Source organism: Peromyscus maniculatus, chromosome 1, assembly GCF_049852395.1.
Source record: "Peromyscus maniculatus bairdii isolate BWxNUB_F1_BW_parent chromosome 1, HU_Pman_BW_mat_3.1, whole genome shotgun sequence".
Classification (NCBI taxonomy): Eukaryota; Metazoa; Chordata; class Mammalia; order Rodentia; family Cricetidae; genus Peromyscus; species Peromyscus maniculatus.
This window is the reverse complement of record NC_134852.1, coordinates 163710184-163996830: the sequence shown is the minus strand read 5'-3', so window position 1 is coordinate 163996830 and position 286647 is coordinate 163710184. Positions and strand designations below refer to the sequence as shown.

General features: G+C 41.1%; 12 protein-coding genes, 2 long non-coding RNA genes and 1 pseudogene across 25 annotated transcripts; 9 read left to right on the top strand and 6 right to left on the bottom strand.

Annotated features, from left to right (window-relative positions):
* The first annotated feature begins 7726 nt into the window (after positions 1-7726).
* Positions 7727-8683, top strand: LOC143272420 (olfactory receptor 10V1-like). The gene has a single exon (XM_076567143.1). It carries the CDS (start codon positions 7727-7729, stop codon positions 8681-8683), a length of 957 nt encoding a protein of 318 aa, XP_076423258.1.
* Positions 8684-48157: 39474 nt separating this feature from the next.
* On the top strand, positions 48158-53866 carry LOC143270398 (olfactory receptor 10V1-like). Its single transcript, XM_076560319.1, has one exon. It carries the CDS (start codon positions 49280-49282, stop codon positions 50225-50227), a length of 948 nt encoding a protein of 315 aa, XP_076416434.1. The 5' UTR covers positions 48158-49279; the 3' UTR covers positions 50228-53866.
* Positions 53867-60858: 6992 nt separating this feature from the next.
* On the top strand, positions 60859-103561 carry Stx3 (syntaxin 3). 7 transcript variants are annotated; one of them, XM_042261316.2, is made up of 11 exons: positions 60859-61100; positions 77924-78007; positions 86613-86712; positions 88504-88578; positions 90023-90090; positions 91657-91765; positions 92576-92649; positions 92799-92933; positions 95093-95203; positions 101343-101424; positions 101944-103561. In XM_042261316.2, the coding sequence occupies exons 1-10, from the start codon at positions 61071-61073 to the stop codon at positions 101418-101420; spliced, it is 864 nt and encodes a 287-aa protein (XP_042117250.1). In that variant the 5' UTR covers positions 60859-61070; the 3' UTR covers positions 101421-101424; positions 101944-103561. The 7 variants fall into 7 exon arrangements, 6 of the variants coding, with proteins under 6 accessions (XP_042117250.1, XP_042117248.1, XP_006997911.1 ...); XM_042261314.2 differs by lacking the exons at positions 95093-95203; positions 101343-101424; positions 101944-103561 and adding exons at positions 94866-94976; positions 96396-96509; positions 99366-100989; XM_006997849.4 differs by lacking the exons at positions 95093-95203; positions 101343-101424; positions 101944-103561 and adding exons at positions 94866-94976; positions 96396-96509; positions 99257-100989.
* A 409-nt stretch (positions 103562-103970) lies between these two features.
* On the bottom strand, positions 103971-108512 carry Mrpl16 (mitochondrial ribosomal protein L16). The gene is made up of 4 exons (XM_006997848.4): positions 108353-108512; positions 108022-108087; positions 105798-105946; positions 103971-104623 (listed from the first exon to the last, which is right to left on the bottom strand). Exons 1-4 carry the CDS (start codon positions 108405-108407, stop codon positions 104138-104140), a joined length of 756 nt encoding a protein of 251 aa, XP_006997910.1. The 5' UTR covers positions 108408-108512; the 3' UTR covers positions 103971-104137.
* A 32-nt stretch (positions 108513-108544) lies between these two features.
* LOC143270395 (uncharacterized) lies at positions 108545-128590 on the top strand. The gene is made up of 3 exons (XR_013047579.1): positions 108545-108604; positions 109782-109866; positions 128460-128590. It is a non-coding gene; the product is annotated as an uncharacterized LOC143270395 (long non-coding RNA).
* Positions 116493-128659, bottom strand: LOC102909480 (cobalamin binding intrinsic factor). Of its 2 annotated transcripts, XM_076560237.1 has the most exons (9): positions 128535-128659; positions 127667-127843; positions 126449-126562; positions 125879-126019; positions 125404-125585; positions 122532-122709; positions 121271-121472; positions 119512-119630; positions 116493-116747 (listed from the first exon to the last, which is right to left on the bottom strand). In XM_076560237.1, the coding sequence occupies exons 1-9, from the start codon at positions 128605-128607 to the stop codon at positions 116686-116688; spliced, it is 1248 nt and encodes a 415-aa protein (XP_076416352.1). In that variant the 5' UTR covers positions 128608-128659; the 3' UTR covers positions 116493-116685. The 2 variants fall into 2 exon arrangements, with proteins under 2 accessions (XP_076416352.1, XP_076416353.1); XM_076560238.1 differs by lacking the exon at positions 116493-116747 and having other exon boundaries at positions 119529-119630; positions 121342-121472.
* A 3858-nt stretch (positions 128660-132517) lies between these two features.
* On the bottom strand, positions 132518-146620 carry LOC121824869 (cobalamin binding intrinsic factor). Its single transcript, XM_076560233.1, has 9 exons — positions 146441-146620; positions 145576-145752; positions 144425-144538; positions 143850-143990; positions 142627-142808; positions 138213-138390; positions 136950-137151; positions 135547-135665; positions 132518-132796 (listed from the first exon to the last, which is right to left on the bottom strand). Exons 1-9 carry the CDS (start codon positions 146511-146513, stop codon positions 132735-132737), a joined length of 1248 nt encoding a protein of 415 aa, XP_076416348.1. The 5' UTR covers positions 146514-146620; the 3' UTR covers positions 132518-132734.
* A 54-nt stretch (positions 146621-146674) lies between these two features.
* On the top strand, positions 146675-182541 carry LOC102911582 (oocyte-secreted protein 1-like). 4 transcript variants are annotated; one of them, XM_076560293.1, is made up of 7 exons: positions 146675-147844; positions 147936-149247; positions 163601-163665; positions 176591-176772; positions 178158-178255; positions 180107-180226; positions 180688-182541. In XM_076560293.1, the coding sequence occupies exons 3-7, from the start codon at positions 163644-163646 to the stop codon at positions 180809-180811; spliced, it is 546 nt and encodes a 181-aa protein (XP_076416408.1). In that variant the 5' UTR covers positions 146675-147844; positions 147936-149247; positions 163601-163643; the 3' UTR covers positions 180812-182541. The 4 variants fall into 4 exon arrangements, 2 of the variants coding, with proteins under 2 accessions (XP_076416408.1, XP_006997914.1); XM_006997852.3 differs by lacking the exons at positions 146675-147844; positions 147936-149247; positions 163601-163665 and adding an exon at positions 174270-174672; XR_013047575.1 differs by lacking the exons at positions 163601-163665; positions 176591-176772; positions 178158-178255; positions 180107-180226; positions 180688-182541 and adding an exon at positions 156763-157580 and having other exon boundaries at positions 147936-148084.
* LOC143271209 (oocyte-secreted protein 3-like) lies at positions 163854-172034 on the bottom strand. The gene is made up of 4 exons (XM_076563417.1): positions 171947-172034; positions 168707-168900; positions 166229-166326; positions 163854-164104 (listed from the first exon to the last, which is right to left on the bottom strand). Exons 1-4 carry the CDS (start codon positions 172032-172034, stop codon positions 163960-163962), a joined length of 525 nt encoding a protein of 174 aa, XP_076419532.1. The 3' UTR covers positions 163854-163959.
* On the bottom strand, positions 177563-187577 carry LOC143270394 (uncharacterized). Its single transcript, XR_013047576.1, has 4 exons — positions 187456-187577; positions 184231-184323; positions 180101-180162; positions 177563-178113 (listed from the first exon to the last, which is right to left on the bottom strand). It is a non-coding gene; the product is annotated as an uncharacterized LOC143270394 (long non-coding RNA).
* A 13986-nt stretch (positions 187578-201563) lies between these two features.
* On the bottom strand, positions 201564-202182 carry LOC102911284 (high mobility group protein B1 pseudogene; annotated as a pseudogene).
* A 12776-nt stretch (positions 202183-214958) lies between these two features.
* Positions 214959-223268, top strand: Oosp4b (oocyte secreted protein family member 4B). Its single transcript, XM_042284026.2, has 3 exons — positions 214959-215134; positions 216029-216123; positions 223047-223268. Exons 1-3 carry the CDS (start codon positions 214994-214996, stop codon positions 223192-223194), a joined length of 384 nt encoding a protein of 127 aa, XP_042139960.2. The 5' UTR covers positions 214959-214993; the 3' UTR covers positions 223195-223268.
* Positions 223269-228553: 5285 nt separating this feature from the next.
* On the top strand, positions 228554-236019 carry Oosp2 (oocyte secreted protein 2). The gene is made up of 4 exons (XM_006997846.3): positions 228554-228629; positions 231379-231560; positions 233411-233514; positions 235768-236019. Exons 1-4 carry the CDS (start codon positions 228554-228556, stop codon positions 235898-235900), a joined length of 495 nt encoding a protein of 164 aa, XP_006997908.1. The 3' UTR covers positions 235901-236019.
* A 4367-nt stretch (positions 236020-240386) lies between these two features.
* On the top strand, positions 240387-253604 carry Ms4a3 (membrane spanning 4-domains A3). The gene is given in 8 exon segments (XM_006997845.4): positions 240387-240623; positions 241950-242108; positions 243394-243531; positions 246622-246678; positions 250660-250818; positions 251724-251825; positions 253347-253406; positions 253409-253604. Coding segments are annotated over 7 exon segments (693 nt in total). The 5' UTR covers positions 240387-240623; positions 241950-241970; the 3' UTR covers positions 253448-253604.
* A 7708-nt stretch (positions 253605-261312) lies between these two features.
* Positions 261313-270518, top strand: Ms4a2 (membrane spanning 4-domains A2). 2 transcript variants are annotated; one of them, XM_006997851.4, is made up of 7 exons: positions 261313-261452; positions 262252-262375; positions 262891-263025; positions 265590-265646; positions 266259-266414; positions 266748-266846; positions 267696-270518. In XM_006997851.4, the coding sequence occupies exons 1-7, from the start codon at positions 261391-261393 to the stop codon at positions 267792-267794; spliced, it is 732 nt and encodes a 243-aa protein (XP_006997913.1). In that variant the 5' UTR covers positions 261313-261390; the 3' UTR covers positions 267795-270518. The 2 variants fall into 2 exon arrangements, with proteins under 2 accessions (XP_006997913.1, XP_076416324.1); XM_076560209.1 differs by having other exon boundaries at positions 266256-266414.
* The last annotated feature ends 16129 nt before the right edge of the window (positions 270519-286647 follow it).

The following is a 286647-nucleotide window of genomic DNA, read 5'->3' as shown; positions in this document are numbered from 1 at the left end:
GCACCTTCCAGTACTATGCAAGCCAGCCACCAGGGAAAAAGATTCTAGGTCAGTTCCAGTTTGATTTCTCCAAGTCCTGTGAGAAAAGTTTGTGGAGTCTTCAGCTATAGTGTCGTACCCTCAAGTTCTGGTGGGCAAACGAGAACAGTGGCAATAAGTTGTGTTGTCTTGGAGGTCTCTGGGATCTTCCCTTTCCACTGACAACTCAAAGGGTGGTATCCCACATCTTTTTGTTTGATAACCTATAGCTTCTGGGAGAAGCATGAAAACTAGGATTTTAAAGTGAAAATTTCAGGCAGGCTGTAGGAGAGCATTAGACAGGCTTTCATTGACCTCCCTTTGTGTTTGGTGGAAGGAGATGTGATAAAGTCAACAATCTTGCTATAAAATTCCAGGTCAGCTAATGAACAATTGTGCAAACTTTGACAAGTAAGTTTACTTCTATGAACTGTGGTTTCCTTATTTGAAGTCTTGGGCAAATTTATCCAGTAAAGTTTTCTAAATGAAAATGAAATATATATGGACATTTATAAATATGAAATTGTGAGGTACTTTATAAGGATGGTGTTATTGTCCTCACTATCTGTCTCTTCATGTTATCTGTGTGATTTTCTTGTTTGTCACCCTGATATCTGCTCTGAAAAGGGAGGCACAATCTTCCAACACCTTCCTGCAAGAATGCAGTCCTCCTCCAGGACAGATGCACCAACTTCATGGTACTGGGTTTGACATCAGCAACTATCCAGGGAAGGGCCAGGTAATTTCTGTGGTTTTGAAAGACCCTAACCCTTCAGGCTTACACTCCCAAGCTGCAGGAGAATGAGGAACTAAAAAGCTAGTTCTAAGGGCAAACTGACTCAGCCATTACTCAACCACCCCTGCCACAATGTAACAATGTAAAGAGATTTCTGTTAAGAGATGTGCTCAACTGTGACTGGGATAATTGCAAGTGTTCCAGGAAAGACCACTGTAACCTTTGTGTAACCTTCACTCCCACCCTGATATCCACCTTGAGGTTTTGGGAAGAATGTGCATGCGGACGTGATTGTACCCACCCTGTGATCAGGCCATGATCTTGTGAAATTAGCCTCTAGACATAAATCAATTGAAACAAAATTGTATGGGAATTGTAATCTTATGGCTTTTGCGGGTTTTTTCCTTTAAAAGTATCCATGTGGCTGCAGTAGGTGCGACTCTTGCTCTTGGGAGGAGAGTAGCCCGACTGTACAGCCGCATCAATAAACCTCTTGTTTGCATCAACTGGACTGGAGTCTGGGTTCTTGGGGCGCCCACCCGAGAAGGTAGTACCCTGGGTCTGGGGTCTATCAGTTTACACATTTATCACCCCTATGCCGAATCCCCTGATCTACAGCTTGAAAAACAGAGATTGAGAATGCTTTTGGGAAAGAAAGAAACTGCAAGGTTCTTTTGTTTTTTTAGATTTACTTATTTTTATTTGAAGTGTATAGGTAATTTGTCTGAATGTATGTGTGTGCACATCATATGTGATTGGTGCTTGTAGAGGCCAGAACTGATGACAGTTCCTTTGGAACTGGAGTGACGGATCATTGTGAGCCATCATGTGGCAACTGGACCAGGTTCTCCGAAAGAGCAGTAAATGCTCTTAAGTGCTGAGTCACCTGTCTAACCTCAAATTGCAAGATTCTTGCTGCTCAGAACACAATGAGTCTTTCTGTATGGAGTCAATCAAGAGTTATTTTTACACATGTGAACTGTACAGAAGGTGAGAATCTAAGTTTCAGGAACTGTTGGAAATTCTATTGCTATTCTTCATTGTTCTATGTTTCTTTTTTGCTTAAATTATTTTTTTCCAAAAGAAAATCATTCTTTTAAAGTGATCTGTTTGTGAGGTTAGCAGAAAGGACAACCAAGTGATAATAATGATAATAATAAGGCAAAAATAACAAAAATCCAATAATAAAAATCAATTGTTTTTGTTGTGAAATTTGATGCTCACTTGTCTTTTAACATATTTTATCAATTATTATTGTTAGCATCTCTGTGTGTGTGTGTGTGTGTGTGTGTGTGTGTGTGTGTGTGTGTGTGTGATTTGTGTCTATAAAAGCAGGTAGGTATTCATGCCATGGTGTGTATGTGGAAGTCAAAAGACAACTTTTGGAAGTCCATATCTTTTTGCACCTTGTCAAGGCAGAATATCCTTTGCTTATATTGCTCTGCACACTCCAGGTTGCTTCTGGGTGATTTTCCTATCTCTGTCCCTCATCTCCCTGTAGGAGGGCTTGGATTTTAGATACAAGCCACTGTATTTATATTTTTGTAGCTTGCAGTCATCAAAGTCAGGTTGTTGGCTTCTAACTGCCGAGCTATCCCATGGGCCTTCAGTGCTCACAAGTCTCTCTCTGTTCTTAGCAAGGAAACTGATCTTTGGACCACACAGCAGGTACTGGAGCATCTTGACTTATTCTTCATAAATATGTGAGATGTGGTTTTTAATCAAGGTCTTAAGGACTGGCAGAAATACAGGCTAGCCCCTATCAGGTTACAGAGACATAACAGCTACTTTGCATACTGTGTTTGCTGTGGTTTGATGTTCATTTTGGGAAAAGAAGGTTGCAATGGTGGGGTGATCCAGAACCACACAGTGAACCAGTGGAGAATTGGAAGAGTACCCTAGGTGAAAATAGTACATTGGTCATTGTCACTTCGGAATTCCTGAGAGTCTGACTCTAGAAGATAGGCCAGAAGATGACCGAAGGGTGGCATTACCTGCCAAGGAATGAAAGGATTTTCCTCCATGAAGCTTTTAAAAACAGGCATTTTCTTAGTACACATAACCTAAAACATTAAATTCAGCAAACATAACATGATAGAACTGTAGGAAAAATAATAGAGAACTAGAGGGAGTAGGTGGAGGAGCACCAAATCCTGCCTTCTGTGTAATTCAGAGATGATTTGACCATCTTGCCTGTTTCTGTTACACATGGAGAATAAAAACAAGTCCATGACTAAGATATAGTCAAATCTAGTAGCAATTAAACCACTTTACAAGATCATATCCCCAAGCAATTCCTATTTGTGTTCAAAGACCTACTGGGGCTGGTCCAGTCGAAAGCCAAGCCAGCCTCCTGGGGCTTGGTGAAATCAAACTGGGCAGGGAATTCTCCAGAAATGAGATGAAGAGTGAGAACAGAGAAACAGCCCAGAGTTCCAACTCCACAAATTCCCCAAGTTCCATGTTCCTCCCTGGTGAAGGGGCAGCAGGGAAGAGCTGGCATGTGGAAATGTGTGCTGTCCTCAGAGGATGGAGGATTCTCAGAGGTTCAGCTCTGTGGTTGCCAAGCCATTAGGAGGACCACAGCTTGGGTTTCAGTCAGCTTTGGGTTGAGGATGTGGGGCCAGGTCCTCCAGGCAGAAGAAAGGAAGGATACAGAGGAGACTTGTCTGAGCTGCTGTGTGTTCTAGACCCTGGGAGTGAGCCAATGAATGCTCCTGACCTTGGCATCTCCTGAGAGGGGTTTCTGGTGTTGAATCACAGATAAGTCAGAGTGTAGTTTAACCTCCTATAGCTAACAAGGAGTCTCCAGTTTTGTCACTGTGAATGTGGGGAGATTTTTTTTTCACTCATCAGTGCCTTGGATGAAGACAAAACCTACAAGAGTAAGTCTTTTATTTTTTATTCATTTCTTTGTATTTGTGGAATGCAGACAGGAATGATGATGACTGGCTATGCTTCTGGGCTTTGTTGGGTAGCAGCCATTATAAGAGCAAGCACAAAGTATTAAAGAGAAATAGCATCCTCAGATGCCTGCAGCTAGAAACAGTAAGGTTTATTTCTTAATTTATCATAACTCAAATGTTTTAAAAATAGAATATTTGAAATAAAACCTCAAAAAATAAAATTAAAATAAACTGTATAGGATAAAACTAAAGAGGATAGAAATATCTATTTAATGACAACTTTGGGCTAAGCCAGTGGTTCTCAACCTTCCTAATGCCGCGACTCTTTAGTGCAGTTCCTCATGTTGTGGTGATCCCAACAATAAAATTATTTTCATTGCTACCTTATAACTGTAATTTTGCTATTATTATGAATTGTAATGTAAATTTCTGTGTTTTCCAATCATCTTAGGTAACCCCTGTGAAAGGGTCATTTGACTGACCCCCAAGAGGTTGCAACACACAGGTTGAGAATCACTGGGCTAAGGACTGTTCAATAATTGAGTATACAGATTATTTTGAGCGTCCTAGCAGCTAACCCAAAAGGGAAAAGACAAATTACATAGCGATCACGGCTAAGTAGGATGTTATATGTATATCCATTCATAGAAATATGCTGTAACTCCAGAAGTGTGATACATGCATGTAATCTCAGCAACCAATAAAAAATTAAGAATCTTGAGTTCAAGACCAGCCTCAGTTACATGGTCGGTATATGTCTCCCTCATCCTCCTTGTTCTTGTTCTTCCTCCCTCTCTTTATTTCCCCACTTGCTCTTCCTCCTCCTCCTCCTCCTTCTTTTGTGACAGGATCTCTAAATAACCTGATTGTCCTGGAGCTTGTTCTGTAAACCAGGTTGGCCTTAGAACTCATAGATATCTTCTTGCCTCTGCCTCTCAAGTGCTGTGATTAAATATATGCACCATCATACCCTCGAGTCAGTACATGTCTTAAAACACAATAACCTGGTATAATACTTTGTCCCTGTAATACCAGAACTTGGGAGGCTGAGGATCTCCACAAAATTGAAGTGATTCTGGGATACATATTGAGTTACTGGCTACTTTATACTTTATTCCCTGTCTAACACAAAACAAATCAACAACCCAAACAAATAAACAAAAAAACCTCAACATGAAAACTATAACAAAAACAAGCCAAACCACTCTAATAAGAAAAAAAAAAGAAATGTTTGTGTTGGTAGAGACATGTTTACAATAGAAACGAAGGCAAGCATCCTTTCTGTGACAGATGAAACTCATTGAGAATTTGAGTCTTAGGCAACTTAAATGGGAATTTAAGTTAATATTTTTATATTTAAATATATAGCATAAAAAATAAAAAAAGCAGGAAGAAATAGCAATGTCCCAATTCTCTCAAAAACACCATTGAGGCCGCGCGGTGGTGGCACACACCTTTAATCCCAGTGCTCAGGCGTCGCCAGGCAGATCTCTGCATGTTCGAAGCCAGCCTGGCTACAGAGTGAGATCCAGGACAGGAACCAAAACTACACAGAGAAACCCTGTCTCAAAAAACCAACCAACCAACCAACCAACCAACCAAACAAACAAACAAACAAACAAAAACAAAACAAAACAAAACAACAAAAGCAAACAAATAAAAAAAACAAACCACCATTGAGAGTTTGTAGTTTGCTTTCAGAGTGGTGATGTGACTGATGCAGGCTAGGTATGTAACTCATGTAACTTTCTTTTCTCAGCCAGTATTATGTAATAAGGACTCCTTCTGCTTCTGAAACATGAAGATTGTCACAGTGATATAATGGTTAGTAACACTCATGTCCAACAAAATGCCTGTGGTGTTACCTTGTGTTAGTGCTTATTCTGTTTTGATTTTAAGAAAGAAGCCACTGGATCTCTTGGTTTATCAACTCTAGGAGTTAGACTCTGGGGCTCTGTAGCAGCATCCCAGGGGAGGGTGTGGCAGCCTGTGTGCGGATGGGTGCTCTGTCTCTCTTTGTGCTCCTTTTCATTCTCCAGCCTGTTCCTCTCTTGGATCCAATACACTAAGAAGCCAGAATGTGAGAGACACATCTGATGCCATCCTTAGAGACTTCTATGGGGTATGGGAAGGTAGAGCATGGATCTGAGGCCAGCTGGTGAGTAGCCAAAAAGCGAGGAATTTCCAACAGATTTGGATGCAATATAGATGCCAAAGCTATCTGTTTGGTTGAGAAATTGGGAGGTCCTTGATGACTTTCATTAAGATGGTCTCAAGAAGCAGAGAACTTTAATATAATAGACTGTTTGAGATAAAGAATAGGAAATGGGCCAGTGGTGGTGGTAGTACGGGCATATAATCCCTGCATTCAGGTAATAGAGGCAGGTGGATCTCTGTGAGTTTGAAGCCAGCCTGGTCTACAGAGTGAGTTCCAGGTCAGTCAGGGCCTCACAGAGAAACCCTGTCTCCAAACACTGAAAACTAAAACCCAAAACCAAAACTAAAACCAAACCAACCAACCAACCAAACAAACAAACAAACAACCAACCAAACAAACAACCAAACAACCAACCAAACAAACAAAAAAAGGAAACAGCATTTCATTAGGCTGGCTTTAAATTACTTTGTAACTGAACATGAGCTTAAATTCCTGACCCTCTTGTTTCTGCTTCCTAAATGCTGGGATTACAGGCATAGGACATCATGCATAGCAAGAGGCGTTGAAGGATGATACAACATTGATATAATTGATTTATATTATGGGAAGTAATGTTGTCCTAGAATGGAAAACAGCACTAGAGGAGACTGAGCAAATACCTTATGAAACAGGATCCCAGCCAGAACAAGAGGGACTGAGAATGTTATCTGTGCAAAAGAAAAGAAAGAGTAAAACCTAGGCATGTGGGAAAATGTGATGGCCTTAAGGGTCAGCAGAAATTGCTGTGTTCAGAGCTCACAAGAATAATGACACTTTTTCTTTTCTTTTCTTTCTTTCTTTTTTTTTTTTTCGAGACAGGGTTTCTCTGTGTAGTTTTGGTACCTGTTCTAGATCTTGCTCTGTAGACCAGGCTGGCCTCAAACTCATAGAGATCCACCTGCTTCTGCCTCCCGGGTGCTGGAATTAAAGGCATGGGCCACCGCTGCTTTTTGTGGTTCCTTAAAAAAGGTTACATATGACCAGGAGTGGTGAGGCAGAGGCAGGTGGGTCTCTGTGAGTTGGAGGCCAGCCTGGTCTACAGAGCGAGTTCTAGGACAGACAAAACTACACAGAGAGAGCCGGGCGGTGGTGGTGCATGCTTTAATCCTAGTACTTGGGAGGCAGAGGCAGGAGGATTTCTGTGAGTTCGAGGCCATCCTGGTCTACAGAGTGAGATCCAGGACAGGCTTAAAGCTACACAGAGAAACCCTGTCTCGAAAAACCAAAAACAAACAAAACAAAAAACTACACAGAGAGTCCCTGTCTCAAGAAAAGAAAAAAGTTTACACACGATCTAGTAATTCCACTCCTACATGTCACTCTGAGAGAAATGAAAACACAAAACAAAAAAGAATGCTTACTGGTCTCTTATAGTGTGTATATATACATATGCGCATATATTTATATATAATGTACTATATTTCTTTCCCTCATCCCATCAGTAAAATCATATAGGGCCCAGTACTAAATAACAATTTCTTCCTTAGTTTTATTGAGCATAAGCCAAGACAGAAAAGATGCCTATATGGTAATTTATTTCTATCAAATTACAGAGTACCATCAGTAAGCACAAGGTTATGATTCGAACAACATAATGCAAATATTGGGGGGAATCAGTTGTTCCAAGTCCATCATATATCTGAAGCAAACTGAAGAGCTTATGTAGAATAATTTGGTGTGATAAACATTTCTGTACCTTATTTGACCAGTTTTATATATATGATGTGTGTGCATACATACTTCCAAATTAAATATATTCATGTAAAAAGCTAAAAAAAAAAAAGAATAATGACAAGTATCCTCCAGGCGCGTTCTGTCTATCCTCAGGGGTGTTACCTGTGCCAGTAGCAGACCCAATGCACTAAGTACATGGAAGAAGGAAACCAGACTGGGATGGTCCTCTTCCACTTCCGCCCCTTCTCCAAACTCCCCGAGCTGCAGATGCTGATCTTTGTGGTCTTTCTCATGATGTACCTGGTCAGCATTGGAGGAAACATGTCCATCGTCCTCACCATCTGGATCAATCGGTGTCTCCACACCCCTATGTACTTCTTCCTGGCCAACCTGGCCAGCCTGGAGATCTTCTATTCTTCTACCATAGCTCCCCTGACTCTGGCCAGCATCCTGTCCACAGAGAGAACTGTGGTCTCCCTGGCAGGCTGTGGTACCCAGATGTTCTTCTTCATCTTCCTGGGCAGTGCTGACTGTATTCTGCTGGCCATCATGGCCTATGACCGGTTTGTGGCCATCTGTCACCCTCTGCGCTACAGCCTCATCATGAGCTGGCACTTGTGTGTCCAGCTGGCCGTGGGGTCCCTGTTGCTGGGTTTCATCTTGGCCATGCAGTTGACTGTGCTCATCTTCCAACTGCCTTTCTGTAGCAGTAAGGAAATCAGCCTGTTCTACTGTGATGTCCTCCCTGTCATGAGACTGGCATGTGCAGACACCCGTGTCCACGAGGCCACTCTGTTTGTGGTTAGTGTCATCGTCCTCACCATCCCTTTCCTCCTCATCACTCTGTCCTATGTCTTCATTGTAGATGCCATCCTGAAGATCCGCTCAGCTGAGGGAAGGCACAAAGCCTTTTCTACCTGTTCCTCCCACCTGACTGTGGTCCTCCTGCAGTATGGATGTGGAAGCCTCATCTACTTATGTCCCAGCTCCAGTTACTCTCCTGAGCGGGGCCAAGTAGTATCTGTGGTTTACACATTCATCACCCCTGTACTGAACCCCTTGATCTACAGCATGAGGAACAGAGAACTCAAGGATGGCTTGAGGAGAGTGATAATGAAATTGCTTTTGGTCCAAACACATGAAACAGTCTAAATAATCCTTTACAACTTAACTTGTTGGGTAGAAATCCTGAGTTGAACATATGCGGTATGAGGAAATGGGGGCTGATTTGCCACTGGTTGCTACTGTTAATTTCATGTTTTATACTGTTCGTTTTAAAGGCTAGTTTCCTTTCCTCAGCCTCAGGTTAGTCATTTTGGAAAATGGAGATGTAAATATTTCCAGTACTTAAATTCTGAATTAGTCATGAGGATCAAGAAATACATTAAGAGAAAACAGTGGTCTCTCTTTCTCTTTCTCTGAAGCAGAGTTGGAATTTATTAAATATAGAGAGAAGGGCACACAGGGAAAGATTAAAGCACACTTGAAAGAGGGATGTGGGCTTTTCTGAAGAGAGTTTCCAATGTGCTACTTACCATTTTAAATATTTATTTATTTAATGTGTATGGGTGTTTTGTTTGCATAAAAATTTGCGTACAACATGTGCGCTTGGTGCCCTGGAGGCCTTGGGACTGGTGTTATAGACAGTTGTGAGCTACCATATGGATGCTGAGAATTGAATTTTGGTCCTCTGGAAGATCTTCTAATGCTCTTAACCACTGAGCCATCTCTCCAGACTTTAAAAATATTTTAAATTATTTTTTCATAATTTTATACATGCCTATAGTGTATTTTGATCATATTCACTCACATTCCCCTCTTTTATTCTTCCATTCTCTTTGAACCCCTTCTTTCTAACAAATTCCTTTCCTACTTTCACCATGTGCCTGTGTGTGAGGACGTGCAAGAGTGCATGCCCATGCTATTAATTTTACTTAATGTTGCCTGCAAGAATGTGGGAAACTTACCAGTGGCTACACTACTCAAGAAAAATGCCTGTCTCTGCTCTAGGAATCATAAGTGACAATAACTTCTGAGCTAGGAGTGGGGGCCTCTTGAGACCCCCCTCTACATACTGGACTTCTGGCAGGTTTGATCTTGTGCAGGTGACCACAGCTCTCTGAGTTCATGAGAGCAGTAATCATGCCATGTCCAGTAGACAAGTGTTTCACAGCATTCCCCCTCATCCCGTTGTTTATAGGTTCTTACTGCCTGTTCTTCCAGGGTGTTCCCTGAGCCTTGGAGTTAAATAGAGATAGTAAAATAGACTTTTTAAAAATCATTTCATTTGGAGACTACATACGCTCATCTCAATTCATCTCTAAAATCATGAATGCTGTTCTTTAAGTTAGTTTCCCCCTCTCTTTCTCTTTCTCTCTTTCCCCATCCCTCCCTCCAACCCCTGCCTCCTCCTCTTCTTTCTCCTCATCCTCTCCTGTTTATAACTTGCTATATCCACACAATATGGAAAACTTTCTTTATTACTTGAACTTCTCTGGAGTTGGAGAGAGGAAATACTGATTCAAATTTGGAGCCACATAAAACAAATCTAATCCACAAAGATAGACATAGAATGGACACTTTGAGGGAAAAGTCTCATTATTATGATTCTTAGTAGGAGTTGTGTGACAAAATTTTACCAGAGGAGACACAACACATATGTCTCCTTACGCCAGATAGAAAATCCACAACAGATGGAAATATGGATACCACCAAAGTCCAACTGGGTGAACCAATGGTTTTTTTTCCTTTTATTTTATTTTACAATACCATTCAGTTCTACATATCAGCCACGGATTCCCTTGTTCCCCCCCCTTCTGCCCCCCTCCCCTTCCCCCCAGCCCACCCCCCATTCCTACCTCCTCCAGGGCAAAGACCACCAAAGTCCAACTGGGTGAACCAATGGGTTTTATTGAGGTTACTTACAGGAATACTGGTGAAAGATTAATTACTGCAGCATAAATGACTCCAAGACAGCTACATCACCAAAGCCCATCCCACCGTGGCGTGGGAACTTACACGCTGGAACCTGGAGCACACTGCACAACCTGCAGGTAGTTCAACAGTTTGAAGAGTGTTCTTTCCAAGGGATTTCATTGTTCTAGACCTCTTCTGGGCAGCCTGCCTAGGTTTTGTTTCTTTTAGGCAGATGGTCTAGCCTCAGAGTCTTCTTGGCATCTTGCCTTTTCCAAGCTTCTTTGTAACTCATCTTGTCTGAGAGTGACTCTCAGTAATTTTCTTACTAGGAAAGGGAAGGGCCTAGTGAATCCGATCAGTTTTAGGATCTTCCTGAAACAAATTTTGAGTTGTATACCTTTCTGCTTAAGGAGATTCCTGCAAGATTGAATGTTTCAATTCTGGGGAAAAAAACCTGTTACACAACAGTGGGATGATAGTCATTTTCCTGATTATCATTTCTCTCAAGGCAATGATATCAGAACATAGATGGATTACCATTTTTATAAGGGATGGAGTACATGTTAGTTTTACCATTCTCTAGTTATTTAATGATATACTCACTTAATGACATAAAAAACCTAGCAGTAAGCAATTACTTATTGTGCTCTATCTACTGTGTACTATGTATCCATTTGCTTTAAGTAGAAAGGAAGCAGAAAAGAGCCAGTAGGAAGTAGTTCCTGCCTTGAAGGAAAAATTCAATGAGATTTAACAACTAAACTGTAATTACACCAAGGGCTGACAGATAACAGTTTTGTGAGGTAATGACCATGATGGGTAAAAATGATCAGGGTCTGTGGGGGAGTTGTTGGTGTTTGAACAAGAAGGATATTTCTGAAGGAGGGAACTGTGTTGTGGAATATTAGTGTAAGTTGTGTTCCATTTGTTTATGCTGTGGAATATTTGTTTATTGATGCAAAGATATGTTGCATTCTTTTATGTTGCATTTGCTTAACTCTGTTAAACTGTGTTACTTTGTCTGCCTAAAACACCTGCTTGGTCTAATAAAGAACTGAATGGCCAGTAGCTGGGCAGGAATAGGCAGGGATAGCATATAGAGAGAATGAGTAGAAGAAGAGGGAGGAGAGAGAAAAGGAGAGGAGGATGCCAGGGACCAGCCACCCAGTAACCCAGCCAGCTATCAAGTAAGAAGGAAAGAAAGATATGTAGAATAAAGAAAGGTAAAATCCCAGAGGCAAATGTAGTTAAAGAAAAATGGGATAATTTAAGTTAGAAAATCTGGCTAGAAACAAGTAAGTTCATAAGTAAGAATAAGTCTCTGTGTGGGAGCTGGGTGGCAGGCCCCCAAAGAGTAAAAAAACAACTACAGAACTGTAAAGACACACGACCCAGAAATCCTCCCTGCTGGGTCTCTGTGTTCTGAATTTGAAACTATATAAAACATGATGCAATTTTTTTTATTGTATTTTATTGTATTGTTTGAAAGAGTTACACAGACCAGAAAGACAAAACTCATGATGATCAAAATTCATCTTCTATTTAACTGAAGATTTGCCTTCACTTTTGGAAAGATAATAACCAAAAAGGGATCTCTGGGTCCCTCGGAGACATTTGCTGGTCACATCTCTTCCGGAATGCGGTCTGTGCTGTCTGTGAGACACTGCTCTGGATACTATGTGATTAGGTGGAATAACTACAGCGTGCTCCATCTCTTGTCAAGAGTATGGTGCTCAAAGTCCTGCCAGATGGTGATTGCAAGGGTATCAGTGCTTATAGCACATAGAGGTGCAGTCATGACGATGTATAAAGGATGCATCCCATCATCCTTTCCTATGGTGGTATTCTATTTGTACTGAAATGTGATTTTAATTGTATGTTAATAAATAAAGTTGCCCAGGGGTCAGAGCTATTATAGAGCCATAGCAAGAGTGTGGTGGTGGTGGTGGTGGTGGTGGCGGCGGCGGTGGCGGCGGCGGCGGCGGCACATGCCTTTAATCCCAGAACTTGGTAGAAGAGCTAGGTAGATCTCTGTGTGTTCAGGGATACAGCCAGCATTGGAGACATATGCCTTTAAGACCTGTAGGGCTGTACTTACAGGCAGTGACGAGGCAGTCATGTGTTTGGGTTTACAACCAATGAGAAGGCAGAACAGAAAGACTATTTAAAGACATACACACAGGAAGTAGGTCTCTTTAGGAGAGCTAGGAGCACACAGGAGGAAGGGTAAGATTTTAGCCCTGAGCTCTGACCTCTTGGCTTTCTCTTTTACATTGGTTCTGTGTTTCTTATTTAATAAGACGGTTGGATACATCTACACTTTCCAACATTTTTTTTGCCCTCTGAGTCATGTTGGAAGTGTTTAGTCCTGTTGAGTTTCTTCTGAAAAATGCGTCAGTAGCTGATATTGACATTGGATGCTGTTATTTCATAGTAGATTGCAATGTTTAGCTATTTCTCAATTCCAGATGTTCTTTAAAAGACAGTGCAGTTAGTTATCTTGGGTTAGTAGTTGGCTTCCCAAGGGCTTGTGTAAGGGGATTGATAATCTCCACCCAACTCATTTAGTTATAACTCACTTACCTTCAACAAAACCCATGAGAAGAGTTTTTACTTCTACGGATAGATAAGGAGATGGAAGCACCCAGCGATTAAATTAAGCCAAGATCATGAACAGCTAATACTAGAATTGAGGTAAGACATAGGCAGTTTGGTTCAGCATCGGTATTCAAACACCCAAGTAGGGGAAGAGCCACACTGCACGGCTTACTTCATTAATTACTGAATGTTCTGAGCCACTGTGAGTCCAATGAGTCTCGTTGTGCTGCTCCTCAAAATGTATTCAAATATATTTCAAGAAAAAGCCTTGTTTTCTGCAAGTCTGAAATGATAGAAGGCTTCTTGGTAAGAGAGTTCCTCTCTGTTGATGTTTTTTTTTTCTCCTTACCAGGATGTTTCACCTTTCCTTTATGTTTTACACATACAAGGATTGAGAGTTTGCATGGAAATTCAAAGCACACTGTGGTGTAAAGAATTTATCCTAAAAGTCACAGGCAAAATTCATAGTATATGAAGACTGGTATAAGGAAGAAAACCCTGAACAACATAATACCAAATTTTGTAATAAAACATACTCTTTTTAAATATAGTACATAATTTAGTTCCATAAAGTTAACCACTGAAGACATATGGACTTGCAATTGCATTTAACAGTGTGGATCTAGGAGAGATTGTCTTCATACCTTAGCCAGACAGAGAAGGATCGTTAGTGTGTGTTTATGTTAGTATCTAGCTATTCATTCTTCACATATTTATGGCAGAGCTACTTTATAATAGCCATGGAGGCTGAACAACCTGGTACTCTGATGCAGTTCATAATCTTGGCAGGGAGACAGTTGTGCAAGCAGTTGGGTATAAGATTGACATAGAGTAAGTGACCTCAAGAAGTTGGTGGACCAAGCAGGAGACCACTGGGATGTACTTCAGAAAACATCCCTGTTGAAGGAGGAGTAGGAATTTGACAGACATGACACAGAGAGGGACACATGAGGCAGGGGGCAAGAGACATGAAAGGATGAATTAGGTTCAGAGATGATGTGGTTGTTTTGTTGATGGTGGAGCTGTGTGCCTTGGGGTGACAGAGTACAAGGCTGGGTAGGTCCAGCTAGGCAGGACCTTGACTGCTTAAGAGTCTGGACTCTTGTCTCCTTTGTAACAAGAGTCACTGATGAGTTTTAACAAGAAGCAAGACATAAATTCCATATTTTGAGAAGACTCATTTAATAAATTCTGTGAATGTTTACTTTGTATTTTTGTACTTTATATTTTTGGTCCTTTGCTCAGGTCTGGGTATCACAAGACAAGGCTGATGCCTTCACAAGGGCTTACAGAGGTTTTGGAGGCAGACCAATGACTAGGTAATTATGTAACTGTAATGGGGATATGTAGGGTATTAAGCGTATTAGAACATACTTACAGCAATCTTGGAAGATAAAATGCTTTTCCTCAAAGCAGCTCCTCTTAGGCCAAGAAAAGGAGTTGCTGTCTATGTTGCATATGGAGAAGAGGAGAGCTGTAAGAAGGTGAATTTGCATAACCTTTCATTTATTTGGGATTTGAGTAATGTGCTTGGTAGCCACTGTACTGGCTTCTGGTCTTCATGCCTGTGTGCAGTTCCTTTGCCTTGAGTGTGTGTCAAGCCTCATTATCTAGTTCTAATAATAGAAACTAGCAAACATGGCCAACTGTCACATCTGAGATAGTTAAACAACCACCTTGTCCTTGCTGCATGTTCTTCTTCCAGCTGAGTGCTCTCTGTCTCTGCCTCTCCCTTCCTCTCTCTCCTCCTCTCCCTGTCCCCATCTTGTTCTAGAAGTTAGCTGCCATGCTATGAGCTTTCCTATGGAGAGGACAACAGGACAAGGGACAGAGGGACGCTTTCAGCTGTGACCAGAAAGGAACCCACCTCAGTAGCCCCAGAGAAACTAAATAGTGACAACAACCACATGAGACCTTGGAAGCAGATCCTTCCTCACGGAGGTTTGCGGTGGGGTCACAGGGTCAGGCCGTGGCTGTCACCTTAATTGTCATCTTATAGGAGACCTTGAGATTTAGGCAACCAGTTGAGCTACATACACTGCCTATAAGATAACAAATGCTTGTGTTTCAAACTGTGTGTGTGTGTGTGTGTGTGTGTGTGTGTGTGTGTGTGTGTGTCTGTGTATTTACTTGAGGTGTGCAAGGCTGGGCTGGGGGCAGAAGAGAACGTAAAAGATCTTCCTCTTCAAGTTTGTGGCTTGCTTCATTTGTTTTTCCTCCACACCTCACCTGTGAGACACTGCCTCAAGCTATCCCAGTGCAGGCCCTGGCCATCAATATGAGGTAAGAGTGTGCCCGTCTTTCTAGTGGGAGGTAAGCAGGTTCAGAGGGAGGAGAGAGGAGATCCTTTAAGTCGCAGGATTCTGTCTTGGTTTGCTTGTTGTTAGAATTCCCAGTCACTCCCCCAGCCACATGACCACACGTGCACTGGCAAGATGCTTGGTTATCCCAGGGCCTTACGTCCTATGTAATCCATGTGCTGCGTGATGTTGATGTAACCAATCGTATTATTAAAATAAGAAACACAGAGCCAAGGTAAAAGAGAAAAGCCGAGAGGTCAGAGCTCAGAGATAAAATCTTACCTCCTGCAGTGCTCCTAGCTTCCCCGAGAGAGGGAGGTACTTCCTGTGTCCCTGTTTAAATAATCTTTCTGTTCTGCCTTCTCATTGGTTGTAAACCCAACCACATGACTGCCTCATCACTGCCTGTAAGTACCGCCCTCCAGGTCTTAAAGGCATATGTCTCCAATACTGGCTGTATCCCTGAACACACAGAAATCTACCTAGCTCTTCTAACCACCACGCTCTTACTATGGCTCTAATAGCTCTGACCCCAGGGCAACTTTATTTATTAACATAAAATTAAAATAACATTTCAGTACAAATAAAATATCACCACATTTCCCCTTTTCTATTTAAATAAAAAGAAAAAAGGCAAAAGGTTATAACTAACAAAAGAAAAACTATATACAAAAGTACAATAACTATATACAATATATACAAGTAACAAATACCTAAACGATGTCTAGTCCATTTGTATTTGACAAATCAGAGAAAATAATTCCCTTATCTATCCTATTTTAGTAAGTTCAAAATGTATCTAATTCGCTTTCTATCCTAATTAATCTTCAACTATAACTAACTAATCTTCAACTCCCTCAGAGACCCAAGAAGGAAATAATATTAGCTAACAAAAATAAAAACAGGAAGTGCACAAAAGCAACTTCCAAAAATTTTGTGAGTTGACAGAAACAGCCAGCTGCCTGGACAGTCACCTGAGGTTTCTCCACAGTGTTGGGGCATCATCTTCAGCCTATAGGCTTATGGTATCTGACAGACTCATTTGTGAAGTAGGTTGTACACAAAGTCAACAGTTCAACCTCACATTGGGTGAGAGCAGTCCATGTACCAGAAACACCTGAATTCAACTAGATTCATGTCATGATTCAGGATTTTAAATTCTGGAAATTGTTGATGGTTTTTTGAATTCAGCTGTCCATTCTTCTTGGCTGTGTATATATGGCTTCATCTAAGCATGCCCTTCTCCACATCCCTCTATTAAATGCCAGTCTACTATTGAGAGGCGTGAGCTTTCAGTTGCTGTTCCATTGCACAACAGAAGCCATCGGCCCACTGCCTGTTCAGCTGCCTTCAAAGAAAAGGGCACTGTACCTTTTCCAGATTGTGAAGGCCACTTCAGGGATGGTGCCATATTGTCCTGGCCTCAGAAGATGCCTTCTGATAAAGCCATAACCATACTTGTTTTGGCAGGAATCGGTAGTCCTTTGTTTCGTGTTCTGTCTGTCCATTTTGTCCTGTTGATTTGAGGATACTTTGTTGTCCAGTGGCTAACTTTTGCCACAATGAAAATTAACTCCATATGCAGTTTCTTCAATGCCCATATTTTCTCTGAAGTAGATTGGTACTGCCAGGAGCTGACATGTCTCAAAAAAGAAAAATTTCTAAGTTATTAAAATATTTTAAATGCCATATTCGTTAGATCTCTGAAGGGTTTGAAGATGACCTGTCTAAAATATATCTGCTCAATTTTTAAAACATATCTAATATGACTACAATTTCTATTGTAATGTCTAACTACTAACTTTCATTTCTTTATATCCTAATAGTTGGTAATAATGTAAAGTATTTAAAACTAGTAATTGTCTTTTTCTTTTCTTTCTTTTTTTTTTTTTTTTTAAACAAGAACCTTAAATCTAATCTCCTTTGCTTAGCCTTTTTCCTAACCCTTGACAACAACTTGTAACCAACCCCCCTAAACAATTGAAAATTATCCCAGACCCAAAACCCATTAAAAGAACCAAAAAACCACCCGCCCCACACCACTTCTTTGGCAATGTGGGTGTCATATTCTTAAAATTGCTTCCTGCTGGGTATGGGTGAAGTTATCTTTATCCTGAAAGAAAAATTTAGGTTAATTGTCAAATTCTAGGAAAGGTAACTATATCCTTCATTATTATCCAGTCTGTGTATAAAGCCAAAGTTCAGGGTTTATCTCAAGTCCTTATTCAAGTAGTCTTTGAGACTGGATCATCTCAGCTAGTCATCTCAAAATTGTTCTGAGCACCTTGTAGTTCAAAGCTGATCTGTAGATGATGTTTGTCAGCTTAGTGATATTATTATTGTCCACGTGGAATTGTTGTTGTTGTTGTTGTTGTGGGGCCCCATCTTCTTTCCGGAGACTTCAGTTGATGTTAGGCCTGGCCGTGATTTCCTGCAGAAAACTGATAAGAGACTCGAACACAAAGACATATATATGCAGCTAACTGAAGCCTTTTTTCTAGAATTAGTTAGTACTCTATATGACCATTCATATCTTAACAAAGTTTAAAATGTATATATATATTAATCTTGTAAATTTTGATATAAAATTTATACTTTAAGAAAAGTTTAAAGAATCAGAATAGAATCAAAGAGTTGAGATTAGTAATAGAATAGTCCCTTAATTAATTTGGCTTTTGTCCTGTCCCATAGCAGAAAATGGCTCTTTTATTCTGTCATGATACAGGGAGTTTGTATTTTCATTTTAACAACATGCTTGAGTTTAAAGAAGGAGAGAGCCATTCTCCAACTCCAAAGTCAGCTTTAAATTTTAATTGAACTGGGACTATTAGAAAACCAATAGTGTTAAATCTTTAGAGAAAAGCAGAAACAAACATTTAAGAAGACATAAAATTTTTTAGATAATATATACCCATATGCCATATACTCCAATATACTCTGTTTCCTGGGATAGATGATTTGTCCCTTTTCTTCAGTTGTCTCATTTGTCTTGTGTCCTTCAGATTCCTTAACCTTCATTCTCCTAAAAGACAAAAACAAAAACCTTCCCCCAAGACTAATTTTGGGGATGTTCCTTTTTGGCAAGTTATTATCTGATTAAATGAAAAGACATGTGTTACAGGTACAAGTTAGTTAAATTGGATGTTCATGCTGATTGATGAACTATCACCTCCTCTAATTAAGAGGTTTCTCTTGTTCAAATCGAACCTTTATCAATTTTGATGGTACCCACAGCTTATCTTCTCCTGTAGAAACAAAAGCAAAACCACGTCCCCAATGTAATACATACCCTGGTTTCCATTCTGAGGTCAGCACATCCTTAAAGTATATAGGCTGATTTAATTCTGTAGTTTTTTCTATTATCCAATGTCTCTCTGCAGCTGTTGTTCCTTTCTCATTGGCATTCAGAAAATTCAAAGTTAGAAGAGCATTATGCAGTCTATTTCTGGGGGTTTTTGTTACCCATTTCTGTTTATTTAGCATATCCTTTAGAGTTCTGTTTGATCTTTCTATAACTGCTTGACCTGTAGGATTATGTGGTATGCCTGTAATATGCTTTATATTGTAATAAGCAAAAAACTGTTTCATTTTAACAGAGACATATGATGGAGCATTGTCAGTTTTGATTTGTGCAGGTATACCCATGATGGCCATAACTTCTAGCAAATGAGTGATTACAGAATCAGCTTTTTCAGAACTCAAAGCAGTTGCCCATTGAAATCCTGAATAAGTATCGATAGTGTGGTGTACATATTTCAATTTTCCAAATTCTGCAAAGTGAAACACGTCCATCTGCCAGATTTCATTTCTCTGAGTACCCTTTGGGTTACATCCTGCTGGTAATGGCGTCTGATTGTAGAAGGAACAAGTAGGACATTTCTTTACTATTTCTTTGGCTTGTTGCCAGGTATGGAAAAATCCTTTTTTAAACCTTTACTATTAACGTGATGTTTTTTATGAAATTCTGAGGCCTCCAGCACATTTCCTATCAATAATTTATCAATTTCATCATTGCCTTGTGCTAGAGGGCCTGGCAGACCAGTATGGGATCGAATGTGAGTTATATATAAAGGATGATTCCTTTTCCTGATTGTATCTTGTAATTGAATAAATAGTGAAGTTAATTCTGAAGCATCAGGGATAAATTCTGCAGTCTCAATATGTAACACCACTCTTTCAGCATACTGAGAGTCAGTTACTATGTTGAGAGGTTCTGAAAAATCCATTAATACCAACAGAATAGCATACAATTCTGATTTTTGCACTGAATTATAAGGACTTTGTACCACTTTACTTAAATTTTCTGATTTGTAACCTGCCTTTCCTTGTTTGTTGGCATCTGTATAAAATGTACGAACTCCAGATATGGGTTTTTGCCGTACAATTCGAGGCAAGATCCAATCAGCTCTCTTTATAAAATCAATTCTGTTGCTTTTGGGATATTTGCTGTTAATTTCTCCCAAAAAATTACTGCAAGCTCTTTGCCAAGGTTCACTTTCTGTCCATAATTTTTCAATGTCCTCCTTAGTTAAAGGTACGACAATTTCTGCTGGGTCTATTCCTGCTAATTGACGAAGTCTCAATTTTCCTTTCCAAATCAAGTCAGAGATTTTTTCCCCATAAGTTTTTAATTTTTTATTTGGTTTATTTGGTAAAAATATCCATTCCAATATAATATCTTCCCTCTGCATTAATATTCCAGTAGGGGAATGCCTAGAAGGTAAAATAACCAAAATGCAATCCAGCTTTGGATCAATACGATCCACGTGCCCTTCATGTACTTTCTTTTCTACCAAGGCCAATTCTTTCTCAGCTTCAGGTGATAATTCTCTTGGACTATTTAAGTCCTTGTCACCTTCTAAGGTTTTGAACAAATTAGTCAGTTCATCATTTTTTACCCCAACAATAGTTCGTAGATGAGAAATATCTCCAAATAATCTTTGAAAGTCATTAAGAGTCTGTAGTCTATCTCTCCTAATTTGCACCTTTTGGGGTCTAATTTTTTGTAGCTCTATTTTATATCCTAAATAATTAATAGAATCTCCTCTTTGTATTTTTTCAGGAGCAATTTGTAATCCCCAGCAAGGCAAAATTTTCTTTACTTCTTCAAACATTCTTTCTAAAGTATCTGCATTTGAGTCAGCTAGTAAAATATCATCCATATAATGATAAATTATAGATTTAGGAAATTTTTTACGTATCACTTCCAATGGCTGTTGTACAAAATATTGGCACAGAGTTGGGCTATTTAACATTCCCTGTGGGAGGACCCTCCATTGAAATCTTTTAACCGGTTGAGAATTATTATAAGTAGGCACTGTGAAAGCAAATCTTTCTCTGTCTTTTTCTTGTAAGGGTATTGAAAAGAAACAGTCTTTTAAATCAATAACTATGAGAGGCCATCCTTTTGGTAACAGAGTAGGCAAAGGAATTCCAGATTGTAGAGAGCCCATCGGCTGAATTACTTTGTTAATTGCTCTAAGGTCTGTTACCATTCTCCATTTACCAGATTTCTTTTTAATAACAAATACAGGAGAATTCCAAGGGCTGGTTGACTGTTCAATATGCTGAGCATTTAACTGTTCTTCTACCAGCTCTTCTAAAGCCTGGAGTTTCTCTGTTGTTAAAGGCCATTGCTGAACCCATACAGGCTTGTCTGTTAACCATTTTAAAGGTAGAGCTGTTGGTATTTTTGGAAGATTATCAGTTGTTGTGCCCTGTTCTTGTATAATATGGATGGCTGGTGACCACTCAAAATAATGCCTTCTAATATTTCTCTCAGAAACATGTGCTAGTTTATGATTTGTTTCTGAGATTGGAGGGATTTTAATCTGAGTATTCCATTGTTGCAACAAGTCTCGACCCCACAGGTTCATAGCTATGTTAGCGACATATGGTTTTAATTTTCCTCTCTGTCCTTCTGGACCTATACATTCCAGCCATCTTGCACTCTGTTTCACTCCAGATAATGTCCCAATTCCTAACAGTTGAACGTTTACCTCTTGAAGAGGCCAAGCTGGATGCCAAAATTCTGGTGCAATTATGGTAATGTCCGCACCTGTGTCTACCAGACCAGACAACAAAACACCATTTATTTTTATCGTTAATTTTGGTCTCTGTTCATTAATAGAAGTTTGCCAAAAAATTTTCTTTATGTTTTCTCCTGAATTTTCTATTCTCTCTTTTTCATCATCCTGACCAGCATGATTTATTCCAATAGTCATTTGGTTATTTAATCGCTCAGAGCAGGGATTTCCTCTACAGCTGCAGGAAAGGTTTGAACTGGTTTTTCTATGGGGGCCTGCATGAGGCCCCTCCGGGAGTTTCCCGAAAACTGAGGCAAAGGATTACCCTGTCTGTCCTTTGTTGATCTACATTCGTTGGTCCAGTGTTTTCCCTTACCACACCTTCTGCATACTCCAGAAGGAAGGGGCATTCTGTTGCCATTGTTCCTTGAAGAAACATTGCTTCTAGGATTGACCTGTTTACAGTCCCTTTTAAAATGTCCTTGCTTTCCACACCCAAAACATCTAACACTCCTCAAACCTTTTGAAATTACTTCTCCTACCCACGTATCATGCTCATCAACCTCAACATTAATTGTTTCTCTAATCCAATCTTCCAAAGGTGCAGATCTTGCCCTTAACGGCCTGATTATTCTTTTGCATGCTGCATTCGCATTCTCAAATGCCAAAGCTTCAATTATTGCCTTACTAGCTTCTGATCCTGAGACCATTCTGTTTACTGCTGAAGCCAGTCTTTCTAAAAAATCTGTGAAAGATTCTTTAGGGCCTTGCATAACCTTTGTGAATGACTCATGTTTTTTTCCTGGTTCATCAACTCTGTCCCATGCATTCAAGGCTGCCATTCGACATAAAATTACGGTTTGAACATCATATAAACATTGTGTTTGTATTGAAGCATATTGGCCTTCTCCAATAAGCTGATCCTGACAAACTTGTATTCCTTTATCCCTCCATTGTGTTTCTACGTTTCTAGCTTCCTCCTTATACCATGTTAGAAATTGAATTCTCTGGCTGGGTTCCAGAACAGCTTGTGCAAGGTCCCGCCAGTCCTGTGGTATAATCCTATTATATGTTGACCAAGAGTTTAACATTTGCTTTACATATGGGGAATGCATGCCATAAGATACTATTGCCTCCTTAAACCTTTTAAAATCCATCAGTTCAATTGGAGCCCAGATATTTTGTGTAGCCATTTGATCAGGCATCTGCTGTACGGTTACAGGATAAATTAAGGATGATTGTGTGAAAACAGGCTTTCTTTCTGTAACCTTATGATCCAAACTTGAACCAACTTCACTGTTAAAATTAACAGGTTTTTCTAAAGCTGTTATCCTGGCACTTAAATCGACTATCTTTTTAAATAGTAAAATGAGAATAAGCATGGTGATTAACTGCATAATTCCCATAATACTAATCTTTTCATATAGTTGTTCCATTGTCAGACTGCCTAAAATTTCAAACAAAACCCAATTTTCTTCCAATGTACACAGGAAACCCATTTTTTTAAATGGGGAAAAAATTTGTCTTTTAAATAGTCTCCTTTATGACTTACCAAATCTGCGTAGAACAGTAGAAATCCGAGCGAATTTCAAAACAGCCACCTAGAGTCCTAGGTGTAAATCCAGAGAGAGAGAGAGAGAGAGAGAGAGAGAGAGAGAGAGAAACAGAGACAGAGAGAAAGCAAGAGAGAAAGCGAAAGCGAAAGCGAAAGTGAAAGTGAAAGCGAAGGGGTAGCCGGCTAAAGCTTAACGCCAGCCACTTGTTCCCTCTTGAGCCGAGTCAAGGCTTGGCTTTACAGGCAGGGGCCCTGTTTAGCAGGGCAGGCCTGAGCTGTTTGTAGCACTGGCTTTAAGCAAGCAGCTCACAGTCCAGCCTGAGCCCAAGCAGACCTGGGCCGGGGCTAGGGAGCCGGCTGCTCCGGCTAGGGAGCCGGCCCCAAGCAGTTTTTAATGGATTCTTGTCACGTTGGGCGCCAGATGTTGATGTAACCAATCGTATTATTAAAATAAGAAACACAGAGCCAAGGTAAAAGAGAAAAGCCGAGAGGTCAGAGCTCAGAGATAAAATCTTACCTCCTGCAGTGCTCCTAGCTTCCCCGAGAGAGGGAGGTACTTCCTGTGTCCCTGTTTAAATAATCTTTCTGTTCTGCCTTCTCATTGGTTGTAAACCCAACCACATGACTGCCTCATCACTGCCTGTAAGTACCGCCCTCCAGGTCTTAAAGGCATATGTCTCCAATACTGGCTGTATCCCTGAACACACAGAAATCTACCTAGCTCTTCTAACCACCACGCTCTTACTATGGCTCTAATAGCTCTGACCCCAGGGCAACTTTATTTATTAACATAAAATTAAAATAACATTTCAGTACAAATAAAATATCACCACAGCGTGATCATATAATTTGCATGCAGCGTGATCACACAATCTACATATCATGCGTGGTGTAGCTATGTAAACCCATATGCGCATGTGGGCTGGACAACCTATAAAAGCGGGTTCCACTTATTCCTCCCTTCTCTTCCTGCACAGTCATTCCATAGGCCGATGCATATCTTTCCTATTTCCTTCTCTTAATAAACTCTTCTAGTGGGTTCTGTTGTACCTTGTGGCTTTTCTCACACAGTAAACAGTGCCGCTTAATGAATAACATTGCGCTGCTTAATAAATAACACTTGTAAAGGTGAAATGAATGTTGCAGGTTTATAAATAACTGAAACACAAATACTTGAGTTAATCCAAGCCTTGTTTACTGGGAAAACAGCTGCATAGAGACTTAGTATGTGGAAAAGGAAGTGCCTTTGAGGGGGCATAAAAGTAACAAGTGGAGCCAGGAAGCTCCACTGATCTCCAAGCCTCAGACCAGTCTTCCTCTCCTGCCATGGTTGTTCCATCCCAGGTCCTTTGCCCCATAGTCACTTGTATTTTTTTCAGCTTGTGTACATGACTATCAGATAAAATTCCAATTTCTGCCTGTCCTGGAAGAACAAATATCATAAAATTAACAAGTTTAGATCCCTATCTGGTAGGAAAGTTAAAGAACTTTGCATTCTACAATAACTACCTTCTAATAGATGATAATAATAACAATAATTATAATAATAATGCACTTCTGGATTTCAGTTGCAGTTATGTGGGCTCTTTACACTGTTTTTTTAATGCTTAAAATGTTCACAAGGATGATAATAATAGACATGCTGAAGTGGATGGGGGTGGGGTGGGGTGTAGGTGGAGTCCACAAAGCCTCAGCCCTACACAATGAACTACAGGTAACTAAGAAATACTGAGAGTGGGAGAAATAGTCGGCCCTGAGGAAGAGCACAGTTGATTACCCAATACCACATTGTCAGCCCAAGTTACATTATATAGTGTCTTAGTTAGGGTTACTATTGCTGTGAAGAGACACCATGACCACAGCAACTCATAAATTTAATTGGGTGGCTTACAGTTCAGAGGTTCAGACCATTATTATCATAGTGGGACATGGCAGCATGCAGGCAGACATGGTGCTGGAGAAGGAGCTGAGAATTCTACATTTTTGATCGGAAGGCAATTAGAAGTGAACTGAGACACTGGGCATGGCTTGAGCATTTATAAGACCTCAAAGCCCACCCCTACAGTGACACACTTCCTCCAATAAGACCATCCCTACCTACTCCAACAATGCCATACCTCCTAATAGTGCCATTCCCCATGAGCTTATGGGGACCAATTGCATTCAAACTACCACATATAGACTGAGCAGGTTATGTTAAACCTGAGGATAGTGGGGAGAAAAGACCAACTCCGCAAATGTTCAATTAAGGCAAGCTGTATTTTGAGGTGCACCCAGGACTGTCCAGCTGGCTGTGTCACCCTAAGTCTGGATTTGAAAGAGCAGCCCCTGCTGGCCTCTTGAAGTCCCTTTTAGAGGAGAGACAAGGAGTTCACAGGGCTGAGAGAGTTGGCTGTTAAACACAGTTAGAAAGACACAATGAAGGGGAAGGAGTAAGGTAAGGAGATACATCACGTGAATGGGGTTACGGGCAGTGTACATCAGATCTAAGAAACAGGAACTTACTCTTGATTACAAATAGAAACCTTAACTTACAAAGACTTAACACAGGACAACTAAGGACTCATTATTTAACCACAAATAGAAACCTTAACCTGCACAGGACCAACAGAAACTTCTTGATTACAAACAGAAACTGTAACTTGCAAGGACTTAACACAGGACAGATGGATTTATTAACTGTCTTAACTGCAAACAGAACCCTTAATCTGCAAGGTATATTGTTCCTGTTTTGGTCTCACAGTTATATTTAAGAGAACACACACACACACACACACACACACACACACACACACACACACACGCAATAACAACTAATAGAAAAAGAGGCCGTGAATTTGAAAGGTCAAGGAAGAGAATATGGGAGGATTTGGAGGGATTAAAGACTTTGGAGAGATTAAAGGTAAGGGGAAAATGATATATTAATCTCAAAAAGAAAAAAAAAAAGAAAAGCTGTTAAGGCAGATCATACAGTCATTTATATTATAGCCACAGATTAACCAAAGATAATTTTGTTTTCTGCACCAAAACATCTTGTTAAGCCAGATGTGGTAGCTCATGCCTTTAATCCCAGCACTCAGGAGGCAGAGGCAGGTTCTTACTTACAAAAGAAAAGAAGGCATCTTGTTATATGCAATCAAATTTATTATCTAGCAAATATTATATAGGATTATTTGATATAAGAGGCCCATGAAGAAAAACAATGAATAGTGTGGGGATGTGACAGCCAGCCCTAAGCTGAGGCCACTGTGTTATTGCCTGCCCAGGAATAAACCGCTCTAGTCCAGTCATTAGAGACTTCCCCCAGAGTCTCAGACCTGTGTAGTAACTTACACACAACTCACCTGTGATGCCCAAAGAAACCTAATATGGTACCAGACATTCCTTAAGGGCCTTTGACTTTGGTTCTGGAATGCCTGTGAGATCCTAGTGGCCCACAAGTAAGATAAGAATAGGATAATGGTGTTGAAGCTGTGAGATATTTCATCACTTACTTTGACTTTTGTAAACTTGCTTATCGCTGTAGGATTGGGAGGAAGTGGTCTTTTTACTACTATATAACAGGAAAGAAAAACAACTGGGGGAAGTAAAACAGTTTTCTTGCAGACTGTGGACTCCGTAGATAGTGGAATGCGCATCTTTGATACCCACCTTTATAAACCCTTCCTTCAGCCTCCTTCAGCACGGCATGCCGTTTGACTCTAACAATGCCGTTCTTTTGCTAGCAGTAAGAATAAGTTCATCTAATCTAAATTTGAATTGAGTCTAAGTCTTCAGTTTTTCCCAGTGGATGTAAAAGACACAACAAATGATATTCTTTTTAAAACCTATTTTTTAATATTTAAAATTATGTGCATGTGTGTATACCTGTGTGTGGGTATTTTTATGTGAGTGTGGGCGTCCTCCAGAGGCCAGAAGCATCAGATCTCCCGGAGGTGGAGTTACAGCCAATCATAAGCCGCCTGATGGATTTGGGTTCTGGGGACCAAACTGGAGTCCTCTGCAAAGCAGCGTATGCTCTTAACTACTGAGCCATCTCCCAGGCTCCATATGTGATATCCTTGACTTGGTAAGTTTGAGAATTATTAGTTGTTATCAGTCCTCTGATTTGATAGGAGAAAAAGTAAAGTGTGCCATGTCAGATTGTGTCCCATGTTACATTGAGGAATGAAGAGACTTCCTGTTGGAGTAGTTTAGATCAAGAGCAACCCAAATTAGGGTTCTCCACTTCTCTTCCTGTGTCTTTTGTGGTTTGTGCTCTGTGTTCTCTCTGTTGTGTGTCTCTCCCTGATGCCAATCTGTAACAAAGGGCTTTTTTTTTTCTCTATTTATTGAACAGCATACAAAGCATGGCATGGGAAAGGGATGAAAAATGCTTTTTAAAAAAGAAAACAAAGCCGGGCGTGGTGGCGCACGCCTTTAATCCCAGCACTCGGGAGGCAGAGCCAGGCGGATCTCTGTGAGTTCGAGGCCAGCCTGGGCTACCAAGTGAGCTCCAGGAAAGGCGCAAAGCTACACAGAGAAACCCTGTCTCGAAAAAACCAAAAAAAAAAAAAAAAAAAAAAAAAAAAAAAAAAAAAAAAAAAGAAAACAAAAAATTTCCCCCCCAGAGACAGAGTTTCTTTGTATAGCCCTGACTGTCCTGGAACTCACTCTGTAGACCAGACTGGCCTTGAACTCACAGAGATCCACCTACCTCTGCTTCCCGAATACTGGTATTAAAGGTGTGTGCTGCCACCACCCTGCTAAAAAGGAAATCTTTAACAGAGTTTTACAGGGGAAGAAGCTACTTACTGACATCAACTGACCCAGAATAACACTCAAAACTGCACACCGATTTCATCAACCTATAACCATAGCTTCCTTCCAGCATTTATGGGATATTTATTTTTGAAGATTCCTCTCAACCTGTTGACTGCTATCAGCAAATAATTACCACAATGTACACATATCCATGTACATTATTCTAGGTCAGGGCCATGGAAGAGTACATAGGTTCAGACTAATGCTATGAATTTAGCTTTTTGTGTAAACGTTGATTGCATGATGTGTTGTTTTGAATGAGAATGGCTCCCATAGGCTCATACATTTGAATATTTGACCCCCAGTTAGTGGAACTGTTTGAGAAGGATTGGGAGGTGTAGCCTTGTTGGAGGAGGTGTGTCACTTGGGGGTGGGCTTTGAAGTTTCAAAAGTCCATGCCAGGCCCAGTGTCTCTCTGCCTGCTGCCTGTGGATCAGGATGTAAAGCTCCCTGCTACTGCATCAGCACCATGTCTGTCTGCTCCCTACCATGATGACTGTGGGCTAACCCTCTAAAATTGTAAGTGGGCACCCAAATAAATGCTTTCTTTTATAAGAGTTGCCTTGGTCATGATGTTTCTTCATAGCAACAGAACAGTAACTAAGACACAGAAGAAATCCTAGGCATAGTAAGATTGGTTGGTTATATTGATTTTCTTTCTTTCTTTCTTTTCTTTTCTTTTTTTTTTTTTTTTTGGTTTTTTGAGACAGAGTTGCTTTGTGTGAGAGCTCTAGCTGTCCTGGAACTCACTTTGCACACCAGGTTGGCTTCGAATTCACAGAGATCTGCTTGCCTTTACCTCCTAAGTGCTGGGATTAAAGGCATGCGCCATCACTGCCTGGCGAATTTTTTTTTAAAGGCAGGTTTTAAAACATAAACAGGCTGAGTACACAGTAGGATAACAATTAGAGTATATAGTTTAAATGGCCTCAGGGCACATTATTAACTTGTTTGCAAGGTCTGGCAAAAGTTCAGTCTCTTTGACGACAAAAGATACTTTCAGAAAAAGATATCACCACATCAGATGACCAAGATTTGGTGGTTGCTGTGGGAATTCTTTCTGTATGTTGTGAATATGTGTTGCTCCCACTGGTTAATAAATAAAGCTGCACTGGCCTATGACAGGGCAGAATGGAGCCAGGCAGGAAATCCAAGAGAGATAGAGAAGAAAGGCAGAGTCGGGGCAGAAGCTGTGGTTACTGCCATGAGAAGCAAGATGTGAGAGAACAGGTAATACCACAAAGCCATGTGGCAAAACATAGATTAATAGAAATGGGTTGAGTTAAGTTATAAGAGCTAGTTAATAATGAACCTGAGCCAAAGGCCACACAGTTTGTAATTAATATAAGCCTCTGTGTGTTTACTTGGAACAGAGTGGCTGTGGGACTGGGTGGGACACAGGAAAACTTCTGTCTACATGTGATAAAGTCTATATTCAGCTCTTCTAGTTATATGTCCAACCATTGTCCTATTGCCTGATACATGTCCTTCATGGGAAAAAAAGTCCTGTGAGGGAAATATCAAGTCTATTAACAGTTTAGATAATGGCAAGGAGCAAGAAATAATTATGGAAGTTATAAGCAGGAAAAATTTCATTCTATATTAAGGAATTTTTTTCTCATATATAGCTTTTATTATGTTGAGGTATGTTCCATTTAGTCCTACAGTCTCTAGGACCTCTTTTTTATATTTAACATAATTCCTTTGTTGAATATTTGGGAGTTTCACATCATGCACCCCAATTCTTCTCACCTCCTAGTCGCTCCATATCCTCTCCCCTTGCAGAGGCTCCCCAAACAAAAATAAAAAAAAAATCAAAACAAGCAAACAAAAACGAAAAGAAAAATAAAAAACCCCAAAGAACAAAAACAAAACAAAACAACAGCAACAAAAACCCCTCTTTTCTCTTCCATCTTTCCCACCTCTTCAACACCTCTTCGTTTGTCCTGGTGGCATTGGGAGTCACAGTGTGTTGCACAGTCTACCCTTTTATCCAATCAGCTTTACTTGAAATGAGTCATTGGTCTGGTTCAAGGCCTCTGGTTTCTGGTACACTATCATCATTAGATCCTCACCAATACTCCTCTCCCATATTCCCTGACAGCTTTGAGTCATGGAGATACTGTGGGTTCAGGTCCTAGGTAGGGTAGATGTGAGGGTGGGCCAACCCAGGCTCAACTGTGGGCCAACCCAGGCTCAACTGCTCTGGGCCTGGGTGGTAGTTGAGCTGGTCAGTTCAGGCCACTGGGGCCATCTCCCTTATTTTTTTTTTTTTTTTTTTTGCTTTCGGAATTTTTTTTTGTGATATATATATATATATATATATATATATATATATATATATTTTGTGATATATATTTTTTATTTTACAATACCATTCAGTTCTACATATCAGCCATGGGTTCCCCTATTCTCCCCCCTCCCACGCCCTCCCCTTACCCCCAGCCCACCCTCCATTCCCACCTCCTCCAGGACAAGTCCTCCCCCGAGGACTGTGATCAACTTGGTAGACTCAGTCCAGGGAGGTCCAGTCCCTTCCTCCCAGGCTAAGCCAAGTGTCCCTGCATAAGTTCCTGGTTTCAAACAGCCAACTCATGGAATGAGCACAGGACTTGGTCCCACTGCCTAGATGCCTCCCAAACTGATCAAGCCAATCAACTGTCTCACCTATTCAGAGGGCCTGATCCAGCTGGGAGCCCCTCAGCCTTTGGTTCATAGTTCATGTGTTTCCATTCATTTGGCTATTTTTTTTCAATAATTGAGTAAAACTGAAATTGATTATATGCCACAGTCATCCTAGGGACCTCCATGCTATATATATAGCCTCTATGGTTCTATGGGTTGTGGTCTGATTGTTCATTTTATATCTAGAATCCACCAATGAGTGAGTACATACCATAACTGTCTTTCTGGGTTTGGGTTACCTCACTCAGGATAATTTTTTCTAGTTCCATCCATTTGCCTGCAAATTTCATGCTTTCATTGTTTTTCTCTGCTGAGTAGTACTCCATTGTGTATATGTACCACATTTTTTTCATCCATTCTTCCGTTGATGGGCATCTAGGTTGTTTCCAGGTTCTGGCTATTACAAATAGTGCTGCTATGAACATAGCTGAGCATGTATCTTTATGGTATGTATCAGCATTCTTTGGGTATATGCCCAAGAGTGGGATGGCTGGGTCTTGAGGTAGTTCGATTCCTAATTTTCTGAGAAACCGCCATACTGATTTCCACAGTGGTTGTACAAGTTTACATTCCCACCAACAGTGGAGGAGTGTTCCCTTTGCTCCACATCCTCTCCAACATTGGTTGTCATTGGTGTTTTTGATCTTAGCCATTCTAACAGGTGTAAGGTGGTATCTCAGAGTCGTTTTGATTTGCATTTCTCTGATGATTAAGGATGTTGAGCATTTCTTTAAATGTCTTTCAGCCATTTGTAGTTCTTGTTTTGTGAATTCTCTGTTTAGCTCTTTAGCCCATTTTTTAATTGGACTGTTCAGTGCTTTGATGTCTAGTTTCTTGAGTTCTTTATATATTGTGGAGATCAATCCTCTGTCAGATGTGGGGTTGGTGAAGATCTTTTCCCAATCTGTTGGGTGTCTTTTTGTCTTATTGACTGTGTCTTTTGCCCTGCAAAAGCTTCTCAGTTTTGAGAGGTCCCATTTATTAATGGTTGTGCTCAGGGTTTGTGCTGTCGGTGTTTTATTTAGGAAATGGTCTCCAGTGCCAATGCGTTCAAGAGTGCTTCCTATCTTCTTTTCTATTAAGTTTAGTGTAACTGGATTTATGTTTAGGTCTTTGATCCACTTGGACTTGAGTTTTGTGCATGGTGACAGATATGGATCTATTTGTAATCTTTTACATATTGACATCCAGTTATGCCAGCACCATTTGTTGAAGATACTTTCTTTGTTCCATTGTATAGTTTTGGCTCCTTTGTCAAAAACCAGGTGTTCATATGTGCATGGATTAATGTCAGGGTCTTCAATTCGATTCCATTGGTCCGTATGTCGGTTTTTATACCAGTACCAAGCTGTTTTTATTACTATAGCTCTATAGTAGAGTTTGAGGTCCGGGATGGTGATGCCTCCAAGGGTTGCTTTATCGTATAGGATTCTTTTAGCTATCCTGGGTCTTTTGTTTTTCCATATAAAGTTGAGTATTTTTCTTTCCAAGTCTGTGAAGAATTGTGTTGGGATTTTGATGGGGATTGCATTGAATCTGTAGATTGCTTTTGGTAAGATTGCCATTTTTACTATGTTAATCCTGCCTATCCATGAGCATGGGAGATCCTTCCATTTTCTGATATCTTCTTCAATTTCTTTCTTTAGAGATTTAAAGTTCTTATCAAAAAGGTCTTTCACTTGTTTAGTTAGTGTTATCCCAAGGTATTTTATATTATTTGTGGCTATTGTAAAGGGTGATGTTTCTCTGACTTCTTTCTCAGCCCTTTTATCATTTGTGTATAGGAGGGCTACTGATTTTTTTGAGTTGATCTTGTATCCTGCCACTTTACTGAAGGAGTTTATCAGCTGTAGAAGTTCCCTGGTAGAGTTTTTGGGGTCACTTATGTATACTATCATATCATCTGCAAATAGTGAAAGTTTGACTTCTTCCTTGCCAATTTGTATCCCTTTGATCTCCTTTTGTTGTCTTATTGCTCTAGCTAGAACTTCTAGTACTATATTGAATAAATATGGGGAGAGTGGACAGCCTTGTCTTGTTCCTGAATTTAGTGGTATCGCTTTGAGTTTCTCTCCATTTAATTTGATGTTTGCTGTTGGCTTGCTATAAATTGCTTTTATTATGTTTAGAAATGTTCCTTGTATTCCTATTCTTTCTAAGACCTTTATCATGAAGGGGTGTTGGATTTTGTCAAAGGCTTTTTCAGCATCTAGGGAGATGATCATGTGGTTTTTTTCTTTCAGTTTGTTTATATGGTGTATTACATTGACTGATTTCCGTATGTTGAACCATCCTTGCATCCCTGGGATGAATCCTACTTGGTCGTGATGGATGATTGTTTTGATGTATTCTTGGATTCGGTTTGCCAATATTTTGTTGAGTATTTTTGCATCAATGTTCATGAGGGAGATTGGTCTGTAGTTCTCTTTCTTTGTTGCATCTTTGTGTGGTTTGGGTATCAGGGTAATTGTAGCCTCATAAAAAGAGTTTGGTAGTGTTCCTTCTGTTTCTATTGTGTGGAACACTTTGAAGAGGATTGGTATTAGTTCTTCTTTGAAAGTCTGGTAGAATTCTGCACTAAAACCATCTGGTCCTGGGCTTTTTTTAGTTGGGAGACTTTTGATGACTGTTTCTATTTCTTTAGGGGTTATTGGTCTATTTAAATGGTTTATCTGGTCTTGATTTAATTTTGGTATTTGGTATTTATCCAGAAAATTGTCCATTTCTTCCTGGTTTTCCATTTTTGTGGAGTACAGGTTTTTGAAGTATGATCTGATGATTCTCTGGATTTCCTCATTGTCTGTTGTTATGTCTCCCTTTTCATTTCTGATTTTGTGAATTTGGGTGTTCTCTCTTTGCTTTTTGATTAATTTGGCTAATGGTTTGTCTATCTTGTTGATTTTTTCAAAGAACCAACTCTTTGTTTCATTGATTTTTTGTATTGTTCTCTTGTTTTCTATTTCATTGATTTCAGCCCTCAATTTGATTATTTCCTGGCGTCTATTTCTCCTGGGTGAGTTTGTTTCTTTTTGTTCTAGAGCTTTCAGTTGTGCTGTTAATTCATTGGTATGGGATTGCTCCATCTTCTTTATGTGTGCATTTAGAGCTATGAATTTTCCTCTTAGCACTGCTTTCATAGTGTCCCATAAGTTTGGGTATGTTGTACTTTCATTTTCATTGAATTCTAGGAACTCTTTAATTTCTGTCTTTATTTCTTCCTTGACCCATTGATGTTTCAGGTGGGTATTATTCAGTTTCCATGAGTTTGTGGGTTTTCTATAATTTTTGTTGTTATTGAGTTCTAACTTTAAGGCATGGTGGTCTGATAAGATACAGGAGGTTATTCCAATTTTTTTGTATCTGTTGAGATTTGTTTTGTGTCCAAGCATGTGGTCAATTTTTGAGAAGGTTCCATGGGGTGCTGAGAAGAAGGTATATTCTTTTGTGTTAGGATGGAATATTCTGTAGATATCTGTTAGGTCCATTTGAGTCATAACATCTGTTAGGTCCTTTATTTCTTTGTTAAGTTTCAGTCTGGTAGATCTATCTTTTGGTGAGAGTGGTGTGTTAAAGTCTCCCACTACTAATGTGTGGGGTTTGATGTGCGTTTTAAACTTTAGTAGTGTTTCTTTTATGAATGTGGGTGCTTTTGTATTTGGAGCATAAATGTTTAGAATCGAGACTTCATCTTGGTGGATTTTTCCTGTGATGAATATGTAATGTCCATCCTGGTCTCTTTTGATTGATTTTAGTTTGAAGTCTATTTTATTAGATATTAGGATAGCTACACCAGCTTGTTTCTTAGGTCCATTTGCTTGGAAAACCTTTTCCCAGCCCTTTACTCGGAGGTAGTGTCTGTCTTTGGAGTTAAGGTGTGTTTCTTGTATGCAGCATATGGATGGGTCCTGTTTTCTAATCCATTCTGTTAGCCTGTGTCTTTTTATATGTGAGTTGAGACCATTGATATTGATGGATATTAATGACCAGTGATTGTTAATTCCTGTTATTTTTTTGGTTGTGTTGTGTTGTCCTTCTGTGGTGTATGTTGGTGTAGGATTATCTATTGCTTGATTTTTCATGGATGTGTTTAGCTTCTTTGGGTTGAATTTTCCCTTCTAGTGCTTTCTGTAGGGCTGGGTTTGTGGACAGGTATTGATTAAATCTGGTTTTATCCTGGAATATTTTGTTTACTCCGCCTATGGTGATTAAGAGTTTTGCTGGGTATAATAGTCTGGGTTGGCATCCATGGTCTCTTAGTGTCTGCATGAGGTTTGTCCATGATCTTCTATCTTTCATAGTCTCTATTGAGTAGTCTGGTGTTATTCTGATGGGTTTGCCTTTATATGTTACTTGGTCCTTTTCCTTTGCAGCTCTTAATATTTTTTCTTTATTCTGTGTGTTTAGTGTTTTGATTATTATGTGGCAAGGGGACTTTTTTTTTGGATCCAGCCTATTCGGTGTTCTGTAAGCTTCTTGTATCTTCATAGGTATTTCTTTCTTTAGGTTAGGAAAGTTTTCTTCTATGATTTTGTTGAATATATTTTCTGTGCCTTTGAGTTGGTATTCTTCTCCTTCTTCTATCCCTATTATTCTTAGGTTTGGTCTTTTCATGGTGTCCCAAATTTCCTGGACGTTTTGTGTTAGGACTTTTTTGTCTTTATTGTTTTCTTTGACTGACGAATCTATTTTCTCTATCGTGTCTTCAGTGTCAGAGATTCTCTGTTCCATCTCTTGCAATCGGTTGGTTATGCTTGTTTCTGTAGTTCCTGTTCGTTTTGTCAGGATTTCTATTTCCAGCATTCCCTCAGCATGTGTTTTCTTTATTGTCTCAAATTCATTTTTTCAGATCTTGGAATGTTTCTTTCATCTGTTTAATTGCTTTTTCTTGGATTTCTTTGATTTCTTCCCATTTTTTGTTCGTTTTTTCTTCCATTTCTTTAAGGGAGTTTTTTATTTCCTCTTTAATGGAGTTTTTCATTTCCTCTTTAAGGGAAGTTTTTATTTCCTCTTTAAGGGAGTTTTTTATTTCCTCTTTAAGGAAAGTTTTTATTTCCTCTTTAAGGTAGTTTTTCAATTCCTCTTTAAGGAAAGTTTTTATTTCCTCATTGAGGGAATGTTTTATTTCTTCTTTAAGGGCCTCTATCATCTTCTTAATGTCATTTTTAGGGTTGATTTCTTCTGCTTCTTCTGACATGGTATGTTTAGGTCTTGCAGGTGTAGAATCACTAGGTTCTGATGTTGCCATATAGGTCTTTATGTTGTTGCCTGTATTTTTGCACTGGCGTCTACTCATCTCTTCCTCTGTGAGGTGCAGGTGGTGTCTGTGTCTGAGAGTGCCTCTCTTGTTCTAATTTTTAGTCTTGGTTTAGTAGTGGTTCTTGGTTAAATTGGTGCTATTGGGCTATTTCTTCAGGGGCAGCTGATTTCGATCGGTGAATTATATACTTATGATTCTGGTGATCTGGTTTGGTGTCTGGGTAGCGCCTTCTTCTGTGTTCTCAGGTCACTTTTTGTTCATTTGTCAACTCCTCAGCTGATCTTGTTTCTTCAGACTTTAAACTGTAGGCATCTGAATCCTCTCCCAGATGGGTTTCAGCTGAGCAGGGTAGTCTCACCAACACCTCCAAGTTGTTGGGTTTCACAGGATCAGCAGCTGGGCCCTGGGATGTCCTCAGATGGAGTGTTCAGATTCGTTCTGGTTCTGACCCACGGAGATAGCTTCTTCCCCAGTTGTTGGGGTTAGGGGCATCCCTGTTCCAAGCTGCGTCTGCTTGTCTCAGTCCCTGGGCCTGTTTACCTCTGCGGTCCTCCGCTGGGCCTGTGGTCCCTGTCAGCTGCCGCTGGTTCTGTCTGCCTCTGGGGGCCGCCACCGGGCCTGAATGTCTCTGTCGGCCGCTGCCGCCGGGCATGTCTACCTCAGCGGGCTGCCGCTGGGTCCGTCTACCTCCACAGGCCGCCGCCACAGGCCTACCTGCGTCTGCTTGTCTCCGCCGCCGGGCCTGTCTACCTCTGTGGACCGCCGCTGGGCCTGAATGTCTCTGCCGGCTGCCGCCGGGTCTGAATATCCCTGTTGGCTGCCGCCGCTGGGCCCGTCTACCTCCACGGGCCCCCGCCACAGGCCTACCTGCGTCTGTTTGTCTCTGCCGCCGGGCCTGTCTACCTCTGTGGGCCGCCGCTGGGCCTGAATGTCTCTGCCGGCTGCCTCCGGGCCTGAATATCCCTGTCGGCTGCCGCCGCTGGGCACGTCTACCTCAGCGGGCTGCTGCTGGGCCCGTCTACCTCCACGGGCCCCCGCCACAGGCCTACCTGCGTCTGCTTGTCTCTGCCGCCGGGCCTGTCTACCTCTGTGGGCCGCCGCTGGGCCTGAATGTCTCTGCCGGCTGCCGCCGGGCCTGAATGTCCCTGTTGGCCGCTGCCGCCGGGCCCGTTTACCTCAGCGGGCCGCTGCTGGGCCTGTCTACCTCTGTGGGCCGCTGCTGGGCCTGAGTGTCTCTGCCAGCTGCCACCGGGTCTGAATATCCCTGTCGGCTGCCGCCGCTGGGCCCGTCTACCTCCACGGGCCCCCGCCACAGGCCTACCTGCGTCTGCTTGTCTCCGCCGCCGGGCCTGTCTACCTCTGTGGACCGCCGCTGGGCCTGGATGTCTCTGCCGGCTGCCGCCGCTGGGCCCGTTTACCTCAGCGGGCCGCTGCTGGGCCCATCTACCTCTGTGGGCCGCCGCTGGGCCTGAGTGTCCGCCATCTCCCTTATATTAAGGGAAATTTTAATACATTTGTTATCATTGAAGTATGAAAGGTGGCTAAAACCACAAACCAGGAATTACAACAAAACACCCCACAAAGCAAGATTATTCTATGACATGCATCATGTGGTCTTATTGAGTGCACCTTTCTGGTTATCTGATGATATGATGATCTGTGCTTACCTTTTTTGTCTTGTAGCTATTGTCAACCTCTTGTTAGCTGGAGATGGTTGACAGTAACACAAGTGCTTATGTCCACAGAGACCAACTGAAGCTTGCCTGTAAGAAACACACCTCACCTTCCACCTCCCTAGTTTTGTACCCTGTAACCTACTCATCCTGGCATTCCTGCTGCTCATGTGTGTATCTGCTACTTAGAATATCAATTAATGAATTAAATACAACTTGTGATGAGTGTTCATTTTATAATGGTATGAGAGCTAAGGAGAGTTTCTCCTTTTTATTTTTTGGTTTTGTCGAGACAAGGTTTCTCTGTGTAGCCCTGTCTGCCTAGACCAGGCTGGCCTCAAACTCAGAGATCTGCCTGCCTCAGTCTCCCATTGCTGGGATGAAAGGCATACACCACCACACTTGGCATCTCCTATCTTTTATAGTAAGGGATGCTAGCTAATTCTTCTACCACTGAGGCCAATTTTATCCTTTGAAACCAAAGAAGCCCAGTGCTTATTAAATCTTGATCTCTGCTCTTAGCAAGGGAACTGATCTTTGGAGAACTTTAGTGACTGGAACATCTCATCTTAGGTGAGATTTGAGTTTTGAAAGACCTCAAAGTGTGTGTGTGTGTGTGTGTGTGTGTGTGTGTGTGTGTGTGTGTGTAGCAGGCTTTTCTTTTAGGCCACCACCCAGCTCCCAAATCATGACACAAGACTTCTTATTAATTATGAATGCTCAGCCTAGCTTAGGTTCATTTCTTGCTAGCTCTTTTAACTTAAATTAATCTGTTTTCTTTACCTACCATTTGCCTTGGGAATTTTCACCTTTTTTTTAACTTTCTTTCTGCATGTCTTACTTTCCTGCTGTCTCTATGTCTGTCTAGCTGATGGCTGCCTGGCTTCTGGCTCTGGATGTGTCCTTCTCTTTCTCCTCATTCTCTTCGCCCTCATTCTTGAGACTAGATTTCTCCTTCTACTTATTTTCTCTGCCCACCAGGCCTGCCTATCCTTTCTCTGCCTATCTATTGGCCGTCCAGCTCTTTATTAGACCAATCAGGTGCCTTAGGCAGGCAAGGTGAAACAAATGCAACACATCTTTAGACAACTAAGCAAATGCAGCATAAACAAAAGAAACACACCTTTACACAGTTAAAGTAATACTCTGCAGCATAAATAAATGTAACATATCTTTATATAGTTAAAATAACATTCCACAACATGTGTGTGTGTGTGTGTGTGTGTGTGTGTGTGTGTGTGTGTTTGTGTTGCTGGAGGGCTTCTTTCCAGGTTCCACCAAGCCCCACAGTCCCACAATCCACGTATAAAATAATCACTCAGACGCTGATATTACTTATAAACTGTATGGCCGTGGCAGGCTTCTTGCTAACTGTTCTTTTATCTTAAATTAACCCATTTCTATAAATCTATACCTTGCCACATGGCTGGTGGCTTACCGGCAACTTTACATGTTGCTTGTCCTGGTGGTGGCTGCAGTGTCTCTCCCCCTTCTTCCTGTTTCCCCAATTCTCCTCTCTCCTTGTCCCGCCTATACTTCCTGCCTGGTCACTGGCCATCAGTGTTTTATTTATATAGAGTGATATCCACAGCATGTGTGTGTGTGTGTGTGTGTGTGTGTGTGTGTGTGTGTCTATGTGTGTATGCATACTTGCCTACTACACCCATTGTATTTTGCAGTTGAATTTGGGAAAAGATTATAATAGTGGGTGAATGTAGAGAGAACATCCTGTGAGAAAATGATGTGTTGGTCACTATCACTTATGAATTCCTTGGAGCCTGTTCCTCAAAGATAGGCCAGAATGAGACAAGCACTTAAAAGTAACTTTTCTTAAAAGCACTGACTCCTCACTTTGGGGCCATGGGGTGACTGAAGCAGGATGAGAGCCAGGTATCTCTGCCTTCAGTTTGGGTCTGTCTGCCTCCTTTAATTTTACTAAAGGCACAGAGATATTGTTGTCTTTAACCTTTCTCTTGGATCACAGAGGATTCCCAGAGCAGCAGAACATCACTCACAGCACAGCATATCACCAGGGCAGGGGTCATTATCCTTGAAGGGAGGCCTCCATCCAGAGCAGAAGCGAGCATCTTGTAGAAACTAGATTGGTCTCTGCCAGCTTAAAAGTGACAAGGACTTCTTAGAGCAAATATTCTTGTAGAACCAGAAAGAGACAATGATCAACCAGACCACACCTTGAAAAAGACTGCTTCTGTACACATAGTTTTCCTGTCCCAGCTCTTCCCCAATTTAAATGTAAACCAAATATCAGCAAGGACTTTGTGCCATTGGACTCCTTTGTTTCTCTCCCCAGTGAGGCCACACAGGATAAACGCCTTCTCTACTTTGCCCTTTGTTGATCCCTTTCATTGGTGTATTGAGCTTGGCTTGTAGATGTGGCCTAAAACCAAGCTCTCTCTCTACAAACTCCTGGAATAAGAAAACAACTCACTATAGGACCATACTCCTGCTGAGGAGTAAGTAGATTTTTCTTTCTGAGACTATACAAAGATGACTCTTTTCTTAGCTTCTATATGATCAAAGGCACATTAAATCGAGGAATTACAAAGTGATAAGGGAATAGGAAAAAAAGGGAGAGAAATAGGACAGACAGAGCAACACACACACACACACACACACACACACACACAGAGAGAGAGAGAGAGAGAGAGAGAGAGAGAGAGAGAGAGAGAGAGAGAGAGAGAACATTAAGAGAAGAAAAATGGGGAACCTAAAAATAGAAGAGAAAGGTTGAAATGTATCTGTATGTTGTGTGGCTGGAATTGGTGAGGTAAATTATGCCTTTTGTGTCTCACACAGACGATTGTGATCTTCCCCAAATACCTTAAGAGTAAAGAATAAAAATTGAACCAATGATTAAAACATAGCCAAATAGTAGCAATTAAGTCAGTTTATGAGACCATATCCCTAAACAATTCCTATTTGTGCTCAAAGACCTACTGGGGCTGGTCCAGTCGAAAGCCAAGTCAGCCTCCTGGGGCTTGGTGAAATCAAACTGGGCAGGGAATTCTCCAGAAATGAGATGAAGAGTGAGAACAGAGAAACAGCCCAGAGTTCCAACTCCACAAATTCCCCAAGTCCCATGTTCCTCCCTGGTGAAGGGGCAGCAGGGAAGAGCTGGCATGTGGAAATGTGTGCTGTCCTCAGAGGATGGAGGATTCTCAGAGGTTCAGCTCTGTGGTTGCCAAGCCATTAGGAGGACCACAGCTTGGGTTTCAGTCAGCTTTGGGTTGAGGATGTGGGGCCAGGTCCTCCAGGCAGAAGAAAGGAAGGAGACAGAGGAGACTTGTCTGAGCTGCTGTGTGTTCTAGACCCTGGGAGTGAGCCAATGAATGCTCCTGACCTTGGCATCTCCTGAGAGGGGTTTCTGGTATTGAATCACAGATAAGTTGGCATGTAGTTTAACCTCCTATAGCTAATAAGGAGTCAGTTTTCCTTGGCACAGTTAATAACCATCACAAACCTCCCTGCAAAGGACCAGAGGAGGGATTCATTTCCCTAGAAATGTGGTCAGCTCTGAAGGTTGCCTGTTGGTAGTCAGAAATCTACTCTCCCTCGAGGAATGAATGCTTAGTTGCACAGCCCCAAAATATACTGCAATCCACAGAGCTTCTAAGTTACACAGTCAAAATTGAACATCTGGAAAAGGCGAGACTTGTGGGTGACGTTTTTGGAGACTATACTGGTACTGTAAAGAGACACATCAGAGGATGACACATTACTAAGGTAATGTGAGAAGACATCCAGAGTTTACCAATCCAGCCTTCAAGTGGTAGGGAATTGTACAGTCACAAAAGAAGCTTGGGAACACAAAAGTAGAGCACCATTACCTACAGCAGAAGCCCACAGTATTATTTCACTTTTATTGTTTTCCAAAGTCTTCAGAGGAGAAGTGAATGGAGACGTGGAGAGCTGGGAGCTTTCTCACTTATTCGTCAATGCCTTGGGTAAAATCACAGCAGGCAAGAGTAAGTTTCTATTTTGATGTTTCTTATACTTTGGATGCTCTTATAAAATAACTCATAATCAAACCTCAAGCTCAAAATAAAATACATAAGATAAAAGTAAAAAAAAATGGAAATAGAAATGTTAATTTAATTTTAATTTGGGCCAAAGAATGTTCAATAGCTGAATATCAAGCTTAGTTTGGGTTTCCTAGCAACTACCACAAAAAAGGAAAACAGTATTTATGGCCAAATTGGATTACATATGTATGTTTGTCTACTTAAAGAAGTGTGTGCACACCTGTAATACCAGCACTTGAGAGGCAAGGCTTGGGAATCATGAGTTCAAAACCAGCATTGGCTACATAGTCAGTGTTTGTCTCAAAACAACACAACGATGTGTGGTGGCTCATGCCTGTAATAACCACCACTTGGGAAGCTGAGACAATAAGTTCTCTGTGAGATTGAGGCCAGCCTGGGTTACATAGGTAATTTCAACTAGTCTGGGCTATATATTACAGAGTAAGACCCTGACTCAAGAAAGAAAAAACAAAAACAAAAGACCCAAAACAAACAAACAAAAATTTTAAATATAATATAAAACAAAACAACAAAAACCCCACCTAAGAACAAAAACAACAATAACAAAAATAAAAATAAAAAAAAAATAAAGGAGCTGGGTGGTGGTGGTGGTGGTGGCACATGCCTTTAAATCCCAGCACTTAGGAGGCAGAGCCAGGCAGATCTCTATGAGTTTGAGGCCAGCCTAGGCTACAGAGCGAGATCCAGGACAGGCACCAAAACTACACAGAGAAAACCTGTCTCGGAAAAACAAAACAAAACAAAACAAAACCCAAAAGGAACAAAAGGGGGTGTGGTGTGTGTTAATGGAAGTCCTGGCACTCATCCTCTTAGTAAATGGTATTTATTTACAGACATGAAACTCATTGAGGGTTTGAGTCCTAGTCCTAGTCTACACTATGATCCTTTTCCTCTTTGCTCTGCTGATTTTTGAACTTTCTTGAAACATGCTGAACAGAGGAGCGTGAGTGAGGTATGCAGCTCCCTGGAGCTGAGGTTCAGTGAGCAGACTTAGCTTTGGGGCACAAGTTCCCTGTAATTGCAGATGCTAGTGAGGAGAACTTGGCTACATATTGAGTCAAAAATTGGAAGTTTTCCCGGGATTTCAAAAGTCTGGAATGGTGAGTTAAACTTTATGAGACTCCTTTAAGTATTAGTTTTTCTTTATTTTTGAGAATTTCATATATGTATACAATGTAACAGGTCATGGCTACCCCCAAATCCTCTTTGACATGGACCCCTAAACTTTATGTCCTCTTTTAAAAATATAACTCAGTGAATCCTGTTAGTGCAGCCCATATATACATGGGTGTTGGGATAGCCACTGCAGCATGAGGAATCTACCAGTAGTCACACATTAAAAAACCAAAAACAAAACTCCTCCGGCAGCTGTCAACTGTTGGGACCTCTTCAGTAAGAGATAGATTGTGGCTGGGTGGTGGTGGTGCATGCCTTTAATTCCAGCACTCTGGAGGCAGGAGCAGGCGAATCTCTGAGTTCGTGGCCAACCTGGTCTATAGTGAGTTCCAAGACAGCCAGGGCTACACAGAGAAACCCTGTCTCAAAAAAGCAAAAAACAAGCAAAACAACAACAACAAAACCGAGAGAGAGAGAGAGAGAGAGAGAGAGAGAGAGAGAGAGAGAGAGAGAGAGAGAGAGAGAGAGAGATTGATTGTGGAGGGGACCTTCCACATCTGTGCTAGAAGCTTGGTCGGATTGATCTTGTGTAGGCAGCCATAGCTGCTGTGAGTCAGAAGCCATACCAAGTCCAGAAGTTCTCATTTCACAGCACTCCTGGGTTAAGTTTTTAAAATCACATTGGCTGTGTGTGTGTGTGTGTGTGTGTGTGTGTGTGTGTGTGTGTGTGTGTGTGCTATGTCATGAGTGTGGAGATGTGGAGACAGAGGACAGCTTGGGGCTTCAGTGGTCTCCTACCAGTGGATACTGGGAATCAAATTTCTGTTCCAGTCCTGGTGGCTGCACAGTCATCTCACCAGCTGTCCTTTCTTTAGTGCGGAGTGTTGATTCAGTGCACGGGCAAACTCTACTACAGAACTGCTGATTTTTTCCAACCAGAAATGGAGTCCTGTAAGGACTTTTTGAACCAGAAAGGGAGTATTCGAGTGCCAAAGTGAAGATTGTCTTTTTCATTGGCCCTAAAAATCTTACGTTCTATCTCTGCCTTGCCTGCTCCCCCACCCCCGTGTGTATGTGTTCATATGTGTGTTACATGCTCATGGGTCTGCTGGTATGCCAGTGTAGGTGCCCTTATGTGCATATGCTGAGGCCACAGCAGCACATTTTGTGTTTTCCCCTATTACTGCCTGCCTTATTGCCTTGAAACAGGATCTCTCATTTAACTGAAAGCTTGCGGTTTTGGTTACACTGTTTGGCCAACAAGCTCTCAAGTTTGCAGAGCAAGCCCTTTTATGCACTGAGCCATCTTCCCAGACCCTACCCTATAAATCTCACTTGGGAAGTCTTCAATGTATTGGTCATTGCATGATTTTAGAGTGCCAGGCACTGGTTTAGGCTCTAAGCATCGCTGAATGTCAAGCAAACTCATTAAGGCTGCTAGGGAGCTTGGAGCCATAGAGGTGTGGCTGTAAACACATGAACCCAGAAAGAAATATGTCACTAAAGGGAAGAGAGAATGGTCAATACCATTCTCTTTGTGTTTAATCACAGAGACCAGATACCAGGTATGGAAGGAAGGTCTGCTAGTTATTCTCAGTGCCCTGCACACACAGAGAGGTTGGGGAGTGTGTACTCTAGTTTTGCTCACAGATGAGGAATTTTAATACTTGGAAAACTCCTAGACAAAACCTACCCATTCATGTGTTATCTTGTATCCTTTTTTCCTAAAAGTTAATTTAAATATTCATACAAGCATATGTTGTATGTTGAACATGTCACTTCCACTTTCTACTTTCCCCTTCTTTATGGTTTTCCCTCCTTTTCTCCCTAGACAGTTTTGCTTCTACTTTCCTGTTCTGTATATTCCCATAATTTTATGTATCTCTATGGAGTCAAGTAACCACAACAGGTGAAAGCAGGGTATTTATCTTTCTGAGGCTGGCTTAATTACTTTGGTGTGTTTGACTTCTGTTGCACCTACTTTCCTGCAAGACGACAGAACTTCATTCTTCTTTATGGCCAAAAATCTTGCGTTGTGTTTTCTTTACCTATTCTGCTGCTGTTGGGCACCTAGGTTGGTTCAATAACTTAGCTATTGTGAACAATGCTACAGTAAACATTGATGTGCAATTATCGATACCATATGTTGGATTGGAGCCCTTTAGATAAGTACCCAAAACTGATGCAGCTAGTTCATATGGGAGTTTTAGGTTTGTGAAGAAGCACCGTTCAGATTTCCACAGTGGCTGCATTCATTTATATTCCCACCAGCAGTGTGTAAGGGCTCCCTTCATTTCAGATCCTGAGAGCATTTGTTTTCCTGATGACTGGCATTGTGACTAGGGTGAGATGGAATCCATGCAGTTTTGGTTTGCTTTTCTCTGATGACTAGTGTGGTTGAGCATTAAATTTATTTCAAATTAATTTTTATTTATGTGTTGTCTGTGTGTAGTATATAATATGTTCACATGTGTGTGGGTGTCCCCAGGGGCAAGAAGAGGGTGTCAGATTGCATGAAGCTGGGGTTACAGATGTGTGGGTGCTGGAAGCCAAACTTAAGTCCTCTACAATAGCGGCAAGTGCTATTAACTGCTGAGCTGTCTCCCACCTCCTGAACATTTTTTCACATGCTCATTTTATCTTTTCTAAATTGTTCCCTTCAATAGCCCATTTATTGATTGGGTTGTTTGATTTCCTATTGTTTAATTTTTCTTTCATTTTCTAACTGCCCTACCCAGGTATGCCTGTTCCAAATGTCTCTGCAGCATCAGATGACAGCACAGAGCTAAAAGAGCAACATGGGCATGAAATAATATTTTAAAAGGTATGGTTATTCCAAAGTATAGAAAAAAACTGCAAGGGAAAGCTGCAATCAGTAGGAAAACTGTGTAGTTGGAAGTTTTCCTGTATCTCTCCCAGTCTGCAGCCACTCAGACCCAAGTAAACACATAGAGGTTTATATTAATTACAGCTGGTGTCACTGAGACCAGAAACAAGGAATTTCCAGAGAATGGGAGTAACCAATGGGTTTGAATGCAACATAGATGGACTCAAAACTACCTATTTGATTCAGGAATTGGAAGGTCCTTGGTGACCTTCGTTAAGATGGCCTCAAGGAGGAGAGGGATTAAATATAATCAGACTGCTTGCCTGCTTGTAATAAAGAAGAGACAATGGCTAGTGTGGGAAAGGGACAAAGAGGGTTTTGTTTGCTCCACCTCCTTTTCTCTCCCTCCTTCCCATCTTCTTTTTCTTTCACTTTGGAGACCCAGTCTCATGATCTGATACAGCCCAGGCTGGCATCAGGTCCTACTATGTAGCTAAGAATGACCTTGAATTCCTCTTCCCCCTGCCTCCACCTCCCAAGCAGTGGGGTTTTAAACAGTTCTACCAAACCTAGCAAGACATCTTCAAGGGTAACACTTCTGGCAACCACTTTATACCATGGGAGGTAAGGTTGCTGTAGAGTGGGGAACAGTGGTGTGGATAATGGGTTGAGCAAATTCCTCATGGAGGAGATTCCCAGAGGCAACAGGAAAGTTTGAGAAATTAGTTTGGTAGTAGATAAAGAGTCCATATACCAAGGTGTATGATAATGTGTAATGCCTTAAAAAGTCAGCAGAGAATGTTATATCTAAAGCTGATGAGAATGATAGTAAGTGTCCTCCAGCTAGCTTTTTATGACACTGGAGGATGGATCATCAGTTGTGGTGGCTTGAATAAGAATAGCCCCCATAGGCTCAAAGGCTTATGTGTTTGAATACATGATCCTAGTTGGTGGATCTGTTTGGGAAGGATTAGGAGGTGTGACTTTGTTGGAGGAGGTGAGTCATTGAGGTGGGCTTGAGGTTTCAAAAGTCCACATCATTTCCAATTAGCGCTCTCTCTCTCTCTCTCTCTCTCTCTCTCTCTCTCTCTCTCCCTTTCTCTCCCTCTCTCTTCCCCTCTTCCTCTCTCTCCCCCTCTTCCCCCCCTCTCCCCCCTCTCTCTCCCTCCCTCTCTCTTCTTCACGCTTTGGTATCATATGTAAGCTCTCAGCTATTGCTGTAGTACCATCCCTTCCTATTTGCTGCCATGCTCCCTTTCATTATGATCATGGATTCACCCTATGAAACTGTAAGCTAGTCCCCAATAAACTCTTTTTTTTTTCTATAAGTTGCCTTGGTCATGGTGTCTTATCACATGAATAAAAAATAACCAAGATATTAGTGAAGGAGGTGGAATGGAACATTTGAAGACACTAGAGAATTTTAAATTAATCTTAGATAGGAACAAAACAGGAGTTGACTCAGAAGATGGAATTATTGGAGTTGGTAAACCACTCAATCTCTGGTGTCCCCAGCCACAGGATGTTGTGATCTTGTCATGTCTAGCCTGTATTAGGGATGTTGGACGTCACAGAAGGTAACAGGATTACAGAAAGTCAAGGAGCTTAGAATGGTGTGAATTGGCAGAAGACTAAGAAGAGATATATCTGACATCTTGATTGAATGGGATCAGGAGAAACTCAAAGGAGGCTTTTGGGGGGAAACTGGAGGCATCAACGAGATCTTGAAGAGACAGAAAAAAAAACTAGAGATAGAAGAAAACATTTTTGTTTTCAGGTTTTATTTATTTTTGTTTTTTATGTATATGTTTGTCTGCATGTATGTCCATGTACCACACGTGTACAATGCCCACAGAGGCCAGAAGAGGGTGTTGGGTCCCCTGGGACTGGAGTTACAGACGGCCATTAGCTACCATGTTACATGTGGTATTTGAACCCAGGTTCTGTGGAAGAGCAGTCAGTACTCTTGACAGCTTAACCATTGCTCCAGCCCTGAAAAGAACAACAGTTTCAGTGATTATTGCTAATGTTCACAGAGATCTTACTAGCACCCAGGCAGATTTATCCTCCTAATGTTTCTAAGAGTAGAGTCTCACTGTTCTTTTCATGGATGAACAAATAAAAGCAGAAAGCTCCCACAGATTGCATAAGGTCATGTGGTTGGTTTGTGCTCCTAACACTATCACCTATACAATTTAACTCCAGAGACACTCTTGACTACTAGGAAAAGGATCATGAAAGTAGGAGGGTTTGTAGTTTGAGAGTGGTGTACTCTGGCTTAAGGTTTCTGTGCTGACTTGAAAAGTTATTGTTATGCTGAATTATTCCAACATTATTCTCAAAAGCCAAAAAAAGGGAGAAATGGTGCATTGTTGACGAACTCATGAATGGATAAAAACAACCATGTAACATATACACACAATAGAATGTTATGGAGTCATGAAAGCAATGTAATTTAAAAGTCTGGGACAAGTTCACGCTTATATACAATGTGTTGTGATCATATTCATCCCTATTATCATCTCTTATGTCCCTTTCACTTAAGATGATCTCCTTTCTAACTTTTCTCCTGCTTCATCCTCTCTCTCTCTGCAATGAGTTTAATTAGAGTTACTTTTATGAGACTTTTTAGAGACTACTGGAGCATAGGCAAATTGCTGGCAGCTATACCACTGAAGAAAATGACTCAAGCTCCTCTGGCAACCTGCCTATAGCTCTTAATCGAGGAGTGCACCTCACAAGCTCCTTCCCATTCATGATGGGATGTTAAATGGCTTTACCTTGTGCAGGTAGCCACAGTAGCTGTAAGTTGGTGGTGCAGGAGCCATGTTACACCCAGAAGGCAGCATTTCATAGAGCTCCTCCCTATCTTCTGGCTCTTATGATCTTTATGCCCCCTTTTCTGTAATGTTCCTTGGACCTCTGAAGTGGTCACAGAGATGTTTGGTTTAGGGTTGAGCACTCAGCAGTCATTTGTTCTAAGCACGTTGACTAGTTATGAGTCTCTGCATTAGCTGTTGCCCTCTGCAAAAGAATTTTATTTTGAGCAATATTGAGAACAGAACTTGTCTATGGATAGAAATATAAATATTTATAACACACTTTTACCATATGCCCATTTAGGGAAACATCAGTAGTAAATTACACCCCCAGCCCCCACCTCCCACCTAAAGAGTCTTTGACCATCCCAACCACAGGCTTTTGACTGTCTGGAACTATGAACTCTAGCCAGTAGGGAGGAAGCTTTCAGTGAAGTTCCAGCTTGATTTCTCTGTGTCTTGCAACCAAAGGATGTGGTGTGCCTTCAGCAACAGGGTCTTCCTCTATCTCTTTCTGGTAGGCTACCAAGAACCTGTATTGTTTTGAGAGCTTCTGGAGCCTCTCTAACCAACAACTCATAGGGAGTTATTCTCACCTGGTATTCTGATTTTCATTTAAATATCTATGACTTTGTGGAGCAGCACTAACTGCTCATAAAAGGTACGTCAGTTCAAACTTTTTAAAAAATGTATTTTGACATGGATAGCTCTTGAAAGATTATGTTTAATAAATTAAATAATTTCATGTGCATTGAGGTACCTAGAATAGGCAAATTCACAGAGACAGTGAAAAGCAGAGGTCACTAGGACTGTAGAGGACAATGGAGAGTTATTGTATAATCAGACTTTTGGGAGAAGGACAGAATAGACAGAGGTACAGTTATAAAATGAGAACGTACTTAATGTTCTATTCCAACAAAAGCTTTTGGTAGTCAACTGTTCTTCTTTGATTAGAACAGTCATGGAAGTGAGCTGCTGAATGTAGGCTCAGTGTAAAACAGTTGAATTTGAGGTGAGAAGGGTGGGTGAGGGTGGGATTCTATACCCAGCAGGAGCATCAGGTCCTAACATCTGTTTATCCTCAAGGGTGTCACCTGTGTGCTAAGTACATGGAAGAAGGAAACCAGACTGGGATGGTCCTCTTCCACTTCCGCCCCTTCTCCAAACTCCCTGAGGTGCAGATGCTGACCTTTGTGGTCTTTCTCACGATGTACCTGGTCAGCATTGGAGGAAACATGTCCATCGTCCTCACCATCTGGATCAATCGGTGTCTCCACACCCCTATGTACTTCTTCCTGGCCAACCTGGCCAGCCTGGAGATCTTCTATTCTTCTACCATAGCTCCCCTGACTCTGGCCAGCGTCCTGTTCACAGAGAGAACTGTGGTCTCCTTGGCAGGCTGTGGTACCCAGATGTTCTTCTTCATCTTCCTGGGCAGTGCTGACTGTATTCTGCTGGCCATCATGGCCTATGACCGGTTTGTGGCCATCTGTCACCCTCTGCGTTACAGCCTCATCATGAGCTGGCACTTGTGTGTCCAGCTGGCTGTGGGGTCCCTGTTGCTGGGTTTCATCTTGGCCATGCAGTTGACTGTGCTCATCTTCCGACTGCCTTTCTGTAGCAGTAAGGAAATCAGCCTGTTCTACTGTGATGTCCTCCCTGTCATGAGACTGGCGTGTGCAGACACCCATGTCCACGAGGCCACTCTGTTTGTGGTCAGTGTCATCGTCCTCACCATCCCTTTCCTCCTCATCACTCTGTCCTATGTCTTCATTGTAGATGCCATCCTGAAGATCCGCTCAGCTGAGGGAAGGCACAAAGCCTTTTCTACCTGTTCCTCGCACCTGACTGTGGTCCTCCTGCAGTATGGATGCACAAGTCTCATCTACCTATGTCCCAGCTCCAGTTACTCTCCTGAGAGGGGCCAAGTAGTATCTGTGGTTTATACATTCATCACCCCTATGCTGAATCCTTTGATCTACAGCATGAGGAACAGAGAACTCAAGGATGCTTTGAGGAAGGTGGTCATGAGGTTCCTCCTGCTCGAAAAACAATGAACACTCTGAATGATCCTCTCCAACACTGGGGAGTAAAGATGCTGAGTTGACTGTTGATGAGATGAGGAGGTAGGGTTTGCAGGCTACAGGTTTGATACAGTTAGATTTCCCAATCACATTACTATTCAATAGTTGTATTTCTTTTCTCAGCTTCAGGTTAGTCATTCTTCAACATAGGGATGAAGAATTCCTGCAAAATCTAAGTGTTGATGGCTATGAAGATTAGCATACATGAGTGAAACAACCTGTCACTTTTAAACTGAAACATAGAAGAAAACATAGTTGTCCTTTCCCAGCTGTCATATATAACATCTTCTCACCTTGCATATTTCTCCAGATACAGGTCTTAGGTTGATGGCAGTTTTCAACACTGAACATGGGAAAGGTCAAAACTACCAGCAAGACAAGCTTTAGGTCTGGAACATTCTGCCCTGACCTCTCTTATTCCCATTGCATAAAAACTGACTTTCTTTTTTTGAGTACTGTGCTTACATCATTTCCATATGTTCCTCTGTCCACTCCAACTCCTCCCATATCCTGCCCAACTCCCTCTCAAATTCATGAACTATTCTTTAAATGCTGTTACATATATACAACCCCCCTGTGGGTTGTGACCCTTTGGGGGGGGGTTGACAACCCTTTCACAGGGCTCGTCTAAGGCCATTGGAAAACACAGATTTACATTATAGTTCATAACAGTAGTAAAATTATAGTTATGAAGGAGCAACACAAACAATTTTATGGTTGAGGATCATCAAAACATGAGGAACTGTATTAAAGTGTCATAATGTTAGGAAGGCTGAGAACCACTAATACACACACACACACACACACACACATACATACATACATACACACAAACATATATACACACATATCTATATATCTATATCTATATACTGTCCAATGAGTTCATTTAATGTTGCTCATATGTTTTATTATATAGCCCTAGAGTAGGGATAGCAGAGGGAATGGGGATGTGTGTAGTGGTGGATTTGGTGTAGAAAGCACATTTCTTCAGCAGAGAACTGGAAGGAAATAAGAATTGGAAATCTCCTCCTCCTCAGGCCTTTCCTTCCTTATCTAGAAAACCACAAGACATGTGCTGCAAAACTCCAGTTCTTTGAAAGAGTTCTACAGGACAGAAAAGAAAATCATGACTAGGATTCACATCTTATAGAACTGAAAATTTGTATTCTTTGTTTGAAAGATGAGAACAAAACTGAAGCTGGTCATAGCGGTATATGCCTATAAACCCAGCATTAGGGAGGTAGAGGCAACAGAATCAAGAGTTAAAGATCATCTTTAGTGATGTGTTTATCTAATTTTTTTGTCAATAAAAAATTGGGAATCAGATATTGAGGTAAGAACCTGAATGATCAGAGAAGTGGCAGAGAAGCCACAGTGACCTCCTATTTTTTTGTTCCTCCATCCAAAAGGCCTGAGATCCTCTCAGCACAGCCTTACTACTTCTTGTCTCCTCTCTATCCTCAGCCCTCCAAAACCTCCATGGTTAATTTTGGTTAGCTAGTGGATAGCTCTGCACTCTGACTCAAAGCAGAGTCAGAATGTGGTCAAAATATCACACACCTTAGCTACATAGCCGGTTATGGTTGGCTTGGGTTACCTAAAACCCTATTTCCAGAAAAACATAAATAAGTAAAATGTATCTTTGGTTCAGCCCCTGCCACTTTTGGCTCCATATCCTACGGCAATATGCTACTAGGTACACACTGTCTGTGGGACATTAGGCTTCCAGACATTAGGTTGTTTAGGTGGAACAAATATTGTATGGTCAGACAATTGAGAACAGTACCATACTGACCAAAGTCAAACCTGCTTACCACAGGATTGCTCATAGCCCACAAATGTGTTAGTTATGATATATATGAAGGATGTAACCTCCTTTTTTGGTATGTATATATACATTTACTTTGTGTGTGTGTGTTGTGTGTGTGTATAAATGGGTGTTTTCATGTGTGCAGGAGCACATTTGTAGGTGTCTTAGCTACTATTCTGTTACTGTGAAGAGGCACCATGACCAAGGTAACTCCTTTAAAAGAAAGCATTTAATTGGGGTCTTGCTTATAATTTCAGAGGATTAGTCCATTATCATGACAGGAAGCAGACAGGCATGGCATTGGTGCAGTAACTGAGAGCTTTACATTTTGACCCATAGGTAGCAGGTGAGAGACAAACTCTGGGCCTGGCTCTGCGCTTTTGAAACCTCAAAACCTCATTTGCACACTCAGAGATACCATAAATACACTAAACTGGGAGCCATAATCTATATGCAAAGAGCCTGTAGGGTAAAAAGAAAAAAGATATAATAAAATAAAATAAAAATAAAAGTAAGATAGCTAGATAGCTAGATAGATAGATATAGAGAGAGATGAGAGAGATAGAGATAGATAGATAGATAGATAGATAGATAGATAGATAGATAGATAGATAGATAGATAGATAGATAGAGATGAGAGAAAGGGGAGAAGCGTTGGCATGACATTTTAAGACAAGGAACTTCCAAAGACGCCTCTGAGTTCATCTACTGCTGGGCATGCAGCCTACCCTCAAGACTAGTTTGTTTCCCCAGCAAGACTCCTTTGGAGAAAATTAAACTTTCATTTGCAAGTTGTTTTGAAATAGGAAACTGGAAGGACACAAGAATTGGAAATCTCCCCCTCAGGCTTTTGCTGATCTGGAGAAAACTCTAAGACATATATTGCAAAACTAAGAAAGACATCAGGGATCAACACTCAGTTCATCTGTACACTATCATAGCATCTGTAAATAAAGGTAGCTGGGCTTCTTCCTTTCCAACCGCTGCCCATCTGGTGCAGCCCATGCACATGCCCCAGTCTCTGCCTTTAGATTTTGAGGACCGGGATGGTGATATTTCCAGCAGTTCTTTCATTATTCAGGATTGTTCAAGTAATCATGGATATTTTATGTTTCCTTAGTAAAGTTGAAAATTGTCCTTTCAATATCTGTGAAGAATTGTGTTGGAATTTTGATGGGGATTGCATTGAATCTGTAGATTGTTTCTGTCAGGATGGCCATTTTTACTGTATTAACCCTACTGATCTGTGAGCATGGGAGACCTTTCCGCCTTCTTATATTTTCTTCAGTGACTTCCAGTAGTGGTTCTCAACCTGTGGGTTATGACCCTCTGGGAATCAAACAACCCTTTCACAGAGTCACTTAGGACCATTGGAAAACACAGATATTTATATTATGATCCATAACAGTAGCAAAATTACAGTTGTGAAGTATCAACGAATGTAATTTTATGGTTGGGGGTCACCACAACATGAGGAACTGTATTGAAGAGCCACAGCATTAGAAATGTTGAGAACCACTGTCTTAAAGTTTATCATACAAGTCTTTCACTTGCTTGGTTAGAGTTACTCCAAGATATTTTATATTATTTGAGACTATTGTGTAAGGTGTTGTTTCCCTGATTGCTAAGTCCATTTGTCATTTATATATAGGAGGGATACTGATCTTTGGGAGTTAATTTTGTATCCAGCTACTTTGCTGAAAGTGTTTATTAGCTGCAGGAGTGTCCCTGTAGAATTTTTAGGGTCACTTAAGTATACTATCATATCATGTGCAAATAAAGATATTTTTGACTTCTTCCTTTCCAACTTATGTACCCTTGATCTCCTTCAGTTGTCTTATTGGTCTAGCTAAGACTTCAAGTACTATATTGAATAGGTATGAAGAGAGTGGACAGCCTTTCCTTGTTTCTGATTTTAGTGGGATTGATTTGAGTTTCTTTTCATTTAATCTGATGTTGCTATGGGTTTGCTGTATATTGCCTTTATTATGTTTGCTCAGGTCCCTTGTATCCCTAATCACTCCAATTCTTTTATCATGAAGGGGTGTTGGATTTTGTCAAAGGCTTTTTATGAATCTAATGAGATGATCATGTGGTTTCTGACATTAGTTTGTTTACATGGTGAATTTTATTTATTGATTTTTGTATATTGAATCATCCCTGCATCTCAGGGATCAAGTCTACTTAATTATGGTGGATTATTTTTGGATGTGTTCTTGGATTCAGTTTGCAAGTATTTTATTGAGAAATTTTGCATTTATGCTCTTAAGAGAAATTGGTCTGTAATTCTCTTTGTTATATCTCTATGGGTAACTGTGGCCTCATAAAACAAATTGGGCAATGTTTTTTCTGTTTCTGTTTTTAGAATAATTTGAGAGGTATTGGCATTAACTCTTCTTTGAAAGTCTGTTAGAATTGTGCACTCAAACCATCTGGCCCTGGGCTTGTTTTTTGGTTTGGAGACTTTTAATTAATGCTTCTGTTTCATTAGGGGTTATAGGTTTGTTTAAATCATTGATCTGGTCATGATTTAAGTTTGGAGTATGGTACCTATTGAGGAAATTTTCTATTTCTTTTAGAATTTCCAATTTGGTGGAGTGCAGGTTTTTAAAGTATGTCCTTATGAGTCCCTAGATTTCCTCAGTGCCTGTTGCTATGTTTCTCTTTTCATTTAAAATTTTGTTAATTTGAACATTTTTTTCTTTCTTTTATTTAATTTAGACAAGGGTTTGTCAATTATTGATTTTTCTCAAAGAACCAACTCTTCGTTTCATTTATTCTCTGTATTTTTTGTTTGTTTGTTTCTGTTGTATTGATTTCAATCCTGACTTTATTTCTTGCCATCTACTCCTTTTGGGTGTATGTTCTGGAGTTTTCGGGTATGCTGCTAAGTAACGAGTTTGAGATCACTCCATTTTTTTTTTAAATGCACTTAGTGCTGCATGTTGAAGAGATTCCCTGAGTTCTAAGAACAGAATATTGCAAGGGTGATGGAACTGTCAGGGGTCCAGTTACAAAAACACCTCAGGTTTGATCTTTTCCCCTCTGCCATCCTCTCCTTTTTCTTGTGATAGAAGTCAGCTGCCATGTTGTGAGCTTTCTTATAAAACAAGGACAACAGGGAAGGGGACAGAGGGACACCTTCAGACAAGACCAGCAAGAAACTGTTGTCCTCAGCTCAAAAAGCACAAGAGCATCAAAATCCTGACACCAACCAATTTTTTATTATCTAGCAAATATATATCTATATTAAAACTTAATTAATTTACTCTCTCTCTCTCTCTCTCTCTCTCTCTCTCTCTCTCTCTCTCTCTCTCTCTCTCTGTGTGTGTGTGATGTATTCATGCTACTGCTCGAGGGTGGAGGTCAGAGGATGACTTTGGGAGTCACTTTTCCCCTTCCACCATAGGGACCCTGGAGACTAAATTTAGGTCATCAGGCTTGGTAGAAAGTGCCTTAACTTGATGAGTCACCTTGCTGGCCCTCTAGCAAATATACTGTGTAGGGATATGGGACCTTTTGAAAGAAGAGACCCACGAATAACAATAATAAACATGATATTTTGACTTTGTAAAGTTTGAGAATCACTAGTTTTGGTCATATTTGATGGACAGAAAAAAAACTAAATTATAATTACAGGTGACACACATTTTGTGGTAGAGTCACTTTTTTAAAACTTTTAATTGATTCTTTGTGGATTTCACATCATGTACCCCGATCCCATTCATCTCCCTGACCCTTCACATCTGCCCTCTGACCTTTGAACTTCCCCCTCCAAATAAAATAAAATTTAAAAGAAAACCAAAAACCCCAAGCCAAAACCAAAATCAACCAAAAAATAAAAAATAAAATAAGGCATGAAATGTAGATGTAACCAACCGTCTTATTAAATAAGAAACACAGAAACAATGTAAAAGAGAAAGCCAAGAGGTCAGAACTCAGAGCTAAAATCTCACCCTTCCTCCTGCTGTGTCCCAGCTTCCCAAAAGAGAGCTATTTCCTTGTGTGTCATTCCTTTCCAAGTCATTCTGCCTTCTCATTGGTTGTAAACCCAAACACATGACTGCCTCGTCACTGTCTGTATGTACAGCCCCCTAGGTCTTAAAGGCATATGTCTCCAATGCTGCCTGTATCCCTGAACACACAGATATCTATGGGATTAAAGGCGTGTGCCACCACCGCCATGCTCTTTCTATGCCTCTAATAGCTCTGACCCCCGGGCAACTTTATTTATTAACATACAATCAAAATCACATTTCAGTACAATTAGAATACTACCACAATGAAAGGTATAGTATGACACAGTGAGTCACACAGTATACCCTTTAGTCCACAGATCTTTACTTGCAAGTGTTCATTACTCTGGTTCAAGGCCTCTGGCTTCCGCTATACCCTTGATACTGGGCCCTCACTGGGACTCCTCTTGGCTATCTTGTTGCGTTGTGTCATGGAAATCCTGCAGCTTTGGATCTGCAGGTCTGGTCCTTTCACAGGCTCCAGCAGTTCATAGTTGAGGTGGATGTTGGGGTGGGCTAACTCATAGCCCTGGTTCTGTACCTGGGTGTTAGCTGGGCTGGTCAGCCTGCCAGCTTTTCCTCATGGTCACCCTCAGTGTGGGCTCTCCTGCACTGTCCTGACTAGCTCACCCACTACAGCAAGCAGCAAGCAGCGGGGCCAGTTTTCCTGATCTCAATGCTTTTGGACCAGCTTACCTGCATCTATATCACCAGGATCAGCTCTACTGTTTTGCCCAGGTGAGGTGCAGGGCACATTTTCCTGAGTGCTGTAGTTGGTGAGGTGCAGGGCAGCTCTCCAGCCTACAGTCGATGGCAAGGGGAGGGTGGGGATGGGTGAGCAGGGAGGGCATCTTTCTCTCACTCCCTCCCACTCACGCCGATGGGGGGGGGGTTGGGTCAGATCTCTTGCTCTCACACCCTCAGAGCCGGGTCACCTGCACCATGCCGACAGTGTCAGCTCTACTGTGTTGTCCAGGCAAAGTGCAGGGCCTGCTATCCCTCGTGCTGCAGCTGGTGAGGGGCAGGGTCATCTCTCCTGCTCTTATGACCTCAGAGCCAGCTCTCCCACCCACCACAGGCAGTGAGGAGGGGGGGGGAGATGCAGGAGGGCATCTCTCCTTGCCCACTCCACCATATGGCAGATGAGGAGTGGGACCAGATCTCCTGTGCTCTCCCCACCCCGCAACAGGGTCAGCTTATTGTGCTGCCCAGGCAAAGTGCAAGGATCACTGTCCTGAGTGCTGCAGCTGGTGAGGGGCAGGGTCAGCTCTCCACTCTCATGACCCCCCAGGACCAGCTTCCTGCCTACAGTAGGTGGCAAGGAGTAAGGGGAGTCATATTTTTTTAATTTAAAAATTGTTTCATACAATATATTTTGATCATGATTTCTCCTTCCCCAACTCCTCCCCATCCTTCCTACCTCCCCACCTACCCAACTCCATGCCATTTTTTTCTTTCTCTTTTTAGAAAACAACCAAGCAAACAACAGACCAGAATTTTAAAAAAGGAAAAAAGAAAAAACACAAGAAACACACACACCCATAAAAAGCACAAAATCAGAAACCATAATATACAAGCAAAAGACCAGTAAGACAAAAATATCTAAACAAAGCAATATGAGACACAAAGTCTACAAAAAAAATACCATATATCATTGAGTGTGTTTTGTATTGGCAGTCTACTGCCGGATCATGGGGCCTATCCATAAGTGTGGTTAATATACCCAGTGAATAGAGTCATTTAAATTCAGACCTCTTAGCTATGTGTCCAGCAATTGTTCTGTTAGTTTATAACAATGACCCCTCCAATGAAAAACTATTATGTGAAGGAGAGACTGACTTTCTTGTTCTGGGGATGTAGCTCAGTTGATAGAATGTTTGCCTAACATGCCTGAAGTCCTGGGTTTGAGCCCCAGACTGGCATAAACAGGGATTAGTAGCATGTGTCTATAGCACTGGGGAGTTGGGTGCAGAAGGATCAGAAATCTAAGGTCATGTTTGGTTACACAGAATGTTTGAGATCATCTTGAGGTACATGAGTTCCTGTTTAAGGAAGAAAAAAGCAAGAGTAATGTATAAAGCAGCACACTGGCACTGGAAATCATGCTTGGCAAATAAGACAGCAAAGATAAAACTGTGTGTGAGTGTAAAGGTGTATGCAGGTTGGGAGACAACCTTGATCGTTGTTCCTCAGGAGCTGTCCATGTTGCTTTTTGAGACAGGCTCTTTCACTGACCTGGAGCTCACCAAGTAGGTAAGTCTGGCTGGCCAGTGGACCCAAGGATCTGCCTGTCTCTATCACACAGTGACAGTATATGTCACTGTACTTGATTAAAAAAAAAAAAGTGGTTCAGAGGATTGAACCCAAGTCTCACATTTGTGTAGCAAGCACTTTTTTCTTCCTTCCTTCCTTCCTTCCTTCCTTCCTTCCTTCCTTCCTTCCTTCCTTCCTTCCTTCCTTCCTTGCTTTCTTCCTTCCTTCCTTCCTTTCTTCCTTCCTTCCTTTTTAACTGACTGAGATATCTCATAAGCTCTGATTTATTTTTTTAAGTGTCCGGATACAGGCAAGAATAATGGTGGACATTATAGGGAAGAAAACGTTTGTTTTGTTTAATAACTTTTTAACAGAGTTAGTACCATTTAGTCATTGAAGGCGCTACCTTGGGAGTATACAGAAACATTGAGCAAATTAAAATGACCAATGACCGCCACCACCAACAAAAAGCTGTCCCATGCTATGTGTCCTACCTATGGTGGCTTATCTAATGCACTCTTCTGACTATAGAATGGTCGGTGCTTTTCATCGTCTTACAGTTATTGTCCAACTGTGTAAATTAGAGACAATGGGTAGTAACGAAAGTGCTTCTCTCCCTGTAGATGAAAAGAACTTTGTCTGCAGGAGAAGCGCAGGCTCTCCCACCTCCCCAAAGCTAGTTTTGTACAGGCTCTCCTACCCTCGCCCCCAAGCCAGTTTTGCACTGAGTAACCTATTCCTACCAGCATATTCCTGCTGTTTGTCTGTGGATCTGACAAACTCCTTACTGGTTGCTTCATTAATAAGCTAAAAAATTCATATAATATATTCATTTTATATTTTCATGAGAGACACAATTTTATCCTCTTAAAATCAATTATGTTTTTAAAAATAATTTTCGAGACGTTAAAAAAATATTACTTGTGTGAGTGGTTTTTTTTTTTGCCTGCATTTATCTGTACACCACGTGTGCAGTGCCTGTAGAGGCCAGAAGAGGGTGTTGCATCCCCTAGAACTGGAGTTATAGGTTGTTGAGAGTCATGCGGATGCTGGGAATTGAATCCAGATCCTCCAGTCAGTGCTCTTAACCGCCGAGCCATCTCTGCAGTCTGAAAGCAATTATGTCTTAGCAGGAATCCTTGGTAAACTCTTCAAAATGAATCCTTATTCCTTCCTCACCGCTACACTTCTGCCCAGACTTCAGATGTCTACACTTTAAGAGTGTTTCAGTGTAATCCCTCTTACTGGAGAGGTTGAAACAGGAGAATGGCAAGTTCAATGCTCGCCTGGGCAATTTAGGGAGATCCTGTCTGAAAGTAAGGAGAAAACAAGAGCTGGTGCTAGAGAATGAGCTCAGAGGGGGAATGTTTAGCAAGTGTACGCCAGCCTTAGGGTTTACGACCACCAGGGGGCGTGGAGGTCTTCGCAGTCCGCGTGCGGCACTGTGGCCGGAGGTGAGAAAAGGGATCAGAGTTGAGAACCGCAGGGCTGGCTCATACAGCCCAAGCCCCGCCTTGCTTGACGATCTTTATGGCAGCGGAGGAAGTCAGTAGGAGAGAGTGCACATCGCAGAGGGCAAAGTCCGGTTGGAATTAAGAAAGTATCTAGGACCTTTAAAACTGAACGCAAAGCCCAAGATCCTTTCCGAACTTGAGACCTAAGTCTTCGCTGGCTCCAATTGTTGACCGCCACCCCACTTGAAATGCCATTTCTTACCCAAAATCAAATAGGAGGAGACGGGGAAGGGCACGGTTGAAGAGGGAAGGACAGTGAGAGGAACCACACTTTTCCAAAAATTCTTCAAATGCCGAGGCTCTAACAGCAAGGGGATGTGTGGGGCTTAAATTTTCCAAACCAAACATCTCTATCCTACAACCCTGCCCTGTAGTTACAAGTCAGTGGCTTCTTTCCTCAAACAGGCTTCGCAGCGAACTGCTAAGTAGTTTCTGATTTATGGCTACGGAAACGGAATCCTCTAGAGGAACAGGATTTCCCTAACAGTTATTCAAATTGTTAGTAAAAAGTGACGAAATCGCCTACACGTCTCCGAGAGGCACCGAGGCCACCAGCTGCATAACCCCCCAAATTCCTCGCCGCAGCCGAATCCACTGCGTCTCTTCTCCAGTTACGTTCTCTGGAACAGGTCTCTAAGGACCGCGCAGTTCTGTACGTCGTAGATTCCTTCTTTGAGGCGGAATATCTCTTGAGCATCATCAGAACATTACCCCCTCCCCCCTGCACCCCTTTCCCCCCGCCTCAATCAAAGGGAGCAGGAACCAGCTTGTCTTTAACGGGACGAATCCGCGGAGGGCAGTAACGGAAAATATGGAGTCGAAGCCAGGCAGATCTCTTCTCTTTTTCTCTGCCCTGCGGGGCTGGGCACCCCCCGAAGGCTTCTGCTTCTTGGGATGCCAAGACACACCGGGTGGCGCTGGAGCGCGTGCGCGGTCCCTTTAAGCAGGAGCGCGGGGCGCGGCCCAGGTACGGGGCGGGTCGAGGGGCGGGCGGGCGCTGAGCCGGCGCTGGTCCGGGAGCCGGATTTGGAGCGCGGCGCCGGCGGGGGCCGGAGGGGGCGGCGCGGCGGACCTCGGTGGCCTCGGACGCTCCTCCTCGTGAGCGGCCGCCGCCCGCCTCCGCCTGCGCTAGCAGCTCCCGCGCCCCGGCCGGCACCCGCTGCCGCTCCTGGCAGCTCACCTGGGACGCGGTGCTCGCCGCCGCCCGCACTTGGGCCAGGATGAAGGACCGGCTGGAGCAGCTGAAGGCCGTGAGTTTGCAGAACCTGGGGATCTGGCGGGCCGGGGGCTGCCGGGATCAGCCGTCGGGAGGAGTGGTGTGGGAGAGGGGCTTCCCTCAGCTCCCCTAACCCAGGCCGCCCGGGTGCTCTTCGAGCTAGGCCTCTCTCCTTAAGCCCCCGCCTCATCCCGCGGAGCTCTGTACCCTCCCCTGCAGGGTCATGTGCTTGGTGATTCATCACCTAGCAGCGATTTCCCTGAACGCCCGTAACCCTCTCATCCCTGTTCCCCCCACAAGCTGGACAGGGTTCCTCAGAGCTGGACCCACCCCGGTACTTGAAATCAGTGGGGCTTATGGTGAGGTCAGGAGACTCAACCTCACCAGCTGCCTTCTGCCGCCTGGCACTGTGCCGCAAATGGGCTTCCTCTTCTCTTCCTTATTTCCCTCCCGGAGCACCGGGCAGGGCTTCCCCATCCCCGGAGTAGCTGAGAGTTCCGGGTGAGCTCTGGAGCTGTGAGCTTGTCAGGTGCTGGGATGGGCTCCCCTCCTACCATCTGGTGGTCTCTTATTTTTCCTTGCATCCCCCCAGACAGCTGTGGTCGTGTCTGCCGCACAAAAGATGAAAAGCTTAGGTCACTTACTCTTTTGAGCCTATTTCCTTGTCTGTCAAGTGAGAATCACCCTCCCTTATAGTTCTTTTATGAAGACGGAATGACACAATGCGACTTGATATAGGGAAGTGCTGAAGTATGAAACTTTGAGATATAGATTCATTTAATAAGTCATTGAGTACGTTCTACGGGGCAGGGCTAGTGTGAAACTTTGGTGACTCACCCAGTGATACAAGCTGCCCCTTAATGGAATATAAAGCCCAGCCTTGGATACTCACAGGCGAGTCCATCTACCTGCCAGCCTACAAGTGCATCAGCTTAGGGCACAGTCAGGACCTGGTGAAGGTCTCACTGAATCCTCCCAGGTGATTACTGAGCTCCTTAGAGTTGGGAAGTATTAGCGCTGGGGCTTTGTCCTGCCTGGCCCCGCTGCTTACTGGTTACCCTTTAAACTCCAAGCTTAAGTTTTGTTATCTGTAAAATGAGTAGCTGTGCAAGCTAAAAGCAAGCGAGCCTGTAGAAGAGCCCTGTGTATGGCACATAGGACTTAATACATAGTAAGTGTTACGCTCATAACTTTTTTTTTTTTTAATAGAAATGTTGGTGGCCAGTGGGTTGATATCGTAATTGTTTTACGTTCTCCTCCCTTACTAGGGTGAGATCTTCTCCATGTGTTCACATGCTCTGGGAACTGGGCTGCAGTGTAGGCTTAGGAGAAACGAGAGAAGGAAGGGGCAGTTGCTTACTTAGTGGGAGTGAGCCTCTGCCCCCAATTTGCTCTTTTACATTTGAGCCTCAGAGCATCCTGTTAACTAAAGTGCACAATTTACTTGTCTCTGTTTTAGAGGTGGGGAAGCTGGGGCTCACTCTGGGGGTAGGGGGGATGACCCTTCTCAAAGAGCTCAAAGCTGAACAGCAGTCACAGGCAGCCCCCTTCCTTTAGTTAGGGAATCTGTTTCTGGACTGATACTCCCTGGCTTTTTTCAACAGGGTAGTCTTAAGTGAGCTTTGAGTTCCAAGAATAGGGCATTTTCCAGGGAACGGGAGCAAATCCCTGTGCCTTTCAGTCCTTCAGGGTCAACCTCTATAAAACAGGGCTAATGACTAATGATGCACTTCTTCCCTTCACTCTTTGGAATGTAGTGAAAGTGATGCTGTGTGGCGGTGCTGTTATTATGGCAGTGTGCTGAGACCACAGGGAGGCTGCTGTCCTGTTCTGGAGCCCTGCCATGCAAAGAGGACTGGGCTGAGGTTCAAAGACTTCTCTAATTGAGGCCCTGACACTTAACAGCTGGGGTCCTTTTGCAGCTTCACCTTGTGCTGCTGCCACCCCCCTGCTGCTTCTTGATTGTGTTTATTTACTCATTGGCAATTTCATACACGTATATACGACGTATCTTGATCACATTGGACCCAAATCCTCCCTCCTCTATTCTCCGATAACTTCCAATAATACTCCCCCTTTTGTACCTTCATGTCTTCTTTTTTCTTTTATTTTCCTCTTAAATTTTTTTTTATAAAGCTGACTGAGTCCAGTAAAGGGCAGCTTGCATGCAAATGAGTATGGGGCCATCTACCAGAGCCTGGGCAGCCTACCAGGTCCAGAAGGAAGAAAAAAAGATTCCCACTTTCCTACAAGCCATCAGCTGCCAATAGCTCTTCACCTGGGGGTGGAGCCTCATGAACCCACCCCCGTTGATAGGTGATGGAATGTTGACTGACTAGATTTTGTGCAGGCCATCACAACTTCTGTCTGTGGGTTCTTGAGTGCTACAGTCATGTCATGTCCAGAAGACAGCATCTCATCGCAGTTCTCCCCAGCCTGGCTCTTACATCTTTTCTTCTTCCTCTTCCACTCTATCCCATGAGTCTGGATGGTGGTGATATAAAATGTCCCAGCTAGGGCTGAGCACCCAACTGTCACTCACTCCCAGCACCGACCAGTTAGGAGACTCTGCATTGACTGCTGCCCACTGCACCCAGGAGTGTCTCTGACCAAGGTTGGGAGCAGCACTAGTCTAAGGGCACAAACACACATACTTAGAAGGCGCTCTGACAGCATGACCATTATCAAAGCGTCAAAAGGAGGTACTCTCACCTCTGAGCTTCTTGATGCTTCCTTTGTAAAACAAAAACCGGTTGGTCTCAGAAGATGCTTCTGCCCTAATTAATGGTTTCCGTGAAGAATGTTAAACTTTCTGTGCATTATCAACCATTTTGTGGTGTATCATCCCTTTCTTCCTGTCCCTTATCCCAGGAACCTCCTTTTTGGCAACAAGATAGGGCATGGTCCCTCTCTGATTCCTGTTATCTACAAAAAACATTTGCTAACCTGAATGCAACACATTTCCCATTGAGCAGCCTGTGTAATGTCTTTCTAAACCCCAGGGGGGAGAGGGTGATGGCTGCCTTCAGATAGCGGGGCTGTGTCATGTGCTTGAGACTAGTTTGGCCGTGAGTAGATAGGCGGGAAAGATGTGGGGTTGATGGGTAGAAATCAGAAATCTTTAAGTAAAAAAAAAAAAAAAAATCCCAAAAAACAAACAAATGAACAAAAAAACCAAAATGTAATTAGCAGCCAGGTGTGGTGGTGCATGCCTTTAATCCCAGCACTTGGGAGGCAGAGGTAGGAGGATCTCTGTGAGTTCGAGGCCAGCTTGATCTACAAAGTGAGTTCCAGGGCAGCCAGGGCTGTTACACAGAGAAGCCCTGTCTCAGAAGAAGAAAAAAAAATGTAATTGGTTGCTTAAGAATTGGGCAGGCCAGCTGAACAGGTACTGAGTCCTCTAGCATGAGAGGCAAGCAGGAAGATTGTTGAGGTGCTGAATGCTGTAGGACTTTGAGCGTCTCTTGAGGGAGGGAAGAAGTGTGAGATTGAAGACCTCCATGAACCCTGAGAGTGTGTGGTTTTGTGAAATGCTTTTTGTCTTACTGTTCTGGAGTCCCCAAGGATTGAGGCACCAGAGCCACACCTGTCAAGGTGATCATCAGTCTTTCCCCCAGGGGCCCTGGACAGGTAAAAGAGATAATCTGTGACAATCAGTGATGGTTATCTACTATAGTACATGTGAGCTGTCCATAATTAGCTCCCTGGGAGCAATGTCCTCCCTAAACCTAAGGGTCTAAGGCTGTAGTCACGGGGCCCGGCTTACCTTATCTCCCGACTGCTCCTCCTCAGGGGCTCCCATCAGCATTTTCTTGTTGATCTCGAAGTTTTCTGGGAACGTGCCGTGACTGCACGCAACCCTTCCGTTCTTCTCACGCGCGTTTTACTAGCTGAACTTTGAATCTGCTGGACAATTCCTGGCCCAGAAACCTCTTGTGTGCTCCTGTTTATATTCAGTAAACATTTGCTAAGTGCCTGTTGTGTGCCAGGCCCCACAGTCGATGCTGGGATGTAGTCTCGAGCAACGTTTGTTTCTGGCACTTAGGAAGTTCACAGTTGGGTAGAGAGAACAGAGGACTAGACGGTGTGATGTGTGATTCTTGTGACAGAAGCAACAGTAGGAAGACCCTGCTGACTGGCCTCTGGGAGACAGGAGATGAGTCTGGGGGTGCTATTCCCAGCAGTAGTTTTCAATAGAGGCTCCTCTTCAAATCTAATGCAGTCTCTTCAAATAGAATTTATTTGGAAGAAGGTGTGGATCCTAGATTTTCTCTGTCTTTGGTGAGTGCTTTTTATATAAAGCACCAAAAACATAAAAATATGCATGCCAACATCAAAAGAGGTGTGTGGTGTGGTGTGGTGTGGTGTGGTGTGTGTGTGTGTGTGTGTGTGTGTGTGTGTGTGTGTGTGTGTATTTACAGTACATCCTGGCCAGCATAATCAGAACTTTTAGCACCGTATTTAGCTTGTATCCTGCTGCATAAGAGGTTTGGCAGAATTATTGTACAAAGTCCTTAACCTTAAAGAATAATTGGTCAAGGAGGGGAAACAAATGTATTTCATGGAAGAGAAACAAAGTAAAACCTCATAATGAAAACTGAGTAGCCAGTAACTGAGTTCCTTAGGGTAATGTGCAGTAATCCTGTCAGAAATAAGGGGCTGTGCTTCTGCTTTAAAGTTGAGTTTAGTCAGTAGGTGAGTGTTTGCCTATCCCTGCTCTGTGCCTTGGATCATAATAAATCTTACCATACCAACTTGCCCTTTGTTGAGATTCCGTCTTTCTTTAGTAATAGGATTTCTGACCAGTCTGGATTCCCTCCTCACCTCCTCCCTGTACCAGGGAGGATTCATTTCCTGCAAGGGCTGTTTTTCTGCGAGTAGACAGGAGCAGAGATGAGAGTGATAGGGATTGAGTAGGGATTATAGACCCATCAGCTGGAGGCCAGAGAGAAAATGCTTGGATGAGAGAAGGGGATTAATTTTATTTTTATTCCTGTGAGCTTGGGGGAGGTTAGGGGACTGGCAGGAGCGCGTCCATACTGTCCTCTCTCCCTCCCAGTGCTTCCTCCCTACTGCTGTTATTCCTGCCCCGCTCCCCAGCTCCATTCTTTACAGGATTCATTCGTTTGTTTGTTCGTTCGTCCCTAACTGCAGCCTAGAGTACTCTGTCCAGTCCAGCCACTTGCATTAATTAGCTCTATGTTGCTTTGAAACTAAGTAGTGTTTTTTAAAAAACTTATTACCACGGAGTAGGTTTGAAACCACCGTCCACTAACTTCATTATTATTTATTTAAGACAAGGTCTCACAATACAGTCCTGTCTGTCCTGGAACTCACTGTGTAGACCAAGCTGGTCTTGAACTCAAAGAGATCTGCCTGCCTTTGCCTTCTAACGGCTGGTATTAAAGTTGTGAGCCACTGTGCCCAGCTTCACTTGTTTTTTCATGAATTACTCTTTGTATTCTGTATCTTCTGTTTAAGACTTGTTGTCCTGTGAACTACAGCAAGCCTCACTTATTGAGTGGATTATTATTGGGCAGGGTTTTGGTTTGATGCCCGGCACACCTTCTCTCCAGTCCTCTCAATTCTCTAAGGTGAGGCGGTGATGTATGCCATTTCTCCTTTCCAGGCCAGGGATGTGAGGCTTGGATTTGATTGAGATCCACCCTCAGCTGGGAAGTGGTGGGATCAAGAATGAACACGTTTGTTTTGCCTGTTTGAATTATTTCCCACACTGTATCAGACCACCTCCCACTGCACTGTGTACCCTCTCCCCCCCAAGCAATAGGAGATGGTGAAAGGCCCCTGGGGTACCAGTCCCCAGCATTCTGCATGGTAGTCACATGTTACACCTTCTCTGCCTGCTTGGCTCTTATACGTCCCTTACACATTTTAAATATTATTCATTATTATTTATTGAATAATATATTATTATTATTTTTTAATGGATAAGTAATACATTCATTATTATGATTGACATTCTTGCTCTACTCCCTGTAGTTGGTGAAACTTTACCTGGTTGGAGTAGAACATTGACTCAGGGAATCCATGACTTTGCTAATGAAGCCAAAAGTCACTGCTTCATCCCCAGGGTAGATGAACTCCAAGGCTCTTCCCTTTACCAAAACTCCAGGTCAGGATGTCATGGAGGCTGTATTTGATCAGAAAGACAATGACGGATATGTGGATACCTAAGAGAAAACCTAGCTACCTCATTTTTCCCCTGGTAAAATCCCTCTCATCCCCTGAGGCTAGTCTCTGGTGTCATCACATGGGAAAGCTTCCCAGGTTAAGTACATAACTGTGCCTTCCTTGACTCCCACAGATTCTTTATTTTGTTGATACAAACATAGCCATATGTTGTGAGCATTGCAGTTTCAGGAGCTTCCAGTCCTGTCAGGTCTGGGCCCTGGAAGAAAGCAGACCACACATACATCATTTATTTCTGTCCCAGTTGAAGCGTAAAAAGCTGAATACTAAACCATTCAGTAAGTGAACAGAGTTACGCTGTTGATGGATTTACCTACACGCAGGTTTTGTAGTCCCAGATAAACCTTGTCTTTAGCTCCTCTGTGTATGGCCCCACTTTGGTGTTCTCCCACCACTACCTTTCCTGTTAGGTCACCCTGCTTTGTGGCCTTTGGCTGTTTCTATGGCAACATTTCCCAGTGTGTGTGTTTGAAGACAGAGTGAAGTTCAGCTCCCACCTAAAGAGATTAGTGGAGCGTGTACTGTCTGGGTTCGCCAGCTGTCTGGGTTAGTGCAGCTTGGTATGGCATGAGGTTTGTTTAGCTCTTTAAATAATTTCTTTTTTAAAAAAATACTTTCAGATTTATCAAAGATAGTACAGAGAGATCCTTTCTTCTCATCCAGTTTCACCCTTGTTAACATCTCATTTTTCAATGTACATTCATCAAAGAGAGAAAGTAATACTGGTACCAGATTCCTCACTGAACACCAGGCTTTATCTGGGTGTTTTTGTTATCCTACTAAAATCCCTCTTCTGTTCTAGGATTTAAGCCAGGACACCACCTTGTGTCTACTTCTCATGCTTCCTTAGCTTCCTCTGTCTCCAGACAGTTTCTTCGTCTTTCCTGGTTTTTCATGACTTTGTTGGCATGGCATCTGCTTTGCAGTGCTTTGGAAATGCATGTCCCTGGGCCGGGGCTACATGCTGCAGCTGGAGTGGGGATGGGGCTAGGGAATCTCTCCAAGCTGGTTGAGAACAGGCTCCCCTGGCTCAGGCACACACTGTTGACAGGGTAGCTGGTATCTTTTGCCACTAGTACCTGGAAGATCGGTGCAGGGATTAAATGTCGTGATAAATAGAAAGTGCATACCTTGGAAATGCCTTCTTCTCCAGTGTTCAGTCAGTGCTACCCGCTGTAGCTGTGATTTGAGTATTGTAGAAGGATCATGCTGGGAAGAGGTTAGGGGATAGGCTGAAAGGAAGGATCCAGCAGAGAGCCGAGGAGGGAATAAGACATTGTCAGCTCTTTCCTCCTCTCTGTGTCCTTGAAAGATATTCAGGGGCCAAGACTGAAGGGAGAGAAAGTCAGGGATGGGAGACTGGGACAGGGGTTGAAAGCTAAAGGGAGCTGAGCTCAGGAGGAGGAAGAAGAAAGTATTTTGTGAGTTTTTTCTCCTGGCTTCAAGGATGACAGTGAATACAGGGTGTGGTGTTCTCACTCAGACTGGTCTTGCTGGAAATTTCCTCTGAGTAAATCCACTCAGTTTTCAAAATGTTGCTCTGCATACAGTCTCCTATAAGTTCCCGTCTCTGAAAGGCTCTCAATGTTCGTGTGAGGTTGGGCACCCTGTCTTCTGTGTATAATTTCTCGTTATGATTGCTGTCCCCTTCCTCATAGTATTGGAGTCATCTCTTTGCCCAGCTGTCTCCCAGTTTAGCCGGAGAGAACTTGGAGCCAGGGATGCTGAGTTTGCCCTGTGAGTCTCCAACACTTGGACTATTACTTGGCAAATGTTAGATGTTCTTCCTGTTGGATGAATGCAGGAACACATAAGCCCTTAGGGGAGAAGGAGAGTATTTTGGGTGTGGTGGTTGGTTATGAAACTTTGAGATCCTCCTCCAAGGTAATGTAGTAGTAAAGCTTAGATCATATCAAAGAGAAGTCCAGAATGACCATTGTTCCGTATTAGCCTTTCTAACTACTTGCAGCTGTAATATCTACCCACAAGGCCTCCCTTCACCTCCTTCCTCTCATGAGAATGTTCACTCTTCTACTCTGGATCTAGCTTAGGTCTTGAGACCCAAAACCAGGTAGGCAGGAACTCAGCAAGTGGGGATGGGATTTCAGTGTTTGTTTTTACAAGCTGAATGGAAGGTATTTTGAAACATATATAGAAGATGAAGAAATATTGACCCTATACTAAGACATAAGAAAATGTCCAATTCCACAAGATATGAGTCAGTGATAGTCTTAGAATAATGATACACTAACAGTCTCCCAGTTTTCCCATGTTGGAATTTCCATAAGTTCTTTCAAAATAACACAATAAAAACCAAAATAGGAAGGACAAAGTATTGAATGAATGAAAATAAGAACAGTGAATTTGTGAGAGTATGGCTGGAGCACAAATCAGAGGGTTTTTTTTTTTTTTTTTTTTTTTTTTTTTTAAAAAACTCATATAGCAGAAAGACGAAAGGATTAAAATAAATGAAATAAATTCTGATTGTGTGAGTTTCCCTCCTCATCTGTCATCTCTGAGAACTGGCACTGGAGTCACATGTAATGTGTGCCCTGTGCTGTTCTAAATGTTTTGTATGTAATGGCTGCTTTGATCCTCACAAGAATTTTGTGAGCAGAGTGTCCTGGTCATGTTACACTGGGGAAACTGAGGCAGAGAGAAGTAACCTGTTCAAGAGGGTAGCTCATAGCTGTGAAGGGCCATCCTGGGTCTTCACCATGGAAGTCAGACGTACCTGTGTATCTCCATATTCATGAACAGAGGTAGGAATACATGCAGGATATCTCTTTCATTTGAGGATATAGGTTCATCCAGCTTAGATTTATGGATTTTGTAGCATCCTCTAAAATAAGTGAAGATGTGTCATTGAGACTGTAGAGAGGCACTTTCAGGCACTACAGCGGGTACGGGCAGAGGCTCCCATAGCTCTGCTAACAGAGTCCTGTTTAGCCATTTAATGGCTAAATTGCTTTGGATGAATTAATTAACCTAATTAGCAATTACCACATCTGTAAGTGAGGAAAGTAATATTTGTCCCTCAGAGGGTTGATGTGTGACTTAAATAACATTTGAAGTCATGGAAGTGCCTGTGACAAATAAACATACATATTATCTACTGTCATGATTGTGACAAAGTATGAGGTGTCCTCGGGGACTTTGGCTCTTGACATCTGGCTTGCTGGTCTTGACCTAATCTGATAATGACTTTATTCCTCAGTGTCACCTCCTTTCAGGTAGGGCCAATGTTTTGCTTTCAATTGCTCAGCTAGAATAAGATGCTGAAGGAAAAGCAGTTGGCTTACCTAGGGTATCATTATCTGCTGATTTCCTCTTTATTCATATGATAAGAATGTTGCAGAAGATGAAATTCAGTGAAAAGAGGAAGTATTCTCTCGGGATGATTTTGCTAATAAAGAACATTGTTCTTGGGAGAACTGGGCATTGGAAAAGGCTCATCTGACTTTTCATTGGAGGAACAGAGAGCACTGGATACCCACTGAGAGCCCACATACTCACTTAGAATTTCTGGCTCCTTAAATCAAAGAAAAGGGACAGGGTGTAGGTGGAGTTTTCCTGTCCCAACTGCCTGTTCCCAAATAACTGGTAGCTACTTCCCAAATAACTGACACGGAGACTTGATATAAATTATAAATATTCGGCCAATAGCTCAGGCTTGTTACTAGCTAACTCTTACATTTGAATTATACCCATATTTCTTATCTATGCTTTGCCACATGGGTTGGTACCTTTCTCAGTGTGACATGTCCATCTCTCTTCTCTGGTCTCCTTGCAACTCTCCTGACTCTGCCCTTCGTCATCCCAGCATTCTCAGTTTGATTGTCCCACCTATAATTCCTGCCTGGCTACCGGCCAATCAGCTTTTTATTAAATCTTCACAGTGTACAAAAGGATTATTCCACAGCAATAGAGTACTCAGATTGGACCGCTGTATGCATGTGTGTGTCCAATCTGAATATCAGCACCAATATCAAAGAATCAAGACATGTGGTAATGAGGACGTTATAGTAGCTGAAAGTTCAGCCACAGGGAGGAAAAAAAGTGTGCAGGAGAACCACAGCCCGGCCACCCACTTCCTCCTGATGCCTCTCCTGTGAGGAGATGAAAGAATAGTGAGTGGTATCTGTCTTTGGGAGTCCACAGACCCTGGTCCTAGAGGAGACAGCCTTAGAGGAGTGGCCAGCTGGGGTAAGAAAAAGGAGATGTAATCGTCCCTCTGAATCAAACGGGTCAGGAGAAAACTGAGTTTATAATGAAGAGTCTGTGTCTGGAGTAAAGAATTATTTCAACCAGGGGAAAAGACAGAAAGATCTGTGTTCTTCTGTGCTTGCCAGGAGGGCTCCTTCCCACAAGACACAGTCCTTTACTAGGCCCCGAAGGGGGATATGGTGACCAGATGTCTCCTCTCATCTATTGATTCAGCTCCCTTCCTCCTTCTTAGCTGCTGTCTACTTTAGTGGTTTTCTGCCTCCCTCCCTCTCTTCCCCTCTCCCAAGTCCCAGTGAAGGAAAAGCTCGGACACACCAAAGAGGGAGGTGGGGCCCTGGAGCCTACCTTCTGGGCTCCCCTTCCTTGACTATGCTGGCTGGTTTCTGAGGCACATTTGAGGTGTCCTGGGGGTTCCCCCCAGACCACAGTGGAGAGCTCAGCTCCTTCCTTGGTGAGAAAAACCAATGTTTAACAAAGACATGTATTGTGGCCAAGGCCTATAGCTCCAAAGGACAGGGTACTTTCTGCATGCCTGGGCTGCCAATTTCATGTTCCAAGCCGCTGCTGGCGGCAGCCTTTGAGCGGGGAGCACTGCAGTAAGAAGGGGTTAGGGCAGAGGTCCGACGCCCAAGCTGTGGCTTCTGCAACCAGTAAGCTGTAAGACCTTGACTAACTTAATTTCAGATCTCCAGTTTCTTAGCTACAGCATGTAGATGGGGTTTGTTGACATGATGTGCAAAAAATAGGGTTATGGCCACCAAGTACCTAGTAGTGGCTATAGGGGGCAATGTATATTTATTTATTATATGAGCTGATGAAGAGCCACCTGTGGTCAGACCGACAGGATGGTAGAGAAGGCCTCTGAGGAAAAGGCAATCCCAAGAATTGCAGGTTAAGTTGCTTGAGGTTGCATTCTGGGCTCCTCAACACTCACTAGTCTGTGCGGAAGGAGTCAGCCTTCTCGTTGTCTTTGACATTTGGAGTACATTGTAGTTTTGAGAAGGAGCTAAAGCCTTGGGTAGCTTGCTGTTGCCTGAGTCGTTGGTGGAATCTTTCATCTCCTCACAGGAGAGGCATCAGGAGGAAGTGGGTGGCTGGGCTGTGGTTCTCCTGCACATTTTTTTCCCTCCCTGTGGCTGAACTTTCAGCTACTGTAACATCCTCATTACCACATGTCTTGATACATTGATATTGATGCTGATATTCTCTTGGTTAAGCTCAGTCATGTGAGCTGAGGATAAAGGGCAGAGTGTGTTTTCCTTGCCCCTACCCCAGCGGGGGACAGACTCTGAGGAACCTGGATCTACCACAACCACCTGTATCAGAAGGAGAGGAGCCCTGCCCACTTCCTGGGATACTTTGTAGAGGATGATTCTGGGTCCAGTGATGTCAGGTGACACATGACCATGGCCTTGTCCTTGAATTTTCTGATGTGGGTTAAATTTTGTTGTTACTTTATGTATTGAGAAGCTATACATGGGAAGAACTCAGCCTGAGATGATGGACACCCAGAATCCAGAGTAATTTCATTAGTGTCAGGCAGCCTTAAGGTTACATTCAGCTCCCAAAGTCCTATTTTACTTTAAAGACCCTTAGACTCACAATAAGGCTGGTGAGAAGTAGTGCTCATTTACAGTGCTTCATTGAGCTCATATATATATATATATATATATATATATATATATATATATATATATATATATATCTTAGTTAGGGTTTCTATTGCTGTGAAGAGACACCGTGACCACAGCAACTCTTATAAAGGAAAACATTTAATTGGGGTGGCTTACAGTTTCAGAGATTTAGTCCATTATCATCATGGCAGGATGTGGCCGCATGCATGCAGACATGGTGCTGAGAGTCCTACATCTTGATCTGTAGGCAGCAGAAGCCACTGCCACACTGAGCATGTGTGTATACACACACACACACACACACACACACACACACACACACACACACACATATATATATTCAGTATATATGAGACCTCAAAGCCTGCCTGCACAGTGACACACTTCCTCCAACAAGGCCACACCTACTCCAACAAGGCCATACCTCTTAATAGTGCCATTCCCTATGGGCCAAGCATTCAAACACATGAGTCTATGGGGACTATACCTATTCAAACCACCACCACCACCACCACCACCACCACCACCACCACCACCACCACACACACACACACACACACACACACACACACACACACACACACACACACACGAGCTACATGAAGGACCATGGTACCTGTAGAAAGCCCAGGAACAGAAGTAAGCATGACATGTTGGATCAGGTTGGTGGGGACAGAAAGTGCTTGGTGCTGATCAGGGAGACTGACTCTAAGACAGGAACAGTCATCTTCTAAAGGGTTTTAAAGAGCAGACCTTTGATTTTGTCCTGGAGGTGATACTTCATATATTGGGAGTTGGGGAGGTAATTGGATTGGAAAAGAGATCAAGTGGTTGGGGAGACTTGCAATGGTACAGAGCCTGCTACTCAAGCAAGGTCCTGTGACATATTTTCTGCTTTATAGATGAAGAAGTGGAGGCTCAGAGATGTTAAGCCATGTATTTGGGTTCATGACTATCATGTGATAGGGCCACATTATAACCCTGGTGTATGTTGTCCGGCAGATCTGTCTTACAGTGCAGCCTTTAGGAAGGGGAAAGATGGTCTCCTTCTCACAGGTCCTGCTTTTCTATGCCTTCATCTAATGCCAGGTGATGGGGAAATTGACACCTGGTAGGTGCTGGTGAGGGGGGAGCTCGGTATTGTGCTAAAAGATCTCCATATGTGATTTCTTCAATTCTCATACAAGTAATAAAGTGTGTGATGTTAGTACCAACAATGGTTTAAAAAAAATTAGGGAGGTGTGCTTGAGTGAGGTCTCACAGCTAGAATGGTAACAGGTGTTGGACTGAGTTTGTAGGTTACCAGGACCTATTTTTTCTTTTCCTACTCCACTCTCTCACTAAAGGTGGACCAGGCCACTTGTCTCAAGCCTGCTGAAAGCCAAGAACCATTCTGGGCATCTGGCTGCCCTTGTACACTATCTAGTCTCAGAAGCTCATGTTATGACAACCACTAAGTGTCTGCTTTCTCATCCAGGAAACTTCCCTGGATCCATTCATGAGGCAGCTTATTATTAGTCGTTAGCATGTGTGCCAGTTTGGACACTGAATTGACATCACTTGACTGTATCTATGTGTATATGTGTATCAGATACATACTTGAGGTCTTTTCCCAAGTGGAGCTGATAGACCACCTCTTAGGAAAGAACATTCTCAGGACTGGAGAGATGGCTCAGCAGTTAAGATCATGTATTGTTCTTACAGAGGATCCTTGTTGCGTTCTGAGCACCCTTATAGTGACTCACAGCTGTCTGTAAAGCCAATACCAGTAGATACAACATCCGCTACTATTGTCCATGGGCACTGTGTACAAGTGTTACACAGGCATGCATGCAGACAAAGCACCCATACACATGAATAGATCAGTAAACAAATCCTTTAAAAAAGGATGCTCTTGATAAAAGCTTACTAACTTCCCAGAGGAAGAATGGCTTTGTATTTTCTAGGAAATAGTGCAGGTGTGTCTTCCTTGGAGAGAAGATCCTGTGGAGGCCTCTGAGAGGCTTGGGTGTTGAGGGATGTTGAGTAATAGAACATTTGGTCTCAAACATTGAAAACTGATGTGTGAATTGAGGTTGCAGGCTAGTGTGAATGCATTCGGCTAGAAGTAATTCAGTTTCTGTTAAATACTTGGGAAACATGAAATAAATTATTGACAAATGTCCTAGTCACTGCTCTATTGCTGTGAAGAGACATCATGACCAAGTCAACTCTTATAAAATAAAGCATTTAATTGGACCTTGCTTACAGTTTCAGAGGTCAGTCCATTATCATCATGGCAGGGAGTGTGGTGGCATGCAGGCAGACAGAGTGCTGGAGAAGTAACTGAGAGTTCTACATCCTGATCTGTAAGCAGAAAGAGAGAGAGAGAGAGAGAGAGAGAGAGAGAGAGAGAGAGAGAGAGAGAGAGAGAGAGAGAGAGAGAGAGACCGAGAGACCTTTGAAACCCCAAAGCCTACCTCCAGTGACACATTTCTTCCAACTAGGCCACACCCAATCCTTCTAATCCTTTCAAACAGTGCCCCTCCCTGGTGTCTAAGCATTCAAATATATGAGCCTCTGGGGGCTATTCTTATTCAAACCACTATAACAATTATGGCATTGTACTTTAACTGCAGGTGATAAGGTTGATTTTGGCTAAATGAGCAAAAGAACTGTTGAGCTAACTGAAAGAACACAAGGGGAGATCTGTAGAACTGCCTGTAGCCAATGGAGGAGGGGCTCAGAAGAGGCAGGCGCTGCCATTGGTTCACTAGGTTTCATTTCTTTCAGGCTCTTCTCACAACACAGATTCCTTAGGGAGCTTGAGTGATCCCATGGCCTTCCCAAAATCAGGTGGGAAGGGTAAAAGAGCATTCCATGGAAGGTACCCTGGGCTGGCAGGCAGACACACCAATGAATGTATTCTAACAGATACACATGGTAACCCAGATCCAGGAGCTTATGGTCACTGGGTACAGATTGATAACAGTAGGCCATGGTGGTTGCTATGGAAGGTCTTTGCAGAGTGGTGAGAGCTTAAGGGAGGTTTTGAATTTTGCATGGGAGAGACAGGAATCAGGCTGTCCGAAGGGAAGTCTAAGGATGAATAAGATTTTGGTAGTTGGACAGACGCGTTTTTGGTTAGAATCCTTGTGTGGCAGCATGGAAAGAAAGATGTTACATAGAAAGGACCGATGTGACCAGAATGTAAGCAATCTCAAGTGGCTGATCTCAAGAACAAGTGTGGGTGTGGCTGGAGTTTAAAGGCCCTTGTGGGTTCTTTTGGGCCAAGGGATTTTGGTTCTAGGAGATGAGCTATCATTATATGACCTTAAGTGTCAGAAGGATATAATTAGTTGAGTTTTTTAGGAGATAGGTGTGGAATGAGTAGGAGGACCCTTAGATTCAGCATCTCTCTTGAATATAGATAGCTATGAAGTTTGGGATGCTGACTGCCCCAGACCATACAGAAAATGAGATTTCCCAGGTAGTCGCAGATTTCTATGGGAATGTTTTGGGTTTGTGGGGGTGGTAACAGGTGCTGTGGGGCCTGGCTGTTTTCATTGCTTGTGGAGTTTTGATCCGTTGAGGGTGAGCCGTTGAAGGGTGTGATGAAGCAAGTGTAGTGCTTCCCCCCGCCCCCCAACAGCCAGTGTGAGAGTGTGCTTAGAAGTCTGCAGTGCCCTGGATAGCGCTTGTCTGGGAGAGAGCAATCCGGAAGAGTGTAGAAACAGCTCAGGCTTTTGTTGCTGGATGGGAATGGAGTCACTTCCTCTAGACAGCCATTTTGTAATTCTGAGGAGGAAGGTGAATGAGTTTGAGAAGGTTTGCACTCCCTGAGGTTGCTCAGGGGCTGGGGAAGAACTTCCTTTTCCTTATAAACACGAGCTCTTGGATAGGGAACAGCATGGTTTTCTTTGCAATAGGTGGTTTCTAAACACAGGAAGATCTTTGCTCCAGCTGTGAGGATCAGCAGCTCATGCTTTGAAGCAGCTTATTAGAACCTGTTTGAACAGCATGGGTAGGTTAGAATCTGCCTGTTACTAAACCTTTCTTAGTTTTAGGTTCCTCAACTAAAGCGAATTACAGAAATGCCACCACCAGTAGCAACAAAAGTGGACTGGGTGTGGAGTTCAGTGACAGCACTTTCCTAATGCTTGTGAAGGCCTTGGTTTTGACCCCCAGTATAAAACAAAGCAAAACCAGACAAAGGAACCACAACCAAGGCCCCAGTGTTGAGTATACAGCGTACTAGATCCTGTGCATCTGTTTATGTTCATCACCTCATTTCTTTCTTTTTTCTTTTTTTTGAGACAGGTTTCTCTTTGTATCCCTGACTGTAGTGGAACTTGCTTTGTAGACCAGGCTAGCCTCAAATTCACAGATCTGCCTGCCTCTGCCTCCCCAGTACTGTGTTTAAAGGAACCAATCCCCAGGGTATCTCACTTATTTCTTAACTAAGTCTATAAAGTAATGTTTTGACAGTTAGGGAACCCTAGGCCCAACAAGCTGAATAGTAACTTGCTTGTCTCTTGTACAAAGTCAGGAGGTGATAGAGCTTGGATTTAATTACAGACAACTCCAGAGTATTATTAAATTTTTATTCATTCAAAAGAGAATTATATATATGCATATATATGCATCTATCTGTCTATCTATCTATCTATCTATCTATCTATCTATCTATCTATCTATCTATCTATCTATCTATCTATCTGTGCACCTTTAAATACGACTCCATCAATGACAGTGGCTATTTATCACGTTTTTTATTCTCACTCTGGCATGTTCTGGTCTCTTGCAGAAGCAGCTGACCCAGGAAGATGACACTGACGAGGTGGAGATTGCTATCGACAATACAGCCTTCATGGATGAGTTCTTTTCTGAGGTGGGCAGCCTTCCTTTGTTTTTTTCTGAATGTACACGAGGAAACACAGCTTCCTCAGTAAGAATAAAGAAACCTCAGATCTTTCAATGCTGGCAAAGGAACAGATGGGCAGGCAGAATTGTTCCAGGGAGATTCTGTTTTCAATTCTTGGGAGTATCTAGACTTTACATCTTATTAAGGAAGTCAGCAGAAAGAGGCTGGAGAGATGGCTCAGTGGTTAAGAGCACATGCTGTGCTGCTAGAGAATTGATTCTCAACCTGTGGATCACAAACCCAGGCTGAATGACCCTTTTACAGGGGTCATCTAAGACCAATGGAAAGCATAGATGTTTACATTATGATTCATAAGAGTAGCAAAAGTATAAAGTAGCAAGGAAAATAATTTTATGGTTGGGGATTACCACAACACGAGGAACTATATTAAAAGGTCACAGCATTAGGAAGATTGTGAACCACTGTTCTAGAGGAACCAGGTTTGGTTCCCAGCATCCACATGATGACTCACACCATCTGTAATTCTAATGCCAGGGATCTGTTGCCTCCTTTTTGCTCCTGTGGGCACCAAGCATACACATTGTACACATATACATGCAGATAAAATGCCCATACACATCAAATAAATAAATAAATAGATAAAATGATTTTTAAAAGGTCAGCAGAGGATAATTACATGTAATTGAAGATAGATTTGAAAAGTCTTAAGTACATGACAACATTTTAATGATGTCTTTTTTATTTAAAATTATATAATTTAAATACATTGCCAATCTTGGGGCACAGCTGGGAGTAAAAACAAAATTATTGCTTCTTTAGGCCTTTGATTCATATTGGTCAAATTTGTTGTTTCTTATAATTTTCCTGATTGTCTTAGTTTTACTGGTGACAGAGAAAACAAGATGCTATTGTCCCGTGTTTGTAAAGTCATATGTGCCTACAGAATCATGTGTACTTTGAGCAGGAAGGCCTTACAGAGTGGAGTTAAAGTAATATGGAGTGGTAGAATTATCAAGAACAGAAATTCTGGCTTTGCTGAGTATACTTAGGTTCAGATCTCAGTCTACTTCTGAGCAGCTATTGATTTTGTGAATGTTCCTTAACCTGCTGAGCCTTGTTTTCCTTATCTGTGAATTGGGATCAGTTATATAATGATTTCCCATAGGGTTATATTGGTTGGGTCCAATTATGCTCATAAAATATCCAGAATATTGCCAGGCATGTATACACTCAGTGAGTAATACTTAACACCTCCTCCTCCCCAGTCTTACTGTGCCCGAGTTTCTGTATCTCCTGTTTTCTGTATTTATCTTTTCATTCTCCAGGAAAGAAGCAAAAGGCATCATTTTCTTTATGAGGGGAAATTCAGGGGGCTTCCCACCATCTGGATTGTGGGTGTGGAAAAGTGGTCCTCCAGAGTTTCCCTGAATGGAGTGGAACAGAGCTTGGCAGTTCATGCCTGCTCATCTGCTGGATTAAGAACTGGGTGGAAGAGCTAACTTGAGTGTGTGTTTACCTACCTGGAAAGCTGGCTATAAGCCTCCACAACTCCAAACCCTGCTTGTGGGTGGGTGTGACCTGTCAGTCTAGGATTCATAGTGGGGTCAAACAACAACACTTCTGTTGTTCTACTTGTGAACAGTGGAAGACTGCTCTTGTTCAGTGGTGGGGGTGGACTTGAGTTGATGTCAGAAGACATTGTCTCTAGTCACTACAGTCTTGCCCGGGAGCCTCACATGTGTTAAAGAATATCTTCTCTGTGACGAGGAATCTTCTCTAGTACCTGTGCCCTCCCTCTTCTCCTGAACCACAGGAGGGTCCATGAGTAAAGACTAGAGTCTGTTTCCTTAGTTAGTAGTGGGTCATGGTCAACTTTTGTTGGAAGGAACACAAGAGAGTAAACACTTCACAGAGAGATAAGATCACCAGGACTGCCATAGAATCCAGCATGATACATCCTCTGGAGATGACCACTTTGCTGTCCAAACACAGCCAGGGACTGTTACTAAACAGGGCAGGGCAGGAGTTGGGTGTGGCTGTTTGGTCAATAAGAATGCTCATTCTGGCTGGAGTGTGAGATGTCATAAACCTCTGTGATCAAGTATTTGAGGAATTTCCTTTTTTTTTTTTGGTCAGAAGTATATTTGTTTAAAGATACTGCTTTTTTTTAAAAAATTTAAATTACATTTATTTAATGTATGTGTGTACATGTGCCTCAGCATATGTGTAGGTTAGAGGATGATTTGACTTGAGGGAGTTGGTTCTCTCTGGCCATGTGGGTCTGAGGGATCTAACTTGGGTGATGGAAAGTGTCTTTACTCACTGAGCCATCTTGCTGGCCCTCTTTCAGAAATTAAGAATGCACATTATCTTCCTAAAGACTTCAAGAAGTCCCATGGTGAAGAACCTGGCTTTCCTAGGCTCTCTTAGTGTTTAGCTCTTCACAGACCTGACATGGAACTTTTATTAGCAAGGTTGAGTAGCTACACACTGGAAAATGTACCATTAAAGCTTTCTTTTGGGGAGTCTACCTTGGTTTGGGCTGCTGTCACAAAGTACATAGTTTGGATGGCCTGTAGATAATAGAAACTTACTTGCTGTGGTTCTTGAGCCTAAAAATTTGTGTTCAGGGTACTAGCAATATTGGATTATGTTGGGGTCCTCCTTCTAGAATGCAGAGTACTTCAGCTTCCTGTGGCTTCACAAAGTGGAAAGAGAGCAAAGACAGCTAATCCCATTCATGAGGGATCCATCTTCATGACCTAGTAACCTATAAAAGCCCCACATTTAAATACCTTTACATTAAGAAGCAGGGTATGAATTTGTGGAGGCACAACATTCAGTTCATTATAGGTGTACTTAAAAAGTGAGATTATTTTGCTGGGGGTATGAAGCATATTTCTCTCTTAGGTGTGTATGTATACATGTACACATTTGTGCACCTCAGGAATATCCATCTCTTTTGAGAAATTGTCTTTCATTGGCATAGATCTCACCAGTTAAGCTAAACTGGCTGGCCAGGGATCTACCTGTCTCTGCCTTCCCAGTGCTAGGATTACAGACATGTCTCTATACCTTGGGTTTTTATATGAGTTCTTGGGAACTGAATTGAGCTTCTTAAGTTTACAAGACAAACACTTTGCCAACTGAACCATTTCCCACAGCTGTTGTATGATATTTTGTTTGTGTTCTGACAAATAAAGCTTGTCTGGAGATCAGAGTGCAGAGGTAGCTACGAGTTAATCATAGAGGTCAGGCAGTGGTGGCACACACCTTTAATCCCAGCACTTAGGAGGAGGAAGCAGGAAGATCAGGAGTTCAGGGCCACCCTGGGCTACACAGGATTGAACCAGTCTAAAAGAGAAACAGAGCCTGGAGGTGTTGGCTTACATCTTTGATCCCAGCACTTGGGAGGCTCATGCCTTTAATCCCAGCATTAGGGAGGTGGAGACAGGAATATAAGGCAGGTGGAGACAGGATCTTGGGCCCATTCAGTCTGAGGATTCGTAGAAGTAAGAACTCTCTGGTGGCTGGCTGCTCTGCTTCTCTCATCTTTCAACTTTCACCCTAGATATCTGATTCTGTGTTTTTATTTAATAAGACTATTTAGGCTCACATATCACACAGACTCAAGCATGCTTATTTCTTTAAGTTACTTGTATTCAAACATTCATTAAACAGACATTTACAGAGTGACCCTGCACGTTTGGCATCATGAAGTCTTTCAAGTAGTTTGAGATGAGAAACACAGCCCCAGCATTTGAAGCATCTGAATCATGCTTATAGAATAGGCCAAGTTCTCTGGAGCCTGGCTGGAGAGCAGATTAGGGAAGGGTGTGTGTGGATTGAGCAGCAGGAGCTACAGAGGGACTAACCTTGAAGCATAGGGATTTGCTGTTTGGGCTTGAGTTTTGTTAGAGCCTAAGACCTTTCAAAGTGATTATAATTTGGAAATCTAGGCATTAGGTCAAACCAGCAGGTTAAGAACTTTTTAACTCTTTTGGTAGGGTGTTTGTATGAGAGGGAAGTAGGCAAGCTGGTAGATTCTGATTTCTAGGCTCTTCCAGTAGTGAGGCAGGAAGTCTTGGCTGGTCATTTGGCAATTTGCTTTTGGCCTGTCTCTCCCATTTCCTTTCCTGTACTTTGCCCTTTCTTTCTGGGAACTACACTAAAATGTGTATATTATGCAGAGTAGCAGATTGATATGACATCTATGTGTATATTGTGCTCTGTTTGAAGCCACTTTTCCTACTATGCCCTTACTTTCTACCTTGGTCCCTCTTCTAAGTTCCTAGTTGTGCCTCACCTACTTTCATGTCGTGTGTGTGTGTGTGTGTGTGTGTGTGTGTGTGTGTGTGTGTGTGTGTAAATTCTGTATGAGAAAACATACTTAGTTGACTGAGACTGCTGTAACATGTTTTTTTCCCCACCTAGCATGATAACCTCTAGTTCCATCAATTTTCCTACAAATAATAGTATTTTATTCTTTGTGGCTCAATAATATTCTGATATGCACATACTTTTAAAATCCATTTATCAGTTGATAGGCTGATTCTCTTTCTTGGTAATTGTGAATATTGCCGCAGTAAACATGGGTGTGAGGTAGTCTACTGCAGGCTGACATCATTTCCTTCAGGTGTATTTGGAGGGGTGGGGTAGCAGGATCATGTACAAGCTCTGCTTTTAGCTTTTTGAGGAACCTCCATACTGGTTTCCATAGAGGCTGTACTAGTTACATCCCACCAACAGTGTATTTCTTGATCTACCATGTTTGTTCTTTTTATGATTGACATTGTGATTAGGGAAGATTAGTGTTTCAATTAGTTGATTTGAGAATATTGTCTTAGAAAACTTGTTTTTATTGGTCAGTCCAACTCCGAGTTCATACTTTTCATTCATAAAAAGAAGCTGAAAAACTAATACAAGTCATGATAAAACCTTTCAGGGACTTGTGAGGCAGAGACTAATTCTTAAGCAGAATAAGCAAAACGTTTTGCTGTGCCTTTCAACTCATCCAGCAGCAGTCTGCCAAGCCTTTCTGTTTTCTGTTGTCTAATTAGATTCCACTAGAGAATTAAGTCCAGGGGAAGAGGCCACTGATGCCTTCAAAATAACTATCACCTGCTCTGAGTTAGTGGTTAAAGCGCTTGCCACACAAGTGTGAAGGCCACAGCTCAAATCCCCAGAATCCATGAACGCCAAGTAGGCATGATAGCCACCTGTAATTCCAGCCTCAGAAGACAGAGACAGGGGATCCCTAGATTAAGCAGCCATGTCCATGAGTGCTGGGTTTCATTGAGTGACCCTGCCTCAATGAATAAGGTGTAATAGGGATTGAGGATGATTGCCAGAACATACCTCAGGCCTCCACACATGTTCACACGTGTGCATTTGTACCCATATGTGCTCATACACTTACAAACACATGTACACATAACACACATGTATGCATGGAAATGGAAAAAGACAAAAACAACTTCTGCCTTTCAGTTAGATGATTGTGATTAATATTATGTAGTCATTCTAATTGGCAGTACCTATGATCAAGAGCAAGTGACTTGATGTCCTTAGGTTTTTGTAAGTGGTTACTGAGGACATTAGGATTGCTGTAGGATTAATGAGACATACTTTTTTTTTTTTTTTTTTTTTTTCGAGACAGGGTTTCTCTGTGTAGCTTTGCGCCTTTCCTGGAACTCGCTTTGAAGACCAGGCTGGCCTCGAACTCACAGAGATCCGCCTGCCTCTGCCTCCCGAGTGCTGGGATTAAAGGCCTGTGCCACCACCGCCCGGCAAGACATACTTTTAAAGGGGCAGCATAGTGCCTGGCATATAATAAACGAGCAGTTGTTATTACAGTTTGTATTTATTGTTATCATCTAACATTCATTATGTACTTGATGTGGTGTAAGCTTGTTCGAGGTCATAAAAGTGCTAAGAGGTGGAGTTGAACCCTGAACTTGTTTGATACTTTTTGTTTATTATATGATCTGGAGTCTCATATTGCCGACAGATCCATGGTAAATAGTTTGTAAACCAATAGATAGCAAAAAGGCACTAGGGATGCTTTAGCCTCAAATTTAGTGGTGATTTGAAAAACCCACTTTTGGTTTGGCTTATTCCACCAGTACTGCTTCTGTATAAAATGCTCCTGATAGGGAGTTGTGGTCAGACAGAGAAGCAAGGTACAACATGATCCCTGTGAAATGCATTCTGAAACCAATCTGTTTTTTTCTTTCTTCTTTTGTGTGTGTGTATGTGTGTGTGTGTGTGTGTGTGTGTGTGTGTGTGTGTGTTGTATACACATGAGTGTGCAGATCTGTGCACCCATGAACATGTATGTATAATTCAGAGCAGGACATGAATGGTGTCATCCTCTGTCACTCTCCGCTTACTGTCTAGAGACAGGGTCTCTCACTGAACCAATCTTATAGAATATGAGTTGGACATACAGCAACCTGATGTAGGGTGAATGCACAGGAGCTTAACAGAGAAGGAGCCTAGGAGACAGGGTCTGGTATCTAACTGATGCCTGTGTTCAAGCTTCAGTTTCCTCCTGTTTGAAGATTGGTTTGGAGCCTCTGCCTCTGAACCTCGGTTCCTTTGTATGAAAGGAGATAGTGATGGTGACCTCACAAAAGTGCTGCAAAAGGCCTAGCATCCTCCAAATCTTTGATAATATGGGTAATGTTAAGCACAGGCACAAATAGTTTCTTACGCTTTTAAGATTAAGACTTACCGGTTCCTACATAGCTTCTCTCCACCCAGAGATTTGTCTGATGATCTGGTGAGTTCGCAAGAGGAAATCACATGTAGCTTTCACCAAGAAATACCCAGAAATTCATTGTTCAGGAAGAGGAACACTTCCAAGAGAAAACTGAAACAAAGCTCAAGGAGAGAGGGGGGGGAGGGAGAGAGAGAGGGAGAGAGGGAAAGAGAGAGAGAGAGAGAGAGAGGGAGCGCTCCTGTGGTTGACCAGTTGCTCACCCTGAAGTTCTAAGGGGTTTTTGATTGTTTGATGAACTGATTAAAGGGCTGTTTAATTAGAGCCCTGAAATGTTTCCAGATGGTGAGCTTGATGAGGATAGAGGGAAGAGAACAGTTGTAGTTAGTCGGGTAGGGGTGAGGTTTGCTTCTGGACTTGAACATCCAGAACACAAGCAGAAGATGGGATGACCTGGTCCTAATTCTCAGTCCCCACATGCCTGTAGTGACTCTGAACTAGGGGAACACTACAAACTTAACAACTTCCCATATTCTGTCTCTCTACCATTGACCACAGTTTGGACCAGGATTCTCCCTAGTTGATCAGACTAGCTGCAGGAGCTAGTGTTGGGGAAAGAGGAAGGGGAAGGGCAGGAGTGGGTGGTCTAGAGACCACTGATGTTCACAGGTGATAACATGTGTGACCATACCTGAATAATAATGCTAATACACTCTTAAATGTTATTTTGTGAGCTATTAAAATGCTACATAAATATTTGAGTAGTTATGCATATGTTTATACTCTGATATGATCACATTAATATTTTATTTATAGAGTGGCAAAAATGCTGATGTGGGGGTTAGAAAGCTCAAGCTTGATCTTTGCTATTTTCTGGAGCACTGCAGTTAGGTTTTTAAAAAGAGGTACCTATCCATTGGAGAAAGGGGGCACTGGATTCGAAGCCACCTATGCATCAAATGAATCTGCATCCCAGATGTTAAGAGTATGTATTATGAATAAGATGTATTATGTCAATGACAAGGTTCTTGTCGGTTAATTGTTGCAGTACTGATGTCCTCTTCACTTTGGGATGAGGCAGATAGGGACAGTGGGTGCTGAGGTTTCTTCTGTATCTGCTGCCCCCACTGTACATCTGCTTCAGGGACCATGGTGCCCAGGCAGCTGGTGCCTGTAGATGGAGCTGAGGTGTTTCTCAGTGTCCTTTGATGGTGTTCAATCACAAAACAAAATGTTATTGGAAATCCTTTATTTCATGCACTCGTGCAGTCAGGAACGTTAAAATGTGCAGAAATGGTCATAGGCTGTAATATAGAAATATAGAAAAGGCTGTAACTTTGTGCTCTGCTGCTGGGGTTAGTCTGTAATAGCTGGTTCACCAGAACATGTCCAGCAGCCTGGCTGTCTTCTGAGATGGCCTTGCCAAGTCTCTTTCTTTCCCCCATCCCCTGTCTTCTTCATCTGCCTCTCTGCTCTCTCTTAGTCTTTTCTCTGGTTTTCATTCTCTACATCTGTTCTCTTTGAGTATTTTCCTTACTCCCCACCCCATGCTCATTCTCTTCTTTCTCACTTTGGGGGCCAAAGGATCATCCGCTTACTGTTTGCACTTCTCTCGCCTGGTTATTCTCCATGGTTCCCTGACCTTCTTGACTCTGATCTGAACCTTACCATTCAAGGTGAGTGATCATTTCCCTCTCAGGAAGGAGGAGTGTGGATTGGAATGACACTTCTTTATAGACTAATTTCCTTGACAGTGGAGATGGCACTCCCTGGGTAGCTGAAGTTGTTGTTGTTTTTTTTCATGCTCTTCCACAGTTTGCAGCAGGAAGCTCTGCTAAGCATTCCTTTCAGGTGTGGACTATTTTCCCTCTGTTGTCTTTCTGATTATAGATTGAGGAAACTCGGCTCAACATTGACAAGATCTCAGAGAGTGTGGAGGAAGCGAAGAAGCTCTACAGTATCATTCTCTCTGCACCAATTCCAGAGCCAAGTGAGTGTTGACTGAGTTGAGTCACTCTGTACTGACCCTTTGCATTGGGGCTGAGATGGGCTTGTTTTCCTCCCTTCTGGGAACATTCTTGCGTTAATGTACATACCATATCACCTCTTTCTGCCTCTGAGCTCTTCTCTTCATAGTCCTGCTTGAACCATTCAAACTCCTCTCCTTTCCAGCTCATACCTCTCAGGACTAGCAATGCCTTTTACAGCTCCTCACATACCCCAAGCTCCACCCCAGCTTTGTGCCTTGGTTTACATTCTTTCTTCTGACTGAAATGCGTTTTCCAGCCCCCTTCCAGAATCCTACCTGGTCAAGTTCATTTTTATTCGTTGTTTTCCTTATGAGGTGTTCTGGAATGGTTCAAGTTCATGAAGTTCATGAAGTCCCTTTCGTCTTTTACTTGTATTTGTTACTGCTGCCGAGGCAAACGTTAGTTCCCCTAAGTGTTTTATATTTGGAGAATACAGTTTAGCACTGTATTTTATGTTCCTAAGGAAAGCAAACAGTCTGCCCTGTTACCTCCTTTACCTTCCTGAGTGGCTCTCCAGTTTCTGGGCATACGAGAATTGTCTCCTCATGTTCCTAACTTCCTCTCCACCCTTTCTCCTGCCCCATGCTGCTGATACTTTACTCATGCTAACCTCTGGCTATTCCTCAAGTGTTCCTTGTTCCCTTATGTTCTTTATATATTATTCTTTCTCCTTGGGATTTCTGCTCTTAGTATCCTTGGCTACTTAGCTAACCTATAGTCTTTTTAACTAGCTAGCCAACTAACTAACTAACTAACTAACTAATGGAAGAACGAACGAACAAACGAACTAACTAACCACCTAACTGTTTTACCATTTGCTAACCTGTAGTATTTTTTGTTGAGACTCAGTTCTGCTACTTCTGCCTTTAGGGGCTCTTCCAGATCCCTAGAGGCTGTGCTAGGGGTTTTCCATAACTATCCCATGCACACCTTGCTCAGAACTTCCATCATACCTTGTGCTACAAAGCAAGACTTCTGATGTACTCCCTATTCATCCCCTGCCAGGTTCAGCCCCTTCAAGGCTGAATCTCTATCTTTTCTCTGATCACTGAGTTTCTCACTCAGTTCCAAGAGTGGAGGAACTGAATGGTGGCTCTGGAATAAAGGTTATAACTGTTGTTGATTTTGTTCCATAAACCATGAGTGTAGTGCTCCACGCATCAGCTGGGACAGCTCTGGGCATGTAGTAGGTACATCATAGATACTTACCTCATTTAAGTTAATGGGCTTTGGTTGAAATTTCTTTTCCCCAGAACTTCCATAGACTCCTCTCCTCTCTCCTGAGATTGAGCGAACCTACATGGTAAACAAGTTGATTCCTCTAAAAGCATGACTTGGATTGGGGAGGCTATTTAAATAAAGCAGATCCTGGGCTCTAACCCTGGGGTATTTGGTTCTTTGAGTCTGAGATGGGGTGCCTGGAAAATGCCTTTTAATTTAGTTAATAATTTTATTTTGGATGTGAGGGATTGAATCTAGGGCTTGGTGCATGCTAAGCATGGGATCCACCACTGTGCTATTCCCTTAGTCTGAAAACACTTTAGAAAGAAAAACAAACAAACAAACAAGCAAACAGACTCCACCAACACTATTTCTCTGTGACTCTGGTGATAGATTCTGGAAAGCACGTTGGGATGAACACCACAGTGGCAGCGAGCGTCGGAGAAGGCTTCTGCCTCGTCTGTTGATTGGTGACTCACAGGGCAGTTCGTCCTCTTTCCTAACTGAGCCTGCCTTTTATGTTTACCCAGAAACCAAAGACGACCTTGAACAGCTCACAACTGAGATCAAGAAAAGAGCCAACAATGTCCGGAACAAGCTGAAGAGTAAGAAGGGAAGGCAGGAATCAGCCAGTCTCGACCACCACAGATGCAGCTTCGCAGGGCTCTCTTCTCAACTGCCAGTCATCTCAATGGGGGTGACATCATTTGTCCCATTTTTTACTGGAGGCACCGTCCCTGGACTGACCTACTGTGTCCTTAGACACTTACTGCCTCTTGAATTCCCACTGCAGTTGAAAATGACCAGAACTGAAGTTAGAAAGTGGGGGTTAAAATGTGCTTTCCCAGCTGCTGTGGTGGCACACACCTTTGATCCCAGCGTTTGGGAGGCAGAGGCAGGCGGATCTTTGTGAGTTCGAGGCCAGTCTAGTCTACAGAGTTCCTAGACAGCCAGGGCTACCCAGAGAAATCCTGTCTTGAAAACCAAAACAAACACACACCCCAGGCCAACAAAAACAGCTTAGCTTAGTCCTTTTGTTCTCTCTCACTGTTCCCCAGCACCCATGTACATTTGAGAGGTAACTGCAGAGGCCTAGGTACAGGGTTTGTCATTCAGACAGCAAACATTCCTTCTGTGTACCTTCTCATTCCTGCCTCCTCCCTGGTTCTGGAGCACAGCTCAGTAAAGCCACTCTCAGAGGCCCAATCCTCCTGGGGATCCCAGATGCTTGCTTAGTTAGGTCTACAGCTGTCACCCATGTTCCCATTCAAAGTACTGGTTGAGGATGTGTTATTGGTCAGAGAGGAAATCAGTATTATTTCTTCCCTCTCCAGTAAATTACAACAGTTTTTTCAATGGGTATGGAGAGGAAGACAGCTTCCGAAAATGTGATTGTTCCTGTGCTAAGCAGTTTATTTGGTTTTTGCATTGGTATTTTAAGGAGTTTCAGGTTGAGCATCCTTAATCCAAAATTTCCAAATATTCCAAAATTTGAAACTTCTTGAACATTCACTACACTGTAAGTAGAAAATTTCACACTTAACCTCACAAGTACACTGGAAATATATCTCCAAGCTCTAAGGTATAATGAATCCTTTGTGCCATCCCCAACGTTATAAATATGTAAATATTCCAAGTTTTGATAAAATCTGGAACACCCCTGGTTCTAAGCCTTTCACGTCAGGGTGCTCAGCTTGTATTGCTGCCTTTTCCCTTTTATAAACAAGAGGGCAGATAGTGAAAGAGGTTCCATGGTTCCCCCGTGTTGTCACATTGCTAGTCCGTAGCAGGGTAAGGGCTTGAGTCTCAGTCCCTTGATGACCTGAACTGAACTGTCAGCTGTGTTGCTGAGATGCGGCAATAGCCCAGGCTGATGAGAGCAAGCGCGTAGCTCATGGGAGGAGACGTTAACCTTTGGCAGCTGTACCTCCCTCCCTGTTGTCCACCTTCATGGTCCCTGTGTGTGAGGATGGGTAAGGAATCTGCATGGATAGGAGGCTTTGTGGAAGGAAGGACAGGTGCGTTGCTGGAATAACTCTCTCCCTCTAGGTATGGAGAAGCATATTGAAGAAGATGAGGTCCGATCATCAGCAGACCTTAGGATCCGAAAGTCCCAGGTAACTTTGTTTCTGGTTTAACAATCATTTTTGCCATTCTTTTAATTATTTTTCCCGCTTATTGTGCATTAAAAAAAAGATATGATTCTATTGTATTGGGACTCAGTTTGAGGAACTGAGAAAATGGAACCATCCAGGTTGAAGCAGTGGTCAGGGCCCATTGTTCCCTTTTGGCCTTCTCTCTCACTCAAAAGAAGGCACTTAAAAGTACTTCCCTTCAACACCTGCCACGCCTTCTAAAGATGGTTAGTTAGTAGTTGTTCAGTTTGGAGTTGGACATTTTGGAGTCATCAAAAATGATCCTTGTCCTATGAGAACTGTCACAAAGCATAACCCCAACACTTGGGAGGCTGAGGCAAGAGGCCTGCTAAGACTTCAAGGCTGCCCTGCCTGAGCTAGAGTATGAGAACATTAAAAATCAACCAAAACAGGAAAAAGAGGGAGGAACCTGATCCAATGCTTAAGTGGTAATTATTATACAGCATATAGTGTGTGTGTGTGTGTGTGTGTGTGTGTGTGTGTGTGTGTGTGTGTGTGTGTATGTGTGTGTATTATACAGCAGGAGAACAATGTAAGAAGATATCATTGAATACATGGTCATCTCATGACTGAAGGTCTCATGGAGAACTGGGTAGCTAGTGAAGGCTGGGCCTTGGGGAAGCAAGAGTCCCAGTGTAGACAGGCTCAGGAGGCAGAGCTTCCCTTTTTTGAGAGGAAATAAGAAATAGGATCAGGGATGAGTATGTTTGTGTATGTGCGTGTTGGCAGCAGGAGAGGAGTGTTGTGGGTGGCAGTGGCAGAGGGTTGAGTTTAGGATAGATTTAAGGGGAATAACCTATCTTGAGAAAAGAGTTTGTTGTTAGGTAGCAGATGCTGAATTTCCAGCAGATAGTGTAGTGTCAACGGTCTTTACTAGTTGAGGGAATTTGGATCCAAGCCAGTAGCTGGCAGTCATTTGCTTGAGGTCACACACCATGCTAGGGGGATGTGGTAGTCCCTTGGATGTGCGTGGGGAAGAGGCAAGAGGCTGGGAGGCCCCTAGTTAGGCTTTTGCAAGGGTTCAGTCTGAATTTACGTGGAAGTAGTGCATTTGGGGAAAAAAAAGATATCGGTAGGGCTTGATGCTGTGAGGTGGGCAAGGAATTAAAATTATTATGTAGGTCTGTTGAGAGAAAATGTCTATTTGTAAGCAAGAAAAGTTGAGGTTGTCAGTTGGGGTAAGAACTGCAGAATCTTTGGCAAGCGTTGCTTGTGGGATGGGTGGCTGACAACTTTAGCCAGGGCTGTGGTGGAAAATTGCTACTGGGCTCTCAGGTTCTCGGTGATTCTCTCCTTTTGACGAAACATTGTGACGTGAGTTCAGTAAAGGAGGAAACGGGTAGTGGGGATTGCACATTGAAAGTGGTGGTGGACTCTTCCTGTAGCACCAAACTGGGAGAGCAAAACTGGGTTTTGCATTTTGTCTTTTGGTTTCTGGCCCAGGCAGCTGCAGACCAGGCTGTGGTGGGGTGGGGCAGAGTTTGACACCATCTCCTGGGGGCTACTCATTTAACATTGTTTCCGTAGCATTCTGTCCTCTCCCGGAAGTTTGTGGAGGTGATGACAAAGTACAACGAGGCTCAGGTGGACTTCCGTGAACGCAGCAAAGGGCGCATCCAGCGGCAGCTTGAAATTAGTATGTGTTTGAAGATGGGCCAGTGTCTGTCCCTACCCCTCCCTGCTCGGTGGTTGTCCATCCCAAGTCCTGGGAGAAGCAACAATGACCGTGCTGCTTGGGCCTTCTGCATTCTATTTGGTGTTCAAATACAGGACAGATGGTCTGGGATTGGTATGTCTGTAAAGTGGTATCCTAGATTGAAAAGTGTTCTATTTGTTGATCCAAGGAATTTTATTCTTATGGGATCCAACACTTACCAGTACCTGCTGGGGACACCCACTAAATAGTCGCTCTCCAGAGAACTCATTGTAACGTTTTGCTGTTAAGTGGAAAAGTGCATTTATGACACAAAGGTGTAGTGCTAGTTGCTGTGAAGAATTAAAAAAAATTAATAAAGTTACATTGTTTAGGAATTTAGTGATATGGGAGGGTAGGCCCTACAGGGAAAATGGCTTCAGGTGGGAGAAGTTGTGTGAACAAAGATGTTCTCAAGAAAAAGCAGATGTGTTTGTCCAGGAGTGGCAAGTTGTCCGGGGTCGGAAGGAGGGCGAGTTTGTGAGGGAGGGCCGCCCACAAATTGTGCACTGTCATGAGGGCCTTGGGCTTTGTGGTATGGTGGTTGGGGCTAATAAGCAGTCTGAGCTGAGAAGTAATGGAGTACGTGCTTGGGGTGGGGATTGACTGCTGATAATGTCAAAGGTGGATGGAATTGGGAGAGAAGTCAGAAGAGCCAGCGGGTTGTTGGAGACAGGGCCTGTTTGGGAAAACATTTTGAATGGAGTTATGCTTTGATCTGATATTTGATGTTGTGTTCCTTTTGTCACAAAGCTGGCAAGAAGACAACCGATGAGGAGCTGGAAGAGATGCTGGAGAGTGGTAACCCTACCATCTTCACTTCTGGGGTGAGTGGCGGAGGCACCATGCACAGGAGCTTCACTGCAGTTGTGGCTATGCAGAGGGGGGAGCTTACGTGGGGTGGGGTGTGAGGGTTGTGCAGGGGCAGTCTGTTACTAGCGTGGCTGATGGCCTGTCTGTATGGGGCCTTTTGTAGATCATCGACTCGCAGATTTCTAAGCAAGCCCTCAGTGAGATTGAGGGTCGGCACAAGGATATCGTGAGGCTGGAGAGCAGCATCAAGGAGCTCCATGACATGTTTATGGACATCGCCATGCTGGTGGAGAATCAGGTAGCTAGCAGGGAGAAAGGCACACATTTCCTTGAGAGCATTTTGGAGGTCCAGTGGGGCAGGGAATAGGGTTTTTTTTCACCGTGGAGCAACAAAATTCTAGAGTCTGAGGCAGAGGTGTGCATTCTTAATTATCAAGTGTTGGCATTTGAGCCATCTCAATTTTGTTATTTCGGGTTCACAGTGATTCTAGTTAGTAATGAAGTTTCCTATGTCATGACAAGGACCTAGTTCACCTAGCATTTTTTTATTTTCTCCTTCTTTCCCACCCCACTTTAAAAGTAAATACCTGGGTTCTTGGGCTGCGGCATGTGTAGTTCAGTTGACAGGGTGCCTGCCTAGCATTCAATAGGCCTTGGGTCCAAGCCATCTTCTGGCCCAGATCCACATAAAGCAGGCATAGTGGCATATACCTATAATCTCAGCACTTGGGAGATGGAGGCAGGAGGACCAGGAGCTAAAGGTTATCTTCTAACACAGAGCAAGTCTGAGGGGGCCGCCTGGGCTAAAAAAGAAAAAAGAGTAAGTCTTGCTGACAAAGCCTTGGCAGTCAGCCTATTTATGTGAATTATTTTATTGAAATTTTTTTCCTCCAATTCACCGTAGAACTTAAAAGCAAGCTAATTTTTCCAGTTTTGTTTTGTTTTTATATTTGTGTTTTTCTGAGCATGTTGGCATTTTTTTGCTAAGAATCAACAGTAGGGATGAATGAAGAATTAGTAAAGGAATATTTATAGAAACACTTACGGTACTTGGCAGTTCATCCCAAGGTATGCCTGCTCAGGGGTGGAATTCGGTATTGCTTGCATATGCTCTTCATTTCTGTCAGATAGTTGGTCCCTGGTTCTTGGGATAGAGTTAGAGATCAAGCAGGGCCACGAGGTTGTACAGCCTTCACCAGGAACCTCCAGCTGTTCAGCCATCTGGACAGAACTGGAAACTTGCTTAGGAGGTGGCCCACCGAGCCTCGTTGAAGCCTGGGCACTGGCTGACCAGTTTTCACGTTAGTTCTCTGCCCTTGGTTTGGTACTTTCCTCCTATTCCTCTTTCTGGCCTTTGAGACTCTTTCTCAATCCCTCCATTCCCACTTCTCTTTTTTCCTACCACATTGCCTTGCCGAGGATCTGGTTTGAGTTTCAAGTGATGGTAAGTGCCCTGCTATGTTTATTTGAAAGCCCTGTGCTGACAGGATAGGGTTGAGAAAGGCCTGGGTGGAGGGTGAGGGGAGTTCTCTACTTCAGATTCTCAGGAAGTAACTGGAGTGACCAAACTTTCTTGATAGGAAGCAAAAGCTGGGAAATAGTTGGCAATCTTATTAGAAGACTAGAGTCTGAAGGGGAAGATAAGCATGGGCAAACCCAGCACCTACTGCTTAAGGAGCTTGGGGATTTCTCTTGAAGAGCATAAGTACTTTCTACTGTTGCCAACCTGATACTTTCTGAATACCTTTTATGTGCCAGGTGATACTTACAGTAGTGAATAAACTCATTTAGACTGAATGAACGTGGTTTGGGTCTGAATGGCCAACAGGGGGCCAGCATCCTGGTGATATTCTAAAAATTGGAGACTTTCTTATTTTGGGTCTTCCCTATATGTGTAAAAGATAAGAAAATTAAAGAAAAATGTGGGAGAGGGAATCTCTTTGTGCCTATTTACACATAGTTACTAAGCATCTAGAAAACCTGCTTCAAGGTGTTCAGCCTAGTGCTGATCTGAAGGAAGTAATCCAGGATTTGTGGAATGAGTGACCACTGTCAAGGACTGGGGAACTCTAGGTCAGCACACAGGGAAATGGGCAAGTTTGCTTCACAGAAGGCTGTGTGCTAAGGTTTCTGTATGTGTCTTGGCATGGAAGACTGTCGAGTTCCTTCACCACATTAGCTGGGGCTGTTGTGGGTGAGTTAACAAGTGTGACTTGTGTCTCCTTTTCAGGGTGAGATGTTAGATAACATAGAGTTGAATGTCATGCACACCGTGGACCATGTGGAGAAGGCACGGGATGAAACTAAAAAAGCCATGAAGTATCAGGGTCAAGCTCGGAAGGTGAGGGTTTCCTTCTGTCTTCAGACAAGAGAGTCCATTTTGTTTGCTACTGCGCTTTCTCTCTCCCCTTCCTTCTGTCTGTTTCTGTTGCCGCCACATTTTGCACCTGGGGAAAGGGAGCCATGATTGACCGTATTGAGAACAACATGGACCAGTCAGTGGGCTTTGTGGAGCGGGCTGTGGCAGATACCAAAAAGGCTGTCAAGTATCAGAGCGAAGCCCGGAGGGTGAGCGCCTCAGTCTCTGCTTGTTGTACCTTCTCTTCCTGTCTTTTGTCACCTTTATACCTCTGTCCTTGAGCCCGTGTCTTCCCTCTCTGTCCTAGCCTCTTCCAGACCCTTACCTTAGGCTTTCCTAGAGACTTCCTTCTTCCCGGGTACCTTGCATGGATCTGGCTCTCACATGCTTTTGGCCCAAGAACCAACACTTGAGCACCCCTGTAGGCTGGAGACATGGCCTGGGTCTTGTCACTAATCTCCTGAATGTAGTTGGTGAACCCTTAACCCATCACACAGATCTTTGGTAATGTCTTCCACTGGGTTCCCTCCCCATTCTTTTTCTCTTACTTGAACCTAGCACAGATGCTAATTGTTATGTAAAAGTTACCATGTGTTCATGGAAGCACTTCCTTTCTCTAGAAGAAGCAATTTGAGGGTCAGAGGGTAAGTAGCTGGCTTCAGGCCACTCAGAAGCCCAGGGGGTGGGCCTGGCATTCACAGCCTACTCATCCTCTTTCCGCTGTATCTTTGTGTTCGCTGCCCTCCTGGCCCTATGCTCAAGAACTTCAAAGCTTCTGTCCTCATTGACTATGCACGTCCAGTGATGGCAGCCTCTACCTTTCACTCTTCTTTGTTCCCCGTGGGCTCTGATGTTTTTATTCTTTAGCTCTTTCTCTTCCAACTGCTCTTCCTATTGCTTGTGCAAAACTATTCAGGGAGCCAGCAAGTTAGTTTTCCTCTGAATCTAAATGCTAACTCGCACTTTGGGCACCTGTTCAGTATATGTGTTGGGAAGTATATACTGGACTTTAAGAGGGCAGATGAATACAAGTTGGTAACTAGGACTGTGTCAGAGATATCTTTGTGCTCGTTGTTGAAAAGGCAAACTTGCATGTTTTATGGATTGGCCAAGTGCTGCTTGGAGACCTCATGATACAGATTGCCATGACTGTACCTATGCAAGCCTATGAGCTGAGAGCTCTAGGCGCTCCACATTTCTCCTTGCTGGCTAGGCATGAAGGAATTTAAGAAATGTAAAATATGCATGAGAACATTTTTACGTAGACATGTATTTTTATTTGGATTGAGATTTTTTTTTTCTTGGTAAAAGAGATGAGAAGGGCTGAATGTTAGATGAGTTGCTACTTTATTAACTTTTTTTGTAATGGTTTTTATTTTTGTTTCTTATTCCTTTCTCCAGAAATTGATAATTATCATTGTGGTAGTAGTTGTGTTGCTGAGCATTTTAGCGTTGATTATTGGACTGTCCGTTGGGCTGAAGTAGGAGTGGCCTAAGGGGCTGCTGCACTGAAATGTAAGTAGATGAACGGTTGTGGGGGCCCTGGACCGGCTCCTCCGGAGGCATTAGACTGGGATTTCATAAAGCTACTCTTTTCTAATGACTGTCACAATGTCCTTTAAAATTGTTGGTAACCGTGACTTTTTTTTCATTTCCTTCAAATTCCTCTCTTGGGTTCTGGCTGCAGGGTATTGGTCATGTCTTCTCTGTTTGTAGCCTGAAGATTCTATCCTACTTTGTCTTGTTGCTTGGCACACTTGAGCATCTCATTTTGATGTCCGTACTCAGGGAACCTGGGTAGATGTTGGGTATCATCTGGGAGCTATCTTCTAAATTCTTGGTAGCTTTCACAGACGCTGGGTTTAGCCTTCCGTGTCCTTTTTCAGCATAACTGAAGCTTTATGTTGTGGCTTCAGGCCTTTAAGAGCTATGTTTGTGGCTGAATGGTTGGCTCTTAAATGAGGTACTTGTAACATTTTTAAGTGTTGACTCATGGCAGAGAGTCTGCTAAACACCTTATGTATGTAACAGAATCCTCACAACATTCTTATGAGGCAGTTAGTATTATTTTAGAAGTAGAAAATTTCAAGTCTTAGAGAAGGGTCAAACTCACACAGCTAATAGTGGACCTAGGAGAGTGCTACATCTTAGTTTCTCTTTATAAAATAAGGTAGTGTTTATCATTGTTTATAGGAGAATTCTAGGCTATCAACCAACATTTATTAAGATATAGCTGGCCAGTAATTAGGCTTGACATTGGTGAACATGATAAAGATGACCTAGTAGTCCTTGGGACTTAAGAACTTTCTTTTTTTTCTGAATAAAACAGAGCATATGTCATTTTTAAAAGCTTGTAAGATATAGACAAGTGAAGTTACATTGTAATATTATTTTTCTAAACACGTGGCAGGCTCACACACTCTCGGTTTTGCATAGTTCAGGCTGTATTAACTATATAATGCTTTTTACCCAGTTAGAAAATCCTAAAGATCATTCTTTGTCACTAAGATCTTGTTGTAAATCTAATTCTCAACATGAGGACATTTAGCATTTCCTCAGTGCTGAAGTGTATATTATTTTGCTATCATTAAATGTGATGAGCTTTATATTTTTCTTTTCTCTTTACTGTAAATTCAGAAATTAGATTACTGAGGTAACAAGCATGAACCTCCCTGAGAGGTGATGCAGACTTCGATGTTGATACAGGGCTGATCCTTCATTTCCTTTGTCCCACCCCAGTGTATCACTGCATCTCTCCCCTTTCCATGTGACTGGAGGGTCTGGAAGTCAGATTAGGAAATTTTAAGTGCTCAACTTTACATTAAAAGATAACTGCAATGAGGCAATCAAGCTTCATAGTTTCTTTTGATCCCTTGTCTCTTTCCTGACATCGTTACAGTCCTTGATCACCTCTCTTTATAAAGTTTTAGTTTTTGCTCAGTCTTGACTATCTCAATGCAAAATATGGTAAAATAATAAAAAAAAGGTGTAATAGTTGTTATCGTTCCATATCCTCAGATGAAAAGATGCCTTGAAAATTCATGATGCCTCTTAACCCTCATTCCTAATTCCAAGGATTCAGAATATAGAAGACTCATTTTTGAGGAGGTTAACACTATTACTTTTCGCTGACTAACCAGACTACACAGCATTAAGTTGCTCTGAAGTTATGTGGCTTACTGCATGTTGTTCAGTATTCCCTAGTAAAGGCAAGGTTGATTGGCACCTAGGTCTAGGCTTACCGGTCTCCCATGCCAACCCATGACCAAGGACAATCTGTGTTTACATTCTGCAGTTGCATGCCAGCTGCAGGGCTAAGATGTCATCCATACCTCTAACTTACAGAAAGCGACTGGAGAAACTTGTTCACTCTTACATCACTTCTAAGATGAAGCAACCATAGTATAACACCCGAGATTTTCCGTAGTCTTTTGATTGTGCCTGTCTGCTTCCTATGTGAAGGGAGGGCTCCTGGAGAGGATCTGGATATAGGATGCTTCTGAAACTTGAATTCAAGAGAAGAGCTGCCATGTGCCAGGTAGAGAGCAGGTGTTTTCAACTAGTGATTGTGCATCCCCATGTCCTTCCACAGCTAATTGATTGTGGCACAAAGGCTTATATAAGTCGCCTAAATATTTTTGGTACTACTGTTAAATACCTGAAACACTTTTAAAATTAGTATGCACAGTAATGGGTTCGTTATGTCACGTGTGTATTTTTTGTTGACCCTCTTACCCACCTCCTGCTGGATCTCCAACCCCAGTAGCTCTCTGTTCACTTTCATGTCACATGTATTCTATTGTCAGTCTCCCCCGCACCCCACTACCACCACCATGGTCCACCATTCTCAATCTGTGGGTTGCAACCCCCAAAAGACCATTAGTAAACAGAGATGTTTACATTATCATTCGTAACAGTAGCAAATTTACAGTTACGAAGTAGCAACGAAAATCATTTTTTGGTTGGGGGGTCACCACAACATGAGGAACTATATTAAGGGTTGCAGCATTAGGAACATTGAGAAACACTGACCTAGAGGTTTTATTAGTTCTTTTACAATGCGGACCTTTTCTTTCACATGTCCAGCCTTAAGTTTGTTTCTGGGCTATTTCAATTTAGTGTTGACTTCTGTATGCTCTTTTTTTGTAGGCGTTTCTGATCTTTAATCTCCACATTTGGGGGTTGTGGCAAATTCCTCGTGCCTTACTTAGCATTGTCCTGTATACTGACCAGTGCCCCCTCCTTCTCCTTGCCTCTCTTAGAACCTGATTTCACTCCAGCTTGGCCTGACCACTCTCGTCTCCAGATGGGAACGGAGTTCTAATGGCCTTCCTGAGAATGAGGGGCACCTGTTCCTTTATTTCCTTGTAGCCACCCTCGGACCCGGCTCAGCAATCCACCCCTGGAAGAATCTAACCTACCTGATGCAGCCCTGAGTTCTCCTCAAAACCACCTCCCACCCTAGCAGCCGATGGACCCTCCCTCCTGGACTGTGTGAAGCAACCCAGCTTTTCCTTCCTTCTGGTGTGTCTCTTACACCTTGCGCCTTGTAGAGTCCCAGGTGTGAGACCAGCCTGAGGCGCGGTATTTCTACCTCATGGAATATTCTCCTGGAATATACTTTGCAGGGGAGTAACCCACAAAATAGAGGGGTTCGTCTAAGTCTGGCAGGAGTGTGGCTTGGATCAGAGCCCCTAGCTGGCAGGATGCCAGGCCTTAGTTTGTTGTCCTATGTCCTGAAAACATGAGGGACTGACAGATGCCATTTTGAGCTTATGACTTATTTGAAATCCACCCTTTAATTAAGCTTGAAGTTCAGTTTGTGGGCCACTTTGATTTTTCTCTGTATTCACTCTTGTTTACTCAGAGGGACCAGGGTGAGAGTCCTCTGAAGCTACCATTGGCAAAGACTGAAGTTATGGAATATGCTTCCATGTGTGAGTCTTGGACACTGGCTAGTCACTGTTAGAGAATCGCTATTTGTGAAGCCATTACTTGGAGGCCAAGCAGAACCGAGGATTTATAACTGGGCCAGGGACAAGGTGCTATAGTCTCAGGCTCTGGAAGTGTCCAGAGTGTACTTTTATAACTGTATGTGAGAGATATGTACATAACTGTCTGCCTCTCAGGAAGCAGGAAAACTCGAAGATACTCTGAGCTAAAAAAAAAAAAAAAAGTGGCAAGGTAAACAACAGAGCCTGGCTAGAATCAGGTAAGGGATATATGTTTACCTCAAGTGAGCCATTGTAAAAATGTGATTTTCCCCCTTGTCATCACGGAGCTTGTTTTCTGGATGGCTGCTGAGATGGGAATCAAATGAGACCTTTGGAGTAAGGACTGAGAGGATTCCCACTGAAGTTTTCTGCAGAGTAGATAGTGTAATATTAATCCCAGCTGCTGCCTACCAGAGTGTGGTCCAGAGAGCCTCCCCAAACTATCTGATGTTCTCCGTACTATTCACGTGGTGTCCCTCTCAGGCGGGAGGCTTGGGAGGCTATAGAGCAGCTCTTCCTGCTCCCTTGTCTCCCATAATTCCTACCATGGAGATAACAGCCTAGAAATCCTTATTTAGTGATTGCAACCCAGTGGTAAGCCTTAGACCTCTGGTGGTCCCCGCCAGTATCCCCGATTTTGGGTATTGAAGCCCCAACTTTAATGCTTTGTGGGACAGAGTGAACGTTCTAATCCAGGCACTGCCCATGAGCTTCCTTTGTAAAGACTTCCTCCAGTCGCCCAGCACTCAGGACAGAGCCACAGGGATGCCCTCCTTCCTTCCTATGGCTGTGACGTCTGACAGGACATGGGCTCCAGCTAGGAGGGGAGACCATCCTCACTCAGTGCAGGCCTTCTCTCTCCTCTGACAATGATTCAGGGGATGAAAGTTTGAAACATATGCCACATGTGAAGGGCTTTTGTTGTTTATATTTTTTTAATGTAAACTTGATTATTTTATTGCTAATTTAAAAATAAATGACTTTATATTGATTGCAAAACAGCTCTGGGTCCATCTCCCTGCATAACACTTTGGTGATTTGGTGCCACCATGTGGTGACTTTTGGTGCCCCAGAAAAAAACTGTCACTCAGCTTGCTCTAGTAGGAAGTAAGGGATCTGATGGGATGATAGCCAGAAGAAAAAAAGGCAACACACAGATCCCTGTGGATCTGATTTCAAGTCGAACCTGGAAACATTTCTGTGAACAAGCCAGATCCATCCATTTTCCGTCTGGTGTTTCCTGTCCCCTCCTTCCCTCTTCCGTATCTAGCTGTGCCTGTCTCCTTGTTGTCAGAATGTGTACCTGCACAGTGATGCCATTTCTCATGTAATTCTCTCTCCTTATGATGAGCAGAAGAAGATCATGATCATGATCTGCTGTATTATCCTTGCCATCATCTTGGCCTCCACCATTGGGGGCATATTTGCCTGACAAGGTGAGCTGTCTGGGGAGGGCCAGGGCTGCTGTCACTCACTTGACTGCTTGAATTCTGCTTGCTTTCATTGTATGTGAACCAGACTGCCCAATAAGGGGTGGGGGCTGGGCGCAGGACTAGGTCACTGTTAGAGAAAACCAAGGAAAGGGATGTTTTGGAGAGAGAGAAGTAGGTGAAGAATAATTGGTAGTAGGTAATCAGTGAGGGAGATGGGGAGACAAGGTAGAATCTGCCCCATGATTGAGTCTGGTAGGACAGTGCTTCTGAACAGTAAGGGATATTCATTCCTCTTGTAAAATCTGAGCCTCTGTGTCTGGAAATGGTAAGAGGAGTAAGAATTAACTTTCGCATTGAACTTGCCTTAAAATCTCCCACTTCCAAGGATAGGACAAGCCAGTACAGTTTTGAGAGTACTTTCTCACGCCTTCAAAGGAGAGGTGGTATCCTGGCTATGAAGACAATGCTGTGTAACACATGATTTTTCTTTGCATTTTCTGTTACCTCCTTCTGCCCTCACAGATGGAATCTCCACAGGCATCTCCAATCTTCACCTCTCTGGTGCCATCACTTCTCCCCTTCAGAGTCCTCAGCAGCTATGCCTCTTTTCATAGGAATCGTACGACACAGGGCACCAATCAACTGCTTTTTAAATGTCACACAGAGGGAACAAATGAATGAAGATGCAGACTTGAAGGGGGCCTGGATGAAGGATCAGGGAGCACAGCAGTACACAGCTGGTTTAGATGGTCCCTAAAGGGCAGGCCTGCGTGGTAGAGAAGCATAATGGGTCCCTGTTAGGGTCCAACACGGACAGCCTGAATGCCAGGACAGCGGTGAAGAGGCAGGTATTGAACTCTGTGAGTCTGTCTCAGATCATGGTACTCACTGCTTCTACTTTCAAAGCTCTTTCGGCTTCACCCTTAACCAACCAGATGTCTGTTTCCTTCTTCAGGGTCCAAGAATAGTTTTAAAGCATAGACTGTTTAAGGATCAGCACCAATGCCTAGCTTCAACACTGCCGTGTCCCTGTTGCTTAGCAGTGCCTGCCACTGTCACATATTTGCTTACTTGCAGTCAAGCTTGGATTCCATTCATGGATGAGTCCTTAGGCTGGGTTTTTAAACTCTTTAAGATGTGACTGGGAACATGGTTTATTATATTACTATTAGTGGCTTATGCAAAAATACTACAACCCTTCATTACCATATCATACACGTTAAAGTGGTTTTTTTTGGGGGGGGGTCGTTGCTAAGTAGAAGTTGAGTTTCTGTTGGCGGTATGGATTTCTATCAATAGCCTCTCACTTTGCAGAGATGGTGGTTGGTTTCAGGATGGAGGTTCATTAACTAAAGTTATTCCTCTGACAAGGAAGAAGTTTTTACTATGATTCAGCTCCCAATAGTTAACCAAACTGGCACATTTTGTGATCTGTAACAACTGGAGGTGTAAGGGAGAAAAGTGTGGTCAGGCTATGGCTTCTGACCACACCAGATCTGTGTTAGTAGAAACTGCTAGTCAGTGACAGGTGCAAGAAACTGGTTCAAGCACATTCCCAATCCAAGGTTTCATTGTGTTTTGATTTAAAAAAACAATTTACTTAAGAGATTATTACATTGAAGACACTCATTAAGATAAATTAAAAAACTGGGACTAAATATCCTTTTGAAAGTAAGTGAAATACTTCTGTTTTTTGTTAGAGATCTTATTTTTTAAGAAACAGGATGAAGAAACAATGTTTTATCAGTGTGCTGTTTTCTACTCACTTTCAAAAGCAAGTGGTTTAATACTGCTATCAATTTGTGTTTTAGTTTGAATAGGGAATACTGGCTAGCTCAGAAAAACAGATTAATCTTGTTATGAACAAATGGAGCTGGAACCATGAAGTTTTGGATCACATGGGACCCTCATTTATCCAGTGGTAACTTGTGTGCTCCACATACATAAGATCCTGAAGGGACAGAGAGCCAAAATGCCCTCCCTTAGATAGTTTCAGACCTAGGAAGCACCAAAGGTTTCAACTTTTGTTATCAGTTCTTTTGCTAAATGGTGTACTCCTTGTCATATTCCATGTTTCCCCTTCTGAGACTGACAGAAGATGGGCAGCTGGGTATTAATAAATATCTGTTGAACCTACTAATCCAGGTACTGTCATTTATATCCTTATTATTCCAAAAAATGCATTTGTAGTGAGCAAAATGTCATAAACTAGGCAGTATACACACTTACATTTCCAGCTGTGAGATGAAAAGCAAGTTTCAGCCCTGGAGACATGTGTGGTACAATGCAGGAAGTAAGAGTTCCTACCAGTTTTTTTTTTGTTTTTTGTCCATGTCCTGTCCCCACCCCCACCCCCCCCCCACCCCCCCCCCCCCCCCCGCCCCCCGACAGGATCTTGCTTGTGGCCATGGCTGGCTTGAACTCAACCGAGATCTGCCTGCCTTTGCTTCCTGAGTGCTGGGATCAATGACATGCTCCACCACAGCTGGCCATGCCAAATCATTCTTAATCTCTGAAGCAGCTAAAACTGACCAGTGAGAAGTTGCACCTTGAGGTTACACTCAAACTTTAATTAGAAACAGTCAGATAGCACAGCTTTCCAGAAGTCACGTACTCATGTGCTTAGTTATGATCCAAGAAGCACCGAAGATCCTAAGGACCCTCACGATGCAGACTCGCAGTCTCAAGAGTTAGTGTGCACGGTTCCGTGCTTTCACTACACACGCTTGGGCAGGTAGAATTTGCCCCAGTACCGCCCTTTCTGCGTCAAGTCATACGGGCTCAGGAACTTCCGCATGCCAAGCATGTTGGCTGTGGCTATGCGCTCAAAGGTCCAGGGGTTCTGGTTGTTCGCCTCTCTTTCTTTTTGATCTTGGCGCATCTTTTCTAGAGTCTCACGGCTCACAGCCTTTGCTGGAAAGGGCAACTTGTGGGCAACTAGGTTCAGGAAACCCTGGACCTCTTTAAACTCACAGCGTCCGCCCATCTCGACTATGAGGCAGCCAGTCTTCACAGGTGTCACATAGTGATCAATGGCACCTTTACCTCCCCCCATGCGCTGCCCGACACCTTTGCGAGTGATGGGCTTGAAAGGGGCTGGTACTCGCCATATGGCAAACATGTTCTTGGCGTCCATAGAGCGGTTGATTGTCAGACGCATCATTTCAAAATGGCCCCAGTGGAGATACCCACCTCCCAGTGCCTAAAAATGAACAGAAAAATTAGAACACACAGGGATTTAGAAATCTTTTATGGAGTCTATTATGCCTCCTCTTTTATAGTAACTGGCTTTAATGATACACATGAAAATAAATATATAAGTTCTTACGTAAAGCTGAGGATAGAATCCTAAGAACTAGTCAAAGGAGGAGAGGAGAGTCCCAGACAGACAAACATTGATGTCAATGCCCCGACACAGCAAAGGGCTTGGTGAGTTTGAGCAGAAGTCAGCGTTTGCTCGGGTTCAGGAGGAATGCAGAATGCAGCTTCTGAGAGGTATGCAGCAGTGCTCATGCAGGCCAGGGAAAAAGACTTCACAGACACCACTCTGGCTGCCTCAAGGAGCAGAAATGCTAGTGCACATCCGTTTGTGTGGCTACTGACATTAATCTTCATGGAAACCACTCAACAAGTAAGGAAGCAGCTGCTTTAATCCTCAACCAGGAATATTCCACTTTTACCAAAGGCTTAAAAAGACCTCGTTCTAACTGGGCAAATGAGGCAGCACCTTTGTTCCCTGCTTTCACAGTAGCCTTCCTCACCTTCTCTGTGGTTTCAACCCATCTGAAATAGTTAAGTGGAGTTCCTGGCGAAAACAATTTATAATTTTAAACTAAACACTTTTTGGGATAGCAAAATAAAAATCTAATATCATCTTGTTCTACATAGTTTCACCCAGATATGAATCATCTTCCTGGTCAGTATACACCTGTTGTATAGGCTACCTGCCTGTGGGGTTCTTAGTGGCCACTAGGTTATCAGATCCACTGCGACAGTATCACAGGGCTTGTACACAGAATTCAGTGCTACCCACACTCAAGTATCCAGTACACGACGACTGTGTTTTCAATCCTACGACCTACATCTATTTAAAGAGTAATTGGACTGTGGCATCTAGGTGTGGCAGTTCTGATAATGTGAAGGAAGAGACTAGAATCAACTCAAAGAGTAGAAAACTTTGTTAATCTCTCTCTCTCTCTCTTTTGGTTTTTCAAGACAGGGTTTCTCTGTGTAGCTTTGCTCCTTTCCTGGAACTCACTCTGTAGCCCAGGCTGGCCTTGAACTCACAGAGATCCACCTGCCTCTGCCTCCCAAGTGCTGGGATTAAAGGCGTGCACCACCACTGCCAGGCCTTGTTAATTTCTTTTATCACTCACCAAAATTGCAAAATTGCCTTCTGTGAATTCAGTGGCTTCAGCTGAAGGTCCTCGTATGTCCTTCAGATTTTTAGGTTCTCTTCTTACTTTTGGCACAAGTGGGGCCCTTTCAACAAATTTAAGCTTGGACCTTTCAGGGATGGAGACATCTAGCAGGAACAAAAACAACCAAGAATAAGTGAAGCTACACTTCTCAGAGGATCTACTTTCTTCCTAGGAAGAGTCACACCAATCAAGTGGAAGTTTTAGGTCACTGACTAGTAATTCCAAAGCTTATTATTCTCCTGTGGATGTTTCCAGTGAGACTGGGATCTTTCAGCTATAACAATGCTTTCTGCAAATGTTTCTAAACCAAATTCACATACTAATCCCCTGCTCTATGTTCAGCACCTATAACAGGGATTGTCCTAAATTATTATTTCATCCCACTTTTAAAGCAGCTTTGGTATTTTGGGACAGCCTTCATGGGTGTCAGATGGTGATCACTGTGTAATCTCAATCCTGTAAGAATTCCTGGATTGAGTGTGTGCATCACCACACTTGGAGGGTGACCTTTATACTATTTAGGGCTTTTTTTTTTCCCCCAGTTTGAACTTCTAAAAACTAAATTACATATACTAAACGGACAAGGGGGTGGTATTACAAAGTGAAGTATTAGAAATTGAAAACAAGGGGCCTGTGAGATGTTTCAACTGGTAAAAAGCACCTGCTTTCAAGCCTGCCTAGGTGAGTTGCATCATCAGGTCCCACACGGGGGAGGAGAGCACTGACTCCCAAAAGTTGTCTTCTGACCTCTACACGTGTGCCATGGCATGTGTGCACCCACACACATATGTGCATACAAAATAAATAAAAAGTAATAAAAACAAATAGAAGAGAAATTGAAAACTAGAACACACATAATTTTCACCTAGATCAAGAAACAGATAATTGGGCAGGTGGTATTCTAATCTCCATTTTAAAGAGGAATTAGGGCATAGAGACATTTTACAATTAATTCAGTTAAAACATCAAAAACAGAAGCATGTTCTTTAAATAAAAAAAAGTCAGGCCAGGTGGTGGTGGCACACACCTTTAATCCCAGCACTTGGGAGGCAGAGACAGGAGGATCTACAGAGCTAGTTCCAGGACAGCCAAGGCTACACAAAGAAACCCTGTCTCAAAACAAACAAATAAATAAATAATTGAAAAAAAGTTACTACCCCTCTGAATGCTAATGGGGGTACAGAATATTATACAAAAATATTAAGTTCTTCAACTGTGCTGTATTTTTCTTGAGAAACTTACAACCTAGGAATTCTCTGATCAGTATTTTAACATCTTTACCCTCTTTATTTGGCAACTTGGGAAAAACAATTGTGATTCATAGAAAAATTAAATATGAAAAAAGGCATGGCTCCATGATAGAAATAAACAAACCAAGAAGCCTCAAAGACTCATCATATTATCAGTGGAATTATAAAATTGACACGCCAAGTTATAAAAACCACCCTCCCCTCCAACTTCTATGGGCAACTTCTGAGAAACTTGGTAATGCTTTCTTTCATCTACAAGTTAGTATGCACTTCCAAGAGCACACAGTACTTTATTTCTTAAAAATTTTATGAGCGTTTTGCCAGTATGTACTGATGTGCAGCAGAGGGTGTTGGATCCCCTGGAACTGGAATTATAGATAGTTGTGAACCATTATGTGCATTCTGAGAATTGAACCTGGGTCCTCTGCAAGAGCAACAAGTGCTATTAACTGCTGAGCCATTGCTCCAGACCACACAGAAGTTTAGCAATTATGTGCCGAAGGCCCTCAGATGTCCAGGCTGTTTGCATTTTTGGAGAAAATAGTATACTATACAGTAAAGTTAGATTTACAGGGTTGCAGCTGACCTGGTTACTATTGCTACGTGTCTGCATTATGTACTGTTATTTAGAGAGAAGATCAGTCTGATTAATGACCAGTTAGCTCTGACTGAGTAGATCATGGGGGCCACATATCAGTGGTAGGATCCCGGGGAACTAACCCAACAGGTATTTGCTCCGCGCAGGTGAGGAACTTTTATGGTTTCTTTTGTTCTCTGCCACTAGTTCTTAGAACACTGCTTGTCAGCACTTCATTACCTATATTTGTAGAATCACTTAATGAAGACAGGAAGCACCAAAAACACCTTTGATGTCTTTTACCATCCGCTGGGTTTCATCAGAGAAAAAAGTGGAAATGACAGGCGCTCACCTTCAAAAGTTGGCACCGGGAGGAGGGATTTCAGACCAGCACTGGTGGGAAGGGCTGCCCAAGAATCTACAAAGACAAATCAAACCACTATTGGTACGCTCTGGAACATTCCTGACAGTGGTGACTACCAGTGGGGGGCGCGGGTTCCACTAAATGGGCTAGCAGGGACTCGGAGCACCTCTCCCGCACGTGACTGGGACCCAGGGATCCTCATAGCGGACGGAGGTGGCGGCAGGAAAGAGCAGGACTCATCAGAGTAAGCAAATGCTTTGGAATGTGGGGAGGAAGAACAGGGGAATGCCTTTTGAAAAGACCAAACAGGTCTTCTGACCTGAAAAGTGCACCCGCAGGAGCGGCGCGGAGGCGCGCGTCAGCAGCCTCCACATGGCCACGCGCGAGCGGCCGGGTCAGGATTCTCTCGGCGACAGCAGCAGATCCTCCCGGTAAGATCCAGCGTCCAGTCGGCCGGAAGCCATCCGGAACCGGAAGTGACGTTATACACTTCTCTCCTTAGAGTCCTGACGGAAGCGGAGGAAACTTGAGCCCTACTCTTGGTTCCGGAGCAGGAGTCTGCGGGTTAAAGGTCTGGCACGCCCAGCCACGCCCAGGCGTTCCGTGTTTCTCTCAGGGTCTCCGGTTTCTCACATAGTGACCGCTCGGATTTTTCTCCTTGGTTTAGAAAGCTGGGAAAACCTGAGGTTTGATAGGCAAGTGGTTCCCTTAACTTTCGCTGCATTATATCCCTTCTCTAGCGGACGTTAGCAAGATGACATTGATTTGTCATTGGCGTATTTACTGGACTCTTGCAGAGTTTTGTCCTGATAAATCCATGAGAAGGGCTCTAGCTGGAGTTTTCAAGGTAAAAGCCCAGGCTTGGACAGTCCCAACAGGCTAGGTTCGATCGCTTGTCCCAATATATCAATTAAAGAGAAGTAATGGCGAAAACATACTATTCATTTAAGGTGCCTTCATTTGAAATAACAGATGAAGGGGTCCAGTGACCATCCAAGACTGTCTTCATGGCTCTGACATGGGCTTTAAGTTTCTTTTCTTTTCTTTTCTTTTCTTTTCTTTTCTTTTCTTTTCTTTTCTTTTCTTTTCTTTTCTTCTCTTCTCTTCTCTTCTCTTCTCTTCTCTTCTCTTCTCTTTCTTCTCTTCTCTTCTCTTCTCTTCTCCTCTCCTCTCCCCTCCCCTCCCCTCCCCTCCCCTCCCCTCCCTCCCTCCCTCCCTCCCTCCCTCCCTCCCTCCCTCCCTCTCTTTCTTTCTTTCTCTCTCTCTTTCTTTTTCCTTCCTTCCTTCCTTCCTTCCTTCCTTCCTTCCTTCCTTCCTTCCTTCCTTCCTTCCCTCCCCCTCTCTCCCTTCCTCCCTTCTCTCCTTTCTTTCCTTCCTCCAATGTATGTATGTATGTATGTATGTATGTGTGTGTGTTTATTTAGAGACAGAATCTCTCTGTATACTCCTGGCTGTCCTAGACCTCACTATGTAGACCAGGCTGGCCTCAAACCAGGCTGGCCTCAAACTCACAGAGATCTCCTGCTCCAGCTTCCCCATGTTCCACCATGCCCATACCTTTTAGTTTAAATAGAGGGCAAATTGGGGTACAAGGTAGGGGGTTGACTAAAAAGTATACATAATTGAGTAGCCTCGGTCAAGGGGTCTGGGTGGTCATTGCCTAAGTTCTGGTTTGGCATAGTAGTCATCTCAAGCTGGCATGGTTTTAACAGGATCAATCTGTTTCTATGACATCAATTATGTTTCAGGATGCAGTCTTGGTCTTCTCAGAAGAGGGGCAGCATTCTGTCTTCAAGTTTTTCTCTTCAAGAAATCCAAGAGAAGGAGCTGCAGGTGTGTCTGGGTAGATAAGGACCTGGGTTCAGTTCTCAGCAGCCACACTGTGGCTCACAATAATCTATAACTCTAGTTCCAAGGGACCAGACATCCAGACATCCTCTTCTGGCTTCCTTGGGGGATTTAGACATGCATGTAGCACTCGAACGCGCGCAAGCACGCACACACGCGCACACACACACACACACACACACACACACACACACACACACACGGTACAATCAAAATAAAAAGGTATCCCAAAAGGGAAAGTTAAAGACAGTGACTTATCTCTGGGTCTTTGGCCAGAATAAAGACACAAAGTGAAGGTAGAGATGTCAGTATTTCATTTTGTTTTTATTTACCTCGTGAGCCCTAGAGATAAGCTAATGTTTTTTAGTAATGTTTGCTTCAAAATCATTATAATTATTTTGCAAAGGATTTTTCTCATCATTACAATGAAAAATTTGAGCACAGTCTCTGTGGCTTCAGAGACCTTAGTGAATGGATCACACCATAAATTAATAACGAAGGGAAAAGAAATAATATATAATCTTTTTGAAAATGTTGGGCACATTTTTTTTTTATGAGACTGGAGCTTTGTAATCATTAGAACAAGAGGATTTGTATCCAAGCTTTTGCGAGACAGATGGTATTATAAATGAGACATGTCTGTTGTGCTTAAGTCATGCAAATCTGTGTGCCCTTAAGAATTAATTTCACATTTTGCCGGGCGGTGGTGGTGCATGCCTTTAATCCCAGCACTCGGGAGGCAGAGGCAGGTGGATCTCTGTGAGTTCGAGGCCAGCCTGGGCTACAGAGTGAGTTCCAGGAAAGGCACAAAGCTACACAGAGAAACCCTGTTTCCAAAAAATGAAAACAAAAACAAAAACACACAAAAAAGAAGAATTAATTTCACAAAGAGTAAACACAGTCTATAATACTTGTAACATATACTGGGAAAATTGCTTACAAATCTACACACCTATACAATGCATCTACTTCCAAAGTGTTAATGGACCCTGAGGACATAATTTTAACTTGTTTACTTTTGTAAAGACCATATTCCCCCTCTTGCCCTGGCAAACAGCCACATTTTGAAGGATGAGGGAGGAGTCAGGACTTCAACATTTTTAAAAAGAGATGTAATTCAGCCTACAACAGGTGCCACTCATTCCGGGAAGGTAAGCAAAGGTGCCTGATCAGAGGCAAACAAAAATCTTACTTGATTGGGAAGAATCTAAAACAAGGAAACAGAGATCCTCTTCTTCCTGTCTTATTTCCTTTGTTATCTCTCTACTTAAAATAGTACTGAGTTGAGAGGCAGTTTTCCCCCTAAATTTAATTCATCGTAGTATCGTGTGGTATTGAGCATTTAGATTTTGAAATTATGTTCTCTGTAACTAGGAGGGACAATTTTACAAATGACATTTGCATGCATGTGCAGGTGTCCACATAGGCCAGAAGAGGGAGCTGTAGTTCCAGGTGCTTGTAAGCCACCCATAGATGTGGCACCAGAGCCAAGTTCCTCTGAAAGAGCAGCAATTGCTCTTAACCTTTGAGCCACCTCTTGAACCAGTAGCAGTTGCCATTTTTAAGTGTGAGGATAAAGGGGAAACGCAACAGCAGCAACAAACAACAAAATATCAGCCCCACACTGTCTGGATAAAGCTAGTGAACAAAAGCTGGGTGAAGCTGATGTCGATGGCATCCCCCAGCTTAATGAATTATAGGCACATAGTGGTGAGAGGCTAGTTTTCATTTCTTCATTGATGAGTGATATCAAGCTCTCCCTCATGCTTTTGATTTCAGCGTTTGTGATTTGCTTGTATGTAGACTAGTTTGCTTTTCAAATGCATGATTTGTATGTAGACTAGTTTGTTTTTCAAATGCATGATTTCACCTTCCCATATCAATTCAAAACTGCTTATTCTGTCTCTTGTAGGTGGATCCTTGATTTTAATGTGTGTGTGTGTGTGTGTGTGTGTAAACTAGAAAGGGGACCAATGGGGGGGCACGTCTTAAGGGAGAATTGGGGAGCGGAAAAGAGAAGGGAAAAAAGGGAACAGAATACATGTGACATGAAAACAGAAGGAGGGCAGGAGGGAAAAGGAAGGGCACCAGCAGGTGATGGGGCAGGGGCTAGGCATGAGGCAGGGGAGAGGATCAACAAAAATGAAATATGAACAGCCCATACTGTGAATACTAATTTAAAAAGGATATGGTTACTTCAAAACTGTTTGTTATGTATTGGGTTTCCTAACTACTGCCTACTTGTATAGATTGAAATCATGTTCTCCATTCCATAGACTTCCCGTTTCTGTCTCTGCTCTGGAAGAGACAGAAGGTTTCATCTACCTAGTTCCAGTTCCTTAAGAAGGTGGTGTACTTGACCATGTGCTTGTACTTTGCACAGGTCACTCACACATCTAGTCAAAGGCACATACAATTGTGTACACTTCTTACTTGGGGAAAACATGCTTTCTGTCTTCCTGGGAGCATTGCAAAAGTATATGTAGCTGACTGCACCTCCAAAGTTTAGGCTTTACCAATTTGTGGCCATTAGAGGGCACCAATGTGCTTTTCTTTTCTTTTTTTTTTTCAGTTTTATGAAGATTTTTATTTTAAATGTCTATGAATAATCAAACAGGAGCCTTTTTTATTTAGAATATTATTATTTTTATTTTATTTTACAATACTATTCAGTTCTACAACAGTCACAGATTCCCTTGTTCTCCCCCTTCCTGCCCCCTCCCCTTCCCCCCAGCCCACCCCCCATTCCCACCACCTCCAGATCAAGGCCACCCCCGAGGACTGAGATCGACCTGATAGACTCAGTCCAGGCAGGTCCAGTCCCCTCCTCCCAGATTGAGCCAAGCGTCCCTGTATAAGTCCCAGGTTTCAAACAGCTAACTCATGCAGCGAGCCCAGGACCTGGTACCACTGCCTAGATGCCTCCCAAACAGATCAAGCCAATCAACTGTCTCACCTATTCAGAGGGCCTGATCCAGTTGGGGGCCCCTCAGCCTTTGGGAGGGTTTATATGAGCGAGAATTGTTGAAACCAAGGTTGGATAAAGCACAGGGACAAATAGCCAAATGAATGGAAACACATGAACTATGAACCAATGTGCTTTTCTAGTCACACCCAAGCCAAGTGTATTCTTGAGCACCTTGAGCTATGTAACCCTGAGGGCGTGCACGAGTTTGTGATATGCTGTGACAGTTACATTTGAATTCATTCTTTGTGTGTGTGTGTTTTATTCTAGCTATTTAGCTATTTGTTTTATTCCAGGTTGTGTAAGTATCTTTTTTTTTTTTTTGAGACAGGGTTTTTCCGTGTAGTTTTGGCACCTGTCCTGGATCTTGCTCTCTAGACCAGGCTGGCCTCGAACTCACAGAAATCTGCCTGGCTCTGCCTCCCAAGTGCTGGGATTAACGGCGTGCGCCACTGCTGCCTGGCTGTGTAAGTATCTTATTACTAACAATGTATGTATCTTAAAGGGTCGTCTCTCCTTTCTTTTGTTTTCTTTCTCTGTGTAAATCCCATCTGGTTTAAATTCTGGATTCTGCACCCTCCTATGTGCAGGGATTATAGGCCAGTACCACCATGCCTGCTAAAATGAAAGTTCTTTAACTTTTTCTAAACTAAGGACAGCCAGGTTCCTCATTTTACCAATGAGGAACCTGGTGTTTTTAGTTGGATACTTGCCCAGGTCAGCCACTGTGCTTATTACAATCATGTACGGAATGGTGGCTCAGGTCTTTTGCTTCTTTATCCAGATTGCTTCTCACACAGTATTTTCAGACTGTTATTTTATTTTTGTGTATGTATGGTGTATGTGGGTGTGCATGTGTGTGTGTGAGTGTTCATGTGTGTGGGTGTGCCTGTCCATGTGTGCACACATAGAGACCAGAGACCAACATCAGGTGTTCCTAGTGTGTGCTCCATCTTGGTCTGTGAGACAAGGTCTCTAACTGAAACTGGATCCTGCTGTTTTGGTTAGACTCACTGGCAAGTATGCTCCAGGCACTTGCTTATCACTACCTCCCCAGTGCTGGGGTTAGGGATGGTCACATGATCCCATGCCTAACTATTTTAGGTGGGTGCTGGGCATCTAGACTCAGCTCTTCATGATTGTACAGCACCCACTTTACCCATGAATCCACCTCTTGATCCCCAGGAACATTTTTAGTTTTTAAATTTTGTTTTATGTGTATGGGTGTTTTGTGTGCCTATATGTCCATGTAAGTCTGTGCACTATGTGCATGCAGTGTCCATGGAGGCTGGAAGAGGGTGTTAGATTGCCTGGAACTGGGTTTACAGAGAGCTGTGAGCTGCCATGTGGGTGCTGGGAATTGAAGGGCAGACAAGCTATCTCTCCTGCCCCCTCCCCAACCATGAAACATTTTAAGACATGAATTTATCCAGAAAAATATTGGAGATATAAGTTATTACATCATTTACTGAGCTACAAACCATTCTGGAATTATATATGGAATAATTTTGTTCATCTCACACAAATGTGTTTGTATATATTGTGGGAGAGTGTAATATATATATATATATATATATATATATATATATATATATATATATATATATATCTTAGGTATATTAGGGTAGAATAGGCTTTAAGTACAGGGATACTGTGAAACTTAGAGTGGTTTTCCCCCAGAGTACAGACGGGACCTGGGACACAGAGAGTAGCATCCAGGACTGAGCAGATGCTGTGAACCTGGCAGTCGAAGAAGGAAAAGCCGCTTCAGAGATTGCCAGCTTCAGAAAGCAGCAGCGTGAGAGGGTAACCTAGTATCAGCAGCTGAGACCCTTGAGGCATCGTCGCAGCAGATGCCCACGAGACAGCTCAAGCAAGCAGCAAGGGTCTGTGCGTCTCCTGCAGTGAAAAAGCCACAGTGAGAGTGTATAGTATATAGCTCAGCTTGTGCTGAACCACTGAATGCCGCCTGCTTCTATGAGCTACAGCTCTCAAATCAACACCTCAATCCGGGAGGAAACCCAGCCACTATGAGCTGTGGCTTCCTCAGGTCCCATTACCTGCTCTGTTGATGGCTTTGCATGCAGCACTCCAGGTCCCAGAAACCTCCATGTGCTGCCCTGCTTCTAGAGTCGATTGCCACCCTCAGGGCAGCTCCACCTTACTCTGCTGCTGGGAGCTCAGACTGGCCTGAGTTTCAGCATCTCTGCCATTCAGCCTGGAGCATTGCTGCTATATCCTATTGCTAGGAACTCAGACCCTGTACATTTCATTGCAGAGAGGATTTCAATACCTCGGGGGCTCTCTCCATGCCAGGGCTCATCCTGGCCTGGGCGTCCGTCCTATCAGCCAGCAGCTTCCCTTGTGTTCCACACCGCCTCGGCAGTGGTGCTCTTGGGGATGCTGCCTGGCCTTTGCAGGGCTCCCCCCCCCGCCCCCACCGCTCACCACTGCTGCTCCACCACTGCACCACTGCTCACAGTAGTCAGGCCTACCTTGGTATCCCCAAACGCACACATGCAGACTCAAAAGCACCTGTTCTCTGGCCCTTCTGGTTGCGCCCCGAGGGTATGTTTCTCTGGAGGCTTTGTCTCTTATACAGCTGCCACAGCACCCTGTACTCTCACTCGCCAGCAGCCCGTGCAGCTCTGCTCCAGTTGCTGGGGTCCAAAGTCCCTGCTACACTCTCCAAGTTCCAGCCGCTGCCTGCGGTTCACCTCTCATGCAGAGTCTCTGCTGGGCTTGTCAAGGCTGAGTGGAGCCTCAAGTCATGTCAGTGGAGCTTTCACAAGCACCGTAACCGACCTGCTCTCCTCACTGTGGCTTTTTCACTGCAGGAGACTCACAGACCCTTGCTGCTTGCTTGAGCTGTCTCTTGGGCATCTGCTGCGACGATGCCTCAAGGGTCTCAGCTGCTGATACTAGGTTACCCTCTCACGCTGCTGCTTTCTGAAGCTGGCAATCTCTGAAGCGGCTTTTCCTTCTTCGACTGCCAGGTTCACAGCATCTGCTCAGTCCTGGATGCTACTCTCTGTGTCCCAGGTCCCGTCTGTACTCTGGGGGAAAACTACTCTAAGTTTCACAGTATCCCTGTGCTTAAAGCCTATTCTACCCTAACATACCTAGGCCTACATTTCTCGAACTAAACTTTACAAAACTTCTATGACTTACTTATACTAACATTTTTAGACCTAATTTAGTAGATAGAGATTAAGAGAGAGAGAGAGAGAGAGAGAGAGAGAGAGAGAGAGAGAGAGAGAGAGAGAGAGAGACTTGCTGCATCTTAACTTGAACTACTCTGCTTTATATTTAAATTTTTACTCCTGAAGAATACAATACCACCCCCTCAACTTAATTCATTACTAGGCATCCCCGCCCCCCCCCCCCTCCCGTGGTGTCCACTCTCATATCCTTTTGTACCTAAGCCTCACATTCTGGCACCATCTATGGGAGACTGTGGGAGTCCAGTTCCTACCTTTCCCCTTTCTATCCTTCTTAGGAGGAGGAGAGAGGGATAAGAAAATATCTGATAGCCAGAGACAGAGAGTGTGTTGTTTAATCCAGAAGATTGCATTGATCTTCCCAAATCACTGGGGCTTTACTTCTGCCTTGTCATAGGTGTAAATGACAACTGATAGTCAGTTTTGAGAAGCCAGAAATTTTATTTCATAAGTCACAATGGAGAGAAAGAACCACATATTGGCTCTTTGTTTTTTTGTTTTGTTTTTTAAATCAGGAATGGAGTAGCATTGTTAACATCAACTTTTCTTGGCACAGATTTATAATGAAATGGAAAAAAAAAACCTCATCCTTTGGTCACATGCAGCAGAAGATCCTCCTCAGTATCGGGTGAAGTTGGCTGTGATGTGCTCATAGTTGGAGGGAACATAATAATCGACCCCTGGAAAGAGGCAAAGGATAACAAATGTCCATGGGGCACGTAAACGTCCCACACTAAAACATCAGCCCATTAAGCTTGTTAGATTGCCATGGGGAGAAGTGGTCAGAAATATGAATTTGGGATGTTTAAGGATTTCTTTAAAATATTTTTATTATTGTTACTTGTTTGTGTGTATGTGTGTAGGTGCATGCATGTGAAGGTCAGAGTTGATTCTCTCTTTTCATCATGTGGGTCTCAGGAATCCAACTCAGGTCTGGTGTCAAATGTCTTTACCAGCTCTTGCTAGCCCTGTTTAGGGATTTCTTTCTTTTAAAAAGATTTATTAGTTGTGTGTGTGTGTGTGTGTGTGTGTGTGTGTGTGTGTGTGTGTGTGTACCACATGTGTGAAGGTGCTGGTGGAAGCCAGAAGAGGAACTGTGATTACAGGCTGTTGTGAGTCATTTGATGTGGGTGCTGGGTCCTCTGCAAGAGCAGCAGGTGCTTTTAACTGTGAAGCCATCTCTCCAGTCCCTAGGACGGGTGGGGTGGCTTCCCCCTCTGTCCCTCCCTCCCCCCTCCTCCTCTTCTTTTTGGTAAAGATACTTTATTTTCCTCTTGTATTTGCTTTTTTTATATTGCTTTACAAATATCTATATATTTCTCTTTTTTAGCATTTAGGTTGCCATTTTATGGATCATGTCTTTGGGGGAACCCCTTAAGATGTGCCAGTCTCTTTTCTCTTATGTAGAAAATTTTGTTAAATATTTTCTCTGAAATGTTGTGTTTAATATCAGAAACAATATCTGCCACATAGGAATCATACAATAAATAGCTCAAATTAAAGTATTTAAGGGAGAATTTCACTTATTTTTGGAAGATTTTGTAAGAAATAGGAGGGGCAGTAGGCTGAGAATCTTCCAGGATAAGAAGGATAGATGATGTTGATATCTTTTATCTTTTAGGTGTTCAGGCAACAGGAAGTATGACAATTTCATGCCCAAATATTTTTGAATCTGATATCTTTACTTTTACTGTCCTTGTTCCCAGAGAAGGGAAGTAATTGGCAGACAAGGGGAATAATCCCTTTAAAATTTCAGAATGATTTCTTGAGATCAAGGTGGTGGGAGAAATGACAATAATAACAGTGTTTTGAACACGTAATCTGCAAAAGATATTGTAGTTAATATTTGTAAACAGTTTTTCTAATCCTTACAACAACCCAGGGAGTGGTATTTCCATTTTATAGCTATAGAGACGGATTCCTTATTTGTCTAATGTAGATTATGACTATGAGAAGAGCTTTCTACAAAGCCTGTTGCTGTGGCTCATGAATTCTGACTGGCCAGTTTTTCCTAACTATATGGTAGATGACAAGCAAAACATCTCTCCCATGGTGAAACTGGAGGATGGAGCCTGCAGGATACAGCATTGGCCTCCTGTGACTCTGGTTTACAGTCTTCCTCATGGTAACAATCAATGTCAGGTCAACCTGAAGCTTAGACAAAAGCATGCCTCAGTGCTCTTTAAGTGGGAAGATGTTTCAGCATTTATGCAAAACATTCAGAAAAATTGAGGTTTTGCTGGAATCTGAGTTTCACTATATTAGCTATATTTACCACATAAATACCATCACAACATTCCTTCTGTGAGAGACTAAACAGATGGTGAGGGCTGAATTTTTGATGAAGCTATGTTAGAAAGCTCACTTGTCCTAGAGTTTGGGAACCTGGACTTGGTTGTATGTTCTGTTAAATTCTAGGCTTGTGTTTCATACAGGTCACTTTGACATCTCGTGATGATGTGATATTATGAAAACCTCTTGCATTCTAAGAGACTGGAATTTTTTTTTGTTGGACCTCACTGGTAGGGTTAATAATATAACTTGAGGTCACTTAATATTTAAGACTGTTACCTTACTGAGTACTCAGCCTGTTTACTTAACCTGCCTTTCTGAGAACAGTATAAGAATCAACATACTTGCCTTGAATTTCTCATGTAATCAACTTTTACAACCTAAGATAATGCATAGATGTAATATTAAGTTCTTAAGTTATATATTCTTCCATGCCTCTTACCCAGAACAATGCATGTGTATCATTTGCTGAAAGCAGCAAATACAGAAGTTGAAAGCAACTTCCTAAAATCTACTGTAAAGTTTGAAAGCATCCATTTATGGAAATTGGTTTGTAAACATTGGTGATATTTGTGTTACTGTTAAAGATTTCTATAAAGTATCCCATTCTTTCCTCATGTGATACTCTCTGTGCTGTTCAATAGACACAGAGCTAAGTCCTTTGGGAGGCACAGACACACAGACAGAGACACATGACAGGTGCACACAGCACACACAGGCCACAGACTGACAAGACAGTCTTCTTCAGGCAGGCACAGATTCACACTCATGCAACAGAAAGACAGAGGATGGAAGACACAGGTTTAATGAAATAGAGAATTCAAATCTGGACTCACTCTTGATAAAGTGACCCCAAGGGGGATGTGCTTTTATTTCTTTACTTAATGCTACACTTATGCATTATTGGTTACTTGGAGTTCATCACCAATGTATATAATTCACATCACATTTCATGGATTTAGTTACCTTCCTGTAAAAAGAGTCACTAATAATTGCAGAGTATTTATGTAATGACTACATATGACACTCAGTTCCTATGTATATCCTTATCATAAGCACGTACAGCATCATATTTATCAAGTACATTAATTAAAGAATTCATAAATGTAGCCTTCCAAGTGGAAGAAAAACATATTCCTTTGCTTTCCTTACCTTCATCCAAAGGCATTTTGCTACTAAGGAACTCCCAGTATGTCCTGTGATTAACATTTCCAGCAATATTGTTGATAGAAGTAACAAAATGGCCCCAAGATGTCATTCTGGTTTCAAATCTAAGAAAAAAATGTAAATAGTTACCACCTTAGTTGAAGTCAGACAACAGGAGGCAAGATGGAGGACAGATGTTCAAATGCTTTAAAGAGCAGATGCAAATAATGTTCAAAAGAGAAAATGCAAATGAGTAATGAGTATATAATCATGCCACTTAAAATGGAATTTCAATTAATAGATAAAGGGGTCTTTCTTTATATTTTCACTTGAGTAGGTTGATAGGTATTTCCATATTTAGATAGTCATGTTTTATGGATATGTTATTTAGAACAAACAGTTTAGTTTGCACAGTATATGTTTGCCAGATTCCATGGGTTAATTTCTGTTTGGTTTGGTGAGCACTCCAGACTAATGAGTCCCTTCATATATGTACAATAAAACATTTCTACTCTTACATACATCTCCATGGCTCAGTTAGTGCCCAAGGTTCTCCCTTATAGACTATTACATGGCAATAAAAGGAGTAGCCATCATAGAGGACAGTGTGCATGAGGATCGTTTGGGGATGTGTTCTATTATTGATCAACTTTGGCGATGTCCAAATTCTCAGAGGACTGACTTCAAAAAAGCATGGTGTCTGGTGCCTTTGGCCTCCGTAGGTACCTGCACTCACATGTGCATATGCATTCCTTATGTAATTAAAAATAAAATACTTTTAAAAAAATAAAGAACTCAAATTTTAGAGAAATGTATGCTAGCCCATATATATAAAGAATCACAATTGTTTGTACTATGCATAGAAAAATCTATCAGATTATTTTCTTTCTTTTTTTAATTAAAAATTTTTCATTCATTTTACACACTAATCAAAGATCCCCCTCTTCCCTTCTCCCACCCCCCAACATTCCCTTCTCAACCCACCCCCCACTCGCCCCACAAGAAGGCAAGTCCTCTCATGGGGAGGCACAACCACTAGAGGCAAGTCCAAGCCCTTCCTTTGCCTCAAGACTGCACAAGTTGTCCCATCAGAGGTAGTGGTCTCCAAAAAGCCTGCTCATGCACCAGGGATGGATTCTTCTATCAGATTATTAAGTAACTGATTATTTTGTGGTTGTGGAGGCAATTTATTCTTTGTGTTTTTTTCTCTCTCTCCAAGTTTCTATTATGTATGTATCATATGTCATTTTTATATTTACAGACAGAAGAAAAATGAGGCAATATTAAATGCTAAACTTGTAGATTGTATCCAGAGAGTTTGGTCCTCAAGTGTCCTCTTCTGTTTTACATGAATTGGCATGGTTCCTTGATACTAAACTGTGACCTTCGTATCTTCCTCTATTACTTCCTCTTTTTGCAAATGGTTAACATTTCCCAACATTTAATTCTCCCCTCTGATACATTTCCATATTCTACTCTTTCCTAACAGGACAGTGGGTAGAAACATGAATTTTGAAGACAATCAAATACATGCTTAGCTCTGAACTCTATTAGTTACATGTTATGTGATCTTATTGAGATAGGGAGGGGAGGGAGGGATAGAGAGAGGGAGAGATGAAGACAGGAAAAGAGAGAGTACAGAGGCGAGAGAGAGAGAGAGAGAGAGAGAGAGAGAGAGAGAGAGAGAGAGAGAGAGAGAGAGGGAGAATATGGAGGAGTTTGAGTATGGCTTTGGGGGGATGACAACATCACTTGCACTACTCACTTGAACATGGAGTTTTTGCGCTGTGCTTCTTCTAGGACAGCAAATAGCACAGATCCATTCCTCACACTAACCTCAATAGTCTCATTGAAGAGCTGATCAGCCTCTGTCAGCTGGTTGTTTATGGTGTATATGACGGTAATGTTAGACACTGAGGGGGGGACGGGAGTAGGATAGTCAGCTGGAGTTGGTGGCACTTCATGATCTGTGAGGGCAAAAAGGCCAAGTTTATTAAAGATTTTGGTGTTTGAGTGAGGGATGCAAAAGTCAATGTTATTGGGAACTTATCTCAGAAAAGATTTCAAGAAAATAGTAATCTTTAGGCTATTCAACAAAATACTGGGACAACTATCCAGAAGTTGTCTAACAAGGACTCCGTGTTAGACTTGTGCTGTCACTGGGCAGCAGCACAGGGAGTCAGGCTAAGGTGTTTCACACAGTGGCAGTGGGTTTGCTTGAGTTTGGCTCCTGTAGATTCGGCACTGAAGTCTATGAGGAGCTTATAGTTTCTTCTTGTCATATGAAACTAGCTAGTGGATGCAAGCGGAAGTATTTGATAAGAATAAAAAGAATTGAAGGAGTTGATTTCAGAGACTTTTTCTGGAGTGACAAAAGTTTTAGGAAGGCTCTTTATGGGCAATAGGAATTTTAAATATTTCAGTATTGTATTTGATTGGATACAAAATGCTACAAAGTAACATGTTATGCTTCTACCTCATCCTGTTGGTGTTCTGTGAGTGTCAGGCTGTCATTATTACATCCTTAAGGCTTGAGTGAATTTCATTTGTTCCTTTTCAGCCCTTCAAATAAAATCAACAATTGGTTATTCATCTCCTCCTCTCCTTCTTCCTTCTCTTCTTCTTTTTGCCTTTGTGATGTAGGTGATGTTGATTTCTATTTAATACTGATTTCATTACTGTAAAGTCTGTAGTTTCATCTGCATGTCTCTCTTTTGACTTTGTAAAGAGCAGATGAGACATGTGTGATGTTTGGCAGTACATTTTTCAAATGAATGAAGCTCCTTGTTGTGACCACAGGCCATCTACCTTGTTAAAGTTGGTGTTCGTATAAGGAACTGAATTCTTAAGCTAGGCCCTTTGGCTATGGGCTAGTACACATGCTTGGGGATTGGAGATCATAGCTCTACCTATCTGGGATGAATTGACAAAACAATCTAATATTCCACTCAACATCAAGCCACATGCCATTGTACTTTAAGTAGTAATTTATGTTATAAAAGGGGAAGCCATTGAAAAGTTCTTACCAGGACCACAATTTACTTGGGGCACATCTAGGTAAGTCTTGCCTTTCAAGGAGGGGAGAATTTGAGCAATGGACATGGGGTTTTGGAATTTCCCCTGCTTAATCTTATTGAGTATCATATCCATAGTCTGTTGGCAGTCCCATTTCTTGATAGGTTGCTCAGGTGTCACAGACAGAGCCTAGGAGAGAGGGGGCAGGCATGGGCAGGAGAGAGAAAGAGAGGAAAGATTAGGTATAGCAGGAAGTTGGCTTTCAGGAGGAATGAACTTTCTTGCTAATCATTATGATCTTCCAGAATTCAAACTGAAGCAGCACAAGGCCTTGCCCTCTATGGATGGCCTCCTCAGGTGTTAGGCATGCATATGATGCATAGACATACAGGTAGGAAAAACACCCCATACACATAAGATAAAATAAAACAATTAAAGAAACAAACACTGACAAATGATTTTTAGAAAATAGCCACTGAACAATTATTTAGTCAATGACTAGAGTCAGGAAATACAGCCAAGACTGCTGTATATGTGAATAGTTTTTAAATGTGGAACAAGAGTAACAAAGCAAACCACGGAAGGAGCTGTAGTCTAGGGCAGCTGGACTGGCACATGCAGTAGACTGTTTTTGATTTGTGTTGTCATGAACACCTTTCGGTGAACTTCTCCAAAAGCCCATGTCTATGTCAGGACTGTCAGTCATAGTTTCCACAACCCTGGCCTTGGGATGGAATCATGTTCTGCATTGCACTGGAGTTCTTGGGAACAGTGACTGGTGGATTCTTACACCAACCAGCCCTTCCCTGTTCACTAATGCTGAAAGAGAAAATCTGGTTATTAAATGCCATCATTTGATCTTTTTATGGTTTTTCTTGAAACCACTTCATTTAGCCTTGGACACACCCAGGAATGTGAAATATTAAGTTGGTATTTTTAAAATTGGGCTTTTGGAAGTGGAATAATGAATTTGGATTACTATACCAAGTGATGCACTTATGCTTGTCTAGTTTTCTTTCTTTGGGGCAAATTAGAAAATATAAATCCTGCTCGTCTTTGGAGCGGGTATCATTTGAGAGTCCAGTGTGCATGTGTGGAAAAGCATTTTGCAAGGCATGATGTGGAAACTCATTGCATCCTCCCTTCCTTTACAGTTACGCTAACTAGAGCCACCAAGTATGGTAGTAAGCTTTGTTGGCTAATGACACATTTGCATGAAGCTGGAAGAGAAAATGGGAGAAGGTGGAGGGGAGTCATAGATAGTTGTTTCAGCTAGGGAGAGCAGTGTGGGCACTTGGACATTTGTGACAGGTATGGTCACCCTGTTAACTTTGGCAAATGAAGACCATTACTCCCTGTTGAGGCCACTTTATAAGGCAGTTTGGTCTAAGAGGCACCAGGTAGATGCTCCTCAGCAGGCAGGTAGGGAGGAGTTATGGTTAAGTGAAAAGAAATCTACATGGTGAGTGGTACCTGGATATGGATGAGGTCTTACCCTTTGATAGGAAAAGCTTTTATTCTCTGGTGTCATCTACCAGAGTGTACCTAGAAAGTGATGAAATCCCAAATAGACGTTCTAAACCAAATCAGCAAAGTAAACAGTTCTGCATCTGGCACTAAAACAATCAAACTCCTTAGACAAGGTTAAGCACGTGGCCTGACCTGCCAAACCCAGTCTTAACCTCATTCTTTCAGGCTGCCTGCTTTCCACAGGAATTTGTAGACATGAGTTCTGGGGATGCTTTTGTATGGGTCAGCTGTGGGGAAAATGTTTTGTTTCATGACAAATGCTGGCTTTGCTCTTGGTCAATTCCGCATATGGTATTTTGGACTGGTGATTTGTCTTCACTCTTATGCTTGACACTGACTATTCCATGTGCTGTTTGGACTCTTCCCTAATTTTTTTTTTTTTAGTGTGTAGAGGGAACCAACACCACTCTCTCTTTTTTTCTCCTAGGAGACCATTTCCTTCTAATAGTAACCAAGAGCTAAACAAAGGTTAGGGCTGACCTCATAACTCCAGCCCTCTCCCTTTCCTGGTGTTTTTGAGGCTGAGAGTTCATGGTGTGTTTTTTTTTCTCTTAATTTACTAAGATATTTAGACCATTAATATTTCAGTATGGGCTAGAGGATTTGACCAATTGTGACTATAATTTCTGGTTCTGGTTGTTAATATCTCCCCACCACTATAGATACATCTGCTGTCCATGGATGATTCCTGCTCTGGTGAACAGGGGCTAGAAGATGGTGATGGATTTGGGGCTGTCAAGGAGCATCTTTCCTAATTTAAGCCTGGAGATATGTGAGGGAGGCATAGAATGGATTACAGACCCAGATTCTCAGACGTGGCTCTGCTATTTACTGGGTTATATTTGTGTGTGTGTGTGTGTGTGTGTGTGTGTGTGTGTGTGTGTGTGTATGTGTTCGAGTCATCTTTAGATTACTTACATTAATCATTTTAAATAGAAACCAATTTTCTTTGTGGCTAAAGATAAGAGGGAAAGAAGAAACTTTCCTGTCAAGTTTGAAGCAGAAGAGCCGCCTTTATATTAGTATATATGCATCAAACTTTCAATGGTGTATGACTGTTACTAGTAAACTGGTTATTATTGTTAATAAACTCTCAAAATTTTTGATTTATTTGTTTCATTTTTTCCAAGAAAGGAGGATGAATTCTTTTAAGTTTGTCTTTACATTTTATCTATGAGCTAGCATATACCTGCATTTTGCTAGTGGAGAAACTGAGGCAAAGTAGTTTAGGAATTGACCCCAAATCATATTAGTTGGAGTTTTCCAGGTGTGTTAGTAGACACAAAGTCCCTTGGTGCTACAGTTCAGGGTTATTATTCTGGCCTAGATTAGGAGCACATAGGATAGGTTTACCTGCATGGCAAGGCCGGTACTGTAGATGTTCCCAATGATGCCATCATCTTTGATCCTCAAGCTGATATTATCCACAAGAACCTTCAGTGCCTCACCAAACAGGTCTCTGTAATTTTCCTGAGAACCTACAGGAATCCTGTTGTACATGCAAGTCAGGGCCAAGGTTGCTACTGCTCCTGTGTCTGGAAGACAGAGGGGAGACAGATCCCCACCACAATCACCACCACAGCCAATGTTCATCATCAGGTGCTTATTGTGATCTAGTGACAGGACCTCCTTTAGTTCTTGGGATCACTAGTGAAACAGGACCTATGAGAATCTTTGTTCAATGTTTTTCATCCACCCCCACCTGCATAGCTCCCAGCTCTACCTCCATGGAAGGTTTTTCTCCTTTGCTTCCCCCTCCATCACTACCTCTTGTCTACTGTGACTCTGATACTCTCACCTTGGTCAGTGTCTGATGGCATCAACTTACCCACATTGAAGGGAGAAGACTCCCTCATCAGGGTCTTAGCAAAGCGCACTGCGATGGGTAAGGTTGCCTCTGAGTTCTTCTGGCACAGTGCGAGGATCGCCAGACTGGGCCCATAGAAGGCTGAGGCTTCAGCACCTGGGCCTCAGAAGACAACAGAGAACCATCCTTAGATTAACACTCACCACACTGGAGATGTTTTGAGTAGCATAGACTGGAGCTTTTAAGTAGAAATCACTAGAAAACCTGTCACCACCAAAAGAGACAATATTGGCAAAGGATGACGTCAGTGTTTCTCAGAGTAAGAATGTCATCTGGCATCTGAAGAGAAGAGGGATGGTGCTGACCCTGGGGAGGATGGTGGCTGCCCAGTCCATGCCTGGGTAGTTGGCTTCTCTAGCTCATTTTGGCTGAGAACTGAGTGTCTCACTGGTGGCATTGTCAGAGCAGAGGCGGCCTTGTGTCTCTTTCCTGATATTTGCTCTTCTTACTTCTATAACTTTCCTTTCCAGGTTAAAAATTGTCAGTAGGACGATGCCCTCCGCTCTTCCCTCCCTCCCCATGAGGTCTTACTTGGAGGTACCCAGTTCTCCATTTCATTTTGCAGAATAGATACTTTATTTCCAGGGTCTCGGCATGAGGAGTTGAGAGCCATAGTGGTGAGCGCTAGTTGCCCACTTGTCAGGTCTATGGAAAAGAGAAAAGAATTATGATGGCAGGCATTACAGGGCAAAGTGTTACCAAGGGCTAGACTGAGGACTTGTTTTTTTAAGTTTAAACTACGTATTTATTATTATTATTATTATTATTATTATTATTATTATTATGTGTGTGTGTGTGTGTGTGTGTGTGTGTGTGTGTGTCTGTGTGTCTGTGCTAGTCACAACACAGATGTGGAGGTCAAAAGACATCTTTGTGGAGTCAGTTATTCCTTCTAATGTTATATTGATTCTGGGGATCAAGCTCAGATGGGGAAGCCTGTGTAACAAGCACCTTTACCCATGGAGCCCCCTGACTAACCCATCTCTCATCTGCTGCTCACTACCTCTCTTTAATGTTTGAGACACTCTGTATCCCTGGCTGGCCCAGAACTCACTCCTGCTGAGTGCTGGGCTTACAGGTGTATGTCACCATGCACAGCGTCTCCCAGCCTTATATATTCAGAGCCTCATATCTAGGATTTGGATTTTTCAGTAGTGCACTATTATTTTAAAATCTCTTTTTTTCTAAAGAAAGAAATGTGGAAATAAGTCTTTGAAGAAACATTGAATGTAGTGTTGTCTATGTGAATCAATGACTGTACAATGAAACTAATTATTTCTTATGTTTAATATATGCTAAGAAAAGAATCTGTGCTGTCTGTTTAGAAAAGAAAGGAGAAAACCCACGAAAGTCAGTGGAGACTTAGAGGCAGAAAGTAAACTTGTCATGCATCTTGAAGCTCAAGGCAGTTCATGTGAAGTGAATTGAGCCTAGACTTTGTTGTTACTGCCACTGTTGTTACTGTTTGTGTCCTTAGAGAGCAAGGTGAGTAAGTGGCATCCAGTGACTTTTTCATAAGCAACAAATTTGGAAGCAGAAGTGTCTGCTTTCTTCCCTGAGTCTGGAGCTCCCTGTGCATCCCTCCCCTCTTCCCTGACTATTCCGATGTCACATATGTTTAGCTACAGATGTTCTTCTGCTGTGCAGGGAAAGGTGAGTGAATTGGGGTGGGCAATGACAGAGACCTGGGGTCCGGGGTAGCCTGTATGTGGAAGATTCAGGCTTCGGGGAGGGGCTCCAGTGTCTAACCTGCACTGTCAGTGGCCATGAGCCTGTCAGTCAGGAGCTTCTGGGCCTCCAGATTGTAGGCACCGGCCAGGTTCATGGCAATCAGGATGCTGGGATTTGTGAAGTCTGACTTCGTCACCGACTTCTCCATGAGCACTTGTAGGCCATTGACCCAGGGCTGCTGTTCTGGGGGCACAGCTGAGAAAAGGAAATCCACTTGTAACACCCCACAACTCATCCCTCATTCCCCCCAGCCCTCATCCCTTTCCCAGAAGTGTCGTTCCTGTGTCTTCTAGGCCTTTTAGCAGAAGGCTTGAGAGATTTGAGGAGACAGAAGAGAAATGCAGAAAATACCAGCATTTTTCTTTAGAGGCTCATTAGTCCTTACATCTTCTCCAACAATCTCTATCTTTAAAGTGATTTTTTTCATGTGTTAACTTTGAGCGGTACATCTCAGAAGTATTTAACATGATTTCTATTCATATCCTATTAGTCACTGTTTTCTTTGGCATTACTTCCCTCTACTCTTTCATGAAAAATATTGATGATTTTAGGCATAATCTGCTTATCAGATATTCATACCTCCCATGTAGTCTTAGTTACCACTAAGTATCTATCTTGTTCCAGCAGTCAACATTCCTACAATTATTAATTCACCATCTCTTGGGAAAAAAAACAAAAACCACGTGCATTGACTTGACTCTCCAAGAATTATTCTGTGAAGTCATGAAAGATGACTATGTCTCCATCCTTGACTTATGCCTACCTCTTCAGAACTCCTATAGTGATTGCTGTTCCACCCCTCTCTCAACAGTAGAACTGTGCCTGAGATCTCTGCCTCTCTGGAGGGAGACTGCTTCTTTGCCATTGGAATAATCACCATACTCACAGCAAGAGCTTTGGGTGCTGGTTCCTGCCACAGCCCAGAGAACATTTAGAAGGTAGAGGGTAAGCCAAGCCATGCCCCGCTTTCTTGTGCTGTCCACGTCTCCCTTTCCACCAACACCAGTATTTGCTAATGAGGTTAATGAGGTGTGCCTCTACCTTCTCTTGTTTCACTTATTTTTGTAGAACAATTTGCTCCAGACCCAGCCACTTTTAAATACCTATGCTGACCCCTCCTACCTTGATGTATCTCATTCCCATTTACCCATCTCAGTTTACTTACTGTATAGGCCCTCCATGTTGTGTAAAGGTGGCTTCTAAGCAACAAAATGATGTAAGAACCCAAGGATTGGGTAATGAAGCAAAAATAATGAGTATCTCTTGACAAATTCCTGAGTAAGTGGTTGAGGCACAACCGCTTTGGTTTCAACACTCCTCTACAATCCCTACCCTGAGTCAGGGTGGTCTCTGGCTCTGTGACAAGCACCAATGTGAACAGCAAAAGAGACCAAGGGTAAAGGCATTGTGCCCTTCATAACAGCTGAGAGGAAAACTATTTCAAGGAGATGGGGCTTTTATTTGTCTCTAGTTGTAATGACATCTACAATAGAAACAGTTGTTGGGCTGCTCTTCCACCTACCCGATCAAGGGGAACATCTGTCTAAAACTCCTGAGTGCCTTGAGATGACATTTTATCAGGGCTTTTCCTATTTTGCTGCTGGATGATGTAAACTTCAGTTGATTGATATTTTCTTTGATCCATCTGCTGTTTACGCTCAATGAAGGAAACAAGCATGCCTATATGAGAACATTTCCTAGACTTTACAATGCAGAAACTATTGTTGAGTGACCTGTTTTATGTGGTGTCTGCAGGGAAATATACAAAGCTGCATAATTTAATACTATACATACTGGAGATATTAATTTATTTCTATAGTGCTAGCCATGTAGTTTGGAGCTGACTTTCTTTTTAACTTAATTTACTATTTTGCTCTGTTTCATCATATGATGAAAGGAAATAAAACAGAAAGGAAACAGGACATAGGAAAAAAAGATATTGTTGAAAAGGTGTGAAAATGAAAATATTTTTAGCAAAAAAAAAATGAATGTAAATGTTAATATAGCTAGATGTTTTCCCAGCATCAGAAAGAAAGTGGAAGCCTTACCAAGTTATAAAGGTCTGAGTAAGTTATGAATGGAATGTGATAGGTGAGATATCAATATGTGATCTTATCTTTTTAAGGTAAAAGTTAAATACATTGAATTAAAATGAAATTCTCTCAAAGTATTGCTCATTCCTTGGTAAGTTTTACAAGTACTGCCTTAAAAGAACAAGATATTTGTCCAATCAGTATGTATTTAAATGTATTAGGCTTTATTTTTCAGCTCTCTCTAAATATTACCCAGTGTTTATTAATATCAGGCTTAGAGAGACGACTGAGCGATTAAGAGTGCTTATTCCTCTTACAGAGGACCCAGGGTCAGTATAGCACCTACATATGGCTCACGAACATCTGTGGTTCTTGTTCCAGCGGATCCAGTGGCCTCTTCTGACCACTCATGGTACCAGTCATGCGTGTGGTGCACATACATCTATTCGAGAAAACATTTATACATAAAAAATAAAAATATATTTTTTCATTTGTTCCTTTGTTTGAAAGTAGACTCTGTTCTCATACAATATATTTTGATGATAGTTTCCCCTCCTTCTATTTAACCCAGTTCTGCCCCCCTTCTGGATGCTACTGAGCACATTTCTGCTAGTTCCAGAATGGCTGAGAGAGCCTGAGGGGGAAAGGTGACTTTGGGGGAATGGCATTGTCCCAAGTGTTACATCCACACACAGCAAGCGTTACAGGCCCTTAACAAGGACATTCACTGAATTCCAGGGTCTAGGGAAGCTGGAGCCATTGATAAATTAGCCTCTGACTTCAAACTGTCAGGAAAACTTTCAGAAGGTTATTAAAGCTGACCATGAACTCAGAACTTTCAGAAATAAAGCAGTGCTGAGTTCACTTATAATTTTTACTATGGTAACTTATGATTTGTGTACTCTTATATCTTGTTGAAAGAAAACAAGTTAGTTCTGTTAAGAGATTTTTTTCTACATGTTTACTATAAAGTTTGCTTTTTAATGTAAGTTAGTTTTGTTAAGAGATCTCGTCTAGATATGTGCTAAAATAGTTCCATAGAGTTTCCTTTCGAAATAAGCATGTAAAAAGTGTAAATATTGAATGTAAAACATCTAAATGTAGAATGTAAGTAAGTTTGTAAAAAGTGTATCATGAAGTTCATACTAGAATTATATTTGTTACTCCATCAATATCTATCTAGTCCAGACGAATTGGCTAACATTAATTTTTAAAGGATAAACCAAATCAATCACATTAGAAGCATCTTGAAGTTTTTATTACTTTTTTATCTTTAGATATATTTGAATACTTTTTTGATAGCTTAAAATATAATTTTATAATTTTAGTAGCCCCTGGAAAACTTAAGTGAAGGTGTCATAATTAGGGCAGCCTTTCTGTCTTCTTCCTGGATGTTTCCACTCCTGTTTCTGTTTAGAAAGGGGTAGGCCTCCCACAAAGGTATAAGTCTCCTACAATCGAGTTAGTTTGTAAAAGTGTCTTTATAATTAGCATGGGTTTTTGTTTACTTGAGTGGATACTTTGAAGTGTTTTGAAATGACTGTTTTCTCCTGGGAATCAAAATAGTCTCTTGAAAATTTTATTGAACATCTGTTAGGAGAAAGTTTTGATCCAGGAAAAGGGCTTGGTGCAGCTAAGACTTCTGTAATCACCTTAGACCTATTCCAATAGGGATATTCCATCTTTATTATCCTCTACTCCTTTACTGAGAGGTGTGGCAGCTGTGGAGATCATTGTGGATGTTTGCAAGCTCTTAGTAGGGGCTTGGGCCAGAGGTGAATTAAGCTCTGTACTCCCTCTTGCCAGAGGTTGGTAGCCAAAAACAGGCAACGTTCTTCTTGATAACTTCCTGAATGTATGACTGTAAAATTAATCAAGAAAGATGATATAAGACAGGCACAGTCTATCTGAGGGGCCTGGGGGGCTCTCTTTTATATCAAGAAGTGGGGATTGTGGAGGCCCACAAAGGTTTCCTAGTGATATCTGAACTTGCTTTACCCAGCAGAGCTGCATTAGAGGATTGCTTGACAATGTGCATGGTTACTAGGTGATTGGAAAGGGTCTGCACTTGGCTGTCCTGTGGGAGGTCTCTTGCTCCATCTCTTGGCATTCCTATAAATAACCCTTTATAAGAGACAGAATGGACCAGTGGATTAGGATCCAGACCCTCCCAAGACTATCTTGTGTTTGTCTGTTTCTCTCCCCTCTATTCTATCTAAATCTCTTATCCCTCTCTCCTCAAGAGTACCCTGGGGTAAAATGTGGGAGCCGGTCTCTCAGCTGGTCTCCCACACCTATCCATTCCCCTTTTTCTTTTCTAAAGGAGAATACTGTTTGTAAATTTTATTATTCCACCCCAACTCTATAACCATCCATCCATAACCTTGAGAAAAATGAAACCTTCAATATGGGTGTGGTGTCCTTAGAACTGCTTCCTGCTGTTCAGGGGGCAATGGTGTCTCTGTGGAGTCCTGTAAGAAAGCTTAGATAGTTAGGTCTCAAAAGGACTAGCTATAGAGTCTGCAGCCAGTCTCAGAGTAATGGATAAGATTGTCTGAGATTCTGGCTAAAAGTGTAGTATGATGGACCATCTCATCTTGGAATTGTCCTAAAAAATTATCAGTCTAAGGTTGATCATTGAGTAATGTTCTTAGGTACAAGGGCATGTTTCTGGACTGAGCAGAATCATTTTGTGGGGCCCCATCTTCCTTGTGGAGACTTCAGAGAAGTCTGAAGTAGTGAGTGTGTTGCTTAATCCAGAAGATTGCTTTGAACTCCCCAAATCACTGGGGCTTTCCCTCTCCCTTATCAGAGTTGTAAACGGCAAGCGACAGTCTGTTATGAGAAGACAGAAGTTTTATTTCATGAGTAACAATGGTGAGTACTCCAGGAAGTTTGCATTGTGCACTGTTTATTCCCCAGAGTGGCTCTGTGTTTTTTTTTTAAATCAGGAATAGAGTGGCATTGTTAACATCCACTTTTCTTGGCATAGATTTGAAATGAAATGAAAAAAAAAAAACCATCCTTTGGTCACATGCAGCAGAAGATCCTCCTCAGTACTGGGTGAAGTTGGCTGTGATGTGCTCATAGTTGGAGGGAACATAGTAAGCAACCCCTGGAAAGAGGCAAAGGATAACAAATGTCCATGGTGCATGTAAACTTCCCATTCCAAAACATCAGCCCATTAAGCTTATTATTTACCATGGGGAGAAGTGGACAGAAATATGAATTTGGGATGTTTAAGGATTTCTTTTAAAATATTTTTATTATTGTTACTTGTTTGTGTGTATGTGTGTAGGTGCATGCTGTGAAGGTCAGAGTTGATTCTCTCTTTCCATCATGTGGGTCTCAGGAATCCAACTCAGGTCACCAAGTGTGGTGTCAAATGTCTTTAGCAGCTCTTGCTAGCCCTGTTTAGGGATTTCTTTCTTTCTTTTAAAAAGATTTATTAGGTGTGTGTGTGTGTGTGTGTGTGTGTGTGTGTGTGTGTGTGTGTGTGTGTGTGTACCACATGTGTGAAGGTGCTGGTGGAAGCCAGAAGAGGAACTGTGATTACAGGCTGTTGTGAGTCATCTGATATGGGTGCTGGGTCCTCTGCAAGAGCAGTAGGTGCTTTTAACTGTGAAGCCATCTCTCCAGACCCTAGGACGGGTGGGGTGGCTTCCCCCTCTCTCTACCTCCCTCCCTTCTTCTCTCCCTCCCTCCCTCCTCCTCCTCTTCTTTTTGGTAAAGATACTTTATTTTCCTCTTGTCTTTGCCTTTTATTTTGCTTTATAAATATCTATGGATTTCTCTTTTCAGCCTTTAGTTTGCCATTTTATGGATCTTGTCGTTGGGGGAACCACTTAAGATGTGCCAGTCTCTTTTCTTTCATGTAGAAAATTTTGTTAAATATTTTCTCTGAAATGTTATGTTTAGTATCAGAAACAATATCTGCCACATAGGAATCATGCAATAAATAGCTCTAATTAAAGTATTTAAGGGAGAATTTCACTTATTTTTGGAAGATTTTGTAAGAAATGGGAGGGGCAGTAGGCTGAGAATCTTCCAGGATAAGAAGGATAGATGATGTTGATATCTTTTATCTTTTAGGTGTTCAGGCAACAGGAAGTATGACAATTTCATGCCCAAATATTTTTGAATCTGATGTCTTTACTTTTACTGTCCTTGTTCCCAGAGAAGGGGAGTAATTGGCAGACAAGGGGAAGAATCCCTTTAAAATTTCAGAATGATTTCTTGAGATCAAGGTGGTGGGAGAAATGACAATAATAACAGTGTTTTGAACACATAATCTGCAAAAGATATTGTAGTTAATATTTGTAAACAGTTTTTCTAATCCTTACAACAACCCAGGGAGTGGTATTTCCATTTTATTGCTATAGAGACGGATTCCTTATTTGTCTAATGTAGATTATGACTATGAGAAGAGCTTTTTACAAAGCCTGTTGCTGCAGCTCATGAATTCTGACTGGCCAGTTTTTCCTAACTATATGGTAGATGACAAGCAAAACATCTCTCCCATGGTGAAACTGGAGGATGGAGCCTGCAGGATACAGCACTGGCCTCCTGTGACTCTGGTTTACAGTCCTCCTCATGGTAACAATCAATGTCAGGTCAACCTGAGACTTAGACAAAAGCATGCCTCAGTGCTCTTTAAGTGGGAAGATGTTTCAGCATTTATGCAAAACATTCAGAAAAATTAAGGTTTTGCTGGAATCTGAGTTTCACTATATTAGCTTGTATTTACCACATAAATGCCATCACAACATTCCTTCTGTGAGAGACTAAACAGATGGTGAGGGCTGAATTTTTGATGAAGCTATGTTAGAAAGCTCACTTGTTCTAGAGTTTGGGAACCTGGACTTGGTTGTCTGTTCTGTTAAATTCTAGGCTTGTGTTTCATACAGGTCACTTTGACATCTCATGATGATGTGATATTATGAAAATCTCTTGCATTCTAAGAGACTGGAATTTTTGCTGGACCTCACTGGTAGGGTTAATAATATAACTTGAGGTCACTTAATATTTAAGACTGTTACCTTACTGAGTACTCAGCCTGTTTACTTAACCTGCCTTTCTGAGAACAGTATAAGAATCAACATACTTGCCTTGAATTTCTCATGTAATCAACTTTTACAACCCAAGATAATGCATAGATGTAATATTAAGTTCTTAAGTTATATACTCTTCCATGCCTCTTACCCAGAACAATGCATGTGTATCATTTGCTGAAAGCAGCAAATACAGAAGTTGAAAGCAACTTCCTAAAATCTACCATAAAGTTTGAAAGCATCCATTTATGGAAATTGGTTTGTAAACATTGATGATATTTGTATTACTGTTAAAGATTTCTATAAAGTATCTCATTTTTTCCTCAAGTGATACTCTCTGTGCTGTTCAATAGACACAGAGCAAAGTCCTTTGGGAGGCACAGACTCACAGACAGAGACACATGACAGGTGCACACAGCACACACAGGCCAGACAGACTGACAAGACAGTCTTCTTCAGGCAGGCACAGATTCACACTCATGCAACAGTCAAATCTGGACTTGCTCTTGTTAAAGTGGCCCCAAGGGGGATTGCTTTATTTCTTTACTTAATGCTATACTTATGCATTATTGGTTACTTGGAGTTCATCACCAATGTATATAATTCACATTACATCTCTTGGATTTAGTTACCTTCCTATAAAGAGAGTCACTAAAAATTGCAATTTATGTAATGACTACATATGACACTCAGTTCCTATGTATATCCTTATCATAAGCATGTATAGCATCACATTTGTCAAGTACATTAATTAAGGAATTCATAAATGTAGCCTTGCAACTAGAAGAAAATCATATTCCTTTGCTTTTCTTACCTTCATCCAAAGGTGTTTTGCCACTAAGGAACTCCCAGTATGTCTTGTGATTAACATTTTCAGCGATATTGTTGATAGAAAAGACAAGAAGGCCCCAAGATGTCATTCTGGTTTCAAATCTAAGAATAAAATGTAAATAGTTATCACCTCAGTTGAAGTCAGGCAACAGGAGGCAAGATGGAGGACAGATGTTCAAATGCTTTAAAGAGCAGATGCAAATAATGTTTAAAAGAGAAAATGCAAATGAGTAATGAGTATATAATCATGCCACTTAAAATGGAATTTCAATTAATAGATAAAGGGGTCTTTCTTTATATTTTCACTTGAGTAGGTTGATAGGTATTTCCATATTTAGATAGTCATGTTTTATGGATATGTTATTTAGAACAAACAGTTTAGTTTACACAGTATGCATTTGCCAGATTCCATGGGTTAATTTCTGTTTGGTTTGGTGAGGACTCCAGACTAATGAGTCCCTTCATATATGTACAATAAAACATTTCTACTCTTACATACATCTCCATGGCTCAGTTAGTGCCCAAGGTTCTCCCCTATAGAATATTACATGGCAATAAAAGGAATAGCCATCATAGACGACAGTGTGCATGAGGATCATTTGGGGATGTGTTCTATTATTGATCAACTTTGGCGATGTCCAAATTCTCAGAGGACTGTCTTCAAAGAAGCATGGTGTCTGGTGTCTTTGGCCTCATTAGGTACCTACACTAACATGCACATACGCATTACTCATATAATTAAACATAAAATATATTTTAAAAAATTAAGGACTCAGATTTTAGATAAACATATGCCAGCAAATGAATATGAAGAATCACAACTGTTTGCACTATGCATAGAAAAAAAGTCTACCAGATTATTAAATAACTGATTATATTATGGTTGTGAAGGCAATTTATTCTTCGTGTTTTTTCTCTCTCTCCAAGTTTCTATTATGTATCGTGTGTCGTTTTCATATTTACAGACAGAAGAAAAATCATTATTAAATGCTAAACTTGTAAAGTATATCCAGAAGGTTTGCATATCATGTGTCCTCTTTTTCTCCCATGAATTAGCATGTTCCCTTAGCTACTGTGATCTCCCTATTTTTCTATATTGATTCCCCTTTTTGCAAATGGTTAACATTTCATTTAATTCTCCCCTCTGATCCATTTCCACATACTACTCTTTCTTAACAGGACAGTAGGTATAAATATGAATTTCAAAGACAGTCAAATCCATGCTTGTTTCTGAACTCTGTTAGGTACATGTTGCATGATCTTAAGGAGGAGGGGGGAGGGAGGGAAACAAGGAAAGAGGGAGAGAGAAGAGATGGGGGAGGGAGAGAGAATACATGGGAATTTGAGTCCATCTTGGGGGATGGTGACATCACTTGCACCACTCACTTGAACATGGAGTTTTTGCGCTGCGCTTCTTCAAGGACAACAAGTAGTACAGATCCTCTTTTCACACTAACTTCAATGGTCTTGTTGAAGAGCAGATCAACCCCCTTCAGCTGGTTGTTTATGGTGTATATGACGGTAATGTTAGATGGTGAGGGGGGGACGGGAGTAGGATAGTCAGTTAGAGTTGGTGGCACTTCATGATCTGTGAGGGCAAAAAGGCCAAGCTTATTAAAGATTTTGGTGTTTGAGTGAGGGATGCAAAAGTCATTGTTATCAGGAACTTATCCCAGAAAAGATTTCAAGAAAATAGTAACCTTTAGGCTATTCAACAAAATACTGGGACAACTATTCCAGAAGTTGTCTAACAAGGACTCCGTGTTAGACTTGTGCTGTCACTGGGCAGCAGCACAGGGAGTCAGGCTAAGGTGTTTCACACGGTGGCAGTGGGCTTGCTTGAGTTTGGCTCCTGTAGATTCGGCACTGAAGTCTATGAGGCGCTTATAGTTTCTTCTTGTCATATGAAACTAACTAGTGGATGCAAGCGGAAGTATTTGATAAGAATAAAAAGAATTGAAGGAGTTGATTTCAGAGACTTTTTCTGGAGTGACAAAAGTTTTAGGAAGGCTCTTTATGGGCAATAGGAATTTTAAATATTTCAGTATTGTATTTGATTGGATACAAAATGCTACAAAGTAACATGTTATGCTTCTACCTCATCCTGTTGGTGTTCTGTGAGTGTCAGGCTGTCATTATTACATCCTTAAGGCTTGAGTGAATTTCATTTGTTCCTTTTCAGCCCTTCAAATAAAATCAACAATTGATTATTCATCTCCTCCTCTCCTTCTTCCTTCTCTTCTTCTTTTTGCCTTTGTGATGTAGATGAATGTAGATTCCTATTTAATACTGATTTCATTACTGTAAAGTCTGTAGTTTCATCTGCATGTCTCTCTTTTGACTTTGTAAAGAGCAGATGAGACATGTGTGATGTTTGGCAGTACATTTTTCAAATGAATGAAGCTCCCTGTTGTGATCACAGGCCATCTACCTCATTAAAGTTGGTGTTCATATAAGGAACTGAATTCTTAAGCTAGGCTCTTTGGCTATGGGCTAGTACACATGCTTGTGGATTGGAGATCATAGCTCTACCTATCTGGGATGAATTGACAAAACAATCTAATATTCCACTCAACATCAAGCCACATGCCATTGTACTTTAAGTAGCAATTTATGTTATAAAAGGGAAAGCCATTGAAAAGTTCTTACCAGAACCACAATTTACTTGGGGCACATCTAGGTAAGTCTTGCCTTTCAAGGAGGGGAGAATTTGAGCAATGGACATGGGGTTTTGGAATTTCCCCTGCTTAATCTCATTGAGTATCATATCCATAGTCTTCTGGCAGTCCCATTTCTTGATAGGTTGCACAGGTGTCACAGACAGAGCCTAGGAGAGAGGGGGCAGGCATGGGCAAGCAGAGAGAAAGAGAGGAAAGATTAGGTATGGCAGGAAGTTGGCTCTCAGGAGGGATGAACGTTCTTGCTAATCATTATGATCTTCCAGAATTCAAACTGAAGCAGCACAAGGCCTTGCCCTCTATGGATGGCCTCCTCAGGTGTTAGGCATGCATATGATGCATAGACATACAGGTAGGAAAAACACCCCATACAATAAGATAAAACAATTAAAAAAAACAAACACTTACAAATGATTTTTGAAAATAGCCACTGAACAATTATTTAGTCAATGACTAGCGTCAGGAAATACAGCCAAGACTGCTTTATATGTGAATAGTTTTTAAATGTGGAACAAGAGTAACAAAGCAAACCATAGAAGGAGCTGTAGTCTAGGGCAGCTGGACTGGCACATGTTCTAGACTGTTTTTGATTTGTGTTGTCATGCACACCTTTTGGTGGACATTTCCCAAAGCCATGTCTCCATCAGGACTATCAGTCATAGTTTCCACTGCTGTGGAATGTTGTTCTGTATGCTGTGAATGTGTGTTGTTCTGATTGGTTGATAAATAAAATGCTGATTGGCCAGTAGCCAGGCAGGAAATATATGTGGGAGAAGTAGACAAGGAGAATTCTGGGAAGAGGAAGACTGTCAGAAGTTGCCAGCCAGACACAGAGGAAGCAAGATGACAAGGCAGAACTGAGAATAGTCGCCAAGTCATGTGGCTAAACATAGATAAGAATTATGGGTTAATTTAAGTGTAAGAGTTAGTCAGTAATAAGGCTGAGCTAATGGCCAAGCAGTTATAATTACTATAAGCTTCTGAATGATTATTTTATAAGCAACTGAGGGATGGTGCAGCTGCGCAAGACACAGGAAAACTTGTGACTGCATTCTACAATCCTGGCCTTGGGATGGAATCATGTTCTGCGTTGCACTGGAGTCCTTGGGAACAGTGACTGGTGGATGCCTACACCAATCACTCCTTCCCTAATACACCAACATTGAAAGAGAAAAATCATTTCTCTTGTTTGTATATTTCCGTTGGGACTGTATGAGTAAGCACCAAGCTGTCATTGACCATCTTAAATTCCACATAGCAGGAGAGAATGAGTGAAACCATGGATGACAGACAACTAATAGTGGTCTTTGATATCATCACTTGATCTCTGATTTTTATTATGTTTTTTCTTGAAATCACTTCACCTGGCCTTGGACACACCTAGGAAAATGAAATACTAAATTGGCATTTTTAAAATTGGGCTTCTGTAACCGGAAAAATGAGTCTGGATTACTATACCAAGCAATTCACTTATTCTTGCCTAGTTTTTTTATCTTTGGGGCAAACTAGAAAGTATAAATCCTGCTTGTTTTTGGAGCGGGTATCATTTGAGAGTCCAGTGTGCAAGTGTGGAAAAGCATTTGCAAGGCATGATGTGGAAACTCATTGCATCCTCCCTTCCTTTACAGTTACGCTAACTAGAGCCACCAAGTATGGTCGTAAGCTTTGTTGGCTAATGACACATTTGCATGAAGGTGGAAGAGAAAATGGGAGAAGGCGGAGGGGAATCAGAGATAGTTGTTTCAGCTAGGGAGAGCAGTGTGGGCACTTGGACATTTGTGACAGGTATGGTCACCCTGTTAACTTTGGCAAATGCAGACCATTACTCCCTGTTGAGGCCACTTTATAAGGCAGTTTGGTCTAAGAGGCACCAGGTAGATGCTCCTCAGCAGGCAGGTAGGGAGGAGTTATGTTTCTTAAGTGACAAGAAATCTACATGGTGAGTGGTATTTGGATATGGATGAGGTCTTACCCTTTGATAGGAAAAGCTTTTATTCTCAGGTATAATCTACCAGAGTGTACCTAGAAAGTGATGAAATCCCAAATAGACGTTCTAAGCCAAATCAGCAAAGTAAACAGTTCTGCATCTGGCACTAAAACAATCAAACTCCTTAGACAAGGTTAAGCACGTGGCCTGACTTGCCAAACCCAGTCTTAACCTCATTCTTTCAGCCTGCCTGCTTTCCACAGGAATTTGTAGACATGAGTTCTGGGGATGCTTTTGTATGGGTCAGCTGTGGGGAAAATGTTTTGTTTCATGACAAAATCTGGCTTTGCTCTTAGTCACTTCCACATATGGTATTTTGGACTGGTGATTTGTCTTCATTCTTACGTTTAACACTGACTATTACATGTGCTGTTTGGACTCTTCCCTAATTTTTAGTCTGTGGAGGTTACCAACACCTCTCTCTCTCTCTCTCTCTCTCTCTCTCTCTCTCTCTCTCTCTCTCTCTCTCTCTCTCTCTCTCAGATGATTTCCTTCTAATAGTAACTGAGAGCTACATAATATTATACTTCCCAGGGGCTCAGGAAAGAAAACTACAAAGGGCGAGGAGTATTTTTGGGAAATAGAATCTCAGCACACCGAGCTCTTTGGTCTGCTTGCTTTAATGCCACTCGGATAACATCCTTTATACACAGTTCTGTTCTCGTGCCTGCCTCCTTTCTTGCCTGATTTCTCTCAATATTTATCTATTGCTCCCTCTAAGTTCTATCTTAATTCTCTTGTCTTAATTCTGTCTCATCTAGGTCCTTTTCATCTTGTTCTTACCCAGCTAGTACTTACCTATCTGGCTCTTCCTCATCTTCCATCTTGTCCACACCTTCTCTATGGTCAAAATCCTCCTTATCTCTCTTGGTTCTCCGCCTCTGAGTTCTCTATGTTCCTCCCAAGTCACTCAGGAATCCATTTATAAACCCAAGCAATAGCAATCCTCTGGCAGAGGAAGGTCATCAGGCTTGAATTCTTACTGGGTCATAAAGGCAGGTAAGAATTTTCCTCAGGCAGTGACCACCAGGCTTTATTTTACAATCCAAAATGGGAGTGTCAAAAGAGGAGGTCAACTGAGTGCTAGTGACCAGTTAGTATATCAAAAAGGGGATCTATATGTTGTACATTCTGAGAAGTAGTTAGGTAAGAAGTTAGGGGTCTATAAAGTTAGTAAGGCTGTAAGAAAGGAGGGTCCAAGTTAAATTGCGTAAAGTAATTACTTAAGATCTACCTGACCTAGGTGATGTCTCCTTGTGGAATTTACCTCAAATCAGGTGACTAGTATGTGGTGGTCTGGACTATTATTTCTGTTAGTCCTTGATTGTGGTGAAGGGAGATATCTGATTCCAGTGCTGAAAGGGGAGAAATGGATGGGCTGTGGGGAAGGAAGCCTTTCCTGAGGCTGTTCTCCAAATACCTTGAATGTGTATGTCCAAAGAGGACCAGTCCACACTGTTAGGAATTCTTAGGGAAAAATCAATTGAGAAAGCTATGAAGGCACACATGATTTTCATAACAGAAGACAGCTGATATATAACAAACCAAATAACACCAAATGCTCCTCGGAATTTGTCTTCCTCTGCAGGAATTCCTTGACCTCTCAGGTAGTGGCTTTGCCATAACCAGCTGAGTTCTTATAATCTATTCCTGTGACCCATAGGAGATATATCTGCTTACCATGGATGATTCCTGCTCTAGTGAACAGGGGCTAGAAGATGGTGATGGATTTGGGGCTGTCAAGGAACATCTTTCCTAATTTAAGCCTGGAGATATGTGAGGGAGGCATAAAATGAGCTACAGAATTAGCTTCTTGGACTTGGCTCTACTATTTACTGGGTTATTTTTATTATTTATTTATTTGTGTGTGTGTGTCTGTGTCTGTGTCTGTGTGTCTGTGTTTCTGTCTGTGTGTATGTTTGAGTCATCTTTAGATTACTTAGATTAATCATTTTAAATACAAACCAACTTTTTTATAGGTAAACATAAGTGGGGGAAAAGGTCATTTTTCCTGGTAAGCTTGAAGCAGAAAATTCCATCAATAAGTTTTTTGAAGATCTGCTTTCAAATCAGTATGTATGCATCAAACTTTCAATAGTGTATGACTGTTACTAGTAACTGTTTATTATTAATAAACCCTCAAAATTCTTGATTTATTTGCTCCATTTTTCCAAGAAAGGAGGATGAATTCTTTTAAGTTTGTCTTCACATTTTATCTATGAGCTAGCATATACCTGCATTTTGCCAGTGGAGAAACTGAAGCAAGGTGGTTCAGGAATTGACCCCAAATCACATTAATTGGAGTTTCCCAGGTGTGTTAGTAGACACAAAGTCCCTTGGTGCTACAGTTCAGGCTTATTATTCTGTCCTAAATTAGGAGCACATAGGATAGGTTTACCTGCATGCCAAGGCCAGTGCTGTAGATGTCTCCAATGATGCCATCATCTTTGATCCTCAAGCTGATATTATCCACAAGAACCTTCAGTGCCTCACCAAACAGGTCTCTGTAATTTTCCTGAGAACCTACAGGAATCCTGTTGTACATGCAAGTCAGGGCCAAGGTTGCTACTGCTCCTGTGTCTGAAAGACAGAGGAAAGACAGATCCCCACCACAATCACCACCACAGCCAATGTTCACCAGGTGCTTATTGTGATCTAGTGACAGGACCTCCTTTAGTTCTTGGGATCACTAGTGAAACAGGATTTATGAGTATCTTCATTTAAGAGATGAGGAAGTGGGAGTTCAGAGCAGTAAAGGAACTGCCCAAGGCCACACAGCCAGGAAGCAGGGCCAGGCTTTAAAACAAATGTACACCACTGGACAGCTCCAGACTTTGAAACTTTAAATAGTGTAAATGGCAGTGTGTTCAATCCCACTTCTTTCATGTCGAGGTTGATCTTTTGAGATGTCAGCAGTTCTGGAAGGCACAGCTGTCACACCTCAGTGAAGGCATCTTGGTCTTCCCAGCACAGCAGCCTGAGTCTCTTCAGCATTTGTAGTTTATGACTGTTTTGCTCTGTCAGCTTGCTGTTGAGGCTTGTGGAAGTGAGTGAAAGCCTGAGATGATATGGCTTGGAGGGAGGCAGAGGGCCATGACAGTGAGTCCATGCCAGGGGCCCCAACAGAGGAAAGATCATTACACACAGAAAGGTTGAAAGAAGGAAATAGCATCACAGTGGAAAAGGATTCCATTCATAAGCAGCCCAGTGTGGGTAACACAAAGGGATAAGAAGGTCCCTGTGTTGGCTTCAGAAAATAGCTGTTTGTAGAAAGGGCATTTGCATGGAAAAAGGAGAAACATCTTGAAATATACAGAATATGGGAGAATTGGTATACATTAAGGAGTGCAGGGTAGGGGTGAGGCAAGACATCTATCTCCATTTTATTTGAAAATAAGTTCTAACTTGTGTGACATATTTATTGTCCTACTGGAGGTCTGTCCTTAACTCACAAGTCCAACAAACATTTGTTCAATGTTTTTCATCCACCCCCACCTGCATGGCTCCCAGCTCTACCTCCATGGAAGGTTTTTCTCCTTTGCTTCCCCCTCCATCACTACCTCTTGTCTACTGTGACTCTGATACTCTCACCTTGGTCAGTGCCTGATGGCATCAACTTACCCACATTGAAGGGAGAAGACTCCCTCATCAGGGTCTTAGCAAAGCGCACTGCGATGGGTAAGGTTGCCTCTGAGTTCTTCTGGCACAGTGCGAGGATCGCCAGACTGGGCCCATAGAAGGCTGAGGCTTCAGCACCTGGGCCTCAGAAGACAACAGAGAACCATCCTTAGATTAACACTCACCACACTGGAGATGTTTTGAGTAGCATAGACTGGAGCTTTTAAGTAGAAATCACTAGAAAACCTGTCACCACCAAAAGAGACAATATTGGCAAAGGATGACGTCAGTGTTTCTCAGAGTAAGAATGTCATCTGGCATCTGAAGAGAAGAGGGATGGTGCTGACCCTGGGGAGGATGGTGGCTGCCCAGGCCATGCCTGGGGAGTTGGCTTCTCTAGCTCATGTTGCCTGAGAACTGAGTGTCTCACTGGTGGGACTATCAGAGTACAGGCAGCCTTGTTTCTCTTCTCTCTGACTTTTCACTCTTCTCACTTCCATATTTTCCTTTCATGGTTAAAAAAAATCTCAGGAAGGACCCTACCCCCCACTCTTCCCCCCCTCCCCACGAGGTCTTACTTGGAGACACCCAGTTCTCCATTTCATTTTGCAGAATGGATACTTTATTTCCAGGGTCTCGGCATGAGGAGCTGAGCGCCATAATGGTGAGCGCTAGTTGCCCACTTGTTAGGTCTATGGAAAAGAGAAAAGAATTATGATGGCAGGCATTACAGGGCAAAGCACCACCCATGGCTAGACCGAGTGTTGCACTTGTTTTTTTAAACTATGTATTTATTTTTATTACTCTGTGTGTGTGTGTGTGTGTGTGTGTGTGTGTGTGTGTGTGTGTGTGTGTGTGTGTCTGTGCTGGCCACAACACAGAGGTATGTGGAGGTCAAAAGGCATTTTTGTGGAGTCAGTTATTCCTTTTAACGTTATGTGGATTCTGGAGATCGAGCTCAGATGGGGAAGCCTGTGTAACAAGCACCTTTACCCATGGAGCCCCCTGACTAACCCATCTCTCATCTGCTGCTCACTACCTCTCTTTAATGTTTGAGACACTCTGTATCCCTGGCTGGCCCAGAACTCACTCCTGCTGAGTGCTGGGCTTACAGGTGTATGTCACCATGCACAGCGTCTCCCAGCCTTATATATTCAAAGCCTCAAATCCAGGATTTGGATTTTTCAGTAGTGCACTCACATCATTTTAAAATTTCTTTTTTTCCAAAGAAAGAAATATGGAAATAAGTCTTTGAAGAAACATAGAATGTAGTGTTGTCTGTGTGACTCAGTGATTGCACAGTGAAGCTAATTATTTCTTATGTTTAATATATGCTAAGAAAAGAATCCGTGCTGTCTGTTTAGAAAAGAAAGGAGAAAACCCATGAAAGTCAGTGGAGACTTAGAGGCAGAAAGTAAACTTTGTCATGCACCTATTGTTACTGTTTGTGTCCTTAGAGAGCAAGGTGAGTAAGTGGCATCCAGTGACTTGTTCATAAGCAGCAAATTTGGAAGCAGAAGTGTCTGCTTTCTTCCCTGAGTCTGGAGCTCCCTGTGCATCCCTCCCCTCTTCCCTGACTATTCCAATGTCACATATGTTTAGCTACAGATGTTCTTCTGCTGTGCAGGGAAAGGTGAGTGAATTGGGGTGGGCGATGACAGAGACCTGGGGTCCGGGGTAGCCTGTATGTGGAAGATTCAGGCTTTGGGGAGGGGCTCCAGTGTCTAACCTGCACTGTTAGTGGCCATGAGCCTGTCAGTCAGGAGCTTCTGGGCCTCCAGATTGTAGGCACCAGCCAGGTTCATGGCAATCAGGATGCTGGGATTTGTGAAGTCTGACTTCGTCACTGACTTCTCCATGAGCACTTGTAGGCCATTGACCCAGGGCTGCTGTTCTGGCGGGACAGCTGAGAAAAGGAAAGCCACTTGCAACACCCCACCACTCATCCCTCATTCCCCCAGCCCTCATCCCTTTCCCAGAAGTGTCGTTCCTGTGTCTTCTAGGCCTTTTAGCAGAAGGCTTGAGAGATTTGAGGAGACAGAAAAGAAATGCAGAAAAAATCAGCATTTTTCTTTAGAGGCTCATTAGTCCTTACATCTTCTCCAACAATCTTTCTCTTTAAAGTGATTTTTTTTCATGTGCTAACTTTGAGCAGTACATCTCAGAAGTATTTAACATGATTTCTAATCATTTCCTATAAGTCTCTCATTTCTTTAGCATTCATTTCCCTCTCCTTCATGAAGAATATTGATGATTTGAGGCATCATCTGCTCATCAAATATTCATACCTCCCATGTAGTCTTAGTTACCACTAAGTATCTATCTTGTTCCAGCAGCCAACATTCCTGCAATCATAATTCACTATCTCTTGGGAAAAAAAACAAAAACCATATGCATTGACTTGACTCTCCAAGAATTATTCTGTGAAGTCATGAAAGATGACTAAGTCTCCATCCTTGACTTATGCCTACCTCTTCAGAACTCCTATAGTGATTGCTGTTCCACCCCTCTCTCAACAGTAGAACTGTGCCTGAGATCTCTGCCTCTCTGGAGGGAGACTGCTTCTTTGCCATTGGAATAATCACCATACTCACAGCAAGAGCTTTGGGTGCTGGTTCCTGCCACAGCCCAGAGAACATTTAGAAGGTAGAGGGTAAGCCAAGCCATGCCCTGCTTTCTTGTGCTGTCCACGTCTCCCTTTCCACGAACACCAGTATTTGCTAATGAGGTGTGCCTCTACCTTCTCTTGTTTCACTTATTTTATAAAACAATCTGCTCCAGACCCAGCCACTTTTAAATACCTACGCTGACCCCTCCTACCTTGATGTATCTCATTTCTATTTGCCTATCTCAGTTTACTTACTCTATAGACCCTCCATGGTGTGTGAAGGTGACTTCTAAGCAGCAGAATGATGTAAGGACCTGAGGGCCAGGTAATGCAGCAAAATAATAAGTATCTCTTGACAATTCCCACATAATTACTGGTAGGATATTTGGCTAACATGTGAATATAGTCAGGACTCCTCCTAGGCCAATAGCCTACTGATGCTTATCTGCAATGATTTCATGAATAGTTTAGGTTGATAGGTACTAGCTCATTTCATTTTGCAGGACACCTTTTTTTTTTTTTGGCTCTTTGGTGGAAATATACCTTCAGGTAGATATGCTGACTATACACAATAGAGTCAATCTGGACCTGGGTTCCAGTCAAGATTCCTTTAAGTTGTTTGATTTTTAGATAAGGAGTGGATTTCAATTTCATGGAAGTTGTTTTGTTTAATTTTGTTTCTCCTGCCCAGGGATAAAAGTGGACTCTGCTACCTGTAGCTTTCTCATAGAATACTTATTATTTTTAAAATATTTAATTAATTTATGCATATATGTGTGAGTATTACACATATGTAGGTATGTATATCTGTATGTACATACATGTTTGTGTGTGTGTACACAGAGTTCAGGAGAGGGTATCAGATATCATTCTCCATCACTTTCCAATTTTTTCCTTTGAGAAAGGGTTATTTTCTTCAACCTTGGGTTTGGGTTTTCTTGGTAAGGCTGAAAGCTAGCCAGTCCCTGTGATCCTTCTTTCCCTCTTCCGTGTGGGCATTTGTCAGGACACATCTTGTTATGTGCATACTGGGATGTGAACTCTGGTACTGATGATTTTGGTGCTCTTAACCCCATGCCAGCTCTACAACTCCAGTATTGTTTTTAAATGTCTTAGTTAGGGTTTCTGTTCCTGTGAAGAGAAACCATGACTATGGCCACCCTTATAAAGGAAAACATTTAATTGTGTGGCTTACAGTTCAGAGGTTCAGTCTGTTATTATGGTGGGACATTGGTGGCGTGCCAGCAGACATGGTGTTGGAGAGGTAGCAGAGAATTCTACATCTTGACCAGGCATCAGGAAGTGGTCTGAGACACTGGCATGGCCCGAGAGTATATGAGACCTCAAAAGCCCCATGGGAAGAGATCATCATGCTCCAGTGTTGAATGAAGTAAGTCTATTAACACTCTTAAGGCTCTACAAGGTGCTGGCCTCCTTTGTCATCATATGTCTAACCACTTCTGTTGCCTATTCTGTTTCAGACACAGGTCAGTGCATACTTGAATGTAGTTAAAAAGAAAGTTCAAGATGCCTGCTGAGAGAGAAGAAAATAGAATAATCCTCAGAGATGGAATGGAATTCACAGGATGAAGAGGATGGCAGAGTCGGGGGGAATGGTTCTACAGTCCAAGTCAGTGGAGAAGACACAGTCTCCTGAGATCTCTGAACACTGGAGTATTACTCATAGTTTCAATTTCTTCTTGTAATTTGACTTTTAACTGGTCAATTATGTGATGTTTAGTACACACACACACACACACACACACACACACACACACACGTATATATGGTACAAAATTAGTCTTACATGTTCCCAGAGCCAGTATAATCAAATCAACCTGTCCCAAGCTTAAATACATCCCTGAAAAGGGAAGCATTCAGGTTTTACAGGGTCGCTGCTTCTCATTTCATTTATTTTTGCCTCCTGTCTTCTTTGAGACTCATTTTGCCTGTCACTTCTTTCTCTACCCTTACCGGTCTTTCATTGTTCTCATTAGCCTCAGGGGGGCTTTTTGTGAATGAACTGTATCATGAAAGGCAGCTATCAGTCTTTTCATGATGCCATGGGATCTTTTGAGAATCATGCAGTACTTAGAAAAATGAAAAAAGACAAAATAAATAAATGATAAAAATGTAGGATTTTTCTCTTTAAGCAACAACAATAAGTGAACATCAAAATTTTCAGGGTTTCATGCTTAGAATATCATTATAAGGAGATGAGCGTGGATTCATTTCTTATATTAACGAGGCACCAGAGGCTCAGTATTCATATGACTGGCCCAAGGCTGACCTGGTCAAATCTCTTGCTCCCTGCTTACTTCTCTACTGTAAGCTTTCTTAGCTTTATTCTATATCTCTGTGTGGTTGACTCCAGCTAGCTTATACAGTGTTCATGTGTAAGCGAGAGTCCGCATCTTTTGTTTTCTGTCATGGTCTCCTTTTCTTTTTATACTATTATTTTATTCAGTGTATAAAATAGTAAGTTTCATTATGGTATCTTCATATATGTATATCACTGTTCTATGATCATATTCATCCCCACCTTTGTGGTCTTTTTAATGGAAATTTTTTTTTAGGATGGCAAACCTGTTTTATATGTCATAGGAAATATAGATCTATCTATCTATCTATCTCTATCTATCTATCTATCATTATTTATTTACTTATTTATTTGTGTGTGTAGGTGCACATGCATGGTGTGCATGTAGAAGTCTGAGGACAGCTTGTAGGAGTCTGTTCTCTCTTTCTACCATGTGGGTTCCCAGGATCAAACTCAGGTCTTCAGGTTTAATGGTAAGATTTTATCTTTCTGAGCCATCTCACCAGCCCTTAGAGAGATTTTTTTTCTTGCCAGTATAATCATTTATTCATTTTCCGAGCATACCCTTCACTATATAGTCATAAACTTCTTTTTCTTTTAATATTTTGTCCATGTTTTCTTTTTGTTTAAATTTACATTTTTTTATTTTTTGAGAATTTTGTATGTGAGTCATATTTATACCCTTTCCACCCCTCCTTCTCCCCACTCCAAGTCCTCCTGTGTTCCCTTTCCACTCCCTCAAATTAAAAAATCATAGTCTCCATTTTTATATCATATGTAACATATATATTGTTACATATATGTGTATGTAACCTACTGAATCCATTTAATGTTGCTCCTAAGTACTGTGTTTAGGTCTGATTGCACTTGGGTGGGTAATCCAGCAGAGGCATCATCCCTAGGGGAAACTGACTTTCCCTTGAAGCACCCACAGATTGCCTGTAATTCTTCATCTAGGGTTGAGATTTTATGGATGAATATTTCCCTGGCATGTCTAGAAGACACTGTCTTGAAATGGGCATGGGATGTATATTTAGAGTCATTTTTTATGTATATTTAGACTCATCCTCAGCTACATATAACTGGAATAATTATAACAGGGGTTCTTTGGATACATGCTTTTCTTGATTAGTTGGAGAAAATCTTTTCAGATAGGCAATTTTCTTAAATATTGCAAAGAATCCAACTACTAGTTGGGAGCATGATGGTCCTTGTGGCCACAGATCTCCAGGAAAACCAGGAATGTTAAGCACACATGATAGTATTTTCAATGGAAGAGACATATAACCTGTTTTTCCAGAAGGCTGTGATTAACAGCCTGGTGATCTGTGTTACTGGTTGAGTCAGGCCATATCAAGCTCCTACAACCAGGACTGGAGGTTGGCTAGTAATCTAAATGATCCCTCTATAGCCAGGGGCTCCCCCAAGCTCCCACAATCAGGACTTGAGATATCTAATAGTCTAAATGACCCTTGCTTGTGATAGGATCTGTCACTGGCCTAGAGCTTGCCAAAAAGGATGAGCTGTCTGATCAGGGAGCCTAGTGATTCTCTTGTCTCCACCTCCCTAGCATTGGGATTACAAACACATGCCAGTATGCCTGTTTTTTTTTTTTTGTGTGTGTATGTAGAATCTTACTTAGAAGCACTTTACCAAAAGAGCTAAGCCCTACCCCAATTAGTATTTCTTAAATTTCTTACAAAACTGTGTACTCTCAGGAGCCAACACTCAGATACTCAGATGGAGAGATGAGCAGTCTCTCTCTCTCTCTCTCTCTCTCTCTCTCTCTCTCTCTCTCTAAGAGAAATCTTGACCTTTCTACATTTCTATATTTTTTATAGAAATATATAATGTGTCTTATAATACAAAGGAAAAAAATTGACTCATACTCCCCTTTAGTTCCCAAAAATAAGTTGATGTGGTTCTTAGATGAAAAGTTACATAACATTTGCTTTGAAAAGTTTGGAAAACACCACACAATACTGACCAATCACCATTCCATAGAGGATTATTTTCTCAGCACTGAACCTCCACAAAATGTCCCATTATAGAAAAGTAGTCCTCAATTACTGCCTGATTTGAATTACTGCTTGAAACTGCATGATGCTTGGTTTGAACATTCCTAAGTAGGGAAAATGCGGCTGGCAGTCTCCAATCAAAACATTGCTGTTTCAATGAACATTGTTCATCTCATAATGGATTCCACCCACCTCCATCCCAGCTGACTGCATACCTCCCAGGACTTTGAACATGACTAGGTGACAAAACACACTAGATTGTTAGCCCTGCTTTGGTCAGAACAATGGCCTTGACCTGTAAAGTAGATCAATGGCCATGGTGACATCTGCCAAATTCAGGCATCTGGGTGCTCCAACTTCAGGGGCCTTGGCGATAATTTCTTTATAGGATGGTCTTTATTGGAAACTGTCTATTTTCTATGCCATGGCTCCATTCATACCTCATCCCAGTGAAGACCAGGACTCAGCACCTCTTCTGGAGCAGGTGCAATATGGGACCCAAAGCCTAAAGGGAGCCCAGGGTAGGCAGGGAGTGACAGAGCCCTGAAACTCAGCATCAAAAGCAGCATCAGACCAGGCCTCTGCCTCATTTCTTGCCCCTGCTTTGCCAGATGAGGCTCTTTTCTGCATCTTATGGTGTGAAGTTGAAGGGAAAAGGAGAAGCAGCTTTAAATATGTGTGCTCTACAAGGAGGAGAGAGCCACCGGCATTGTCTGAAAAAAAGTATGGTGTTTTTTTTAAACTATATAATTTCAAGAGAATAACTTAAAAACTATGGGTTGAATTGGGGGAAAATAGATTACATACGAAAATCAAAGGATAACTTTCTATGATGTTGAAAAGTTTCTGTGACCCAGGAAGTTTCTATTATTGCAAACAACAGCACCAGCAGCAACAACAAAATTGTCTCTTGGTACCATGCTGTGGCATAGAGGACCAGAACACAGGAAGAACAGTAAGGCTACTTAACACAGATTCCATGGTCCTTCCTAATGCAATATGCACTGTAGAACTTTTTTTTAAAAGTCTCTTGTGGAGTCCAAACACATAAGAACCAACACAGGGTCTTAGTTCATGTTCCTGGAGCACCCTGCTCTTAGCTATCGAGACACCATCTCACTTGAGTAATCTTATCCTAAAGTGTATTTATGACACATATTACATACTTGGCTTGGAATAAGAGAAATCAAGAGGAGCCCCACAATGGGCAGTTGATGCGATGGTCTCATCTCTTCATCAGGGATACTGAGGGCTAGCCTAGTTCAGCAATGGTGATGGATTGGCTTGGGCGATGGGTAACAAGAGCTTCTTCAGGTTGCCCTAGCCTCTGTTACTGAAGTATATATTGAGCAATATCAAGTGGTATGGTCAAGAATACCTGTCCAAATAATGCAATGAATCAGGAAAAAATGAAAGATCTAAGTGTGGGGAATGAGAAAATAATTTTTCTTTGCTTCTTGGTGTAGAGTGAGGATTTTGTTTTAGTTTATGCCTCTCTATTAGCATTGTATCTCTTGGTGGTTAATTCTCTGTTGACTTGACTGGCCACAGGTGTCTAGGGGAAATGCTACTTCTTGATGTGCCTGTGAGGGTGTTTCCAGATGAGATTAGAATTTCAACCAATGGATTAAGTAGATTTCCTTTTCAGATATAATGTTATGGAATTCAGTGTGTGTGTGTGTGTGTGTGTGTGTGTGTGTGTATGTGTGTGTGTTGAGTAGAATAAGAACACTTTCTGTTTTTGTTTTGTTTTTTCGTAAGTTTGCTTAAATTGAGGCATTTTATCTCACCATTGCAGCTCTTTGGACAGGAATTCACACTAGCATATTCTCTGGCTCTCAGGCCTTTTGAGCTGGATTGAATGATGTTATGGGCTATCCTATGTCAGGGAATATTATTTTAAAGTGTGTTGCATTTTTTATTACTGCTTTTGTTAACAATTTAAAGATGTCTTGCATTCTTTTATGTTGCATTTGTTTAACTCTGTGAAACTGTGTCACTGTGCCTGTCTAAAACACCTGATGGTCTAATAAAGATCTGAATGGCCAATAGCAAGGCAGGAGAAAGAATAGGTGGGGCTGACAGGCAGAGAGGATATGTAGAAGGAGAAATCTGGGAAGAGGGAAGAAGAGAGAGCAAGAGAGACACAAGATGACCCAGGGGCCAGCAACAGAGTAAGAAAGAAAGGTATACAGAAATAGAGAAAGGTAAAAGCCTAGAGGCGAAAGACAGATGAGTTAATTTAAATTATGGAAAGCTGGCAAGAAATAAGAAATAAGGCCAGGCATTTATAATTGAGAATAAACCTCCATGTGTGATTTATTTGGGAGTTTGGTGGTGGGCCCCCCAAAAAGTAAAAGAGCAAAACCAAACAACAATCCTAGGTCTCCAACTTGCAGACAATAGGCTATCAGATTCCTTAGTTTCTATAATTGCATATATTGGTGTCTTACAATACCTGCTCCTTACTTTTATGGTTTATGGTTCAGTTTCTCTGGAAAACCTAGACAATACAACTTTTTTAAAAAAACATAGCATTTTGTCTTACCCAACCATAAAATAGATTCAGAAAATATATATTCAACCCAAAATATCCCAGTAGAATCAAATAGCCATGACAAATAAGTGGTGAATTCAGAGACTACTAGATTCACAAGATGCTAAGAAGTGATGGATTAATGTCTACCCCCAAATGAGACATCAATATCATCCTCTCTATGGCTCAGAAAACATGGAAGAAGAGTCAGAAGGAATGCAAGAGCCAGAAAGTAAGCAGAAGGGGTGTGAAATTAACGTGCAGAGAAGAAGAGATTATGGAGTGCTCTGCTCTGAATGGGATACCTACATCCCACCCCTCTCCCAAGAGTCAGAGATAAGTGTGGAAGATGTGTGGAAAGATTGTAAGAACTAGAGGTAGTGGATATCTAGCATTGAAACAGTGTTGGTCAAAATGATGGGGCCATTTCCCAAATGGATTCATAGCAATCATGACTGCATGCACAGGACCAAGCCAGTCCAAATCCCAGCATATATAAGGGAAGGGCTCATGAAGTCCCATACCTAAGTGAGGACTTATTGAAAAAGGATCATCACTTTTAAGAAGACCAGAGTCTAAAGTCTGTATTTATCTTGTCTTGGTATTTCTTAGCTTCCATTTTACATTCATTGACTTTATTGAAAACTAGCTTTTTAAATCCATGCTTCCATCTTTGCCAATTTAATATGTATGTGACCACAGATAAGTCTCTTAACTTCTTTGAGTCTTGGTCTTCTTATCAGTAAAATGTAAAAGTTAACAGTACTTAACTCTTGGGGGTTTTATGAGGATTAAATGAGTTCCTACATAGAGGATGCTCAGAATAGTGCCTGGTACACAGTAAATAGTAAGAAAGTAACAGCCATTTTTATCTCACTAAGAGCTGCTAACTGTTGTCTTTGCCTGGAGTCTGGTGATTATATTGGTGAACACTGTCTTTTCCTCCTGTAGCCAGCTACCTAATAGTCACCAGGGTCTCCCTTCTGGAACAGTCTCTTGCTTTCTTCCCTTACTAGTCCATCTCAGGTTGACATCGCCACAGTTTGTTTCAACACTGGCTACTTTGAAATCTGTGTCTGAGCATTTACCTGTGCCCCTCTCCGAGTCACTCTATACCCTAGGCCCAAAGGAGCATTTTCAAACAGAACCACATTGAAAGAACATACATGGTCAGGGAACACAGTTTGCACCTACATCCTTTAACTTGTGTAATCTGTGAAAATAAGAATTTTGAATGTTTTATTCAACTGCACTGTTTAAAACATTTTAAATACCCCCATTCGTGCTCCACTCACTCTGGATAAAAGTCAGGACTTTAAATATGATCTCTAGATCTATTTACCTCCCAGACTCTTTCTGACACTCTGCTGGCCGGTACATTGTGCCCAAACCGCAGTTTGCAGAGCCCTCCCCCGTTCTAAGTGCCTCCTGTAGGCCTTTGCCCACATGCTCTCAGCTGCCATTGCTTTCTGCTTTGTCAAATGGCCAGCTCACCCAGCTGTGCAAACACTGCTTCTTTGGGGCCACAACGTTCTTTCTGAACTCTAAGACCTGGGTTTTGACCACTCTGTTGACACTCAGAGCTTTCTTCCTTCACAGCACACATGAGAACGGCAATTAAATATTTGCATAATTGTTTCTTAACTGAGTTTAGCATTTGTCACCCTGCCAGACTCAAGGCAGGTGTGTCTTTCACGTTCACTATGTGTTTTTGTTACACAATGCAAAATGTCTGTGATCTAAAAGTTTGCCAAATATTTGCTTAAAGAAACCTGAGACCATTAAGCCAAATGACAATTAGTAACAAAAACTGATAGATAATCTCACTGGAGAAATGTTAAAAGTTTTACAGTAATAAGCATGAAAAAATAAATATTTGAAGTGACTTGGCCTAGAACAAAGGTGATTTTAGCACAAAGTCTAGTTCAAGTGGCCCAAGCACTAGGTATGGTGTGGTCATCCACGTAGCATTTCCATTTCCTTACAATTAAGACAATCTCTCTCTCTCTCTCTCTCTCTCTCTCTCTCTCTCTCTCTCTCTCTCTCTCTCTCTCTCTCTCTCTTGATTTTTTGAGACGGGGTTTCTTTGTAGCTTAGGAGCCTGTTCTGGAACTAGCTCTGTAGACCATGCTGGCCTTGAACTCACAGAGATCTGCCTGTGTCTGTCTCCCTAGTGCTATGATTAAAGGTATGCACCACCACCACCCCGCCAATCCACACTCTTTTGTTTCATCTCTCTTCATGCTTCTATGCAAGTGTATGGGATTCTGATTTTTGCTTGACTTCCTGAAGGTGTGTATTCAGGAGTAATCCAAGCATCAAGATACCCGGTAAAACCCAATCCCTAAAGGATCTGGAGCAAAGCTACAAATGGAGACATTTATAGGACCTATCTACATAAAAGTTAAAAACTAACTGAAGAAACTTTTTAAAAAAGGCACACTCTACCCTCCTATTTTGACAAACTGGCTTTGATACTGAGCTAAACAGTAGACTTTAGCTTAGAATTTGAGCTCTTCACCAGGACAGTGCAGGGCAGTGCAGTGAGAACTCACCTCTTCCCTTCCCTGCTTATGTTCAATAGACACATCATGCCTTTTAGCCTCCCCCACTTAGAGTGTCATTACAAAGGCAGATAGCATATCTGAGCACCACTGGCCATCATTGAGACCAGGGCCTCATACACATAGATAACTGCCAGTGGGTAGGGCTCGGCAAGTCTTGGATTTGAGTTCAGTGCCATTTGAATAGAGAATTCTAAAACAAAAACAAAGACATCACAAAAAGAAACTATATCCCAATTCACATTATGAATACAAACACATACAAATTTCAGCAGCATATTCTCAAGCCAAGCTTAGCAACCCAGAGAAAGGATTAAATGGGCATGGAGACAAGGCTCCTCAGTTAAGAGCTCTAGTCCTTCAGAGGACTAGAGTTTGGTTCCCACCACCCAAATTGGGTGGCTCACAACCCTATCATTCCAGCTTCAGGGAAACGAAAAGCTTCTTCTGGTCTCCTCAGACACTCACAAACATGTCCACATACACATATATAGGCAAACACACACACAGAAGAACACACACACACACACACACACACACACACACGCTAAAATAAGATACTGGTATCACAGGATCTGATTTAACCTTTTCAGTTGTATTAACTATATATAATCTCTGTAAGCTTGAATGAGAATAACTGCACTGAAAACTAGCTAAAAATAATTTATATGCTTTCTTATTGCAGTTATTTAGATACAAATCCTCCATGACCTTTAAGGAAACTTCCTAAACTTTGTTTTAGCTTCAGGATCACAGGAAGTCATTGTTAGTCTTCTTGAAGTTCATGAAGGGCAAGTTTCAAGAGACCTATTTTATACTGCTTTATACTGGGGACGTTGTTTATTTCATGGAAAATATTTCTTCTTGCAGGAATTGGGTCTCTACAGTGTGAGTTCAGTGCCATAGAAATTGAGAATTCTAAAGCCAAAATGAAGACATCACAAAGAAGAGCCATCTACTGTTTAATTTTTTAGCATTTTATTAAAATATTTCATGTACCTCTCAGCCATAGGGGAATAAAATGAAATGGTGTGGGGGCCTCTGCAAATTCTATGGCCAGCAGAGGAACAATTTGCACGAGGCAAGAGGGAAACCCATTCAACATGACTTCATTAGCCCCTGTTGGTTCGAACTTTGAGAGTCTTACCCCAAGTGGTTTATTTTTGACACATTTAAGCACAGTACACCTTTGGAAAAAGGTTTCCTCATGATGATCACTACAACAAGGCTTAAAAGACATGAATGACTACATCGAAACTTCTTTGCAAAGTTCATGTGTTTTGCAAAGTATCTGTGACTTCTTCCATAAGAATGATTCTATTGTCTGAGAAACAAAGCTTAAGAATTTGGGATGAACATAATAGTATGGGGGATTCGGTATGGATCTGGCTCCACAGACTTCAAAAGATCACCAGGTTGTTAACTACATCCAACTTGAGCTTCCTGGGTAGAAACAGGTATAAATCCCCTCTGTTGAAGACAAAACCCTACAAATTTAACATTTCTGTTTTCCCCAATGCTATCTGTAAACTCAAAGACTTCATGCTCACTACAAAATGGGTCATCCAAAATGCTGATTTTGCTATTGATTTGAACCTATGCTCATGCCAAGGAAACAACATGAATGAGTTAGTTGTGTGAATCTGAAATGTCTCATGAAAACAAGTGTATTAAAGGCTTGGTTGCTATTTGTTGAGGCTCCTTGGAAGTAACTGGTTAGCATGGGCTGTGATTTCATCAATAGATTGAGCCGTTGATGGAATCCTAATTTGGATGAAGACTAAGGAGGTACAGCTACCAGGGGAGATGGGTCAGTTGGGGTGTCTGAAGGACATACCTTTTCCCTCATGCCCTTCTTACTTGGGGTTGGACAACCAATCAGGGTCTTGTCCCTGTAGGAAACTGGTTGTCTATAGCTCTTCATCTAGGGATTAGAGCCTTGTGAGATTTCCCCTGCCTGTGTTGGCATGTGGTGTGATCATTGTGTATTTTTTTTTTTTTTTTTTTTTTTTTTGGTATTTCATGGGTGTAGCATCCCTGTCATGTCTAGAAAGACATGTTTGGCACTGCAAGTTCCTTATCTACCAATCCATTTGTTGAGCCCCTGGGGAAGGATTTCTTTGTTGTTGTTCTTTGTGTTTGTTTTTTTGAGACAGGGTTTCTCTGTGTAGCTCTGGCTGTCCTGGAACTTGCTCGGTAGACCAGGCTGGCCTTGAACTCAAAGATCTACCTGCCTTTGGGATTAAAAGTGTATACAACCAATGGCTAGCTGTGGGGGAGGATCTTAATAGATGTTCTGTTCACACATCTGAGTTCTCTGACTCTAGTCAGTTTCAGTCTCCATTGACTCTCTTCCATGCAAGCTCATAGGCCATATTATTGCATAGAACAGGGACTAGTTTTCAATAGTCAATATGAAAAAGAAGGTATTGAAAACAAGATTGGCAATTACTTAGCCCTGCTGCCATTTTCCTGCTAATTTATCCTAAAATGTAAAAACTCAAGTAGCTTGATTTAGAGGCATAATACCACACACAATAAAATGTTTTATTTGTAGATTGTGGTTACATTAAAGCTTAAAAACACTGATAGATTATTTTCTTTTTTTTTTTTTTTTTTTTTTTTTTTTTTAAAGATTTATTTATTTATTATGTACACAGAAGAGGGAGCCAGATCTCATTACAGATGGTTGTGAGCCACCATGTGGGTGCTGGGAATTGAACTCAGGACCTCTGGAAGAACAGTCAGTGCTCTTAACCTCTGAGCCATCTCTCCAGCCCCCTGATAGATTATTTTCAAAGGTATCACAAAGGGTTATATATTAAAATAAAATTAAAACATGCAAATATATAAATATCAAAAGCCATGTGATATTCTTAAATTTTATGTTGCCATGGTGAGTCAACTGTGAAAGGATGGTTGAAAGGTCTTTGAAGGGAATAATTCCTCATCCCATAAAAGGGTGTTGACTGTGGAAAAAAAAAGTTCAGCAACTGATATTTACTATTTTGAGATACCAAGGCTCAAGAATATTTTTCTTTCATTATTGGGCCATTTTTATCTTATTTTATTTTTTAATAGAGTAACAGTAATAGCGATATTGATTCCTCAATATATCTCAATCACTGTTCTAAAAATTCTTTTTTTTTTTTCCGAGACAGGGGTTCTCTATGTAGCTTTGTGCCTTTCCTGGATCTCGCTCTGTAGACCAGGCTGGCCTTGAACTCACAAAGATCTGCCTGGCTCTGCCTCCCGAGTGCTGGGATTAAAGGCGTGTGCCACCACCACCTGGCTCTAAAAATTCTTTACACAACAAACTTATACGTTGGTGATTGTGACCAAAGACTTGGGGGAGGGGGAAAAATATGATCAAAATATATTTACATTTAAAAACTGTCTAAAATAATAAAAAAACAAAATATATAAAAATAAAAAATTCAAATGGAGGTAGGCTAACAGCAGATCTTCACGTCTCCCTTCTCTCCTCCAAATTCAGTCTCCCAGTCTCACCCCTACCTCTGCAGCAGACCTATTGTTGCGGCCTCTCCTCCCTTCTTGCCCTCATCTCCAGTGATTCACACAGATCTCCTCCAGCCTTTCTCCCCACTCATCCCATTATCCCAGCCCTCAACACCATCAGGCATTTCCTGGGAATCCATCAGCCAAGCTTGCCAGATAAGCAAATAGGTCAGCTAAGCAGGTAGGTGAACTAGAGATCTCTACTCTCCCTCCTCTCCTCCAAGTCCAATCCCCCAGTCTCATCCTCAGCCTGGTAGCAGACTACCTGCTGTGGCCTCTCCTCTCTCTCTACCACCATTTCCAGGGGAAGTAAGCAGATACTAGTGGAGTACTAGTACTCCTGTGGATACCCTCAGCCCTCTGCCTCTTCCCATTCCCATTCTAAGTGTCAGCTCCCAGTATTTAGAAATGCATTCTTTTTGGAACACCCAATGGCTGTACCTAGTAGGATCCTAGAATTCGCTACCAAGCAACACACAACCACTGCAGATGGGGCATTGAGACCATTGATGTTAAAAGTTATCAATGAGCGGTGCTTGTTGTTAATTCCTATTGTTTTGTTGTTGTGCTATGTGTTTTGGTTTTTTTCTGCTCTGGGATTATTTATTCCTTGTGGTTTCTTGGGTGTGGCTAACTGCTTTGAGTTGAAGTTTTCAATGGTAAAAATGGCCATTTTACCAGAAGCAATCTACAGATTTAATGTAATCTGCAATCTATCAAAATTCCAACACAACTCTTCCCAGATAAAGAAGCCAGAAATACACACTGGAAAAAAATACAACATTTTAAACAAATGGTGCTGGTCAAACTGGATGTCTGCATGTAGAAGAACGCAAATAGATTCATGCTTATCATTCTGCACAAAACAACTCCAAATAGATCAAAGACCTCAACATAAAACCAGATATACTGAACCTGACAGAAGAGAACATGGGCCAGAGCTTTGATCTCATTGACACAAGAACACTTTCTGAACAGAACACTATTATCACAGGCACTAAGGTCAACAATTAATCAATGGGACCTCATGAAACTGAGACACTTCTGCATGGTAAAGGGTACTGTCATTCTGACAAAGTGGCAGCCTACAGAATGGCTATAAACTATACATCTGATGGAGGACTAATATCCAAAATATATAAAGAACTCAAGAAAGTAGATATAAGAAAACTATAAATCCATTAAAATATTATACTAATAAATCCTATTAAATACTAATAAATCCAATTAAAAATGGGGTACTGATCTAAACAGAGAATTCAAGTGAGGAAACTCAAATGGCTGAGAATTTCTTAAATGTTCAACATCCTTAACCATCAGGGAAATGCAAATAAAATCTAGTTTGAGATTCCATCTTACACCTTTAAGAATGGCTAAGATCAGTAAAACAAGCAACAGTTCATGCTAGTGATAATGTGGAGTAAGGGGAACACTCATCCACTGTTGTTGGGAGTGCAAACTGATATGGCCACTATGGAAATCAGTGTGGTGGTTCCTCAGAAGAGGAGAGTAGATCTACCTCAAGATTCTGCTGTATCAAAGGATGCTTCATCTTACCATAGAGTCACTTGTTCAACTATGTTCATTGCTGCTGTATTCACAATAGACAGACATTGGAAATAGCCAAGATGTCCCTCAACAGAAGAATGGATAAAGAAAACATGATAATTTGCACAGTAGAACATTACTCAGCCACTGAAAAATAATGAAATTTCAGTGAATGGAACTAGAAAAAAAATCATATCATCCTGAGTGAGGTACTATGTATTTGCTTATATGTGGATACTAGCTGTTAATTCAATTGTAAGCAAACTACAATCTATAGAATCCACTATAGAGGATAGGTATAAAGTAAGGGACTAGAGGAGCAAAGAGATCTCCTTAGGAAAGGGAAATAGAATAGATACGATGGATAAGGATGAATGATTGGAATGGGAGGATCAAGTGAGGAGCAGGATGAGAGAGGGAACACAGGAAGAGACAGCTAAAATTAAGGGCCATACAGTAGAAACTTCCTAATATATGTGCATATTTGAAGGTGATCTAAATGAAATCACCAAATGACAGGGGAGACAGAGCCCTCTTGGACATCTCTTGCACCAAATGAAACTTCCAGTACTGGGAATGGGTTACAGCTAATTGAGTTGTTGGACAAAAGGGCCTCATGGGAACTCCCAACAACCTAGGTTGTTGCCAAGGCTATTGGTTATTCTCCACACACTGATATCACGGTCCTATTGCTGAAGACAATACTTCTACAACTCACTGAACACAGAGAAGTTAAGCTTGTGCCTATCTAGAGCCTCCTCTCTTATGGGATAGTGTCCTTGGTAGTGGAAGGTAGTCTGCACACTACCAAAGAAGAAACGTAAACACCTACCTATCTACAATTGTATCCTATCTGCAAGACATGCTAGTGCAATGTTGGCACAAAGCTTGTGGGAGTAATCTCGCCAATATCTGATTTTACTTAAGGCCCTCTCCTACAGATTGAACCCATACCCACTGCTGCTTGAGTGACCAAAAAACCTGAGAGTAGATAACCTATGGACCAAGGGTTAAGTCAAATACTACTGTTCTGCTAAAGGAATCTAGCAATAAATGACTCCTAGTAACATTCTGCCATACCCATAGATCAGTGCCTTGCTCAGCCATTAGGAGAGAAGCTTCCCCCTGCATCAGATGGGCACAAATACAGAGACTCACAGACATAGTATGCAGAGGCGACACTGATCCTAAAGGAAATGTTGCCATTTAATCCCTTTCTTCAGGGCTCAGAGAGCCCAGAGGAACAGGAGGTGGAAAGAATATAAGAACCAGAGGGGATGCAGGACACCAAGGAAACAAAGCTCTTTAAACACAGGATTGGCATACATATGAATTCATAGAGACTGAGGCAACATTCACAGGGCCCCTATTAGTCTGCACTTGATGGGGTCTTAGATCTGAAAAGAATTAGACACATGTTCCTATCCTTAACATAGAAGCTAACTCCAACCACTTGGAAATGAAAATTTAGTTTTCTCCAATAGAGTCTGGCTGGGGAAACAAATTACTCCTAAGGGTAGGCTGCATGCCCAGAAGTAGATAGGCAACGGAAAATGAACTCAGCTGCATCATTGGAGGTTCCCGACATATAATGTTGTGTCAGGGTGCTCTCTCTTTTTAAAATTTTATCCTTTTTTATTTTTTAATTTTTATTCCCCTCATCTCTCTTTGCCCTACAGGCCCTTAGAGTATATATCATGGCTTCCAGTTTTATGTTCTTAAGGGATTCCTGAGTGTGTCAATTAGTTGGTCTCTATCTATATCTGTTTTTTTGTGCCTTTTCTTGGGCCCTTTTCCTTCGGTTTGTTTTGTCCTATTCTGATGTGTTTGTTTTTATTTTATTTTATTATTCTTTAGAAGTCTTTTTTTTCTAATGGGAGAGAGAAAGATGGTGGATCCAGGTGTAAGGGGTGGTGGGAAGGAACTTGGAGGAGTATAGGGAGGGGACAACATATCAGGATATACTATGTGAAAAAAAACCCTACTTTTAATAAAAATATTATTCTTTGACAAATGTATATATTTACATAATGTATTTTGATCTTTTTATTCATTAATCTCTCTCATCCCTTTAGTCCTATGGAACCATGCCCTTTTCTGCATGAGTTTCCCTGCTATTTGCATGTCCCTGAAAAAAAATTATTGGAATGTTGTATGTTTCTCTCTGTCTCTTTGTCTGTCTGTCTCACTAGAGACAGAGAGAGAAAGAGACAGAGACAGAGAGAGACACAGAGAGAGAGACACAGAGAGAGGTTTAGTTAGGGTTGTTTGAATGAACACAGGAGGGGGATATTTACTGAAGCATGAGCAGCCCACCAGTAGCTTCACCACAGAAGACAATGACTCTCCATCATTAACTGCAAATAGTTCCTCTGGGAGGGGTGGGGCCTCATGGCCCTCAAGGCTCCAGAATATTTTTGATGTTGAGCATGCTCTGTGCTGGAGCCAGTTAGCTTTAGGGCTCTAAAATAGGAGCCGTATGGTACATACTCAAGCCATCTCCTATGAGTGGAAGCCACATAGACCTAGTTTTCTAAAGAGTTACAGAAAAGGGAAACAGCTCCCAAAGAGACCTTGAATATACTTGACAGCAACACAGTGGTAAATAATAAATGTTTTGCTCGTATGTTTTTCTTTTCAGATCCACCTTCAACTTAAGACATTTGGTCTTTTTATGAGAAGACATGAAGAGAATGTTCCAGATTGGTAAGTTCAGAACTTTTCCATTCTTCCTCCCATTACAGACATTGGCTTTGGATTCAGATGTTCAGTTCCAAATACTGTAAGGTAAAATATTACTGCCAAGGACAGACACCCAAGGATGAGGAGAGGATGTAAGACTGGAACCTTGCTGTAGCCTTTCATCAATTTGTACAGTGACTATGTATGACTCATTTCTACTGAGTACACGGTTGAGAGAAGTATAGGGTCTTTCCCCAGACAAATACTCAATGTAATGGATAATTTTTGCTTTGGCCATAAACTGTGAATGTTTGCATATTAAGTTTTGACCCTTGTAAGAGTCCTTACCCAGTTATCTAGTAAGTGGGCATAGCCACAACAATTGCAGTATCTCAGTTGTGACCGGAACCAGTATTGAGCAGCAGGAAGGAGCATTTCTTGGTTATTCATGGCACAAGAGCTTCTAAAGGAAAAACAAAACCATAAAAACAGGGATTAGAAAGCAGTGCAGAGACCCAGAGGTCACTATCCCTGGGGTTTAGTTCCAGCCTCAACACAACAGTTTGGTGATTCAGCAGCCTTGATGTCAAAACCCAATAGATTTCACAGTCTACTAAAAAGCTATAGCTTTTTATAGCTTTAAGATGGCTGCATTATTCTTGTTCAACAGCCTCAGACCTGCTTAAAATCCTCCATTTAGGGATAATAAGTCTATGGATATAGAAATTATTCTCAGTTAAGAAAAATCTTTCGCCGGGCGTTGGTGGCGCACGCCTTTAATCCCAGCACTCGGGAGGCAGAGGCAGGCGGATCTCTGTGAGTTCGAGGCCAGCCTGGGCTACCATGTGAGCTCCAGGAAAGGCGCAAAGCTACACAGAGAAACCCTGTCTCAAAAAACCAAAAAAAAAAAAAAAAAAAAAAAAGAAAAATCTTTCAAAAAATTCTGTGTTTGAGTAATTGCCTGAAGGGAAGATGTTCCTAAAATCTCTCCAAGTTGAACTAACAGGTTACCAGGAGCTAATGAAGTCTGATTACTTTTATTTAAGGATTTTATTATAAATTATATACATACATACAATATATATATATATATATATATATATATAGTGTGTGTGTGTGTATGTGTGTGTGTGTGTGTGTGTGTGTGTGTTTATGTGTGTAAATGAGTACAGTCCGTAAGAGGGTGACAGATCCTCCTGGAGCTGGAACTAAGGATTTGTTGTGAACTGATAGATGTGGGTGCTAAGAACCAAATTCAGGTCCTCTGGAAGAGCAGTCAGTGTTCTTAGCCACTGACTGCTATCATTTCAGAATATGTCAGTGAGTCATCTTGGAACACGAGTTCCACAAACTCACCAACCAGCACAGTGCACTAAAGCATAGTTAAGAAAACAATGTTTTCAGATCATTTTGCCAAATTTAAATCTGGGACTTTCTGACTATATGAATCTGGAAGATCATTTAATGTGTTTGTATCTAATTTTCTGTCACTAAATTGGCATGATATTCATGCTGTACACACAGAGTTGATGGTGAGGATTCAAGTGCCCCAGGCTCACAAATGCTGTGAGTGGCACACATCAGAGCTCAGTGGTTATTGTCATTAGCAAGGATAGAGCCATATTCTTACCAAAATGATGATGCCATACACAATCTATGTTTATCAAACTTTCTGATCTTTTTTATCTTATTAAATTCCAAATTACTTCTGGAATTATAAACTTACTGTTTAAACCAGTTGTCTGGTTTTGTTTTTAAAGTTTCATCTTCTATGTCATTTACTACTGATTGTTTCCAAACTTAGAAGGTAGAATTAATTTTTCATTCGACTTTCTGAACTCTGATCTTCTAATAACCTAAAGTTTCAATCTCCCTTCTCTCTCTCTATCCTTCTGTCCCTCCCTCCCTCCCTCCCTCCCTCCCTCCCTCCCTCCCTCCCTCCCTCCCTCCCTCCCTCCCTCCCTCCCTCCATTCTTCCACCCCTGTCTTGCAGTACTGGGGATTCATCTCAGAGCCTTTTGATTGCTAGGTAAGTACTCTACCACTGAGCTCTATCCTCAGCCCTCTTTTTATATTGAAATGGTCTCACCTAGTTTTTATGACTGGTCTTGAACTCACTGAGTAGTGTTAGGCATGTCTTGAACTTACAGTCTGTCTTCCTCAGCCTCTTGAGGATTTTATTTGATTATAAATTATATAAGCTGGTTTTACATGACTGCCATTAGACCCAGTTAGGGTCTTTTGGATTGTTCAGAAGGTCAAAGCCAGTCTGTGTACTTTAGAAATTTCCATATGTATTGTATGCCATTATTGATGTGATGCATTTGGCTTGGCAAGATGTCTTTCCTCTTGGAGGGTAGGATGAACAGCCAAGACCCATTCACAGCTTTGTAACTGGTGTCACTTTCTTGGCCTAAATTTTGGCCTCTGGTAGGGATGGCGCTAGAGGTTAAGATGGATTGACATGCTGTAGACACCCAGCTACATAAAAAGTCATGAATTTCAAAGTTTGTGGACAAGCAATGGTACATGCTAGCCAAGAGTTGTTGAAATTTAATCAAGGAGCCAATGTGTGTTTTGTACTGACCTGTGAACCACACACTGCAGCTGAAGCTCAGCAGAAAAATATAACTGCTTGGGTTTATAGGTGAGCCAGGTATAAAAGATAGTTCCATCAGCTACTATCTGTTGAGATGAGAGATCTTTGAAGTATACATATGGTTTGTCACAACACATTTTAATATATTCAAATGAGAAATTGAAAGATAAATCATTTGCCACTCTATCATCCCAAGAAATAAAGATATGCAGCTGAATTAATGTGCTTAAAGTTCTCTCTGCAATACAGAAGCACTCAACAAACAGAAAATAATGCAACACATTTGACAAACAATTTCTTTCTTTCTTTCTTTTCTTTTTCTTTTGGTTTTTCAAGACAGGGTTTCTCTGTGTAGTTTTGGTGCCTGTTCTGGATTTCACTCTGTAGACCAGGCTGGCCTCAAACTCACAGTGATCCGCCTGGCTCTGCCTCCCGAGTGCTGGGATTAAAGGAGTGCGCCATCACCGCCCAGCAAGTATTTCATTCTTACTTAGATGGAAACTTGCTCTATGAGGATTTAAAAGATGAAGAAACTATTTGAAGGAGTCTGAGATACTCTTTCTGATACTTCTGACTTCAAACTCAGTATTTGGCTTTTACTTTGGATTTCCAAGTTTCTAAAAGCTCATCAGAAGGAAGAGTATTAACTAGAACAAGATGTATTTGTACTGACCAATTAGATTTCCTGAGCATGAAATGCATTTAGATTTCATAAATAAGTTACAAATCCTATGGTTTTACCATACTGGCTTCAAGTTCTATAACAATTTGATCCTCTATTATTTATGCATTTGGGATCATACTAGATATGACGTATTATCCAAGTTAATAGAGAGGTCCCAAAGTCAGTGACTCATTAAATAAATAGTAGGGTTGATGATTCATGTGGTGCCCAAGGTCTGAAAGATTTATCTTATCCAGTTTTCAAATCCAGAAGTCAGACAGACAGACACTATTAAAACCATGAAATGGCCTTATGATAATTGGCAGACTTTAGGATGCATCAGTGGTAGAGGATCTGCCCAGAGCAAAGGGTAAGGAGAGAAGATGGATGTAGGGATATTCTGACCAGCGTTTCTCAGCTGTGACACTTGCACTTTAGATTAAGTATCTCTCTGTTATGTGTGGAGGGGCCTGTGCCTGCATGTGCTAAACACCTGCTCCTCTCCACCAGATGTCGGTTGAACCCTTCTCTCTGGATGGAGTCATTAACATTGTCTCCTCAAATTGCCCAGTGTTCCCTGTTGGAAGGATCTTCCCCACTTGATAACTATGGTCTTAGACTTCTGTGAAGGGCTCTATATTTGACACTTGCTTTTAGCTCCTAAAAACCCCAAAGTGCCTTTGGATTTCTTTGGATGGGTGTATGGGAACAAATCTGAGTGTCTGGCATCTTGCTTTGGGTAGGCACAGGCTTAAGAAATAGACTGAGATAGGCAATCATTGCATGATACTACAAGGCAGAGAAGATTGAAGGATCTTCATGTCAATCTGTTTAAGTTATTCCATGTCCATGACATGAAGTTTAGGTTTCTAGAAGAACATACTTATGTCAATGACTACAGTAATGCAAATGAAGATAAGATAAATGGAATGTTTTGTATTTACGTTAGATGTGTTTGAAACTTCTTACACCAAAGTATGCTTTCAGATTTTCTTGTAGATGCTGAAGTACTATTGGTTTCAATGATATATATGAACATACATACACACATACAACACATACATATGTATTGATTAGAAATGAACAAATTAAGTCTACTTCTAGTTCAGGACCACTCCAGATCATTCTTGCCTCTTAACTTCCTGGGGGAAAGTTTTAATCAAAAGACTACACCTCTGTGTTTACTCATGGCCTGGGCCCTGAGCACCACGCTAAGAAAGAGGAGCACAGGTTACCTCCAGGAATAAGTTTAGTGATGGAGACGATCTGTAAGGCAATTACAATAGGATACTTCACTAGGGATATCTTGTGTGGTTTTATTATTATTATTGTTGTTGTTCATTTCAGTGCTCATCCCAGAGTCATCATAGAACTAAAGCGACAGGCTTAGACTTGGCATCTGCAAGCCTTGTCTCTGACCCTTGTTCTGCTATATATGAACTTCAAGTGTCTGGTTACATGGCTGGATTTTATGCCTCAATTCCTCACTCTATATAAGTAGAAGCAGAATTGATTGTGTCGGATTAGGTGTATAAAATGCCATGTGAAAATAATATGTGTGCCATGTTAATAGAAAGTTAATTTTGATAGAAAAGTCTATAGTTTTCTTATTAACGCCAAGTATTCTATACATTGTAACTCTGGTGAATGAGTAGAAATGACAAAATCATTCCTTGTGTTTCTTTTAGGCTAAGACACTAGGTTGGCAATACCAATGTTACATAGGTATTAAGACAAGAACAGGAAACAACACTTGAAAAGACTTTACAGATGGCACCAGGTAAAATAGTTCCTTCTCTTACCTCTGCAACGATCCCACAGAGATTGATAGGATAATTAAACTCAAGTTCATCTGGTCGCACATGAATCACCACACAGCCTGTCCCTAGGAACAATTCATCAGGGCCTACACGTACATCTGGATAAAACAGTGTCCTTTTAGCTATAACACGGAGATGAAGATAATTGCATTCCACTGATACTGTTGAAAGAAGAAAAGGCAGTCAGCTGCTCCTCCTCAATACACTGGCATGAAAGAACACCCAAGTTAACCAAAACAAATAGAGGTTAGGGATGTGGGCAAAGATGATTCCTTTCATAATATGATTCCACTTCTATTTTCTTCTCATTGACATCCCTCAAATGAATCAACTTGCAACTCCCCCCGCCCGAAGTTCTGCCTGAGATTAACTGTGGTAGTGATTTAGAATGGAAGCAGAGGTATGCACTTTTATCAAGGTGCTGTATTGGGTACCAAGTTCCCCAATCCTTGGTGTCTCTGTGAAACTTAAGTGCTCTCTCTCTCTCTCTCTCTCTCTCTCTCTCTCTCTCTCTCTCTCTCTCTCTCTCTCTCTGTGGGTATACTTGCATGCTGGTATATGTATACATGGAGGCCATCAGTAGATGTTGTATCTTTCTCAGTTGCTCCTCCACCCTTATTTTTTGAGACAGGTTTTCCCACTGAACCTGGAGCCTGCCAACTCTGCTAGAGTAGCTGGCCAACAAACCCTGGCACTCTGTCTGTCTCTTTCCTCCCCAGCACTGGGATTATAGCTCTTTCCCTGGGTGCTGGAGATCTGAGCTCAGCTCTTCATGCTTGCATGGAAAGCCCTTTACTGACTGAGCCATTTCCATGACTACCGGGTTTTAATTTTCAGGCAATGGCAGCGTTATCAAATAGTAGCAGACATACAGTTCAGATGGAAAGAAGATGTGAGTTGTTCAAGGTCCCGGAATGAATAAAGAGCTGGAACTGAACATTATGCTCTTTGGACCTACGACACTGCATTACCCTGGAGACCAGAATGTTCCATTAGGCCTCTGCTGGACTCTTCTCCCAAGCTTTAGGATCAGCTCTCCAATTAGCTATCAGATATACAGAGGCTATTTGAAGCAGTCCTCCTCACTCACACACAAGTTCTATATGGAACTCATGGTTTTTCCTCATCTCAGTCAACAGCACCACACCCACCCACCACTGAAGCCCAAAGGCCTTAGGATCTAGTCGCAGTTCCCACTTCCCTTCCTTCCCACAGTCTCCCACGGAATCTTTTCACTTTGCTTTCAAAACTGATCTCCCATCTACTTCTACATGGCTGTACCCTGGGCTCCATCACTGTCCCTTCCCTGGGCAACCTCAGCAGCCTCGTGGAGGAGCTCATTGCCCCCAGTCTCATGTCTTTCATTCTTCTCAGCTGCCCTTTGTCGATGGAAGGATCCTCTTGCTTACAGCTCATTCCCACCATCTCAGAAAACTCCACTCCCTCGTCTAACCTTTTAACATTCAACCTATATTTTTTCCAATTAAAAAATGTTTTTTTTAATTTATTTTACAACACCATTCAGTTCAACATAATAGCCACAGATTCCCCTGTTCTCCCCCTCTCGCCCCCCTCCCCTTCCCCCCAGCCCACCCCCTATTCCCACCTCCTCCAGATCAAGGTCTCCCCCAAGGACCGGGGTCGACCTGGTAGACTCAGTCCAGGCAGGTCCAGTCCCCCCCCCCCCCAAACGAGCCAAGTGTCCCTGCATAAGTCCCAGGATTCAAACAGCCAACTCATGCAACGAGCCCAGGACGCGGCACCAACGCACAGCTGCCTCCCAAACAGATCAAGCCAAATGACTGTCTCACCCGTTCAGGGGGCCTGATCCAGTTGGGGGCCCCTCAGCCTTTGGTTCATAGATCCTGTGCTTCCATTCATTTGGTTATTTGTCTCTGTGCTTTATCCAACCTTGGCTTCAACAATTCTCGCTCATATAAACCCTCTTCTTTCTCACTAATTAGACTCCCAGTGCTCCACCAGGGGCCCAGCCGTGGATGTCTGCATCCAGATTCCTCAGTCCTTGGATGGGGTTTATGGCACAACTAACAGGGTGTCTGGCCATCCCATCACCAGAGTAGGTCAGTTCCTGCCGTCTCTCGACTATTGCCAGCAGTCTTCTGCGGGGGTATCTTTGTGGATCTCCGTGGGCCTCCCTAGCTCTCTGCTTCCTCCCCTTCTCATGTGGTCTTCATTATCTTGGACATAGTTCATCAGCTTGGACTATCGTGTTTGCAATAGGTATTTTGCAGAACTCTCCTTTTGTTTTATCTAAAGGCAAGGAATAGGGAGTGTTTCCTGCTCTCTAACAGCCCACCTTCCTGTAAGTAATGATAATATTATTCCTAAGGTCCCCTGGTAAACTATGCTGCCTCCAGGGATTCTCTTTTGTCCTCCAAATACTACACACATTATTCTTAGTACCTGTACTTACTCACAATCAACTTTCCTTCTGAGACATTATAACAGTTTGCATGAAAAACTCCTAAGTTAACCTCTGCCTCCTTTCAGCTGAGTCTCTGGTGGTCTGCAGGACTTAAGAGATATTTTAAATGAGTACAGTCCCACTTTGTCTTAGGGAACATGATACCATGCCAGTGGTGAAACAAGGTTCCTCAGTTGTTTGGGGAAACCCTTAGACCTCCTGGGGTCTGAGAGGAGCTTGGGACCAGACTGTATGGGATGTTGAAGGCTAGTCTTTGTGTCATGAGTTGGCTATCGGGAAACACTGGAATGTTTAAGAAAGTTTTATTCAGAATATCTAAAAAATGATGTAGGGAGGGTAAGAGAGATGATTACATAAGGGAAGCTAGTTAAGAATGTGTAGTTGAATAATGCAGGTAGGAAACTGAAAAGACAGGTAAGGTACAAGTGAGGAAGAACAGATGGCTCAAGGGTGACCTGGTAGGAAATTGAAGAGTGCCTATGTGGGAAGAAGTGGGAGGAGGGGGCTAGAATCCAACTTGGATACCTCAGCCAAAGTAACAACTTGAGTCCAAATACCTTCACTCACCAGGACAGGGAAGACAAAGTTTGCAACCTGTATGCTGGGACTATAATGTTCTGGTAACACAGGTAGAGATAACATATAGGGCTGGGAATTATTAAGTTGTTAACTTTTCAGATGGAACAATAAAGCCCTCGAAACCAAGAGCCCCATGACTCATGGTCATTGAGGAATTACCCCTTGAAAACATCACCAGTCATGGTCCACTCTGATACCTGGCTCTTGCCCAGAACACCTCCATGATGTGAGCAGCAGCAGCAGCAGCAGCAGCAGCAGCAGTCCTGATGTAATAAAAGTCTTCATTATGCTAGACCAGGGCTGGGACCTCCTCAGGTGTTAGGTAGTGAGAGGAACTGGGAAGCCAGAAGTGTTTTTATGCCTGAGGCCATACTCAGATGTATTCAATGAACCAATTCAGAGAGGAGAAAAAAAAAAACCTTTAGTACCATCAACTCCAACTGCTGAGCCTTTCTTTATCATATGGGCTAGAGAAATAGAGTGTTGGCTAAGTGAATACAGCCACACATTATGAGGTGCTTTTGAACTGTCTGTGTAGGACCTCAAATGCTTGACTATGTGGTTAATTGCTGGCTAGTCTTTGGTATTCTCTGAGTTGATTTAGGGATGCCACGGACTCTGACACAATGATGTACTTTGTCATCTGTGGTTGAAGCCATCTGCCACAAGTTTGTGATACATATTTAGCTTAATTAAATGTTAATTCATTAATTAGTTAATTCCTTGGTGGGATTAGGAGCTGACCTTAGCAGAACTTACCATTAACAAGGAAGGAGAGCCTGTCGGAGACCCCAATCTTGACCATTCCTAAACCAACCTTGAGAGAACCGAGCACTCTTCAGTGATTTCCTAATGCCTTTGCTAGAGGGACATGTCTAAGCCTTTAATTTCTTATTCCTTTGTAACTGAAACTTTCTAGAACACCAGAGACTGATGTTCCAGGCACCATGGGATGGCCTGGGAGAGTGGTGTGTACTTCCTGCAGTCTGTTTAACATGGAGGCTTCAAAAATTCCTACGATCTACATGTTGTACTTTTCTATTGCTGTGATAAAACACCATGACCAAGGCAACTTATAAAATAAAGCATTTATTTGGGGCTTATTGTTTCAGAGGTGAAGAGCCCATGACTATCATGATGGGGAGCTTGGTAGCAGGTAGGCAGATATGATGCTGAAGCAGTAGCTTAGAGCTCACATCTTGGGACACAACTATGAGGCAGAGAGAGAGAGAGAGAGAGAGAGAGAGAGAGAGAGAGAGAGAGAGAGAGAGAGAGAGAGGGGGAGAGGGGGGGAGGGGGAGAGGGGGGAGGGGGGAGAGGGAGGGAGAGGGAGAGGGAGAGGGAGAGAGGGAGGGAGGGAGGGAGGGAGGGAGGGAGGGAGGGAGAGAGAGAGAGAGAGAGAGAGAGAGTACTCAGAAAGGTCTTTTGAAATCTCAGAGCCTGCCCCTAGTGACCACACCTCCTCCATTAAGGCCATACCTCTTAATTCTTCCTAAACAGTTCCACCAACTGGTGACCAAGTATTCAAACATCTGAGCTTATGGGGACCATTCTCATTCAGACCACCAGACCAGGTATATCAAGAAAGATGTTTGTTAACTTCACCAGTAACATTGCTTTTTTTTTTTTTTTTTTTTTTTTTTGCTTTTTTTACACTAGTATTTACTGTACAAGCTCAGGATGCTAGTGTCATATTTTTCATGTAACCAACAATAAAAAGTACATGTGGAAAATATCCTGGGAAGTCTATTAAGAGAGGTGCTTGATGACTTATCTGAAAAACAATTTAATACAAATGAAAAGGATACTGTGGTATAAAAAAAGAAGTTTTGTGTATACCTAGAATAAAACTGTATTTCAAACATGCAACTTCCATCTCAAACCTCCTATACTATGCAGTTTAGTTTTTTCCACTTCAGAGATAGTCTGAAAATATCATTGATTTTTCACAATAATTTAAAAGTTAAACCAGGTATAGCAAATCTAACATCTGAGTGCTAAAGTATGTTGCTACTCAAAGTGTAATCATAGAGGATCATTGGCATCACTTGAGAGTTTATCCCAACTGCAGCATTTCTGGGTCTGACCCCCACTTCTGTGGTAGCATCTGCTTTGTGACAAGGTTCTCAGGTGATGTATGTATTTAAGTTTGCAAACAAGCTCTTCTCGTGAGTATCAAGACAGCGTGCTCTGAAGGCAAATCCCTGTGCCCCATCAATTCTGAGGGCATTAGTATCGGTGTCGTTTGGAAACTTAGAAATGTAAATTCCCTGTCCCACTCTAGTCTTGCTGAATCAGGAAAAAAAGAATGGCTGTAATTCAGTTATCTGTATTAAAAAGAGTACTCTGCAGGTGAACCTGATTGAGGGCCACTGCTCAGAGGTGGATTGGTGGGATGATGTGGAAGTATAGGAGGTCTCAAGGTGTTGAGTCTTTGCATTCTAAGTGACACAGGGCAATCATATTCTTATACAGTTACTCCTGTAGTGTTAGATAATGAGACACAGATATTTTGGGATGGTAGGGAGTTTTAACAAAGTATACCTTAGTGTATAAAATTACTCTATACATAATGGTACAGATTCCAATGCAAGTCAGCCTTCTATTTTTTTTCTGGACCACCTGCAGAAGTCTCATCTCTCAGCAGTCATGATTGAGAGTAAATTAAATGTAAATAAAGTGTTACATTTTAATGATGAACTGAGGGTGTATTAGTGGCACATGTGTGCTGTAAAAGGCACTAGTTAATTACTCCCACCTGAGGGTCATCTATTCCAGCATATAAGAAGGCCTTTTACTCTCTCTGTCTCTCAGTTCTTCTGTGGGGTTTGATCTCCAATCTGAGCAATGAAGTCTTTCCTGGGTCTGCGGCGGCTCCTTCTGCTTCTTTTCTTTATGAGAACTTGGACTGATGATTGGGCAGGTATCACACATGACTTGAAGAATTGGGATGTGTTAACATGTGCTGAGGGACGGGGCTTTTAGACTGTTTCATAGGGATTGGTCTCTTTCAGATGCATGATCTTAGAATCTCACATTTCTACTGAGAGTAGACACTGTCCTTACTTGAGTTCCTTCTTTCTCCATTTCCCCTTTTCTTTTGACCTTTCCCAGATCACATCATATTCTGGGGATTCAGTGCTTGAGGTGAGTTAGCTCTGAGGAAAGTGGAGTGGCCTGAAAAGCACAGAGGTATTCATGGGCTGTTAAGAACTTGGGACTCATTGGACATGGTGGTGCATGTCTTTATTTGTGAGTTCAAGGCCAGCTTGGTCTACAGACCAAGTTCTAGGACGGCCAGGGCTACACAGAGAAACCCTGTGTCGAAAAACCAATAAATAAATAAATAAATAAATAAATAAATAAATAAATAAATAAATAAATAAATAATCTCAGGACATCCTGTGGCATGTAGGAAAGGAGCCTTTTCAAGGGTTCAGCATTCTTTCTTGGCCTTATCCTCTATGGAGCCACAGTATCTGAGAGGGAAGGCCAGCTCCTTGAGGTAAGATGACTAACCGATCCAGTTTCCTCAGTTTGAGCGCCAACAAGTCTACTTTAAGCAGACTTGAGTGATTGGTCACTTAAATATGAGTGCAAGCTCTTAGTTTGAAAGTTTAGAATTACAACAAAAAGTTAGGTATTTTTGTCAAATTACTTTCAACAAGATAACCTAGTCTTGACGCTAGGGAAGTTGCAAGACTCTTAGTGTGTTGGTTAATGTATTTTATTTCTTGTTATTAGGAGCTACTTAAAGGAGACTGCTCTAAGCAATCATATTAGTATCCACTATCTCATCACACAGACTTGTTAAATCCATGCTGACTTGCTTTCCTTGTTTAAATTAGGATCAAAGTGAAATTTCAGTTAGAATGGGAGTCCCTATGGTCATCTCTGATCTCATTGTCTTCCCTCTATCCATCCGGAAGCTTAGTAATCATCCATTCCTCTGCACGTTTCATAATTTTACTTCAGCTTTACAGAAGCAGAAGTATGGTTTACAGGTATCTAAAGTATTATTTATAATTCATTCTATAGATTTATTTTGCTCAGTATTGTTTAGAGGTATTTCCCCTCCCTCCACTCCTCTTACCTCCCTTCTCCCCCAGACCCATTCCTCCTCCATTTCCCTTTGTTAAAAAAAAAAAAAAAAAAAAAAGAGCAGGCCTCCCAGGGATATCCACCAAACATGGCCTAACAAGTTGGTTGTGGCGTTCCTGACTAGTGTTTATTGCTATATCGACCTTCCATGTTTGTTTATATGTACCATGAGGCTGTGGATTTAGAAATGAAAACAAGGACTAGTGTGGAGGAGCGTGAGTTGGTCCCGAGTGTAGCCATGCTCTGCACTTCACGGAGTGTTACACTAGAAATATGTTCTTATGTCCCAGCTGTACAAAATGCTGGCTTTGAGACCAGGCATGGTTTTGCACACCTTTTATTTCAGCACTTGGGGGGCAGAGACAGGTGGAGCTCTGTGAGTTCAAGGCAAGCCTGGTCTACATTGAGAGTTCCAGGTCATTCAGAGCTATGTAGTGAGACTTGCCCTAAGAAAAATATTGACTTCTGAGAATGGAATTAAAGGATTAAAAATGTTTTAAATTTGTATTGCTCTTCCCCCTGACAGACTTATTAAAAATACCTTTAGTAGATAGGAGTGTATGTGAGTATATTAGGGAGGAATTAATAGCAGATGATTATATTTTACAGACTTGCTTCTCTCTACAACATGTTTTATTTTGTTAAGAGATGAACTCTTGCATTAAGTAGCTCTGCTCAAATGTTCTGTGATGATTCCCATACAGCCTGTTAACAGAAATATTCTCTTTTCTACCTCTTAGCCTATCGTCTGCAGTGCACCAATCATTGGTTCTATCTCAGGATTAAGGCCACGTTATTCCCCAATATTTTTATGGAACCTGATGAAGTGTTTTTAGGAATCGGCTGTCCCGTGAACACCGTCTGGCCAAACGATGTCTATGACTTTACCTACCGTACTTACTACTGCGGCATTGTCAATAAAGTAAGAAGAAATGATAGTGTTTATGGTCCATTCCTTGGACCCACAAAATGGAAATCATTGTTTCTATTTGTCATATAGCTGGGTTAATGTCTTTAAAAGTCACATCCAGGAAATATGATGTTAACTTGCTGATGGGAAGAGACCTGTTTTCTGAACATCACCAAGTAGTATCCCAAACTAGTTGGCACATTACAGTCCTTGACATTTGGCTAGCCTCAGGTGGAAGAGAGTAACATTGGCTAAACATCACAAAGGTCCTCGGAGTTCCCTACTGGGAGCATCGACAGGTTAGTTATTCATTGCTGTCTAACATTAACTGGGATTTTGAGTTGATTAAAAAAATAAAAATCAGAAACTTTGCCGTAACATTACTTATTACGAGACATTGCACAACTTTGACAGGTTGAGATGAATGACAGATCTGGTGACATAGGAAGAATATTTTAGATGGAGCTGTGCATGCAGGATACAGGATGTTTATTAAGTGCCCTTGGGAGAATTATTATTGTGTGAAAGGAGCTGGGCTGTGGTGAACTCAGACAGCTGTGGGTGATCCTGCAGGCTGTTTGCAATTCAGCCAGATACCTGATTAGAACTAGAACTTCATCACAGTGGTTTCTTCTCCCTCTCCCCGTCTCTCCCCCTATACCCCTCTCTCCCTCTCCCCCTCCCCCCTCCCCCTCCCCCCTCCCCCCTCTCCCCCCCTCTCCCCCTCCCCCTCCCCCTCCCCCTCCCTTCTTTTCTTTTAAGAATTGACACAGGCACTGGGGCTCTATCTATGTGTCTCAGTTGTAGCATGCTCATCTAACAGGTACAGGGCTCTGTGTTTGATCCCTCACACCACAGAAACTTGGCTTGGTGGAGCACACCTCTAACCCTAGCACTGGAGAGGCAGAGGCAGGAGGAGGATCAGGAATTCAAGACCATCCTGGCTACCCAGAGAGTTCAAGGACAGTGTAGACTATATGAGACCCAGTCTCAAAGCAAGAGTCCAGAGTTAATCATTTAAATGAAAGTCTCAGAAGTCTGAATTCCAGATGGGTTTCAGCTGATCTGAAAGCTGATGTTCTCCAAAATAAGCACATGTTACCTTCTATTGTGTTTCTGAAAAGGAGGTGTAAACATGTGATTTAAAAAATATGAACTGAAGAGCTGATCTCTTTTCAATAAACAAGTATTATCTGACTTTTACATCCAAATAATGCACCAGATTGAACCTATCTCTTCATTTAGAAGATGGTTCTTCTTCTCATGAGGAATTGTTTAGGGAAATGGCTGTCTCTTGGAGAACTTGAAGTACCTATACGCTCTTCTTCAAATCCCTTTGAAGTCTCCTGAGATCTGTGAGATAAACATAGATTTTAAACCTTTCTTTGCCTCTGTAGGTTATTGGTGATGTCACTCTGCTTCAGACTAAACTTACATATATCTCAAAAAACTCTACTGCACGAGCTGAGATGCATCTGTCCTGTGTGATGCACAGGTGAGTATCACAGGTGGGGCACCTGTCCAAGGCCTCAGCTTCACCTCAACCCTCTTGATAAAAGACCCAAGCCTTAAATGTTAAATCATACAACCTAGAGTGTGGGTTGGTGTGGTGGTGGTGGAATCCAACGTCTAAAGGGAATGTAAATCTCTTTATCCTTGGCCCTGAGTCTTCAAAATTACAATTGTCTCCTAGAGCTTTAGAATGCTAGAGAAGAGAAGGATATTAATCCACTTTGCTAATACTAGTGTCAGAATGGCTGTAAACCTCACAGGTCTCACCAAGCTAATCAAGCTAGACTACTTTAAAAATAAGTCCATATTCAAGTTTACTGAGGACAGAAAAAAAAAAGCCTGAAAGATACAAAAATGTAGCATGGGTGGGTGGGGCTGATGCCATAAGGAGAGGGGGCAGATTTAAAGCTGACCCATGGGGTGAGATTCAGCTTCCTTTTATATCTTATTAGTTAATCCATTTGAGAAAATCTAATGTATAGGTCACTAGCAACTCTGATCCAATTTTTGCAAAGTTATGATAAACTTAACAGGTTTTAGGGGGCAATCTATTAGATTTTTCTGGTTAAAATCATTTAATGAACATCTTAAAAGGAATTTGCTTTTAAAATGGTTTTGCACATAAATGTGTCATAAAGTTGGGATATTGTGTTTTTAATGGCCAGTCTTCCTCATCATGTTTGAAACCTCACTCCCATCGCCTCACTTTATTATAATCACTTAAAGACATTTTTAATTAGCCTATATTCATTGCACATAGTCAAGGGGCTCATAAATATATGCAAATTCAAGTGTCTCATGTACTTTGACCATATTCTCCCCATTACCCCCATTTTCTCTTTTCTGCTAATGCCATTTCTTTACCCAAATAACACTTCTACACTCATGTCCTATGTGTATGATTCAGGATCCACATATGAGAGAACACATTCATTATTTTTACTTTGATACCATTTTCCCTTCAAGTAATTACTGAAGCCATCCGTCACGTCCTCCACACAAAGAGTAATATCTGCTATAGCAGCTAATTTTTGTTTATTTGTTTGTTTCTCAAGACAGGGTTTCTCTGTGTAACCACCTCGTCTATCCTGGAGCAGCTAACCTTTTTAATGCAATATTTTAATTAATTCCTAGATAATTGCATATAATGTATTTGTATTCTATCCATCCCCACTTCCACCCTATCTCTTCCCACTTCTCTACCTATTCCCTAACATTGTGTTCTTTTTAAAATTAAAAAAAACCCCACAAAACTCATTGACTCCAATTTGTGCTGTTCATATACTCATGGGTGTGGGGGTCATCCACTGGAGTATGATTGACCCACCAGGAGTCAAACCATTAAAAAACACCTGATTCTGCCTCCTCCCCCCCCCATGCCATTGACTGTCCATGGCTCCTCTTATGCAGGTCTTGTTAAGTTAACCACAGGTACTGTGAGCTCATGAGTGAAGAGGTCCTGTTATTTTTAGAGATGTTCTGTCTGTCTGGTCCTCTCTGACCTTTGGCTCTTATTATCTTCCCACACCTTCTTTCTTTATAGTATTGAGTGTGTGTAAATGTGTGTATAAATGACCTGTTTGTGGCTGAACAGTCTACTGATGCTTGTTTTCTGCACTTGACCAGTAGTAAGTTTCTGTGAGCCATTGCCCACTACAACTAAGATTTTAAAATCATATATCATAAGCTAACATTGTTGTAAGTGATTCACTTGAATCAGTGCATCTACTAGTCACTGGAATTTGGCCTTGAGTGCAGCCTTCTAAACTCTAAGGTCTGACTAAATCTTCAGCCCCCTATATGATATTTGTCTTTCTTCTCCCCCTACCTTTAGTCGGTATCCTCTTTTCTGTGAAGCTGAAAGTAAAGGAGATTTCACTGGCAATCCTCCTGAATGGGAAGTAGATATGACAATGCGCAGAAATGAGCAAGCTGCTCCTGCAGTTCCACCAAAGTAAGGAGACACCAAACTAATATTTTACAGCTTTTTCAAGTAGGACTTAAAATATGCCAAGAAAACAGCTAAGGACCGGTCCCATTTGACTAAAGACACATTGTCCTTAAACAGCTTCTAAATCATGCCTTCCTGAGTTTGTTAAAACTGTTAGCTTTTAAAACTTGCTAGTCTGTTACTAGTCAGAGATTCTATAGGAATTAGAGGTGTCCTTCTTGAGTCTTGTGATAGTTGGTCTTACTTGAAGACTGGGGTCTAGGAGACATGCTTCTGAGTGTTTCTAGTAGGGAAGATTAACTGAGTGGGGTGGGACTCATCCTCAAAGTGGGTGGTACCTATGTTGACATCCACCAATTGGTAGTCCAAGGAAGAAGTAGCATCACCTGGATGTCCTTCTTCCTGAACACATATTTATAATTGTCACCATTGTCCTCTGATGACATCATATTCTATCTCTTCAGCTTTTCTACATCAAGTGAAGAGCCCCAGGGCTCTAGAACCAGCAAGCTTCAGCCTGCTGAAGAATCTAGCTTCATGGATCAGAAGTTGTCACTTCTCCATTTCTCCAGAGTGCACACAGTTTGATGTCTTCTCTCATCCATTTTTTTAAAAGTGACTAATTTGCAATAAAATGATGTGCTATCTTCATATATTATCATTTTTAAAAGATGTTCCTGCTTTTAGCTTATCGAATCTGATTAATGAATAAAAATTTTCCATTAATGCTGGTTCTAATTTTTGAAGGACAATGCTCAGTTAAGCACAATGCTCAGTTATTTTTTTCTTGAAAGTTTTTTTTACTAGAATATTTTACTTTTTGAGAATTTCATCTATGTATACAATGTATTTTGATCATATTCAGCACCCTATTCTTAACTTCTCCAACATCCACCCTCCAATCTCCTTATGGCTTCCCATCTTTGTCCTTAAAAAAACTAGTAAGTCTAATTAGTGCTGCTCATATACTAAGGTGTGGAGCCTTCTACTGGAACTTGATTGGCATTCCAGATGCCACACCCTTAAAACCTGATGTTTTCTCCCCGAGAAATGATCATTGGTCAATAGCTCCTCAGTTAGGGGTGGAGGTTCCAGAACCCCTCCCGTCTCCGTGCTGGAATGCTAACTGATTTGATGTTGTACAGGTTTTATGGAGCTGCTGAGAGTCCATGAGTAAGTACAACACTCCTGTCACGTCCAGAAGACACTGTTTCTGCCTGGTCCTTCCTGACCACTATACACAGGGAAGACACCAGTCAGTGACTGACTGACTGGCCCTGTTGGATCCACATTACTTACATCTTCCCTTTACCTTTGCTTCAATTAGTTCCATTTGAATTTGACTTAAGTGGTGTAGGAACAGTGACCAGACAGTGAGGATGGAGCAGAATGGTGGTTAGACTCTGGAATATCAACCTCTTAGTAATTCTATATTTTGAAAAGAGACTAACATGGTTCAAATGTATATTAGAGTTCAATGTGCAGAGGGTCTATCCTTCTGCAGGTCAGAGGGACTAAGAATGAAATGCAGAATTGGCAAGAAAAAACACATAGACTTCTTTTTCTGAGGAATAAAAATTTCTCTTCTGTTTTTTAATTCTTTCTGTTGCTTGTTATACACTATTCTTTTCCTGTTGTTCTTCTACCCTGATGTTTCCCTTCTTGCTCTTTCCTGATGACTTCTTTCTAACTACTTCCTGATGTTTTCCTTCTACATCTTTCCTGGTGTTTTCCTTCTGACTTCTATATTTTTTCCCTTACAGCATATATACATTATATACCCCAGCAGAGTCTTTCAAGCAATATAAAAATTACAATGTGGTTACATTCTATTTTTTAAGTGAATGATTACAATTGAATACAAGTAGAAAAAAAACCCCATGTTTTCCATATTCATTACATGATTAAACATTTTACATATTACAGGTGGAAAACAAATTATCCCCAAGAACCTACATACAGTTAAACATTTATCTTTTAGACTTCTCAAAGATCAGGAGCCTTTAAGTCATAACCATTTACATAGGCAGTAGTTTTCATAATTGCCAGGAAAACAGGTTATTAGTTTCACTTTTCATATTTAAAGTCCAGTCCAATTAACTAATCATCCAATTCTTTTTTAGTTACATGAAGTCAGTTGTTTTAGCTGTGATGCACACTGGAACCTGTGAACACATTTTCCAATATCAAAAAGAACTTGAGCTAATTCCTAGGACTTGATTGTTTCCCTTAATCATTAACTTAAGCCATGGTCTGTATGGCTCCTCAAGAGCAACTCCTAAGTCCCAACTCTTCTTTGTTCTTATTTTCTATCCTCTGCAGCCCCTGCTTTATCAGGGGTGGGGGGAATAACACTATATGCTACCTTTACCTGTATTAATTTTCCCACTAAACTAACCTCTATTATAATCCCTTACTGTATTTGTTAAAAACTCTTAATCATCAAAATTCTATTTAAACTAACACTACTATCGTATAAAATGATTACTTTAATAGTACAGTTTAAGAGGACATCATCTTCACAATAACCCATAGGTAAAAATGTCCAGTAGAATTTCCATGATACAATTACACTATATTAAAGGCACTGGAGATTACTTCAAACCCATTCACACCATGCCAGATACCAGAGAAAAATGGCAGCAGCAAACATGTAAAGGCACAGCAGTAGCAAGGGCCATTCTGGAGCCGAAGCTCTTGGGGCCTTGCCTATATGAAATTCATCCATCAGTGCCTTGCATTCTGGTAGACCAATCCTCTGAAGTCAATTGCTACCTGCTGCTCCTCTGACGTGACCACCAACAAAAAAGTAAATTGAATGAATGTTAGGTTTACATTGACCTAAGTGATAAGCCCTAATTCTTCCTTCATAATTATTTTATCTCAATCTCTTTTGTACTAGACTATTTTCTTCATTTTCAGTTAAACATACTGTTCTCTGTGCAAAAGCTGAGATAAAATGTCAGCACAAATAATTTGCAGTTCCACTCTCCCTGCTGAAGATAACTAAGGGGCATTTATAGCTGTTTTCCTTTTAAAGCGATAAGTAAAGCACCCTCTACTTCCAGTAAAATCTCATTTACTAAATAAAAAGGTCATCTGACCTTCCCTACACTATGCAGTGTGTTTAGAAACCACAAGAAGACCCAAGTGTGGTGGACTGCTGTTGTCTAGGAATTTCATGGCCATTACGATCTTAAAAATCAGAGCAGTGGTGATCACTCCCTAAAGACCCCCAAAACTGGCCTGTTGGTATTCCCTCATGGAAGGAGCGGTGGCAGGGTGCCTGGCTCTCAGATGAGTTCACAGCCATTTACTCCCTCCTGCCCCACCTGCTGCACCTGGGCCTGCCCAACTGCCCCACCTGCTGCACCTGGGCCTGACCAACTCCATGTGTTTTGGGAGGTGCTAATGTACTCGAGAGATGGAGAGTTAAAAGGAAGATCCATCTACACAGCTTCTGGGAGATCATCACCTAGGGGTGAGACTTTTCTGTGTTGTAATTGTTTGGGGGCTCACTCATGCATCTGTAAGCAACCGTCACCCATGCTCTTGTAAGAAAGTCCTTGATTCATCATTAGAAGTAATTTGGGGCTGGAGAGGTGTTTCAGTGGTTAAGAGCACTTGCTGCTCTTTCAGAGAACCAGAGTCCAGCTTGGTGAATACAAACAAATGCAACACATCTTTGCATAGTTAAACTAATATTCTGCAACTAGTGTGTACATGTTAAATTATTAGCAACATGTACATACAGACTTATTTTTACAGTATGGAATGGAAATGTGTCTTTTTTATACAGAATATAAAAATGCTCCTATGTATTCATACTGTCCTCTATCAGTCTCATGGAAGGAGAGGTATCAGGTCAAATGGAGGGCCTTAAACACTATGCATTCATTTACATGACTTCATCTCACATGTCTTGTCTTAGGGTTTCTATTGCTGTGAAGAGATACCATGACCATGACAACTCTTATAAAGGAAAACATTTAATTGAGTTAGCTTACGGTTTAGAGGTTTAGTCCATTATCATGGTGGAACATGGTGGCATGCAGGCAGACATGGTGCTGGAGAAGGAGCTGAGGGTTCTACATCTTGATCTGGAGGCAACAGGAAGTAAACTGAGTGTCACACCAAGCCTGATCAAAGGAGACCTTGAAGCCTTCCCCCACAGTGTCATACCTCCTCCAAGGCCACACCTCCCAATAGTGCCACTCCCTTTGGGGGCCATTTTCTTTCAAACCACCACAAACACCATATCTTTAAGAAGTTAAATGTTGGTGTCTGTGGCCTGAGCTGTAGCCAGAAACCACATGGAAATCCATGATCCATGCTGCAGATGACTATAAAGGATAAGGAAGCTTCTTTTTGCAGTGGTGTCGATGACTGCAGACCCACAGTTGAGAATGAGAGACAGAAGGCTGCTGTGAAATCTCTCTCCCCACCCCCCAACCCCCCAAAAGACACAGTCTAATTTTAAGCATCCAAAAAGGAAAGAAAAAGGGGGAAAAGCTATTTTTTCAAATCCATCATTATTAGTAAAGAATATTTTGAAATGAAGGAAAATATTTCTCCCAGAATCATCATTTTGCATCGAGTGTAATGCAACAGCTCGCCATTTCATTTTTTAATGTTAGAAAGATCTCACATCTAGGTACTATCTGTTATTTCTTGAGATAACAAAAATACCAACAGGACTCATAAACAGGATTTTCTGACAGGTCTGCAAACATATCCAAAATCCCAACCACTCTTCCTCAAGAACAAAAGATGGCTGGGAAGTGGCTGGCGGTCATGGTTAGTCTTCAGTACAAAGAGAGCTGACTTCTGGTAAATTTTCTATTGTTGTTGCTAAAATTTTAGTTCCAGGTCTCATTAAAAAAACAAAACAAAACAGAAACTACTGGCAACCAATCCCGCTGTTACTGTTAATACAACAACCACCAGTAATCAATTCTGTTCAGAGCTGTCAGAAGCACTGACCAGGTACATAAAAGTACAACTCTCAGGAATGGTACTTAGCCTCATTTCCTCAACACTTCCAGAATAAACAACAGCATTTAGAAAACACCAGCCCTTAAGTAGTTTTCTATGTGTCGTTTGACTTAACAAAGTGGTATTGGATGTTAACTTTCACAGTTCTGAGCACTGTTAGTAACTATCTGGCAAGTATTTGAGAGATCAATGGAAAGTTAAATATTCTAGATTTAACACAAATATACTTCTTTTTGATTAAGAAAATAAAATCAGATTTTTCAAAGTAAAAAAAAAAAAAGACACAGTCTAGACACAAAGCCATTGAAGAGAACTCTTAAAAATTATGATAGGGAGGCTGAAGTGTAGCTCTTCACAATTAGTGGCTTCTGGCAGGGGTGGGGTTGGGGAAGGACTCAGTTTTCTTTCAGGGCCTGGCCACCGGGTGTTTGACCATGCTACAGGGAGAATATGGGCTACACAAGTTGGACTTGGTATTTTCTTTTCTTCATTTTCTTTTGTTTTCGGGGATGTCACAAAAACACAAAAATTGAGGGTAGACCTGGGAGGACTGGGAAATGAATGTGATTGGGATGCATTATGTGAAATTTCCAGATAATCAATAAAAATAATATGTTAATAAAGATGTTAAAGGATATAGTTAAAGACAATTTACATGGGAATACTGGCTCAGTTATAGATATGTTGAGTGTTCACTCTAATTTTGACACTGCTTTTTGTTTTCCAATTCTATAATATACACAATTTAATTGTAGCACACCTACTGATTTTTCACTTTCCATGGAATCTAATATTCTGAAGATATGTGTGTGTCTGTGTGTGTGTGTGTGTGTGTGTGTGTGTGTGTGTGTGTAAGTAAATGAGGTGTGTCATGACACATGTGTAGAGGTCAGAGGATAAATTGTGAAGGTTGGTAAAGAAGAGAACTGAGACTGAACTTAGATGGTCAAACTTGGTGGCAAGCACCTTTACCCATGAAATCATCTTGCTCTTATTACTAAACATTTTATTTCGCATATAACCTCCAGATGTAATTAAGAACTTTTATACTCTTCTCCTCTTTACATGTATCCATGGAATGTGCTCATTGGAAACTCAACATGCATGAACAGGCAAATTCAAATATCAATGGTCATTTGCTAATAGTGAGGGAGGAGGCATGGGCAGAACTTCTGGGCAGGGAGAGTAAGTAGTGAAAGGACCAAGTAGACACCATAATAGGCTGTCAGTCTTCTCTCAGAGATCAGTCCTCAATTTCAGTTTCCTGAGACTTGAGCAAGCAGTTTCTGGGAGGGCCGTGAACAAAAGACATAGTCCTTGCAGTAGCTCCCTTTCTACATGTACTTTGACTGCTCAAAGTTCAGCCAATTGTTTACTGTCTGGGACCCCTTACTGACTTAGAGCTACATGCATGAGTCAAGGACAAAGCCTGGGCCACTGAGTCAGCTACATGCTAGGCCAGCTATGTGCTAGGCCAGCCAGCCTCCATGACAGCTCAAAGACAAAGCCTAGAACTTGTCCAGGCCCACCCCAAAATGGAAAACTGTAACCCCCAACTAACCCTAGCCAATTAAAAGTTACTAACATGATTGCCAACTCACATAAACCAATCCTGAGTCTGTTCCTATGTAGTCCGTCGACCCTCAAGCCCCCCTTGCTTTAAAAACCCTACCCCATTGCTACTTGGTGTCTCTCCTGCTCTGCTGTTGTGTCAGATGGACGAAGAGTCCTGAGTTAACTCATAACAATACAAAGACTCTTTGCTTTTGCATTGGATTCAGTCTCTTGGTGGTCTTTGGGGGACTCTGGGTACAACAGTAGGAGGAGGAATTTAGGTTTGAGATAGAAGAAAGAAAAGGAAATGACAGGGAAATGCTTGGGAACCAGCCAGCAAAACATGGAGGAAGCAAGAAAGTAGGACATACAGAATGAAAGAAAGGTAAAAAGCCCTGAGGCAAAATGTAGATGAATAGAAACAGGTTAAATTAAGTTAAAAGAGCTAGTGGGACAAGCCTAAGCTAAGGCCAAACATTCATAATTAATAATAAGTCTCTGTGTCTTTATTTGGGAGCTGGTTGGCAGCCCAAAGAAAATTCCAACTACAAATGTCAGCCAGCATGGGGCTTGAATTTCCACATAGGAACTGAGAAAGCTGAAAAAAAAATTAAAGGATATGGCTCCTTTAAGAGCCACTGCTGTGCAGCAGAGCGCTTAAGCAGCAAGCTAAGTAAAAGTACCTGCTACAGTGTGGGCACCAACTTCCTAGAGCTGGGGTGGTTAAATGCAGCTCCTGGTTAAACATAGCTTCCAGTCAAATGCAACTCCCAGACAGGCCCACAGCCTTAAGGTACAACTCTCATGAACCTGAGGAAGGGGTGGAGTCAACTGCCAAAACAGCAAGGCTGGGGGCCTAGCTGTTGCTTAGCAGTTTAAGGTTTGGCTTATGAGGTCAGAGAACACTACAGGTACACATAAAACAGGTCCAGACCAAAAAATCCTTTAAACAGTTTACAGTGGGCACACGTGCTTAAGAAAGAAAAGAAAATGGGTATAGACAGCCATAGGAAAAAATAAATAGCTTAAAAATAAATAAGTAAGGTCTTTAAGGAAAGAATAAAGTAATATTAAAAAATAAATCACATAAAGATAGGAAATACACAGGGAGTCTGGAACCTGTATGGTGCTTTATTGACTTTGAATTTTTTTGAATGTCAATGAGCAAATGATAGCTGCTGAGAGACATGTAAAAGGAGTTGCTGAATTAAACCAGTCTAAACACTTTAGGGATGTCTTAACTTTAAAATGGAATTCAGAAATTGTATTGTGTTGGGGGAGAGGTTATGCTTTTATCTTTACAGGAAATGAAAGGCTGTGGATTTCTTCAAAATTAATAGAGACAAGATTTGATTGGAGGAGATCTGAAAATCTTGGCTACAGACATAAAGAAATAAACCTAGAAAAACTACAAGACGGTGATGTATATGCTGATCCCTTGACATGAGACTAGCTCAGACTGAATGAGACATGGTAAATCTTGTTGGTTACAGGGTCATCATGACTTATTATTACATGCCATCCTTTTATATGGCATGGACAGAGGTTTGGTTATACAGTCCAAATGAACTTATAAAGTTAACAGATGTCTTTTACCTGCTCAAACATAAAACAAAACAAAACAAAAATCGTCTTTGGCTGGCTTATGTACAATGCACAGTCCATACTTGTGTTAATGCAGGTATGTATGTTACCTTTGAAAATTTGTGTGTTTTCAGAGCAAGGGGACAAGACATCAATGAAAATGGATGGCTTAAGTGATCCAGCCTTTAAGAATGCCTCTGTTGCAGTTTCCTCAGAGTTCTGCATTCAGAACCACACCCAGCCTCATAGACTATTCTATCCAGGACTTCAGACACTATCCTTGCACTTTCCCAGCACACAGAAACTGGACAACAAATTTTATAACTAGTTTTCTTAGGACTTGACCATTGTCTTAATTTTCTCAGAGTCCCTTGGGGATGACATCACCCCCAGACAACAGGAAGCTAGAGAACACAACGCCCACATTCCCATGAGGCGGGGTAGGTGGTTTTGGATCATTCAGTGGGTTATGGATGTTTATCATCATTTAGTGGGTATACAGGAAATATAGGATAAAAATACAACTATTCATCTCAAATGTTTTACATTTTTTTTTTGTAAATTGATACAGAATTAAGGTTATTTTGTTATACCATATACATGTTTCTACTCTTTATTAACAAGAGTCCCAAAGAGATCTGTCTGGTTTGGTTTATCTCCTCATTTTTTATACAACTCCTCTAAATAATATATGCAGAAATCTATGTGCAATGTCTTTCATCTCATTAAGAAAATTTACATTCACTTATGAGGGAAAAGCAAAAGAGAATAACAGCTGTGGAGCCAAGAAAATTAATGGGATAGGAAAATTCAAATTTACATTAAATGGAAAACTCTGAGTATTTTGTTTGATTTGTTACCATATACCAGTGGTTCTCAACCTTCCTAATGTTGTGACCCTTTAATGCAGCTCCTCATGTTGTGGTGACACCCAACCATAAAATTATTTTTGTTACTACTTCATAAATGTACATTTTCTACTGTTATGAATTATAATGTAAATATCTATGTTCTCCAATGGTCTTAGGTGACTCCTGTGAAAGGGTCATTTGATCCCTAAAGAGGTTGTGACCCATAGGTTGAGATCTGTTCCTATAAATGCTTGCTGATACTTTTATGAAGAAAGGCATTGCTTGGTTCACTAAAGTCATGACATGAACCATACATTATATGTCATTAACCCATGGATCTCAAGCCAGGAGCTCAGGCTTATTGTAGTTATAAATTATAATTTGTTTCATTTATATTTTTTGTTTATTGTTATAAGAATGCAATGAGATATCTATACACTTTTAAAATAATCACAAATATTTATTTATTTATCTATTTATTTAATTTACTTGTGGAATTGTATGGGCCATGGGCACATATATGGCGTTCAGAGGATAACTTATGGGAGTTGGTTCTTTCCTTCCACCATGTAGATCACAGGGATTGAACTTAGTTTTTCAGGGTTGCTGGAAAATCTATTTACCTGCTGAGACATTTTGTTAGCCCAACTATGAATTCTTATTGTGAAATAGGATATAGTTGACCTAAGTATTTCTCATTATTCTCCCAGGTACCATATAATTTTGTACCTACCTGAGTCTTAATAGAGATTTTATCAATCTTGCTATCTAGAGAAAAAATTTTAGTGACTGCAACAGGCATGCGGATGAGACTGGGGAGTCCCATAGATGTGGTAATAAAAATGTCAACTCTAACATCAGCTGCGTGTTCTGGCAAGAGAAAGCCATTTTCTATTAAGCTACAAAAATGGTCTCTAGCCTCTGGACTTTTATATCCCTGATGGGACAGACCTTTTATTCTTTCTATGCATCAATTGATGTTTTAAATGAAAACAGAAATGCAATTGTACTTTTAGATCTATGTAACTTATGTGTGCTGCTTTAGTTATTAAACTTTTCTAATGGTTTTGAGGTTTAAAATTCTCATACTTCTCCCTTATAGAGCTTTGGTGATTCTGCCGACATGATAGTTTCTTAGCAGCACTACTTAATAATCTACTGGATGTTTTATTTTATTTTGGTATAGCAACAGTTCTCTCCTTCATGGGCCATGTGCATTTTACCCTTTATGATTAAGCATAGAAATTAAGATATGAATTCTGGGTGGGGATGCAAGTCTACTAACCATGGGACTGTGGCTGCCTGGGGAATGTACTGCCTGTGGAAATCATCTTTAAACTATTCCAAAATTACCATTCTAAATAAAGGACAGGCTTGCAATCCACACTTAGGAACTCTTTAGGTGAGAAGCTGGAAGGAAATTTAAATTTGTAATGGTGTCATTTTTAAAAAATAAAGTTTTACAGTAAGTTTTTTTTAAGCTTCTAAATTTTATTTTATGTGTATGGCCGCTTCGCCTGCAGCTATGTATGTGTGCCACATGTGTGTCTGGTACCCGCAGAAGTCAGAAGAATGGATCAGATCTCCTGGAACTGGAGTAACAGATGATTGTGAACTGCCTGTGGGTGCTGAGAACTGAACCTTGGATGATCTGCAAGAGCAGATCTTAACTGCCGAGCCATTTCTCCAGCCCCAAAGTTTCACATTTTTAGTAGCGATTTTTAGTCATTGTCAGTGCTTAAACCCTGACTTGCATAATTGTAGGCTGATTGATACTTGGCTGTTCTTCATCATGAACTCTGAGTGACAATTTGACAGTTCTTACACTCTAATCCTGGCCCTCTTGTTATGACTCACTCCACTTACTTATGGTGCTGAGTAAGAAAGGATGAAGCCAAATTTGTTCATTGCTGGATGACAGGAGACTCATTTCTGTCTTTTCCATATCCTTCCTCTTTCGACCGTTTTTCCCTGTTATGTAGTGATACTTCAAAGCCAGTGTTATGTCTTGGATTTGTCCTTGTGGCCCATAAAGAGAATTGAAATTTATGGAGAAAATAAAGTTCTATTTAACTTTTGCTAGTTTTAAGTCAAAAGTAAATTTCTATTTCCCCCAAAAATCTTTACTTTGGAAGTGGTAGTCTGGCTAGCAAAATTTGAAACAGTTTGTAAAAGTTCTTAGATGTCCTCTTGAAACTATTTTCATTATGAATTGGTTGACAACAGCTACTAGGTAATCATGACTAAATGTAAGCATGCATATATGAAAGTCACACACTATGTGACCCACAATAGGTAGGTCCATAGAAACAGAAAGATCAGAGCTTGCATGTCATTGAGACCAGGGCAAAGCAAGGAAATACATAGCTGTTGTAGGCTTTCCAATAGGGAGATGATGAAAATACTTTGAAGCCATAAAACTGGCAGCTGTACACATTCAAATATACTAAATGCCACTGAACTAGGTACTTTAAACTCATTAATTTTATACAAATTTAAGGTACATAAGTTTTCTTTAGAAAAGCACATAAACCATTGGAATTACTGAACCATGAGATAGCAGATACTAGACTAAATCCTCAGTGAAAAAGCCCACTTGCTGCTATTGGAAGCTTAGGGGCCTATTTTTGTTTTCTTTCTTAATATTCTTGCAGAATTTTTGTACAAAAATTTAAGAATCAGGAAAATTAAATAAATATGAGCCTATTTCATTTTACTTTATTCTGTACATAATGGACATATAAACATTGTTATCTACCTTGGTTGGATGATCCTCTAATAAATAAGTAATTTGGCAAAAAAAATTAAGCATTGTTTTATGTTCTTCTGTGTTGTTGGCTATTTAAAACTGTATTCACCTCTTCGATAATGAAGAAAAAGGGAAAGGTGGTGTCAGATAAGGCTACAGATTATAGTCCTTATAGATTAATTTATAAATCTTTCACTCTAAAATATGTTAACTGACAGAGTCTTGAGAAAATGAATACTATTCATTTTACAGAATAAGCAACCTAATAATGTATGTTGTTGCAAGAAACCTTGACGATTCTGATGTTTAAAGATGAAAAACATTCACTTGTTCCTTTTTTTTTCATCAGTTCATAATCCTAAAGATTTGGTTATATAGTTAAACTTGGCAACATCCACCAAAAGTTGTCCTGCACTTAGAAACAGAGGAAAGCTATGACATGCTATGTCATTTCTAGTGATAAATTATCAAGTTTTACCCTTTGACAAGGAGATTTTCAGAGACTAATGACTTCCAAAAATTGGAACCAGGTGACACTGATATTTGTGCCAATTATTTTCTTTTAGGATTTTTTTTTATTATCAGCTTCAATCATTCAAAAATGTCCCTCAAGGACTTACTTTCGACATGCACACATTCATAATGAAATGAATTTGGCAAGCAGATTTTCCCCAGACTTTCAGATTACAGTCATGTGTTTGTATTCCTGAATCAGAATTTGCTGGAGCTCATTTTAAATATTGGATATGCATCTTGGCCCAAGATGCACATCCAGTATTTACTGGGTCTGAGTGACTGACTAGGAGACAGAGAGTACCCCAGAGTGAAACACAGTACCCTGTGTCTTCAACCAACTCATAAGTGATTCGCTGACACTGTCCAAGTGCATTTCTCAAATCATCTCACAGAGTCTCTTAATGTTAGCAGAAACGTATCAAATATCACACAAGACTACAATTTCAAATATGTCTACATTTTTGGAGATTATGCCATTGGAAGGGGTAGAGTCTAGAACCACTTTTCATTTCCGATTTTTTAATTTATGGCTTCAGCTGTGATGTGGGGGAAAATCAGCTTTGCTGGGATTCCAGCACCTTCTAGGTGATGAGTCATTGCCTGCAGCTGAGGAGACAAGAGACTTATAGACACCTGCGGAGGCTCATTCACCTTGACATCCTGTTTCCTGTGAGCCCTTGGGTCGAGTTTACAGCCATGGTGAAAATCTCTGGCGTGTTAGGAGGACTCCTTGTGGTTTTTACATCAACTCTTGGCTTTCTTGACAGTAAGGAAAAGATGCAATTCTAGAGGTCATAATTAAAGAAAGGGAGGTGCCATTTCTCTAAGCATGCTACTGACCTTGGGGTTATTTAAAAGTAATCTGATCCATTACTAATAATTAATGACTGTAATCAGGTATGTTTTTATGTATCTGTCTTCTCCACTGAATTTTCTCCTAAAAGTAGCCACCACACTGGTCCCAGGATGCTGCCTTTTTCTTGAAAAATATTTTCAGATTAAACCTTTCTCTGTACATTTGCTTATTGATTTGCAATATGTGAAAAATACTTGTCCTGAGAGGAAATTGCCTAGGTTTGCATGTTTTGACCATGTGTTATAAACTTTAGACTGACAGTACTCAGCTATGTTTATTTCTAAGTGGTCCCTTTGTAGGCTGAGCCTCTCAATAGATTTGCATCATTTTAATTATGCTCTGCCACACAAAAGCTATGGGATAAGTTTATCTTTTGTAAATATGGGAAAATAATGAATTGAATTACACAGGAGGTAAAAAAAATTGAGATTAAACAATTTGTTTTGAGGCTTAGAAAGTTATCAAAGTTTAGAACTCTTTATTTTCATCTAGCTAATTGGGACATAAATAGGCTCAAATATTTTAACTACGAGTTAAGTTTTAAATGTAAATACATGGTTCATTCTCTTAGTTCTGTGTTTATCTATTCTTTTTTTTCAGGTCTAGATCTTTTTTATGTTGGAAATATTTTGAAAATGTACTTATGAGATCTGTTGGTCAAAATTTGAATGACATCTAGGAAAGCAGGGAATCTTTGCTTTAGAGACTCTGAGGAAATAGCTCTTGAATCTTGCATGTTCTCATGAAGGAATTGAATCATATAGATGAACTGGCCAAACCAGAGGAAGCTGCAACTAGAAATACCCCTTCTCATTCTGCATGTGGGAATTCAGCTCAATCAAGACACAGGAAGTTCCTTGAACTATCATTTTGGGACAGAAATGTAATACAATGTTTTGCCTTATTTTCTTTTAACAGTAGATGTATCCTGTGACATATACAGGATCAAGGTGGAAGTGATATATTTTTATGATGTGGGAGACCTGCAACTTCAAGCCCATGAACTCTCCCTAGGATGTGGCTGTCCTGTCTCCTACATTGATCACTACACTGATCATGAAATATTTGTGTTTGTTTATCTTCTAAAGTCCTGTGGCATCAGGGTTCACGTAAGAGAATTCACTTTAACAAACAAATTCTTTGACAAACCAATGGTTAAAAATCAAGCTATTGAAATTTAATTGTCAATTGATTTAGCTTTTAGTCACACATTTTATTTTCATGTGTGTATGTCTTCCCTGCCCATGTGTGTGTGTGTGTGTGTGTGTGTGTGTGTAAGACAAGAGAACATTTTGCTGGAGTTGATTCTCCATCTATATTGTGGGTCCCAGGGAGCTGACTCAGGTCATTAAGCTTCATAGCAAGCACCTTTACCTGCTGAGCCATCTCTCCAGCCCTGCCAGTTGATTTTAAGTATCATGTAGTGTTAACTAATCTATTAAGCAAGGTTACTTCTGTGGTAGAAGAGAAAATATAGAATTAATTATAAAAGCTATGCTATTCTTTATACATTCTGCTATTATGTACTTTTTGTCTTAGTTATAGTGATTTTTATAAATCTCTGTGATTAAAAAATCTTAGCCGGGCGGTGGTGACGCACTCCTTTAATCCCAGCACTCGGGAGGCAGAGGCAGGCGGATCTCTGAGTTCGAGGCCATCCTGGGCTACCAAGTGAGTTCCAGGAAAAGGCGCAAAGCTACACAGAGAAACCCTGTTTCGAAAAACAAACAAACAAACAAAAAATCTTACCAGAAATGAATTTCTTTCTCTAACAGCCGTTAAACTCTGAATTCTTTTTCTCATTATTGACTTCAGATTTCAATGGATTCAGGGCATGTAAGGGTATACTACTGCTGCAGGAATATGAGAGGGCCCAATCTTTTCTGAAATCAGAAAAGTAGTTTTCTTTATATGAACTTGTTCACTGTGATTGGTAGTGATAGCTTGCTGTTCCTTCAGAACCACATTTGTCCCAGTCTTAGTACAAACAATTCGGGTGAGCTGGTTTTCACCTGGCTTCAGGTGCATTCCTTGTTTGTTGACTGCTGTAACTTTAACACCTAAAGCAATAACCAAATTCTGGCAAATACTCAGCACACAGGTTGCTCAAATGCAATATGCAAATGTTGCTTAGTAAGATGTAAAAATACAAGTACTTAGGAAATAAGAGGCCATGTCAATATTCATTTCAGAAAATTGTGGTAAGTCAAGTGCCAACCTAGTTTTTTCTTTCTGGGATATGTTAAGAAGAGATTCATTCTCTCTCTCTCTCTCTCTCTCTCTCTCTCTCTCTCTCTCTCTCTCTCTCTCTCTCTTTCATTGAGGTCATAATGCAGTAATGTTTAAGCAGGTAGATATTGAAGTTTCCAGTTGCCACCCAGGAAAGAGAAAAGCTAGAGAAGAGGGAATTCAAAGGCACATAGGGAAACAGAAATTTAATAATGTGACTTGTTTTGTTTTTAGTTTTTGAGACAGGGTCTCAGTATGTCATCCTGACTTATCTGGAACTCTTTTATGTAGACCAGGCTGGTCTAAAACTTACTGTGATTTGCTTGCCTTTGCCTCCTGAGTGCTGGCATTAAAGGTGTGCACCACCGTACTTGACTTGATAATGTGATTTAGATTCTGTTATCCATATATTCCTTGAATCACATTATCCCAGGGACTGTTTATGGGAACTCCCAATTGGAATGAATTTCTTTCATGCATACTGCATGTTGTCCTGAAAACATATGGCCAATGCTAATTTTTTTTACTATGAACATTTTTTTGAGGGTTATCTGTGGGCATTAGCTGAAGTTTAGAACATCACATTGTATAGATGTTAAACAGTATGTTTGAAGATGAACTACATGCAAATATTGATATTAGGTGAATGCATGGAAGAGGTAAAAACAATTCTAGAATAGAAGTACTCTAAACAATAACATATGATTAGATGCATGCTAATTGGCTTTTATTTTCAATGAAACTTAGTCATCTGATAGTAATTAGTATAGGAATGACTTCAGTTGTTTTTCTTTGGAAATATTTGAGTTGACTGCTCTTATATTGAATGCATGATGTTCTCTATAATGCAATTAATGAAAACAGAGTCTATGAATTTGAAAAAGAGCAAGAAGGAGTTGGAGGGAGGGAAGAGAAGGGGGAATGATGTAATCATATTATAAGCTCAAAATGTAAAAGAAATAATTAATAAATTAATAAACATTACAATTAAAAATAGTAGCTTATATAAGTGTCTGGCAGCTATGACCAATAGTTCAGAGAGCTTTTGAGGTTTCCATGTTGTTTTCTTGGAACAAAGTGACACTCATTTAGCTATTGTGTATGGCAACTTTCACACCCCACAGTGTGAGAGTGGATAAAGTGATAGAGACAATATGACCCGTCTTGCAAAACTTTTGCCAATGCATGGTTCATATTATCTTCAGTTTATAAACAGGGGACATACAACTTATAAAGTTGTCAAGTGTTTAGAAAAATTTGCACCAGAGTAATTTAGATCCTCTTCAGTCACACACTGATTCTTAAGTATGATTAGCAAAAAATCTTAAGTATGATCAGCTATGCAAATTCAATTCCAAACATGCCAAAGACCCTGATACCATGTCTGATAGGGACAGACATTGTATCAGTCAATTCTTTGTTCCATTTTATATCTTGCATTTGTATCTACTTTATATTATATCTTCTACTTTATATTATAAAGCTGACTGGTTCATTTTCATATACTACATTTTAAAAATTGAAACAATTTGCAAGAGATTATTTAAGATAACCAAATTTATATTCTTTATATATTTAGGAATTGTCAAAAGGTATACTCATTGAAAGTTCAATCACATATGCTTCAGTGCAGCCGAGTGTCACTCTCCAAATACCAGTATCTTGCTTCATTCCAAGGTAAGTATAACCAACTACTGACGTTTGGGTTATCTGGTACTGTCTTTGGTTATTAGAGAAACTATTGGACAATATGCTGAGATTGAGTACAAAGCTGAGTTGGACCTAAAATGTTCTACTTAATGTAAGTCTAAACACAACTCAGTTGATTAGCTCAATGTATTTTCAGTATGAGCAGGTATATGTCAGCTGGTATGTAGCCTAAAATCTACCATTACTGAAGAGATTCTAGCTGGGAATGGGGTGTCATGAAATTTTTTTCTAGGATGTTCCTTGTCAGTTTTTCTGTGTCACCTCATCTGTGACTATTACAGGTGCTCTTAGATTTTTGTGAGAATGATAGCTATCTGCCTACAGATGAGATAAGCCAAAAAGATTCAAAATCAGAATGTGTCTCCAATTTGAAGGCTGGGCCAGAAATGGTCTTTGATTTTTTTTTTTCCTACGGGACATCATCAAAACTTAGACTAAAATTCTCTCCTTTTTTGAGACCCTCTTCTGAACGAATCCATAAAGTAGAAGACATTGGCACAGTTGACAGAAATCTACTGTACTTTAGTCCTGGGTGGACTATCGCTGAGGCTTCCTTGAACCTGTTTTCTCTCTGCATACAGTTTTCATTCCTATCTCCATGTTTAATGCAACATGTATTTAACACTGATTTAAACTGTGCTCTGTGACCTCTGTTTAACTTACTAGCATCCTTGAGCTTTTGCACAGTGAACACAGTTAAGGAAGGATCCATAACTTCAGTGTCTATCAAGTCTCATTTCTTCTTCAGGACTTCTAAGTCTAGTCATAAAGGGTTTAGATTTGGGGACATTTTAGTACAATGGATAAGTATATTCCTATTTCCTAAAAATGGCCTGGACTATGATACTTTCATGGAAATTATTTAGCTATGCTGTTGTATATTTTGGGGACTATGCACATCTATTCTGTACCATATTTCTACCCTCAATTCTCTTATGTTCAAATCTTTTGCCTAACAGGTAACTACCCTCAGTGTTTGTGGGATTGTCTTAATGCAGCTTCTAGTGAGGAGACTTATAATGACCCCCTTTACCTATCATAACTAGTGACACAAAATTGTACAACTTTAAAAATTAAAATATACATGTGTTGGAACACTTATTTATTTATTTATTTTAAAACACTCTGGTAAATATAAAGCAAATGAAACAAAAAAATTTCTCTCCTAAAACTGGAGGTTGTTTTTCTGGGGAATTCACTTTCCAGCTATTTTGTGTTGGGGACAAAGCAGCTATTACTTAGGTAAATGTGTCTTTTGTTGCTAAAAATTAATTATGTGGCCATTTATCAATTGTAAATCTATAATCATGTCTGTGGACACGTGATCAGATGGAGACAATAGAGCCTATAAAGAATTTCTGAAACCTGACAATTTTAGGACATTAGCTTTGAGTCTTATGAGTAATTTTAGGGGTAATATGTCCCGGCCAGTGGGATCTTCAGCAGAGACCCTAGAAGGGGGAATGGTGAATGAAAGGGATAAGAGACACAGAGAATTGATAGCAAGACAGTATTCTGATCAAGCTGCAAAATTTTATTTCTCTCAGGTGGGTTTTATAGTAAGCAGACCAGGAAACTTTCTTTGGGAAAAGATCAGGGGACTGTTGAGTTGCCAAGCAACCCAACCAAGCAACCTAACCGCAAAACATTGTTACTAATGGTCACTGTAGCAGAAAGATAAGGAAATGTTAAGTTATTTTCTAGTAACTCAGGACTTGTCCAGGCATGTCAAAAGTTTCTGGTTAGTGGCTCAATACTGGACAACAGAAATTTAACTCAGGCAAGCAATATGGCACGGCTCTTAAAATTGTCCTGGTAGTAATAGAAAGTTAACATTTTCCCTCTGAATTCTGTGAATCAACTGGTTTCCATGTTTGCCTAAGCAGTTGACTTGGTACTTTATGACTTACAGCTCAAAGACATCTGGCTTCTTTTGTCTCTAACCCAACTCCTGCCCTATCCCTGAGAGTTTGATAGAGACACAACATCTACATTCATTTTCTTGTGTTCAGAAGATGTTTAGGCTACTATGTGATAAAGAGAAAGAGGAAATGAGCATGAAAGCTAGAGGGACAGAAGTCTTTACTGTCACCAAAAAGTGAACGTTTGGAATACCTAGGAAAAGGAGTGGTTTTGAATTTGTGCCATAAATGTTTACATTGATAAAAAAAAAACAGGGGAAGGCCCAATAACTCGATGACATACACCAAATCAAGTGTCCATATGATTTGCTTCACAATTATTGTAATTAGGACTTCCTTTGGCTAGTAGGTATTTCCTCAGTATTTCTCATTATATAAATATTTATAAATATCCTCAGTATTTCCTTATATAAACAGATTAATTTTGCAGTTTCACCCCCCCCATGACTTTTATAATATAATATGCTTTAGGTGGGAAAAATGTCTTTGGAATCTGTAACATAAACAGGTAATGGGATTGTGTTTATCTTTTATGTAATTAAATTAATAAATTTCTTTATCATTATGTGTGTTCCATGGCACATATGTGGAAGCCAGAGGATAACTTTGTGAAGTGAATTCCCTCTTTATGTGTGTTTTAGAGATAGAACTCAGGTTTTTGGGTTTGCAAGTACATTTTACTTAGGGATCCATCTGACCAGCTCCAATATTAAATTAAAAATTAAATTAAAAAATTATTTTATTTTATTTTATGTGTATGAGCGTTTGTCTATATGTATGCATGTGCACCATGTGCATCCTTGTTGCCCACAGAATCCAGAAAAGGGCATCAGATTACCTGGAATTGAAGTTACAGATAATTGTGAGCTACTGTGTGGGTGCTGGGAATTGAACCTTAGTCTTCTGGAAGAGCAGCCAATGCTCTTACCTACTGAGACATCTTTTCAGCCCAATATTGGCTAATTTTTAATAAGCTTTCCTTTTTCATCCTAGAAGACTTTAATGCCTATTAGAGAGGTCATTATTTTTTTTTTTCCTTTTTGAGACAATGTCTCATGTAACCCAGGTTAGCCCTGAACACTGTAGTCAAGGATGACCTTGAACTCCCAATCCTCCTGTTGGAACTTAGTTTGCCAAAATGAGTATTATTTTCACATATGAAGGGAACCCTCATAATTCCAACTTGAGATATTGCGGTCATATCAAATTTGTTACCTAAACATGCTCCAGAAAATAATGATCAACAATTTTTTCCAAGCATCTTTTATATATTTTTTATAACAAACAGCATGTTATACATTCTCTTATAAATGTGCTACTTGAATTATTAAAATATTGTAGCCAGGTGTGGTGGTGCACACCTCGTATCCCAGCACTTGGAAGGCAGAAGCAGGTGGATCTCTGTGAGTTAGCAGCCAGCCTGATGTACAAAGTCCAAGTTCCAGGACTATCAGGGCTGTTATACAGAGAAACCCTGTCTCAAAAAAACAAAACAAAATTTATAATAGCTTCTGGGAATTGAATAAATGCTTCTCCCATGATTTTGCCTGGTCCGACCTCAGTGCTTCTGGTCTCTGTGTTACACCATAGCTTCTCATCAGTACCAGTACTGCTGTGAGACTGTATATTTTCCTTCTTTTCAGGAACACTTTACCCTTGTTGGATAAGAAAAGTCCTCTTTTAGTTCAGTATGGGGATTCAACTGAAGACTTTGAAAGATACTATAAGTGTAGACGCTTCAAATTTGATGGCCTCATGAGGATTCCACAGCTTCTTTGGAATACAACTAATAATGTCCATGACCACCATCCTTTACCCTTTTCAGTGGGATATTTTTTTAAACAAGAAATTTGTCATGCTGTTCACATACAAGAATAGTTTCAGTGGGGTCAAGGGCTCCCCTGGATTTTAAATTTGTTAGAGATACTTTTAAATAAAGTTTAGTGGTTCTTTTTTTTTTTTAATAAAAAATTGTATTTATTTGGAAGCATTCAGAATGTCAACAAAACAGCTGCAATTCTTTTGCAATTACAGAGTGGTATTCATTTAACAGAACAATTATCTTCATATAAGATGCATCAGAGACAACTGAAGATGAAAAAAAAAACCAAACCAAAACAAAACAAAAACTACCGTCCCCATATATAACTAATTTGTGCTGTGCACCAACAAGGACCTGCTTTAAATTTTCATGCTGATTTACAACTCCCAGATTGTACCAGGCAAGGTTAGTGGCTATTGAAAACACCACCAGACAGGGCTCTCTGAAGACACATTCGGTAGTGTGTTAACTATACAAAATGAGGCACTGTACTGTTTAAAAACAAATCTTACACAGCACTACATTTCAATTTTTTTCTTTAAAAGGAGTGAGTTATGTGTGTACAGGGGGGTTAAATGCTTTATAGAAAAAGTGCGATAGAACTTCGTCTTCCTCTTCTTCCTCATCCTCTTCATCGTTTCCTCTTCCTTCTTCTCCTTGCTCTTTTAAGCCTTGACCACCCCCCTTTTCACCACATCGGATTTTCCTTTAGCTCTGTAGGCAGCAACATCCTTTTTGTATTTTTCCTTCAGCTTGTCACGTGCAGCAATGTTCCACATCTCTCCCAGTTTCTTTGCAATATCACCAATGGATAAGCCAGGGTGTTCTCCTTTGATTTTTGGGCGATACTCAGAACAGAACAAGAAGGCTGGCTGAAGGAGGCCTCTTGGGTGCATTGGGGTCCTTGAACTTCTTTTTGGTCTCCCCTTTGGGGGGGGTGTAGGTTTTCATTTCTCTCTCATAATGAGCCTTGTCAGCCTTTGCCATGTCTTCAAATTTCCCCTTTTCTTTAGCAGACATGGTCTTCCACTTTTCTGAGTACTTCTTCAAGAACTCTGAGAAGTTGACAGAAGCATCGGAACTGCTTCTTGTGCTCCTCCGGGCAAGTTTGCTCAAAGAATGGATGTGAGGACATTTTGCCTCTCGGTTTCTTAGGATCTCCTTGGCCCATGTTTAGTTGATTTTTCTCCGCAAGGCACAGAGTCGCCCAGTGCCCGTCCGGCTCTCGCTTCCCCTGGCACTGTCTCTGTGGAGCTCAATGTACTGCAGCGCCTGTCAAGTTTAGTGGTTCTTAATATTTCCATTTTCTTTGGGAGAAACCTTAACACCTGAGTTACAGGATGTAAAATGCAAAACAAAATTGCATTTTGCTTACTTAAGGGGCTATGAATTTCCATTTATTTTAGCTTAATCTGCACTGATTTTCAATTGAATAGTTAGTACAGTGGAATCTACTTTTTTAATCTTTCATTTTCATCTTTCCCATTTTTTTAATGATTTATGCATAAGATAGGACAACACATTAAGTCATATTTCATGTATATTATTTATGTAATAAAAATGTTTTCTTGGAAATCCAAGAAATGTTTATTATAATATTTGGCAAATATTTTCTTTAAGGAACTAGCTAGCAAATGTTTTTATATTTGAAGAACAAATGTAGGGTCTGTCACAATTAACACACTCACCATTGTGTCAATGAAGAAACTGGAATTGACAAATGTGTGTTGGTGTGTTCCAGTAAGCAGGACATGAGATGAATTTCACTGCCAATACAAAATAAAGAAAATGAGGCAAGGGTCCCAAGTAGAATAATCAGAAAATTTTCAAGCATAAGAGGTTAAATTTAAATATATATAGTGTATTACTGTTCTAGTAACTTCCATGTTGATTTTTAACCCACAATTAAAGGCTTAATTTTTGTGTAGGTGTGTGTATATGCACGTGCATGCAGGAACCTGCAGAGGTCGGAAAAGGGCACATAGTCCTCTGAAGCTGGAATTACAGGCAGGATGAGGGTGCCAAGAACTGAACTCTAGTCCTCTGTAAAAGCAGTAAGTTCTCTTAGACTTCTCTTCCGTTACCATTGCCTACAATTTTTAATAAAAGTATTTTCCAGAAAAAAATCAGAATTTTCTTTAAAATATTTTGATTCTGGTTAACACATGGGATTCAGTGTGACTTCAGTAACCCACATGCATAGTATGCACTGATTAAGTCTAGCCTCCTTTTATCCTCTTTCTCGCCCACTCCCAACCTCCAATAATCAATATTTTGCATTCAGGTTGGTATTTTTTTTACTTATGCATATGAAAGAGAAGATGTGACTGTGTGGCTTATTTCCCTTAATCCCTTCAAGTTCCATTTTCCTACAAAACATAGAATTTAATTCTTTGTAAATAAATGTCATGTTTGATTTATCCATTCTTCTATTGATATACAGCTAGGTTTTACATCCTATATCCTAGGTATTGTGAAGAGTGCTTCAATAAGCATGGGTCTGAAGGTCTCTCTTTGGAAGGCTGCTTTTATTTCCTGTCTACATACATTGCAGCATGTTGAGAGCAACATAGATGGTCTTTTCATTTTTAGGAACCTCCATACTGTTCTCCATGATGGCTATGTTAGTTTCAATCCCCGGTTCCATGGGTGGTGTTTCTACTCCTCATATTCTGGCCATCACTTAATATTTTTATTGTTCTGGTAGTAGCCGTTTACATTGTAGTAAGATAATATAGCTCATGGTTTTGATTCATTTTCTCTGATGACTAATGGATGATCATATTTTCATAATTGTTGACATTTGTATTTCTTCTTTTGAGACATTCAGGTCATTTGCCCATTCTTTCATTTGATTAACTTTCAAGTTTTTTAATTCCTTACACAATATTATATACAAATTCTATGTAAAATGCACAGTAAAAAACACTTCCCACTCTGCATGGTCTCTTCAGTCTCTTGGGTGTTGTCTCAGCTTTTGGAGCTTTTTAGTTTGAAGTAATACCATTTGTTTATTTTTTAGTTTCCCATTCTTTGGGGGGGTTATATAAAAAACATGGCCTATTTCAATAGGGGAAGTGTCTCTCCTACAGAATTTTCTTTCTAACTAGTAGACTATTAAATTTTTTTATTTGTATTTTTCTGTATCTTGTTTTGTTCAATCCTTCTTTTCCTTTATTTTTCTGTCTTCTTAAAATTGTACTAATTTCAAGTCAGTTTGATAATTTAGTTTATCAGCCTTAACTCACAAAAGGTCATCATCTGGACGAGGAATGAACTGCAGTTGTTTTCAGTGTAGTTAATGACATTTGCAGATCCAAAGTGTATCTTCCTTGTTCATGTGTCTTTATTTTAGAAGTAGTGGATTAACTGGCAGCATTTAAAAAAATCTTGTCAAGTATATATTCTTGGGGTGGCCACATGGCTCACGGGCAAAGTAACTTGTTATTGAGTTAGCCAACATGAGTTCTATATCCAGGACCCACACAGTGAAAGGACAGAATTAACTCACACAACTAAGTTGTTTGCTAACCTTCACATGCATGACGTGGCGGGCGCGCGCGCGCACACACACACACACACACACACACACACACACACACACACACACATACACTATACTTTAAAATCCATGTGAATTTAGGGAGTTTTTTGAATCTCTTCACTCCTGATCTCTGGACTAAAGATTAGTAAACAGAAGGTGCAAGGGCTGGGTGGAAAATCATGATAATACATTCATTATTCCTTGTCACACGATTGAAATCAAGAGATTAGTATCCTAAAGGCAGTGGGACCAGGACTTATCCCTGGTGTATGAACTTGCTTTTTGGAGCCCATTCCCTATGGTGGGATACCTTGCTTAGTCCTGATGGTGGGTGGGGGTGGGCGGGGCTTGGTCCTGACTCAGCTTGGTATGCCAGACTTTGTAGACACCCCAATAGGAGGCCTTACCCCACTCTGAGTAGTGGATGGGGGAGGGGATGAGGGGAGGGGGGTGAGAAGAGAGGGGGGAACTGTGGTCGGTATGTAAAATGAAAAAAAAAATTTTAAATAAACTTTCTTTGAATCTGGACTCTTCAATAACTTAGACATAATGTAAAAGTTCAATAATTGAAGAAGTCTGCGCTCTGTGAGATTTCAAAACCAGATAAAGATCATGAAGTGTGTAGAGTGATTATGAATAGTTTAGACTGGGTGGTGGTGGTGGTGGTGGTGGTGGTGGTGGTGCACGCCTTTGATCCCAGCACTTGGGAAGCAGAGGCAGGTGGATCTCTGTGAATTGGAGGCCAGCCTGGTCTGTAGAGTGAGCTCCAGGACAGATTCCAAAGCTACACAGTGAAATCTTGTCTTTTTTTTTTTTAAGAAAATTTTTCATTCATTTTACACACCAATCAAAGATCCCCTCTTCCCTCTTCCCACCCCGAGCTGCCTCCTCCCAACCCCCTTTCATCCCCCAGCAAGAAGGCAAGGCCTCTCATGGGTAGGCACATCCAGTAGAGGCAAGTTCAAGCCCTTCCCCCTGCCTCAAGGCTGCATGAGGTGTCCCATCATAGGTAGTGGGCTCCAAAAAGCCTGTGCACCAGGGATGGATTCTGATCCTACCACCAGGGGGCCCTCCAAGCAGATCAAGCTACACAACTGTCTCACCATGCAGAGGCCTAGTCCAGTCCCATGCAGACCCCACAGCCATTGATCCAACTTTCATGAGTTCCCACTAGTTTGGTTTGGTTGCCTCTGCAGGTTTCCCCATCATGATCCTGATGCACTTGCTCATAGAATTCCTCTTTCTTTGACTGGATTCCTGGACCCTCTCGCTTCCCATACAAGAGTTTTGTTAAGCTTAGTGGCTAGCTGTCAGTGCCATTAATCTGTATTCGTAAGTGGAAACCCTGTCTTGAAAAAAATAAAAAGAATACAGATTAATGGCACTGAAAGCTAGCCACTGAGCTTAACAAAACTCTTGCATGGGAAGTGAGAGGGGTGTCATCAGATGGAACATATCATGTCAATACATCTCAAGTGTTAGTTGGTACTGATAAATACATTAACCAACAAAAAATTAGAATCATTGAAAAAATTCTATAGCCACAAATTATTTTTTAAAACTTCCATTTATGAACTTTCAGGGCCAGCTTGCTTTATTTTATTCTACCACACATTTAAGGACAAAATAAATTGAATAAAAACCAAAAACTTCAAGAGAATTGATGGGGGAAATTTTAATCTCATTTTATAAAGTTTAATTTCTAAAAGTCTGTGTACGTGGTGCATGTATGTGTATGTATTCATGTGTGAGTGTGGAGGTCAGAGTCTCCTAATTTTTAAATATATTTTAAAACATTAGTGTATGTGTGTGCACAAACATCAGCCATGTATGCTAAGGAGTGTGTATGGAGGTCAGTGGACACCTACTTTGATGTGGGTACCAGGGATTGAACTTAGGCTGCCAGTGGGTAAAGAGAAGAAAATATATGATTTCCATGGATGAATGTAGTTGTAAAAAGTTTAAAATGTGGGCAACCCATCCAGAAATATATGACCCAAAAAATAATACCTGACGGTAAATAATTTGATTTGTAATCTAGATAATACATTTAAGACTAAATAATGGGAAAAACTAGATTTTTATCACAGTATCAGATTAATGGATGATAATCATCTCAGATAGATGCAAGGAGTAAATTTGATAAATTAATCAGTCAATGATAATAAACTGGGTGAATAATACAAAAAAAGTTTCCTCAGTGTGGGAAAGCTTAAAATAGCCTACACCAAACACATAGACTTCATAGTGAAATGCCGGTCACTTCCTCTGTGAGGTTAAGGTACCTATAACTGCCCCATTGACTCAGTTAGAGGTTGGCTGTTCTAGGCAGAACATGTGGTAGCATTAAGAAAGTAAACATATAAAGCAGTCCTGAGCCTAGATATGAAGAAAACTAATTGTTTATCTTTCAGAAGGGAACATAGTTTTACAATTTTTTATATTAACAGACTACTTATTGAAGAAAATATAAACACTGTGTGTGGTGGCACATGCCTGCCATCCAAGCACTGGAGAACAAGAGGTAAAAGATTCAGGGGTTCAGTCATCCTCAGTTACATAGTAAGTTCAAGCCCAGACTGGGCTACATTAAACTCTGCCTTTCCTCTCCCCCAAGCCTTAAATAAATAAATAAAGCCATGCTACCAGGTAAGCCTGTGCTTTCAGCCTCTACCTGATGTAGAGTGTCAGCCCTAATTAACTTTTTTTTTTAAATTCAAAATAGATTCTTTTCTCATATAATATACCCTGATTACAGTTTCCTCTTCCCCTAATCCTCTCAGTTCCTCCCCACTTCCTTTCTCCTCTGGATCCACCCCCTTTCTGTCTCTCATTAGAAAAGAACAGGCTTTTAAGAGATAATGGCCAAACATGACAAAACATGACATGATAAAACAAAAACCATCACATTGAGGCTGGATACAGCAAGCTACTAGAAGGAAAAGAGTCCCAGAAGCAGGCACAAGAATCAGGAACCCACTCGTTCACATACTCAGAAGTCCCATAAAAAATATTAAGCTGAAAGCTATTACTATATAGAGAGGACCTGGTGCAGACCCATGCAGCCACACTTTCAAATAAGCAAGCTAGATTATTTAATACTTTGATAGATAGCCATATGGTGCAGTGATTTTTTTAATCAGAAAAATCAATTTCAAGCAGATTCAAAATCTCAATATGTTAAATAGCATTCTAAGGCTTTCAGAGTGAACACTAGGAAATATTTTATGGACTTCAGGTCTGGAATACTTATTAAAAGAGAGACAGAATATTGTGGTTGATATATTGTGCACCCCAATAAACTTATTTTGGGTCAGAGAACAGAATAGCCACTAGACAGACATAGAAGCCAGGCATGGTGGCACACACCTTTAATCCTAGGACTTGAGATCTCATGTCATACTTGGGAAAGACACACACCTTTAATCTCAGAAAGTGATGGCAGGAAGCAAAAAGGTATATAAGGCATGAAGACCAGGAACTAGAGGTCTTTTTTAAGCTTTTAGCAGAAATTCAGCTGAGATTCATTTGGATGAGGACACAGAGGTTTCCAGTTTGAGGAAATAGTATCCGATGAGGAATTATCGAGGTGAGCTTAGCTGTGACTTGTTCTGCTTTTATGATCTTTCAGCGTTCACCCCAATATCTGGCTCCCAAAAGATTAATTAGAACATACTGTAACCAATTCTTCTGTTTACCAAAATTCTCTACTGTATTTTCTAGGTGTGTGTGTGTGGTGTACATAGTCATACAAAGCAGTGTGTTGATTCATGTGATTATGGAGTCTCAGGATGCTTACATCTGACATTAGTAAGCTGGCAATCAGGAGACGTGACAGCAATGTTGTCCTTACCCAAGTCCAAAGTGCAAGAACCAAGAGGCAGTGCAAGTTGCAGGTTCTAGTCCCCATTCAAAGGAGAAGCACGCTGTCACAGCTTGGAGTCAGGCAGGGAGGGGAGGACCAGGAGCAAGTGTCTTATTCATTTATTCACTTAGTGTCACAGAGAGAGAACCTCCAAGCCACACCCAGAATAGCATTTTCTAACGCATCTACAAAAGTGGTAGAAGATATTCCCAACGTGGGCCAGGAAGGTGGTTTAGCATGTGGGCAGTTACCAAGCCTGCTGACCTGAGTTCAGTCTGCGGGACCCACATGGTGGAAGAGACTCAGGTTCCACAAGTTGTATTCTGACCGCCACACACAGACAGACAGACAGACAGACAGACAGACAGACAGACACACACACACACACACACACACACACATACACACACACACACACACCATGACCCATAATTCTCCCAAAATCTAAAAACAAATGTGATGAAAAATTTAAAAGCAATATCGACAATGTGTGTAAACCAGAAGAACCATGTTTAGATGTTATAAAAGACTGTAAAGGATGCACAACTAACTAGAAAACCAGGAAACCATTTCAAGAGTGAGCACCCAAATAGTCAATGAACACAACATTACAGGAAACTACGTGATGAAAAGGTGCTCAACCTCGTTAGTAGTTCAGGGAATTTAAAACTAAACCACAATGAGAAAAAAAGCCAATCAGAAACATGTCACCTGTGTCAGCCCCCCTGACACTCATTGATTCTTGTCCCTTAGGCTATAAGTGACAAGAATCATACAGGTATGTGGAGTGTGGCTACAGACATTCATATACAGAGAGGTGTTGGGCAGATTTATTGTTTTTATTTGTACTGTAGTTTTCAATACTAAGGTAATTTTAAAAAATAAAGTCTAGTGGACTAGGCTATGTGTGTGCTAAGGTAAATGCCTGTCAAATTTAATGTGCATGTGAATGACCCAGCAATCTTGCTGAAATGGGATTTATGATTGATTCTGTAGATGGGAAGCTGGTATTTTGCATTCTAACAGGCTCCCAGGTGAGGCGATGCAGCAGCTCCAGGCTGCTGGACCACATGTGAAGGGTCTTTGCCCCCGCGCATCTAAGTAGACAGAAACTGCAGACAGCTGAGTGAAGCCAATGGTTTATAAACTGTCAAGGATGTCTGTTTCCTTTCAGTTGGTTCTCTGAGGCTGCTGCGCTTTGGAGTTCGACAGAATGAAGGCTACAGCTGTGTCAGGCAGGGTCTTCCTCCTTTGTCTGTTGTTTTGGAATGCTTCTGGACTTGAGCCAGGTATAAATAAGAAATATCTTTGGAAGATATTGATTTAAAGAGACATTTCTGAGGAACAGCTTACCCTTCCTCGCTGATCGTACAACAGTGAGGGTTGATGTTTCCCATTAAGCTTAGTTTAAACATGAAGTTAGCATGTTGAGGCTGTGCTTAAGGTCTTATTTTATTACAATCAATTTGATGGTTCTTCAGATTCAGTTTATATGATTAACGGCCTCTTATGAAAGGTTCATTTTATTTATTTATTTATTTATTTATTTATTTATTTATTTATTTATTTATTTATTTATTTGGTTGTGGTCTGATTGTTCTTTATTTTATATCTAGAATCCACCAATGAGTGAGTACATACCATAACTGTCTTTCTGGGTTTGGGTTACCTCACTCAGGATGATTTTTTCTAGTTCCATCCATTTGCCTGCAAATTTCATGCTTTCATTGTTTTTCTCTGCTGAGTAGTACTCCATTGTGTATATGTACCACATTTTTTCATCCATTCTTCCGTTGATGGGCATCTAGGTTGTTTCCAGCTTTTGGCTATTACAAATAGTGCTGCTATGAACATAGCTGAGCATGTATCTTTGTGGTATAAATCAGCATTCCTTGGGTAGATGCCTAAGAGTGGGATGGCTGGGTCTTGAGGTAGTTCGATTCCTAATTTTCTGAGAAACCGCCATACTGATTTCCACAGTGGTTGTACAAGTTTACATTCCCACCAACAGTGGAGGAGTGTTCCCTTTGCTCCACATCCTCTCCAACATTGGTTGTCATTGGTGTTTTTGATCGTAGCCATTCTAACAGGTGTAAGGTGGTATCTCAGAGTCATTTTGATTTGCATTTCTCTGATGATTAAGGATGTTGAGCATTTCTTTAAATGTCTTTCAGCCATTTGTAGTTCTTGTTTTGTGAATTCTCTGTTTAGCTCTTTAGCCCATTTTTTAATTGGACTGTTCAGTGCTTTGATGTCTAGTTTCTTGAGTTCTTTATATATTGTGGAGATCAATCCTCTGTCAGATGTGGGGCTGGTGAAGATCTTTTCCCAATCTGTTGGCTGTCTTTTTGTCTTATTGACTGTGTCTTTTGCCCTGCAAAAGCTTCACAGTTTCGAGAGGTCCCATTTATTAATGGTTGTGCTCAGGGTCTGTGCTGTCGGTGTTTTATTTAGGAAATGGTCTCCGGTGCCAATGCATTCAAGAGTGCTTCCTATTTTCTTTTCTATTAAGTTTAGTGTAACTGGATTTATGTTTAGGTCTTTGATCCACTTGGACTTGAGTTTTGTGCATGGTGACAGATATGGATCTATTTGTAATCTTTTACATATTGACATCCAGTTATGCCAGCACCATTTGTTGAAGATACTTTCTTTGTTCCATTGTATAGTTTTGGCTCCTTTGTCAAAAACCAGGTGTTCATATGTGCATGGATTAATGTCAGGGTCTTCAATTCGATTCCATTGGTCCGTATGTCAGTTTTTATACCAGTACCAAGTTGTTTTTATTACTATAGCTCTATAGTAGAGTTTGAGGTCCGGGATGGTGATGCCTCCAAGGGTTGCTTTATCGTATAGGATTCTTTTAGCTATCCTGGGTCTTTTGTTTTTCCATATAAAGTTGAGTATTTTTCTTTCCAAGTCTGTGAAGAATTGTGTTGGGATTTTGATGGGGATTGCATTGAATCTGTAGATTGCTTTTGGTAAGATTGCCATTTTTACTATGTTAATCCTACCTATCCATGAGCATGGGAGATCCTTCCATTTTCTGATATCTTCTTCAATTTCTTTCTTTGGAGATTTAAAGTTCTTATCAAAAAGGTCTTTCACTTGTTTAGTTAGTGTTATCCCAAGCTATTTTATATTATTTGTGGCTATTGTAAAGGGTGATGTTTCTCTGACTTCTTTCTCAGCCCTTTTATCATTTGTGTATAGGAGGGCTACTGATTTTTTTGAGTTGATCTTGTATCCTGCCACTTTACTGAAGGAGTTTATCAGCTGTAGAAGTTCCCTGGTAGAGTTTTTGGGGTCACTTATGTATACTATCATATCATCTGCAAATAGTGAAAGTTTGACTTCTTGAAAGGTTCATTTTTTAAAAGGTTATTTTGTGTGTGCAGGTCCATAGAGGCCAGAGGGCAGTTTTCCAGTAGTCCGTGCTCCTCTGCTTTGGAGGCAAGGACTCTGGTTAGTCTTGCTGCTGAGCTTCTGCTGAATCTTCTGCCTCCACCTCCCTTAATTAATTAATTAATTAATTAATTAATTAATATTATTATTACTATTATTTTTTGAGACAGGCTGTTGTGAATGCAGCGTGTAGTGGCCTGGCATTCACTAGCCCAGGTGCTGGCCTGAAACACTCAACAATCCTCCTGCCTCTTCCTTTCCTTTTCAACAACCAGTCCTATGTTTCTTTTGTAACTTGGATTCATATAATTTGAGAAAGTCAAAAAAGGCTTCATCAGCCACAGGGATGTGCCTGTATGTATGAACCTGGGAAAGGAGGGTGCTCCACAGAATGAAAATTGCAGGTGGGATATAGTTGCTTTTTTTATACACTGAGATGCCAGAAATAGGTAAACCCCAACTCTGGTACTTAACTGGGTGAACTTAAGCTAGTTACTTGAAGTCCATGTGTCTAATTTTGTTCACGAGTGAAAATGACTTGGGGTATATTCTACCCTAAAATAAGACGATAGTTGGGCTGGTATCTGGGAGGAGGGGACTGGACCTGCCTGGACTGAGTCTATCAGGTCGATCCCAGTCCTCGGGGGAGACCTTGATCTGGAGGAGGTGGGAATGGGGGATGGGCTGGGGGGAAGAGGAGGGGGGCAGGAAGGGAGAGAACAAGGGAATCTGTGGCTATTATGTAGAACTGAATAGTATTGTAAAATAAATAATAATAATAATAATAAATAATAAAAAAAGATGGCTCCATGGGTGAGAGCACTTCCTGCTAACCCTGACAGCCCGAGTTCTGTCTCCGGGGAACCTACATGGAGGAAGGAGAGAACTGACGCTTGCAGGCTGTCCTCTGAACTCCACATGTAAAAGGTGACACGTGAGTGCCCTTCCCCCATAAATTAAAAAAGTGTAATAAAAGAAGCCAAGAGAGCCAATGACCTGAAAACACCCAAATCTGTCTTGGTATTATGTGCAGGAGATGAGAGAATGTCTCCGGCTTGCGTGAACGTGGCAGCCCATTAGCTGTTTCTCATGCTGCCATGAGGTGATTGCCTGTGGGCTTTTCTTGCATTTGGAGGGGTACCCACCCCCACATCTGTAGGGGCACCCCCCTTCACTTGGCACTCTGGCTCTCAGATGGGGAGGTTTTGCTGTCCAGGGCAGCTTGGCAGTTTTGCCTGTTTCAATTGGGTTGTGACTGGCACATCTGTGGCTGCTCAGGGATATTACCAACCGTTCTACCATGTACAGCCAACAAGGCCACTCCCAAGCATCCACAGCTGAGCAAGCAGCCAGGTAGGCCCTAGAGCAGTGTGGTTCTCAACCTTCCTAATGCTGTGACCCTTTAATACAGTTCCTTATGTTGTGGTGACCCCCCCAACCATAAACTTATTTTCATGTTACTTTATAACTGTAATTTTGCTACTGTTATAAATTGTAATGTAAATATCTGATATACATATGGTCTTAGGCAACCCCTGCAAAAGGACCGTTCAGTCCCCAAAGAGATTGTTACCCACAGGTTGAACTACTGCCCTAGAGGGTTTTGCTTCTGCTTTGAAGTGCTTTAAAAGCACATGTTTTTGAAATCTCCCTTTCCTTTCAAAACTCTTGTTAGAAACTAGCTAAAACCACAGGCATTTTCCACTCTGTCATGGTTTCTGATATCTGAAGGCAGTCATTTTCTCTTCATGGACCTCTCAGTGAGTAACCAGCCATGGCAGGTTGTCTGTAACAAACCAGAGGCACCAACTATTGCCTTTTTTCATGATTGCTCTCGGTGTCTGGGGGATGGTAGAGCTGCTGTTGTCCTCATCTTGCTGGGTACGCCCACATCTGCTCGGTTGTTCCTCGTTCTGGGGTTCTCCTGCCCGAAGGCACTTTTCCTTTTGTCATGTGAGTCTAATATTTCTACACAAGACGGAAACAGTGTTGTGTGACTGAGGGCAGGGTTGGCATTAAATATTTTCGAGTCAGATTAGCACTAGAAAACTCATGAAAAAAAATAGGTTAAAACTCCCTGCACCAATGGTATTACTGATCTATTTTATTTTGTTAAATATCACGGTTTTCCTGATCTTTCATGCCTGGTACACACAAAGGCTTCAGTTGGTCCTTCCTCTAGAAGAGACTGTTATAAAAATTAAACAAACGGCTGTGTGCCACGATTGCTCCCATCGTTCTTCATAACTTTTCACTTGCTTCTGTTATTGTTCTTGGTCATCTTGCAGCTCTTGGTGTCCATTATATTAAATGTACTAAAACGATGTATGAGAGAGCTCAGGGTCTTATTAATGCCTTATTAATGTGTGAAGTGATTAAGCAGGGCAGGAATGCCCAGGTGGTGCTGATGTTCTCCAGCCTCAGACCCGACTTTGGTTAGCAAGGCCTTGAGTAAATTACTAACATTGTTAAAGGGAAATAGATAACCTGTGTGAAGAGAAAATGATTTACTTAATGGTGCTCTAGTTCTCACCTTTTCACTCTAAGATACGGCCCTTCACTGGAGAGACTGCAGTCTCCAGACTTGACAGGCTTTGTGCATTATTTAACCTTTTGAGCACCCCATTTTCATTTGGGAAAGGAAGAGATTACCTTTCCTGTCCAGAATCTCCTTGTACTTGTAGCAAGAACAGATGATATGTTGATCTAGCAACAGTAGAACTCTAACCATCATGTGGGGGGGAAAGCAAACTTGTGGTATGATTTTTTTTCCCCAAGAATGATAGCTAGCCTGCCCATGAATGGTTTAGTTTCTAAGGTAAATGTGTCCATCATTGAGTTACCTAGTTCACAAATCTTGGATTGGATAAAAGGAAAAAATGGAGAATTATTATTTCTGCTTGGACCTGGCCATGAAGATTATGTCATGATAATAAAATTAAGAGGCAAATGATTTTTGGATACGTTTCATTCCCACTACAAAATCTCAATTCTAAAGGTGTCAGTACTGTTCTGGCCATCAAATTCTTCATAAGGCAATTGGTGCTATTCATTTTTACAGCAAAGATAAGTTTCCCATCAAAGCTAAATAAGGTGCATATTATTATTATTGTCGTTGTTATTTTAGCAGTGACTTCAGTATGTTCTGATGATTGGCTGATAGTGAGAATGAGAAGGAAGCCATTTGATAATGACACAGAAGTGAGAGCTGATGACATACACCTAGGGAACAACTGCTCTGTAACCAGGCTACTGAGCTTCAACTATGAGTTTTCCTATCCCGTTGTCTCCTGTGGGATCAATAAATTTGTAAGTGCTACATGATTTTCCTTTACTCTGCATATTTTGTGGGTACATAGTCTCGTAATCCCTTCCTTCCCCCACTTTATTCTGCTGAGCATTGAATTCAAGGTCTCGCCATACGAGGCAAGTGCTCTACCCACTGAGCCGTCTTGCCAGCATGAGGATGTTTTTTAAATTAAAAACTTTCACCACAATTATAACTCATGTGATTGTTTCTTGAAAAAAGTCTAGTACACACACACACACACACACACACACACACACACACACACACGATGATAAAATTTCTGGTTAGGAGTTTTGTAAAAGTCCACAGTTATAGCTTATATCTTCTCTATTCACCCCATGTCCTGTCAAATTGTATATTTTAGGACACTGTAAATAGAAATATGTAAATAGGGACCTATTTTGGAAAGAGAGAACATACCTTAAAGTGTTCAAAGTTGGGGGCTGGAGAGATGGTTCAGTGCTTAATAGTCTTCCAGGGGACAAGGGTTTGATTCCAAGCACTCACATAGTGGTTCACAACTGTCTGTAACTTTAGTCCCAGGAGGTCTGGCACCCTCTTCTGACCTCCACAGGCATGGCACAGCCACACAGGCAAAATACCTATATATATATATATATTTCATGTGAATTATGTATAATGTACATAATAATATGTAGATAATAAAAAATGAAAAGAGTTCCCAGTGTTGTCTTTGTTTTTCTGTTTGGTTTGTGGAGATAGAAGCAAAAGGGTTTAAGGTCAAACACACACAAAAAATGGAGAATAAAATGTTTTTCACATCTATTTTATTCCTGCAAAATTAATGTAAAATAAAAATTTCCTGTTTTTCTACAACTGTCAGATTATATTCATATTATTAAAGCACATGATCCCATGCCTTCTCATTTCAGGTGTTCCAGGGAAAGGTTTTCATCTTGTCTGAGATCACGTACAAGCTGGAGTTGGATCTCACCTATCATTTCCAGGTGGTTTGCTCTGTGAAGAGGTAGGTATGGGTAGACAACTGCTCTTCTTATACATTTCTAAATTTATCTGTTGATGGGTAGATGTTTAAAGACAGGTTAGCTACTGAAATGCCTTAGAGGATGCCTCTGGCACATCTGTGTTTGCTAAAACATCCTCTGTTAGGAAAAATTGCAAGTGTACAGAAGAATTAAAAGGAATTTGTAGGGAACTTCTGTATAACTAGAGTCTATCATTCAAAAAAAATTTAAAAATTACATGTTATGTGTGTGCATGTGTGTGTAAATGTAGATGTGTCTGGGCGTACTCATACCACAACATGTGTGTGTAGATGTAGATGTGTCTGGGCGTACTCATACCACAACATGTGTGTGTAGATGTAGATGTGTCTGGGCGTACTCATTCCACAACATGTGTGTGGAGGACAGAGGACAACTTAAGGGTCACTTACCTACCATGTTGGTCCCTGGGGTTAAACTGAGGTCGTCAGGTTTGGTGGCAAGCACCTTGACTCACTGAGTCATCTCACTGGCCACACTTTATCACATATATAGTTTAAAAATATTAAACTTTAATATGCATATAGTTCCCTACCATTTTAAATTGAAATGAGTACATTCCCCTCTAAGTATTATATACAAATAATGAATTAGAACACAATTGCAGGAATTTTACATACAGTCAAATATGTAACTATACAATTGCTGTGGAATGCAGAAATATGAAGTAGGAATTCAGCTAACTATGGCAAAAAGAGTTAAGAACTCTTCCAGAGGATAAAGCTAAGTTTTACAGAGACTTGGTGATATTGGCTTTTGAATATTAGCTGTTTTCTGCTATGAATTTCTCATGTGCTATTGTTTTTCCATTCTTAGAACAGTGTGTTTGATCGTTCATTGGGAACAATTTCTTCTAAACAATTAAATTATTTGGATAACATCTCCCAACAGTGCTAAAAGCAACCACACAGTCAAGACACCTAATTTCAGGCCTTTCTGTAACTATCATCATTAGCAACATCTGACCAGGACCTTCTCCAGATGAAAATATCTTATCTGAGATATTTCCCAGACTTTCTAAGAACAGACCACAGATAGATAGCATCCAGACTATCTGTTAGAGAAAGCCAGGCAGATGTGCTAATTAAGCTTAACCCTCCTCTCTTCCAAATGTCGTCTCTAGCTCGAGATCTCTAACAATTAACTCAGAACTAAAGGGCTTTTACTTACCAGTTATGTCAAGCTGTGACTCAGGTTGCCTAGCTACTGAGTGCACTTCCCCTGCCCTGCCAGAAAACAGCACAGCTAAGATAGATTTTGGGCTAAAGGGGGAAAAAAGGCAGTTTTATTTTCACTCATGACTGATAGACTTTTAACATTTTAACTAACCACTTCTAAGAATATAGTTTGAGTACATAATTTTCCCTTCCAACTGAATTTAGCCCTTAGTTGATTCTATTCCCCATTAGTCACTTCCTTTTTGGGTTGTAAATGATAGCTGATAATTACTACTCATTGTGTGGATCTTATTGTATCACGAATCTTAAAAGTTCTTATCAATAAAAACAAACCTGAAGCCAGGTATTGGGGTGAATGCTGGAAGATCAGAGAAGCAGAACAAACCACAGCTACTTCACCTTGCCTGGCCAGTTCCTCAGCTGATTCTGTTTCCTCAGATTAGAAGCCTCTGTGTCCTCATCTGAATGGGTCTCAGCTGAACTGCTGCTAGAAGCCTAAAAGCTTAACCAGCCAAATGCTTCTAGTTTCTGGTCTTCATGCCTTATATATCTTTCTGCTTTCTGCCATCACTCCCTGGGATTAAAGGCTCACTTCTTGGGATTAAAGGCATGTGTCACCATGCCTGGCTGTTTCTAATGTGGCCTTGAACTCACAGAGATCCAGAGGGATTTCTGCCTCTGGAATGCTAGGATTAAAGGCATGTGCTACCTCTACGTTTAATATTGTGGCTGTTCCGTTCTCTGACCCCAGATAAGTTTATTAGCATGCACAATTATTTCGGGGAACACAATACCACCACATCTTATCTCCTTTTTTGACCCTGAAAGAATTCAAGCCTGTGTGACCTTGCCTTGGCCAGAGAATTGCTGCTTTGTGTGGGCATATAACTGAAATACCTAAGAGATAAGGAGAAGTAGAAGACAGAGACTTGAAAGGACTAGAAGAATGAGCTGGATGATGGGGAAGAGCTGGATGACGGGGAAGAAAGAGCTGGATGACGGAGAAGAAAGAGCTGGATGACGGGGAAGGAAGAGCTGGAGGATGGGGAAGGAAGGGCTGGAGGACAGGGAAGGAAGGGCTGGAGGACGGGGAAGGAAGGGCTGGAGGACAGGGAAGGAAGGGCTGGAGGACGGGGAAGGAAGGGCTGGATGACGGGGAAGGGCTGGATGACGGGGAAGGGCTGGATGACGGGGAAGGGCTGGATGACGGGGAAGAGCTGGATGACGGGGAAGAGCTGGATGATGGGGAAGAGCTGGATGATGGGGAAGAGCTGGATGACGGGGAATTGAGATAGAACTTAGAACAGCAGAAAAATGCAGAGAGAAATCAGGCTCAAGAAAGGAGTTAAGTAAGAGCAGAATAGAAACTGTGTAGAGAGAGAACTGACTCAGGAATAAAATGTATGAACTAAAGAGTTTCGTGTATGTGTAGATTCATTTTGGAATCCCTCAGATTAATTAATCCACCACTGGTAGCATTTCTTCTGGAACTCTGGGAAAAGACTATAGAGGAGTTGGACCCCAATAGTCTTTGATATACAATTATATGTATTTATCAAATAAGTTCTATGTTCTACTTTCTCATTTCCGTTCCGTTGATGTACTTGATCTTTGTGTCAGTGTCACACTGTCTGGACTACTCTTAAGTTACCTTGCGACTTAGCAATGTTATTTTCAGTCGTTAGGGGTGTTTTCCCACAGGTTGTCACTATATCCTCATGTTTCCTGATGGGTGGAAAAGATCAGACAGGGAAAGTTCTGTGTCCTTCAAACTTTAAGTAACCTGCACATCATCCTGTCCAGCACTGTAACTAGAGTGCCACATGCGGCATTTATCTTTACACAAAACTGGAGTTTAGTTCTTTAGTCAAACAAGACCCCCTCACCCCCAGGTGCTCAGTGACAACATGTCTGCTTGTTTACAGTGCTGATTTAGAATATGTCCTTTGTCATAGAATGTTATAGTTAGTGCTGCTCATGCGAATAAATACACATGATTCAGATGGGTGGTAGCCCATGATTCATCACAAATATTTAGGGTTCTCTTGATGTGTCTTTGAACTTTTTTTATTTTAAAAAATTTTTCTTTTTTTTTTAAACTTTACATACTAATCCCAGTTCCCCCCCCTCCCCTTCTCTCACAAACCCCACCTCCCCTCATCCCACCCTCCATCCACTCTTCAGAGAGGGTAAGGCCTCAGGGAAAACACACAGACAGCTGACCCAAGCTGTGAGCTATGGATTCTGGCCTGTCAGCTGGGGAACATGCATGGGACCGAACTAGGCCCTCTAAATGTAGATGGGTGACAGTTATGTGTCTAGATCTGTTTGGGGAGCCCCTAGCAGTGGGACCAGGACTTATCTTGGGTGCATGAAATAGTTTTTTGGAACACATTCCCTAGGGTGGAATACCTTGCTCAGCCTTGACACAGGAGAGGAGCTTGGTCCTGCCTCAACTTAGTATGCCTCTGAACTTTTAAATGACATTTCTTCAAAGTCCTGTATTTTCAAAAATATTTTTATTTTAATTATGCATATGTGTCTCAGTGTATACATTCATATGATGAATACAGTTGCTTTGGGGCCAGAGTGTTGGATTCCTTAGAGCTGGAATTATAGGTTGTTGTGGGCCACCTAGTGTAGATGCTGGGAATCAAACTTGGCCCCTTTGCAAGAGCAGTATATGACTTTAACCGCCGAGTCATTTCTCTAGCTCCCAGTCCTGTATTTTTTTTTTATGATAGCCGACTTTAAGTTGTGTTCTAATAATAGAGATGAAGACAAATATCAGATGATTTAAAGGATGAGTGATGAGCAAGACATGCGTTATAGGAAGCATGATTGAACATTTCTGATGCTCCAGCTAATGTGGTGACAGCCTTCTTCAATCATCACATTTGATATTAATTCTGTAAAGAATGTACATTAAGCTTTCCTCTCAGTGAAGGCACTGAAGCTCTAGGCATTGTACAGCCCTATAAATGGAAAACCTTATGACATATTAAAGCCAGGATCTGATTGTTTCACAGGTGTCAGGTTCTATCAGTGCTTCTGCAAACCTTTGACCAAGCTGTTCTTTGTGGTCTTCTCTAAATGAATCATGAAACTGTAGCCCTAGAGCTGAGGCTAGGGAAACCTTTGGCTTTCTGAGGAATAGGTATACATCTCTGGTCATACAAAAAAATTTTCAAAGTAGTATGACTTCCACATACTCCCTGGAACAGTGTCAGAAATGTGCCTAGTTCCTTTAACCTGAGAGTTGTTTTCCCAACCTCCCCTCAACCCCAGTGGCTGCAGTAATAGCTGCCGTATTTTTTTATAAGAACCACATGCTTATCTCTCATGTGATTAATCCAGAGCTAGCTCTTGTTTCCAAACTTCATTTGCAGAGCAGTTACAGGCAATGAGGTATATGAAAAGGCTGCCTTCCTTTCATTTATGTGCAGAGAAAGAAGTAACAACATGGAAGGTACATTGTAACTCCTAAAATGGAGTTTGGTGGATCAGGTTGGCCGGGTATCATTTCTTCTTAATGCTTTGATAGGACAGCTCTCCTCTCTAGCAGGCTGAGTTTGATGGTAGACTTATTTTCTACATGGTGGATGGAAGTTTATTTTCTTTCCTTCTAGATTTGTTTTACATCTTTACCGCAGTTTCCCCTCCCTCCTCTATTCCCAGTCCCCCCAACCATTCCTCTTCCATTTCTGTTCAGAAGAGGGGAGGACTCCCATGGATATCGACAAAACAAAGCACACCAAGTTGCAGTAAGAATAAGCACCTTCTCTTAAGTCTGGGCAAGGCGACTCAGTATAAGGACAAGGGGCCCAAATGCCAGCAAAAGATTTAGAGACAGCCCCTGCTCCCACGCTTAGGAGTCTTATAAGAAGACTAAGCTACACAACTGTCACATATATGCAGAGGGCCTAGGACAGTCCCACACAGGATCCCTGGTTGTCAGTCAGTCTTTGTAAGCTCTTGTGAGCCAAGGTGAGTTGATTCTGTGGGTTTTCTTGTGATGTCCTTGACTCTTCTGGCTCCCACAATCCTTCCTTCCTTTCTTCAGCAGGATTCCCTGAGCTCAGCCTGATATTTGGCTGTGGGTCTCTGTGGCTATTTCTATCAGTTGTTATATGACGTCTCTCTAATGACAATTGGACTAGACATCAATCTATATATATAGCAGAATATTGTTAAGCATCATTACATTGACTTTTTTTTTTCTCCAGCTGTGTTTGCTTCTATCTTAGGTCTCTGGGCCATCCAGGCTGTAGACTCTGGCACACCAGGCAGTGTCAAGGGTGGGCTCCCTCTTGTGGCATGGGTCTCAGACTGGTCTCAGTCATTGATTGGACACTCCCACAATCTCTGTGCCACCATTAAACATCCCATAGGCAGAACAGAGTGTAGGTCAAAGGCTATGTGGCTGGGTTGGTGTTCCAATCCCTCCACTGGAAGTCTTGCCTGGTCACAGTTGATGACCAGTTCAGACTGGTCCTATTGCTAGGACTTTTATCTGGGGTCATCCTTATAGATTCCTGGGAGTTTTCTTAGCACTAGGTTTCTACCTGACCCCAAAATGTGCCCCCCTTTCCAGTCATCTTTCAGTATTCTCTCCCTACCCCCCACTCCACCTGATCCCTCATGTTCCCATCCCCACTTGTCCCCAGTCCACCCATGAAATCTCTTCTATTTTTCCCTTCCCAGGGAGATCCAAGCATGTCCCCCTTGAGCTCTCCATGTTACTTAGTTTCTCTGAGGCTGTGGATTGTAGCATGATTATCCTTTACATTACAGCTAATATCCACTTATAAGTGAGTATATACCATGTTTCTCTTTCTGGGTCTGGGTTACCTCACTCAGGATGGTTTTTCCTAGTTCCATCCATTTGCCTTTAAATCTCCTGTTGTCCCTGTTTTTAACAGCTGAGTAATACTCCATTGTGTAAATGTGCCACATTTTCTTTATCCATTCTTCACTTGAGGGACATCTAGGTTGTTTCCAGGTTCTGGTTATTACTCTATGAACTTTGAACAAATGCCCTTGTGGTATGATTGAGCATCCTTTTGGTATGTGCCCAAGAATCTATTCTATTTTCAATGTCAATCCCCTTACTCCACCCCCCAAACTAGGTAGTTGCTGCTGCTGTGGTGTGCGTGCGTGTGCATGCGTGCATGTGTGCGTGCGTGTGTGTGTGTGTGTGTGTGTGTGTGTGTGTGTGTGTGTGTGTGTGTAGGCTAGATGTAACTGGTGTGGAATCATAGTCTGTCAGTTCCAGATAGAATATTTGTCATATTAGATGATGTTTGAAACCCTTATTCTGAGATTCTAGGGCCAATTCTAGATAAATCATCTGGGTAAATATTAACTTTATGATTCTATTAAAAACTTTATATTCATATTCATTAAGCTAACTTCCCTTTCTCTCCAATCATTTTTGTTGTTGTTGTTGTTGTTTTCGAGACAAGGTTTCTCTAACAGCCCTGGCTGCCCTGGAACTTGACTTTGTAGACCAGGCTGGCCTTGAACTCACAGAAATCTGCCTATCTCTACCTCCTGAGTGCTGGGATTAAAGGTGTGCGCCACTATGCCTGGCTCTCTCCAACCATTTTTAAAGTAGTACACAAATCATAAAACATCTATATTTTCTGTTAGATTATCTGTACAACTATCAGTTCTCTGCTTTTTTTTTCTGTTTGTTTTGCTTTTAGGCCTAAATTATTTTCTATGGAGTCTTTTGGATTAAATGGGTATAGTGTGAGTACCTTCGGGAGTGGCACTCAAGTAATTGGACAACAGTGGTCAATTTCTTTGCAAAGTAAAACATGTGAACCTATTTTAGCAGTTCTCATAAGGTAAGAGAAGTCTATTATTTTCATGGCTAATGGTAATTTGTTAATTAAAACTTCACTAAAGGAACTGTATAAGTTTGAATTCCATGTGTTCAGCATGCTTGCGTTTTATAATAGATCTTCCAGGCTTGGGCATTTGTTTCTGTCATAGACAGTACCTTGGTTAAATGTCCATAAACATGAATAGATTACATCCTGTCAGGCTCCTTACATTTTTATTTTGAGCACTAAATTGTTTTCAAGAGAGTCTGTGATAAGGAGAAATAGCTTTCCTAGACAGCCAACACTAAATCTCTGGTTTCTTAACACCTATAGAAAAGCAACTAAGAATATACATATATGATTTGGGGATAATAGATATAGAGAAGTAGGCCAGCAAAGTTTAAAAATTTCAAGAGTTTGTTACTTCTCAGTGTTTTCCCCATATAATACCCCCAGATAAGTATTTTTGATACACTTGGGTAATGTCATCAATGATATTTCAACAATAGAGATTTGATTCTTCCTATTGCTTCAGGTTGAGCATCTGAAAGCTGGGTGAGCTTTCTATGAAAGTGATTTTTAACTGCTTTCCCCTTAACCCACAGGACCAACTGCCTGTGAACCACTGGATTAATAATTCCTGTGTTAAGACTCTTTGTTCCCTGAGATACAGAAGAAAGTGGTGTAATACTAGCCTGGGACCCAGTTTTGGCCACACTGTTGTTTTGTTCAAGACCAGTAGTGACATCTGTTAACCTGTTTAAATGCCTTCTGGAATTTAGGAGACTGTAGCTCTGTAATGTCATGTTTAAATGTTTTACTGAGTTATTTCTAAGGGCATTTGTCACCAGAACTTTCTATTTGGAGGCCAAAGTTCTAATAAAGCTGTTATCATATGAGAGCTTCCTTGTAAGTCAGGCCGCATGATGATTCCTTCTCCCACATTAAAATATGAAACACTCAAAGAGCATGTGTCTCTCAGCTTGAATTTGGGCTTAAAAGGGGTGTTCTAATTCATCTGTGAATTTAAATTATCCAGTATATCTGTAAAGATAATTTCATAGCAATATGGAAGTCTATGCTTCTGAGCACACATTGTTAAGGGTGCTGGGCCAAACTCATTGTCATTGGCCCAAATCACATGAAAATGAGGACAACTAATGAAGTGAAAGAAAACACACTGACTGTTAGCTTCAAAGCTCAGCCCTGAGCTTGCTCCAGAATCCTACAACACAACAAACGGGTCCAAGCAACTGCTAATGGGATGCCCTCTATGGGTTCCATGCAAGTTTGGAACAATTGAAAACAGAGTTCTTTGAGTTATTTTTCTATTTCTGTGTAGAGACACCATGGCCAGAGCAACTTATGAAAGAAAGCATGCAATTTTTTTTGGGGGGGGGAGTCATGGTTGTAGAGTGTGGTTAGGTCCATAACCATCATGGTGGGGAGCATGGCAGCAGGCAGGTAGGCATGGCACTGAGCAGTAGCTGAGAGCTTACATAAGATCCACAAGAACGAAGCAGAGAGAGGGACAATTGGAATGGTTTCGACTTCTGAAGCCTCAAAGCCCACTTCCCAGTGACACACTTCCTCTAACAAAGCTACACCTCCTAATCCTTCCCAAACAGTTCGCCAACTAGGCCAAGCATTCAAACATGAGGCTAGAGGAGGTCATTTTTATTTAAACCACCACACTCAGTAAATCCAAATCAGTAAATATGAATGCTCATTTTCTTTTCTTTGAGATTGTGTCTCACCATGTAATTCTGTCTTGGAATTCACTATGTAGACCAGGCTGTCTCTGAACTCAGAGATCCTCCTACCTCTGCCTCTTGAATGTTGAAAATGAAGGCATGTCCTAGCATACCTGGTAAGTGCTCAGTTTTTAAAAAAAATATACTTGTTGAGTTTTTGAAATTTTGGTAAACTTGATTGTATCATTTGAAACCGAATAGAGTCTTTGTTTCAAATATACCTGGGCTTACTTTATTGGTGCTTACTTTTAATAGAAATCCCATTTAGTATGCTGTACATCTGGGTGTATTATTGGTGTATTTATTTTTCCTATTGATCCATAAATAGTTTCTTTTAAAGTGTAGACAGTTATTTATGTTGATGTGAAGTAACCCTCTATAGACTTTTTTTGATCTATTATGTCAACCCACCCTGGCTAGCAAAGCTAAGTCTCCACACATCGAAGGATAGCCCGAAAGATCTGTGTGGGATGAACAGGGGCCTCCAAGAATTTGCACTCAAGAGTAATGCAAACAAAGCCCTTCTCATTTTTATTATTAAATCAAGCAAAAACATGAGGTGATGTTTATAGTTAGTGTAAGCAAAAATAAAAGTACAACAAGGGACTACACTGGATGTTTTGTCTTATCTTTTGGTCATGTGAAAAGAGCCAAAATATTTCTCCTAGGTCTTTGCCTTTCCCACAGAGATAATGTGCACATGTCCAGACATTCCCTTCATGTTCTTGCTTTTATGTGCATTCACTTATTGTAGATGAAATTTTCTTTGGTCCTGCCCAGCCACTGCTCCCTGGATGGCGGGCTGGCATCTCCTGACTTAGCCTTTCTCTTCCCAGAATTCTCCTTGTCTGTTTATCCTGCCTATACTATACTTCCTGCCTGGCTACTGGCCAATCAGCATTTTATTTATCAACCAATCAGAGCAACACATTCACAGCATACAGAGCAATATCACCCATCAACTTATTATAGTTTATGCAATTCTTTCTGGAAGGCTACCTTGTGGGAAGAACATTCTGCACTCTTTACCATCCACACTTCACGTCTTTCTTATGTGGGATCCCACATACTAAACTCACTTCAGTCAAGCCTTTACCAAGACAGTTCCATATTGGCAAATCTAGAAGCCGAGTCTCAGTCTTGGCAGCAACACCAGACACAATGGAAAAATGTAAGAATTCCAATTTCCTATTGGAACAATGTAAGTGGGGACACTTCCATGACACACCACCCTTCCTTAGTGACTGCTGCTGTCTTCAGGAGATCCATCCTGACTGAAACTCCTCTTCATATTCTGCATTTAAGGGTGAGTCCCTAGGTGGCTAATCTTATGTCCCTATAGTTCCCTCTTGGTGAGCTCATCCATATTAGTTACTCTAATTGGAATCTCTATGCTGATAGACTTAAGTTGTATTTCAAGCTTAGGCTCTACCTCCTAGCCCTTGTCTTAGAATATACATTTAAATGTGCATTTTCCCGTACAAATTCATTAGGTTATTGAATAGAAGGGTTGGTCAAGTATGTGATACAAGCTAGGGTACACAGCTTGCCGTGAGAAGATCTTTATCCATGTGCAGCCACAATGCCTTCTGTGTGTTTCCTTTGGCCACTCACAGTCTTGAGAAAGTTGCACTTAAGGACTGATATCTAAGTATTTTTTACTGCTTCAGGTCTTAAATGAAACCAGCTTTCTCTCTTTATAGCAAGGACACAGAAATAAAGACTATAAGGATGGCCTCAAACGGTGTGGGATGCTGTTTAGAGGCACTCAGCAGGCAGTGTGTGCAAACATCTGTACATGCATCAACATAAAAGATATCATAGTATTCAGTTTGATTCTGTGAGCCCTCAGACTTCCATGGGCCACATATTGACTTTGCTTGCTTAAATAAAGCCAGGCATGGTGGTGTACACCTGCAAACCCAGCCGCAGGGAAGTGGAGACAGGAGAGTCAGGAACTCAAGGCCAGCTTGGGATACACAAGACCCTGTTTCAAAACACCTGAAAAGTGCTTGACTAAGGCTTAAGATTTTTACCTCTGCTTCATCTCTGTTCAACTTTCTTTGTAGTTACATTTTGATTTCATCACTAACAGCAAAACTCTGTATTAAAACTGGATTGTGAAGATGGATTTTGTTTATTTCTTGCCTTTGTGCAATCTTTGGAATATCCCTAAAACTCTACAACCAGCTGAGCTTAAGTTTGAAGAAAATGGTCATATGGTTTATATACATACATACATACACACACACAAATAGACACAAATATGTATATGTACTGATAATTTGGAATAGAGTGTTTACACTTGCTATGTCTTTTAGTATTCACCACAATTTAGGTAGTATTTCTGTTTTCTTTGTACAGACACATGCCTTAAATTTTCTTTATTTTTGAGAATTTCATGAATGAATACAATAAAATATGATTACCTCCCTTTTCCCTCCAACTTCTTTCATGTCCCTCCCAACATGTCCCCTCCCTACTTCATGTCTTTTTAAATTAAAACAAATTTAAAAATTATTCCACATGTATGGGGTGTTTTGCCTGAATGTATGTCTGAGCACCACATGTGTGTCTGGTGACTGAGAAGACCAGAAGAGGGTTTCATATCCCCTGGAACTGGAAATACATATGGCTGTGAGCTGTCATCTGGCTGCTGGGAACTGAACCCAGGACTTCTTGAAGAGCAATCAGTGCTCTTAATCACAAAGCCATCTCTCCAGCCCCCACCCCTATTTCTGATAACTCAGTAGGTCCAGTTAGGGCTGCCCATATGTGCATGGATGTAAGACCATCCACTAGAGTGGGGGAACCAGTGGCCCCACCCTCAAAAAGAAAGCTGCTTCCTCTCAGCATCTATCACCTGCCAATAGCTTCTCAGTAAGGGGTGGGGCATGGACAGCATCCCCCCATCAGTTCTGGAGTTCCAGCTGAGTCTAGGCATTTATATTCCTAATCAATACTTTTTATCTTTTTTTTTGGTGACTCAGCCATCCAAACTCATGTCAATTAAGAAATAATTGTCTTTTAATTTAACATATATATGATTTAGAGTATTCGTACATCAGCTCAAAGCTTATGACACCTGAAAATTATGCAATAAACACTATTTCTAACAACATGGTAGTTACTGTCAATATTGTAATTGTGGGCGTCCAGGTGACTTTAACAGCCCATATGCAAACAGTTATCAATTGACACATTTTAAAATATAATATTTTAATTAATTCTTTGAGAATTTCATATATTATACAGTGTGATTTAATAATATTTACTACTGACTCTTCCCCATAATTTTTCTCAGCTCTGCCCCTCTCTTGATGCCCCCCTCCCCCTTCTTGGGCTCTCTTTGTTGTAATTTGTGTAATTTGTGCTGCACAGCTGTGGGACCATCCGTTGGCCCATGATCAACCTACCAGGTATGCCTCTTTGAGCTTTGGGGTTTAAGTAATCAGAAGAACCTGACTTTTAAGTAGTTAGCATATTGATGAGGGCCCCTCACCCCTGCAGGCTGCCTAAATAAGTAGAAAAGTGAAGACAGCTGAACTTGGGCTGCCAGACAAAATCACTTAAACCAGTCACGACTTCCCCTTTGTTTCCATAGTGGTTCTGAGCTGGAGGTCTGCCTAAATGAAGGTCTCTATGGCTTTGGAGGTCTTAGTTCTCTTTCCTGTCTTGGTTTGGCCTTGTGCTGAGAACATCGAAGGTAAATGAGCATTTGGAGATACTTCCTTTAAAGGGTTGTGCATGAGAGTGCCTCCTTGAAAGGGTAGTGTGAAATGCTTCTTTTCCGTTCAGGTCCTCTCCTCTCTGCAGAGCTGTGATGTTGCTATAAATTTTCTGGAATACAAATACTTTCAGGCCAAGTAGACATTTTCCTCTTTCTGCCGGATGTCTAAGTTCTCAGACATCTCCCTTTCCTATGTTTTGGTCTTTGTCATGCATCTCACTTACATAAATACTCCATGCTTCTATGTCTCAGCCTATTCAAACCTACTGGCAATTATCTGTTCTTGGTAGTAATGAAATTTATCGTATTCTGTCTCTGAAACTGACCTTCCTGCTTCCAGAATCTTCATATTTCCACTTGATGATATTACTTTTTGTTCTTTTAAAAGTATTGCCTTGGCTAGTAGTGGTGATAGAAGTCTATAATTCTAGGACTTGGGAAGGGGAAGCTGAGAATCAGGAGTTGAAGATCATCTTTGGCTACATAGCAATTTCAAGGCTAGCCTTGGCTACAGAAACATACCCACAAAAGTACTGCTCTGAGAGTTACCCACATCAGATCTTTGATGATCCTAGGAAGCCAAGAAGATTAAAATAAATCAATTTTGTCTTGTTTACAAGTTTATTTTGATATCTTTCCCCCATTTTACCTGGAATCAAGGTATTTCTTAGCTTTAAGAACTGACTAAATGCTAGCTTTTCTAAGGCAGAATTCTTTGTTATTATTAACAAAGTTGACTTGTCTATTGCCCTCTGTTGGGAGTGGGGTTTCTTTCAGAACTGATGTGCAGGTTTCTTATCTCTTTGGTCTGGAAACCTTGTAGGAGTAAGGACCATATACAGTCTGACATCCTGTCACTTTAAGATGAACCCTTTAGGCTAGTGCAGCTGAATTAGTGCAGTAGTTAATTGCTGAAATTAATGGCACATGCAGAGACAAAATGATAACTGGCCTATTCTGGCTCTCTGAGATGCAATGAGTGCAGTATCTGTGCCCTGGTCATAGTTAATGTTTTTGGGGGCAAGGAAGAATTTGCTTCAGTTAATATATCCACCAGCTATCTATACATGGTCCGTAGTAGTTTCTCAGATGTTGGAGGGACCACTGTACAGCACCGAGCTGGTTGTAATGTGGGGATGGGTAGCAATAGTGAAGCTAAAAGCATGGACTTCCAGTATGCCCAAGTCTACTTACTCTTTCAAACCCAGTTTTAATCTCAGGTGTTGAGATATATTTTTTATTTTTATTTTGTTATATTCAACATCTTTTTGGTTGTATTTTTTATTTTATAATATAATTTAATTTTACATATCAGCTACAGATTCCCTTGTCCTCCCCCCCCCCGCCCCCCCTTCTCCCCAGCCCACCCCCCATTCCTATCTCCTCCAGGGAAAAGACTCCCCTGGGGATTGAGTTCAACCCGGTAGATTCAGTTCAGGCAGGTACAGGCCCCTCCTCCCAGGCTGAGCTAAGTGTCCCTGCATAAGGAAGATCTTCCTGATTCTCCTATTGAGGGGATATTAGAATAACATTTTAAACACACAAAGATGCATAGATGTAGAACACCTGCCTTCTCCAAACCTGAATTTCCCCAAATTTGCCTTTCTTCTTGATGGTGGATTATCTGTAAAGGCCAAGAACTCACAGGCCCCATTGATTTTGGAGGCCTCTATGGCCACACACTCATTGACTACATATATTTTCCATTATGGGAAAATCCAGTATGGGAAGCTCTTCCTAATGCATCATCCATTAAGAGCAATGTAAGTGGTTGACTTCTGAAAATTTCAATGCAGAGGCCAAGGGTGAGTTGTAACTAAGGGCGGGTTTTACAACCCTTTCAGCACTTCCAAACCTGGAGGTGGGGGAGTTTTCTCTCTTCCTCCTCCTTCCTCTCATGGCTGAGGCTGTTTTGAGTTCTTCTGGACTATATTTTCTCTTTGTCTTCTCCCAAAGATTGTGAGAATACATCATTCCCTTTCACATACTCCCGAATATAGCATCCTTTGTGGAATCTCAGTTCTTCAGTGTAGTAGCAGTGTTACTTTTGTTTATGTTGCATTTGTTTAACTTTGTGAAGCTCTGCTACTGTGCCTGTCTAAAACACCTGATGGTCTAATAAAGAACTGGCCAATATCGAGGCAGGAGAGAGAATTAGGCGGGGCTGGCAGGCAGAGAGGATAAATAGGAGAAATCTGGGCGGAGAGGAAAAAAAGAGTGCCAGCAGCCAGAGAAGGAGAACTCCAGGGGCCAGCCACCCCGCTACACAGCAAACCATAGAGTGAGAGTAAGATTTATAGAAGTAAGAGAATGAGAAAAACCCAGAGGCAAAACATAGATGGGTTACTTTAAGGAAAGCTGACAAGAAACTAAGCCAAGCTAAGGCTGAGCATTCGTAAGTAATAATAAGCCTTCGTGTGTGTGATTTATTTGGGAGCTGGGTGGCAGGCCCCCTATAAAGAGAAAAAGGAGTCAAGAAACAAACAATACTTCAGAAGGAAAAAATAATTTTATTTTGTTATCTTTGTATATTGATGATTTTCACCTGTGAAGTATCAGACATCTATGTATGTGAGAGTAATTAAAGAGATGTATTTTGAAGATAATGGTAATCTCAAAGTCTTTCATAGGCTGTTATTTAAGCCATGTTTGCCTTTGACAGAAAAGTAGCTCTCTCTTGAAGGTAATACACACCTGACACTTTCTCATGTGTATCTTTCTGCAGTGGTGATAAATTGTTCTATAGACTGGGTGATGGTCTTCGTTAGTGCACATTCCAAGAACAGAACCTGTCCATATATTTTCGCTGATGAGTTAGTTCTGGGACAGGGCTGTCCTGCAACTCAAATACATACAAATCAGTATGATTTTGTCTACCCTGTTCATGACTGTGGCATCAGGACAAAGGTGAGAATGATACTGTCTATAAAAGTATTAAGTGTTCTGTCATGCTTATTTGTTTACTGTTAACATTATGGTCCTTTAATCAAACTACATCCCTGATCCTATTGATATTAACTAATGAGTCCAGTCCATTCAGCTCCCCCACTTACCTGTCCCTGATTATTTGGTCAATTGCTTGCCCAGAACCTTGTAGCACAGATCTGAATAGATTCTAGTCTATTTCACAAAAGCTTAGCAAACAGCTTTTAAGCAAGATTTTATTTTTATTTATTTGTATTTGTGTATGACTATGTGCACTGTATCCAGGTGCCTGTGAGGGCCAAAAGAGGACTTCTGATCCCTGGAAGTTGGCGTTACAGACAATTGTGAGCCACCTGACATGGGTGCTGGGAACCAAGCTTGGGTTCTCTGCAAGAGCCTTGAGCATTTTTGCTCACTTAGCCATCTTCTCAGCCCCTTGGCAAACAGTTTTACTTTTTTAAGTGCTCCTAATGGGCCAGACCATCAATCTTCACAATATGCGTGATAGTCAGTGTCCAGTCATCTGAAATCTGTCCATGCTCCAATAGGACGTGTGCCTACAGAGCAGTGGATTTTCATTGGAATTAAGTATCTGTTGGCTATTCAGCTAGGGATGAATCTGAAACTGTACTCTCATTCTGAGACGTTGTTTTCCTATAGATTTTAAATTTATATTTGTACTACAGTATTATTTTGAGCCATTCACTGATTATCTTAGTCACCTCTGATAGGGCCCTGCATTTGAAAAATGAGGCACCTGCAGTTTCAGATGGTGTTTTCATAGTTGGCCTGGGGTGATTAAGGGGCTGGTGGAAGTTACGATATCAAGACAGACCAATTTCCTGCCAAAACACGTGGCTTAAACCACTTTTGTTATTTGACTCTAAACTCTGTTCCTCAACCAACCAAACAAAAACAAAAACAAAACTGCCGAGGGCTAGAGAGATGGTCCTATAGATAAGAGTGCTTTCTCCGCAAACACCAGAACCTGAGTCTGAAAGCCCACAAACCATGTAAAAGGCCAGGCATGGCTGTATAGGCCTGCAGTCCTAGCACTGGTGAGTGGAGATCGTTGGATGCCGAGGGCATGCTGGCCAGCAAGCTGAGTCCAAACGGTAAGCTTCTGGTTTAATGAGAGCTCCTGTCTACTGGCGATAGGTGGCATATGACAGAGGAAGACACATCATACTTAGGCCTCTGTATGTGCCAATGGGTGGGTACACCCATACACTCACATATATCAGTACATAGAAAGAGATGGGGACAGACAGAGACAGATAGACAGACAGACAGAGAGAGACATAGAGACACACACTGAGACAGAGACAAAGACAGAGTCAGAGAGGTACAGAGACACACACAGAGACACACAGACAGAGAGACACAGAGAGAGATGACAGAGAGATAGACAAATAGACAGAAACAGGGGTCCACAGAGAGAGACACACAGAGAGGAATAGAGAGAGACACACAGACACACAGAGATACACAGATAGAGACACACACAGAGATAGTAACAGACACACACAGAGATAGAGACAGAGGCAGACATAGATAACTATTGAAAGCTTTTCATTGATAATTTATTACACAATCTCTTAAGTGGCAGTTTGTTTGCTGCTATGTCTTGGGATGCTCCTATCACAAGGTACTTTCAATTTACTATTACAGTCCTTTTCAGTCTCATTCTTAAGTGGCTGGACCTTTACATGCACCTGAGAATGACAGAAGCCATCTTTTGAGAGAATTGAGGCTTTATGTTTTGTGTTCACATCTCTGCATGGCTCTTGCATTGCTGGGGTACTCTCCTCCTAAACTGTGTGATTTCCTAGGTTATCTCAAAGGACACTCTCTGTTTTGAAACTGAGCTGTACTTTATGCCAAGGAGGACTCGTTGTGACCCTCAGACGATCCTTTTGCAGTGTTCTGCCTCACGGTGAGTCCTGCAGATCGTCTCCTTTGAACTGCTCTTGTGGGAGCAGAGATTTTAGAGGCTATATCCTGACTTGCCCATGAGAAGAATTCAAACAAACCCCAAATTATTATTAATAAACTAGTTCAGTAGATGCCCTCTTATCTTTCATTTTTAAAAATTAAATACATTACCTAATTTTAGAATCAAAACATTACAGAGTTGAAAGATTCTAATATATAATCTAGTGGACTGAGATTATTTTACAGTTTTGTAGTTTACAGATACAAATCAAGATAATCAAATACTTTATCATCTTTATTAAGTAGAAGAATTAGACATTGAGACATGTATACCTTCTATAAAATTTTATATATATTAATTTGGGAATCTGGAAATTTAGTTTTGTAACATTTACTTGTTCATTTAATTATTTTGTGTGTGTGGATATGTGATCCAGTGTTTGTATGGAGGTCAGTGGACAACTTGTGGGAATTGTTGCTCTCCTTCCAATCCGTGGGGTCTGGGCATTGAACTCGGGCCATAAGACTTGTTGACATACACCTTTACCTGTTGAGCCATCTCACTGATCCATGGCATCAATGTATTTTGCTGTTATCTCCTTTATAGTACACTTCTGATAAACTTCATTTCATGTGAGGAGACTGCATGGCTAAAATGTGAATGGAAAATCAATCTGCTCCTTTCATATGAACTTGCAGAGGACGAAGAAGAATTTGTACACCTGTATGATTAAATGCAATTGCTTACAGTTTTATGGAACTAATATTGGATCCTGAATGTCTTAGTTTAGGTTTTTATTGCTGTGAAGAGACACTGTGACCATGGCAACTCTTATAAAGAAAACACTTATTTGAGGTGGTTTGCTTGCAGTTTGAGAGGTTCAGTCCATTATCATGGTGGGGAGCATGGTGACATGTAGGCAGATGTGATGCTGGAGCTGAGAGTTAGCTACATCTTGCAGGCAACAGGAAGTCAACTGTCTGAGCCTGTCAGCACAGTGACACACTTCCTCCAACAAGGCCATGTAACAGTGCCACTCCCTTTGGAGGCTGTTTTCTTTCAAAGCACCACATACCCTACAGGAACTTTGAGATGGAATGCAATAGCATTCTTGTGCACTATTTACCATGTCATAGAAATGTTTATGTTGAATGTTGTAGACCCTTAGGGGACAGGTGTAGAAATCACAGAACAACTTATATAACCTTGTCTAATGTATAAAAATACTTAACATCAAAAGAGAATTTAGAACTCAGAGCAAATGTGCAATATCTTTTAATATAGCAAATTATACTTCTGGGTTTGTTTTTGTTTCTTTCACTGTGGTAAAATACAAGATAAAATTGACCATCTTTACCACCTTGAAGTGTGGATTTTAGCAGCAAGAAATATGTTTACCTTGCTAGTATTTCTGACCTTCCATATAACTATTTCCCAAGGTAAACCAAGTTGGATTTAGTGACATTGTGGGTTGTAACAGAACCCCTAATAAAAGCCAAACTTGATTAAATCATGCATATACACATGCATATACATGCATAGATACACACAACTTTTCCATATACTACCAATTGCTGGTGTAATGTGGAGTTCTGACCTGTTGCCTCAGGCCTAGAGCTTCTGCAGAGTCTTTCAGATTAACAAGAGATGAACGGACATTCCTCTTCAACAGTAATTACTGTCTTGTTTCTTGCTTACCTTCCTTAGAAAAATGAATGGCTATAGGCTGGAGAGATGGCTCAGCAACTAAGAACACTTATTTCTTTTGCAGATGACCTGGGTTCGATTCCTAGCACCCATATGGTGGTTCACAGCCATTCATATCTCCAGTTCCTGGGGAAACAAAGTCCTCTTCTGACTTCCTTAGGCACCAAGGCATGCACATGGTGCACATGCTTGCTTGTAGGCAAAACATTCATACACATAAAATAAATAAATCTAAAACTTTAATATGATAGTGTATGTCTGTCTGACTAGCCATCAGAGTTTTGGTGCATAGATTTTTAAGGTTGTACATAAATACACATCCATCCATTCACATTCAAAAATCCAAATCACTTACTTGCCAGAAACTCCCTATGTAGACGAGGCTGGCCTTGAACTTGCAATGATTCTCTTGCCTCTGTCTCCTAAATCATTATATTGAAAATGATGGTGTTTAGTATAGATAGAATGATTTGACCCCAAGTCTAGACTCAGCAAGATGTGACACCAAGAACTCCAACTTTGATTCTCTCTTCCCTTTTTCTTTAGGAAGTCACCGTGGTTTACACCAGAGTCTACTGATGAGGACCCGAAAGTGGGTTCAAATTTCTTTATGGTTGACTTTGAAGCCATGCCCAAAGAGTTGGGGTTATTAAATGTTCACCAATCTGCTTCCTCCTGAATAGGAGCTGAGAATAGTACTGGCATCATGAACTTCACTGTAAAACAAACCCTTTTCAATAAGAAGAACAATGCTGGCATACATTTCTCCTTAGACACCATCTCATTCCCGTATACCACTTAAATAAAGGCTCTGCTTATGGAGATGTATTCTTCAATAATTTTATTCATGGATATGGCTTATTAATTTGAGTTACCTAGTAGGCAATTTATATTATCCATTAAAATTTTGTTTTCTGTTTTGTACCTAGATTCAAGAATATGTCCTTCATGGCAATTTTGAACATTTAAAGTTTATTTTTTAAATTGTGGTTTGTGAGTGTACATGCATACCATGATACATATGTAGAGGCCAGAGGACATCCTGTGGGAGTAGGACCTCTTCTTCAACCATGTGAGTCCCAAGGATGGAACTCAGGTTGTCAAGATTGGTGGTATTAACCTTTATCTGGTTATCCATCCTACTAGCCCATATGTTTTGATCTAATAGAAATATGTTCTAAGTGTTTTCAGTAAGAATGATGAACAGTGGTAGGTGTATGTCTCAGAATAGAAACTTTGGGCTTAATTTAAATTTTAACCTAACTCCCAGGAAAGATAAATGTTCTCTTGTTTGCAGACACTTGAATTTGCTTAGTGTCTTAATTTAAAAAGCTATGTTCTAACCCTAATTTAATGTGACAACATATTCAGATGACTAATCTAGAAGAAAATTCAACTCATGGTTTTGAATTTAAGCAAACAGCCCCATTGCTGAAATTTGATACCATCTCATTTCCTTCCATAATGTTTCATCTACATTTGAAATAGTTGACTGAGGTTGGCAGGTATGGACTCATCCTCTGGGGGCAGTTGACTAGATTATTTATTGCCAAGTACTTCTGTCTTTTTCCTCTCAGATAGAGCCTGCCCTCAGAGCATGTGCCCATAAGCACAGAGGCAGGTGAGTATAGGTTAATGTCTCTTAATCCATGAGACAAAATATGTCTTTCTTCCTTAAAGTATGGTTCTTATAGTCTATCATGGCAGTAGAAAAGTTGACTAATAGACAAGGCAGTTCAGTTTTTCCCGTCGGCATTCTTAGGGTGTAAGATGAACAGTGCTGGAACAGCCAGGCTTCAGGAGGAGGATTCTAAAACATCTTATCCTGATGCTCAATCTCACAGTCCAGCTGGTTAGACTGAGGTGGGAAAGCAATGTGTCTTAAATGCACATGGACATTTAGGGATGAGCCAGGAACAAATCAAGCTTCCTCCTTTATTTCACTATTTAACCTTCTTTAATTATCACAGCTGTTGTGTTCCTATTAGAGAAATATGTGCTGGTTTAATGCATACAAAGATGCCTATTTTGACCTATAAAATGCCACTTCATGTGACTTCAATGCTTTACATGCATTCTGTCCTTTGAACCTTTTACTGATGGCTGTCATGGGTACTCTAACTTTCAGGTTACAAATGAAACAGCTGAACCCTCAAAATCTTTTTTTATGACTTTTCAGTTCTAAATTCAAAGAAAAATCTTAGATCCATTTTCTTCCACTTCCGTATGTTCTTTCTTCTTTCCACAAATCGTGTTCTTGCCGTTTCTTTCTTTTGTGATATTCTATCTGCAATGGCTTTCACTAAAACAGTACATGGGTGCAGTGGGAGTAGGGGTGGGAATGTGTTATGCCCTTTACCACTGTCCTTTCTACCAACCCCTTGTGACTTCTGTCCAGGTCTACTCTTCTATCTGTCCCTGCACTTGGCTCTGGGCTCAGGGGTCAGCCTTGGCTGCAGAGCTCCTGCTGAACCTCTGCTTGCCTCATATCCACAGTCTCGGGTCCCCAAACTGTCCTTCAGTTGTGGTATCATACCTTCTTCCTCTTTCATGCGCTCTGTCCACACTTATAATCTGGCTTTCAGGACTAGGACCTCAGTTTTCATTCTTTTTCTCTTCCACAACCCCCCCCCCACACTTTACCCTCTCTTATCACTCAGAATATTGGTGGTAACATGGACATAAAAGGCATTTCTGATGAGATCTTAGCAGTGAGGAATAAGAGGCTGGAAACCAGAGTCAAATTTATCATTTTTTTTTTTTTTTTAGTTTTTTCGAGACAGGGTTTCTCTGTGTAGCTTTGTGCCTTTCCTGGAACTCACTTGGTAGCCCAGGCTGGCCTCGAACTCACAAAGATCCGCCTGCCTCTGCCTCCCAAGTGCTGGGATTAAAGGCGTGCGCCACCACCGCCCGGCAAATTTTTATATAGCTGCAAAAAAGTTGGCAAGATTCCATGCATGAACTGGAGGTGTATTTGGTAGAGTGCTTGTTTACTATGCACAAAGCCCAGGATTTCATCCCCAGAACTATGTAAACCAAGCATGAAGATGCGTGCTTGTAATCTGAGACCTTGGGGAGGGGGCAGGCTCAGAAGTTCAAGGGCGTCCTTGCCTCTACAGTGAGGCTGAGGCTAGCTTGAACTACATGAAACCCTGTCATTAAAAGGGGTTGTTTGTATCCTAGGACTTTATGGGATATAGAATGTAAGCGTATTCCAACTGCCATGTGATCATTTTAACAACAGAGAGTGAGGTTCAAGAAGGAAAGAGCTCAATGTGGAATTTGTAATTGAAAAAAAGAAACCAAAATGGAAGGAGTTGAAAATATTTACAGAATGGCCAGGTGAAGAATACAAAGTCATGTGTGTAGCTAAGGGTCCAAGATTAGCATAGACAGAGGGATCATAGGCAATGAGAGAAAAGTCCAAGAGGGATTTCAGAGCTCCTCAAGGCTTCTTTTTCAAGCCTGGAGCTCTAGAAGAACAGAATGCTTTGGGAGATGGCCTCCAAGTGCTCCCTGACATAGCCCCTAGAACTCCACTCCTAATATTCTAGAACAGCACTGCTCAGATGTTTCATCCATGGCTTAAGTAAGCCGAGGTGTGGGTTAGCCTGCTTCAGAGAAGGTGCAAGCTGTGAACCTTGGTACAGCCCATAGGTCACCAATTCTCTAGGTGTGTAAGACGCAAGAGCTATGAGGCCATTTTAAAAGAATGTTTCAGACATTATGGAGACCTAGGCAGAAATGTATAGGCATAAAGCCCTCACGGAGGCCAGACTGTGGGAACAAGCCATTCCCACCATACAGAAACCACTTGACTTCTAGCCTTGGAGGGCTGCAGGTACAGGGCCCCAACCTGAGAAATCCAAAGCTTCAAATAATGCCCAAAAGGGTACAGGGAGTCAAGGCAAGGCACTGGAGGACCATCATTCATCCTAGCACTCCCAGATCATAGGACATGGCTGATGCCATGATCAACAGCATCATGGGAGTGAGGTATAAGCAGAAGTAGGTCCTAATAGAAGATGGAGTTTGGACTCTGTTAGTTATTCTTACTGCTGTGACAAAATACCAGATAAAATCACCTTGGGAAAGGAAAGTTCTATCTCTGTCCACAATCTGAAGGTCAAATGCCAAAGGAGGTATGGTGACAAGGGCTGCTCTATCTGTGACATCAGGCTGCTTACACTCTCTGAAGTCAGGAAGCAGAGAGAGAGAGAGAGAGAGAGAGAGAGAGAGAGAGAGAGAGAGAGAGAAAGAAAGAGAGAGAGAGAGATGAATGCTGGCGCTCAGCACTCTCTACTTTTCATCCAGCCCAGGGCCTCAGACCATGGGATGTTGAATCCCATATTCAGGATTTGTATTCCAAGTTAAGCTTCAATGGAACCTCACGGAAGTACTCAGTCATATTTCATTTCCCAGCTGATCTTAGATGATTCATTATGAGCGCCCATCCTCTGTTTTCTTTCACATGTTCTCCCTCACTCTTACTCTGTTGTGACATGGCATGAAGGACCCCAGCAGGTGCCAATGTTCTGGCACTGGACTAATCAGCTTCTATGACCATGAGGCAAATCAACTTGTATTTTTAATAGCTCACCCCGGTCAGTGGTATTCCCTTATATCATCAGGCAATGGACAAATATAGCTGGTTAAATGTGAGGGAATCTGTTTATCTTTTCTATGCCAGCTTTATCTTCCATCCCATTGACTTAGGAGTGTTATCTAGGTCGTGGGTTATCCTGAGGCTAGAAGAAATTGATGCCCATTAAGCAAACTGAACAGCAAGCAGCAGATGATATATAGTAAACATAATATATTTAAATTACCATTGCTTTAATTTATGACAAATGAACTAACCTTGCTTGGCCTGAGAGGATTAAACATTATCATGCATGTAAAATAATTTCAGTAACATCCATCACCGGTGCATTTTGTAAACACAGTCCCTTAGTAGTCCTGGTATGTCCCTCATTCCAACACTACTTGTTCTGCCTGCCTTCACTTTTCATTACATAGCCAGACCTATTCTTCCTCCATTCCACAATAGTTTCCCACCGACCTACCCATATTTTCTGTTTCTACTTCTTGCTCCATTGATGTGTGAAGCAACATCTTAGAGCCAGAGGGTGGTGGTTCCTGATACCAGCTTCCTTCTTTATGGGTGAGCCTTGGGGAAGTGGATGGGTCATTGGTGCCCTCAAATACGGGTAGGATTAGCACACCTTCCAGGCAGCCAGCAGAAACACTTCCACTGGATCTGCTGAGGTATTGCACAAGGAAGATATTCGTTAAACCTGAGGAAGAAAAGACGGCTGTTTTTTTGGGGACAGACTGATTCCTCTTCTGTAACGAGATGGACTTGCAAGGAAAGGAGTCTGTCAAAGCCTGAAGTCTCCAAGGTAAACCCTACAGGCTCCTAACTCCATAGGAATCCTTCTTTCATTTCTGTCTGCTAATGGTGCCTCCTGATGGCCTTCTTGGGATGCATAAATGTTTTCTATTTGGTTGCTCAGTAAAGGTTTGGAATTTTTAGATGTATAGATGACTGCCCTTAGAATGCAGATGCTACCCTGGGTGCCATTATTTTTGGCATAATATAGCTATTTATTTGGAAAATGCAGACATAGACATGGACAGACAGACAGACAGACAGACACACACACACACACACACACACACACACACACACACACACACACACACCTTGATATATTAAGAGGCTGCCTCTGAGTTTGGTGGCCAGTTCTGGTTATGAGAGGACACTCCTGAACTATGAATGAGGTCTGGTGAGACAGTTCCTGCACAGGCTCAGGGAAGACTGTAGTGATAACTAGAGACATATTTTGAACCATAGCTTCTTTGATTCCTGCCTGGTGGACTTGGGGATGTTATTTGATTCTCTGTTTCTTAGCTTCCCCATCTAATGTGTAAGATGGAAAGGGTCATAAGGACAATACCCATTCCAATGGATGTCCTGAGAGATGATATGACTAAAACAGCCAGAAGAACTCCGGCTATTCAATCAGAGCTGGGGAGGTGAGCTACTCAATATGATGTGAAGAAGCCTATGTTTTCTTGATTTTCAAGAAAGCTTAACTGACCATATTTTATAGAACATAATTTGCTTTATCTGGAGGCGGAAGCTCATCTTTGATCCTTTCTAAAAAAAAAAAAGTCAATGTGTCAGACTACGTTTTCTTCCCTCCAAGTCATAAAAAGACCTGGTGCCTGCTGATGGATTTTCTATTATTATCCTTAGACATGGCTGTTTCTGAAGTGTGTGTTAGCTGGGTACCAACCTTGAGACAGTGGGACAGCAGAGTAAGGATGATGAGCACACAGAGAGACACAAGCACACACCTTGAAAATTGAAACTCGGACTGAGGAATGTTAAAGAGGTGCTGAGTGGATTCCCAGAGGAGGCAGAAATGGTTCATCATTCAGACGGGGCCAGGACTAAAAGGAGTTTCTTGGAAGTTTGACTCATGGGCTGGAATTTGGTTTGGGAAAAGAGAGGTACTATCCAAGCCAAGTTGTAATGGGGAGGGAGGGGTTGCTTTGTGAAAGGAACAGTTCTAGGGTAGAAAGGAACAGAGCAGGTTATGAATCCTGTCACTCAGGAGAGTTATCTTGATGAATGAACAAAACAGAAATTTCCTGTTACACTAAAAAATATTACTAGAAAGTGATAGAAGGGAGCATCAAGCTTTTGAGTTCTTTCCCAGGACAGCCACAAGCAGCCCCAAATGGCCTCCCAGGGATTGGATAATGCAGGACTGGGAACCTCAGCAGGTCACGTGAACCAAGAGGAGACTGATGGGTCTGGTTATCAGCTCCTGGATGGATCACGTGATGTTCAAAGAGGAGCACTGCAAGCCCTCGGGGTAAGTCAGCCTCTGTCACAAGGTCGGTTTGTACAAGAAGTAACAAAGGATTACATGGATTCCCTCCGAAATTGCTGAGTTATCTCTCACTAAGTCATTGAAGACAAGATGGGGCCATCGAGACCTGAGGAGTAGAAATGGAGACTCAGTCTCTCATAGGGTAGAGTGTCCTAGCAAGCCCTGGAGAGTTTATTCTAAGGCTATTCATTGTTTCTTGGTGCTTTCTGACCACTCATATCAGGAAGTTGAGTTCTGTGAAGCCCCTCCCCTCCCCTCCCCTCCTCTCCCCTCCCCTTCTCTCCCTACCTCTCTCCTTCCCTTCTCTCTCCTCCCCCTTTCCCTCCCCTCTCTCCCTTCCTCTCTCCCTTCATCTCCCCCTTCCTCTCCCCCTTTCCTTCCCCTACCTCTTTTCCTTTCCCTCCCCTCCCTCTTTTCCTTCCCCTCCCCTCCCTCTTTCCTTCCCCTCCCTCTTTTCCTTCCTCTCCCCTCCCTCTTTCCTTCCCCTCCCCTCCCCCTTCCTCTCTCCTCCCCCTTTCCCTCCCCCTCTCCCTCCTCCTTTCCCTCCCCTCTCTTCCTTCCCCTCCCCTTTCCCTTTCCTTCCCCTCCCCTTTCCCTTTCCCTCCCCTCCCTCTTTTCCTTCCCCTCCCCCTTCCTCTCTCCTCCCCTTCTCTCTCCTCTCTCCCTTCCCCTTCCCCTTCCCTCCCCTCCCCTCCCTCTTTCCCTCCCCCTTCCCTCCCTCTTTCCTCCCCCCTCTTTTCCTTCCCCTCCCCTCCCTCTTTCCTCCCCTCCCCTCCCTCCCTCTTTCCTTCCCCTCCCCTGTCCTTCCCTCTTCTCCCCTTCCTTTCCCTCTTTCCCTTCCCTATAGTCCTGGGGATTGGACCCAGGTCCTCATGCATGCCAGGAAAACATTCTATTATTGACCTACAGCATGACCCCTTTGTGCGTTTTTAGACAGGGTCTTACTAAATCATACAGGTTGGACTTGAACTCATTTTGTAGCTCAGACAGATGCTTCTGCCTCATTCTCCCAAGTAGATGAGATTGCAGGCCTGTGTCATCAGTGATGGCCGTATTCTATATTTTAAATAAAAAAATTTAAAATAAAAATTTAATAGCTGTTTTCCTTTGTCGTATTATGGTTCTAAACAAAATCTTCTTAGAACAAGATCTTGCTCAGTTAATTTAGCCTTTGTATTTGAACCATTTAAAGTCATGATATCTCCTCCTTTCTGAGGAAAATAAAAATGGTAGTATGCCTTTTATCTTTTTTTTTCTTCTTTTACAGGCCATCCAGATCCTGAATGGAATACTGATTCTGGCTCTGGGTGTATTTTTGGGTTGTTTACAATATTTGTCCCATTACTTCAGGCATTTTTTCTTCTTCACCTTCTACACAGGCTATCCATTCTGGGGTGCTGTGTTCGTGAGTATTTATTTCCTCAGCCACAAACTATCTCTTATCCTGCACAGCTAGTGTGCTGCAATATGAAAGTGTTCTTTGAAGATTAGCGGCTGTGGTTTTGATTTATAATTTCTGACAAAAGTAGGCAAAATCATTTTTCTTTCTATTTTATAGGAACCACTTCACTTTGTATAACAATTCCCAGTTCCATCCATTTTCCTATGCAAGTTATGGCTTCACTTTTCTTTATGGCCAAATAAAGTTCTGTTATGCATATGCAACACATTTCATTTATCTATTCATGTATTTTTTATTAAGATATTTTCTATTCATTTTACATATCAACAACAGATTCCCCTGTCCTCTCTCCTCCCACCACCCAGCCTTTCCCCCCAATCCACTCCCCCTTTCCCACCTCCTCCAAGGCAAGGTCTTCCATGGGGAATAAGCAGAGCCTGGTATATTCAGTTGAGGCAGGTCCAAGACCTTCCCTCCTGCACCAAGGCATTGATGGGCATGATGGACATGGCCAGTTCTATCTCCTGGGTGGGACTTAGAGTTCTTGGATATGTACACACGTACACACACACACACACACACACAATCCTATAGCTTTGAAGCTTTCTAGACTCAGGAATATAAATTCTGTATGTTTTCTCTTCTATGCAGTGCCTAGATTTTAATTTTTATATATGTGCCTAAATGTGTGTGTGTCAGGGGGCATAAGTTGTGAAACTAGAATAGAGACCAAGAAAGGAGAAAAGAGGTCATAAGGGAGTGAGGAGGAACAAAAGACAATAACAGACTATGTGAGTCATAAAAGTAGATTGAGGGCTGGTATCAGTTCTCAGTCTGATAAAAGACTGTGCATATTTTCAGTTCACAGTGTGAAGCATGTACTGTGGATTTGACATTCCTGAAATTGTGAGATAGTTAATCTAAATTTTTTTGATGGAAGAGCTAAACTCTGAAATATTCCTGAATTGTTCTGCATAATAAATCTTGACAACCCAAGTGAAGAGTTTCTGCTCTGAATTTTAGAAAAGATAGAAAGGAAGAATTTCATGTGTTCCACAAGCACCGTGTTTTATTTTCTTAGAAAGTGAGATTAGTTTATTTTTAAATGGAAGGGAGCCAGAGGGATGGCCTAACACTTAAGAGCACTGGCTGTTGTTCCAGGGGACCAAGCTTCGTCCCAGCACCCACATCTGTAACTCCAGTTCTAGATCTGATGCCCTCTTCTGACCTCTACAGGCACTGCACATATGTGTGTAGACATACATGCAGGCAAAACACTCACACACATAAAATAAAATTTAAAAAGGGAAGGGATCAGGGAGCCCTTTGGTGTCACTTTAGCATCACCAAAAGATTGGATCATTGATTCCAATTCTAGAAGCTTCTCTCTGGCTTGGAGACTCTTTCAGGGCAAGTCCAAGGCATATGACCCATTCTCCTTATCTGCCCTTGCCTCCTCCCTACCGTGAACATGCCTGCTGTGTGCCCACTATATACAGTGCTTTCTTTCTATTGCTTCATCTTTTAGAATCCTATCAAGGATGTGGTGCTAGAGATTAAATTGAAATTTTGCCCTCAGTTTCCTTATTGGGCTGTCAGAAATAGCAAAAGGATCTTCTTTTGGGAATCTCTGGAATTAAATGAGAGCTATATGTTATTGTTAATTTGGATGCTTTCTGTATCCTGGGCAAACAGGTACCCCATTTTTTTGTATCAATCATTTTAGCACCACACAGCTGTTAGTAGGTGATATTAACATGAGGATATGATGTTAGATGGGGGAAAGAAGCTGAGGTGAAGAAATGCTTAGTAATCTACCCATGAGATGAAGCTGGTATTGAAAACAAAAGTGCTCTTTTATGAAGTACAGTGACAGGAAGACGTGTGATAATCTCTTTTAATCTGAGGCAGAGCTCAAAGCCTGTTCCTGTGTTTTCTTTTTTATTCTTTTCTCATACATTATATCCCAACCATAGTTTCCCCTCCCTCCATTTCTCAGTGTCCCCTGCTCCACCAAGATTCACTCCTCCTCCATTTCCCTTAAAAAAAAAAAAAGCAGGCCTCCCAGGGATATCAACTGAACATGTCATAGCAAGTTACAATAAGATTAGGTACAAAACCTCATATCAAGGCTGGATGAGGCAACCCAGTAGGAAGAAAAGGGTCCTAGCACAGATAAGAGTCAGAGATACTCCCCACTCCCACGGATAGGAGTCCCAGAAGAACACCAAGCTACATAATATATATGCAGAGGACCTAACTCAGACCCATGCAGGCTCTGTGAGCCTCATGAGCCCTGCTTAGTTGATTCTGTGGGCTGTGTTTTCCTACTGTCCCTGACTCCTCTGGCTCCTACAATCCTTCCCCTATCCCTCTTCTGCAGGGTTCCTCTGGCTGTAGCTAGTGTTGGCTGTGGGTCTCTGCATTTGTTCCCATCAGTTGGTGGATGCTGCCTCTCTGATGACAATTGGACTAGGCACCAATCTATGAGTATAGAAGAATATCATTAGGAATCATTTCATTGACTTTCAGAATTCAGTAGTTGAATTTTATTTAGCAAGCCTTTATTCTCCAACATTTGGTAACTTGGTAAAGGATTCTAAATCTTACCAATTTAAAATATGGTTTGGATAATCATAAATATATAGAAAATTCTATTTATCAAAATTAGAGTCATGGAAATAATGACACATTAAAACGGTGATTTAAAAACTAGAGAATACAGAGATGGCCATTTGGATTTATAAATTCTCTTTTGAAGCATCTAGACAGATAAATCAGATGCATGGGCAGTGATACAAGAATTTTAAAAATGTATATTAACATAAACAAGAGCATAACTATAGTATTCATTATTTATATCAATATATAAACCTGTTAAAAGCTAGACATAAACAAAATGAAATTATGATGAATTTACTTAGAATATGAACTATGTTAAAATTTTAGTCATATAAAATAATGAGTAATATAAAACACACTTTGTGTAAATTTGTGTAACTTCTGTTAGATAACTACTGTCAAGGGAATGCTGAGGAGAAAGTGGTCAAGACTAAATGTCCCTTTGTCTGTCTTACTTCCTATTTTAAACAGTTTATCAGCTCGGGATCCTTGACTGTTGCATCAGGGAGAAAACCCACAAGAATGCTGGTAAGTGCAGTTCTTCCTCTTTTTCTCTGTGACCAGAGGAGCAGAAACAAACCACTCATCAATAGTGGGAAAGCAGAGGTTGGTGAACCCAGCTGAGGAATCAAGTCTCATTTAAGGTGTGTGTGTGTGTGTGTGTGTGTGTGTGTGTGTGTGTGTGTGTGTGTGTGTGACACACAGTCAATTTTCTTCCAGCATTCAGTGGTAGACAATAAGGGAAATCAGATAAACCGTGAATACTCATATCTGGGATTGTTATTCTGAATAGCTAGCGCATCTGAAGCTTAGAAGCAGGCTCCATAATTTTTGTGTGTTGTTAGGTTTAACAAAGTATTTTTAGTGAATGGGCTTTCACTACTACATCACAAACTGAAAGCAAAAATTTCTATCCTTTTAATCCTTTCTTTCTTCCTTCCTTCCTTCCTTTCTTCTTTTCCCTCCCTCCCTCTCTCTTTTCTTTTTCTTTCTTTTTCTTTCTTTCTTTCTTTCTTTCTTTCTTTCTTTCTTTCTTTCTTTCTTTCTTTCTTTCTTTCTTTCTTTCTTTCTTTCCTCCCTCCCTCCCTCCCTCCCTCCCTCCCTCCCTCCCTTCTCTCCCCCCTCTCTCTTTCTTTCTTTTTCGGGACAGGGTTTTACTGTGTAGTCCTGGCTGTCCTGGAACTAGCTCTGTAGACCAGGCTGCCCTCAAACTCACAAAGATCTGCCTGCCTCTGCCTCTTAAGTGCTGGGATTAAAGACATGAGCCACCATTACTTGGCCCTTTTAATTATTCATTACAAAGTTACTAACTCTCTGTGTGTTCTCTGAGTTATCTAGCCATTTAACCCCTGTCTGTTCTGTTTCCCTTGTCCTGTCATGGCTGCTTCATCATAATATTCCATCCTCAAACACCCATCTTTTTCTCTCATCCCCACTCCATGATGATGGGCTTGCTCCCTGTTCTGAGAAACTGAAGTTGTGGAGAGACTTTCAGACACACACACTATAACATCTGTGTGTGCACTAGATCTGCTCCAGTGTATGTTTCCCTCCAGCCTTTGACCATGGGGGAACTTTTTAAAGCTAATCCTTCTACTTGGGTGTTCTAGACCATGTCCTTTCCCACTATGTAAATTCATCACTCCAATTTGTCCCCATTCAGTCCTTTAAATTAGCATATAAGCACATTACTATCTATCTATCTATCTATCTATCTATCTATGATCTATGTATCTATGTATCTATCTATCTATCTATCTATCATTTCTATCTATCTACCTATCTATCTATCTATCTATCTATCTATCTATCTATCTATCTATCTATCTATCATGTATCATCTATCTATCTATCTATCTATCTATCTATCTATCTATCTATCTATCTACCTATCTCATCTCGGCATTATTTTTTCCTGTTGTGGAATAACCATTTTGTACACTGTGAAGATGTGCCACTCAGATTGGTTTAATAAAAAACTGAATGAATGGCCAGCAGCAAAGCAGGATTTTCAGGGCAAGGGGATGCTGGGAAGAAGAAGAAGAAGAGCTGAGTTTCCAGCTAGACACAGGAAGCAGGAAAGCAGCATGGACAGTACAGAGTAAAGGTAATAAAGCCACGAGGAAGAAAGTAAATTAATAGAAATGGGTTAATTTAAGTTAAAAGAGCTAGTGAGTCAAGCCTAAGCTATAGGCTGAGCTTTGATATTTAGTAATAAGTCTCCATGTCATTTTTCATGAGCTGGCGGCCCAAAGAAAAATCTGCCCACATTTTCCTGATAGCCAGGTGCAGTTTATTTTTCTGTTTGTGCCTAAACTCTATTTTTTTTTGGTTTTTCAAGGCAAGGTCTCTGTGTGTAGCCTTGGCTGTCCTGAAACTTGCTTTGTAGACCTGGCTGGCCTCGAACTCACAGAGATCTACCTGTCTCTGCCTCCAAAGTGCTGGGATTAAAGGCATCTACCACCACTGCCTGGCCCTAAACTCCATTTTAAAAGGAATTATTCATACTCTGTCTCCCATTCTTGTCTGTTCTGTTGCAGTTAAATCTTCCCAATTCTTTACTTCCTGTCCTCTGTAGCTTCTCTCCTTAAGAATATTGAAAGTGTCCAGGTTGCTAAAACAGTGCTCAGTTCTTGTCCGTCACCTGACTTTACCTATGGGCAGCATTAGCTCACCTCCTCTCCTGATGTTTTTTCTCTTGGGCTCCAGCACATCTCAATAGTTCCTCCTGTCCTTTACAGTCTTCTTCCCCAGTTCCTTTTATTTAGACTGCTTAGTGTTGGGTGCTCAATGTTCCTATCTTTGGCAGCTACCTGTGGTGATATTTTATTTGTGCTTTAATAAAAAAAGCTTGCCTGGAGATCAGAGGAAAAAGCCAGCCACTATATTAAACATAGAAGTCAGGCAATGGTAGCACATTCCTTTAATCCTATCATTCAGGAGGCAGGGATCTGTCTGTATCTCAGTGAGTTCAAGGCCACACTGGGAACAGAGCCAGGTGTGAAATTTCAACAGTAGTTAACCATAAAGGTTGTACAAACAGACAGGAAGTGACAGAACTGGACAGGAAGAAGAAGTGATGTAGCTGGACAGAAAGAGCAAATGAGATAGCAGAGCAGAAAGGCATACAGGTGTGAGTATACAGGAAGTAGGTCTCTTTGGAAACTGAGAGTTGGTAAGGTGAGGTTTGCTTGTGACTTTTCCTATTCCTCTGATCTCTCAGGCTTTAACCTCCATATCTGGCTCCAGTTTTTTTTTGTATTTAATAAGACCTTTTAGCAATTTGTCTACAGCTAACCTGCTCAGTCCATATTTACTTCAGTGATTTCAGCCATTTTCATTGCTTCAAATGATACCTCTATGGTCACACTCCTGAAATACATGATCCTGCCAAGATTTTTCTCCTGAGCAGCAGATTGGATCATCGACTTTGCTTCCACTTAGAAGTCTGAAAGGTCTGAAACTTAACTTAACCTATCCCTGGAACCTGTTTGGTGACATCTCATCTTCATGTCAGCTGATGGAAATCTCATCTTTCCAGATTCTTAGGCTGATAATATGAGCATATCCCAATCTCTTTTTTCACATTCCTGAAGCTAGTATTTCAGCAAATCACCTGGGCTCCATCATCAAGTTAAGCTTGTGTTTGGCCTTTTCTCATCTTTCCTCTGATGGTATTCTAGGTAGTCTTTTAAGTGGGCTCTCTGCTTCCATTTGTGAATCTGATATTTCCTGTTCTCAACAAAGACAAAGTAACTCTTTTTAGGCTATTGATCTGTCACCTCTTTGCTCAAAATCCTTCAACAATTTTATATTTTTCTCAGAATTAGAACTCAAGACTTCTTTTTCATGAATTACAGGGCTCTATATCTCTATTAATTTTGACTTAGTTTCCTAATCTTACCCATCTTGGCTCTCTTGTATCCTGGGGACACTGTGGCCTCAGGGACTTTGAACTGTATTTTTTACCCAGACTTCCTCTGGACCACCTGGGGAAATGCTCAATTATATATCCCTGATTCCGTATGTTATTATTACTTAATGTTACAAACCTCCACTCCTTTCACAAGATTTCCATTCTTCTTATACCATTCTATTAGCCTCAATACTTAGTTACTTGAAAATATGGCATAATTTATATGCTAGTGTATTTTCTTTTTAAAATTGAGATAGGGTTTCATACATTATAGGGTAGCTTTGAATTTTAATTTCTACTATCACAGAGTACTGGAATTACAGGCATCCTCAACAACACCCAGTTTATGCAGTACTAAAGATTGATGCCGGGGCTTCATACATGTTAGGCAAGTGTTCTACCAACTGAGCTGTGTATCTCAACCTCTTTGTCTTAATTGCTAGATTGTACCAAGGGGAAATCTTTGTTCATGGGAGCTTGCGCTGCATCTATAATGCTGTTGGGTGTGTAAATAGATACTTCTTTAAATGGAATGTTGCCAAGGTGTTAAAGGATGTTCTACATATATTAATGAACTATTTTTTTTATTTTAGATGCAAAACAGTTTTGGGATGAACATTGCCAGTACTATAATTGCATTTGTTGGGACTGCTTTCCTTTCTGTACATTTGGCAATCAATACCCAGGCTTTCAAGAGTTGCCAGTCTTCACAGTCACCTGACTTATGCATTTACCTGGGATCCACATCAAATGTATGTTTTAAAACTGCTAATAACATATTTCAAACCATTCGAAATACACAGAAAAACAGTGTGTTATGTACTATGTTAACCTGAATGTTGGCTTTGCTCTGTATTAGTTTTGTAATGAAGGGTACATTAGATAAACTGTCTATATTTTAGCTTTCTTATCTTTGAAGTGAAAATAATGATGAGTAACACCCATCTAATGGATTGGTATAAAACTCAATATGTTAATATTTGATAAATAATAAAAACAGGGCTTAACTATCATGTTGTAATATTATTACTACTATTTATTATACTCTCCAGAGAGAATACAATAACAATCTATTTCACATACCTCTGTTTGATGAAACAAACTTCAGAGACACACAGCTTATTCTGCAGTCTGGAATGTTTGGTCATATTAACACACTTTATCAACTAAACCACATCTATCTTTATTTATCTGTTTGTCTGTCTGTCTGTCCATCCGTCCATCTGTCCATCCATCCATTCATCTGTCCGTCCATCTATCCATCTACCCATCCATCCATCCATCCATCCATCCATCCATCCATCCATCCATCCATCCATCTATCTTTCTTTCATCTATCATGTATTAATTTCTGTAATTTATTATATTGATAAGTGTTAGTGATAGTGTCAGAAATTTTCTTCTATGATTTCTTCTCCCTTTGACTAGTTAACATAGGTTAATGTAGAAATAACATATGTCTTTCTCCTGGGACAATATTTTTATGATTTTGGATTGATACTGGATCTCTTCTTCAGAATTTGTGTGTCTGCACCTTCTGTCTAATTTGTATCTCACTTTATTCCCTGCTGAGGGTTTTGCAGTCTGTTTTGTTTTTTCTGACAATTTTCCCCACTGAATATTTCCACTGATTTGATCTGAGGCATCATTTCCCTAGGGCCTTGTGTCTCTACTGTTGATCTTCACCCTGCTGGAGCTGGCCATCACCATTTCCATCTCAACCATATGGTGCCTAGGAAATGTTTGTGGTTCAAGAGAGGTGAGTTTGTGTAAATGATGAGCAAGTTCTATCATCTGCAAATTCCACAATGTGTGAAGTAATTTCTAACTTTCAGAATAAGAAACTTTTATATGGTTATGATTAGTAGGGTTCTGGGAATTATTTATTAGATCAAAATGTGAGATGAAGTAAGGCTGGAAATGATTCAGATTTGAAAATGAAAGCTATATATTAATATATATTTTAATGTGGTTAAACTAATTTTAATTTTTTTTTTTTTGGTTTTTCGAGACAGGGTTTCTCTGTGTAGTTTTGCGCCTTTCCTGGAACTCACTTGGTAGACCAGGCTGGCCTTGAACTCACAGAGATCCGCCTGGCTCTGCTTCCCGAATGCTGGGATTAAAGGCGTGCGCCACCACCGCCCGGCAATTTTAATTATTTTTTATAAGTTTTTACTTTTGAGCTGTACAACTCAGGTGGTCACATATTCTTGCTAGATATTTAGAGCTTCTAATTTGGGTTCTTAAAATTTTCTACTTTCAATTTCTTTTTGCCCAAGAAAGCTTTACACAGCCCTACATATGTAGGTATACAAAATAGGTATTCAGATCAAACATTTATGGGTAATAAATAATAAAGAAATTTATTTAAAACAATTAGTTGCTATGTAATTTTACTACTTATTAAAGACCAAAGCAAATTTGCATATTAATGAAATAAATGTGCTTGTTTATGTTTCCATAATAATGAAATCTTTGATATATATTAGATGCTTCAGGATGGAGATCATCTTGTTTCTGAGAGTTGATTAATATTCTGATTTTATTATTGTCAAGGCTGAGAATAGTGCTTTGTAACACATAGTACAAAATGACAGGAATATGTTTAGTATATTTACAGTCATTTTGAAAACTGCTGAAAATCCTATTCTAATCCTGAGTCAAAATTCATTCAACAATGTTTTTTGAAACAAGTCAACAAACAGCAACTTTTAAAATCAAACACTCTGACATAAAGCAACCCAAATATGTGCTAATTTGATGCTTACATGCTAAGGAAGAATTGTAGAAAAAAATTACAGGTTTTTGCTATCTGTAGTTACACCAGTATGCTTTTATGAAGTGAGGTTGCTGCCATTCATACCATACAAAGAGTATACAACCTGAGCAATACCCACTGGTGTTTGGTGGTGTGGCAACAGCATGCTGTGTGTTCAGAACCAAGTCCACAGTGAAGGCATGCAATTCAACAGGGGCAAGCATGACCAGAAACACCTTGGATAGGTTATACGTTTGATTTTTTATTGATTTTCCTCTTCACAATCTCCATATTCAGTTCTGAAACCACATACGTAGCAGCAACCCATAGAAATGAAATAAAAATGTTTTGTTTGTCTCCTTATTCATATGCATATAACTATTATTCAGTGTTTAACAGAGTAATCATCAGTGAAAGAATATCTGTGGGTCTGTAGTAGTGATCATGGTGGCAATAAGGAAGGATGGCGTGGACAGGGGTGATGATGATCCTCTTATTGAGAACTGATGTCTCATTTTCTAGGCAATTTCTTCACCTCCTAATTCTGTGGAATCAGGAATACCCCCTGATAGAAGTGATTCTGAGAGAACCTGAACACTCAGCCTCAAATCACCACAGAGTGAGAACTTCACTTGAGAACTCAGGCGAGAATGAACAGATAGAATGCAACCCTTCTGTCATGGCACTATCCATGAGAAAGCTGGGCATCTGTTCCAACCCTTCTCCCTTTCCTGTTAACCCACTAGCATGTTCTAGATCTGGATGAATAAATATATTTCCTTAGACATTCCTGGATTCCTGGATTTTGCAGCTTCTATGGTCATTCTTCCAAAGCTGTTTCCAGATCTCTCTCTCTCTCCCTCCCTCCCCCGCCTCTCAACACAGTGTCTCATGTCCTGTAGGCTGGCTTCCAACAAGTCTGGGTTTGAACTACTGATTTTCCCAAGTTTCAGGATTAGAAGCATGCACATGCATCCCTAGTTTGATATTTTATACTCACAGTCCTCCTCCCAGCTGCTAAGATTACAGGCATGAGCTACCACATGCAGCTATAATCCCTATTGTGTGCATTTTCCACAAAATCCAAATTGCATCTACCTCATGGGAAGGAGAATGAGCCAGATTTTTTTTCAGCACAGAAAAAAAATGCTCTTGATTTTGGCTGATATCAGTATTACAATCTAGAAAGTAAAACAAAAACAAAACAAAGCCAATGTGATTAATTTACACTTTACTATCCTTGAAATTTAAAGCTTTGTTTTTTATTTCACTTGTGTTCTGGGAGTCACACATGTCCCAACACAGTGGTGGTTTGGATTAGTGGCTTTTGTTCCTCAAAGGACCTTGGCAAACTATAAAGTAGAGACATGAACAGCAAGGACAAATTTGACAGATCTGGGGTTCAAATTCAGGTTATATCATTTACTAACATCTGTATGGCCATTTTTTTCATTGATTCTACTTCTATTATGTTATAGATAATCTACTTCCTTTTATTTGAATATGTCTTCAAGCATCCCTTATCAGAACATATTAACAGTGTACAAGGACATTGTGATTTTATCACTAGCATCCCCTATATCCTGAATTGACAGCCACCTTCAGTCTTTGGTGGAACTGACCTCACTTTGAGGTTCAGGGACACATTCTGAATGATCTATCTCTATTTAGATACTTACCTTGATGACTGTGTTGGTCCACGGCATCTCCACAGACAACAGTTTGGCTCTAGTGTGGAGCCATCTCCACTAAGATGGAGACTTTATAACTTTCTCATAAAATATATAACTCAAATATAACTGGAAATAGAAGCCATTAGGAGATAACGACTTAAGGTTGCTGAATCACTAAGCTGAAGGCCACACAAGAGAAATTCAAAAAATAGAAATTGACTTTAACTTAAACACTGCTGGGATTGGCATCTAGAATCTGATGTCTCTTGAGTTCATGATGTGAGTGTATGCAGGCCAGGGGACAACCCCAGGGGTCATGCCTCATTTTTTTGAGTGGATCTCTCACTGGAAGTAGGGCTCATCAATTAGGGTCAGCTGGCTGGCGAAGGAGCTCCGAGGATCTCCCTGTCTACTCCTTGCCACTGCTGTGATCACCAGGGTATGCCATCACACCTGGATTTTATTTCAGTTTAAAAAATTTACTTAAAAAAACCCATGTCTTTGTGCTTGCACAGTGAGCACTTTATGAGTTATCTCACTAGACCTGTATGTTGTTGTCAATAATTTCCATTTTTGTTGTTTGTTTCCTTCAATTTTTCAAGTTTCCCCAACTCTTGCTATAGTCAATTTAACTTTTAAGTAAGATTTATGCATTTTCCTTTTTGTAAAAAAAAAAAAAAACCTTTCTTTCCTCAAGGTCTGAGATATTGTTTCACTTTTTATTATTATATTTTTAAATGTTTTAAGTTATGAATTTCATTTTCATCCATAGAGAATGACATTATTGTACTGTTATTATTATAACATCCTTGTAGAAAGCTAAACATTCTAGAACTTTCCACTAAAATGTTGCCATATTCAGATACAGAATTGTACACACACTTCCTATTTCAGTGACATTTCCCCCTCTTGTTAGGATAATACATTATTGTAGGTTAATAATATCACTTATATATTTTTACTATCTAGGACAGATTTCATCTGTATTTTTTTCATGATTTGCTTGTTTATTTACATCTATATGTTTTTTTTTAAAATAACTTGTTAACATTCTGGTTATATATGAAAAATTTGACTTAACATAATTTTAGAACATCTTTTATTTATTCTTTGAAGATTTTTGTCCATGTATACAATGTATCTTGATGAAACCCACCCCCAGTTCCTTCTTCCCACTCCTTCTGGACAATCCCTAAGTTTTCTCTCTCCCCCTTCACATTCCCTCTATTTCTCTCTTTCATTTTGTAATACACCAGGTCCATTTAGTGCTGTTATAGGCATGCTGACTTATCTTGTTGCCTTGACCTTATGCAGGTCTTGTGCAGTTATCCATAGATCATGAGTACAAGATTTTGTAAGCTAAATTTTTTATTTAAAAAGCAAGACACATAGGATGGAAAATTACTTAAAAGTTCTGGAATTATAGTGGAATCAAAAAATGGACTTGGTTAAACATTCAGATGTAATGATTTTAGGATCATGGGTAGGGGAATGTTTAACTTAAGAAAGCTGTCATGGCAGCCATTCATGACACAGTATGACAGAAGATATGTAAACCTTGTCTGTGAGTCTAGAGCTCATGATATTCCTTATCAGGAGATATTCTTATTTCTTAAAGTACAAACATATATCATGCTTACTTTTCCCATGAGAAGCATCCTTTTGTGTAGTTGAATATATATACATATATTTACTCTTTGGAGGCCTGCCGCCCAGCACCCAAATAAATACACACAGACTTATTTTTATGAATGCCTGGGCTTATCTTGGCTTATTTCTAGCTAGATTTTCTTAAATTATTCTTTCTGCCTTTTGCCTCTGGGTTTTTACCTTTCTCTCTTCTATACATCTTTCCTTCTTAGTCTGCGGCTGGTTGTGTGACTGGGTGGCTGGCTTCCTCCTCTCCTCCTTTTCTCACTTCCCTCTTCTTTTGAACCTGTATTTCCCCTCCTATTTATTCTTTCTGCCCAGCGTCCCAGCCTATCCCTTTCCTGCATAGCTATTGAGCATTCAGTTCTTTATTAAGCCAATCAGGTGTTTTAGGCAGGCAAAGTAACACAGCTTCACAGAGTTAAACAAATGCAACATAAAAACCTGCAACACATCTTTGCACCATTAAACAAATGTTCCACAGCATAAATGAATGTAACTCATCTTAAACTAATATTCCACAACACTTTTGGATAACAGAGGGTATATGGACAGATAAGAATTAATATGAGTTAGATGATCACCTTGGAGTTAACTGGCCCATGAGTTGTAACACCAGACAAAAGCTGTCTACAGTGAGGATTCAGGGAAACTTTAGAGCCAGCATGAACTGCATGAATCTTGCTCTGAACATTTCTGAAGTCATATGGGTAAAGAAATGAAGATTTTCCCTTAAAGTTTGCACTCAGTACTTGAACTCTTAGAGCCGTTTGTCCTATGACCATTTCTGTAATCACATTTCCCATGAAACACTGGAGCTTGATGTCATTCTAAACTGTTTCATTCTAAATAATATTACATATGTATAAAAATCATTTCTTTTTTCTGTTTGCATGTGTGAATACACCCATGGTGTGAATATGGAGGTCAGAGGACAATGTTGTGGAATCAGTTCTCTGCCACCATGTGAGTTCCAGGGATTGAAACCAGGCCCTCAGGATTGGCAGAAAGCATCTTTACCCACTGAACCTCCACCCCAGGCCTCTTAGTCACCTATTTTGAACACAGACTTGGCTCTAAGTTGTGGAAATGTGAATATAAGACAGGAAGGAAGAGATGAAAGGGGAATGTGGAAAAAAGGAAGATGAGAGATGAGAGAGACAGAGGTTGTAATTCCTTGGTGGAAAGTACCAGAAAATACCCTCTAAAGATAACCTAATTAAAAAGCTTTCACACCGGGCGGTGGTGGCACATGCCTTTAATCCCAGCACTGGGAGGCAGAGCCAGGCAGATCTCTGTGAGTTCGAGGCCAGCCTGGAAAAAACTTTTCACATGAAAATTTGTGCATATTTATTTTAAATAAATTTAGCATTTATTTTGAGAAAACATTTTCTCATGAGGGATTTAAAAGTGAATTTCTTTTGAATTTGGGGACACACCCTTAACCAAGGAGCTGTTTGTAATTGATACCTGCTGCAAGAAGGAAAAACAGTTTTGTCCAGTGGGGTGATTTTGGGTATCAACCCACTCTGGGGAAGGTTCCATGCTTAGGATTAGTGGACCAACACAAAACAGCTCGATGTTTTTTGTTGTTGTTGTGTATTCTTTTTTGTTTGTTGTTTGTTTTTTTTCCTATTTTTGGTGGTTTTTTTTCGTTGTTTGTTTTGAGAGAAAGAGAGAGAGAGAAGGAACATCAAGTTGGGTTTGTCAGGAAGTAGGGAGGACGTGTGAGGACTTGGGGGGAGGAGAACAAATATAATGAAAATACTTTCTATGAAAATTAAGAAAAATAAAAAAATATAATAAAAAAGATCTAGTATCTAAACTGTAAGTATTCCAGCTCAGATGGAAAAGTATCCTGGCAGTCGGGAGCCAAGGAATACCACAGTCACTGTAAGTGTAGCAGCTTATAGTTATGCTCCAGGGAAAGGTTTCCCCAATGTAAGTACAACTCTGCTCCACTAGCCAAAAGTTTCCCCAGTGAAAGTGTTACAGTTCTGCTCCACTCCACTCTACTCTCAGAGTGTAACAGTTCTTTTCCACTAGGGAAAAGTTTCCCCAGGGAAAGTGTTTTCTCTGAGGCTCTGGTGAAAATTGTTACCACTGGGCTCAGCTCTGGCAAAAATGTCAAACCACACAACAAACCTCACTCAAGAGATTGATTAAGAAGGAAGCATCCAGGATGGTGGCTGCCTCTAGGGTGAGAAGCAGCAGCAAACTGAACAGGGTACAGAGCTTATATAGGGTTTCTTGAGGGCGGGGAGCTTTCCAGGGTGGCTTGGGATTGGTGGATTTTTATAGCCTGATTCTGGGGCAAGCTCAGGAATTGGTAGGATTTCAAGCCCTGGTTCTGGGTTCATGTCAGGGTCAGGGTGTTTTTCCTGGGCCCTGGTCTCTAGTCTAGTTAGGGACAGGTTGTTTTTTTCCTTGGCCCTTTTCACCTTACACTAACTAAATAAACAAACTTGATAGTCAAAAAGAAAGCCAGAGCCAGAGGCATGTGAAAAGTCGGTGTGTGCCAGAGAAGAAATGCTATGTAGTGGGGAATAAATGATAACTGTTATCTCTTCCTTCCAGGCAGACATATGGTTAAAACTCATCTTGATAATAGTGGCCAGCCCAAGAGGAAGTAATTTGATCATATGTTCTGATACTCGCTGTTATGGAAGGGGGAACAACATGGCTGTGGGGAAGTGGGCTATGAGTACAGGATGTGCTTAGTATCTCAGGAAGGGTGAAGCTGTTGATAAACACTGGGGCATGAAATAATTGGGAGGTCATAAGTCACCTTTCAGTACTGTATTTGCATCATGAGTTGCTGTTGACCATTCTCATAGAACAGCGTTACGTCCAAACATGGAATGCCACCTCAGTCTGTTAACTGTCCAAATCTTAAACAGGATTCTGATTTTTTTGTTGTTGTTGAATATAAATCTTTAGATACTACTAGGAGACACCGTAAAGGACCACTACATTGCTTCAGGGCATCACCCTGCAGACATGTATGGTTTTGCAAAGGTTGGGTAGGGGAATGAGATTTCTAAGCCAACCGTTTAAAGTCTAGGTTCAAATATCACCTTCCCTGGCAGTTCCTTCTCTGAACTCTATGCATGCTCCATCAGGCAGTACTGTTGTAACCTCTTTCACATTTTAGCAGTCTCTGACCTCTGACCTGCTGGATAATCATTTTTCTTTGTTCTCATCTATAATACTGTGGCATAGATAAGTCTGGGATCATGGTCCTCAATAGTGCCTGCTCCATGCTATGAGCAGTCAATAGCATTAAGTCCTTTCTGTATGAAATCTGGGATCATGGGCCTGCTCCATGCTATGAGCAGACAATAGCATTAAGTCCTTTCTGTATGAATGAATAAGAAGATGGGGCTTACTCCTTAATTCAAATAATGTTGTTGTCAGATTCACTGATTCCCAAAGATACAGAGGAAAGAAAGTAGAGCTGGGGCAATGAAATTTTCTTAGGAAAGATTTGGCAATATGTACATTAGAATCCTCTATTAATATACATATCTTGATTTCTCTTGAGATATTTTATATCTCAGGAAAATAACTCAGGCAATTAGGGTATCATGCATAGTATCTTGCAATAATAAAAAAGCATTCATAGAATTAACTGAAATATAAGCAAGGCAGACCTGTGAATTCCCCTTGTTTGTTGTTTTCTGGGGTAGTTAGTTGAGAGAACACTTTGTCTGGGCAAACATATTGCTCAGTTCCTACCTTTTAGATTTGCTCATAACATTTCTGTTTATGAATTCACATCCCTCCATATTTTCCTTGTCTTGTTCTTACCATTATAAAGATTGCAGCAGTTGCCATGGAAACATTCAGATAAGGCATATTTCTTTTTTTTAATTAAAATATTTTTTATTCATTTTACATACCAACTGCCAGGGGCCCCTCAAACAGACCCAGCTACACAACTGTCTCCCGTATGCCAGGGGTCTTGTCCAGTCCCATGCAGGTTCCATAGCTGTCAGTCTAAAGTTTGTGAGTTCCTTTGAGATTGGTTCAGTTGTCTCTGTAGATTTCCCTATCAGGATCTTGACTCCCACCCCTTGCTCACATAATCCCTCTTCCCTCTCTTTGACTGGACTCCCAGAGCTTGGCCTGGTGCTTGTTTGTGGATCTCTGCATCTGTTTCATCAGTTACTGGATGAAGGCTCTATGATGACAGTTAGGGTATTCACCAATCTGATTGCCAGGATAGGCTAATTCAAGCACTCTCTCCACTATAGCTAGGAGTCTAAGCTGGGGTCATCCTTGTGGATTCCTGGGAATTTCCCTAGCACCAGGTTTCTCCCTTACCCCATAATCTCTCCCCCTATCAAGGAACATGAGGGAATGGGATTATCAAGCTGGGGGAGGGATGGAATGGGAGAACAATGAAAGGCATATTTCTTTCTTTTTTTTTTTGTTTTGTTTTTTTTTTTTTTTTGGTTTTTATTATTATTATTATTATTATTTTACAACACCATTCAGTTCAACATAATAGCCACAGAATCCCCTGTTCTCCCCCTCTCGCCCACCCCTCCCCCCAGCCCACCCCCCATTCCCACCTCCTCCAGATCAAGGTCTCCCCCGAGGACCGGGGTTGAGAAAGGCATATTTCTTAATTCAAATAATACATTGGTTAGTTTCAGTGACATGGGGGTCCTGTTTTCAAGATCATTTGCTGCAGATAGAAAATACTATCTGGGAGATAGGAAGAGAGAATGAGAAGGAGGTGAGGAAGAGGGAGGGAAGAGGAGTGGGAGCGGAAGGGGAAGAGAGGATGCGAAGTCCAGATTCATTTTGAAATTTAGACTAGTGCTAATACACACATTTCAGCTTTGAGGCCACACATGAAAACAAACTGAAGAACTCGTGACATAGCAGATGAAGTTTCTAAAGAGCACATCTATTTTTACTTCTCTCTTTTATCCTCTCAGAGCCTAGATGCTTCACTATTAGGTTCCATTAATCCCGCTTCTCAGGCAGAATTGTGCTCTAAAATGCTCAAGTTTCTCCGTTCATCCTGCTCTCTATTCAGTAGATGTGTCAGTCTTATTACTTTCCATTATAGCAAGAGAAAAGAACCACTGATATCAATCAGCTGGGAGACTTATCTGCATGAAGATAGCCATTTGTATTCAGTGTCAGCCCATCTTAACTGCCCACCCAGAGCACACCACATCTCTGCACAACAGTATCCTTCATTCCTGGGTAGCTCAGTTCATGAAAAAATGGACACAGAAAATCAGAGCAGAGCAGATCTTGCTCTCCCAAATCCACAAGAATCCCCCAGGTAAGCAAAGACTATTGCTTTTTCCATTGAAGTTATTTATTCAAGACAGAGAAATTCACAGTGCTGGGCAGACAGATGCCAATTCATAGATTGGTTCACAGACTCGTTAAGTTACTTAACTGTGCTGATTACACATTCTTAGTGTCTTTTTCTCTCAGAAGTTGGCAGCAAGGTTTTTACTTGGCTTGAAAACTGAGGATACTATATTTTTCTAACACTAGAGACTTATGGTTTGGGGTATGAGATGGGGAGTTTGAACATACAGATCTCTTACCTCTATGTCTGATATGTGTTATAGGGGTCAAAGGCTTTCTAAGATGTCGGCATTCCAGGTTGGCTTTTGTTAAATTTAGGGCATGGAATCCTGCACCCAAGATTAAAATAGGAATGGAGATTGAACTAATCCCTCTGTGTGTGAAGTTGTGTGCATTTGACAAAACATACACAGATACATTTCTATGCTAAAATAACTTTGAAGTTGACAGACAAGCGTATTTGATTGTTTTTGTTTTATAGATAGAGATTGGTAGAAGGAACTTATGGCAACTTGAGATGAGCAAGAGTATGAGGCATGGTTTTTGTTCTATTCTGTTCTATATACACACTTAGATAATATTCAAATGTCCATGGTTGATTGCTTTGACTCTCCCAGCCTTCTTCTCAGGCACTACACTAAAGAGTTCAACTGCTGGATTCTTCTGAAAAACAATGAACAAATAACACTCCAGTTTCTGTCAGTTAACAACTTAACACAGAGAGTTAGAGCATTTTCATATGATTGAAATTTTGTAAATTTCAGTGCGCCTGACATTGAGCTCTTGGAAGCATCTCCTCCTGCTAAAGCTCTGCCAGAGAAGCCAGCGACACCCCCACCACAGCAGACATGGCAGACAGTTTTGAAGAGAGATTTGGAATTCCTGGGGGTAAGTGGCTAGCCTCCATTGTCAACTCCAATTCAGGCTGGCTCTAGAAAATAATATTTGGATGTATTAAAATTTCCTCCAGTGGGCTGATGAGGAGTGATAAGTCCTGTAACATTTTTGATAGGGGAGGAACTGATGGAACTCTTTGCACATTCTGGGAAGAGAGAAGCATTTTCTCAAGAAGACTTTAAGTTACTGGGACATGGATAGAGAACAGGAATGAAGGATCGATACGTAATGTCTGTTGTTACTTAGATAGAAAAACAATTACTCAGTCCACCATAACTATGGAAATAAAGATGTATGTGACATGTATTGACCATGTGCACATTAGAGTCTACTAGTCATAGTTCCGTTCTTTATACTGAAAAGAAGACAGTAGAGAATCTCACATTTGGTTCAATCTCAGGAAGGCATGAGACACTAAAGAGATTTCTCATGTTCAGTTTTACAGAGAAATTGGTATACCCTTGAGAAAATATATCCTAACTTTATAAAATTCATGTTTTCCACAGGCAACACAAATTCTGGTTGGCTTGATATGCCTTTGTTTTGGAACAATTGTCTACTCTGCACTCCATATTTCAGACTTTGATGAAGAAGTACTTTTATCGTATAGAGCGGGCTACCCATTCTGGGGAGCAGTGCTGGTGAGAACACATCTGTAATTGTTTCTGAAATAATGCTGATCAGAGATTTTCTCTTCATCAAATCTACATATCTCTAGCATTTTGATAAAATCTACAATTTTTCACTTATATGCATATAGCATCTATAAATTCAGTTTCCAAAGCTCTCTCCACATATAACTCATTATCAAGAGCAAAGGATTCTTATCACCCTTAGATGTGGTTTAAACCACTAACATACTTATTGACTGAAAAACTTGAGACTGTATGAAATTGTAAAAATAATACATTAATATTTAAGATATTAAATTATTTGCCTAACACTTGTATTCTAAGAAAATGCCATTAACACTCTTAATAAAATTACATACTAAGTACATATATTTTATCCATTAATAAAAACTAAAGCTGGAGAGAAGCCTTAGTAGTTAAGGGTGCTTGCTGCTCTTCCACAGGACCCAGTGCCATGTCAGGTGCTCAAGATTGCCTGTAACTCCAGCTCAAGCAGATAAGAACCTTTTTCTGGTCTTTCTTGGGTCAATATGTCATACACAGACATACGTACACACTTGCAGATAAATTTTTTAAAAACCTAAAAAAAAACCACAATAGCATAAAAGGTCATCTTTAAGAAGAGAGCGGGGAGCCAGGCGGCGGTGGCGCATGCCTTTAATCCCAGCACTCGGGAGGTAGAGCCAGGTGGATCTCTGTGAGTTCGAGGCCAGCCTGGGCTACCAAGTGAGTTCCAGGAAAGGGGCAAAGCTACACAGAGAAACCCTGTCTCGAAAAACAAAACAAAACAAAAAAATCAAAAGAAAAGAAGGGAGGGGGATATTGCTCAGGTGAGAACAAGGTAGCAACACTGGATGGATATCTGTTGGGCCCTTGGCATACTTTTGGCCACTAATGTGCTGGATTCCTTTTTAAACATTCTATCTAGAAAGCAGGTGGCTGAATGAGAGCACATTCTGTGTATAGAAGAGTTCTGTGTATACAAGGTGTAGAATTTGATAAAATTTGACTCTCACACAAACATAAAATGTTAGCATATATGTCACCCTCAGTACAAGGAGTCTGTCTATGATTTTGAAAGTTACATTCACTTCCTTTCAACTCTTCCTGTCTTGCTGCTCCCTGACTTCTCATCCAGATCACTAAGACTGAAAGTTAGTTTTCAATGTTTAGAGCATTATAGAAATAAAATTGCATGCTGCAAGGTCTCTTGTGCTTATCTTCCATCATTCCATATCATTATTGTGTATTACTTTTTTTTTCTTTTGAGACAAGGTTTCTCTGTGTAGTTTTGCGCCTTTCTTGGAACTCACTTTGTAGACCAGGCCAGCCTCGAACTCACAGAGATTCGCCTGCCTCTGCCTCCTGAGTACTGGGATTAAAGGCATGCACCACCACCGCCCAGCTCATTATTGTGTATTACTTTTATTGATAATTCAGTTATAAAGATATATTTAAATCTAAGAAAAATATCACATTGGTTTGATACAATGCTAAGTATGTAGTTCTCAGATCTCTTGGTCACTTGCTCAAGAATCTTCTTGACCATCTACCATATTTTCCTTGAACTTTCTTTCTACTTTATTTCCAAACATTTAGCTTTAAAATTGTTTATTTTCTCCCCCTCTCCCATGTGTGTGTGTGTGTGTGTGTGTGTGTGTGTGTGTGTGTGTGTGTGTGTGCATGTGTGTGTGCGTGTGTGTGCCATGGTGCTCATGTGGAGGTCAGAAAACAATTCTGGAATGCCATTTCTCTCTTGCTACCTTGTGGGATCCAGGAACTGAACTCAGGCCATCGAGCCTGTGTTGTGTTACAAGTACTTCTACCTGCCGGGCCATCTCATAGGCTCAGATATTTAGCTTTTTTAAGTGCTCCCCCCCCCACACACATGCCAATTTCTTAGAGGGTGTTCTGAATTTGAGGTCTCACCTTTTACTTTTACTAAATATTCCCACATTTACATTTTCATAGTTAACTGTACGACCATGTGCTACTGAGCAGCCTCCATAGGTCTGCACAGCATGGATACAGGTTTCTGACCTGGAGGAGCCGACAGCGTAAAACAGGTCATGTGAACAAAGCATTACAAAATGAGACTGCTATTGCCCTTGCCCACCAGATGCCACTAGCCCCTGCTGCCTACCCAGGAAGTAGCAAAGTCTACCTCACAGGGGAGCCATGTAAAAAAAAAAAATGAAGAGTCACAGGTCCCATTAAGATCTAATGACTAAGAGCCTGAATGTTCCCTTTTCTGTTTCTCACGGTGTGGCTCAGGCTTTCCTCAGACTTACAGCCTTCCTTCTTCAGCTTCGTAACTACTGGGATCACAGGCATGTGCCACCATACTCAGCTCAGAACCTGCATCTTATCAGGACTTTCAGATGGTTTGTATAAGCAACTGACTTTGAGAAGCACTTTATCGGATATAATAATGAATACTGGTCTCATGGGAGGTTTTAGTAGATAGCCTTATGGGGCACCTAAAGCTTGTTTTTGTATTTCAATGGTAGAGGAAGGAATATCCCAGAGAGCACAGACTCACTTTGCTTTCTCTCCTGTTTCTTTTTGGACAGTTTGTTTTGTCTGGATTTTTGTCAGTTATGTCTGAAAGGAAAAACACACTGTATCTGGTGAGTCTCATTATGTTTTTATTCATTCTTCCAAGTGGAATTTCAGGGGTGTTAAGGGAGACCCCCCAGTATCAGCTGTATTACAGAGAGTGTGGATATGTGGTTCACCTCAATTCCTTTGCGATGGAAGGCTTTTTACAGCAAAAGTTGGATACAATTATTAGACACATAAATTGTGTCACTTAATACGCAGTGAAATTTGATTATTTTGACACCATTTAAAAGGGACCCATGCAGGTATTGTCCTTGTACGTATTTAAACAGAGTCTTACAGCTGTGCAATTAGTTTCCAACAGAGATGACTTGAGGATAGACTATGCATGTATGTATCCTTTTTTTTTTTAAATGCTGAGCATTGAGCCTCTGACCTTCTGCAAGGCTTACCCCTGTGGTCCACTGCTGAGCTACAACCCCAGCCCTTATGCTACTCTTGAGGGCCTCTCAGAGGGAAATGGATGCTTACTAGATGATGAGTACATTTGCAAGAGTTACCTATTTAACTGGAGTTTTAGAAAGCTTTGAGTTACTGTACAGGTCCAGCTCTGAAAGACAGATCAGTTGATTGGCTGCTGCTGCATGGAACTGCAGGGCTGAATGTCCTTTTGCCAGCAGGTGAGAGGAAGCCTGGGAGCCAACCTTGTCAGCAGTATCACTGCAGGAATAGGGATCGTCATACTGATCCTCAATCTGAGCCACAGTTTCGCTTACATGAACTACTGTAGGGACCTAAGCGAGGACGATGGCTGCTTCGTGGCGTCTTTTGTCACAGTATGTATCTCCTGAGGAAACGCTGACTCTCTGGGTCCCGGCCTAAGTGTGAAGCCCCATTTCTTTTCCAGAGACAATATCCCCCATTTGGAGTTTCCATCTCATAGAGTTATGAACTTTGAGGGGTTCATGGCCTTACTCCCACTCCTGGCCACATTCCTTAAGCTTAGAGTTATCATCTACAAATATCCACCCCTGGCTTCCTGTGTGCATGTCAGTTTATAAAGTGTGCTCCTGAGAGAGGGTGGAAGAAAGAGCTTCTGTAAGGGAAAGGATTGGGTGGGGGGCGCATCTGTCTGTGACTTTGCCTGTTGGTCGGTTGTCGTTTGGCAGGAAATGGTGCTGATGATGCTGTTCCTCACTATCCTGGCCTTTTGCAGTGCTGTGCTGCTCACTACCCATAGGCTTGGAGAAGAACTCAAAAATAATAAGGTCAGTAGGAAGTCCTGAAAAGCATGGTAAAGAGTTGGTGCTTTGTTCTTTTAAAACACGGTCTTAATTTTCCACAATTATTCTTTTTTTTTCCCTCTGAAAAAGTACCTCTCAAGAACCGGCTTTCATATCTCATATTGGAAGACTTATTTTTCACATTGAAATGGCATGTGGTCACAGCACAGTCCCCTGAGGGTTAGACAAATGGAATCTTTATAATTATAGAAACTGTGGGTGCTTTGAAGGGGCTACGTGTGAGAAGTGAGTTAATGGCAGTGTGTGATAGAAACATGCAGCTGTTAGGGTTTTACTTTTCTTTTTTGTTCCCAAAGAGCTTGTTCATTTGTTTCTGCCCTCTCCTCCCCCCCCCCAAAATGCATTTTTCTTCCTCTCTCTATTGCTCTAAATAAGCCTCAAGGTTTTTTTCTCCCCTGACTCATGGTGACAACTACGTTTTCATCTGATACACACATTCATTATACCCTTGGTGGGGATTTCCAATTCTCAGCCACTGTACTAACTCCAATCTGACAAATGGAACCTATTGCTCCCCTCTATGTTCACTTTCGACACACTCCAGTTTCTACACTTCTTATAACCACAGTCCCAAGTCAGAAGATAAACCGTTTCAGAAACAGAGTAGCCTTAGTAACTTGTCACTGACATGGTTTCTTTTAGTCCCATTGGCCAGCTCATCTGATTTGATTTCTAGACATTAAGGGAATAATTTGAGTGTCGTGAGAGTTAGGGTGAAATTAAAAAAGACAAAAGAAGAGATTCCTGTTCGATAAACCTTCTAGCAATGGGAGATTCTGGGTAATTGATAGGGATCGTTTTTCTCTTTATTAGGTCACAGATGATCGTCTTTATGAAGAACTAAATGTTTATTCACCAATTTACAGTGAGTTGGAAGACAAAGGGGAAGCACCTTCTCCTATTGGTTCATAAGCATCAGGGGACCAGAACAATCTGCTTCATGGTAGACTCCTGAAAGCCAACCTTTAAATGCCTTTACAAAATTTTGGCAAAATTGGTTTGCTCCACATTCTGCCGGTTTTACAATTAGACTGTTCTCTGAAGCCAACATTTTAGTTACGCTGTTTATGATCTTCTAACCATCCCCCTTTTTGGGATATCATCCACTCCAATTTCCTTGTTCTGTGTCACAGTCTCACAAACATTCGTTCTGGATAGTCATCAAGAAATAAGTTAGCTCTTATTCTATGCCCATAACCATGAACAAAAGGAAAACAAGGAGGAAATAGGCTGAGAATTTAACTAAACTTAGATAATCTGGTAATATTTGCTTTTCATTCTTTTTAGAATTCTAAACAACTATAGTTTGGCATGATATACATCTACCCATATTCATTCCTACCTATATATGTATTTTAACATGATATATAATTTCTATATGGAAATATTTTGCACCCCAGTGATAATGGCTTTTTCAAAGGTACAACATTTTATAAAAATATGTGTATCTTCTAATTCATCAGTATATTCACTAACATAGTCATTGTTCAGTGATATTTACCAATTGTTGAGTAGTGAGTAGTAGGGAATACCATTAAGTCATTCAGTCTAGTAGATGGATAGGCAAAATCAAGGACACTTTGAGTGTTTTATCATTCAGGTAGACGTGATGAATGAAGAATAAATTGATTAAGACTTGAGTTGAAAGGAATTCAATAGAAAAACAAGAAACGATCATGTATAACACATGTAGATAAATATATACCCCACATTTGGTAGATCTGGGCATGTATGCTTAGAATCCTAGCACAAGGCCAGCCTCCATTACATAGAGAGTTAGAAGCCAACCTGGGTTATACAGGATCCTACATCAAAGGACCAAAGAGGAAATTGGTTTAAGCTGTTAACACTTTAAAAGATAGTTAGACAGACAACAGTTTGACTGATATACTGAGTGTTTGAGTCTTTAATAAAACTGAATATTAATAACATTGTGGGGGAGGGAAGCAATAATATAGAAATCTGAATGGTGAAGAGTAGCAGAGACAAACTAAATATAGAAGCTTAATTTTAGATTTATATTCTGAGACCATTATGAGATGTCATTAAATGAAGAAGATCAAGATGCTAGAAGAATTATTTTGAGATAGAATTAAGGCAAGCTAATCTCCGCATGCCTATACTTAGAAGGGGAAAGTAAGGATCAAATCCAGAAAGCATAACAACTGGAAAAGCATATTACAAAACATCAGACAGCAGGTAGCCTATGGTGGAGAAGAGTTAAGCAAAGAGAAAATGATTAATCACCAGAGACTGTACATGGGAAAGAGAAGAGAAAACAGCAATCTTAAATGAACACAAAATATAAACAGGGGTTGGGTTGGGGAGGGCAGAGGGGCAGAATGTTTGCAAAGGTGATTAGAGAGGAGGTTGTGAATAGGAGGTAGTAAAAAAGCAACCGAGAAAAATGCTTTTGTTGTTGTTGTTTAGATTTTTAAAAGAAATAAAAAAAAGTTCATAACAATCTACTTAATGGAATCCAATCAGACATTGAAAAATCCATTTGGAGAATCAGTTATCTGCCCCTTGAACATACCTAGAACATATTGGGCACACTTCTATAAATTTTCATATCTTCATACAGCCATAATTCCTTGCCTGACAGTCTCTCTAGCCACCGTGTGAGTAGTAGAGTGTGCTTGTGATCTCCTTATGCATCATTCAGCTGGCATTTGTGTAATGAATCAGATTTATTTCATTTGATTTTTGAGCGTGCAAATAAAGTTGAGAGAATATGGGGGAGTTTTGAGGAAGAAAACTGAGAGTGGATATGGTCATATTTCATTGTACACATTCATGAGGTTCTCAAGAATAAAGAAATCATTTAAAAAAGGAATCGTGTAGATTAAAACAATTAATTAAGTAGTGTCAAGAACAAAGAGTAGTTTCTAGGGTTTTCTTCCCTACTCCTTTCCCAGTAGAACTGTGTGAGTAACTCTGAAGGCAGAAAACAGAATGTGGGACTAGCTATCAACATTTTGTAAATAAATTGGGTAAACAGGACGTGATCATGTTTTACTCATTGCTACTGATACTAATTCAATTGCTATATGAGTTTGAGAAAGTGGCTTCTCTTGGTGAGCCTATATCATTCAGGGGTCATACAAGAGGCACAAGCTATAGGAGGCAATGATAGACAGATGGACAAGTGTAAGAAATAAAATACAAATGGACAATTCCCTAAACCATCGGTGCATGAGATAGATGTAAATTTATTAGGCTTTAAATAGTCAGGAGGCATTGGATCCTGTCTTTTCTAGCAGCTGGCGTCTGCTTGCATGGGCACTTTTAGTTTATCTTAGGGCTAAAACATTACAATCTGTTAAATAACTGAGGCCATGTATCAGGAAGGAAGAGGAATGTTTGAGCTCCAGGATGTACACTAGATAAGATTTTAAGTTCTCAGAGCACAGAACTTAAACTAGAAAAAAAAATTTAAACAAATTTGGAGTGATGGCTGTATCAGACATTGGGAAGATTTCTCCTCCAGAAGCACCCAGCCAATGACAGAGAGCAAGTGAGCAAAGGATTCTGTTTAAAATAAATAAAAACCACGATTTCATGTTAATCCATGTGTCATCTTCATTGACCTTTCTTTGGGTTAATGACTTGTTCAGCAGAAATAAAAACAGAACTGCCAGGCTTTTGCTACTTGAAGTGTCTTGAATTTGTTATTAGAGAGTGGGGAGGGGTCTTGTTTCTCACAATAGAGACGTACAGAAGAGGATCAATTAGGGAGACTGACTCAAATGCTTACAGAGGCTGATTAATCACTTGACAGGGTATTTGCAAGGTGGAGACCCTGAAACACCAGGAGTGTGGTTTAGTCCAAATTCCAAGTCCTCCAGAATCAAGGAAGCTGTGGTGTAGTCTGTCTGAGGCCTTGGACATACAGACCAAGCCCAGGAGTGTACAGCCTTCAAACTCCTTTTCCCACAGCTGACCGAGCTCGTGGGACACAGACTCTGGACAGACAGGGAGGGAGCCTGCATGGGACCAACCTAGGCCCTCTGCATGTGGGTGACAGTTGTGTAGCTTGGTCTGTTTGTGAGGCCCCTAGCAGTGGGACTAAGATCTGTCCCAGGCTTTTTGGAACCGATTCCCTATGGTTGGGTGTCTCGCACAGCTTTGAAGCAGTGGGGAGGAGCTTAGTTGTGCCTCAACTTGATATGCCACGCCTTGATGACTCTCGTGGGAGGCCTTACTCTTTCTGAGGAGTGGATGGTGGGATGGTGGGGTAGGAAGGAGGAGGGGGGAGGGAGTGGGAGAAGAGGAGGGAGGGGAAACCATGGTTGGTGTGTAAAATGAACAAAAAATATTTAATAAAAAAGTTCCTTTCCCCGTTGTAACTCAGAACATAGCAGGCACCCCCACAACTTGCTTACAGTAGGTCACTATCTTTTCTGCTGTGTTTCAGTCAATCAACTAATGAGCTCTTAATGCCCCCCTTTTTTAAATTTTCTGTTTATTATGTGTCCTTCACCTTATGTATCTTGATCACATTCATCTTCCCATCCTTCCATATCTGCCTGCCGCCCTTACAGCCTTCCTGAAAAATCAAATCAAATAAAATTTAAGAGAAAATTAAAAACTAAAAAGAAAAACCTTATCATGGAAGCTTAGTGCAACACAGTGAGTCACGCAGTAAACCCCCTTTTCCACATATCTTTACGTGCAAATGTTCACTAATGAGTCATTGGACTAGTTTGAGTCCTCTGGCTTCTGCTACACTATCAATATTAGATGCTCACTGAGATTCCTCCTGGATATCTTGTTGTTGCCCTGAGTCATGGAGATCGTCCAGCTTTGGTTCTGGAGGATGTGCCCCTTCACATGCTCCAGCAGATCATGGATGGGGTGGATGCTGGGGTGAGCCAACTCATAACCCTGGGTCTGGGCCTGGGTAGTTTCAGGGTTGGTCAACTCACCAGCTCTCCGCTGTCCTCACTACCAGAGTGAGTTCTCCTGCATTGCCCCAGCTAGTTTATCCTATGCAGCAAGGAGCAAGTGGAGGGAAGAGTCTCCTGCTTTTATGCCCTCAGGGGCAGCTCACCTACACTTACACCAGCAGGGCCAGCTTGACTGTGTTGCCCAGGTGCAGGGGCCACTCACCCGAGTGCTGCAGCCGGTGAAGGGCAGGGACAGCTCTCCCACTCTTATGACTTCAGGGCCAGCTCTTCAACTTCCACAGGTGGCAAGGGGTGGGGTGGGGGTGGGGCTTCTCTCCCTTGCCCACACCACCACATGACAGAGGTGGGGCCAGATCTCAGACCTGTTCACTGAGTCCCACCAACAGAGTCAGCTCTACTGTACTGCGCAGGCGAGGTGCAGGGACCACTTTCCTGAGTGCTGCAGCTGGTAAGGTGGAGGGTCAGCTCCCTCAACTGCTGCAGGTGTCGGGGGAAAGGGGAGAGGGTATCTTTCCCTTGCCCTCACCACCACACAGCAGATGAGGGGGAGGATACCAGCTATACTACTCTTATGCCCCCAGGGCCAGCTCACCTGTGCCCCTGTCTACAGAGTCAGCTCTATTGTGCTGCCCAGGAGAGGTGCAGGACCTGCTCTCCTGTGTGCTGCAGCCGGTGAGGGGCAGGACCAATTCTCCCTAGTGTTGCAGCCAGTGAGGGGAAGGACCAACTCTGTACAACTCTATCCTCTCAGCCTTCAGTGGTATCAGAAGCCTCAGAAGCCATGGACATCAACACAGACCATGGCCGAAACAGGACCATGAGCCCAGACTAGGGCTCTGGCAGCATCCCAGGCCTAGATATCACCATGGCCCCGGGTGGCAATCAAGCCACTTACCTCAGCCTGCTTCTCACCACTTTTACCTCTTCAGATATGCCTCTGTCTACAGCACATGAACCATCTGTCTCTTTTTCTCTCCCATACCACACTATACATGTGCTCATCATAATAGCACCTGACTGACGGGCACTGCAAAGGCCATGCTTTCTAATTGGTACTTTGGGCAGCCACCTGGGGCATGAGTCTCCTTGTCATGCTCAGTCATGATGGCACTGGGAAGGGCCCGTTAATGACCTTCTTAATCCCCAACCTAAAACATTACATTTAAACTATCTGCTTAGAGAGTTCATATCAATAAGTGTATCTAGAGCCAAATTCAACAGACCTTTGGTTGCTTTCCTATACACGCTTAAACATCTGTTCTCACACACATTCCCCAGACTTCTGTGTAATTGTAATGTAGAAAACTCAGGCAGTCATTTTCATTTTCTTAGAGATCAATAGATGACATGGCTTTAAATGATTATTTTGTGATTAACACAATGTTTATTTTTACTTTGCCAGTGTGTGGTGTATGTGTGTTGGAGGGGCACGTGTGTACACATGTGGAGGTCAGAGAGACATCCGGTGTCTTCCTCTATCACTGTCCACCTCATTGCCTTGGGACAGGAGCTCCCAATGAGCTGGTAATTTTGTTTACCTAGCTTAGCTAGCCATCTCTCCGGCTCCATGTATCTCCGTTACTCCTCTGGGGTTATAGACATGTGCAGCCATGACAGACTAAGGGGTAGGAGGGAGTATTACATTATTTTCTAAAGGAGAATATTTTTCATTTTGCTCTTTATTCCGAGAGCCTTCTAAAATTCAGTATATATCCCATTAATTTCTTAGATAATTATTGTATGAATATATATATTCATATATATATATATATGTCAGGCTCTGTATAACTGCCAAACATGTCACAAATATAAAGCAGTATCTTCTTTTTAAGAAAGCTATTAAACTCTTTTCAACATTTAGTTTTTTAAAAATTGAGATGTCTTGAGAAAGATTATGGGGGACTGAAAATACTCAGATACTTGTCATGAGTGGAGATGGGAAGGGCTGAGTATGAACACCTGCGTTGTGAGTACTCAGTTCATAGACACTTCACTTCCTCTAGTGATGCCCTGAATGCATGGGGTAAACTGTTTCACAGAGGCTCATCTCTGGGTCTGCTCCTGTTTTGACTTCGCTGCTTCTCTTTCTGCTGATGGCTAGAAAGACACTCCTGCATCCTCATCTGTTTTAACAGAAGGTGTTTTCTTTTCCATTAAGGTATGTGGAGGTGAAGGAGGCACCCTCAAATACTGTAACTGAACCTCAGTCTTAGGTCCAATTAACCTGGGACTCAGGCCCGTGATCTTCTCAAGAATGCTACCCCCTTCCAACTATAACGATGGACTGAGTGCTCACTCCCACCTCGTCTGGATGTAGCTTTTTGTTTATTGATTTTCTTTCCCAGATGAAGTAGATTTGCATCCATGACTTCAGGTTACCTGTTTTTTTTCTGATTAAAATTTCTTTTATTTTCCTAAAGGTGAAGAGAAATAATCTCCCTCTGTACCTCACAGTGTTCCTGTAGGAAGAGCCTACAAAGAATTGTGCACACTTTACTCTGGATCCCCTAGTTTCTGTTACACTATATCTTGTACTATTCCTGAAGAAAATGCCTGCAGGGAATTGTGAATCTCTTTTCTCTGGGTCTCTCAGTCTCCATCACACTCCTCAAGTCAAGTCTTCTTTCACACTTGTATCTCTGTGTAAACAGTCCTGAATGGCCTCATTCTCTCCAGTTTTTAGGTTAGTGGTGTGTTTCCTGCAGACTTCATTCTCTAAGGGATCCATGAACCATATCAAGATTGAACAATTGAGCTGAAAGACAGGTCAGAAGCAGTGTTTTAATCACAGAAGAGCAAAAACAAGAAAGGAATATGGAGAAAATAGCTCAAGAGTGCATGGGCTATCCAAGCGCTGGAGGGAGATTAGTTTCCTTTTTTAAAAAAAATGTGAATTGCACAATGAGAGAACAGAATATCACAGAGATAACACTTGAAGAGATAAGGCTAAGATGGCAAAAGACATCAAAGCATAAATTAAGGAATTCCCAGGAATGTCCAATAACCAAAATAGGAACACAAATTCCTCACACCAAAAATACCATGTACCCAAGGAAGCTAACATAAGGAGAAGATGATGACCTTTAGATCAGGCACAGAAAATAAAAATACAGGGAATCAATAAGCTGTTGCTCCTATCTGTGAGAGGAAATTGCAGCAATCACTAAAAGTGACGACATTTATTTTAGAAACATCGAGGTAACTGAGCGCCCACAGCAACAGCAGCAGCAGCAACAACTCACGCCTTCGGCAAAGATTGTCCTCCCCTACCACTCAAGGACAAAAGTATTTTCATTACATGTAGTTTTTTTTCCTTCTTTTTTCTGACAAATCTCTCCTGGATCATATAATTACACATTACAAATTGCAACATGAATGCTAACCAAACTCTTATGGGAAATACCAACCTACTCCTGAAGCTCCTTTAGTGTGTGATAGAATACGGAATAAGAAAGGACAACCTGGCTTCAAAGAAAAAAAAAAAAGACTGAGCACGAGAATTCTAGATAATTTTTTTCTAAATTCTTGCTGCTGATCTTTATATCCACTCCTTTCCCACTCATCACTCCATTAAAAACTTTACCACAGAGAGGGAAATTTAGGATGTCATGGAACCTCAGGAAGGAAACAGATGTCTGTTCCTGGGGAGGCAGGGGGTGGGGGGGGATGGGGGGGAGAGTGGTCTCTGTCTGGCATTGAGGAGGTTAGTGTGAAGAGAAGAAAAAAAATGGTGAACAATGACTTCAAGGTAGTTTTTCTTCCACATCTTTGTGGAAATGCCCTGTATATTTCTGGAGTTGTACAATGTCTGTCCAACTTTTACATATTGGGCTGGTCCTATATATTCATTATAATGTTGCTAAAGATAATTTCACTTCCTGTGTGGAAAAGGTGTCCTTGTAGATTATCCCAGAAGAGGAACCACTTTGAAAAACAACATTATCTCTCTGGCCTCTCTTCCTTTCTGAGTCATAATTTATTTGACTAGATAATATAATCTCATGTTTTCATATGATCTTTTGCTTTTTCCTTTTTTATTTCTCATTCATACTCTAGAACATAAATATGTCCCCTCCCTCATGTTCTAAAATATTTAACATTTAAGCACTATCATGTTATGATTAAATAAGCATCTTTTCTGCTGGGGTTCTTCCAACTAAGGGGAATTTCTCTTGGTGGGATCAATTGACAGTGTTTCATCAGGGGCTGAGAAGGGTCCTCAGCCAGCTAAGTCCATGCTTCATAAGCAGGAGGACTTGAGTTCAACTTCTCCAGAACCCATATAAAATAGCCACATGTAGTGGCACGTGCCTCACCCCAGAACCGGAAAGGCAGAGACAGGCTCGTCTCTGCAGCATATTGTCCAGCCAGTGCAGCCAAATAGGTGAGCTCCAGGTCTGGTGAGACAGCCTGTCTGAAAATATAAGGTGGAAAATGACTGATGAAGATACCCAACATTGACCTCTGGCCTCAACATTTACACCCACTTGTATCCACCCACACATGTTTACTCCCACACAAACATGTGCACACACACAGAAGGAGGAGGAAGAGGAAGAGCTTTGTGATGGCCTGGGTGCAATCAGAAAATTCACAGTAGATTTATTAGGGTACATTTAAGATCTTGAGTTATAAAAGAGTAATGGAGAAATTCTAGATGGCATCCTAGACTTGAGTTCTTCCTCAGGGAAGGACAAATTTGAAATGGGTTCATTGCCTGGAGTAAGTGTGGTTTAATCACCTGATGGGAGTTTGCTGTTTTATCCAGGCTGGAATGAGTCTGCAGTTAAGCAACAAACAATTCACAGTTTCCTAAGTGTAGACAGAGAATGGACAGTGAGCACCGGTTCCACTGCTGTGCAGTGAAGTTTTGAGTCCAAGTTGGGGCAATGCTCTTCAGGATGCACGAAGCTTATGGGAAGAAAATGCCCACAGCCACAGGAGGTTGTCTGTGCCCAGGTTTCCTGAGGATTGTCAATGGAAATAGTATGTCATGTGGGTGAGCATCTACTTTTCTTGGCCAGAAAGTGTCTACGTTGTCAATTGGAGGATGCAGGGCTAGACTGGACTTGCTGTGGCCTGTCCAGAGATGTCAGGATGCCTCTTGCTGATGCAGTGACTCTTTTGCTCCCTCTACTGAGAAACTGAATGCATATCCCTTAACACATATTCCTGTGTCTGGAATATATTATACAATGCTTAATAGATTTTGAGTTACTAGACATTCTTTCTTAATAAGGAACATATAAAAAGTCATGTAATATATAGTACTTTCTATAGTGATACATACATATATGTATGTATATGTATTGGAGATTGAACCTAGGGCCTCATACAGGAAAGGCAAGCACTGTACCCCTAAGTTGTATCTCCAGCCTTCAGTTTAGTTTTTATTTTGAAACAGGATCTCACTGAGTTGTCCAGGCTGGCCTTATGTTTACTCTCTAGCCCAGGCAAGCCCTGAACTTGTGAGGTTTAAGCCTTCCAAACAGCTGGTATTATAGGCACATACCATGACGTCCAGTCTATGTGAGGGTCTGTCAATCATCTCTTTCTTTTCTTTTTAAAATGTTTCTTCTCTCATATATTACATCCTGACCACAGTTTCCCCTCCCTCCACTCTTCCTAGTTCCCCTCCTCATCTCCTCTCTCTCCCAGATCCACTCCTTCTCAATTACACTTCAGAGGAGAGCAGACCTCCCAGGGATATCAACTAAACATGGCATAACAAATTACAGCAAAACTAAGCACAAATCTTCATATCAAGGCTGGATGAGGCAACCCAGTATGAGGAAAAGGATTCCAAAAGCAGACAAAAGTCACAGACACCCCCACTCCCACTATTGGAAGTCCCACAAGAACACCAAGCTACACAACCATAACATACATGCAGAGGACCTAGCTGAAACTCATACAGGCTCCCTGATTGTCGCATCAATCTCTGTGAGCCCCTATGAGCCCTGCTTAGTTGATTCTGTGGGCCATGTTCTGGTGGTGTCCTCCGCCCCTCTGGCTCCTATAATCCTTCCTCCCCTCTTCCATGAGATTCCCTGAGCTGTGGGTCTCTACGTTTGTTTCCATCAGTTGATGGATGAAGCTTCTCTGATGACAACTGGGCAAGTCACCAATCTATGAGTATTGCAGAATATCATTAAGAATCAATTCACTGACTTTTTTCTGTCGTGTTTGGTTCTACCCTAGAGGTCTCTGAGCCATCCAGCCTCTGGTTCCTGGCCATCCACGCAGTGTCAGGTGTGGGATCCCTCTTAATGTGAGGGCCTCAAGCTGGACCAGTCATTGGTTGGCCAGTCCCACAATTTCTGCACCACCATTACCCCAGCATATCTTGCAGGCAGGATAGATTGTATAGCAAAGGTTTTGTAGCTGGGTTGGTGTGCCAGTCCCACCACTGGAAGCCATGGCCGGTTACAGAAGATGGCTGGTTCAGCTTTGTATCCCCCATTACTAGGAGTCTTTGCTAGGGTAACCCTTGTAGTTTCCACATTACACCCCCCCAACCAATGCTTTCTAATTCCAGTAATCTCTCCTAGTACTCTCTCTCTACACCCTTACCCCTCCTGTTCTCATCCTCACCTGGCCCCAGTCCATTTCCAAAATCTGTTCTATTTCTCCTTCCCAGGGAGATCTATGCAACCCCACCCCTTGAGCCCTCTTTGTTATTTAGCCTTTCTGGAGGGCTTGTAAATCATCTCTACTGGAAGATACACATGTGGACATTAAGTTTACAACTTACCATCTTAAAATTTACTAATAGGACTAAATTACTATTTTAGGATAAACTGTATTCCTCAGTGCATCTGTACCATATGCCAAGTGAAATTAGCTGGACATAGAGAAACAAACTTCATGAGCACATGTCCTTACACACAGAATCTAATACTCAGAATCTAACACAGAAAATTCAGAGGAGAGAAAGAAGTCAAACTATGATGGCCAGAAGCCTGGAGGTGTGAAATAAAGAACTACTTGTCCAATGAACAAAAAGCCTCAGTGACACAAGAAAAAATATTTAAAGACATATGCTGTAGTCTGGTCATCATTTCACAAACAAAATATATTTAAAAATTATTAAGATGTCCCCACCCATCACTGCCCCAGTGGCTGGCCAGTAGGGAAGACTACTATGGGCAGGCTCCCCCACTAAAACCCCCCATCGGACCCTGCAATATACAAGACCCATGCCCTATTCCAAACGTGCCCATCACCCTGTGACCCCAGTGGCTTCCTGAGACACAGAATCCACCAGTTCTCATTGGACCAAGAGTGGCTTCCTGAGACACAGAATCTGCCAGCTCTCATTGGACCAAGAGTGGTTTCCAGAGACACATACTCCACCAGCTCACATTGGACCAAGAGCTCTCATTGGACCAAGAGAGGGTTCCTTAGACACAGAATTCTCCAGCTCTGATTGGACCAAGAGCCCTGATAAGACCAAGAGCAACCCCCAGAGACACAGAATCAGGCAGCTCCAATTAGACCAAGAGCTAAGATTGGACCAGTGTGGCCCCCTTAGACATAGGCACAGCAAGCACAGATTGGACCAAGAGCAGCTCACTCAGACACAGGCACCTCCTTCACTTATTGGAGGAAGAGATGGGTAGATGCCAGTGGAAAAATAAATACAACAACATAAAGAGCAATATGACATCACCAGAACCTAGTGGTTCTACAACAACAAAACCTAAACATCACAACATAGAAGAAGCAGAAGAAATCAACCTTAAAAATAATTTTATGAAGACGATAGAGGCCTTTAAAGAGGAAACAAAAAAATTCCCTTAAAGAAATGGAGGAAAAGATAAATAAAAAATGGGGAAAAAATCAATAAATCCCTTAAAGAAAGCCAAGAAAACCATGAAAAAGCAATTAAACATGTGTAAAAAACAGTTTAAGACCTGAAAACTGAAATAGAAACAATGAAGAAGACACAAACTGAGGGAATGCTAGAAATAGAATAACTGAGTAAATGAACAGGAACTACAGATGCAAGCATAACCAACAAAATACATTAGATGGAAGAGAGAATCTCAGGCATAGAGGATACAATAGAGGAAATAGATTCATCAGTCAAAGAAGACACCAAAGCCAAAAAAAATCATAGCACAAATGTCCAGGAAATCTGGGACACCATGAAAAGGCCAAACCTAAGAATAATAGGGATAGAAGAAGGAGAAGAATACCAACTCAAAGGCACAGAAAATATATTCAATAAAATCATGGAAGAAAACTTTCCCAACTTTAAGAAGGAAATACCTTTGAAGATACAAGAAGCAAACAGACTATTATCATCTCTAATTTTCTGGGAAAATATTTGAAATTTTCTTTAATGTTTACTTGAATCATAAGTCATTTAGCTCATAGCACAAAAGAAAACAAAATGGAAGTTGACCCTGGAGGACAGGAAAGATTTTTTCCCTTATTGTTCCTCTCCTGAGCTATATGGACAGCAGAAATTTCCTTGACCTTTTGAACTACCATGTCCTCATCTTTATAAATGAACAGAGAAGAGTAAATTATGTCTAATTACCTTTCAACTTTGACCTTCCATTTCTAACCAGGCAACATCTATTATATTTATAGAGGGGCAAAGACTTTAAAAAAATGTGTCTAAGTATGCTTTTAGATTTGTTAACCTTGTTCTTTGAATAGCTTCTCCAATGCATTGTCTAAGACATCATCATGAATTTCCCACTCATTCCTGATACATATAAATTAGAAGAAAAACAACTTTCTGAGGGAAAAGTTGCCTCTACTTCACCACATAACTTGAAGGCTCAGAGAAAGACTTTATGGGAATTTAAAAAATATGCTACTGTTTGAACTTAGTGACCTTGCCTTGTGTATTTGATTTTCTGTCTTTAGATTTAATATTCATTAATAACACTGTGAAAAAAGAAATATTAATGGCATTAATAAAGGGAGCATTATTCAAGCTCCTACAATGATGTTTGGGCATATATATATATATATATATATATATATATATATATATATATATATATATATATATATATCCATATAGCAAAATAGACTGACTATAAAAGCTTTTGACTATCTCAAACTTTTTTAATGAAAATTTATTGTAGTTCTTTGTGGGGTAAAATCATAGTGGCATTCTAAGCTTAAGTTCTTAACTCCTAAAACTGGAGTCAAGTCAAATGTTTCTCATTTCAATGCAAGGATTATATTTTTATTAATGGAATGGTGGGTCACTTAATTCCTGTACCTAAAATATGTTTTTTCTTTGTTCATGTTTGGTAAATATCAATGATAGTATTTCCAAATGCATAGAGTTGTTATGGTGATTGTGTGCAAAATATGTGTTTAACACTTTTAGAACAAGCTTGTCCTCGATGGATATTACCAGCTAATGTTGTAAGTACAGTCATTACAATAATAAAAAAGCATAATTTTTATTTCCTTGAGTCAAGATAAAGAGCACTGGTTTGATAAATTAATTTACTTCATATTTATTATCTTCTAACAGTGAAGAAACATAAGAAGACACTGGTCAATTCTCAGGTAATTAATGAAAGCAACACAGAGTATTCCATCTTACTGGCTTTAGAACTCATAGACAGATGGCCTGTTTTGACATATTGGATTTCAAATGCAGTCTTGTAAAGTTCAGTCAAATGAAAACCACACTGTAAGTCATGGTACAGGGAATCAAGCATTTGGCCTTAGCTGAAATGCATGTGGTGGTTCAAAGTAAACAACCTCAGAAAGCAAGTGCTACTAGATGAAGGGATTTTTCTGCACAAAATTATGAAGCCACATCTTCTGACAGACAGCCATGTAGTCTGTAGGAAAATCCCCTCACCAAGTATAGAGCTTATTTAAGGAGCTCGCCATTTTCCTAATAAACATCTTACATATGATATCTAGGAGCATGTGTCTTGGGGAAAATCCTCCAAAGTTTTCCAAAGCTACTTTAAACATACATATATCAGTTAGGATGTAGACTCCAAGCCTAGAATATCTCGGAAATTTATTCACTATGATAATTAAAGTTAATGCTGCTTTAGTCAGTATTCCATCACTCCATGCTTTTGTATTTTGTTTAAGCCCCACTTAAAAGTCAGAAAGGCCTTTCCATTAAGTATGGTGTATGTTTCCGTGTGGCTTATCCAAGTAGATACCATGAACTGCATTTGTTTTTCTCCCTAACCTTCAAATGCAAAGGGAGTGCAGTATTCTGAGTAGGTAAATACCTTAATTACCAAATGGAATATTTTACCTCAAAGCATAGTTTCCAATAAGAAACAACTTATTTACAAATGACATGAGATCCAATTTATACATGACATAAACATGTAAATATCTCCTGAGCATTAACTAGTTGAATCATAAGAGAATCATAATTGTTGTGGAATATTCTACACATAATACTAAAAATTCATAATGAAGATAATACCATTATACCCTTCTTTTCTTTCTCAATGGAGACACTTGAATAGTAAGCTTTAAATGGCATTCTCTTTTAGTAACACTTGCATCTTGTACAATTTATTGTCACTTGCTCAGCAACATGTTTTCAGAGAAAGATTGTGCCCAATGTTTCATCACTTCTCCCTCCATAGAACTTATAGAGATATCAAATTGGAACATTTGAAAGCCAATGGACAATGATCAGCAGATGTGTATGCCAAGATAGCATTCTGAGAAGAAAATCTAAAAATAAAATACAAATAAAAAATTACAACTGAAAAAGAAGCAAACAGACTAGACCTCCTAGAAAGTCCTCTTGCCACAAAATAATTAAACCACTAAACATACAGAATAAAGAAAGAGTATTAAGGGCACTAAAAGAAAAAGGCCAAGTGACTTATAAAGGCAGACCCATCGGAATAACACCCAGCTTCTCAATGGAGACTCTGAAAGCCAGAAGATCCTAGACAGATGTAATGCAGACACGAAGAGACCACAGATGCCAGCCTAAACTAATATACCCAGCAAAACTTTCAATTACCATGGAGTGAACAAGACATTCCAAAACCAGATTTAAATAATACCTATCCACAAATCCGGACCTACAGAAAGCACTAGAAGGAAAACGCCAACATAAGGAAGTCAGATGCACCCATGAAAACACAGGCAATAGATAACTCCACAGCAGTAAATCCCAGAGAAGGGAAATACATACACACTACTAACAAAAGATAACAGGAATTAGCAATATTCCTTAATATCAATGGACTCAATTTGCCTATAAAAAGACACAGGCTAACAGAATGGACACAAAATCAGGATCCATTCTTCTGCTGCATACAAGGAACACACTTCAATTTCAAAGACAGACACTACCTCAGAGTAAAGGCTAGGAACTTCCAATCAAATGAACTTAAGAAGCAAGCTGGTGTAGCTATCCTAATATCTAACAAAATAGACTTCAAACTAAAGTCAATTAGAAGAGATCAGGAAGGACATTACATATTCATCACAGGAAAGATCTACCATGATGAAGTCTCAATTCTGAACATTTATGCCCCAAATACAAGGGCACTCACATCTGCAAAAGAAACATTACTAAAGCTTAAATCGCACATCAAAACCCACATATTAATAGTGGGAGACTTCAAAACCCCATTCTCACCAGTGGATAGATCTGCCAGACAGGAACTTAACAGAGAAATAAGGGAACAGACGTTATGACTCAAATTGACGTAATAGATATCTATAGAACATTCCATCCTAACAAAAAAATACTTTATTCTCAGCACCCCATGGAACCTTCTCTAAAATTGACCACATACTTGGTCACAAAGCAAATCTCCACAGATATTAAAAAAAATTGGTAAGGCCGGGCGGTGGTGGCGCACGCCTTTAATCCCAGCACTCGGGAGGCAGAGCCAGGCGGATCTCTGTGAGTTCGAGGCCAGCCTGGGCTACCAAGTGAGTCCCAGGAAAGGCACAAAGCTACACAGAGAAACCCTGTCTCGAAAAACAAAAAAACAAAAAAACAAAAAAAAAAAATTGGTATAACCTCCTGTATTTTAGCAGACCAACATGGCTTAAGGTTAGATTTCAATGACAAAAATTACAGAAATCCTACAATCTCATGGAAACTGAATAATGATTAACTGAATCACCACTGGGTCAAGGAAGGAATAAAGAAAGAAATTAAAGACTTCCTAGAATTCAATGAAAATGAATGTACTACATATCCAAACTTATGAGACACGATGAAAGCAGTACTAAGAGGAAAATTCTTAACAGTAAATGCACACATAAAGAAGTTGGAGAAATCTCACACTAGTGAGTTAACAGCACACTGAAAAGCTTTAGAACAAGAAGGAGCAAAGTCACCCAGGAGGAATAGACGCCAAGAAATTATCAAACTGAGAGCTGAAATCAATAAAATAGAAACAAAGAGAACAATGCAAAGAATCAATGAAACAAAGAGTTGGTTCTTTGAAAAAATGAACAAAATAGATGAGCCCTTATCCAAACTAACCAAAAGGCAAAGAGAGAGCATCCAAATTAACAAAATCAGAAATGAAAAGGGAGACATAACAACAGACAATGAGGAAATCCAGAGAATTATCTGGTCATACTTCAAAAAACTGAACTCCACAAAATTGGAAAATCTAAAGGAAATGGACAATTTTCTGGATAGGTACCACTTACTATAATTAAATCAAAATCAGATTAACAACTTAGGTAGAGCTATAACCCCTAAGGAAATAGAAACAGTTATTAAAAGTCTCACAACCAAAAAAAAAAAAAAAAAAAAAAAAAAAAAAAAAAAAAAAAGCCCAGGACCAGATGGTTTGAGTGCAGAATTCTACTAGATTTTCAAAGAATAGCTAATACCAATAACCTTCAAATTGTTCCACATAATAGAAACAGAAGGAACATTATCAAACTCCTTTTATGAGGCTAAAGTTACTCTGATACCCAAACCCTACAAAAATGCAACAAAGAAAGTGAGTTATAGACCAGTCTCCCTCATGAACACTGATGCAAAAATACTCAATAAAATATTGGCAAACCAAATTCAAGAACACATACAAAAAATTATCCACCATGACCAAGTAGGCTTCATCCCAGGGATGCAAGAATGGTTTGACATATGAAAATCTGTCAATGTAATACACCATATAAACAAACTGAAAGAAAAAAAAAACACATGATCATCTTATTGGATGCTGAAAAAGTCTTTGACAAAATCCAACACCCCTTCATGACAAGGTCTTGGAGAGAACAGGAATACAAGGAACATATCTAAACATAATAAAGGCAATTTACAAAAAGCCGACAGCCAATATCAAATTAAATGGAGAGGAACTCAAAGTGATTCCACTACAACCAGGAACAAGACAAGGCTGTACACTCTCCCCATATCTATTTAATATAGTACTTGAAGTTCTAGCTAGAGCAATAAGACAACAAAAGGTGATCAAGGGGATACAAATTGGAAAGGAAGATGTCAAACTTTCATTATTTGCAGACGATATGATAGTATACATAAGTGACCCCAAAAATCTACTAGGAAACTCGTACAGCTGATAAACACCTTTATTAATGTGGCAGGATACAAGATTAACTAAAAAAATCAGTAGCCTTCCTATATACAAATGATAAATGGGCTAAGATAGAAATCAGAGAAACACTACCCTTTACAATAGTCACAAATAATATAAAGTACGTTGGGTAACTCTAACTAAGCAAGTGAAGGACCTTTATGACAAGAACTTTAAGTCTCTGAAGAAAGAAATTGAAGAAAATGGAAAGATCTCCCATGCCCATGCATAGGCAGGCTTAACATAGTAAAAATGACAATCTTACCAAAAACAATCTACAGATTCATTGCAATCCCTATCAAAATCCCAACACAATCCTTCACAGACCTGGAAAGAATAATACTCAACTTCGTATGGAAAAGCAAAAAACTCAGAATAGCCAAAAGAATCCTGTACAATAAAGCAACCTCTGGAGGTATCATGATCCATGACTTCAAGCTCTACTATAGAGCTACAGTAATAAAAACAGCATGATACTGGCATAAAACTGACATGTGAACCAATGGAATTGAATTGAAGACCCTGACATTAATCCTCACACGTATGAACACCTAATTTTTGACAAAGAAGCCAAAAGTGTACAATGGAAAAAAGAAAGCATCTTAAACAAATGGTACTGGCATAATTGCATGTTAACATGTAGAAGAATACAAATGGATCCATATCTGTTACCATGCACAAAACTTAAGTCCAAGAGGATCAAAGACCTCAACACAAATCCAGTTACTCTGGACGTGACGGAAGAGAAAGTAGGAAGTAGTCTTGAATGCATTGGCACCGGAGATCACCTTCTAAATATAACACCAGTATCACAGACACTGAAAGCAACAATTAATAAATGAAATCTCTTGAAACTGAGAAACTTTTGTAGGACAAAGGACATGGTCAATAAGACAAAACGACAGCCTACAGAATGGGAAGATCTTCACAAACCCCACATCTGACAGAGAGCTGATCTCCAGAATATATAAAGAACTCAAAAAACTAGACATCAAAATATATAACAGTCCATTTAAAAAATGGGCTATTGAGCTAAACAGACAATTCTCAACAGAAGAATCTCAAATGGTCAAAAGACATTTAAGGAAATGCTCAACATCCTTAGTCATCAGGGAAATGCAAATCAAAGTGACTCTGAGATACCATCTTGCACCTGTCAGAATGGCTAAGATCAAATCCACTGAAGACAGCTTATGTTGGAGAGAATGTGGAGCAAGGGGAACACTCCTTCACTGTTGGTGGGAATGCAAACTTGTACAGCCACTTTGGAAATCAATATGCCAGTTTCTCAGAAAATTGGGAATCAAT

What these genes read in the sequence shown, in the direction of transcription:
- LOC121824869 (XM_076560233.1), bottom strand. Translation starts at nt 146,513, where the DNA reads ATGGCTTGGCTTACCCTCTACCTTCTAAATGTTCTCTGGGCTGTGGCA. An exon ending in GGAGAACTGGGTGTCTCCAA is followed by an intron (nt 143,991 to 144,424) that starts GTAAGACCTCGT and finishes TTGTCTTCTGAG; the next exon opens with GCCCAGGTGCTGAAGCCTCA. An exon ending in GCACTGGCCTTGGCATGCAG is followed by an intron (nt 138,391 to 142,626) that starts GTAAACCTATCC and finishes CCTCTCTCCTAG; the next exon opens with GCTCTGTCTGTGACACCTGT.
- Oosp2 (XM_006997846.3), top strand. Translation starts at nt 228,554, where the DNA reads ATGAAGGTCTCTATGGCTTTGGAGGTCTTAGTTCTCTTTCCTGTCTTG. An exon ending in ACTGTGGCATCAGGACAAAG is followed by an intron (nt 231,561 to 233,410) that starts GTGAGAATGATA and finishes GTGATTTCCTAG; the next exon opens with GTTATCTCAAAGGACACTCT. An exon ending in TTGCAGTGTTCTGCCTCACG is followed by an intron (nt 233,515 to 235,767) that starts GTGAGTCCTGCA and finishes CTTTTTCTTTAG; the next exon opens with GAAGTCACCGTGGTTTACAC.
- LOC143272420 (XM_076567143.1), top strand. Translation starts at nt 7,727, where the DNA reads ATGGAAGAAGGAAACCAGACTGGGATGGTCCTCTTCCACTTCCGCCCC.
- LOC143271209 (XM_076563417.1), bottom strand. Translation starts at nt 172,034, where the DNA reads ATGAAGACTTTTATTACATCAGGACTGCTGCTGCTGCTGCTGCTGCTG. An exon ending in TCTGTGGGATCGTTGCAGAG is followed by an intron (nt 166,327 to 168,706) that starts GTAAGAGAAGGA and finishes TCATCTCAACAG; the next exon opens with ATAGTAGCTGATGGAACTAT. An exon ending in CTGCAGTGTGTGGTTCACAG is followed by an intron (nt 164,105 to 166,228) that starts GTCAGTACAAAA and finishes TTTTTCCTTTAG; the next exon opens with AAGCTCTTGTGCCATGAATA.
- LOC102909480 (XM_076560237.1), bottom strand. Translation starts at nt 128,607, where the DNA reads ATGGCTTGGCTTACCCTCTACCTTCTAAATGTTCTCTGGGCTGTGGCA. An exon ending in CAGCACCCAAAGCTCTTGCT is followed by an intron (nt 127,844 to 128,534) that starts GTGAGTATGGTG and finishes TCCTTTTCTCAG; the next exon opens with CTGTGCCCCCAGAACAGCAG. An exon ending in GTCTTCTCCCTTCAATGTGG is followed by an intron (nt 125,586 to 125,878) that starts GTAAGTTGATGC and finishes TCTGTCTTCCAG; the next exon opens with ACACAGGAGCAGTAGCAACC.
- LOC143270398 (XM_076560319.1), top strand. Translation starts at nt 49,280, where the DNA reads ATGGAAGAAGGAAACCAGACTGGGATGGTCCTCTTCCACTTCCGCCCC.
- Stx3 (XM_015990827.3), top strand. Translation starts at nt 61,071, where the DNA reads ATGAAGGACCGGCTGGAGCAGCTGAAGGCC. An exon ending in GGCTGGAGCAGCTGAAGGCC is followed by an intron (nt 61,101 to 77,923) that starts GTGAGTTTGCAG and finishes GGTCTCTTGCAG; the next exon opens with AAGCAGCTGACCCAGGAAGA. An exon ending in TGCACCAATTCCAGAGCCAA is followed by an intron (nt 86,713 to 88,503) that starts GTGAGTGTTGAC and finishes ATGTTTACCCAG; the next exon opens with AAACCAAAGACGACCTTGAA.
- Oosp4b (XM_042284026.2), top strand. Translation starts at nt 214,994, where the DNA reads ATGAGAAGGAAGCCATTTGATAATGACACAGAAGTGAGAGCTGATGAC. An exon ending in CCTGTGGGATCAATAAATTT is followed by an intron (nt 215,135 to 216,028) that starts GTAAGTGCTACA and finishes TTCTCATTTCAG; the next exon opens with GTGTTCCAGGGAAAGGTTTT. An exon ending in GTGGTTTGCTCTGTGAAGAG is followed by an intron (nt 216,124 to 223,046) that starts GTAGGTATGGGT and finishes TTTTGCTTTTAG; the next exon opens with GCCTAAATTATTTTCTATGG.
- LOC102911582 (XM_006997852.3), top strand. Translation starts at nt 174,597, where the DNA reads ATGAAGTCTTTCCTGGGTCTGCGGCGGCTCCTTCTGCTTCTTTTCTTT. An exon ending in TTGGACTGATGATTGGGCAG is followed by an intron (nt 174,673 to 176,590) that starts GTATCACACATG and finishes TCTACCTCTTAG; the next exon opens with CCTATCGTCTGCAGTGCACC. An exon ending in GCTCCTGCAGTTCCACCAAA is followed by an intron (nt 180,227 to 180,687) that starts GTAAGGAGACAC and finishes CTATCTCTTCAG; the next exon opens with CTTTTCTACATCAAGTGAAG.
- Ms4a2 (XM_076560209.1), top strand. Translation starts at nt 261,391, where the DNA reads ATGGACACAGAAAATCAGAGCAGAGCAGATCTTGCTCTCCCAAATCCA. An exon ending in CATTCTGGGGAGCAGTGCTG is followed by an intron (nt 263,026 to 265,589) that starts GTGAGAACACAT and finishes CTTTTTGGACAG; the next exon opens with TTTGTTTTGTCTGGATTTTT. An exon ending in GGAAAAACACACTGTATCTG is followed by an intron (nt 265,647 to 266,255) that starts GTGAGTCTCATT and finishes TCCTTTTGCCAG; the next exon opens with CAGGTGAGAGGAAGCCTGGG.
- Mrpl16 (XM_006997848.4), bottom strand. Translation starts at nt 108,407, where the DNA reads ATGTGGAGGCTGCTGACGCGCGCCTCCGCGCCGCTCCTGCGGGTGCAC. An exon ending in CCTGCGGGTGCACTTTTCAG is followed by an intron (nt 108,088 to 108,352) that starts GTCAGAAGACCT and finishes TTGTCTTTGTAG; the next exon opens with ATTCTTGGGCAGCCCTTCCC. An exon ending in AAGGCAATTTTGCAATTTTG is followed by an intron (nt 104,624 to 105,797) that starts GTGAGTGATAAA and finishes GTTCATTTTTAG; the next exon opens with GCACTGGGAGGTGGGTATCT.